Source organism: Meriones unguiculatus, chromosome 14, assembly GCF_030254825.1.
Source record: "Meriones unguiculatus strain TT.TT164.6M chromosome 14, Bangor_MerUng_6.1, whole genome shotgun sequence".
Classification (NCBI taxonomy): domain Eukaryota; kingdom Metazoa; phylum Chordata; class Mammalia; order Rodentia; family Muridae; genus Meriones; species Meriones unguiculatus.
The window spans coordinates 86,856,107-87,086,746 of record NC_083361.1 but is presented as its reverse complement, the minus strand read 5'-3'; the positions used below and the strand labels follow the sequence as shown (position 1 = coordinate 87,086,746).

The window sequence follows — 230,640 nt, the reverse complement described above, 5'->3', positions numbered from 1 at the left end:
TGTTTTCCCGGAGACAGCATTTCTCTGGGTGGGCCTGGATAGCCTGGAACTCACTCCATAGACAAGGATGGCCTCGGCTTTGGAGATGCGCCTGCCCCTGCCTCCCAAGTGCTGGGATCAAAGGCGTGCTCCACCATTGCTTGATTTTGTTACACTGTGTTGTTACAGGATATTTAATCCATTGTGAACCCCAAGATTGTGAACAGTAAAAATCCATTTTTAGTTATGGAGTGGCTCAGCCCTAGCATAACACTTTTAATCCAAGAGCTTTCTAGAAACAAGAGCTAAATGAAGTTAACTCTAGGTCAAGAGGCAGAGCAAGAAACCAGCTGACAGGCTGCACGTGGTGGCACAAGCCTTTAATCTCAGCACTCTGGGAGGCAGAGGCAGGTGGATTGCTGTGAATTCGAGGTCAGCCTTTCTACAAAGGGAGTCCAGGACAGCAAGGATGTTACACAGAAAAACCCTGTCTTCAAAAACCCAAAATAAATTTTTTTTAAATAGAAGAAGAAGAAGAAGAAGAAGAAAAAGAAGAAGAAGAAGAAGAAGAAAAAGAAGAAGAAGAAGAAGAAGAAGAAGAAGAAGAAGAAGAAGAAGAAGAAGAAGAAGAAGAAACCAGCTACCAGCTGACAGGGATTAAATAGAAAGGAGGGACCCTGAGAAAAGAGTGTTTAAAACAGCATGGAGGAGAAGAAAAAGAGACTTTTGGGCTTTTGACATTTTCTTTCTGGGATTTCAGCTGAGTTGGAAGGTCAGCCGGGTGCTTTCTCTGCCTCTCTGAACTAGCAGGTTTTCACCCCAGCATCTGGCTCCTGGGTCTTTATTGGTAAAATCAAATGACTGGGATTTTCATTCATTATAACACTGTGTAGCTTTGGCTGACCTGGAACTCACTACCTCACCAAGGCTGACCTCTGTCTTCCTCAGGCTCCTAAGTGCCACCGCACTCAGTGGCCAGCCTCTTGTATCTGAGTTATCTGGCTGATCTTCTTAGCTGGGTTTTGTTGTTGTTTATTGTTTAAGTGTGCAAATGTTTTACCTGCATGTATGTCTGTGTGCCACATGTTGGCAGTGTCCTTGGAAGCCAAGAAGATGGCATTGGATTCACTGAAACTAGAATCAGAATCACAGATGATTCCCTTGTAGGTGCTGGGAATTGAACCCAGGTCCTCTGAAAGAGCAGCCAGTGCTCTTACCTGATGAGCCATCTCTCCAGCCCATTCACTAATCTAAGGACTCTTGTCCCCATGCAGCACATCAGAGAATCTAGGTTTTACCTGTCTTGAGATATCTATCTTCATTGAATCTGCAAAGTTATCTTTCCTTACGACATCAGTTCACAGCTTCTGGACATTAGGCTACATTCGGCACAGGCACCATCCGTATGCCATCTGGTCTCATCATATCGTAAATCCTGCCCTGTCCCCTAGCATCCCTGCTTTGTGGCACTGTCCCAAAAGCAGAATGTTGGGTAGCTATCAGCGTTGGTTCCTGCCTGCCTGCCTACCCGGGCCACAGATCAGGGCTATCACAGGAAGTCATAGCCTCAGGAGCTGGCTGTCTACCGACAGTTCTGGCTGCACTCTGCAGTTCTGGTTCTTGAGTGCTTGGAGGCAAACCTGTTTTGTTTCCTCCTAACGAGCATTAGTTTTCCTCAAAAGCCACCCTTTACCAGCAAACAGCAACTGGTCAGGTCACTGCTCACCATGCTCTATCCCCCACCCCCCTCCACACACACACACTGCAGGAACCCTCATTCTTCCCACATGCTAGCCAACAATGCTCCCTTCAAGTTCTGTTTTCAAAAATTGCCAGGTGGGGTGGCACATGCCTTTAATCTCAGCATTAAGATGATGGGGGGGGGGAAGAGCAGAGGCAAGAGGATCTCCGAGTTGGAGGCCAGCTGGTCTGCAGACTGATTTCCAGGACAACCAGGGCTACATAAATGCTGTCTTGGAAAAACAACAACAGAAAAAAAACAAACAAACAACTGGTTGAGCCTGGCATAGTGGCACGTGGCCATAATCCCAGCACTTTGGAGCCAGAAGCAGGAAGAAATAGGAGTTTAAAGTCTTATAGGTTAGCTATGTGGGACTAAAAAATAAAATAAAATAAAATAGTAAGTAATAGTGCTGATGAGCTGGCTTAGTGAGTAGACACCGAGGCCGAGCCCGAACACCTGTGCTCTTGATTCCGAGAACACTGGTGGAAGGAGAACCTTCTCCCCACACTTGTCACCACCACATGTATGTACATGTGTGTGCAAATGCCCAAGGGGGTCAGAGGGCCTCAGGTTCCATGGAACAGGAGTTACACAGGTGGCTGTGAGCCACCTGATGTGGGTGGCTAGAAGCCAAACTTTGGTTTTCTGTAGAGCAATATGGACTCTTAATCACCAAGCCCGCTCAAGCTTCCTAAATTAAAAACAAAAACAAAACAAAAAACAAACATTTGAGACAAGGTCTCAATTCTAATACAACACAAGTCAAACATACACTCCTTTTCTTTTCTTTTTTTTGAGACAAGGTTTCTCTGTGTAGCTTTGGCTGTTCTGGACTAACTAGACTTATCTAGCCTGGAACTATGTAGATCAGGCTGGCTTCAAACTGATAGAGATTCTTCTGCCTCTGACTGAGACTAATGGTGTGCACTGACACACCAAACTTCTTTCCTAAAGGAATATACTTCGAAATAACGAAAATGGGGCTGGAGAGATGGCCCAGCACCGGCTGCTTTTCCAGAAGACCAAAGTTCCACTCATAGCATGACTATGGCAACTCACAGCTATCTGTAACACTGGTCTAGGGTATCTGATGCCCTCTTCTGGTCTTCATGGGCACCAGGCATGTGTGTGCACACAACATACATATAAGCAAAACAGTCATGCACATGAAAAAACAAATCAAAACACTGGGCAGTGGTGACAGCCAGAGTTGCTACACAGAGAACCCCTGTCTTGAAAAACAAACAAACAAAAAAAAACCAACAAACAAACAAACAACCCCCTACAAAAATATTCTAATACAACACAATTCAAAGATACACTCCTTTTTTTTTTTTTTTTTTTGAGACAGGGTTTCTCTGTGTAGCCTTGGCTGTTCTGGACTCTCTAGGTAGACCAGGCTGGCCTTGAACTCACAGAGATCCACCTGCCTCTGCCTCCCTGAGTGCTGGGATTAAAGCCATCATACCGGCTAAGACACACTCTTTTTAAAGGGGTGGAGTAATTTTTGTTTGTTTGGTTGGTTAATTGGTTTGTGTTGTTGTTGTTTTGTTTTGTTTTTTTGGTTTTTGAAGACAAGATTTCTCTGTGTACCCCTGGCTATCCTAGAACTCACAGTGCCTCCCAAATAGTGGGATTAAAGGCATGCACCACCGTTCCTGGCTTGAGTAGGGTAATATTGTGAGATAAAGATTCAAGTACCCTGGGCAGATCTCCTGACCCCAATCTCCTCAGTAATGAAATTACAGACCCTCACCAGCACACTCAGCAAGATATTTAACCAAGATACTTAAAGCCCTAGAAATAATGGTAGGAAAATTTTCAGTCTTTGTTTTCTGTAATTCAGCTGTTATGTTTCTATATGAACTTTTCTGTTGTGATAAAAATATCTCTACAAAAGGTAAGTTAGGAAAGGGAGGGTTTGTATTGGCTTACAGGTCTAGGGGGATACAGTCTGTCATGGTGGGGAAGGCATCCAGCAGGAGTGTGAGGCTGGCTGGCAGTCAGGAAGCTGGCTGATCACTTTTTTTTTTTAAGATTTATTATTTTTATTTATTATTTATACAGTATTCTGCCTGCCTGCATGCCTACACACCAGAAGAGGGCACCAAATCTCACTAGAGATGGTTGTGAGCCACCATGTGGTTGCTGGGAATTGATTTCAGGACCTTTGGGAGAGCAGCCAGTGCTCTTAACTTCTGAGCCATCTCTCCAGCCCCTGGCTGATCACATTTTTTCTGCACACAGGAAGCAGATAGAGACCAGGAAGTAGGGTCAAACCACAAAACCTCGAAGACCACTGGCAGCGATGTATTTCCTCCAGCAAGGCACCACTTCCTAAAGGTTCCATAACCTTCTAAAATACCAGTTAGGAAACAACTGCTTAACAAGTGAGCCCACAGGGAGACATTTCACATTCAAACCAGAACTAACAGAAGATTTTGTACGCGCAGCAAATCATTGCGTGCGAGTCTTGATCTGAGCATGAGTGTTTCAGGCAATGAGTTTTCTTGTGCACATGTTACGTGTTCAGAACCAAGTTTGCAGTGAAGCCGTGGGAGGCAACATGGCCAGTCTCTGCCAGAGTACCTCAGATTCATTATTGTTCATTAATTTTGTTTGTTTGTTGACATTCAGAAACTTAACTGTTGTCAAAAGTTTTAGGACCCCTGTTTTCAGTTACAGGACTGCACTCAGGGTCAAAAGTCAGGGTTTAAGAAGCCTGTGGATCTGGAGGAACCAAGGCTCCTTCGAAGATCACAGAACAAGGTTGTGTCAAAACCTGGAGTTGAAGCGCTGTTGGGAGTGGGGTACAGATGAAGGGTTCATTCCTTGTGACCCCTGGAAGGACTCTGACCTCTGAGCGCCCCTCATTCTCTAAGCTTCCCCATGGGGTACACAGGCTATGGAAAGCAAACGATCTGGGTTTAAGAGGGCAACAGTAAACTGGTGAGAGCCCCATGAACATTGCCTCTGTCCCATAACCATCTACCCCTGACTGTCTCCCAGGGCAGAACAGACAGACACGACCTACAGATGCCTCAGCTACTGCTTCTACTTTTAGTGCCAGCCACGTGGGTGCCCAGCCAAGGATCGTTTGGGGCAGGATGAATCCGCTAAGCACCAAGCACTGCAAGACCAAGTGAGGTTAGAGTGGGGCCTCGGAAGAGGAAGGGTCTGATCTTGGCAGGGAAGTAGTTAGGAGGTTATCTAGGTCAGCTGGGTTGGGGCACAGGGAAGCGTCACCTCCCAGGACACCACCAAATCCGTGGTGGCTTAGGGTCCACAGATCTAGCCCCACTGTGAGTCAAGCACCATCTTCATACCCTTTCAGTGCACGTGACCCAAGTGCCTACTTAGCAGATGGGTGTCAGACCTCACAGTGAGAGCAAGGTGTAGAGCAGGCGCAGGAACATATGAGAATTGGAGAGAGGAACGGACACCTCTCCCTGCCTTATTTGTGTGTCAGAGTGCAGCAGCAAGGTCTAAGGGGGATACATTCCTCCAGGTCATTATGTAGTAATGACGTCAGGGCGTCAGCTCCCCACCTCCAGGAGACACTGAAGAGCTCACAAGTCAGACATCCTGGGAAGACGTCCCATAAAGGCTGACCTTGGCCTTGGAGGATTATTCATATTTTCCAGGAAGACAGAGGAGGAAAGGGAAGCTGGGCAAAAGACAGCATATACACAGGTCAGAGGGTGTCAGAGAACAGTGGCCAGCTTGGTGTGGCCAGAGCCACAGAGGAAGGGGGACGGGAAGCCTTCCCAAAGCCGCTCTAGCCTCCGCTTCCCATAAGGTTTCACATCACCAAAAGGCTGGCGATGTGGTGTGGTGTGGGCAGGCTCCAGAGGCATGACTTTACTGTAGGGAAATTCAAAAACCCAGTGTTGACTCAGTCACTTCCCACACTTCATCCCCATCCTTTTTCCTCCATTTTTTAATTCTCTTGTTGAGACAGGACCTTGCTTCGTACGGTCAGTTGACCTGAAACTTGCTGTGTAGACCAGGGTGCCCTGAAGTGGTGTGGTAATCCTCCTGCTTCAGCGTGGAATAATAGGCCTGCTCCTCCATGTCCCACGTGCCTCTTTAATTATTAATTATTTATGTGAAAAAAACTATATATAAAATTCATCATTTTAGGGCCGGTCAGATGGCTCAGCAGGCACATGTCTTCAAACCGGAGCGACTTACATTTGATCCTGGGGACCCACATGGCAGGAGGAGAAAACAGACCCCTGCAAGTTGCTCACCAACTCCCACGAGGGTGTCACAGCTCTGAGGGGAAAGGTTTTCCTGATGGAGGCATTCAGCTCTGAGAGAAAGGTACCTGGCAACTGGACGCCAAAGAATACCACAAGGTCACCCTATGCAATAAACTTCACACGAGAGATTTATTGAAAGGAACACAAGAGGGTAGCTGCCTCCGCTCAGGCAAGAAGGAGCGAAGAACTGCGCAGAAGCCAGGCTTTACATACAGGGTTTCTTGGGGGCAGAGTTTTTCGGGGTGGCCTGTGATTGGTGGGATTTTGTGCTCAGGGGTTGGTGGGGTTGGGTAAGTTCTTTCTCCTGGAAGTGGGCTCTGACCTTTTCCCCTAAACATCACATTAATGACGTGACATAGCTGTGTCTGTACGTAGACACATGCGCCTGCACACACCTGCACAGACAAACATTTTTGTTGGTGTTTGTTTTTTGTTTGATTGTTTTGAGACAGGGTTTCTCTTTATAGCCTTGGCTGTCCTGGACTTGCTTTCTAGAGCAGGTTGGCCTCGAACTCAGAGATCTGCCTGCCTCTGCCTCCCTCAGTGCTGGGATTACAGGCGTGCACCACTGCGCCCAGCTTAAATATAGACTTAGAAGTGTTTCTCCTTGTGCTAAATTTATATGCCTCCAGTCTTCTGAATGAGGGGAAGAAGGCCCTCTTTCAGTCTGTAGTCATGCTGAAGATCCAGGTCAAAGGAGCTCTTGACTTTCTGCTCCATGGAAGTCTTCTGTCTTCCCAGAGCTCACTTTAAAAAGTGCAGCAGGGCGTGTGGTGTGCGCCTCTGATGCCAGCACCCAGGGAGGCGGGGGCAGGCAGCTCTCTGTGAGGCAGCCTGGTCTACAGAGTGAGTCCAGGACAGCCAAGGCTACACAGAGAACCTGTCTCAAAAAAACAACCAACCAACCAAACAAACAAACAAAAAGAAAAAGAAGAAAAAAAAAGGTATTCATGCTTTTAACCACAAATCATTTCTCAAGCTTCTACTATAACACAAAACTTGTGTGTCTACTGCCCTCTCTACTACAAGGGTTTCCATATAAATTACAAACAATGGCAATGCTAACTAACCTGTCTAAACCTTATCTCTTTTGTAAACTTGTAAGCTTCAGAGAGAACCCACTGGGATCTACCTCTCACTGGTCAGATGGACTCCCGATATGCACCCCAATTAACCCCCCTATTGCCTATTCCAGAGGGCAGAATACTTCCCCTTTCCCTGCCTGGTTCTGGGACTCAAGTTTCAAATGTACACCCAAGAAAAAACTTTCTCTCTAACCTCCATGACTATCTTCTGCGCATAATATGTAAAATTTATGTATATGTATGTATATGTACGTGTATATATACACACCATCGTCCTGACAAGCCCAGATGATTCCTTAAAATCTTCATGCAGGCCAGCTCCAAAGCAGTTACCCCCAGGCACTCTGGCCCAGCCTGGCAGAATGCTTCACCTGGACCTGTGCTCTCCTAGCCCCAGACGGTCCCACAGCCTGGACCGCAGTGAAACAGCCAGGACTTGGCCAGCATTCCAGTTTTCTCAGGGTTCGCAAAGATGTCACCCTCAGTCAACAGGAAGCAGCTGAAGAGCACGGCCCCCCTCATTCCCGCCTCCCCACCCCTTGTTTTTAATTAAACAAAAGGGAGGGATGTTAGCAGGCAGATGATTCTGCTGGCCTGCCCTCAGGGACCTAGTAAGTGCTTATGTTATCACCTGCTGCCGCCAGGTGCAGCAGGTGTGTGTGTGTGTGTGTGTGTGTGTGTGTGTGTGTGTGAGAGAGAGAGAGAGAGAGAGAGAGAGAGGACTGCTTGCCACCCCAGCTCTCTTTGTTCTCTCTCCCTCTTTCTGTCCTCAGAGCCCCCTCTCTCTCCCTCTCTGCCCTCACAGCTTGCTTCCTGCCTCCAGCCTTTCTCAGGTCCTCACTCCTCTCCCTCCACAGTAAACACCCTTTATAAAGGCCTGTTGCGTGGTGTAATTTCTCAGAGGCTCACCTTGGCATGGGCCTGCCATGGCGTCCCCAGGCTGCATTATATTTTATAGCAGTACACACACACAGACAAGCATGTTTACACATATCATAATAAACTAATAATTATTCTTTATGTTTGGGTTTTTGGTTTTTATTTTTTTGAGACAGGGTTTCTCTGTGTAGCCTTGGCTATCCTGGACTCACTTTGTAGACCAGGCTGGCCTCAACTAAGGAGATCTGCCTGCCTCTGCCTCCCTGAATGCTGGTGTTATACCCAGTTCGAGAGCCCCCAAAAGATCTCCAGGAATCGACTCCGTTGCAAAACACATGAGGGTCTCTTTATTGAAAATTACAAGCTGCAGCTCGGGCCTACACAGCACCCACCGCCGAATCGGTGGGAGCTGAGCGCCCCGCGCCCAGGTTAGTGGGGTGATTTATAGATTCTGGTCCATCCCAGCATGCCCAAGGCAGGGGCAATTCCTGCCTGGCAAGCATCTATTGGTCAAGGTGCTACATTTTGAATCGATTGGCTGTAGGAAGGTTCCCAGACTATTAATGACCAGGTGTCCCTCCCTAGGGGGAGGGTCCAGTTTCCTAGCAACTGTATCTCTAGTGGGTGGGGAAAGAACGCAGTTTGCAAGGTAGCTCTCCCCTCAGGGAACTTACTGCTATACTGAGCCTACTCTACATAGTGTTAACAATCGCTGCTTATCTTTTGGTCTGTCACTGGCATCACAGGTGCGGTCAGGGACCAGCAAGATGATTCATCAAGAAAAGGCAACTTGCTGCTCCTAAGCCTGATGTCCTAAGTTAGACCTCTAGAACCCACATGATGGAAGGAGGGAACTGATGCCCACCAGTTGTCCTCTGGCCTGCATTAGCTGTGGCATACAGCACGTGCTCACTCACACACATAAACCTACTTACTTCCCGCACACACCCATACCAACACTAAACAAATACATGTTTGTTTTTAAGATTTATTTATTATTTATACAGCATTCCGCCTGCATGTGTGTCTGCAGGCAAGAAGAGGGCACCAGATCCCATTAAAGATGCTTGTGAGCCACCATGTGGTTTCTGGAAGAAAAATTGACCTTTGGAAGAACAGCCAGTGCTCTTAACCTCTGAGCCATCGCTCCAGCCCACAAATACATGTTTTTAAAATCGTTTTTAATGTCCATCAGGTCTGGTGTGGTGTTACACGCCTATAATCCCTGCACTCTAGAGGCAGTTAGTTCTCTGTGAATCCAAGACCAGCCTGGTCTAGATAGTATAGTTCAGGCCAGCAGAGTTCCATAGTGAGAGCACCTCAAATAAAACAAAAGCAGTCAATAACGACCGACAAAAGCCCATCGGAGAGTGGGACTCCTAGGCGAGAGCTGCTGATGACCTACCTAGTTCTCACAACACCACACAGTTACTACAAACAAGAAGACAGTACTGGGGAAACCTGGCCAACGGGATTCCAGGAACAGAGCAAAGTCACCCTCACCTGGCAAGAGCGAACTCAGACCCCACGTTCCCCGCTAGACTGCAACAAGTACACAAAGTTACTCAGAAGTATCTCTGCCAACTTTCACTTGATGAAGGAGAAGCCCAGCGGAAGTGAGCATCTACAAAGTAACAATCCTCTACTTTTTAGTAGACTTCAAGGTCGCAGAAGAACCATGCTCCTTCAGAGCTGCATCAGCAGGGACTGAAGTCAATGGGCTGTGTCAGCCCAGGGTAACTCTACATCCAGTTACACCTCCTCAGATTTAGGTAGAAAGATACATCTGTCTGTCTGTCGGTCTGTCGGTCTGCCTGCCTGCTTGCCTATCTATCTGTCTGTCCGTCTGTCTATGTGAGACACCTGTAGCCCAGTGTCTTAGTTAGGGTTATCGTTGCTGCAATGAAACAGCAGGACCATGAACCTTGGGTAGGAAAGGGTTTATTTGGCTTACACTTCCACATCTCTGTTCATCACTGAAGTCAGGATAGAAACTCTAACAGGCCAGGAGAAGAGCTGATGCAGAGGCCGTAGAGGGGGAGGGATACTGTTTACTGTCTTGCCTGTCATGGCTTGCTCAGCCTGCTTTCCACCAGCTCCACCAATGAGCTGGGCCCTCCCTCACTAATTTAGAAAATGTTCTTCAGGCTTGCCTACAGCTCTGTCTTTTTTGTTTTTTCAAGATTGGGTTTCTCTGTTGTAGCCTTGGCTGTCCTGGAACTCACTATGTAGACCAGGCTGGCCTTGAACTTGCAGAGATCCACCTGCCTCTGCCTCTTGTTATGCCAGGATCGCGAGACCCTCAGAGACCACCAGGAGACTATCACCAGGAGCTTTATTACGAGAGCGATCGAACTCTGGACCCAAGTCTCACTGACGCAGCAGTAGAGAAGTGGGACCCACAGCCCTGGGTGAAAAGGGTTTATAAAGGGAAAAACTGCAAGCAGAGGGTTTCCATGACAGCAAGCAGGGAGTTCATGTCTTGGCGTTACAGGATTGGGTAAAAGCCATAGGTGTGAGGTGACCTTCTACATAATCACAATTGCCATTCTTCTAAACTACATCTGGAACATTGGGGAGAACTTTCCCAACCAATTCTCATTGATTATTGCCAGGGAGATTGTCTCTATTTTCTATCAAGTATTTATTCTCTGATATTTCCTGGAGGCTGTTGCTAGGAGAGTTAACTTTGTTTTCTGCCAAGTGCACATTCTGTGATATTTCCTGGTACCTGAATTCAGCTCCTGGTCAAGATGGCTCCTCATTTCAAAATGGAGTCACCCAGGCTAACTTAAACTCTTGACTCTCAAGTGCTGGGATTAAAGCTGTGTACCACCACCACCCGGCTACAGCTCAGTCTTATTGAGGCAATTTCTTAACTGAGGAACCCTCCTCTCAAATGACTATAACTTGTATCAAGTTGATAGAAAACTAGCCAACACACCCAGTTGGTTTAGAATTTGTTATGTAGTCAAAGATGACCTTGAACTCATGATCCTCTTACTTCTACTTCTTGGGTGCTGAAATCACTGGCATTTACTATAAGGATTTTGCAGGGATTAGAGGGCCAAGCAATGCCATCAAAATCACAGCACACAACAGACCTCATGTAGCAGATTTATTGGGGGAGTATACAGAAGTTGCCTTTGAGCTGGGATGGAAAAGAAAGAGGCAGCCTGAGAAGGCACAGTTATTTTGTTTGGTTTGGTTTGGTTTGTTGTTTTTCCTAGACAGGGTTTCTCTGTGTAGCCTTGGCTGTCCTGAACTTGCTCTGTAGACCAGGCTGGCCTCTTCACAGCCGTCCGCCTGCCTCTGCCTCCTGAGCGCTGGGATTACCGGCGTGTGCCACCATGCCTGGCTGAAAGCAAAGGCTTTGTATGGGACGCAGAGCATGCACACAGGCACTGTGGAGACGGTGGAGGCCATTGCATTTTGCTGATGCGGCTGCTGGCGCTGAGTCATTGAAGGCGTGAAGGGGGAGTACCCGGCTCTGGGTTGTGGTGGTTCTGGGTTTACAAGCATGCACCACCCCCCTCAGCTCAGGACTAGTGTTATTGTAAATAATAAAACCACAGTAAGTGAAAACCATGCTGAGTGCTTGGGGATTTGGCTCAGGGCTAGAGCGGTTGCCATGCAAGCCTAAGGCCCGGGGCCGTCCTCACTGAGCACCCCTGGGGATGTGGCTCTGGTGAAGAGTGTGTGACTTGCCTGTACTGCGTCCTGGTTTATCTCCAGCACCACAAACACTGAACACGGTATAAGGCTGGGATCCATAAGACCTTGTCAAAAAGAGGGGATGGGGTGAGGTGCTCTTTCCTTCCCGTCAGAGAAATAGAAAAATCAAGGTTTCCTGCTACAGGTGTGTTGTGTGGAAAAGCAGCTATTTTGATAATTGGGGCTATATTGATAACCATCCAAAAGCTACAACTATCAAAATTGTGTGTATCTGCCCTCGCTGACAGTCTTCTGGAATCCATTCCGAACACTGAACTCTTCGTAGCCTAGGCAAAATTTACAATCCTCCAGCTTCAATGACTCCAGTAATTAGAATTACAAGCATGGCTCTTTCTTGCCGTCATTCCCCCTCCCCCTGACAGGGTCTTGCTGTGTAGCTCTGGCTGGTCTTGAACTTGCAGAGAATCCTACTGCCTTTGCCTCCCAACTGCTGTTATTTGCGGATGATACTCAGCCCTGGGACAAATGGTTGAGGTGCCTGTTTGATGTGTCAAAACAGGCCTGGCAGCCAGGTTCTGTCAGCATCCCTCAGTCCCGACCTGTTACAGGGTAGAGGTGGATCTGGATATACCTTCTCCTCTACCACCATCCCCCAGTTCCCCTGCTGGTCTCTTGATCTAGCTCCTCCCCCACGCCCCATCACGTGACTCAGGGTCAAGTCCACTGTGGACTCTTCCAGGTGTCCCTGCCTCTGGCTATGCTCTACACCCCCACCCACAACCCCCTACATACAATTATTTTTAGTTTTTTGAGATAAGGTTTCTCTCTGTCTCTGGGTAGCCCTGCTGATCTCAAACTCAGAGATCCACTTGCTTCTGCCTCCCAAACGCTTGGATTAAAGGCATGTGTTATCGCTGCCTGGCTTATGCTCGCTCCCTTTTATCCACAATAAACCTCCTCTGCCATACCTAGGAGCAGTAATGTCTTTCCTTTTTATTTACTTATTTTTTCATTCATCTGCTGCAGAAACCCAAGACCAGTCATGTCTTTAAGTCCTTTCCTTTTCATTCATCAGGCATGTACCACTATGCTCTGCTTCTCTTGTTGACTCTTAATGCCTTCCAGTGGTTCCCTGATTTTTTTAAAAAAGATTTATTATGTATACAATGTTCTGCCTGCATATACACCTGCATGCCAGAAGAGGGCACCAGATCTCATTATAGATGGTTGTGAGCCACCATGTGGTTGCTGGGAATTGAACTCAGGACCTCTGGAAGAGCAGCCAGTGCCATCTGGGCCATCTCTCCAGCCCCTGTGGCATCTTCTAAAACACAACAATTTTCAGTGGCGTTGGAAATCCCCTACCTCCTTTTAGGCCCTATGTCGCACCTAAATTTTCTTCCTGCATCTCTGCAGGTCCTCCTGCGGCCACTCAGCCCCTGTGCTGGTTTGAATGAGTGTCTCCCATAGTCTGGGCATTTTGAATACTTGGTCTCCCGTTGGTGGCTGTCGGGGGAGGCTTAGGAGGTGTGGCCTCCTAGGGGAAGTACGCCACTTGGGGAGGGGCTTTAAGAGTTTTCATTACACCATTTAGTGTTTCCTTTCTCTTTCTCTCTCTGCTTCCTGTTTGCAGTTTGAGCTGTGAATTCTCAGCTCTAGCTGCTACCTTCAGTCCCATGCCTGCCTGCTGTCACACTTTCCCACAAGGACGGTAATGACTTCTTATCTCTCCGGAACTCTCAGCCCCTAACTCCTTCCATAGGTTGCCTTGGTCGTGCTGTTTTATCACAGCAATAGAAAAGTAACGGAGACAGACCCCAACCTACAGCCGCCCACTAAAGCCACTGCACCGTCCGTCTAAGGAAGCCACCCACTCTAGTTCCTGAAGAGCTGTCGTTCTGTCTCCACGCTCTCCCCTGAAGCAGGGTGGGAGACGGTTTTGAATGGGAGGTGCCAGGAGCTGAGGAATCCAGGCGTTTATCCTGTCAGTAAGGGAACACAAATGACAGTGTCAGCTTCCCTGACAGGAAGGGACTGGAGTGAACCCCTTTCAAAGGCCTTGTGGAGACACATATACCCAAGAGTCAACAAGGCTTAGAACAGTAGGGCGGAGCTTGCCTGTTCCTGAGTTCAATTCCCAGCAACCACATGTTCTCTTACAACCATTTATAATGAGATCTGGTGCACTCTTCTGGTGTGCAGCCAGAACACTGCATGTAAAATAAATAATAAAAAGTAAAATAAACAATAGAAAAGGAACTGCTAAAAAGCTCTTAAAAAGAAGAAGAAGAAGTACAGGCAGAATTCTAGCCCGCTAAGCCGGAAGTTAGGAGAAACACAGGCAGGAGAGGGTGCTAAAGAAACAGCATGGAGTCAGGTGGTGGTACACTCCTTTAATCCCAGCGTTTGGGAAGGCAGAGGCAGGCGGATCCATGAGTTCAAGGCCAGCCTGGCCTACAGAGTGAGTTCCAAGACAGCCAAGGCAATACAAAGAAAAAGAGTCTCAAAGAAAGAAAGAAAGGAGGGAAGAAAGAAAAGAAACAGCATGGAGTCTGTATTCTTAGGATGCTGCCCCAGATGCTGGACAGACTTCTGTCTTGCAAATAAAGGACACCAGACTTGCAGTGTGTCCACAGCTCTGAGGATGGGCGGTGTGAAAGGCACATGTGTGGGCTGACACCAGAAAAGCTCAGGAAGCTTCACTCACTCCTGCAATCTGGAAGCCTCTCTTGCTCTCTTGGCCTCTCTTGCTCCGTGGCCGCGGCCCTTAGTCCCACTGCTGGATGTGGGAGGTGTCAGCCTGCTTCCTGTTATCCGCCTGGTCACAAGGCACTCACTTGGAGGCTGGGCTGGAGAGAGGCTAATGTCATTCTTGCTGATAATGAGTCCGGAGATACAGCCCGGACTGGTTCCAGGCGACTGCCCGATTCTGCCCCTCCCTGGTGGTCAGGTATCCTAGCACTCAGGCCCAGATAGGTACAACACCCACCATTCAGGGCAGTGTTAGGTCTCACGTCTGGACAAACAGCTAGAGGAGGTGCCTATCTGTGCAGGCCACCCAGCTCTCTCAGCATTCCTCAGGCCCTACCTGTTCCAGGGTCCTCCGGCTGACATACCCTGTCCCATCCTAAAATTTCTCCAGCCAGGGCCAGGGCTGCCCTTCCTCCTGCACTATCTTCTTCTACAACCAGGTCTTTTTACCCTTTGGCCCTTTTGGTCTCCTGGCTCTCCCCTCCCCCATCTCCTCACATGGCCTGGCTCAGGGCATGTTCACTTTGGACCCTTCCAGATGCCTCTGCCTAGGCTCTTCCTCACGTCGACAATAAATCTTCTCTACCGTACCTAGAAGCAGTCACGTCCTCCTTTTCTTTTACTTTTTTTCACCCAGGCAGTGCGCTGAGGCCTACAACAAGGCAGTGGTTCCCTGTAGGCTCTCAGCTCAATCTTCAACTCAAATCCTCACTGTGAAGATTACCTATTCAGAATCTGTAGAGTTTAGGAGCATCGCCCAGGGGACAAACCTCACTTTTGCAACAGAGGAGCCATAAAGGCCAGTTAATTATCAGCCTCCAGGCAGAGACAGGTTCTGTTAACCCAGGGCCTCCAGCTTTAGGCATGGCTAGATACTAGGACCACCCTTCCCCAATCAGCAGGCTGATCTGGAAGTATATATAAAAAAGGAAGGAGGCCTGAAGGCGATAGAGATCCTCAATCTCTTGATCTTCAGGAGAGAGCAGCTCCTGGGGTGTTGCAGGACTCAGGCACACTGCTGAGGCTGTGGAGAAGGCAGCAGGATGGGAGTTAGAGGACTCCTCTGAGCTGGCCTCTTTGTAGGCCTTCCTCTTTTGGCTAGTTTTCCCCTAGAAGCCAAACTGCCTCCACTCCTTCCTTCTTTTTCTCTTCTCTTCCTCCTTCTCCTCTAGTTTCTCCTCTCCCCTTTTCTCTTTCTCTGGCATTCACCTCTCTTATCTGACCTAAGTTTCTATGGAGATAGATCTCACATCCATGTTCAAATTGGAGCCTTCCTCTGAAGATACCCGCATGCGCGCGCGCGCACACACACACACACACACACACACACACAGCTTTACATTTTCTGGTGCCCAAATCCACTCCCGACTTCCTTTTCCAACAGCAGCACCATCCTGGGCTTGAGTAGGGGATGGATGATGAATGTGGGTTGTTCTGTTTGGGCTGCAGTAGGCTGTGGGAGGTGTCGAAATTAGCTCAGATTCTTAAAGAACTACAAAGACCTCTCAGAGGAACGGGAGGTCAGTGAATAGAGAAGGAAAGGATGGGGGGTCTGAGCTTTCAAACCACGGAGGCTGCCTCCTGTCCAAAGATTTAGACCATCAGTGATTTCGTGGCTGGAAGTGGATGACAGCTGTGAGATGGGGAGAACTAGTAGCTGGTAGAGGTTAGGGACGTAGGCCTGGAGGTGAGAGGCCTGTGTTCTAGTGATGGTCCTGACATTGGCTCTGCTGTGGTTCTCTGGATTCCGTTCCACTCATTTGTGTAACAGGACAAGGATGGTGGAAGTAGGTGTGATTATCTCGAAAAACCTTGCAGCTCAAGACACAAAGTTTGTTTGTTTGGTTTGGGGGGACTGAGTGTTTGGCCTTCCATAGGCTTTCAATCAATCAATCAATCATCAATGTTTTTTGAGACAAGGTTTCTCTGTGTAGCCCTGTCTGTACTGAATTCTCTGTAGACCAGTCTCAGACTCACAGAAATCCTCCTGTCTCTGCCTCCTGAGTACTGGGATGAAAGGTATGCACCCCCACTGCCCAGCTGTTTGTGTCTCTGTTGTTTGCAATGCTGGGGATTGAACCCAGGGCCCCACACTTGCTAGACAAGCCCTTGCTGTAACACCCTCCATGACCGAGCCTCCCATCCCCACAGAGGCCTGGCTGGTGCTGCACACACGCAGTAATTACCAGCTGAGGGGCCTTTGCCAGGTCTCCACTCCTGGGCTGCCTTCCCACTGCCCGCTCCACAGCCCCCGTCTCCTAGGCCACTAAACCTCACAGTCTCCGGAATAAAGAAAGCAAAGGGAGTCTAGAGCGGAGCTGAAGCCTGAGCCCGCCTGAGAGCTGCTGCCTCCTTTCCCAGGTGTACGGCCTGACTCTTTCCATCAGGGACCACATACCCTAAGGTACCTGCAGCATATGTTACAGAATTTACTGAATTGGAAAGGCCTTCTACTGCCTGAAGCCCAGGGAACCCAGAGGAAGCCCAGAGCAGAGCATGGCCCGCCCAAGGTTCAACTGTAAGGTAGTAGTGTCTGTCCTTTAACCAGAACCTAGGCTTCGGCCCTCAAAGTGTAGGCATGAGGTAGCGGTGGGGCTGTGTCCCGGGTGGACCTGAGAGTGTGACCGGGGAAACAGCGGTGAGCTTGCAAGACTGTGGCTCACGGGGAGACGGGGTGCTGTTGGAGGGGTGTTAAAACAGAGTTTTAAAAGAGATCACCGACAGCCCATCGGTGGCGGCATGCACCTTTAATCCCAGCACGGGGGACGCAGGGCAGCCTGGTCTATAGAGCGAGTTCCAGGACAGCCCAGGCTACACAGAGAAACCCCGGCTTGAAAAACCAAAGAAAGAAAGAGGAAGAGAGACAGAAAGACAGAGAGACTGGTAAAGATCGGGGTGGGGGCGGGGTGGGTGGGGCAGGGACTCAGCAGGGACTTGGGACATTTTAGCAATGTGGAGCATCTCGCAGGGGGAGGGGCGGTGGCAAGGGGTCGGTCTTGGGAGGGTCGTCCCTGCTGTGAGACTCGGAGCTTGCCCCAGTTGGTCCACGCAGATAAAATTGGCCTTTATTTGGAGACTGTTTTTTTATCTTCTACGTTTAATCCTCCGGTGAAGTGGCCTGAAGAGGTCTGTGTCTGTTTTCCGCACGGCTAAGCAGGAAGGGGAGAGGGGCCTGGGTTGGGCCAGGCTTTCTGAGCTTTAACCCGTGCTCCCAGTAGGCAGGGCTTGTCTTGCTCTGCGGGAGCTGAAGACACACCTGGTGCTCCGAAAGCACTGTTTTCCCGGGCCTGGGTTTGGAGATTAGAGTAAGTAGATTAACGGAGGCATGGCTGGGTCCTGGAATGAGTGATTTAACTGAGAGAATGAGTGCCTAGGCATTGGGATAAACAGACGTCTGGATGGCTCTGGTGGTGTTAGCCTGCAGTCCTGTCTGCTCTGGAGGCTAAGGCAAGAAAATTAAAAATTCAGCGGGGGTTGCGGTAGCGCGCCTATAATCCCAGCACTCAGGAGGCAGCGGCAGACGGGAAGATCTCTGTGAGTTTGAGACCAGCCTGGTCTACAAAGGGAGTCCAGGGCAGCCCAGCCGCGGCTACACAAAGAAACCCTGTCTTGGAAAAGAAATCGGAAAGAAAGAAAAGAAGGAAAGAGAAAAAATGGGTAGCAGACTGGACTGGGCCGTGAGAGGAGGGAAATGACGGCAAGAGGGAGGGGACCAAGACAGGAAGACAGGAGACCATAGCTGAAGTGCCAGGATTATACGGAGGAGTGGGAGGGAAGCCCATGAGCCAGAGATCAAAAGGGGGGCAGGTGAGCAGGGCTGAGGAGAGCTCGGGTGGTGATGCCCAATGAACACGCCAGCCAGCATGAGCTTTGGTATGCATCACAGATAGCCTGGGTTTCTTTTGGACCTGACAGGAAGTACATTTGCTTTACCAACTCTTGAATGAAACATGGACTTGAGGTGGAGAGGAGGATTTGTGGGAAATAAATCTGGAATATTTGGGTAGCGGGCAGGTACAAACTTCCCCAAATTTAGTGTCTTCAGTCAATTGATAGCAGGATGGCCAAGGGAGCACCAGCTCTGTGGGAGGGAACGCCTAAGACCCCCAGGGCTGTTCAGCTGGCTGTGAACAGCTTTGGGTCTCTGTTGGGGCCCACTAGGGATGCATGTGCTGTTGAAATGCTCAAATGATAGATAGGAAAAGGCTGAAAAAGAAGGGAAGCAAAGGCTGGACAGTGGTGCACGCCTTTAGTGCTGCAGAGGCAGGCAGATCTCCGTGAGTTTGAGGCCCGGCTGGTCTACATAGTGAGCTCCAGGACAGCCAGGGCTACACAGAGAAACCCTGTCTTGAAAAAAGCCTAGGTGTGGCTGCATGTGTTTATACTTCCAACTCTAGGAAGTTAGTGGGAATCTTTTCAGTTCCCCTCCTCTGCCCCACCCCAGGGTTTCTCTGTGTGTCCTGGCTGCCCTGGCACTCTCTGTAGCTCAGGCTGCCTCTGCCTCCTGAGTGCTGGCTCAAGCCAGTGTGCCACCACTGCTTGCCTTGAGCTCAGGATTTCAAGGCTAGTCTGCGCCTACAAACAAACAAACAAAATTCCATAAATCTTCAATTTCTTTGCAGCTTCTTAAGGTTTTGTTTGTTTGTTTTGTTTTGAGACAGGGTCTCACTGTGTTAGACCTGGCTGTCCTGTAACTCAAAAAGATCTGCCTGTCTTTGCCTCCCTGGTACTGGGGATCAAAGGCATGTGCCACCAAACTAAATACCTTTTTTTTTTTTTTTCTTAACTGTACATTGGTGTTCTGCCTGTATGTCTGTGTGAGAGTGTTGGAGCCTCTGGACCTGGACGGAGTTACAGACAGTTGTGAGTTGCCATGTGGGTTCTGGGAATTGAACCCTGGCCCTCTGGCAGAGCAGACAGAGCTTTTAACCACTGAGCCGTCTCTCTAGCCCCAATACCGGCTACTTTTCCAGAGGACCTGCATTAGATCCCAGCACCCACGTGGTGGCTTACAGCCATCTCTAACCCTAGTACCAAGGGATCTGATGCCCTCCTCTGGCCTCTGGGGACGCTGCATGCTTGTGGTATACTGACATATATTCAAGCAAAACACATAAAAATAATTATTAAATCTTCTTTTTTCAGAGTGGGTCAGTGTGACAAGTGCTTTCAGTAGCTAGTTCTTTCTAGATTCCGCTTCACTGGTGGTCATGAAGTTGAAATTACGAGAAAAAAAAAGAGCTTTATATTGTCTTTCATGACCTCTGTCCTTTGCCTACCTCCTTTCTCATCACCTAATTTTATACTTTCGGTTTCCTCTCTAAATTTCAAGACTTTTAACCTATACCTGAAACCTGTATCACCTTTTATAAAATCTTTAAAATTTTTTCACACTGAAACATTTGCTCCCAAGGATTTTGAATACGAGCATGAGTAAACTTTGTTTTTGCAAATAGCCCATCTCTTCTTTTTGAATTGCTTTGTCTGCAATTTGTCTGATGTTAAAAAGGCTCTGACCAAGCCAGTATTCCAGCACTCAGGGAAGCAGAGGCAGGAGGATCTCTGCAAGTTCGAGGCCAGCCTGGTCTACAAAGTGAGTCCAGGACAATCAAGGCTACACAGAGAGACCCTGTCTCGAAAAACAAAAACAACCAAAGGAAAAAGGCTCTGACCAGTGATTGTCTCCCGGGCGTCTGATTCTCCCAGATTCTGGGTAGATTGACCGGAGGAGGTGACACAGGTCCAGGAGCGCAGGCTCCGCCCACAGCAGCTGAGCTCAAGCTTGGAGGCTGCACTTACCATAGTTCTCCCTTCAGGGTCCGCCATGGCTCACCTGAGGACGGTGCAGTTGCTGCTCCTGCTGATGTGGGCGGCCGAATGTGCCCAGTCCAGGGCTACGCGGGCCAGGACTGATCTTCTCAATATCTGCATGGATGCCAAGCACCACAAAGAAAAGCCAGGCCCCGAGGACAGTCTACACGACCAGGTAGGGTGAAGGGTGCTGTGGCTGGTGGAGAGCTGGCGGGTCGGGAGAGAGAAGGCTCAGTCTGTGGTGGAGGTGGGCAGACCCGCCTGCGGAGACCTTCAGGTCTCTCTGACGTCGGTGGTTTTGACGGTAAATGTTGGCTGCCAGATGTCAGTGTAATACCAGCAGCTCACCTTCTTGGTAGCTGGGCTTTGGCGGTGAACAAATAAGGAAGTAGGTTCGGGGAAGAGTAACAGGTAGACCATTGTGATGGTTTTAGGTTCAGGTTGAGAAGGACTCCTCTGGAGGGTGTGGGCCTCAGCTCAAGGGCTTTGAGTCTCTGTGCCACAACAGTTGTTATTATCACAAACCTCCCTAAACATTTAATAAACTCAGTGAGTTGTAACGACTGTAAAGTAAGACAACAATAGGCCGGCTGCTGGGGAGTCTGAGACAGGAGGATAGCTTCACCCCTGGGACTTTGCAGTCAGTGTTGGCAACAGCAAAAGATGAGGGCTGCCAAGTTGGCGCGGTGGCTAAAAGCACTGGTCCCACTCGCAAACTACTGAGGTCTGCTCCCCAGCATCCACGCGGTGGCTGGCCACCATCCATAACTTCTGTTTCGGGGGTGCGATGCCCTCTTCAGGCACAGGCATGCAGGTGGTGCAAAACAATCACACACGTGAAATAAACAAAGCTAGCAAACACGTAAGCAAACAAGCCGGGCCGGGTGCAGACCAGTCGACAGAGGACCTGCTCAGCATTCACAGGCCTCAAGGTTGGATCTCCAGCACCAGGTAAAAATGGGTGTGTTGGCACACAGCTGTAATCTCAGCCCTGGGAGGCGGAGACAGGAGGATCAGAAGCTCAAGGCTGCCTTCCGCTACATCCTGAGTCCATTGCCAGCCTGGAACACGTGAAATCCTGTCAGGAGATGGGGAAAACAGAGGAGAGAAAGAGAGAGTTTTTTTTATTTATGTTTGAGACAGGGTTTTTACCATGTGATTCTGGCTAGCCTGCCTCTGCCTCCTGAGTGCTGGGATTAAAGGTGGACACACCACACCCGAAAGTACTTTTAAAAAGCAAAAGTAGGGCTGGAGAGATGGCTGGCTCGGCGGCTAAGAGCATTGGCTGCTCTTCCAGGGGTCCTGAGTTTAATTCCCAGCACCCACACGGTGGCTCACAACCCTCTATACCCTCTACTGCCCTCTGGTACAGGTGCGCATGCAGATAGAGCACTAATATGGTAAAAATAAATAAAATCTTAAAACAAACAAAAGGAAAGCAATTTGTATCCCATACTTAAATATAGACATGATCATCTTGACGCCATTAGCTGAGAGCCATCACAGCTCTATTTGGTACTTTTTTTTAAATGTGTTTATTTTTATGAGTACTTTTGCCTGTACCTGTCTGTGCACCAAGTACGTGCAGTGCGTGCAGAGCCCAAAAGCACAAGTTGGCTTCTAATAACTGGAGATGAAGGTGGTGTGAGCCTCCGTGTGTGCTAGGAATTGGAGTCAAGTCTTCTGCAAGAGCAACAAGTTTGCTCTCAACCTCTGAGCCATCTCTCCCTGTCCTATTTGCTGGTCTGTTTGTTTATTGTAATAATATTTTAGCCAAATAGTGGAGGCACATGCCTTTAATCCCAGCACTCAGGAGGCAGAGGCAGGTGGATTTCTGAGTTCAAGGCCAGCCTGGTCTACAGAAGAAAAAAAAACCCTAAATAAATAAGCAAACAAATAAATAAAATTTTAAGATTTCTTCTTTGAGAACTTCATACATGCATACAATGTACTTTTATCATATCTGACCCAATCGGACAACTGACCTCCTTGGAGTTATACTTTGTCTTTTTCCTTTCTTTTTTATAAACCACTGGAGCATGGCCAACCTACCAGACACCCCACAAAGATGAGTGACTCTCTCTTCCCTAGGAGCTGCCAGCTGCCAGTAGCTCCTCGGCTAGGGGTGCCACCTCTGTCCTTCCCCTATCCACACTGCTGATGGGTTTTTCTTTTGTTTTGTGGCTGTGAGACGGTCTCACTTGTAGCCTGGCCGGCTGGAACTCAGAAAGCAGACCAGGTTAGCCTCCTGAGTACTGAGTTAAAGCTGTGTGCCTCCGTACCTGGTGCTGGTATTTTGAATCACTGAGCACACAGTTGCTAGTTTCAGATTGAGCAGTGATGACCTTTAAGCAGCCTTAACTTATACTTATTCAAGCTCTATTTTCTTTTCAGTTATTTTTATTTTTGTCATTTGGAAGGCAGAGGCAGGCAGATCTCTGTGAATCTGAGGGCAGCCTGGTCTACAGAGCTACATAATGAGACCCTGTGCCATAAATAAATAAACACGTTTATTTATGTGTAGGTGTGTGTGTCTGTGTGAACGAATGCCCCACACATAGGACTGCCGGTGGAGGCTAAAAGAAGGTGTCAGATCCTTTGGCACTGGAGCTGCAGGCAGTTTTGGGCCAGGACATGGGTGTTGGGCAGTAGACTCTTAACTGCTGAGTCATCTGTCTATCTTCTAGATTTTTTTTTTTTTTTTTAAACAACAACAAATATAGGTATGGTGCCACATGGCTTTTAGCCTACCGCTCCCACGGGTAGAGGCATGCAGATCTCTGAATTTGAGGTCAGCAGGTCTACAAAGCAAGCTTCAGGGCTACAGAGAGAGGCCTTGTCTCAGGAAAAACAAAACAAAACTCTGAATGTGTTTTTTAAAACTGCTGTATAATCTTCCTTCACTAATAAGTGTGTGTTGCGTGTTTATGTGATTGGAGCTGTTCTCCAGGTTTTTGTCATTCTCTCAAGGAAGTTTGTCTGACCATCTGGTGGGGCTGTAAGTCCACACGCCTTTATTTAGTTAGTTTCCAAAACAGTTGGCATGCTGTGTTTATCGCTTTATTCCTTATTTCCTAGAAAGATTCCTGGCTTAGGGTGGGTTAGGACTCACAAAGACTTGACTTAAAAACCTGTCAACTGAGTGGGTGTGAACTGAGCCTGGTGGTGCATCCTGTAATCCCAGCACTCAGGGAGGCAGAGACAGGCTGGTTTCTGTGAGTTCGAAACCAGCCCAGTCTACAAAGAGAGTCCAGGACAGCCGGGGCTACACAGAGAAACCCTCAAAACTGGGTGTGTTGCCAGCCATGTTGTTGTTAAGCCTGTCTCTGTGAATGACTAGGTTAACCTGGCCCATATCGTGACTTCCAGGCCAGCCAGGGTTACAGAGTGAAAACCCGGCTTAAAATAATAATAATAAGTTATTTATTTTAACAAAGCTGGCTGTGGTGGCACATAACTGTAATATCAGCATTTGAGAGGCAGAAGTAAGAGATCCGGGAGTTCCAGGTCATTTTGGCTACAGTAAGAGTCTGAAGGCAGCTTGGACCCTGTGAGGCTTTGTCTCAGGAAGAAAGGACTGGGGAGACAGTACTTGCCTCACAAACCCGAGGCCTGGGTTACAGACGACAGGGCCGAGGTAGAGTGGGCTTGTGACTCCAGCGCTGCTGAGGAGATAGAGTGGGCTTCATTCGTGATCTCCAGGCCAGTGAGAGACCTGTCTCAGAGGAGGTGGACAGACTCCCCGAGGCTGTCTTCTGACCTCCACACTTGCACACACATGCACATGTGTGTAAGAAAAATATGCCAAAAGAAACAACATATGAGCTGGGTGCAGTGGCGCATACCTGTAATCCCAGCTCTCAGGAGAACCTGTCTCAAAAAGACAACAAACAAGCAAAACAAAACAAAAAAGAAAAATTATGTGTAAATTTATGATTTTTTTTTTTTTTTCTTTTTGAGACAGGGTTTCTCTATATAGCTCTGGCTGTCCTAGAATTCACAGTATAGACTATGCTGGCCTTGAACTCAGCGATCCACTTGCCTCTGCCTCCCTGGGATTAAAAGTGTGAATTAGTAAATGTTTTAAATTATTTTTATTTAATGTGTCTGAGTGTTTGCTTGCTTGCATGTATGCACGTATATCGCCTGTGTTCGTTCATGTGTGCCTATGTTCTCCAAGGCTAGGAGAGGGCATACGCTCCGTGGAACAGGAGTTAATTACACAGTTGTGAGCTGCCGTGTGGGTGCTGGAAACCAACCCTGATCCTCTGCAAGGGCAGCCGGAGCTCTAACCCCCGAGCCTTCTCTCCAGGGCCCACGAGATGATGAATTTTGTTAGGGCTGTACCTGCCGAGCTCCGGCGGCCAGCAAGGGCCGGGCGGCCAGGACGTCCCCTGGAGGACTGGCTAGGCAATCCAGGGCTGCCGGCGCAAGGCCACCTGCCTAACGTCCTGTCTGCGCTGGCTGAAGCCTGGCCCTGTCTTCGCCACACAGTGCAGTCCCTGGAGGAAGAGCGCCTGCTGCTCCACCAACACGAGCCAGGAGGCGCACCAGGACGTTTCCTACCTGTACAGATTCAACTGGAGCCACTGCGGACTCATGACGCCGCAGTGCAAGCGACACTTTATCCAGGACACCTGCCTCTACGAGTGCTCCCCTAACTTGGGGCCCTGGATCCAGCAGGTATGAGTGTCCCCCTGGCCTCCGCCTCCAGCTGCAGCCCCGCCCCGGCGGCGTTCCCGAGTCCAGAACCTTCTTCCCCGCCTCAGGTGGACCAGAGCTGGCGCAGAGAGCGAGTCCTCGACGTGCCCCTGTGCAGGGAGGACTGTCAGCAGTGGTGGGAGGACTGCCGCACCTCCTTCACCTGCAAGAGCAACTGGCATAAGGGCTGGGACTGGACCTCGGGTGAGGCGTGGGTGCGCGGGGGGAGGGGGCCTGGGCTTCCAGGCGGGGTGGCCTGAGCTGCGCCGTGCGCGCACGCGCGCGGTGGCTGAGGGCCTCTGTCGTTCATGCAGGCCAGAACCAGTGCCCCGCGGGCGCCTCCTGCCGTCCCTTCAGCTTCTACTTCCCCACCCCTGCCGCTCTGTGTGAGGAGATCTGGAGTCACTCCTACAGGCTCAGCAACTACAGCCGAGGGAGCGGCCGCTGCATCCAGATGTGGTTCGACCCCGCCCAGGGCAACCCCAACGAGGAGGTGGCGAGGTTCTACGCGGAGGCCATGAGCAGAGCCGGGCGTCGGGGGGCCTGGCCCCTGGTGTGCAGCCTGCCCTTGGTGTTCCTCTGGGCCTTCAGCTGAGTCCCTTCCCACACCGGGAGCTCCCTGCCCGCTCTGACAGCCGCTTTAAATAAACCAGACATTCCACATGGGCCTTGTCAATTATTTGGGGCTGCATGAGAATATGATTATCTCAAGCCGGGCGGTGGCGGCGCTTGGTGTTCTTCCAAAAGGCCTGAGTTCAATTCCCAGCAACCACAGGGTGGCTCATAACCATATGGAATGAGATCTGGCGCCCTCTCCTGGCAGTCAGGCACACATGCAGCCAGAATACTGTGTAAATCATAAATAAATCTCACAAAGAGGAAGGTTCAGAACCACCAGGTCTGTCAAACCACCTATGGCCCCTGCAAAGACCTTCGTGTCTTAGAACCAGTTTGTACTTCTGGAAGGGTGTGTTAGCCTTTGGTCTCTGAGACGAAATAACCAAGGAAACAACCTACGGGAAGACGGTGCGTTTTGGCTCGCAGCTTCCGGTAGTCCCATTGTTTCTGGGCCTCTGATGAGGCAGACGTCAAGGTCGGAGGACACGTGGCCGAGGAAGGGGTCCCTGAATTACGGTGGCCAGGAGGTACAGAGTGAATGACGAGGTGCGTGTCTCCGGGGCACGTCCCCTGTGACCTGCTCCCAACCAAGTCCCACGTCCTCCTCTCTACCTCCCAAGAAAGATGCTAGGTGATTTGTTTTGTAGTTTGTTTATTTTGAGACAGTGTCTCACGCTGTAGCTTGGGCTGCCCTGAAATTCCTGTGCAGTCCGGGTTAGCCTTGAACTCATTACAGTCCTCCCTCAGCCTCCCAGGTACTGAGATTACATGTCCAGTTTGCCATCATATTATTCATCTACCAATGGATGAGTTCATTGATTAGATCAGAGCCGTCATGCTCTAATTCTTCTTCAGTGAAACTTCTAACAAGGGCCAAGCTTTCGCCAAGATTCTTTTATTTTTTAATTAGTTTTTATTTATTTGTGAAAAGGGCCTATTATATAGCCCCAGCTGGCTTGTATGTAGGCCAGGCTACTCTCAAGTTCACAGAGATCCATCCGCCTCTGACTCCTACCTGTTGGTATTGAAGCTTGCACTACCACCCCTGGCCCAATTAGTTTTTTAAATGGCTGTGCATAAATTTACACACCCTGTGAGTGCAGGAGGCCAGAAGGAAGGTCCTGTGCCTGGAGCTGGTGTCACAGATGGTTGTGATCTGCCGTGTGGGTGAGGGGCTAGGCACCAAACTCTGACCCCTGCAAGAGCAGGCATTTTAAGCATTGAGTCACTTCTCCAGCCCAAAGTTCCTCCTCCTGTAACTTTTCCTCGGGGTCCCAGTGAGGAGGGCTCACTCTGTGACCCTATGCGAATGACTACATCAGCACGAAAAGCAGAATAATCCACCGGTAACCACCCTAGTCTTGTGACAAGACTGGTAGATTGTGCTGTAGAAACAGAGGAAGTCTAGTCTAGAGTTTGAGGCCAGCCTGGTCCATGTAGCAAGTTCCAGGGGACCCAGGGCTATATAGTGGGATCCTCTCTCAAAAGATAAAGAGCAGGAAAGGCAGTCGAGACCAGGGGGACAGGGTACAATTGGTCCAGGAGGAACGCTGTTCTCTGAGCAGGCTGCAGAAAAAACCAGCTGAGACATTTAGGGGAGTTGCCCACTGACCAAGGACTTTTTAAAAGAATGTTTATTTCAGCTGGCACAAGTATAGCCTGCTAAATTGAAGGTTACAGACCAGAACAGGGAGGGAGGGAGGGGCTATCATATGACTCATCAGAAAAATATGTACGTATGAAGTGCATTACCAAAATAACAAGACGATAACCACAATCTCAACTCCTTCCCTAGGTTGACTCACTCCTTTAAAATCATTTCTTGGGTCAGCAACTCTCTCCATTTCTTCTGCCTAGTGGCTGGAAGTTTTCTGGAAACCCAAGTCTCAGGCCTCAAAGAGTTTGACTCATCCAAGTGTTTAAGGCAGTGATGTCATTTGCATGAGTCTGCTTCCTGTAAACTGTGGGAGGGATCTTTAGACAGACAGGAAGAGAGAAGAGAAACCACCTCTGCATATCAGATGGGGTTAACCTATTAATGTCCAATAACAGAGCAAAAAGAGGCCAGGTAGTACTGCTGGTCTACGCCTTTAATCTTAGCACTTGGGAGTTCAAGGCCAGTGTGTTCTACGGAATGAATTCTGCACAGAGAATTCTGTCTCAAAAAACTAAAAAACAAAACAAAACAGGAAAACATACACACACAAAAATGCCAAACCCAAAAACCAACCAGCCAACCAAAAAACAAAACAAACAAACAAAAAACCCAGAAAACAAAAGAAGAAGAAGAGGAAGAAGACAGAAAGCTTAGCCTTCTCATTTAACCGACTTCTTATTGAATTCTCAGCTGGTTTTGCCTGAGGGCTGGGATTCCATCTGCACCACCAGCTTCTGTTCACAGCATGCACACTTGGCCAACAACAGCCTGTAACCCCAGTTTCACAGGGTCCGGTGCCCCCTGCTGGCTTCTTCCGTCATTGCCTGAACACAGAGCTCAGACACATACGCAAGCAAAACAACTCTATGCACACAACTTTTTAATCTCAATTTTTTTCTATTTAGCTTGACAATAATATTACTAGGGATCATGGGATGCTCTTATCTAGAAAGACCCAGGATCAGCCGGTGTGGTGGTGCACACCTTTAATCCTAGTGCTCAGGGAGGCAGAGGCAGGCAGGTATCTATGAGTTCCAGGCCAGCCTGGTCCACAAAACCTAAAACCTAAAACCTCGAAAAACCTAAAAACAAAACAAAACAAAAGACCTGGGATCACAGCCATATCTTTCATTTTATGTAACAATCTATCTAATGGAAACGAGCAGCCCTGTTTTTGTTGTTTTGAGACAGGGGTTCTCTGTGTAGCCCTAGATGTCCTGGAACTTATGTAGACCAGGCTGGTTTCGAACTTACAGAGATCCAGCTGTGTCTGCCTCCTGAGCGCTGGGATTAAAGGTGTGTGACGTTGTGGTTGGGTTGGTCCAGTTTCCTGATGGGGTGGGAAGGTGTCCAGCTTTCTGGCACTCAGACGGAAGGGTGTATGGGAAATCCACGGCTCCAGGGCGTGAACTGGAGTCTGAGGTGGGAGAGAGACCCGGGGAGGGTTGCCTGGAGCTGAGCTGCGTCGGCTGGAGAAGGAGAGAGCTCAGGCTCCTAGGCTCCTCCGCTCATCAGGCATTGGGGTAGCCCTCCCCAAGGAGCTGCAACGTCTCTGCTGAGGGGGCCTCCTCTCAGAGCCGTGAGGTTCCCGGGCTCCCGGGCCTCAGGATACCCTTGGGACACCTCAGAGCTGGGATACCTCAGAGCTGGGACACCTCAGAGCTGGGACACCTTTCCAGTCCTCGTATCGTGACTTGGATTTGCAGCCTGGGAGTTGTGAGCGATCTGGACACCCTTCCCTCTGAGAACCAGAAGGCTGGACAGCTTCCCACCCGACCAGGAAGGCAGGCCAGCCAGCCAACCAGCCCAACACAAACGTAACCACACGGAGCACTACGCCTGGCCGTTTACAGTTGACTGGTTAGAGCGCTTAATTAGCACACACAAGTCCCTGAGTTCAATCCCTAGAACAACACACAAGCAGAACCAAAACCAACCAAACAAACAAACAAAAAACATTATAACCTCTCTAGAAGCAGGGAACCTTCTCACTGGGTTATGTTAAGGCATGACCTGAGAATTTGACATGAGTCAGTACAAAAGCAAGCAAGAAAAACAAATTAAAAAAAAATAACAGATTTTTTTGAGAAGTGAAACTTCACTTTTAGGTTGAGTAAGGACTTAAATGCTGTAGTCAGGGGAAAACACACACAGGAAACAAAAACCACTTTTATATCTTCGTGTTAAGAATAGACTACACTCTGGGCGGCCAATATCATTTAAAGCTTTATACTTCTTAAAATAGAAGTAATCTGAGCCAGCACTCCTCGAAGGACAGAGGAAGGACACCTGAGAATCCATTCCTCCCCCAAAGCAGCGAGAGCCCTGGCAAGAGTCAGCGCTGGATTTTTCTAGAACTCTCAAAATTAACCAGAGCTTTCAAAAATGGAAGAAACAGAAAGGGCTGCGGGGGAGCCGGGTCTGGTGGAGCAGAGGGCAGCCTGATCTCATACAGAGTCCTGGGCAGACTGGGCCTGCACAGGGGGAGAGACCCTGTCTCCAGACACTACCAGGGGCTGGATAACAGATGGCTTATCTATCTACGGCTCTTGGAGAACAGTGGTTAAGAACACCGGCTGCTCTTCCAGAGGACCTGGTTTGGGTTTTAGCACCCACATGGTGGCTCCTAACTGTTGTTTTTAACAAAATCTAATTGTTCGATTGTACAGACTGGGAAGCCACATGCTAGGGGGAAAGCCTGCTAGCTTTGAGAGGCAGGGAAAGCAGCCATTCCTCCGCAGCTGACATCCCAAAGGGAAAAGCCTTCTCCTTCCCCATGCTGTCTCACAAAGCCCCTCAAACGGAATGTCCCTCCCTTCTTCCTGTGCGTCTCTCTATCCGTTCTCCTGACTTCCTCTTACTCTGTGCTTGTTTCCTAGGTTCACTTCATGTCAACTGGTTTCTTGGTTCCACCTCTTGACCTGTGGTTGACTTTATTTAATCCTGTTTACAATATTCCAGCAGAAAGCTCTTGGATTAAAGGTGTTTGCTAGGGATGAGCCACACCACAACTAGAAGCAGGCTTTTCCAGTAAACAACACAGAGTGATCAAATATCCTGCAACACAACCATCTATAATTCCAGTTCCAAGGGGTCTGATGCCCTTTTCTGACCTCTGAGGGCACCAGGCATGCATTTGGTAGACACACACATACATGCAGGCATGATACTCATATACATAAAATTTTAAAAATCAAAAATATTAAAATTAAAAAAATGATAGCTGTGTGATGGAGAGATGGCAGAGTTCCTAATGTGACCGCTCTGGTTCAACTCTCTTAGACTAAGATGTATGTAACCTACTTTTTATTTTATAGGAACCCACAGTTAAGAGAGTTTGGGTGTTTAGAGAGACTCGTATTCTAAAGAGACTTGAGTTCTTAGAGGTTGTGGGGATTTTTTAAAGTGATACTATGTTCTACAGTATGACATTAATATCTTGGGCCAAAAAGGGGGGAAGGGTTATGCTGTAATTATGGTGTATTTGTGCGTCAAGTTGATAAGGGGTCAACTGTGCTGATTTGTTTTTTGTTAACAGGACCAGAGTCACCTGGGAAGAGGGAACCTGAGTTTAAAAATGGCCTCTACCAGATTGGCCTTAGACACTTTCTGGATCAATGTTTGAAGTGTGCAGCTCTAGCCCACCGTGTGTGGTATTTCCCTGGGCTGGTGGTCCAGGGTTGTGTAAGAGAGCAGGCTCAGCAAGTCAGGAAGGGCAAGCCCGTGAGCAGCGCTCCTCCATTTGTCGTAAAGTGAAATAAACCCTTTCCTCACCAAGCTGCTTTTGGTCACGGTCTTTATAACAGCTATAGAAAGCAACTGAGACAGAAATTGGTACCAGGAATTTGTGCTACATATACACACGCTCAGGCATAGACACATCTACATACAAAATTTCAAATCTTCAACAAGATAGATAGATAGATAGATAGAGAGAGAGAGAGAGAGAGAGAGAGAGAGAAAGGTGGCTGAATCTCAGTAGGAACTTGAGGCTATGTGGCACTTTTACTTGTTTTTTGTTTGTTTGTTTTTGGAAACTCAACTCTACCGTAGCCACTTTCAAAACCAACAGTCTCATTAAGGTAGCTGTGAAAAGCAATGTCCTGGCAGCCACTAGAGGGGGCAGAATGGGGTTGGAGGCTCCCCACAGCCCTGTCACACGGTTCACATGCTTTTCCCAGCCAGGCTGTCCCCTGTAAAAGTCTCATTCATTCTAGGTGCCATGGCCTGTGCATGAAATCCTATCTACGCTATTGGTTGGCCTTGAGAATTAGAGGCCAGCCTGGGCAATATGATAAGATCCTGTCTCAAAATAAATGAATAAATAAAATAATAAGGGGCTATAGAGATGGCTCAATGGCTAAGGGACTGCTCTTCCAGAGGACCTGGGTTCAAATCCACATGGCAGCCCACAACTGTCTGTAACTTCAAGATCTGACAACTCTTGTATAAACATATACAGGCAAAACATCAGTACACATAAAATAAAAGTAAGTTAAAAAAATAATAAAGCTTAAAAAGGGGAGGGGGCTGGAGATATGGCTCAGAGGTTAAGAATGCTCGCTGTTCTTCCAGACTTCCTGAGTTCAATTCCCAGCAACCACATGGTGGCTCACAACCATCTATAGTGAGATCTGCAGGCAGAATGTTGTATAAATAATAAATAAATTAAAAAAAAAAAAGCCAGGTGTGGTGGTGCATGCCTTTAATCCCAGCATTCTGGAGGCAGAGGCAGGCTGATCTCTGTGAGTTCCAGGCCAGCCTGGTCTACAAAGTGAGTCCAGGACAGTACAGGCTACACAGAGAAACCCTGTCTCAGATAGATAGACAGATAGATAGATAGATAGATAGATAGATAGATAGATAGATAGATAGAATTAGGCACCATTCACAGGGCTGGTCTTTATTTGGCCTGACTTGTTGCCCATCATGGTGAAAAAAATTCTAGTGTTTGTATAAACCATGAGCAATAAATTGACCTTCCAGCTGCCAAAGGCAGGACTAAGAATAAGGTAAACAAAAGTCTGGAATTAGGGAATGAGATGTCTCCAGGGCCCTTTGAAAAGCTCTGGTGTAACGCTGGGAGTCTAGAAATCAACAGACACCCACATGCTTGTCTAGGAAGGACCAGGAAGATTCTGAACTTCCGGGACCTCAAGGCCAGAGGGCACCACCAGGAAGAAGGGCAAGGACAGAGCAAATGCCAGAGCACTGAGCAATGGGCCCAACTACCATGCAGAGCCCCGAGGGAGGGGAAGAAGCTCCCTGGCTTGGGCGCGCAAGGAAATGCCAGCCAGTCATTAGCTAGCTTGTACGATAACCAAGCAGAAATTTCAGTGAGTACGCAAGCCGAAGAAAATAGATTCTACAGAACCATCCTGTGAAAATCACCAAATGAACAGCCAGGACTAGCAGGGCAGGACATGCCTGAAATCCCAGCATTCAGCCGCCAAGGCAAGAGAATCTTAAGACTGTAGCTAGCCTTGGCTAATTAGTGAGACGCTAGTTTGAACTAAAACAAAAGAAGAAACAAAAACAACAACAAAAACCGAGACCCAGTAACAATGAACGCTGACTAAGGGAGATATTTGTTTGGTTTACAGAACTGCCAAATTATATTATTTATCATTATTATCCAGTCTGGCCTTGAACTCAAAAAGGGCAGTTTCCAACAGAAAAAAAGGCTATACAAAGAAATAAGATAAAAAGTGGTCAGTAGAAACTGTCCCTGCAAGGTGCACCCCCATAAAATCTTTCTTGTTATTTGTCTTTTTTTGTTTGTTTGAAGACAGGGTTTCTCTGTGTAGCCATGGCTATAGTGGACTGGCTTTGTAGATCAGACTGGCTTGAAACTCACAGAGATCCACCTGCTTCTGCCTATTTTATTTTGCTAGTATGTGTGTTTGTGTATGCCTGGTGCCTGAGCTCAGAATGGCATGTTGGATCCCCGGAACTAGAGTTACAGATGATAGTGGGTCTCCCCAATCTTGTTAGCTGTTACTGGATTATTTATTTTTCTGCTATTGAGGATTAGACCTAGGACCTCATGTATACTGGTCAAGCACTCTGTCACTGAGCTATACATGCCAGAGGTACAAATTCTTTTGTTGTTTTGAGACAGGGTTTTTCTGTGTAGCCTTGACTGTCCTGGACTTATTTTGTAAACCAGGCTGGTCTTGAACTCACAGCGATCCAACTACCTCTGCTTCCCAAGTACTGGGATTAGAGGCATGTACCTGGCAAAGAAGACATTTTTTTTTCTTTTCTTCTTTGTTTTGTTTGTGTTTTTGTTTTTTAGACAAGGGTTTTCTGTGTAGAACCTGACTGTCCTGGAATTCATTCTGTAGACTAGACTGGCCTCAAACTCAGAGATCCATCTACCTCTGCTTCCCAAGTGCTGGAATTAAAGGCTACCACTACCCTAGGTAGAAATTATTTTTTTTTAATTTTATTTATTTATTATGTATACAATATTCTGTCTGCATTTGTGCCTGCACACCAGAAGAGGGCACCAGATCTCACTATAGATGGTCATGAGCCACCATGTGGTTGCTGGGAATTGAACTCAGGACCTTTGGAAGAACAGCCAGTGCTCTTAACCTCTGAGCCATCTCTCCAGCCCCTAGGAACAAATTCTTATGAAGACACAAACTACTAACAGTAAAGGGAAAACCTCCTCGAAATAGGCTTACAACAGATGAAGAGATTAAGCTAATTCTCTTATAATTTCTTATAATTTCCACATTCCAGGCCCAGAATGCCTTGGAGGTCTACCAAATGTCTGAAGAATAATAAGAGCCAACTTTTTGTTTTTTTGAGACAGGGCTTCTCTGTGCAGCTTTGGCTATCTTGGATATCTCTCTCTCTCTGTAGAGAGGGTGGCCTTGATCTAAGAGATCCGCCTGCCTCGGCCTTCTGAGTGCTGGGACTAACGGCAGGCGTGTGCCACCACCCCTGGCTAAGAGCCAAGAGCCAACGTTTTAGTGTTTGTCTTGCATATGTGAGGTCCTGGGTCCAAATCTCAATTCTAGAAACGAACACACACACATACAAACCACTTCAGAAATTCTTCCGAGTGAGTTGGTAAGAGAATGCTTCTGTCTCACATCATGAAGTCAGCATTATACTGACACAAAACTGGACAAAGACACCAGAAAGAAGGGAAACTGAGGACCAATAGCCTCTGTGAATAAGGCTGTCAATTTTCTCAACAGAACACTAGGAAACTGAATTCTGCAATATGTCAAAAGTGTTTCACACGAATACCAAGTGGGATTATTCCTGGGGAAGAGAGTTAAGGTTTAAAACCCCAAATCATTTGATTATATTATTAGTGTAAATGGGCAGAGGAACAGCAGTCATGTGGTTCAGTCTGTAATCATGGCGCTGGCCAGGGATGGGGACAGCTAAGAGGATTAAAAGTTCAATGTCTTAAGGCCAGCCCGGTCTATAAGAGTGAGTTATAGGACAGCCAGGGCTACAGGAAGAAACCCCATCCCAAAAAACCAAAGAACCAAACAAAACCAAAAAACCAAAAGTTCAATGCTGTTGTCTTATACAATATAAGTTTGAGGCCAGGATGGGTTACATAAGGCACAGACACACAGACACAGACACAGACACAGACACAGACACAGACACAGACACAGACACAGACACACACACACACACACACACACACACACACACACACACACGTAGTGTCCTCGGAGGCCAGAAGATCCCCTGGAGTTGAGATGCTCTGCTCTGCTCTGCTCTGCTCAGCCATTTCTCCAGTCCCTCTTGGTTTTTGTTGCTGTCGTTTTGTTCTTTTGTTTGTTTGTTAAATACACCTGTAAACTGACAATGAATATATGTGAAAACGAGTTACATGTTTCTTTAATTTTGTTTATTATGTGGGCACATATGTATGTGGAGGGCAGAAGACGATGGTTGGGAGTCTGTTTTTCCTTCACTTTGCTTGTGGGGATCAAACTGAGGTCATCAGGCTTGAGTGACAAGGGCTTTTACCTGAGAACATCTCTCCACTTTTTGTTTGTTTGAGATGGGGTCTCCTTCTGTATCCTATATAAGATTATAGGCATATGCAACCATGCCTGGCTTAGAATGCTCTACTTTTGATCTTCACTGTGGATATGATCACACACACGCACACACACACTCACTCACTCACTCCTCTTGGCTGCGTCAGCTATCACCTGGAAGGGCTGACCCAGACGGCACTCAGTGTTGTTTATGCTCTACTTTTGATCTTCACTGTGGATATGATCACACACACACACACACACATGCACGCACACGCACACTCACTCACTCCTCTTGGCTGCGTCAGCTATCACCTGGAAGGGCTGACCCAGACGGCACTCAGTCTTGTTTGCGCAATGACAGAACTGCCTCATGACGCGTTTCCGTTCATCCTTGTCGTGGAGCAAGGCATGACTGTCATTAGTGAGTAATATCCCTTAGCTCGGGGAAAGTGAGAGGACAAAAATAACTCAGGCTTCCAGATGAGACACTCTTACAACCTGGAGGAATTTTTAAAAATTAATTTTATTTTAAAAATCAGATTATTTGCGTGTGTGTGTCTGCGTGTGAGTACACAGCAGCATTGCATCCCCAGGAGCTGGAGATACAGGTGTTCGAGTGCCACCTGATGTGAGTTGCTAACAATGAGCTTGGGTCCTCTGAAACAGCAAGACGTGCTCTCTCTCTTTTTTTTTCCTCCGAGACAGGTGTTGATATAACGTTCTTTTAGAATGTATACACCTTTCTTTCCCCCACTATCTGGTTTAATCCGGATATTGCATTGTGATGTTTATTCTAAGCATCACCTGTCTCAAGTTTGTGTAAACATGCCACCATTTGCTCTCTATATTGTCAATAAACAACCAGCCAGCCAAAGGTATTCATTGGAGAGGATAGGATAGGGTGGGACATCTTGGTCCAGAGAGGGGAGAGAGAGGAAGCAGGAAGGAGGTGCAGAGGTCAGCAGGAGAGAACTCTGTTGTAGACGGTTATTGATATTTACTTTGAGTTTAACTTCTGGTAATGCTGCTATTAAACTTCAGCAGCTGTATAACCAAATCACCACACAGAGACTGGGTTTTTAGTTAACCTAGAACACAATGCTGGGCAATATTTACTCCCTCCTAAACCTCCAAGCCCTCAGTTTCCTAACATTTAGATTTCCCACATTATACTTGCTTTTTGTGAAATCTTAGGTCTGGTTCATGCTCCAAGTCTTCCAAGCTCTCTCCTCCCGTTCTGCTCTCCTCGTGCTCTCCTCGAGCTCCTCCTCCTTCTCGCCCCTTCCTGTTCTCTGGCTCCTCCCCTCTTTCCTGCCCTCTGGCTCCTCCCATTGCACAACACTGTATCTAGTTGCTTTATTTGTGTCCTGTTTACACAAGAGTTGAGACAGGATGCTTATAGTGAGTATCACAATGCAATATCCAGATTGAAACCAGAGAGTTGGGGGTGGGGAAATCAGCATTTGAATTAACAAAGGTAAGGCATATACATTTTAAAAGAACATTATACCAACAGAACTTGGAACCATATAGAGAGATGAACTAGACCTAAGATATGACTAAAAGCAAGTGTAATGGGAAAAATCTGAAAGATAGGAAACTATTCCGGCTTGGAGGTTTAGGATGGAGTAACTATTGCCCAGCATTGAGCTCTAGGTTAATTAAATAAATCCCAGTCTCTGTGTGGTGATTTGGGTGTACAGCTGGTTTAGGAATAACCTTTGCTTAACTAAAAGTCAATAATAAATATTAATAGCCCACAACAGACAGGGTTTCTCTGTGTAGCCCTGGCTATCCTTTACTTGCTCTATAGACCAGGCTAGCCTTATACTTAGAGACCCGCTTGCCTCTGCATCCTGAGTGCTGGGATTAAGGCCTGTGCTACAGCATTTGGCTGCCATACATGCTCTTCATCACTACCGAGCCAGTCCTTTGTAGTTTGTTTCTTGGTTTTTGAGGGAGAGCTTCACGCAAAAGTGCAGGCTGGTCTTTGGAACTCAGTCTATAGCCCAGGCTGGCCTTGAACTCACAGAAATCTTCCTGCCTCAGCCTCCCAGATGCTAAGATTACAAGCATGAACCACTACGCCCGGCTCAGCTTCAGTTCTTCTATGTGAAACAAGCATATGCTGTAGGAGGTGCCTGGAGTAATGAAATTCATAGAGAATAAAAACCAGACCATGACTGACAGTGGCTGGAGGAAAGGGGAGTGTCCAGAGCGTTGAGCAGTTTGGAATCACTGTCTGTCACAGTACTGGGGACTGAGGCATAGGGAGATCGCTAGGTAAAATGTTTGTAAAGAAGTATGATGACCCAAATTCCATCTCTAGATAGGAGGGAGAAAATTGGGTATGGCAGTGCATGCTCATAGTCCTAGCACTGGGGAGACAGGGACAGCCCAGCCTAGTGAGTTCCAGGAGAGGCTCTGCCTTAACAACACAGCACCCAAGGAACGACACCGAGGCTGTTCTCTGGCTTCATATACACGAGCGCTTTCACCTCACGTCCTCATAGGCACCCAGCTGCACATGTATATTTACATATACGGAAAAAAGGCAAAAAGCTACGCAAGATTGAACCCGTGGCCTTACTACTCAACTACATCCCTAACCCTGTTTTTAGTTTTCATTTTGAGACAAGAGTTTCGCTAAGGAGCTGGAGAGATGGCTCAGAGGTTAAGAGCACTGCTTGCTCTTCCAGAGGGCCTGAGTTCAATTCCCAGCCACCACATGGTGGCTCACAACCATCTATAATGTGGTCTGGTGCCCTCTTCTGGTGTGCAGATGTACATGCAGGCAGAACATTGTATAAATAATAAATACATAAATTCCTTTAAAAAAGAGTATTGTAGTAAATAAAATGTTGGGCTATATATTCCATACTATTAGCCCTGTAATTATTGCAATATTATTTTTAAACCTCCTATCACAATTAATAAGACAGAGACACCTGTTAGATTTTTTAAAGTAGATTTATTTATTTTATTATGTATACATTTTTCTGTGTGCACCAGATCTCATTATAGATGTTTGTGAGCCACCATGTGGTGGCTGGGAATTGAACTCAGGTCCTCTGGAAGAGCAACCAGTGCTCTTAACCCCTGAGTCATCTCTCCAGCCCCCACCTGTTATAAGATATTATAATTGCCTTATTTACCTTGGGCTGGGCAGATATTTCCACCTATCTTCTCTCAACAGCCTTCCCATCCATTTCTCAGTCCCGATCCAATGCCTTCTGCCTTAACCATTCCTATCTGGGCTGCCTTCCATCCATAATCTTATAAATACTTGCTTATATTGTTTTTATCTTGGTGTTTTCTCCATCCATGTCATCCTTGGAGTCCTTCCTCCCAGCCCACGTGGTTCCTTCTCCAGGCTAACCCATTGTGACATCCTCCTGCCTCCTCTCTTCCTGTCTGTCTGTCTCTCTGTTTCCCATGATTCTCCTGAACCCAAAGCCCGGGGAACCTTAGCCATGCCTACCCCATTCTTCCCTGCCAAGGTTTTAGGACTTTTAGTCAACCAATCAGGTATAATGTCTTAGGCAGGTTTACACAGCAAGGATAGGTGTATCCAGGCAGTAACCAGATCTTGAGGGCCAGTAATTAGCATCAAAATACAAGCATCAGACCAACCCCAACAATTTCCCTTTTCTGTCTAAATAAAAAGGCCATTTTTATACAGTAATAATAATTATGAAACAATTATAAAAACCAGTAGGTAAGACTATATATAATGTCTAGTCTAAATGTATTTGGTAGTCTTGAAGAAAATATCTATTCTATCTATGAGGGTCTAATTTTTGAACCTAAATTATTTTTATTATGGTTTGTATATATTAACTTAAAAACATCTATCTAGACATAAGACATCTTTTTAATTCCTAAGCAACTAAGCTAATTTTAAGGTTATGACTATACATTCAAGGTTATGGCTATACATGTAAGGTTATGACTATACATTCTTCCACCCCATCAGAGACTTGAAAAGAAATAAAATTAATTACTTGAGTAAATAGAAAGTGCATGTTAGCAGCCTCCAAAAAATAAAAATTGATAGAGACAGTTTGCTGCCTGAACAGCCACCCAGAATGCTCTAACATTGCAGCAGCATCTTTGGCCTTCCGGCCTACTACCTTTGACAGACATATATGTGAAACAGGAACTATTTAAGACTTGCTTACCCTGTCTTGGCAGAGTTCGGCAGCCAACTTGGCCTGCACTTAAGCTTGCCCATTTTAGGCAGAATTCTGTCTATCATAAAAGTGAGGGCATTTTCTTTGCCCAGCTGGCTGATTTGACACACTTGAGGACATCTTCATATGGAGGTTCTTCAATGTTCATTATCTTCTTTGAGGTAGGCCGGGTGCTGTCAGGAGATGACATGCCTCATTCTCAAAGACTCCTTAAAATAATAAAAACATTTTTAAATGCCATATTCTGTAGGTCTCTGAGGTTTTTGAAGACTTATTTATCTATTTATCTTTATATTGTCTATCTATCTGTAGAATCATATCTATCTGTTAAATGCAGGGTGTATAGTCCTGTGATAAATTAGACTAGTGTCTAAAATGACCATGAATTGATTACCTAACAATTAACTTGTATTACCTAATATTCTAAACAGTTTGTAATAGCAGTTTTAAAACTATTAGAAGTAAACCTTAAATTTTTATCAATATACCAAAATTTATAGTAATGCATCAAAAATACTTATTTTTGCATCAATATACAAAATCTCATGCCAATGAGTTAAAAGTAACCTCATTCAACAGTAACAAATAAAGCCTTAAGTTGAGAAGCAGATTCAATAGTCTACCTTTTATCTTATCATTCCTATTAGATATCCCTATAAAAGAGTTTCAAAGAGTTTCCCATGTTAGCCTTGAACTCATTCTGCAGCTCAGACTAGCCTTGGGACTTGTGATCCTCCTGCTTCAGCCTTCTGAGTAGCTATGATTGTAAGTGTGCGCCTCCAGGTCTAGTTCTAAAGTCTCCATTCTGTGGGATAAAACAAGTTATGGAGTGTCTGGTTGGTGCTGGTGCATGCCTTTAATCCCAACACTCAGGAGGCAGAAACAGGCAGCTCTCTGTGTGTTTGAGGCCAGACTATTCTACATAATGAGTTCCAGGACATCCAGGGCTATACAGAAAAATTCTGTCTCAGAAAAACAACACTAATACAAAAAAAAAATTGTTATCTGATAGACTAAGATCAGAAAGAAGGAGAGGGGGACCTCCCCTATCAGTGGACTTGAGGAGGGGCATGCGTGAAGAAGGGGGAGGGAAGGTGGGATTAGGAGGAGAGGAGGGAGGGGTTTATGGGGGGATACAAAGTGAATAAAGTGTAATTAATAAAAGTTAAAAAAATTGTTACAATGAGGCTTGAAGGATGGCTTGTGCTGAAGAGCACTTGCTGCTCTCCCAGATTTTGTTGGATTCCTAGCACCCACATGTCAATTCACAGCCCCCACTCCAGTTCCAGAGTATCCTACACCCTTTTCTGGTCTCTGAGGGCACTGCAAGCATGTGGTACTCATACGTATTGGGGTGTTTTGAATAGGAATGACTCATGTGCTTTAACGCTGGGCCCATAGGGAGTGGAGGGGCACTATTAGGAAGTATGGCCTTGTTGGAGGAAGTGTGTCACTGTGGGCGTGGGCTTTGAGGTCTCAGAAGGTCAAGCTGCTTCTTCTTGCTGCCTGAGGATAAAGATGTACAACTTGGGGTTAGAGAGATGGTTCAGTGGTTAAGAGCACTGGTTGCTTTCCCAGAGGTCCCGAGTTCAATTCCCAGCAATCATATGGTGGCTTATATGATGACATCTTCTGGCATGCAGGTATATATGCAGATAGAGCACTCATATATGTATATATATAAACACATATAAACACATACACATGTACACATAGGTGTATGTATATATACACATATACATATATACATATGCATGGATATAGGCATATATAGGTACGTATGTATATCTACATATATGTGTGTATACATATATTTTTACAAAGATGTAGAACGCTCAGCTCCTTCTCCAGCATGCTGCCACGGTTCCCACCATGATGATACTGATTAAATCCATGAACCTGTAAGCCAGCCTCAGTTTTCCATATAAGAGTTGCCATGGTCGTGGTGTTTCCTCACAGCAATAGAAACCCACTAAGACACACATTGAGACAAAATACTCATACAGATAAAAGGAAAGTAAAGAGCAGGCGGGGGTGGCTTGTGCCTTAAGTTTCAGCACTCCGGAGGCAGAAGCAGGATCTCTGAGTTCAAGGCCAGCCTGGTCTACAGAGTGAGTTCCAGGACAGCCAGGGCTACATAGAGAAACACTGTTTTGAGAAACCCGAATTATTATTATTAATAATACATAATTAATGATAAATATTTTCAAATGGTTAAGATATTATTATCAGACTAAAGACAACTTAAGTTTTTCTATCCCAGAAAAACATCTGTTAACTTCTATCCGTATCCACTCTCGATGTAAGCTGACAGAAATCATTTCGGCCTGTGCAGTCTTGTTCTGTTTTAGTTCCTCCAGACAGGGTTCTCTGTGTAGCCCTGGCTGTCCTGGACTCCCTTTCTAGACCAGGCTGGCCTTAAATTCACAGAGATCAGCCTGCCTCTGCCTCCTCATTAGGCAGGATTAAAGCCTCAGGCCACCACACCCACTGCACAAGGCTTTTACATGTATGTTTCTCAAAAGTGTTCTGGGGTGCCAGTTACAGCTTGGTAAGGCCTAGTGACCCTGTGAGCTTTTAAAGGGGTGGATCTCCCACTGGGCCCCATTGGCATGACCTTACAGCCTGGTCTTCTCAGCCAGGGCTTGCCTCCCTCAAGCTAACCTTCTCCCAGGAACTATCTGGAGTACATACACACTTCAGATTCCCGTGGAATGGGCATTTGTCCTGATACTGGTGGATGTTGAGGGTGTGAATCCTGGAGTGAGAAAAGGGGCTGGAGAGATGGTGCTTCAGCAGTTATGAGCACTTCCTCCTTTCCACAGGACTAGAGTTTGGTTCCTAGCAGTCAGTTAGGATGGCTCACAACCACCTGTAACTCCAGCTCCAGAGGATCTTGTGCCCTCTTCTGGCCTTCATGGATACCCACACACACATGGCACATACATGTAAGTAAAAATTTAAAAAAAAAGTTTTTTTCAAAGTGAAAAGATGAAGCCAGGTGGTGGAGGCACACACCTTTGATCCCAGCACTTGGGAGGCAGAGGCAGGCAGATCTTTATGAGTGAGTTTTAGAACAGTCAGGGATACACACAGAAACCCTGTCTCGAAAAACCAAGAGAGAGAGATGAAAACAGCAAAGATTAGACTGACTCATGAGCCCGGAAGAGGGTGGAATCAACCAAGGAAGGAAGAACAGAAGTGCTGAACGAGATATTTCATTCTGTGCTTACTAAAGCTCTTCTCTTCTCTGCTGGGCTGTGGACAAAGACTTCTGGGTCTTCGCAGGGTCTAATCTGTTGCTAGGAAGAGGACAACTTGGACACCCCTGTATGTGCTTCTAGAAGTCAAGGACATTCAGGTAAGATTTTCCAAGTGTGCCTGGGGGACTTGGAGGGTTTGTGCAAAGAAGGGACAAATCTTTTGTTAGAAAGATCATTCTTGCCAGGTGTAGTGGCTCACGCAATGAGGAGGGAGAAGCAGGTCAATCTCTGTGAGTCTGAGGCCAGCCTGGTCTATGAAGAGAAACCCTGTCTTGGAAAAAAAAGAAAAAAGAAAGAAAGAAAGAAAGAAAGAAAGAAAGAAAGAAAGAAAGAAAGAAAGAGAGAGAGAGAGGGAGAGAGAGAAAGAAAGAGAGAAAGAAGAGAGAAAGAGAGAGAAAAAGAGAGAAAGAGAAAGAAAGAGAAAGAAAGAAAGAAAGAAAGAAAGAAAGAAAGAAAGAAAGAAAGAAAAGAAAAGAAAGGAAGGAAGGAAGGAAGGAAGAAAGAAAGAAAGATAGATAGAAAGAAAGAAAGGAAGATCACTCTCACCATCATGGGCACCTGATCTCACATGCATATACCCGCATGGAGATAAAATTACCTAGTCATAATTTAAATAAAATAAATATAAAATCTCTGGACTGGAAATGTAGCTTAGTGGTAGAGATCTGGCTTAGTATACTCAAGTCCTGGAGTCCATGACTAGTTCTACAGAAAGGAAAATAAAATAAGAAAAGAAGACTAAGTGTGGTAGCACATACGTGCATTTGGGAGACAGAAGCAGGTAGATCTCTGTGAGTTCAAGGCCAGCTTGGTCTACATATCAAGTTACAGTCCAGCCAGAGCTACACAGTGAGACCCTGTGTAAAATAAAACAGGAAAGGAGAAAGGAAGGAATAACTGAGACGGATCAGTTAAGATCCGTCTTCTGTGAAGATGACTCAAAGAAGAAATTGGAGGAAAGATTTGACCCTCAAATAAAAAGCCTGGGGATCCGTGTTTGCAGGGAGGCAGGGGTCCTGTCTCCATCTGCAACCCTTCATTGCCTCCCAGGCTGGGCCCAAAGGAACAGATCAGTGGTGAGTGGGGAGAGGTGAAGTGAGGGGCGAACAGAGAAGGGGATCATGGTGTTTGCCATGTACTTCCTATGAGCCAGAGGGTTTGTTCAGTTGCTCTAATAAGGGGAACATTTATGTTAGTGTGTGTGTGTGTGTGTGCATGTATGTATTTTCAAAATACAAACCTTTAAAAACTTCTCACACTTATTGATTGACCGAAGATTGACTGTGTTTGTGTATGTTTGCTTGGTTGTTTGTATGCATGCATGTATGTTTGTATGTATGCATGTGGGGAGTCAGCTCTTGACTGCTACCACATGGGTTTCAGGGATTGAATCAGGTCATTAGATTTGGTGGCAAGTGTCTTTACGTGCTAATGCATCTTGCCATCTATCTCTAAGAGAGACTTTTTTGTTGTCCTTCAGTTCTTTAGGTCATTTACTTTTTGAGGGGTGGTGGCGAAGGCAAGTTTTCACTGTGTAGCCCAGACTGGCCTAAAACCCACTGTCCTTCCCCTGCCCTCCTCCCCCACGTTATAGGCGTGCATCGCCAATTGCAGCTGAATTTATTTTGTGCGTTTTCATTTGAGAGGTTTGGGTAGGGTCTGTGCTTTTGCTGTGGACGTGATGTCAGGGTGGAGCACAAGGCAGAATGGCTTTTAGGGAACAGGGAAGGAAGAGACTGAGGAAGCAAAGTTTCACAAAGCGCCGTTCTTTCTTTTCTTTTCTCTAAGCAAACACCGTCCTGCAGGTATGTCACTCGATCCTCCTGCCAACTGGGAGAACTCGGCAGGGCTGGGTCACCATCTCCCCCAGGGCTAACAGGATTTCTAGGCTGACATGATGACCCAGCTGATACAGAGTGGAGTACAGAGAACCAGCTATGACAGGATGAAGGATATGTGTGCCCTGGCCCTTTTCAAGGAAGCAAGCAGCCAGAGAACGGAACTATTTAAGTACATGTCATAAAGTCTGGAGAGAAGATGAGAGGAAAAAGCTCTTCCAACTTGGGAAGCTCATCTGCTTTTATAAACCTCTCATGCTATGGGATAAGAGAAGCTTCTTGCTGACCTCCAGGCCAGCTTCAGGGAGCCTCAGGACCCAAGTGCTGAAGGAGCAAGGACTGACCTTATCTTTCGCCGTAGGGACAGAGAGGCTAAGGTAGGGAATGAATGAAGCGCCCCTTGGGGTCTAGTCTCCCTAACCATAGCTCTCTCTGCACAGGCAGAAAGGCATGGCCTGGAAACACACACCACTCCTGCTTTTGGTCTGCACGGTTACTGCATGCAGTGCCCGGGACAGAGCAGACCTGCTTAATGTCTGCATGGATGCCAAGCACCACAAGACAAAGCCAGGTCCTGAGGACAAGCTGCACGACCAGGTTCTGATGGGAGGCGATGGCAGGCGGGGTGGTTGTGGTGGCTGTGGCGAGCAGCAGATGTGAGGCATGGGGGAAACGGGGAAGGTGATTTTCTGAGGGCTCTCCCCAGAAGAGGACACGATGGTGGCGGCCATGCAGTTGATCATTATAAGCCTCTAATTAGACGCCATGTGATGATAATCTCTATTATCACGCAAATAAGGGCTTATGAAAGCACAGTGACTCACAGGACTTAGATACCACCAGGGTTTTTTTTGTTTTGTTTTGTTTTGTTTTGTTTTGTTTTGAACACGCATTGGTGTCCTGCTGGCATATGTGTCAGAGGCCCTGAAACTGGAATTACAGGCAGTTTGTGAGCTGCCATGTGATGTGGATGCTGGGACTTGAACCCAGCCGCCGTGCTCTTAACCTCTGAGCCATCTCTCCAGCCCCCAACACTACCAGCTTTTACAGTGGGGTTCAGGCAGCATTAGGAAGAGCTCCTCTAGAAATCTAGAGTACACAGAAGAGAGATGGCTCAGCAGTCAAGAGCACTTCCTGCTATTGTAGAAGGCCCGAGTTCAGTTCCCAGCATGCACACAGCAACTCATATCTACCCATAACTCTAACTCCAGGTCTAGAAGATTTGATACCCTCTTCTGATCTGCACATACACACATCTAGGCACACATACAAAAAACTTAAAAAAAAAAGAGTAAAACAAAGGACAGAACAAGACATTCGCCCGTTATTACATGGGGACACACATACATGCCCCAACATGTGTGGAGGTCAGAGAACAGCTTGCAGGAGGCAGTTCTCTTTATCATGTAGGTCCTGGGGATTGAACGCAGGTCATGAGGCTTGGTGGCCAGTGCCTTTCTTTACCCACTGAGTCATCTCATTGGCCTGTTTCTGTTTGTTTGTTTTTTAAATGAACAAATGAAGCCTGGCAGTGGTGGTGTACGCCTTCAATCCCAGCACTCAGAAGGCAGAGGCAGGTGGATCTCTGAGACCGAGGCCAGCCTGGTCCACAGAGTTCTAGGACAGCCAGGGCTACACAGAGAGACCTTGTCTTGAAAAAGTAATGAAAAGGCTGGCACTTTGTGTAGATCAGGCCATCAGGCCTGGCAATGAACCTATAGAAAGCCACCTGCTTCTGCCTCTCAGGTACAGGGATTGAAGGCGTGCTCCATCATGCCTGGCTTGTTTTGGCATTTTAAAAGATTGTTTGTTTTTGTTTTTTGAGATAGCCCAAGCTGGCTTTGAACTCAGGATGTGATTGAGTATGACCTTGAACTCCTAATTCTCTAGCCTCCACTTTTTTTCAGAGTGCTGGTTTTGCAAGTCTGTGCTACCATGATGGGGCATGTTTTGTTTAGATAGAGTCTCATCCATGGTTTTTCAGGCTGGTCTTAAATTCATGGTCCTCCATCCTCCATCTCCTGAATGCTGGCATTACAGGCATGTAACCAACATGCCCAGCTGAGAAGCGTGAGGCGCTAAATAAATAGGCGATTATCCCAAAGACAAGGCTCCCCTAGCTTCTTTCTTACACTGTGGTAATTATATCTCTCTAGAGATGGGGTTCCCGGGGTTCTAGGATAGAGGGGCCTTTGTGGTAAGGGTTTACAGAACAGCCTGTGTGGGGCAGGGAATCGAGGGCCAAGTGAAGCAAGGCTGGAAGGTAGGGTCGAGGGATTCAGACCTGTCTTTCCTGACTAGTGTAGTCCATGGAAGAGAAATGCCTGCTGCTCAGTCAACACCAGCCAGGAGCTGCACAAGGACAACTCCCGTCTGTACAATTTCAACTGGGATCACTGCGGTAAGATGACACCTGCCTGTAAGCGTCACTTCATCCAGGACACGTGTCTGTATGAGTGCTCCCCCAACCTTGGGCCTTGGATCCAGCAGGTACGGGTGCTTCCTCTCGCACGTCAGAAGGGCTGCCCTGGGGCTCAGTCTCTTTATAGCTATAGCTGCCAACATCCCCTCCACCCAGGTGGACCAGAGCTGGCGGAAAGAGCGTTTCCTGGATGTTCCCCTGTGCAGGGAGGACTGTCAGCAGTGGTGGGAGGACTGCCGCTCCTCCTTCACCTGCAAGAGCAACTGGCAGAAGGGCTGGGACTGGACCTCAGGTGAGGGGACCTAGGGGAGACAGATGGAGACAGGAAGAGGGGGAGATGAAAGATTTCAGGGTCACCAGTCTTGGCCCTCCGCCCGAATGTCTGTGCCTGTTCTTATTCTGCCCGCAGGCATCAATAAGTGCCCGGCCACAGCAGCCTGCCGCACGTTTCAGGACTACTTCCCCACCCCGGCCAGCCTTTGTGAGGGTCTCTGGAGTCACTCCTACAGGCTCAGCAACTACAGCCGAGGGAGCGGCCGCTGCATCCAGATGTGGTTTGACTCTGCCCAGGGCAACCCCAACGAGGAGGTGGCGAGGTTCTATGCTTCCTTGATGACGGATGGGGCTGCGGACCACGCAGTGGTGTTTCTTGCGCTCAGCCTGACCCCAATGCTGTCATTATGGCTCCTTGGCTGAGGCAGTCTTCTCTCTAGACTTCTCCTTGGTTTGCCTGAGGCTGGGTCTCAGTTCACCTCCTCAAAGAATGAGGAGGTCTAAGCCAGCTTCTCCCCGACTCCTCCGCCATCCAGTCCTGCTCCATGGTGGGGCGTAGGGTTCCTACAGCATTGGTTTTGAATAAATTTGTGATCATCTGGACCTAATGAATTAGAGTCATTGTGAGTTTGTGGGCTGGTCGGGACAGACCCTTCTGGGTCAGAGCAAGTAGAGTGTTTAAGTCCCCACTGTCACTACATAAAAGTTTGTAATAAGGTCCCTCCACCTAGAAGGTGGATGAAACAAGTGTCTACACTTTAGTCTGTAAGAACTGAGTTGTTTCTGGGGCCCCAAATGAGAGGAAGATCCAGGATCTTTCTTTCTTTCTTTCTTTCTTTCTTTCTTTCTTTCTTTCTTTCTTTCTTTCTTTCTTTCCTTCTTTCTTTCCTTCTTTCTTTCCTTCCTTCCTTCCTTCCTTCCTTCCTTCCTTCCTTCCTTCCTCTCTCTCTCTCTCTTCTCTCTCTCTCTCTCTCTCTCCCTTCCTTCCTTTCTTTCTTTCGCAAGGGGTGTTTTGCCTGCAAGTATGTTTGTGTGAGAGTGTTGGATCCTGGAGTTACTAGTTACAGCTGCCATGTGGGTGCTGGGAATTGAACCTTGGTCCTCTGGAAGAGCAGTCAGTCAGTGCTCTTAACTGCTGAGCCCCCAGGATTTCTTATTTATATCATTTCCAAACATTATCCCATCATGGGCTGAGAATGTACAAGCATGGTTGGACCAGCGCTTGTCCATCATTCAGGAAGCCCTAGATGGTGGCACAGGCCTGTGATCTCAGAACTTGGGAGGAGGAGGCAGAAGGATAGGAGTTCAGTGTCACTGCTGGCTACATGGAGAGTTTGAGGCCAACATGCGATATAAGAGACACTGTCTCCAACTAAAATACAAACACATACCCGATTCCCACCGTGTGCCCTCTTAGCCCAACGGGAAAGTCAAAACAGGAGTCCAGCAAAGGTTCTGGGGGCAGGGGAGAAAATTCACACCGCCTGACTATGATGTAGATTGGCTGTGCTTCGGCCCCCCGGAAGAGGAAGACGGTCTATTAGGAAGACAATCTGGAGGATTCAGAGGAAACCCAGGCTTGCATTTGGCCCAGTGCTGTCTCCTGCAGATGAGGCTTCCCAGAGGCAGAGGCAGCCTCTGTCCTTCGTCTGAATTGTGTGTGTGTTTATTCTGTGTTCGGCTGCATGGCTGCCTTGGCACAGGTGTGCAAGTCAGAGGACAACGGGCAAGGAGCTGTCAGCTTCTGTCCTGTGGGTGCCTGGGATTCCACCAAGTGCTCAGACTTGGGAAACGCACCTTTCCCTGCTAAGCCATCAGCCCCAAGGACCCATTCTTTGGCATCTCTGTCCTCTCGAGGAACTGTAAACATACTGATTTTGCAGGGTCACGACAACTTTCCTCCTTGCTCTCCTTTCACTCTTTGATGCTGGCTCTCTTACATAGCCTGGAACTGTAGACCAGAAAGCTGGCTTACGACCGGATAGAGATCCTCTTGATTCTGCCTCCTAAGGGCCAGGTTTACAGGCACGGGCAAGTAAAAACCTTGCTTGCTTAGTCACTGAACACCCCAGGGTCTAGGTTTTTGTTGATCTGTGGGTCTCCTGGGCCTTCCCTTCCCACCTCCAGGGCGTCTCTGTCTCCACATCCCTACCACAGTTAACCTCAGCGAGGCACAGGTCTGACAGCAGTACACCAACAGCTCAGGCTAGAGCCCAGATTGTCTCTGCCCACCACACCAGGGTGGCATGAGGCTCACCAACTCTAAGTCACTCTTGCCAAAAGGGCGGGAGAAGTTGGGTACAGACTGGAGGATGAGTTATTTAAACTCTGGAAGGACCAGGACAGGTAGGTGCACGGTGGATCTGTTACTGTGTTTATCTCGTCTGGAAGGCCCCTGTAGACCTCCTCCTCACTCCCAAGCTTTGTTCCAGCTGGGCTAAACCAAAGCCTATTCGAAACAGAGGACAACTCCGGGCTGACCCCCCCCCCCCCCCCCCCCCCCCCCCGCCGCGGCTCGGTCAACAGGTTCAATTTACCAAGCGGAAAGTTCTCTCCCAGGTTAAAGGGATGCTCTGACAATCTCCCAGGAGTTGGTGGCTGGAGGCAAGCGGCTGGAGGCCTGCGCCTTTAAGGAGCCAGGGGGCAGAGGGGCGGGGCAGGAAGAGAAATCCCTGGAGACGCCGCCACCATCCAGGTCTTTTTTTAGGGGGGAATGGGGCGGGCCAGAGCCCCGATGGGGTGCCGCCCCATCTTCTCCCGCCGCGTCCCCCGTTCCGCCCCAGGGGTACGTGGATGGGCCCGCGGGGCTCCCTGCTCGCACCTCACCCACCGGGGCGCAAGTTTGCTGATCCGGAGGGAGTAGCCGGGGCGGGGGCGGCGCGCACAACAGCCGCTCGGTCCGCAGCCGCGCTTTACAGTTTACACAGCTGTCACCGTCGTTACTCCTTAATTAATAACAAAAATAGCCGCCGTCCCGGGGCGCACGCCGCCTGCCTGGCCCCGCGCTCCCCAGGCGGCGCCCCGGGAGCCCGCTCCGGTAACGTTACCCCAGCGGAGCGGGAAGCCCGGGCGCAGGAGGCGCCGGGAGCGGCCCGAGGCCACCGTGCGGGCGGGCGGGCGGCGGGCAGCGGCGCGGGCGGACGAGGCGGGGCGCGGGGCAGCCCCGGCCCGGGGGCGGGGCGCGGGCGGGGCGGAAGGCGCGGGGTGCGCGGTGGCGGCGGAGGGCCATCTTAAGTGGCCGCGGGGAGTCATCCGAGGCGCCCCGGAGGTGGGGCTGTGCCCGGCGGCGGGGGCGCTGGGGCTCGGGGGGACTTTGGTCTAGGGGGTCCCGGGGCCCGAGGGCGCGGGGCCAGGGAACTTGGCGGAGTTGGGGGAGGGGTTCCGCCAGGCTGGAGGGCCTGCGGGGTCCGGTGCGGGAGGGACTTGGGGATCCTGGACCTGGGTCGCGCTGGTGTGTGGCGGGGGGGGGGGGGCGGCATCGGATCTCTTTGGAAGGGTTTTGTGGGACGCGTCAGGGATCGGAGTTTGGGGTTCAGGGCTGCGGGGCTCCGGTCCCACACGACCTGGGAGAACTCGTTCGCTTGGGTGATGGGGGCACTGGCTGGAGGATACCCGTTTATCGCGGAGCCTTTCTTCGCGAACCTCGGTCCCGCAAGGCCGTGGGGGCGCCGAGAGGAAGGGACGTGTGGGTACGGTCCGACCTGAGGGTCGTCTCCTTGCGAGTCGTTGGGAGGCTGAGTTCACAGGGAGATCGGGGTCGCCCAGGTCGTCCCGAGCGGGGCCGGGGGGACGAGGTAACTGGAGCTTGGGAAGTGCGGGTCCTGGAGGGCTGGGGGGGCACCGTCCTTGGCGGGAGGTTGGGGGCAGGGGCGGCCCGGGCTCCGGGCCGAGCGGAGGGGGAGGGGACCGGCCAGCTCCTAGCTCGGCTCCCGCCCCTCCCCCGCCGCCTCCGAACAAACTTTTCTTTCTCTTCAAGTTGAGGCCGGCGCTGCGGGCGGCGGCGGCGGCGGCGGCTGCGCGGAGATCGAGGCGGCCGGCGCGGCGGAGCGTGGAGCCCCGGGACCGGGCTGGCTCGGGCCGGTGGATCCTCAGGCCCAGCCAGCACCCGGGCACGGCCCCAGCCTCGACTCTGAGCTTTCCCGGGCAGATGGCGCGGGGCGGCAGGCATCGGCGGCGCTGAGCCCCGTTCGGGCCATGGCCTCGGTGTGCGGGGCACCGAGCCCCGGGGGCGCGCTGGGCAGCCCGGCCCCCGCCTGGTATCACCGCGATCTGAGCCGCGCCGCCGCGGAGGAGCTGCTGGCTCGGGCGGGCCGCGATGGCAGCTTCCTGGTGCGAGACAGCGAGAGCGTGGCGGGGGCCTTCGCGCTCTGCGTCCTGTGAGTAGGGCGGGCGCACCCGGTGTGCCTCGGTGGTGGTGGTGGTGGTGGTGGTGGTGGGGTGGCTGGAGCTGTGGGGCTGCAGCCCCGCCTTCACCTCGACTGGAGACCTTGTCTCTATCCCTGGGTGGAGGAAGGGTACAGGGGAGCACTTCTTGCTGTGTCTGAGAGCACTTTCTGAGGCCTGAGGCCAGAGTTCTGAAGCTCAGGGTGGTGTGATGGGGAGGAATGCTGGCTGGCTATGGCAGGCCCCCTCAGCCTCTCCCAGTGCCCCAGACGCACAGGGGAAAGGATGCATGTTCCACGTGTGTGCAGTTCTTTTTAAAGCACTGAGTGGTAGGCAGTAGGGGGCAGAGGGACCAGTGTTCGGATGCCCAGTAATTTTTTTTAGAAGTCTGTGGCTATATATATGGTTGTGGGGTGGGGTGGAAAAGTGTGCATTGAGAGGAAGACCTGGGAGGCAACCGGGTGAAGCTGGTGGGATAGAACCTTCTTTTCATGAATCAGTGACTGAGTCTGTCTTGGCCCTGGATTGAGCCCTGGTTATCTGGCCATGCATGAGTCCTGAGTATAAAGCTAGACTTGGCCGTCTTGAGTGGGCCTGGGCCTGTGGCTGGACCTGGCAGCTGTGTATAGTAGTGCCTTACTTTCTGTTTGCAGTCTTCTTTATGACCTGTACTCCACAGTTCAACACTGAGTGGGTCTCTGTGGGAAGCACCAGGGGCTGCTGGGTTTAGACTTAGAGAGAACACGCTTAAAGGATCCATTTCCTCTTTCCCATTGATTGTCCTCTTCTGACGTCTTTGGGAATGCACTGGCCTGGCCTACAGGGAACATTTTTTGATTGTCATTCTTGGGATAGGGCTGTGGGCATTTGGTAGATAGAATCCAGAGATGTTGCTACATCTTTGACAGTACCTAAGACAACAAAGGATTGTGGGGTTTCACAGGCTGGTAGTAGACATTGAGAACTCTGGCCCAGGCAGTTGACCGGCTGAGTGAAGGCCCTGTAAACCTCAGCAACAAGTCTGAGGCCCACTCTGTGCAGAAACTAAAGCCAGATCTTATGCCCATGAAAATCCCAAGCCTTCTGCCTCCTAGCCACCTCTAAACAGATCCCTTAATTAGGGAGGGGACAGGGGCAGGTGCTGGATCAGCTGTCAGTGGGAGGGGGACAGCTGGTGCCTTGTCTGGGTAAGGAACTATTGTCCCAGTGAGGAGAGATCCTGGTTCCATTGTCAGGGAAGGCATTTGGGGGTGTGGGGACCTGGTGTGTGTGTGTGTGTGTGTGTGTGTGTGTGTGTGTGTGTGTGAGTGTTTATGGCAGGCCCAGGTTTCAGCTTTCAGGAGCCTGGCAGAAGGAAGTGGGCAGTTTCTTAGATTTCCCGAATACATGCTTACCTGTATACACATCACATGTACACAAATAATGTTCAGGACACACGCCTGCCCTGACAGACAAACTGGCCTCTCCCCTCGTTTTGGATGCCAGCCAGCCCTACCTTTTATTTGTTCTGTGACCTTGAGCAAACCTTTTTTTTTTTTTTTTTTTTTTTTCCTTTTTGAGCCCTAGTTTCCTCATCTGGAGAACAGAAATATTGATATGTCTGCTTTACAGTGTGAATGTAAAGTAAGCTTTATGGGATGCATGACACAGTCAGGGCTTGGTTGCCGGAATGCTACTGTCATAAATACAGATCCAGACACCACAAAGTAATGTGTCCCCACTAAGGCAGGGAGAGAATGACCTTGTGGTGTTTGGTCCTCTCTGGAGCTAGTACCCGCTTCTGCCCAGCATAGACAGAGACCACAGTGCCTCTCTGAGGTGTGGAGGCCAAGGGAACCTTCCACCCCCTGCTTAGTAGGTGGCTGGCTCAGCTGTCACCTGCTCAGCTGCCACCACCATCTGTCAGCACCCCTCTTGGCTTGGGGTTCCTAGAGGCTGAGTCTCTCATAGGGATCCCCCTTGGCTAATTCTGGTGTCCTGATGCTTGAAGAGAGAAAGCCCTAGGTTGATGCCCCCACAATCCCCAGCAAAACCACCCCGACACACCCAACTCCAATGGAGCCAGACACCAACATAAACACAGACAGAGCCTCACACGTGTGCTAGCACATTGCCCATGCATGCAAATGGGATCTGCCCAGGCCTCTGAGGACTTTTACTCTGGCGGGGGGCCCAGACTGGTACCTCAGCCCAGAGGGGCTGTTTAGACAGCTGTAGAGGCCACAAAAGAGCTGCCTGTTGCTTCCCAGGCCCTGCGGTGGGTGGGTTGGAGTCTGTATGGTCTGGGAGTGGAGAGGGGGCATGGTTAGTCCTGCTCTTGTTGGCAGTACTGAGAGGGTGGAAGTTGACTGGCCCCGCCATTAACCCTGTGCAGCCTGGACAAGTGGTTTCAGAGACCCAAGATGAGGGGTCTGTGGCTGAGCCTGGGGCAGGGATAAGTAGGAAGAAGAAAGTGTTGGTCTTCAGACTCCAGCTGAGGGGTGACGGGTTCTGGTCCCTTCTTTGCCACTAGGTACCAAAAGCACGTGCACACATACCGAATTCTGCCAGATGGAGAGGACTTCCTGGCTGTGCAGGTAGGAACTTAGACCCGTGACCTCTAATTTTGGTTTAGCCTCAGGCTTAGAGAGCTGCTGGCTGACTCTCCCATCCCTGTTGGTCCAGACCTCACAGGGCGTTCCCGTGCGCCGCTTCCAGACCCTGGGTGAGCTTATAGGCCTGTATGCCCAGCCCAACCAGGGTCTCGTGTGTGCCCTGCTGCTGCCGGTAGAGGGGGAGAGAGAGCCAGACCCGCCAGATGACCGGGATGCCTCAGGTATTGCTCATCCTACTGCCGGGAGATAGCTCGGTGGGTAGAGCACCTGCCACATTAAGTGCCAGGACCAGAGTGGAGTTCAGAGCTACATAAAAGCTGGGTAGGTGTGGTGGCCTCGGGCAGCGGATCCCTCAGTGTACAAACAAAGAGGCCATTCAGCATCAGTCTTGAGCCAACACACACACGCACATGCACGCACACACAGGAATCCATGCTGACGTTTTCACATGCCTGCCTAACAGATATATACATACACGCATATATGCATGCATGCAAGCACACATACATGCATACATACATAGATACATACACAAAGGAGAAAAGAAAATCCCTTCCTTGCCAGTCCCTTGACTTTCCCTCCTTCTTCCCCTCCCCTCTTCTCAGGCCTGCCTGAAGTTCTACTCTCTCCTAGCCTTGGTGCCCCACGCTAAACCCTCTTTTTTATGGAAGTCTTTGATGGCCGTGGCATATCCCTGTCACATACTGACTCCAAACTGCTGTCTCTCTGTTCACTGTCTACAGATGTGGAGGATGAGAAGCCCCCACTACCCCCACGCTCTGGCTCTACCAGCATTTCTGCTCCCGTGGGGCCCAGCAGCCCCCTGACACCCCCTGAGACTCCCACAACGCCAGCAGCTGAGAGGTGAGACCCTCCCAAGAGGTCCCTTCTCTCTCAGATGGGGACTTTCCCAATCTGACTGACCGTCTGAGCCCCCCTCCTAGGACCCCATCCCATCACAGCCCCAGAGGCAGCTCTTCTGGCATGTTGCACTCTGCTTGCCAGTATCTGAAGAACTGGGTAGGGTAGGGTGCAGACGGCCAGCAGGGCCCCCCTTGATTCTCCGTCTCTCCCGGAAGCACTCCCAATGGGCTCAGCACTGTGTCACATGAGTATCTGAAGGGCAGCTACGGGCTGGACCTGGAGGCTGTACGAGGTGGAGCTGGCAACTTGCCCCACCTCACCCGGACTCTCGTCACCTCATGCCGGAGGCTTCACAGGTACTCGGGAGGGCTGAGCCCGGTGCCACATTCTGGTCTCAGAACAGTGAGCCGTCCACCGTGTCCTGACTTCCTCCCTTGTCCCCGGTGCTGTAGCTGAAGGTGGAAGGGCCGTGTTCTCTGACTGGAGGTCAGGTAGGGATTCTCACCCCACTGTCTTCCCTAGCGAGGTGGACAAGGTCCTGTCAGGCCTGGAGATCCTGTCAAAGGTGTTTGACCAGCAGAGCTCGCCCATGGTGACCCGGCTTTTGCAGCAGCAGGTGGGATTGTAGGGAGGCCTGTGGGAGTGGGACATATCTTAGAGCTGTGGGGGCGGGGAGGGGGCTTCTGCTTAGGAACCTTGTGTACCACCCTTATTTCTCCCCGGCAGAGCTTACCACAGACTGGAGAGCAAGAGCTGGAGAGCCTCGTGCTGAAGCTGTCTGTGCTGAAGGACTTCCTGTCAGGGATCCAGAAGAAGGTGGACTGTCCTGCCCTTACCTGCCCCTGCAGTCACTTTCCCCAGCTCAGCGGTGCCCCTCCCTCTCACATCCCTCGGCGTCTCTCTACCTCACCTTTTCCCCACTCCCTCTAGGCCCTGAAGGCACTGCAGGACATGAGCTCCACAGCACCTCCGGCCCCACTGCAGCCCTCCACTCGAAAGGCCAAGACCATCCCAGTACAGGCTTTTGAGGTACATGGCAGGTGGGGCCTCAGGCAGAGGGTGGCTGGAGGCATAGTGGGTACCCCTGTGTAAGGTCTGGGCAGCGGCCTTCCCACTCCTGTCTCACAGGTGAAGCTGGATGTGACACTGGGTGACCTGACCAAGATTGGGAAGTCCCAGAAGTTCACGCTGAGTGTGGATGTGGAAGGTGGGAGGCTGGTGCTGCTGAGGAGACAGCGGGACTCCCAGGAGGACTGGACCACCTTCACGCACGACCGAAGTAAGCCAGGGCCAGAGTGGGGAGAGGTGGGCGGAGCAAGGCCTGGTCGGTTAGCCCAGGTTGGGTGACTCCTTCACTCCCCCAGTCCGCCAGCTCATTAAATCCCAGCGTGTGCAGAACAAGCTGGGCGTCGTGTTTGAAAAGGAGAAAGATCGGACCCAGCGCAAGGACTTCATCTTTGTCAGTGCCCGGGTGAGCGGTAGCTTGTGCTGGGCACTGGGGGCTACTGGGGTCGTTACAGGATATGTCCTGTTGGGATGTGAGGTGCGGGGCTGTCCTGGGAGGAGACAGTCTGTAAGCACTTGCTAGTGCTTTCATAGCGTGTGTACAGTGGGAACCCTGCCCTTGCTTCATGATGCCCGCCACAAGGCAGGGTGTCCCTGAAGAGGGGATTGTGGGTGCCTGCTGTCCCTGACTGGCTGCCATGTGCTCTGTTTCCCCCAACCCCCCTCCCCACCGCTAGAAGCGAGAAGCCTTCTGCCAACTCCTCCAGCTCATGAAGAACAAGCACTCCAAGCAGGATGAGCCGGACATGATCTCTGTCTTCATAGGCACCTGGAACATGGGTCAGGCCCGGGCTGGAGTCACGGTGGGAGAGGAAGCTGGCCCCGGGACAGGACCGTGACCCACCCTTCTAATTCCTGCTGCCTCCCCTCTACCTTCAGGAAGTGTACCACCACCAAAAAACGTCACATCTTGGTTCACATCGAAGGGACTGGGGAAGGCCCTGGATGAGGCCACAGTGACGATACCCCACGATATCTATGTCTGCGGGACTCAGGAGAACTCAGTGGGAGACAGAGAGTGGTTGGACCTGCTGCGCGGGGGCCTCAAGGACCTGACAGACCTGGACTACCGCCCGGTGAGGGGCTGTCTCGCCTGCTTCCTTGCTCTCGTAGGCCTTGTGTTTTCTGCTTGACTTCGTGGCTGGCCCTGGGAAGTATGGCTCCCGTGGCTTTCCGTGTAAGCCCCGGTGTTTCCTTTGGAGACTGAACTTAATTTCATGAGGTATTCACGCCACGGGAGAGGACGCTCTTGCTTACTCTAGAAAGGGATAGCAAGCCTCCCTAGCCATGACTGACAAGACAGTGGATGGCAGGCATGGGGAATGCGGGCAGGGGCCTCCGCCTGGGGCAGGGATGACCCCATGCTCTCTCCACAGATTGCCATGCAGTCACTGTGGAACATCAAGGTGGCCGTGCTGGTCAAGCCGGAACACGAGAACCGCATCAGCCACGTCAGTACATCCAGTGTGAAGACTGGCATCGCCAACACCCTGGGTGAGCAGGGCAGGTGGGCTCCTCTGCTCACACCTCCTCTCCAGGGTCCCCCACTTCCATGGCTTCAGTTTTCTCGCAGATAGCCCCAAGGAAGACCGCTAGGAAAAGGTGTGGTGTGTGTGTGCTCGAGTGTGTGAGTGTGCATACGCTCTCAGGGAGGGACGGCCTCTGCGCTGCTTTGAGGGGAGGACGGTTGGGGCCATCTTTAGGTGACCACTCTTCAGGCTTCCTCTTTCTCTCGCCCTGGCAGGGAACAAGGGCGCTGTGGGCGTGTCCTTCATGTTCAATGGCACCTCCTTTGGCTTTGTGAATTGCCACCTCACCTCAGGGAATGAGAAGACCACGCGGTGAGAGGCACCTTTCTCCTGTCTCCTTACGCGTCCTCTACTCTCCCGAGATGCATTCCTTTCCCCGTAGCCCAGGCATGGACTTCCCCAGAGACCCCCATTGTCTCAGGACCCCTCTTCTCTATGCCTGACCATGGCCTGTCCCTACCTGCTTTCTCCATTTGTGGGGACCCTCATCCCTGCCCCATCCCTGCCCCCAAAGACTTCTTACCTTCATGTTGTCCCTCCTTCCTGACTCTCTGCCCTGGCCCTTCCACTGCAGGCGGAACCAGAATTACCTGGACATTCTGCGCCTGCTCTCACTGGGTGATCGGCAGCTCAGTGCCTTCGACATCTCTTTGCGGTTCACTCATCTCTTCTGGTTTGGGGACCTTAATTACCGCTTAGACATGGATATCCAGGTGCCAGTAGGGCCTGATGGGTGGCCGTGAAGGAGGGCACTGGGAGGGAGGCTCGCATGGCTCTTTTCGAGAGGCAAGCCTCTGGTGTTTGTGTCTGCCTCCCAGGAGATCCTGAACTACATTAGTAGGAGAGAGTTTGAGCCCCTGCTCAGGGTGGACCAGCTCAACCTGGAGCGGGAGAAGCATAAGGTCTTCCTTCGATTCAGTAAGCAGGGACCTGGCAGGCTTCCCTGATGGCCCTGGGCTCTGAAGCCACGTCTCCGTGTGTGTGCCGGACCTCATGTGTCCTCTGCTCTCTTTAGGTGAGGAGGAGATATCCTTCCCACCCACCTACCGATATGAGCGGGGTTCCCGGGACACATATGCTTGGCACAAGCAGAAGCCAACTGGGGTGAGTGAAAATGTAGACTGGGGAACCCTTCCTCAGCTTTCAGGAGGTTAGGAGATTGGCCGCCAAGGACCTCGGTCTCTGCAGCTACTACTCAAGCATATATGCTCCTCGAGGCTTTCAGGGGTGGGGTGGGGTATTTTGGGAATCCAAGGACAGGGAAGATGCTGGGTCCAGTGACAGAAGGAGAGTGGGGTTTTGTCAGTTCTGGGTGGGTCCTTGTCAGGATTCCCAGCTGACAGGGCTGACCACATTCCTGCCACAGGTCCGGACCAATGTGCCTTCGTGGTGTGACCGGATTCTGTGGAAATCGTATCCTGAAACCCACATCATCTGCAATTCCTATGGTCAGTGCCTGTGACAGACGGGATGATGGGAGACACTGGGTGGCCACTATTCTGCCTCAGCCCTCCTCTGGGGCGGGGACAGTCCTCTTGAGCCCCCATTCCTATACCCCTAAACAGGGTGCACTGATGACATTGTTAGCAGCGACCATTCGCCTGTGTTTGGGACATTTGAGGTTGGAGTTACTTCCCAGTTCATCTCCAAGAAAGGTGCGTGTCTTGATGCGGAGACTGTGGGAGGGATAGACCGTGTTTGGGTGTGTGTCCGTGTGAACACAGTGGTGTTTCGGAACCTATGGTATGTGAGGCTGTCTGAACCTCAGTCATCTCTGGAGGGATGGCAGACAGTGTGTCTGAATCTGTCACACATGTGCCTGGAGCATGCCCGCAGATGTGACATGGTGTTGGCAGACAAGCCTAGAGGCACTCTGACACGGACCCTTCACGCTTGGCATGTCTTTCTGCCCTAGGTTTGGGTTTGTAGGGCTTGCTGTTGGTTTAGGATTGGGGGATTCCTTACTGCCTTATCTTCAGATCTGCTAGGACCCCTCATTTTTTCTGTCGCATGTGTTGGCCTCCTGACGCTTTTGCCTACAACTCTTCCCTTGCTCCCTCAGGGCTCTCTAAGACCTCAGACCAGGCCTACATTGAGTTTGAGAGCATCGAGGCCATTGTGAAGACAGCCAGCCGCACCAAGTTCTTCATTGAGTTCTATTCTACCTGCTTGGAAGGTCAGAGGGGGCCATTGCTGGCGTGGGCCAAGAGAGAGTGGGATGTCACAGGCTGCCCAGAGGGTCAGCGTCTCAGTTGGGTCCTCCTGTCTTCACCCCAGAGTACAAGAAGAGCTTCGAGAATGATGCTCAGAGCAGTGACAACATCAATTTCCTCAAAGTGCAGTGGTCCTCCCGTCAGCTGCCCACGGTGAGCTGGAGGATGGGCCATACTTGTAGGTGAAGGAGTACAGAAAGCGAGAGGCAAGAGCATACTGCAGGGCTCCTTGGGAGAGAGGGTGAAGCTGGAGGGGGGTTGTGAGTATGCTTTTTGCATACAAGCAAGGATAGAGACAGTTGCCCCTTTGGGAGCTGTGGAGCCAAGTTGTCTGTTTATTCGTTTGTTCAATGGGTGCTTCCTGAACCTTCGGTAAACGTCTGGTATTGCCCACCGAGGGCACGACAATTAATTAGTTATAGTGATGGCAAATGAAAGACCATGCATGGCTGTGTCTTTAAGAGGGAGCACGGACAGGCGGTAGGGCAAAGGGTGAGCGGGCCAGGATCGCTGTGGAAGGGCGTGATGGGCTGTCTAGGGCAGTGCTCCTCACTGGGCCCTTCTGTCCCTCAGCTCAAGCCAATTCTGGCTGACATCGAATACCTGCAGGATCAGCATCTCCTGCTCACAGTCAAGTCCATGGACGGCTATGAATCCTACGGTGAGCGGCAAGAGGTGCCGGGGCGGGGGGTGGGAAACCAGGTGCAGCCTAGAGAGGTCTGACAGTCTGCTTGTCTGTGGCACCCACTCCTCAGGGGAGTGCGTGGTCGCGCTCAAATCCATGATTGGCAGCACGGCCCAGCAGTTCCTGACCTTCCTGTCTCACCGTGGCGAGGAGACGGGCAACATCCGCGGCTCCATGAAGGTGCGGGTGCCCACGGAGCGCCTGGGCACCCGTGAACGGCTCTATGGTGGGGGCCCCGCTGGTGTGAGGCGTGGGGTGTGGTGGTGTGGGCGGCTCTATGGTGGGGGCCCCGCTGGTGTGAGGCGTGGGGTGTGGTGGTGTGGGCCACGTGGGGGAGGAGCAGACCCAGGGTGGCAGCCTGTTGGAACCCTGTGGTACTGGAAGATTCTGCAGCCCTGACTGGGTCAACCCTGAGGGCTCGCCGGGAGGGGACTAGCTATTCCCAGTGCTCATGAATACTCCTGGGATCTGGGGACCCCAAGTCCTCTCTAAGTCCCCTTCTCGGTGTTTACCCAGAATGGATCAGCATTGATAAAGATGAGACAGGCGCCAAGAGCAAGGCTCCGTCAGTGTCCCGAGGCAGCCAGGAACACAGGTGAGCTAGGTGTGCTGCGTTATGGTGGGAAGGGAGATTTGGGAGCCCCAGTTCTGGTCCCCATCATCTTTCCTCTGTTCTGTATGTACTCCTGGCAGATCGGGGAGCCGAAAGCCAGCTTCCACAGAGGCCCCCTGTCCACTGTCCAAGTTGTTTGAAGAGCCTGAAAAGCCACCACCGACTGGCAGGCCCCCAGCCCCGCCCCGAGCAGCCCCTAGGGAGGAGCCCGCGAACCCCAGGTGAGAGGAGAAACTTGCTATCCCCCGACTTTGTCCATGACTCTGCGTGGCTACCTGGGCTGCTTGAGTGCTCTGACACCTCAGGGTGACAGTGGCCAGCCAGGCCTCCCTTAGGCATGGCTGATTCAGAAGGAACCCAATTAATGTTTTCTCTCAATTGTGTCCTTTTGAAAGATGGATGTGGAGATTGGTTCTGGAGCTGGGGCATGGTGCCCAGGCCTGTAATGCCACTGTTTGGGAGGTGGGGCAAAAGGAGGAGGTGTTCACGGTCATCCTCAGCTACAAATGAAGGCAACAACCAAAACAAACACAAACAGACAGTTTGAGGTTTGGAGAAGGCCCAGGCTCAACCTGAGATTTCCCAGGGTCCATCCTAGGGGACTACCTAACAAAAGGCCCTGCTGGAAATGGGTTCATGACCCAAAGTTTGAGAACTGTTTCTTGCTGGATTCTTCTTTTCAGACGTCCATTGCTATGTATTATGTACATAAGTATGTGCAAAGCTTCCAAGAATATGGACCAAAAAAATTGCAAAGTTTGTCGAAATAAGTTTCTCAAACCTAATGGGCCAGGAGACTTCCTCTCACATAGCAACATCCTGGGCCTGGGGCCTTCTGACCTCCACCACTCTCCTCACACTGAGGAAGACTAAGGCTGGAGCATTGAACGTTTGAGGTTAGCCTGGGCTAAATCTCGAGGGCCTGTCTCGGGGAGCCTGAACCCGAGTGGGATCCTGGAGAAGGATCCTCTCCTACTTCTGGAGGCATTTCTGGTCTCTAGTCACCCGTAGTAGACAGACGCTGTCTCTCCATTTCACCCACCTGAGCTCAGGTTTCCGTTATAAAATCATCAAAGCTCTGCGAATGGGCAGATGAGGAAAAGAGGGTAGGGTTTACCCACAGCACTCCGCGCATGTTTAGAGAGCCCCTGCTCCCCATGCCCTCCCCTGCACCCACTGCCCTTCTCTGGGTCCCGACAGTTCTCCCGCTCCCCTCCCAGGTTGAAACCAGACGGGACAGCGGAGCAGGAGGGAGTGGCGCCCCCTCCGCCCAAGAACAGCTTCAACAACCCTGCCTACTATGTGCTTGAGGGCGTCCCGCATCAGCTGCTGCCCCTGGAGCCGCCGTCGCTTGCCAGGGCCCCTGTCCCACCTGCCACCAAGAACAAAGTGGCCATCACAGTGCCTGCCCCGCAGCTCGGGCGCCACCGGACCCCGCGAGCAGGAGAGGGAAGCTCGTCAGACGAGGACTCCGGGGGCACATTGCCCCCGCCAGACTTCCCACCTCCACCACTGCCAGACTCGGCCATCTTCCTGCCCCCTAGCCTGGATCCTTTGTCAGTGCCAGCAGTCAGGGGACGAAGCGGGGCTGAGGCCCGGGGTCCACCCCCTCCCAAGGCCCACCCGAGGCCACCACTACCCCCAGGCGCCTCACCTGCTAGTACTTTTTTGGGGGAGGTTGCAAGTGGGGATGACCGGTCTTGCTCGGTACTGCAGATGGCCAGAACACTCAGTGAGGTGGATTATGCGCCTGGGCCTGGGCGCCCAGCCCTCCTCCCCAACCCCGCGGAAATGCAGCCTCCCCGAGCGCCATCGGATTATGGCAGGCCCCTCAGCTTCCCCCCACCCCGCATCCGAGAGAGCATCCAGGAAGACTTGGCGGAGGAGGTGTGTTAGACCGTAGCTTGCTGGCTCTTTGAACCCGAAACGTGTTCCTTCTTCCTCTCAGTACTCACCGGTGTCCACGGCCCCTTTGCTTGTAGCTGGATAATGGCCCTTTCGGGGACACATGAACCAGCTCCATTCCTTGCCCCCTTTCCCTTAGGCATGGGTAGAATGTGGCTGTTTGCATGTGTTCCTGTGAGTTCCCCCTAACGCGCCCTGTTTCCTCAGGCTCCGTGCCCGCAGGGCGGGCGGGCCGGCGGGCTGGGCGAGGCGGGCATGGGCGCCTGGCTGCGGGCCATTGGCTTGGAGCGCTATGAGGAGGGCCTGCTGCACAACGGCTGGGACGACCTGGAGTTCCTCAGGTGGGGCGGGCTGGGGGTGGGCGGGGCGGGCTGCGGCCTCGAGGTGGGGTCGGGCGCCAGGGCCTCCCAGCCCGGCTCCCAGCCGCTCTTCTCTCTGCAGTGACATCACCGAGGAAGACCTGGAGGAGGCCGGGGTGCAGGATCCTGCTCACAAGCGCCTTCTTCTGGACACCCTGCAGCTCGGCAAGTGATCGGGACACGGCGGCTGAGCTGCAGAGCAGGAAGGACTCGTGCAACCAGGGGGTTCAAAGTTCGGAGGGGTGTGGCAGCGCGCCCCTGGCTATTTATTGGGGTCAGCAGTCCCTACTACCCAGTTATTTGGGACGTTCTAACTAGGACATCGCGCTCTCCCCGCCTAGCTTTTAGGCCCAGGGTAGGGAGTTGGGTAGCCTGTGGCAATCAGGCGCGGTGGTTACTGCGGAGACCTCCCAGCCGCGGGGTTGTCCGTGGGTACATAGCTGGGCACATCTGGTGCCCAGCTTCCACCGACGACGTTTCCACTTCCCTCCCTCGGGCCTGAACCACAGGGGGAGAGTTTCTCCTTGCAACTCCTACTCTGGGGACATCCGTCCGTCCGGAAATGAAGGAAGAGCCCGGGACCGGGCTGGGTTTATTTAAGTTTTCTGTGTGGGTTTTGGGGAGGGAGGGCACACTAATTTTATTGGGGTGGGGCAGGACCTCGGCCGTCAAATGCCAGTTTGCCTGGTTCCGGCTGTTCTCGGGTCCACAGCACCCTTCCCAGGGAAGGCCTGGCAGTGAGAGAGAGGGAGGTGGCCTCCGCCTCGCTGGGGGGGGGACAGGGCTTTTGAACACAGTGTATCCCATCGTGGGCGCTCGGAAAGGTTGCCGGCTTGATGTCTTCAATAAATTAAGTTTTATTTGGATTGAGCAAAATTACCTTAATAAATTACAAGTTTTTCAAAGAAAAAAAAATAAGGGAAGAGGAAAACCGCATTGTTCCGTTCTCCGACAGCCCTTCCCCTCCCGTGTCTACCCTCTGCGCCGGCTGGCTGGGGCGGGAGGTGAGTCGTTCGGGGGTGAATTGGCAGTGGGCCTCTTCAGGTTGCCGATCGGCAGTGGCCTGGCTAGCTGAAAAGTCGCAGGAGCTGTCCGGTCGGCTTCTGGGGACCCCTCTATGGTTGGTCCCCGAATTAGAGACAGGTGTAATTCGATCCCTATTCTTAAGAAAGCCCAGCCAAAAGGGCTTCCGGCGGCCCTGGAGGGGGTCCCGGGAGGGGAGGACGAGGGGACGCCGCACCTGGGGGTCAGACACTGGGCAGTGGGGTCGGCGGGGAGCTTCCGGGCAGCCGGCCGGGACGGGGAGAGCCTGCCGTCCGGTGGGGTCCTCCCGGGCAGGCTGGTCGCCTCTGGACGCCGGCGGCTAGAAGAGGTTCGTCTTCAGGGCGGGCCCGGGCTTCCGGTGGAAGGAGGACAGGACCCCCGAGAAGGGCCCGGGCCCGGGCTCCGCCGGCTGCCAGGCCTTGAGCAGCTCGGCCGCGCCCGCGCCGGGCCCGCCGCCGCCGCCGCCCGCCACCCCCGGCCACAGGGCGCCCTTGAGGGGCTGCGGCGCGGGCGCGGGGCCCAGCGCGCCGGGCAGGGGGCTGGGGCTCAGGCGCGGGCTGGCCAGGCTGGGCGCGGGCGGCGGCAGCGACGCGGTGCTGTCGGGCGTGGGGCTGCACGTGGACTCCTTGGAGTCGTCGTCCTCCGACGAGCAGCGCGCCTCGCCCTTCTTGGCGCCCGCCGCCCCCGCCGCCCCCTTGGCGCTGGCCGCGCGCTCCTGCTTGCGGAACTTGGCCCGGCGGTTCTGGAACCAGACCTGCGGGCACAGGGGCCGGTCAGCACGGAGGGCCGCGGGCGGAGCCGGCCAGCCCGGGGAGGCCGAGCCTCAGACTCCCGGGAGCCGCCGCCCGCCCCGCTCGGCGCCCCCGCTGCCCCCTGTCTCCTGGAGGGGCTCTACAGTTGGTCTCGTCACCGTCCCGCCTGGGGCGTCCCGGGACGAGGTTCCGTCCAGGGTCCCCTGCCAAAACGAGCTGGCCGGCCCCGTGCGCCCGCCCGGCCTCTGTCGCCGGCCCTGCGGCCATCCCACACCAAACCTTCCTGCTCCGGAGTGCAACGGCGCGACGCTGAAGCGCCGACGGCCCGGCCGGCCCCACCGCAGCTCGGCTGCCTTGCCTCCTAGCGTCGGCGTCTTAGCCCCCGACCCGGCCGGGCAAAGGCGGGGCTCCCGGGCTGGGGGCGAACCGACGCCACCCCGCTCGGCCCTGAGCGCCCGCCCTGGCGGCTCGGCCCTGAGCCCCCGGGTCCCCACCCCGCCTCTCGGCCCTGAGCCCCCGGCTCCGCCCCCGGCGGCGCGTGCCCAGCACGTGTACCCCGCACCTGCACGCGAGCCTCGGTGAGGTCGATCTTGAGCGCCAGCTCCTCGCGGGTGTAGATGTCGGGGTAGTGGGTCTCGGCGAAGACGCGCTCCAGCTCCTTGAGCTGCGCGCTCGTGAACGTCGTGCGGATGCGCCGCTGCTTGCGCTTCTCGTGCAGGCCGGACGGCTCCGGGAAGAACTTGTAGGGCACTGCGGGGAGGGCAGGGCCGACGGGGCGCTGAGATCGAGGGCGGGAAAGGGTCGCGGCCCCGGGCCCTGCGCCCGGCCCGGAGGGAAGCTCTCCCTCCCTCGATTTGACCCTCAGTCGCTCCCCGCCTGGCGATAAGGCTGGATCACCAGGACACGGCCTCAGGCGTCCGCAGAAACAAACCAGAAGCTCCAGCTAAGGGTCCGCTGTCCAGTTTTCCACCTTCATCCAACCCTACCGCTCCGCTGGCCTTTCCGGCCTCCACCCTCACCGCGGCGTTCTCCCCGGGGCCTCAGGCCCTGCTCTCTGATCTCACCGTGCCAGAGTCTCCCCACTACCCAGCGTCTGGGCCTCGGACGCGCCACTGAGGCTCTGGGGCCAGTCCACGTCTGTCCTGCCGCTTACTCTGCTGTGCCTCCGCGGGTCGCTTTCTCCTCACCCCCAGCCCGTCTCTCTCCTTCCCAAACTTCACTTCCTAGCCCTGCCTCTCATCCTGGTTCTTCTCCGGGTATTTACGATCCTCTTTCTCCTCTTCATCTTCCTCCATCTGAATCTCTACTCCCCCTTCCCGGCCACTGTTCTCTTTGTGCCTTTTGAGGCAGTTCTTGTTCCTTCTTACCCAAGTTTTTCTATCTTCTTTGTCCCCTTCCTCCCACTCAGTCACCTTCTCTGTGTCCCCCTCTTCCAAGTCCTCTCCCAGCCCCTCCCCTCCATCACCATCCTTCTCACCCCGTGCAGACACCATTTCTGAATCCCTGTATCTAAGTCTGGCTTCAGTCTCCTGGCCTTTCTTGGGGTCCCCATCACTTCTTTGTCCCCTCTTCCCAAATCCTTGTCTACAGCACTCCATTTTTATCATCCTCTCACTTATCTGTTTTCAGTCTCTCTTGGTTCCCATCTCCCATAATTTGTGTCCCCACCATCTGGCTCTTATTTCCGTCTTCCAACACTGAATGCCCTCTTCCCTCAGGCTCCCTATTTGTGTGTCCATCTCTCTGTACCCTTTCCCATCCACAGTCTGGCAGGCCTTTTTCTCAGGAGTCTATCTCCCCATTCCCTGTTCCCATGTTTACAATCCCCATCCTTGACTGGTCCTGGATCACTGGTCTTCCCATCCTGATTTCGGTCTCTGGCCTCATCTTAAATGGTTCTTATTTCCCTAAATTCAAGTACTTATCTCCCCACCAAACCCCAGTCCTCTCTCCAGGAGGGCAGGAGCTAAGAGAGAAGGACGCCGGGTGGGGCAGGCTGGGACTCTCCCGAAGGCTTTAGGGGTGTCTGAAAGGCTAAGGGATGCTGAGGGTTTGAATCAGAGGACCTGAAGGTGGAAGATCTGCTTCCTTGGTTTTGCAGGGCTCTAGCTAGATTCCAGGATGGGAGGGGTGTGGAAGGAGAGTGCTCAATGATAGAGGCTCCTTTTCTGTGGCTATCGGAACCGCTTTTTGGTAATGCAGTAAGGTTTGGGCCCAGGCAGGGAAGGCCTATGACAGGGCAGGGGGAGGCTAGCATTAGGGCTCCAGAAAGGGTCCCATCTGGGCAGCTCAGCGGCAGCAGGGATCTTTACTAGGGTGGCGTCTCCCGGGACACAGGTGGTAAGGATGAGAGTTGACTGCACGGAGCTGGAAGCCCATTCCGAGGGGATAGAGAGGCTTGGTGGTCACCTTTGTAGGGAGGAAAGGGAGGGCCTAGCGAGAGGCCCAGGACTGGACCTGTTTCTTCGATACGAAACGCACAGGATAGGGACTTGGCCTTGAGAAAAAGGAACTGCAGGAGACGAGGCTCATCCCTGCCAAGAGGAAACTCCTAATTCTGGGGGTCTCAAAGTACCCTGGAGGGTCTAGCCAGGCGCATAGGCGGCTCATGGGCACAGTCACATTCATTTACAAGAGTAGAGCAGCGAGTGGGGGTCCGTGGGATTTGGAGGTAGGGGTGGGACGGGGCTACGCTCACCTGCCGAGTAGGGCGCGGGCTGGTGGTCGCGTAGAGCGCCGAGCGCACAGTTGGAGGAGCCGAGCGCCGGGCAAGGTGGCCCCGCGGCGGGGAAGGCCGGCCGCAGAGGACTGTATTGGAAGCCCCCAGGCTGGCTGCAGGCGCCGAAGTCGCCGTAGGCGGACGCCTCCATGGCCGCCACGCACGAATCGTAGGAATTGAGGTAGGAGTAGTCCATCGGCCCGAGGGGGCGGGGGCGGGGGCCGGGCCGGGCCGGGTCGGGTCGGGCCGGGTCGGGTCGGGTCGGGGTCCGGGCCGGGTGGAGTTCGGGATGGAGAGTCGAGCTCCAGGCGCAAGGACCTGCGACCCGCTCTGAGCGCCCGAGAGTCCGCCCGCCCCGTCGCGGCCCGCACTCTGCCCCGGTGCAACGCGAGTGCAGTGCCGCCAGCCCGCGCGCCTTTTAACGCGCAGGACCCCGCGGAGGGGGCGAGGCGGGGCGAGCTCCGAGGGGCGGGGCTGAGCGGCCCAGACCCCGCCCCCAGCCGCCCCGGGGGCTCCCACCTCCAAGGGCCTCCCTCTTAGGGCTCCCGAGGTGCAGGCGGGGCTGCGTGGGACCCCATCTCCAGAGTCCCTTATCCCGTCCCAATCTGGCCTAGACCTTCGATCCCTTCACATCATGCCCAGCAGGAGGGTCCCGACCTCATTCCTGGGCCTCCCACCTGCGGCCCCCTGGAAGCTAGGGAGGCAGGCCCCGCGGTGCTGGTGTGAAGAAGTTAATTCAATTCTCTCAGATAACCGAATTATTCCGATCTGGCCCTTCAGCCCCGCCCCCAGCTAGGTCCTATCCCTGCGAGGGCTGCGTAGGCTGCCCTGGAGGGGGGGGGCGATGGAGACAAGGACGAGAGAGAGACAGAGCCCGGGACGGGGACAGGGAGGGGACCTGGGTATGGAGAGAAGACCGAGAGGAAAGGGGGCAGACCCAGTGACAGAGACAGGGGAAAGAGGGATATAGATGGAGATGAGGATGAAAACCGTAAGAGGAGAAAGGCAGGGGTGGAGATGGAGGTACGCGGAGAGGCCAGCGGGATGGAGAAAGACAGGCGTGGAGGCAGAGGGACACGGATGGACATGGACGTGAACTGCAAGCAGGACCGTGATGGAGCTCCGGAGAAGGCTGAGACAAAACAGACTAATCATAGTGAGGCCACACACAGGATGGTCCTAGAGTGGCAAGGCCAGAAACAGACCGGCGGAGCAGAGGCTGATGAGTGGAGAGAAAGGACCTGCCGAGAGCTGGGATCTGCGAGCCAGAGGGCAGAAGGCGGCCGAGACCTTGTGGTGGGGAGGCTGTTGAGGCGGAGGCTAAGGGGAGGAAGTTGCAGGGTGGAAGTCTGTCCCGGAGACTCTGTTGTCCTGAGGGCCACAGGAGCCTGCAGCTGCTGGGTCCGGCCCACTCCCTCCCTTCCCTGTTTCCTCAGCTCTGTTGTCCTTCCCCATAGCTTGTGACTTCTGGACGTGTGTGTGTGTGTGTGTGTGTGTGTGTGTGTGTGTGTGTGTGTGTGATGCTAAGCCTTAGGTATTTCTCTTCTACCTTTCAGAGGCCCTTTTCTTCTTCTGGAAAACCAGGTAGATTGACCCTCCACCGGTCTTTACCAGCTCTCCAGGCGGTGGGTTAATGGAACACGTTCAGCATCTTTACCTGGAGGGGGAGCAGAAACTCCCTTCTGCCTCTTTGGCACTCCTGAAGAATAAATAAGCTTCTCTCCTCTTTACTCCCCAGCCCCAAGTCTCCAGGTCTCGCTGGATCCGGCTGATGGGAAGCCCGAGACAGACCCAAGGAGAAAGCCATGTCCTTGTCGCCAGAGTCCCCTGGGATCAGAGGAACACTGCTGGAATTGCCTCCCTGTGCTTACCAGCGCGTGGGAACTGCAACCCTCAGGCCACCCCTCTCTCAGGCTACTCTTTCTTTCTTTGCTTTGCCTCCATTCTGTAAGTAGTCTAGGTCAGGAGTTTTGGGGGTGTTCGTTTTTATTTCAAACCATTTCCCCCCAGTTTTTGGTTGGCTGTATTAAAATATGCATAAATACAAATTTTTACCATCGTAACTCTTTTTACTTGTACAGTTCAGCGTTATTAATTCATTCGTCATGTTGAACAATACAGTCATTGTCATGTTTATTTTGATAACTCTCTATCTTGTACAATCCATACTCCATATATGAAACAATAACTCTCTAACCATCTTTCCTATCTTCTGGTAACTACCTTTCTAATATCTATCTATCTATCTATCTATCTATCTATCTATCTATCTATCTATCTTTCTACTTTTTTTGAGATGGGGTCAAATATATCCCAGTGGCCTTGAACTTCCTGTGAGGCTAAGGGTGACCTTGAATGTCTGATTCTCCTCACCCATACTCTGTACCATTATTTCATGCATGCACCGATGCATACGAGATGCTCTGGGGATCGAATCCAGGGCCTTATGTACCCTGGGCAAGCACTTTAGCGCTGAGCTCTTCCCCAGCATCAGCTCTGTAACTGTGAACACTCCAAACAGCTTACAAAGGGGAACCATGCGCTATCGTGATTGGCTTATTTCACTGAGCATAATGTTCTCAAGGTTGTCTGTGTGTAGCATGTGTCAGATTGGTTTTCTTTAATCTGAATAGCTAGTTGTTTTTTGTTTGTTTGTTTGTTTTTTCAGGGTTTCTCTGTGTGGCCCTGGATGTCCTAAAACTCCCTCTGTAAACCAGACTGGCCTTGAACTCAACCTGCTTCTGTCTCCTGAGTGCTAAAGGCATGAGTCACCACACCAGCTACTGACTAGTATTCTGTAGTACGTATTTTCCCTCTTCTTTTCACTTATCCCTTCATGGATACATAGATTCGTGTTTTAGATGCTGTGAATAATGACAATATGAATGTGGGAGCAGATACGTAACTCTTGGGGTACTGTAATTTCATTTTAAAATATGTATTAATTTTATTTTATGTGTGCTTTGCCTACATGTATTTATGTGTATCGCATCTGTGCCTGGTGCCCACAGAGCTCAGAAGAGGGCGTGAGAGTCTCTGGAGTTATAGATGGTTGTGAACTACCAAGTGTGAGCTGGAAATAGACCTCCAGCTCCCCGCAAGAACGATGTGTTCCCTTAACCACGAGCCTCCTCTCCAGCACACTTTTTTTTTTTTTAATTTAAATCAGAGTCTCACTATGTTGTGCTGGCTGGCCTTGAACTCAGGCTGCCTGCCTCTGCCTCCCAAGGGCTGGGATTGAGGGCTCTGCTTTCAATTTTTTGGTTTATTTTATTTATAATATTTATTTTTCATGTGTATGTATGTGTGTGCCTGTGTGAGTTTATATGCACTACATGCTTGTTTGGGTGGGAATGTGCAAATGTGAGCGCCGGCGCCTGTGACGTCCAGAGAAGGGCACTGGTTCCTCCATGAGCGACCGTTTCACGCTGTGAGTCCAGACATCCGAGCTAGAACAGGCTGTCTGCAGGGGTGAGCTGCACCCTTAGCACCGAGCCGCCTCTCGAGCCCCTGGTTTTGTGTCTTTGAAATGGTGGGCTGTTTGAAGCCAGGCGTGCCTGGGACTCACAGACATCGTCCTGCCTCAGTGCTGGATTGGAGCTGTGAGCCACCATGCCCAGCTGCTCTGTGGTATGTAGCCAGAAAGAGAATTGCACTTTGTATCTCCACATGGTAGTTCCACAGTGATTTTCTTTTCTTTTCTTTTCTTTTCTTTTCTTTTCTTTTCTTTTCTTTTCTTTTCTTTTCTTTTCTTTTCTTTTCTTTTCTTTTCTTTTCTTTTCTTTTCTTTCCTTTCCTTTCCTTTCTTTCTTTCTTTTCTTTTCTTTTCTTCTTTTCTTTTCTTTCTTTTCTTTTCTTTTCTCTTTTCTCTTCTCTTCTCTTCTCTTCTCTTCTCTTCTCTTCTCTTCTCTTCTCTTCTCTTCTCTTTTCTTTTCTTTTCTTTTCTTTTCTTTCTTTTCTTTTCTTTCTTTTCTCAAAGACAAGGTTTCTCTGTGTATCCCTGGCTACTCCTGAAACGTTCTCTGCAGACCAGGCTGACCTCAAACTCACAGGGGTCCGGACTGCTGGGATCAAAGGTGTGTGCCACCACTGGCCAGCTTTACTTTTTTTTTTCTCCATATTTATTTATTGTATATTTTATGTGTTTGAGTATTTTCCCCGAATGTTTATTTGTGCAGCATGCGCAGGGTTGGTGCCCGTGGAGACCAGTAGAGGGCGTCAGATCGCCTGGACCTGGAGGCCCAGCAGGTGGTTCGCCACCGTGTGGGTTGTGGGTCTGGGAAGCACACTGGGTCATACGTGTTCAGAGATGCTCTTCCTGGATGAAAGGTCACCACCCCCCCCCCCCCCCCGTGCTTGTTCCAATACCCAGACCCTGCATTATTTGCTCATTGACACGCCTGGGCCCTTGCTGGCGCTCGCAAGCCAACTTTGACGCTGCCGCACTAGGTTGGGGGTCTGTGCCGAGCCCGGGGTGCCTCTCTTTCTTTGGGGGTCTGTGCCGAGCCCGGGGTGCCTCTCTTTCTTTGGCTGCGCAGCTCGCCTTACTGAAAAGTTTACAGCAGAGTTCCAGGTTTTAGTGCGGAACTGTGTCCACCTGTTTGCCGGTGTCTCTCCAGCGCCGTCTGTTTAGGAATGACTGGGACCCGCCCTTGTCTCCAGGGAAGAAGTTCTCATTGGAGACTCCATAATCTGAAGAGGGATCACTTCTTCTGTGTCCTCTCCCCGATACAGGAGAGCGCCTTCCTTCCGGTTTCCTCTGTGCCTGAGGAAAGCTCCCCCTCAGCCATGTCCCCAGTGACACTGCTGACACCCATAGAAGCAGCTGCAGCTTGCAGGGCAAGCAAAGACAGGAGGAGTGTGAGGGGCCCGGCGCTGCTGAAGGTCCCGATTTCAGGGGTCCAGAGGCTACCACCCAGCCTGCCACTCCTGCAGCGTGGTCCTTGAGCCAGTGACAGACCCTCCGCCTTGCTGGGCAGCAGTTTCTTGTCTTGTTTCTTAGAAAATTGGCGGCTTTTATTTTATCTGTTTTATTTTATTTTATTTTTGTGTGTTTGAGTGCTTTGCCAGCGCATGTGTTTGTATACCATCTGTGTGCCTAGGGCCCTTGGAGGACAGAAAAGACATCAGCCTTCCTGGGCCTACAGGTGGCTGTGAGCCACCCTGTGGGTACCAGAAGTCAAACCTGGTCCTCTAGAAAAGCAGCCAGTGCAGGTTCCTGAGGACACCCCCAGAGAGAGGAGGAGTGGGGAGTCTGGAGTGAGGCCATCATTCTGATTGAGACATGCCCCCGTGTGTGCCCTTGTGGGAGACCTGAAAATGCTCTGGCCCCAGTGATGTCACAGCAGTCTGTGAGGGGCCTTCTGTGAACACGATGTCTTCAGTTTAATGAGTGATGGTGAACTCTGGCGCCTAATGTTAACAGCTAGGCACAGCTTTGCCCAACTACTGGTTGGCTGAATGACAGGTGAGTTACTCAGCCTTTCCATGCCTTGGCTTTCTAATCTGTAAGCTGGTTTGTTTTAACGATGAGATGAGTTAAATATGTAGTGTCGGAATAGTGTATTAGTCGGGTTCTCATATATTCTATATTTATTTAGGGGAGTCACTAGAGGGGGTCACAGGCTGTGGTCCAGCTAGTCCAACAATCCTGTCTACCAACGGAAAGTCCAAGAATGCAATAGTCTTTCCGTCCACAAGGTTGGATGTCTCATCTAGTCTTGGATTCCGCTGGAATCCTGAAGAAGTGGGCTCTAACGCCAGCTGAGGAACAAATATCACTGAGAGCGGGGTCACTCAGAAGAGAAAGAAAAGTTCCCTTCTTGCATGTCCTTTACATAGCCTGCCACCAAAAAGTGTGGCTCAGATTAAAGGGGATCTTCCCACCTCAGAAGACCTGGATTCAAGGTGGGTCCTCCCAACAGTTTAATTAAGAGACACCTCTCACAGGTGTCCCCAGCGGCTTGGCTTTTAGTTACTTCCAGATGTAGTCAAGTTGACAACCAATAATCGCCATCACAAATAGTGTCTGCCGTGTAGTAAGCATTAATTAAATTAGCTTCTACCACACCACCATCAGGGGCAGAAGATATCCCTGGGCTGACCCTGCAGATGAAGGGTTGAGGTTAGGGGAGGGGTCCGGTGGGAGCACAAAAGAAGAGCGTGAGGACCCTGTCCAGCTGCAACAGAGACCAGGCTGGCAGAGTGTTCTGTGGACCACACCCTGCACGCTCTCTCTACCACGTCTCCGCTGAGCCTGGGCAGCCGCAGAGCCATGAGGATGCACGAGAAGAGCTGGCGTCCTGGAGGACTCTGCCCATCATCGGTCGCAGAAGGGCAGCCTGGGGGATTTTCCAGGAGCTGCTGTCTTGGCTGTCCCGTTTTTGTTTTGCTTTGCTCTTTTTTTTTTTTTTAACGAGACAGGGCCCTGGAACTAGCTCTGTAGACCAGGCTGACCTCGGACTCACAACAGAAACCCACCTGCCTCTGCCTCCTGAGTGCCGGTATTGAAGGCACGCGCCACTGCCGCCCGGCTGGCTGCCCCGTGTTCAGAGCGGCTTCCGATCTTCACCCTCAGTCCTCTAAGGCAGGATCTCCTGGGCTCTGAGTACGGCCTCCACGGCGATTCTCCTTGCTACTGCAATCTATCTTCTCTCCTTTGAGGGGCAGCAACTCTTCACTGTCCAGTTAGGCATAGAAGCTGAGTGGGGTCAGGTATCTCTGTCTAGCCTGTGGCCACACTGCCGTGAAAGTGCCCGACTGAACTTCGAGGGCGACACCCCAGCTGTGGCGGTTTGGACGAGAACGGCCCCCATAGGCTCATAGATTTGAATGGTGGGTTACCTCACGGTGGCGCTATTTGAAAGGGTTAGGAGGCGTGGCCTTATTGGAGGGAATGTGTCACTGCAGGTAGGCTTTGGGGTTTCAGAAAGCCCACGCCAAGTCCAGGCCAGGTCCTTCCTGCTGCCTGAGGATCTGGTTGTAGAGCTCTCAGCTCCTTCTCCACAAAGATGCTAATGCACTAAATCTCTGATACGGCAAGCAAGCCCCAATTAAATGGTTCCTTTTCTAAGAGTTTCTGTGGTCATGATGTCCCTTCACAGGGATAAAAAGCTGACTAAGGCACCAGTCTAGACTATAACAGACAAGCTCTGTAGCTTCTTAGGAAGGAGTGGTAGGAAACAAACAGACAGACAGACAGACAGAAAGGACTTTATTCTATTGTGCTACTTTATTTTTCTTTATCTTTGAGACAGGGTTTCTCTGTGTGTAACCCTGGCTACCTTGGGACTAGCTCAGTGGACAAGGCTGGCCTGAAACTCACAGAGATCCTCCTGTTTCTGCCTCTCTGAGTGCTGGAATTAAAGGTCTGACCCACCACAAAGGCTCTTTCCTCTCTCTTTTAATTTTTGTCTGCGACCAGACAGGAACATAAAGGCAAAAGAACTGGTTTTCATTGTTGGCTTCAGAAGCTTCAGTCCGTTGGCCTTGCCTCCACTGAGTCTGGGGCAGCGCTGAGGCGGAAAGTGGTGCTGGTGATGGTGGGTATGTGGAGGAGGCAGCTGATTAAGGGGCTGAAAACAGTGGAGACAGGGTTGGGGGCCGGGGGAAACCTTCAGAACCATGCCCCAGTGAGCTGCCTCCTCCATGCAGACCCACCTCCTCAAGCTTCCGGAATCTTCAAGCACGCCGCAGGGCAGGCTGCGATGTTCCCTGGGCTGTAGTGTGAAGAAAGAGACCTGCCTAAGGGCTGCCGTATCAGGCAATCATGGAGCGGTCCTCCGGCACAACCCTTCCTCTCGGGAACTGGGAATAGTCCCCTCTGCCCACATGATTACCCAGGCACCACTGCGCTTATATAATCCTGGCCCAAGTGTGGGTCTTGTCCACAGGTCAGTCAACAACACTCTTCCTCACCATTTAAATTTTTTTTTCTTCACAGTTTATTCATTATATATCCCTATTAAAGTCCCCTCTCTCAACTCCCCCCAGTCTTACCCCCTCTCCCTCATCCCCTTCCCCTAGTCCACTGACAGGGGGAGTTCTCCACTATTGCCATCTGCCCATAGCTTGTTAAGTCTCTTTAGAACTGCCTGGGTCCTCCTCTTCCACTGCCTGACAAGGCTGCATCATCAGGGGTGAGTGATCAGAGAGCAGTCAATTGAGTTCATGATAGAGGCAGCCCCTGCTCCCTCACACAGAGATCCACATGGAGACTGAGCTGCTACATTTGAGGAGGGGGTCCAGGTCCTCTGCATGCATGGTCCTCTGTCGGTGCATCAGTCTCTGCAGGACCCCCTGGGCTCAGATCTTTTAGTTTTGTTGGTCTCCCTGTGGGGCTCCTGTCTCTTCCATGTCCCTCTATTCCCACCCCTCTCTTCCTCCATAAGACTCCCTGCGCTCTGCCCAAAGTTTGGTCCTGAGTCTCAGCATCTGCTTTGATCCCCTGTTGGGTGGATCCTTTCGGAGGACCCTCTATAGTAGACTCCCATCCTGTTTCCTCTCTTCCACTGCTTCTGGTGTCCGTCCTGTTTGCCATTCTGAATGAGATTTAAGCGTCCTCCCTGGGGTCCTCAGTGTTTAGCTTCTAGGTCTGTGGATGGCCGTCCTGTGTTATACAGCTAATATCCACTTATAAGTGAGTGTATACCATGCCTGTCTTTCTGTTTCTGGGCTACCTCAGGATGATCTCTTCTAGTTCCATCCATTCGCCTGCAAATTTCATCATTTCCTCGTTTTAAATAGCTGAGTGGAATTCTGTTATGTAGATGTACCACAATTTCTGTATCCATTCCTCCATTGAGGGACATCTAGACTGTTTCCAGATTCTGACTATTGCAAATAAAGCTGCTATGAGCATAGTTGAACAAATGTCCTCATTGAATGGTGGGCCATTTTTTGGGTGTATGCCCAGGAGTGGTATAGCTGGATCTTGAGGTAGTGCTCTTCCCAATATTCTGAGAAAGCGCCAGATTGATTTCCAAAGTGATTGTACAAGTTCACACTCCCCTTCCTCAGTGTTTATTGTAATGATTTTATAAAATAAAATAAAATATTATTTATTTATTTTGAGACAGGGTCTGTCTCATTATGTAGCTCTGGCAGGAATTCATATATAGTCCAGGCTGGCCTCAAACAGGCAGAGATCAATTGCTTCTGCCTCCCGACTACTGGGATTAAAGGCATATGACACTATACTCAGCTGCATACATTTATTTGTGGGTGCGTGCCTGTGTGTGTGTGTGTGCATGTGTGAGTGTTTCAGTGCAAGTCCTGTGGACCAAATTCAGGTCATCGGGCTTGGTGGCTGCAAGCACCTCTACTCACTAAGCTGTCTCCCTGGCCCTTCCTGAGACATCTTTACTCTTCAAATTAGTTGTCTAGCCATTTATTGGATTTTATTACCTTACACATTCTTATCTATGTTCAATCGAGTTCAAGTTGGATTTCTGTCACTTCCAAACAGACGCATCCAAATAAAGAGCTGTTATGGCGTGTGTGGATGCGGATGGCAGAACCTAAAACCTGGAACTAGCCCTGCTGATGTCGAGGACAGGATGCAGTGAGGTGCCTCCATTAGAGCTAGGAAATGAGCCATCCCCAGCGAGAGGTAAAGCAGCTGCTAGGACAATCCTGCCTGCTGTCATTTGGACATGACCTCAGCCTTCCTCCCTTCTCCGTGGCAACTTTAGAGGATTAAAGTGGAAAATGGGAAAATATTGGAGTGCACTTTGTGGAAAGCTCTGAAGAGTCCTTGAAGAGAAGGACAAGCAAACTGGCATTGGGAGGTGGAGGGAGCAGGCGTTCATGCACTGCGGTGGTTTGAATAAGAGTGGCCCCCACAGACTCGTGTATTTGAATCCTTAGTCACCAGGAAGTGGAACTGTTTGAAAGGATTACAGGGATTGGAAGGTGTGGCCTGGTGGGAGAAAGTATGTCACCAGGGGTGGGCTTTGAGGCTTCAAATGCCAATGCCAGGCCCAGTCTGCCTCTCTCTCTCTCTGCCTAAGACTCAGGATGTAGAACTCTTAGGTACTTCTCCATTGCCATCTCTGCCTTCGTGTCACCGTAGTCACTGCCATAGGACGGTGAACTAACTGAAACTGTAAGCCAGCCCAGGTTAAACACTTACTTTTGTAAGAGTTGCCATGGTCAAAAAAGAGAAAATGTTGATGTGGTCATAGGGTGTCTTTACAGCAACAGAACAGTGACTAGAAACACACTTAAGGCCTGAGGTGTGGAGAGTGGGGAGGGGAAGGAAGGGGGAGGGGCTGGGAACCACAGGGCCGTGTGTAGTTCTGGTGGGGCCTCTCCTGGGCTGAAATCTGGGGGTGCTTCAAGAGGACGAACGAGTCATATGAGTCACCGAGTCACCGAATCACATGTTTTCTAGGTTAGCCAGAGTCAAATTTCCTGCCCCATCTTAGAGTGAAGCATGGGTTACGAACCCAGGGCTGCCTGGTAGGGGAACTGAAGATGTCTGGGGCGATCGGGAGGAATGAGGCCAGCGTGGCTCATTTAATGGACTTACAGATGGTTGTGAGTTGCCTTGTGGGTGCTGGGAATTGAACCCAGGTCCTCTACAAGAGCAACAAGTGATCTTAACCACTGAGCCAGTTCTCCAGCCGATGGTGCATGCTTTTAATCATAGAATAGGCAGGCAGACTTCTGTGAGTTCAAGGCCAGTCAGGTCTGCTTAGCAGGTCACCGAGAGTTATCTAGTGAGATATGAAAATAAAAGAAAATAAAAATAGACTGACTACATAGCTACATTAACTGGACTCACGTTGCAGACCAGGCTGGCTTTGAACTCAAGGAGATCCGCTTGCCTCTGTCTCTCTGAGTGCTGAGAATACAAGTCTGTACCACTGTGACCAGATAGTTTTTTTTTTTTTTTGCTACTCCCTTATTTTATTTTTTTTGTATATTTAAATTGCTTCAATAAAAATATTGCAACCTCATTCTCCCAAGGCTCTTAGAAGAGAGGGAAGAAAGACTGTAAGATTGGGGAGGACTGAAGCAAAACAGTGTTTTCTGGCCTGACATGGCAGGACCACTTCTGAACTCACAGCAGCCATGTTGCTTGCACAAGATCTGCATGAGAACAAGCCGGTCAGCATTCTACCACGGAACAGAGCGGAGGCTCCTAAGTCCCTACCCATAACTGAGGAGCATTTGATGGCTTCTGAGGGAGGGAGAGTCAGTTTTCAATAAGGGTATGGCTCCTGGCAGGCCAACCACACTGCAGTGGGTGCCCCCACATCTGTCCAGCCCGCACTGGAGTCCATGGATTATTAACCAGAAAGAAGAAAAAGATGAAATGGGATCTAGATGGAGCTAAGGGTGAATATGATTGAAATACATTGTATAAAATTCTCAAAGAATTATATCCTCCCCTCCCCCCTTTCCCCTCCTCCCTCCCTCCTTTCCTATTTTTCTTTCCTCTCTGGAAAAAAGATTTATTTATGTATTTTAGGCAGATGGATGTTTCGTCTGCATGTATGCACACCAGAAGAGGGCACCGGATCCTGCAGGACTACAGTTAGAGATGTCACGTGTACTAGGAACTGAAGTCAGGACCTCTGGAAGAGCAGCCAGTGTTCTTACCTGAACCATCATCTCTCCAGACCTCCAACTGTTTCCACTTCCCAAGGCTGGAATAAGAGCTGGGGACATGCTGTCTGTTTTCTCATTGTGACTTTAATCTGCATTTCCCCCAGCCTAAACTTTGGGCATATTTAATGTGCTTGTTGGCCACTTACCTTCTTGGGTAAAAGTGTATTTAGACCCTTTGCCCATTTTAAAAGTCAGGTTGTCCTTTATTGTTAAATTGTAATAGTTCTTTAGGTGGTGGTACACACCTTTAATCCCAGCACTCGGGAGGCAGAGGCAGGAGGATCTCTGTAAGTTCAAGGCCAGCATGGTCTACAGAGTGAGTTCAGGACATCCAGGGCTCTGTTACACACACACACACACACACACACACACACACACACACACACACAAAAAAAAAAAACAAAACCAAAAAACAAAAAACAAACAAAAAAAAACCACAAAATTTTTTCATATTCTTTGAATACCAAATTCCTACTAAATATACTATTTTAGATTCCATTTCTTCCTTCCTTCCTTCCTTCCTTCCTTTCTTTCTTTCTTTCTTTCTTTCTTTCTTTCTTTCTTTCTTTCTTTCTTTCTTTCTTTCCTTCCTTCCTTCTTTCTTCAAGACAGAGTTTCACAATGTAGCCCTGGCTGTCCTGGAACTCACTCTGTAGACCTGGCTGGTCTCAAACTCACAGAGATCCTTCTGCCTCCCCCTCCCTAGTGCTGGGATTATCGGCATTGCACTACCACTGCCCCCCTCATTCTCTTTCTTTCTTTCTTTCTTTCTTTCTTTCTTTCTTTCTTTCTTTCTTTCTTTCTTTCTTTCTTTCTTTTCTGAGACAGGGTTTCCTGTGTAGCCTTGGCTGTTCTGGACTCGCTTTGTAGACCAGGCTGACTTCGAACTCACAGAGATCTGCAAGCCTCTGCCTCCCAGAGTGCTGGGATTACAGGCTTGTGCCATTGCACATGGCTTCCAGTTCACTTCCTTCCTTCCTTCCTTCCTTCCTTCCTTCCTTTCTTTCTTTCTTTCTTTCTTTCTTTCTTTCTTTCTTTCTTTCTTTCTTTCTTTCTTTCTTTCTTTCTTTTATTATTTACTTTATGTAAGAGTGCTTTATCTGCATGCCAGAGGAGGGCATCAGACCTCATTGTAGATGGTTGTGAGCCACCATGTGGTTGCTGGGACTTGGACTCAGGGGCTCTGGAAGAGCAGACAGTGCTCTTAACCTCTGAGCCATCTCTCCAGTTCCCTTTTTTATTTTTATTTTTTCAGTTCACTTTCTTAATAATGCCATATTTTGTTTAATTTTTTGAGATAGGGTCTACATTGTCCAGAGGAGGCAGGCAGGCATTTTACCAACACAGTTACATCACTGTCCTTGAAAGAGTTCCTCACAAATAAAAGTTTTTTAATCTTTTGATTTTTCCAAAAGGTGATTTTTATTTGTGTGTGTGTGTGTAGATTTATGCTTTATGTATTCAGGGACCTGAAGAGGCCAGAAGAGGGCATCAGAGCCACCTGATGCTGGTGCTAGGAATTGAACTCAAGAGCAGCCACTACTCTTAATAGGTGAGTATTTTCTCTGGCCCAAGTTTTTAAATTTTGATGAAGTCCAATTTCTTTCCTTAAAAAAAATCATGTGTGTTTGTATGTGTTGTCTTAGAGTCCATTTTTGTCAGGGCGGGAGCACGGTCCCACGCAGGCAGACATGGTGCAGGAGCGGTAGCTGAGAGTTCTGTATCTGGATCCGCAGGCAGTAGGAAGAGACTAGAACACTAGGTCTGGTCTGAGCATCTGAGACCACAAAGCTGGCCTGCAGTGACACACTTCCTCCAACAAGGCCTCACCTCCTATGAGTGCCACTCCCTATGCAACTGTGGGGCCACTGTTATTCTTTTTGAAACTCCCTTTTCTCCCCTCCATTTCTTTCTTTGTTTATTAAACCACGTTACAGCCTGGTCCCAGCCCCCATCCTCTTCTCCTCCCAGTCCCACTGGTCCATTTTTATTCAAACCACCACAGTTATTTAATATCATTTCACGCATCCCTACACCGCGGGACATCATTTCTGTCAGAAAGGATGATCCAGAAGATCATCCAGAAGATCCTCCATCCCATAAGCCATCCCTTCCACTCTTCCCCTGTGCTGGCACCCGGCAACCACTAACCCGCTGTCCGTCTCTGTCCTAGCCGCCCACTGCGCCTTCTTTTGTGTCTGCCTTCTTTCACTCAGCATGAGGCTTTCAAGATTTAGCTCGTGTTGTAGCAGGTGTCCGTGCTTTGTCGGGTTTTTGTCTGTTTGGTACGGACACGGGTACCTCACTGAACTTTTGCTGTTGTTCATCAGCCAGTTGATAGGATTGTGGGTTGTTTCTAAAATCTGCTGTTAGGAAACATGTTGAAGGTTTTATTTTAACCCATACTCTCACACTCCACCTGTAGTCACGACAGTTCCGAGGCCTAGGCGCTTTCTCTTCTTTCAGATTTTTAAATGTATTTAGTTTTACCTGAGTGCCCTAGCTGCGCGTGCACCTGCAGGCCAGAAGAGGGCACCACATCTCATTACAGACGGCTGTGAGCCACCATGTGGTCGCTGGGAACTGAACTCAGGACCTCTGGAGGAGCAGCCAGTGCTCTTCTCTGCTGAGCCATGTCCCAGCCCCAAGGCCTAGGTTCTCATGGACTTCCATTCTGTAAATTTTACTTTAAACTTAGCGTTTTCTTAGTGAGCGTGGATAGGTTCATCCTGGCACAATGTGCTGCATCTTTGTAGAGGGCAGAGGTTCTGCACAGCTCTGCGTGCCTTTGGCCTATGGGAGCTACTCAAGACACCAGGGCGCACGTGTGCATGTGTGTAGGTGCATGTGTGTAGGTGTGTGTGTAGGTGCATGTGTGTAGGTGCATGTGTGTAGGTGTGTAGGTGTGTGTGTAGGTGCTTGTGAAGACAGAGGGTGACGTCAGCTGTCTTTCTCAGTTGCACTCCACTGTACGTGTTTGAGACAGGGCCTCTTACTGAGACCCTGAGACCTCGTGCTAGACTGGCTGCCCACAGGCCCCAGGAAAGCTCTGCTGGTACTCTTTCACTATGGTTGATTTTTATTATTTATTTTTTCTTTTCCTTGACAGGGTTTCTCTGTGTAGACCACATCGGCCTTGAACTCAAAGAGATCTGCCTGACTCTGCCTTCCAATGCCAGGATTTATTTCTTTATTTAGAGCAATTACACCTATGCTTTCTTCTAAGAGTTTTTATAGCTTTATTCTTACACTTAGGCCTTTCATCTGTTGCGGGCTCATTTTTGCGAACATTGTAAGAAACAGATTGAGTTTGTCTTTTTGCACATGGATATACAGTTGTCTCAATATTGTATTTATTCTTTTGAATTGTAATTCAAAAATTTTAACATTGGACATCATGTGTGGGTAGCAGATGCTGTCATAGTATTTATGTCTAAATACGGGTACAGCCCTTTGCTGGACTAGCAGCGTGGGAAAACTGGGTGACTTAGTGAAGAGTTGATCTGGATATAGGTTTTACCGTTGCTATGGTTACTGGAGTAGAGGAGAGCCAATAGAATCGATATATAATTATAAAGGGGGCTTATTAGATTGGCTTACACAATCAGAGGCTGGGTAGTCCCGCAACAGCCATCTGTGAGCCAGAGAGCTAGGGAGCCAGTAGCTGCTCGGCCCAGGAATTTGGAAGCCTCAGAGAAGGCAGGATCAGTGACGCAGCCCAGTGTGAGGCTGGCGGCCTAGAAAACGGTGAGAGCTGGAGGCTGAGGTCTGTAGAGAATGGCTAGGGCAGGGAAAATGCACTCCTTTTTTAAAATTTAATTTTATTAATTACACTTTATTCACTTTGTATCCCCCCATAAGCCCCTTCCTCCTCCCCTCCCGGTCCCACCCTCCCTCCCCCTTCTTCACGCATGCCCCTCTCCAAGTCCACTGATAGGGAAGGTCTCCCTCTCCCTCCTTCTGATCTTAGTCTATCAGATCACATCAGGAGTGGCTGCATTGTCATCTTCTGTGGCTTGGTAAGGCTGCTCCTCCCTCAGGGGGAGGTGATCAAATTTTCTGGTTCTGTTGCTCTCCTTGTGGGGTTCCTGTCCTCTCCAGATCTTACTATTTCCCACTTCTTACATAAGATTCCATGTTGACTGGTTGCTTGGTGACCGACTGGCTGATTGATTGAGTGGTGCTGGGGATTCAGGCACCTGTGACATCTCCTACACTTTCCCTTCTTCCCTCCTTCCTTCTTTGTTTTATTGTGACGCGCTGTATCCCGTGGCTGGTGTTACATACAGGGGTTGGGTGCTGGGAACGGCGTGGCTCTCCAGAGCCTTCAGTCCTCTGCTATGGAAAGGACACACACGCGCCCCGTTCTGTGGGTTGCTTTGTGAGTCTTTCAGTCATTTTTAAAGATTCATTTGTTTGTAGTTTATGTGTGCATGTTTACCTGCATGTGTGCGCCACGAGCCTGTGAAGGCCGGAACTGGGCATGAGCTCCCCTAGAACCAGAGTGACGGGCTGCTGTGCGCCCCATGTAGGAGCTGGGGGACGAACCCTGGTCTTCTGCCAGACTGCTCTTAGCCACCGGGCCATCTCTCCAGCCTCTATTATTTTTTTTTATTTTGTGCATGATGCTTTGCCTGAATGTATGTCTGTGTACCACACAGATGCCCAAGAAGCCGGAAGAAGGCATCGTATCCCCTGGAACTGGAGTTAAAGATGATTGTGAGCTGCCATATGGGGGCTGGGAATTCAACCCAGGTCCTCCGGAAGAGTAACAAGCGCTTTTAACTGCTGTCCATTTGTTGGGAGACAGTTGCTCATACTAGAAATACCCCACGGTCACTTCTAATTTGAGTTGGTTTTGTTTTCTTTTTAAAGCTTTATTTTTATGTAGATGACTGCTGTACTTGCTTGAACACTTGCACGCCAAAAGAGGGCATCAGATCCCAGTGTGGACGGTGGTGAGGCACCATGTGGTTTTTGGGAACTGAACTCAGGAACTCTGAAAAGCTCTTAACCAATGAGTAATCTCTCTAGCTGCTGTTTGTTTTTCAGACAGGTTTCTCTGTGTAGCCTTGGCTGCCCTGGAACTTGCTCTGTCGAGCAGGCTGGCCTTGAACTCCACCTGCCTCTGCCTTTGCCTCCCACGTGCTGAGGTTAAAGGCGTGTACACCACGGCCCAGCTGCTAGTTTCTCAAATTGCAAATTAGGGTCATCTGTTTGCTTTTTTGGTTTTTTGAAACAGGCTTTGTGAAGTCCAGGCTGTCCTGGAACTCACCAGGCTGGCTTTGACTCACAGAGATCCTCCTGCCTATGCCTCCCACGCTCTGGGATCACAGGCATGCGCCACCACTGCTACCTGGCGGGTTGTTGATTTTTTGAGACAAGTTTTCATTAGGTAGCCCTGGCCGACTTGCCTCTGCCTCAGGCATTCTGGAGTTAAAAGTATGCCACCACATTCAGATCTTCAGTTTTAAACTTAAAAAAAAAAAAAAAAAAAAGGACAAAACCCCATTTCTTTCTTTGTTGCCTGAGCTCTATGGCACATGTATGGGTAGGTGTCCAGGGAGGAATTGTTGGGGTTGGTTCTCCCCTTCCACCGGGTAGATCTCAGGGACTTGCTGAGCTTGGCACCAAGCACATTGTTTAAAGCATGTTGGGCTTGTCAGCCCACTGCCTCCTGGTTAAATTTTTTTACCTAAATAGTAAGTCAGTCAGCCTCCCCCTTGTATGTGAGTTGTTTCTCCCTCGCTGCCTTCAGGATTCATTCAGAAGTTTGACTAACAACCTGTCCTATTCTGTGTCTTTGTTGCTGTGATAAGCATCATGACAAAAAGCAAATATGGAGGGAAGGGTTTGCTTCAAGCCCTGGAACAGCCTGTCACCAGGGGAAGCTGGAGGCAGGAAGTGGACAGCTGGGGGGACGACTGCTGCTCTCTGGCTTCCTCCCCACAGGTAGCAGTGCCCACAGTGGGCTGGGGCCAGGCCCTCTCACATTGGTCTTCAAACAAGAAAATGCCCCACAGTCCAATCAGGTGGAGGCAACACCTCAGCTGGGTCACCTCTCCCTAGGTGACTCCTTTGTGTCAAGTTGACATAAAGTGTAATTAGTTTATGACGAGGTTGTCTTACTTGCTGGGACCAAAGGTGCCTGCTGAACTTTCCAGACATTTATATTCATGCCTTTCATCCAATTTGGGGAGTTTTCCACCATTATTTTGTCTGTCTCTCTTCTTTCCAGACAGGCTTGAATGTAGTGCAGGATGGTCTTGAACTCACTATGTAGTTGAGAGCGCATGTGAACTCCTGGTCCTCAGGCTTCCTCCTCCTGAGAGCTGGGACCACAGGTGCCCATCACTACATTGTCTATGCAGTCGGCTCTGGTCTTGAACCTTGACCTTCCTGTCTCAGCCCTTGAGTACTAGGATTAGAGGCACATGTTGTTACCTTGAAGTCATGTGTGTTGGGTGTGTGTGTCAAATCCAGGATCTTACTCATGCTAGGTAGACACTTTACCTCTGAGTTACCTTCCTACCCTGATATATTTACACTTTGTTCGCAGTTTTTTGTTTTTGTTTTTGTTTTTTTTTAACTTTATCCGTGTCTTCTTTTGGTTCTTTGAGCATCTTGAAGTCAGTTATTTTAAATATTTCATTAACTGGACACAGTGGTGCATGCTTTCAATCCCAGAATTAGGGCTGCAGAGATAGCAGTGGTTAAGTGTTTCCTGCTGTCGGAGAGGACCCAGGTTTGACTCCTACCACCCACAGGCAACACATAACCATCTGGAACCTCAGTTCCAGCGGACTGACACTGTCTTGAGCACTAGGCATGCGTGTGGCGCACAGACATACATGCAAGCAAAACACTCATACACGTGTAGACATAAGGTTATTGTGTAATTCAGACGATTTCTGCACCCTCCCAATGTCTGGTTGCAATCCTTGTTCTGAGACTCTCCTGTCTCAATGTTGTGTTAACACAGCTCCCCAATTGTCCCCTGATGTGCTAATAAAGACCTTAAGGCCACTGATGATGAGCAAGGGAGAGAAGAGGGCTGGACTTCCTGCCAGCCAGGGGAGGAGTTGTTAGGAGGAGAAAGTAGGGGATTGAACCATGGGCAGAGGTCCAGGAGACCTCAGGAGAGAGCAGCTAAATAGGGAGGGCAAAAAGTGCAAGTATCTTTGGGATGGAAGGAAGTCAGACTAGCTTAGAGGGTTAAAAATAGACCTACATATAACAAAAATACAATTAAGAGGATCCCAGAATAGGGAGGGTTGAGTTGGGAGCAGTGCTGTCTCAAGCTTGAGGACATCCTGGACTACAAAGTGAGTTCAAGGTCAGCCAGGGATACCTCATCTCAAAAAACAGAAACAAAGGTGTTAGGGAGAACTGTCACCACACTGTATGAGAGAGCTTCTGCTGGCTTTTCTTCCTTTGAATGGGACATGATCTCTTCCCCTGCCCCTCCCCCTTTTAACTGAACACTGGAAAACTGAATACAGTAATGTGGGAACTCAGATTGGCGAACTGCGCTGCAGGCTGCCTCTGTAACAAGAAGCAGCCTGAGTTTTTCAATCTCTAGTAACAAAAAGTTTTTGGGTGACAGGGTCTGACTGTGAAGCCCAGGGTAGCTTAGAACCTGCTCATGTAGCTGAGGACCCAGCCCAGGGCGCCACACAGGCTAAGTGATCACGCTAGCCACTGAGCTGCATTCCGCTTTGTCAGATCCTGTCCAATGTCATGGCCTCCCTCAGGTGGCCAGCTGCCTCCCCTTTGTACAGAGGTTTGTGACGGCCACCCGCTTGGCGCCTGAGCTTTGAATGCTTCTCTAGTGTCATCACGCGTTACTGGCTGTGGAGGAATGAATGAACGCCCCCAGCTGGTGACGCCTGTGTGGCCTTGTTAGTGCAAGTGCATCACTGGGGCAGGATTTGAGGTTTAAAAGCTTCTTACCATCCCAGGCTCGTCCTCTGCTTCCTGGTTGTGGCTGTGAACCCTCACCTGCAGCGGCCACGCCGGCGCCTGCCTCCGGTCATGGTTCCTGGCATGGATGGGGACAAACTCACCCCTCAGGAGCTGTACGTCCCGAATAAACCTTTGTTAAGCCGCCCTGGCCCTGGATGTTATCCCAGCAACAGAAAAGTAACAGAAAAGCTGGCAGAATAATGACATTTCTTTTGTATATTTAGCTTTTATTTAGTCACTCACCAAATATCTTTACTAATAGGTTTTTACAACTGCCCTTTGGATTTTCTAAATACATAATTGCACATCAGAAGAGAATTTACTTTCCAAAATTTGTTCACACTTGGTGTTCTCCCCTAGCTGATTTTATTGGAACCTTCTAAGCAATGTTTTATTTCAGCCTTTAGGGACAGAGTTAGCACTTACAAGTAAAACACATTAGTTTTTTGGTGGTCTATCATATACAAATAATGCTTCCTTAACCTAGAGTTTTACCAAATCCCACTCAAAACTGGGTGTGGTGGTGCACACCCATAATCCCAGCACTCAGAGAGGCAGAGGCAGGCGTATCTCTGTGAGTTTGAGGCCAGCCTGATCTACAAAGAGTTCAGGACAGCCAAGGCTACACAGAGAAACCTTGTCTCGAAAACAACAAAGAAAAAAAAAATCCCACTCAAAACTGCACACACTGATAATGATTTTATCTTTCACTTTAAACTTTCTAAAAACGAGGACCTTCTCTTCAGTAACGGTAAAGCGAGACCGACACTCTCCGCGCATAAACGATCGGCTAACGTGCCCCCGATGCTGCAGATGGATGCCCTGCTCCCTGCTGCAGCCGGACAGCACCTCGAAGCCGGTGTGTGCCGCTCAACCTGCTTCCCTGGAATTTCTGCATCCAGTCCGAGCTGACACTGGGATGCGGCTTTAATCAGTTTTGTCATATATCTGGGGTCTCACGTGGGTCAGGCTGGCTTCACTGTAGTGTATAGGGATGACGCTCCAGCCTCCACCTCCCAAGCTGGGATCCCAGGAATGAGCCACCGTTGCGCCCACCACCACCGTTTGAAAAGTCAGGCTCTTACAGCTCAGGCCAGCCTTGAACTTGTAGCTGAGGATGACTCTGATCCCCTGATCCTCCTACAGCTATCTCCCAATGGTATATAAGAATGTACCACTTAACTGGATTTTTCCCCAGTCTAAAGCATTTAGCATTCACACACTAGTATTTGGAGGGGGCGGTGATGGCTCCAAGTGTGTGCCTATACATATCACATACATACGTAGATATTTTTCAGTTTATGATGCTGCTGCACTTAGCAACCGGAGCTTCTTTTCCTGGATGCCTCCAGCCTGGGTCAGGTTGGAACTAAACTGAAATATATGTTTCAATTCAAAAGTTCAATTGTAGGGCTGAGGAGTGGTGTAATTGGTAAAGGACTTGCTACACGAGCGTGAAGGCCTACGTTCAGTCCCAAGTACCTACAAAGAGTCCAGTGTGGTGGTGCATGCTTGTGAGCCCAGCACCGCTACTACTACACTGCTACTTCAGCCTCCACCTCCTGAAATCCTGCCTCACAAACGAAGGGACAGCTGATAAAGGCGGCTGGCCAAGGCCTCCAAGAGGCCCCGCCTCCACGTGCACGCCTCGGCACACGTACCGGCCACTACACAAAATGTAAAGATATAATAATGTAACAAAAAAACCCAAAGTGAGTGGCTACTGAGGAACACACCTGAGGCTGACCCCTGACCTCTAATATAGCCCTCCCCACAACACTCACACACACAAGTCTAATAGAGGGCTTCTCTTGTGGTGGTGCGTGCCTTTAATCCCGTACTGGGGAGGCAGAGGCAGATCTGTGTGAGTTCAAGGCCAGCCAGATATACACAAAAAGATCCTATCTCAAAAAATACAAAACCACTAACAAACAAAAGCCACGGCCACCAAAACCCCAAACCCAAGCCAAAGTAACCCCACACAGCCTTTTTTGGCAGGGACTCCAGAGCCCCCCAGCTTAGGCCTGCCTCAAGGGCACCACACCCTCGCCCACAGCACAAACCACATCTTGAGTCCCTTACTGCTACTGCTGTCACTGTCCTTTACCTGTTTTCACATTTGTTGCTGTGAAATTCTAGAAATTAATTATCCCTTTCAGAATTATACAGAATTCCTTATTCCTCATCTTGTATTTTCGTTTTTGGCTTTTTCTTGGCCCCTTTTCCGTTAGTAGGCTCAGCAAATTTTGCCCATTTAACTTACATTTTTAGCTAATCACAAAGATGTCCCTACCTCCATCTCTTTAGTTCTGGAGCGATAGGTCTAGGTCACCACATCTGGCTAGTTAATTTTTTAAAAATCTTTTCTCCTAAACTTGAGCTTTTATTGCTCATTTTCTGCTTATTTCTTAAGATTTTCCTCAAATTGAGGTTTAGATGTCTCTAATTTTTTTATTCTCATGTGTATGTGTACGAGCTCATGTGTGCCAGATGTGCAGGAACCCAAAGGGGCCAGGAGGCACTGGGTCCACTGGAACTGGACTTGGGAGCTAAGGGCAGCGGTGAGCTGAGACCGGTCCTCCACCAGAGCAGAATGCGCTCTGAGCACTCTAACCTGCAGAACCACCACCACATCCCCTGAAGATGCTTACCTTCCCTCCTCACCGATAACCCCGAATCTAAAAACAAACCAACACACCTTAAACTCACCCTCCTCCTGCCGAGGGTCCCCCCCTTGCAGGGATCACAGGCTTGTGCCTTCCCGCTCAGCCTCTTCTGTCTGCACCGCAGGCCCCTCCAGAAGAAGCCTGCTGTCATCCTGCTCTGCTGGCTCGGATCTCAATCCCGGCTACAAGTTCGTAACAAGTAAAGTACACAGAGAACTAAGCACCGTGTCCTGTCCTAGGACCTCCCCTCCCCCTTCTAAACATTCCTGGAGCACCTGTTACACTGGACTAGGGCAGGCTCTGTGAGCCAGCCAGGTCAGCATGTCCTCTCGGAGCTTGCGGCCTAGTGAGAAAGACCAACACCACAACAAGTGGTGCTCGCTGAGCAGAGGCCAGGGCGGGGCTCAGGTACTGGACGAGTCAGCACAACCAATGGGTCTAGCCTCCTGATGGAACTGACCACACAGGTTCCTCAGAGCCAAAGGATCTATTCTCTTCCCTATCCTCCAACCAGGAAGGGGGCCGAGGGGCTTTCAGGCATAAACGTGATCTAGTTTGAGTTAAATGCCGCTATTTCTGGCCACACTTGATGCTCTAATAGGAGTGCGGCATAGGGACAGGCACTGACGGACTGACTTAAGAGTCTCTGGCACAGCCGTTCCAACCTTCCTAACGCTGCAACCCTTCAACACAGCTGCTCACGCTGTGATGACCCCCACAGCTCCTCCAGCTGTGATGACCCCCAGCTTTGTCGCAACTGCATAGCTGTCATTTTGGTAGTTATGAATCATAACACAAATACCTGTGTTGTCTTCTGGTCTTAGGCGACCCCTGTGAAAGGGCTGTTTGACCCCTAAGGGAGCTATGACCCCCAGTTGAGAACTACTGCTCTAAGGGTAGTATGATACCACACAGGGAAAGGAAAGAAACAGAAGCAGGAGCGGACGAGGCAGGAAAGGAACAGCAGATTTTAAGAGGGTCCCACCACTTGCTAAAGATGGCCCTGTGGTTCCGAGTACTTGCTGCTCTCTCAGAGGACCCAGGTTCAAATCACAGCACTTGCATGGTGGCCCAGTACTGTCTATGACTCTAGTTCCAGGGCACCCAACGCCCTCTTCTGGCCTTCAGGAGCACTGCACACATATGGTGCACAAACACACGCTCCTACCAACAATTCCTTAAAACAGAACAGAAAGGCTGCCGTACATGACAGTATCAGGTTGTACTGTAGGCACCAATCTGAACTCACCGCTTTTTCCTAACCCAGACGGGGAGAGAGAACCAGACAGATCTTCCTCTTAGAGCACAAGAAACCATTGGTTCACACACTAAAAGGAAGCAAGTGTTTTGGAGAAATGGAGCTGTGGCGGAGACTGAGTGAGCCCTGAGCAACGGTGTCTGTGCCAGAACACGGAGGTCAGGGCACAAAGGAGGTCACAACCATCAAGCCAGCTGCACCGAGCAACACATTTCCTAGGCCATTACAGCCAGCAGAATAAATTAGCATACACTGTTGAACAATGAATGAGGTAGAAGGTTCTCTTTAGAACAGAACACCAATTAATAAATACAGGTGAAGAAGGAACAACGAAGTCTTCATAAGTAATACAGCAAATACAACAGGAAACCGCCCAAGCTGAGGTGGACTCTTAGTCTAAGAAAAATTCCAAGTGCAACATTTCAACAGCTTCAAGGATCTTCGCAGAACATCCTCGCTCCTTTTAAACATGTTATTACTACTGCCGGGTGTGTGTGCACGCGTGTGTATGGGGACTCTCATATCACTGCATGGGTGTGGAGGTTAGAGGACACTTTTTTAAAAGTTGTTTCTGTTTCCACCTATACATGGTGGGTCCAGGGATTAAACTCAAATCATCTAGTTGTGCAGCAACTGTTTTAACCGGCTGTACCGTATTTTGGGCTTTTTTTTTTTTTTTTTTTTTTGAGACAGGGTCTCAACTATACACCCGTAGGTGTCCTGCGGCTCCCTCTGTAGACCAGGGCAGTCTCCAATTTGGACAGATCTACCTGCTTGGCCCTTTTTCTTTGGAGACGGGGTTTTGGTATGTAGTCTAGGTTGGTCTGGAACTTAGCATGCAGCACAGGGTAGCCTCAAATTTAGGACAATCCTACCTCAGCCTCCCAATTGCTGGGAGTCCGGGCATGAGCCAGTGTGTCTGGTTTGATTTTTTTCCAGGGGAAAATTCTACTTACTTATACACTTTTATTTTTATGGTGTTGGGAATCAACCCCAGGCCCTCATGCATGCTAGCCAAGGTCTGATACTGGCTATGCTCTAGCCTGAAACTTTATAATTTACAGGAGAGAAGTCTATCCAGACAACCCTAGCCTCATGATGCAGTTAGCAGCGCTGGTGCTGGGAGACAGCAGGGCAGAGGGCTTCTGTGGTCACCTTGCTGAAAATGCAGACCCCAGTCTCACCAGTGAAAGCATTAGACAGATCCCAGCTGAGGGATATTCTACAAAAGAACTGGCTCGAACTCTTCGCACTTGTCACGATCACAGAAGAGCAAGAACACAGACACTGCCTCAGGCAGACAGAGGGAAAGAAGATGGACAGCCAAATGCAATGTGGGGTGCACAGGCAGCCTTGGAGCTGAGAAAACGACACCAGAGGAAAGCTGGTGCAGTCCAAACGCCTGCAGAGGAGCAGGAGAACAGTGCAGCAGCGCTACCTTCCCAGTCCTGTCCCGGCCACGGTTTTATGCTGTGCAGTATCAGGAGAGGCTGAGTGCAAGGTAGGAGTTTTACCTTTTTAAAAACATTTTCTGTAAGCCCAAACCATTTAAAAGTAAAGAGCAAAAACAGAATACAATTACTGAGGTAGTGAGCAGCAGGCTGCCTGGGAGGGGCTAGGCGGTCACGGAGCCGTGACCATGCCCTGGTTTGACCACCTTGTCATGACAGCCTATGACCCACGGCACCCTGACAGAGGCTGGCTAACACACAGGAGGACTCTGCTCAAATCCTGTAGGGGACAGGGGCAACTGGTGGTGGCTTCTGCAGATGACAGTGACTTGCCAGGCCTTGCTGTGTCCTTCCCAGCTGGGATGAAACACAGTGTCCTGCTGTCCATAGTGGACAGGCCACACTGAGTCATCAGCTGCCTTCTTCCAGCCTCATCTGGCTGCTCCGTGTCCACCTGTGGAGCCTGACCATAACCTTGCTCCCACACAGCTTTCCATTATGTTTTGACAGCCTGAGGAATAAGCCCCCCTCGGAGCTGAGTAGTCACCTGGGACCACGGTGCCCTCCCAGAGGAAGGCAGGAAGAGGAACCAATCAGCCCTGTGGGCGCCCTACATTGGCTGGCTTAGTCATAAGGCTTGGCTCCAGGGTGGAGGAGCTGGCCATGACAGCTGTGGGAAAGGGAACTGTGGGATAAACTACAGCGCCACCATGCTTGGGGCTCTCGCCTCCCTCCACTGCCATGGGGACATCCTGGGCACGAGCGGCGTGAGCACAGAGGCGGCGGCATTCCACAGCTTGGTCCCTATCTTCTAGCCACGTCTGTTCTCTCTGCTGCACAGTTCGGAGCTTCTGGCAACATGTTAATGTTGTGGTGACTCCATGGAGTGGAGTCCACACTGAACAGGCCTTCCTGCTCCTTGCCCTCGGAGATCATAATACTATGAACCCGTAACCAAGAAGGCAGGAGAGGGCATGAGGCCTTCGGGAGTCACGAGGGGAAGGTAGGTCAGCTGCCACGCCACAGCAAGGGGCTTTATTAGATGTTACGGGCACACACAGGCAGATGGGTGCTAGATGGTGTAGCACACCTTCTCAGGGTGGAGCGGTGCCCGGATGTCCAGTTTGTGGGTCTTGCTGTCCTTATCAATGATCTCCAGACGCAGAGTGGGTGGGCGCTTCTCAGCCTCTGGGGAGGGCAGCTCAGGGCTCTTGAGGAGGTGCTTGTCTGAGTCCTCCACGGTGATGCGCAGGGTGCAGCCCCCCGGGAGCAGGTCCTGCTCATAGGCTGCTGCCAGCTGGTTCACCACGCGGCGCTCTACCTGCGGGTGGTGCAAGGGGACACGGCTGCCACTGCCTGGGCCTACGCCTGGCCCGTGCAGCCAGCCTGAGCCTGGAGCTGCCTCTTCACTCACTGTTAGGGCAAGCCAGAGAGCCTTGGTCCTCGACTTGCACACTGGCAACGAGCTCAGAGGCTAGTTTTAATTCATCATCTCTTTTTAGTTCTGAAGGGACTTCTGTTTGCAGCCAAACTACAGGGAGACTGGCCGAGCCTGAAAGTTAAGCCTGGGGGCACCAGGGAGAAAGGTGTGAAGATGCCATGCTTGTCTCAGGCTTCTGTGCTTACCTCATGCTTGATGGAGCGGGCGCCATAGTGGACGTTGTAGCCGTCGACCAACACATCCGCCACCTCACGGTCCCACAGCAGTGTGATGTTGTGCCTCTGCTTGGCCTGAGGGGGTCAGAGAAAGGCCTGTCTGCGTGCAGCCCAGGACCTTCCAGCTCTAGGCACATTGGTCCAAGGGGTCCTTGAGAGGCTCTGGCCCCAGGACACTGGCCCCACATCACCTTTAACAGCAGGAGTCATTCTTTGAGTGCCAGCTATTTCTTTTCTGCTTTTTTTTTTTTTTGTTTTTTAAGACAGCATTTCTCTGTGTAGCCCTTGGCTGTCCTGGATGTACTTTATAGACCAGGCTGGCCCCGAACTCACAGAGATCCTCTTGCCTCTGCCTCCCTAAGTGCTGGGATTAAAGGCATAAGCCACCCCTTCCCGCCAAGTCCCAGCTAACTTATTCCCACCCATGGGCAGTCAGTTTTCTCTTACTCTCTTGGCCCAGAAGTTCAGTTCCTTGTTGACCAGCTGGATGAGCTCTGAGTGGCAGAAGGGGAGGAAGTAGACGATCTCATTGATCCGTCCCAGAAACTCATCTCTCCGGAAGTGAGCCTGCGGAGCCGGGTTAAGGAGAGAGGCGCTTAGTGATGGCGGGCAGGGAGGGTTCGGGGCCAACGGGGAAGGCAGGGACAGCCATATTTCTAGAATGGTTCCTTTGTCCCCAAGCCCTGAAATGAAAAACTCACTTTCAGAATGGGGCGGATCACATTCTCTTTAAAGTTCTTTGAGATGGTGATCTTGTCATTAATCTGGACATCCCCTGTGGAGACAGATCATCCAATACTTACCCATCACATGCAGGGAGCTCTGGGGTTGAGCTGGCCCCTGAGGCCACAGTCTAAGGTCTCCGAGTGCCTCAGCTAATCTGACACTTCTGAGGCCCTATGGATCACAGATGCCTCAAACCACAAACTCAGGTGAGAGTTGAGACCGACTCAGGAGGAAGACCTGAGCTGACTCAGCAAAGCGGCTCAGAGCTTATCCTAACAAGAAAGGCGGATGAAGCCTCTCTCTGATGCCATCTCTGAGACCCTCATATGTGAGGCCTTGCCCACTTCCATAATTTCTGACCCGATATCTCCTCAGAGTCTCTGTTGAGTGTGTATCTCTCTAGTCCCTAGGGCTGGATAGTGGGTCTAAACCAGTAGACCTGGGATTTTCTAAGGGAGGGGGCACTCACACCTCCCTGCTTTTCTCTGCTCTACGGATCTAACTCCATTTCTGACCTCTAGAATGCCCAGGTGAGATCACCTCCTTGGACAACCCACATAAAACATCATACCAAGGTTTTCAGCAATTCGATTGCGGCTCAACTCCAAAGCTTCCTGCCTTAGCTGCAATGCATGCTGGGCGATCTCATCACTGGCTACATTGGAAGTCATGATGAAGATGGCATCTTTGCAGTCAATGGTCTTCCCTTTGCCATCTGTCAGGCGGCCCTGGTAAGGATGAGGGATGGTAATGTTTAGGAAACTGGCAGCTGGGCAGGCTCCATTGGACAGATCCCCAAATTCCTATGCTATTGCCTCCTACTCTAAGCTCTCTGGACTCATATCCTGACAACAATATCTTCACTGACTGAGGCCTCCAGGTGGGGTGCACCTACTTTTGGAACCTTAGGGCACCTAACATCCCCGGCTTCCAGTGGCCAACTTGATTCCCCACTGAACATTAATTCCTTTGGAGGCTTACTCTTGGCTGGGACTCTCTAAGCCTTGTCATGATCCTGGTCTTGCTCACAGGTTACTGCTAAAGGCTCCATGATGTAAGTTTTGTGAGTCAGTGAGATCAGGAAACGACGATGATAATGATGATGATGAAAGGAAGCTTGCTGTGGGAGTACAGGGAAAGGCATCTTAAGAGAATAATTATGAGGACCAGAAGTGGTCACTGGTGAAAGTACTTCAGGAACCCATGCCAGGCAAATGGTCAGAGAGCTGTTACTCCTGTGGCCAAAGGTATCTGGTAAAGTCAGCTTTCATTTCTCTCTCTCTCTCTCTCTCTCTCTCTCTCTCTCTCTCTCTCTCTCCCCTGAAACAAGTTCTTACTATGTGGCTCTGGCTATCCTAGAACTATGCAGACCAGGCTTGCCTCAAACTCACAGATCCACCTGCTTCTGCCTCCTAAGTGCTAGGATTAAAGGTATATGTCACTATGTTTGACTCTTTTTTTCTTTTATTTTTTTTAAATATAATGTTTCTTTGTGTAGCCCTGGCTGGACTTGAACTCACTGAGATCCACTTGCCTTTGCCTCCCTGAGTGCTGGGATTAAAGGTGTGTGTCACCATGCCCGGCTCTATTTTTTTTTTTAATATCTGGTGTATACCGTGTGCGTGTGGGCACCTGCAGAGGTAAACAGATGGCACCAGATCTTCTGGAGCTGGAGTTATAGGTGGTTGTAACCCATGACATGGCTGCTGGGGTCGGACAGCAACCACTCAACCACTGAGGCGCTGTCTCTCGGATTGTTTGCTTACTTATTTATTCATTCGTTTTATATATTTATTTTCTCAGACAGGGTCTCATGTAGGTCAGCCTAGCCTCATACTTGTGTTGCTGATGAAGATCTAGAACTCTTGAACCTCCTGCCTCCACTTCCTTAGTGCTGGGATCACAGGTGTGTGCCACCATGCCCAGCTTATCTATCTTTAGAGCCATCCTCCATCCCGGCAAAGACGGATGGTGAGGTTCCTCCTTTAAGCACTTTAGGAAGCTTTCTTGGAATGCCTTGCTCTCTCCTGAAGTGACACTGAGGAAGTCAGCTCTCCTGGAGACAGGTATAGGAAAAGGAACAGATGGTAGAAACAGAGGAACAAAAGTACAGTGTTGTGAAAAAAATCAGGGCAAAAGTGCAGCATACGGCAAGCCCCACGGTCTCCGTACACCAACAATGGATAGCAGCAAGCAGGGCCTACTGAGAGGAACCAATGGAGAGGCAGAGTGCACACAGGCAGGGCACTGCACTGGAACCACAGTGCTTACTCCACCCATCTGCCAGGACGGAGCTCCTCTGGGTAGAGGCCAGGCTATTCGGGGTCTGGGGCCAGTCTCACTTGCTAACTGCTTGATCCTTACAACCACAGAGAACTCAAGCTCAGAGACTAGCAGCATGCTCATAGGCTTGCAGCTAGAATACAGGACAACAGAGACAAACTGAGCCCAGAGCGATGCCTTCCCCTCTGCACCAAGCTAGAGAGCACAGTAAGGGCCTCACTCTAAATGGCTTTTCTCCTAGGACAAACTTAGTTTGTATCCTTTGCTCTTTACTAAAGACAGTGTGAGGGAGAGGGAGCTAACCCCTGCCTGGGGTTGTCAGGGCTACAGACCATGGCCCTGGGGACAGATCACTCAACCATGGTGGGTTCCTGCCCCAGACTAAACCTATCACCATTCTTACGTCACACTTTCTTTCCCCTTCCCTGATGGCACCGGGCTAAATCAGGGCTAGTCTTTGCTTCTAGCAAGAATCCCGAGTGCTGGGCATGTTTTCCAGGCTTGTTTTGCTTGGCCTTTGGCATAGGCCTCCAAGAAAGCATGAATTCTAAAGGGGCATGACACCCCACATCTTGGAGGGTCACCATGCTTATCACTGCTTGGGGTGGGAACATGGAAGCAGGCTCAGCCCTTCAGTTGTTGCTCATAGCTCTTTGCTCACCAGCCCTAACACAACAGAATCATTATGGGGACAGCTTGAACTTGGAGCCAAGTCTGGGTGCTCCTGTGCCATGACCCAAGTGTGTGCACACAGCATCATGTGTGTTCCACACTGGCCTTCCTCGCTCACCTCCGAGGACTGGGTCCACGCATGTCCTGGACATAGCAATAACCCGGCAGCAATTTCAATATGAGAGACCAAAACTCTGCTCCTAAGCAGGCCTCAGGATGATTCCAGGTGGCCTGGGGAGCAGGTGCACGGCATAACTGACCCCAAGGGCGACTTTTAGTACTCACATCTCAGTTTTCTTGGCAATTAAGATAGGCCCAAAGACAGAACCGTCCTTGTTAGCTCTCCAGCTGGGGTGCCATTCTCACCCTCGGCGGATAAGCCACCAGTCTGCTGTGCCAGTGCTAAGGGTCAGGGTTCTTATGAGTCTCTGACGGTAAGAGCCCGAAGGACCAGGCTTTCCTGGGACTTGTACTCTGGGCTGTTTCCACTGGAAATACCCCAATGTGCACGGTGCTTTGGTGAAGGTCTTGACTTTCTGCCTGCAGGGCTGGGAGGACAGGCCTTTCAGGGCCTAGGGACTTCCGTCACCCCAAAGTCTGGATCACGAGCCCCTGTAACGGCTGCACGTTAAGTCTCCCAGCAGAGCACCTTCCTCAGGCATTCTGTCTACTCAGCTCGTCAGGACCACCACAGGCTGTGCCTCCCTGCCCTGCACAATGCCTCACAAATAGACTCCACGGACTGCCTGTCACTGCAGTGACTCCCTCTTTGAACTTTTTCTGTGCTGGGCTCAAAGGTTAATCCTTCACTGCCCCAAAACCCTGCTTGCCTTGAGAGGTGACATCACCTTTGAGGCTTCTGTTAGCCACTGTGCTGTAGGAATCACGAATTCTAGCTTTTGGCCAGACTATCCTAAATTCTAACGTACCCATGGGCTGGCCCATGGACACATTCTTAGCAATCACGACTTCCCATCTGTGTCTGCTACTTGACCTGCAGATTTCCTTGCTTCAGCTCATGGCTCAGCCATTTGTTACTCAGCCTAGAAACTGGCTCACGGGGCATATCTCTCTCCTCAAAGGCAAATGTCTAGGGGTTCTCTGCATCCCATGAACTTGCTTTAGGTCAGGCTGCTGCAGCTACAGATGGATTCTTCAGCTGTCTCCTCACTGGGCCTCCTCCTGTTAGGCCCTTCCTTTGCAGACCTGCTCTCAGGGTCTCTGTAAAGGGAATACCCGACTCTGTTGCTTAAAGGTTTTTCAAATGTTCCTTATCCCCTGTAGGATAAATCTGTATCCTTTGCCCGCTTTAAGCAGCGCTCTACCTCTGAGCGGCCTCCCTAGCGGCACCTCATGTGGCTGCCTTCTCCGCAGCGCTCTGCTCCTGCTTTCTGAATGACAACACTAGTGAAGCATGTAGACTCCGGGAGCCATGGTGTGTCAGCCTTTCCTTCCAGCCCTCATAAACACACGGGGCGCACACCTTTAAACACAGCACCCTGGAGGCAGAGGCAGGTGGGTCTCTGAGTTTTGAGACCAGCCTGGTCTATAAAGAAAGTTCCAGGACAGCCAGAACAGTTTAGGCTACATAAGAGAAACCCAAAAATCCACAACAAACAGATGAAATAAAAATTGCAGTTGGTTGACAGTGTTTTCTGGCTTGGTGGGTTTAGGGAATGGCAGGCGTGCACAAGTCAAGGGCCCATCCACAAGGATCACGTGTGCCGAAATCTGACTGAGTAAACTCAGACTGCGGCTTTGGTCGGTGGCAACAAGAGCATCACTAACCAGCAGGCTGGGCTGCGTGCTGTAGCATCAGCCCAGAATTAGCATCAGCTTCCTACAAGGTCTTCAGTCTGGCTTTCCCGAGAGGTCATTAGCATGTTCCAAGTGGGCAGGCTGTCAGCAGTTGCCTTAGCTATATTGGGGCTAAGAAGGCCACCAGAGGAATCTGCAGGAAGGCCAGAGGCCAAACAGGCTGCCAGGTCACCTCCTGAGCTGGGCTGCCTCTTGGCCGCTTCCTTGCAGACTGACATCCTTGGGCCCTAGATGGCCCTGCAAGCTTTGGAATGGCCTCCCTACTTTAACCACCTCTCACTCAGTGTCACTCTGCGGCTGAGATGTGTGGTAGCACACACAGTGCAAAGCCTCCCACTATTACCCTGCTCCCTGTCTATGTGCTTCCTAGGTAGCTCAGTGGGTAGGTGTCACAGTTGAGCACCTGAATCCCACCAACAGGCCTAGAGGGGGAGGCTTAGAATACAGGTGTAACTAAATGTGGGTGCTCTGTTAGCCTGGTCTTTTCTTCCTCTGCAGGTCAGATCACTGGGGAGGTGCCAGCACACCCGGTGAAAAGGCTAAGAACACTGGGCCTGGTGGGAAGGCTGTTGCAGCTGCTGGGGACATTTGGAACCTGTGACTTAATGCCTAATTGTTATTTTGGAGAGTATCTCCCTGTGCCTCATGTGGCATAGAAGCAAGGCAAATCCTCATTTCCCCAAAACTACAGGGAACAAAGACAAAAGTGGGCCAGATCCCACCCGGCACTTGGTGTGAGCTAGTAAAAGTGGCCTCTTGAAGAGGCCATCTCCACTCAGCCCTTGCTCCTCACATTCTCCTGGCAGGGAAGGGACCCCAGAGCAAGCTGAGGCTATATCGTCTGCTTGAGGGTAAGTAGCACTCGGGTGCAAGGAGACAAGGTATAGAGAGCTAGCTCTGGGATCACATGAATCTACACTCCACTCCTGGGATTTACACAGAAGCTCTTTAGCTCTTCAGTTATCATTTATACCATCTCTGAATTTTGGTGTTTTCCTTTATAAAAAAATGAGCTAACCTCGACCTGGCTATGGCTATCACAGTGACCACCAATGTTTGCTAAATCATTTATTTATTTTTTAATTTTATTTTATGTGCTTTAGTGTTTTGCCTGTATGGATATGTTTGTGAGGGTGTCAGATGTTGGAGTTACAGACAGCTGTGAGCTGCGCAGTGGGTGCTGGGAAGTGAACCTGGGTTTTCTGGAAGAGCAGCCAGTGCCCTTAACTGCAGATCCATCTCTCCAGCTCCGTGTGTTAAATCTTTACTGGAGGTGGGTAGACATCAGACAGAGAAAGCAAGTTCTCATTTATAGCCCACCTTGACTAGTAGAGGGACTGCCCAATTTGTAAGGAGATGGACACAATGAACCCCTGTAATACCACTTCATCAGTAATAATGTGGTCTGCATTTAAAAAGAGTTAGTGCAGGCTTGGAGAGATGTTTCAGTTAAGAGCACTGGCTGCTTGTCCAGAGGATCTAGGTTTGATTCCCAGCAGCCATATGGCACTTATTATCTGTAACTCCAGCCCTAAAGGATCCGATGCCCTTTCTGGCCTCTGTGGGCTACACACACACACACATACACACATACACACACACAACTTGCTAAGGTCAAAAGGCAGTTAGGAGCAGGACTAGAACTAAAATTCCTGTTTTTCTCACCTCTACCCTCGAGAAGGCAGCCTGGGAAGGCATGAAATCTAGCTGGTTTCCCTTCAGGTGCCTCTACTGGGCCCTGCCCAGACAGGAAATGGAGTCACATTTTCCAAGTAACTGAGCATACATGGAGGAGCCGGCAACAAGACCAATCACAGACAGGCTGTGGCCCTAGGTTCCTACAGCTCACAGCCCCATTACGGCTTGGCCCAGCCTGCTTTTACCTCATCAAACAGCTGCAGCATGATGGTGAGCACATCTGGATGGGCCTTGTCTACTTCATCGAAGAGGACTACTGCATTTGGGCACTGTTTCAGCTTCTTGGTTAGCTGGCCACCCTCTTCATGGCCGATGTAGCCTGGTGGAGACCCGATAAACTTGGCTACCTGGTGTAAAGAAAGGTCTTTTTGTGTTTTTTCCTACAGTACAGGGCCAGTGTGGGAAGATGGCCGCATACAGTAGTAAGAGGTCCAGTCCCACCAAGGACAGTCAGTCAGCGACAGGTCAGAAGTTCTGCCATGACGGGAGATCACTTTCTTCAGAGCAATGTAGAACACACCAGAACCCTACTACGCATGTTAAGCCCCTCCCCCATACCACCACCGAAGGACAAATCCCAGGGCTGTTGCAATTACTGGAAGCCAAAGGCTCAAGTGACAAGTCATATCAAACACCATGTAGCTATGACAACAGGCCCCTGGAAGCACACTTCCCTGAGGATTACCTCACCTCATGTCGCTCCTGGAACTCAGACATGTCCAGCCGGATGAAGCCCTGCATGGAAACAAGCACGAGGTTTGTCCGTGTGAGATAGGAGGCAAGGGAAGGGCCCAGGCCAGAGCCCTCGACTGTCCTAGGCCTCCAGATGTGTCACAGCCTCACCCCACATTTTCCCTAGTCTCTGCCTTCTCTACCCAGTCACTTCCCCACAGGACACTTTCATTTTCTACCTCAATAAGGCCAAATCACATCTCTGACCTTCTAAATATGATTCAGGATGTCCCTTCCCTCGGGCAGCTTCTACAGTTCTCATCAACACATTACCTACAGTTCCCAGCTCCCCCCTCGCTTCCCCAGAGGGTGTTCCACGTGTGCCCAGCACTAAAGTCCTTGTTCTCAAGAAGCGGCGGTTTGGCAGTCTGAGTGGGGCAGGCATGTCAGGGTCAGCACCACAGCGTAGAGGTGATGGGCAGACGGTGGGGCTGCACAGTGCTCCTCAACTTTGCAAGGCTGTGGGAAGCATATGTCTTCTTGTTTTTTCCTCTAGAGCACAGCTATTATTTTACATTTTTCTTAAAATGTGATGAGCCTGCAAGTCTCCTCTTTACACCATGGTCATGCAGGTGATTTCCCAGAAGTCTCTTAGGGAGAAGGCCACAGTTAATGCCAGGGAAAGAGGAGCTAGCGTGTGGATTCAACACAGGCAGAGAACCCCTTCCTTGTCATGGATACCTGCAGTTCTGAGGGCATGTGTCTACCTGGCTATCAAGAAATTCTGCTCCTCTCTGTTTACTGAGCTCTTGTAGAATGCACTGTACTGCTGCTCCCAAGAGCTGTGGGCATCATGGCACCAGGACACTCAGAAAGAGGCATTACAGTTGTGTTCTAGCCAGGCCACTGTTCAGGCAGCCACTCAGCAAAGTGGTCCTAGTTGTCCATCCTGTCACTGCACACAGGTACAGGCTAGAGGGAGGAGCTTAGGGTAGGAGCCAGGCGGCTGGCCCCAGTTCTTCCACTGACTGTGGCTTCAGCCCTCAAGCCAGGTTTTCCCTGTACAACACCAGGCTCTTCTGCTTGCCTCTGTGGGGGTCTGAGGAGAGACCTAGGCAAATACGTAGGAAGGGCTTAGAAAGGCTATTATTAAGGCTATGTGGCGGGCAGGGACTGCTCTCAGGTAATGGGGCACAAGCAGCACTTCCACGAGAGTCTCTCAGCAGCTCATTCAGAGAAGCTTCTGGAAAGGTACAAGACAACTGTGGCAAAGTTCAGAGTGCTGACCAGAGGGAACAAAAATCTTGAAGAGTCACAGACACATGCCTGATGCTAATAGTTGACATTGGCTATGCTTACTACATGCCTGGCAATGTTCTGAGGAAGCTGCTAAATGGCTTGGAGTACATACAAGCCTGTGGTAAGCAGGAAATGAAGAAACAAGCCATAGACTTGTCCAAGGTCATGCAGGCTTCGCTGATTTTTGGTCATGACAAGTACTGCCCTTCAACAGCTCAGTGGTCTTCATGTGAAGGGCTCGGAGGTTTGTGCTCCAAAGGGACTGTCATAGGCTCCAGAGAGGATAGAGCAGTGCTTTCTATGGCAAGTGACCTCACCCCAGTTAGTCTAGAGTCTTGGTAAGTGGTTTGGACAAGTTTTTAGGCTTGATGTTCTTGGCTGGAGTCTTTTTGGTTTCATGTGACTTTAACTTAGGGTTATGTACAGTGAGGAAACAAAACTATGGTCACATCCAACATGTACCGACTGTGCATTATGGGTAACATGCAGTATAATGAGTAGTTGAAGTTAATATTTTACATACTACTTAGAAAACTGACAAAACAGAGTCCCAGCCAGCTCCACACTGGAGACTCACAGACTTGTTCTTAACCTGTCACCACAGTTCAAGTTTCACTAACACCTGAAAGTCTTTTGGGCTCTAGTAACCTGACCTTATGATGATGATGTCACAGAACAAAAACTTCTGATGAGTTAACAGGGCTGTCTAATTGGGGAGAAATAGTACAGAAGCTGAGGGGGAGGGAAACCAATAAGCTCACGAATGGATCTGCTGAGAGCCAGACCAGAGGCGGCCCCAGACTCCCAGGCTGGAGCTTAGTTCACTTCCTGAGCCATCTTGGGAGGCACAGGAAGAGTACTCTCACTGGTGATGGGCTTATGTGACAGCCAGCTCAAACCCAACACTGGCTCATCAGTTTACAGTGTAGCGTTCTCTTGGATTTTGAAGGCATGCTTCAGACATGACTGTCCCATGACCAGACAATGTCCATGTAAAGGTATTCTGTAATGAGTTGGCCCAAGGTTTTATAGAACCACATATGATTTAGTAAGGAAGTGTTTTGAGGGGCCTGTTATGCATCTTATCTTACTCTGTGAAACAGAAGAATTGACATGTTTCTATCCTCACTGAGAGCAGCTAACAATGATGGTGCTGAGAAGAGTGGAAGGCTGGACTCTGGGCTCAACCTCCCTAGCAATGGCCGTGGGTAACCCTTCTGCCACTCCAGAGCTCCAGCCCCCTCAACTAGAAAGCAGACGAAGTCCGCAGTGTGCTAAGCTCCTCACAGGCTCACGTGAGCGTGCACAGCAGGCGGGCATTGCTAGGACAGGCGAAGGTGACACAGCAGCGCGTGACAGGGTGCCGAAGCCTGACTGAGCTAATGCTGTCTAGCCCCAGCCTCAGACATGGGACTAGAGGCAAGAAAGCCAGTTTTTGTGGGAAAGGAGCTACTCAGGGCTAGAAGACAACTGGAACCAGAGTCAAGGTCTGGGGTTTCAGGGCTCGGTGCCGCCCCGTGTTGTCACGCAGCAGTGCGGTGCAGGGACGGGGCTGCTGGCCTTCCGTGGGAGGTGTGCACCCGTGGGACACCCTCTGGGGGGCAGGGGTGGGAACCCTGTCTCCCATTGAGAGACAGCACCTGCACCACCAGTCCTTTACGAGGGCCTGTCTTCTCGGAGCAGTGAGTTAGCAGACACTGCCCTCCTACAGCCAGTGTGGATGAAGACACATTAAGAGAGCACGGATAAGGAGATTATAATTTGTAATTAAATATTAACCTTTCTGACAGTATTAAAATTAAACCACTCAGAATTCTTCATCCCTAATCAGGTGGTTCCTGCCCGTAACTGCATCTTTCCTAATAGTCTTGCTAGTTTATGGCCCTTTCCAGAGTGCTAATTGTTTCAATCGCTGCCAACCTGATGAATTGTCTAAAGCCCCTGTTTCGGTTGGTGCACATTAGCATGCCACACACTTCTTGCCTGCCTGCCTGCCTAGCGGGTCTGCAGTGGGTCTGGAAGAGGTTGAGCACAGCTACTGGCAGAGACAGGTAGGTTAAGAGTCCTCTGCAAGTTGCTCTACAAAAGGGGCTCACACAGCTGGTCTTCCTTGTCTCTAGGGATCGAAGGATCCCGAGGGAGGTGGCAAGGGCGAAAACCAGGAGTTCAGGACCCCGATATGCTGGGACTACTTGGCTGGAAGGAGCCTAAACAGTCCTTCTTTGCCTCTGGGTGGTGGGGAAGGGGGAAGATGTCCATGAAACCAGGAAAGCACACTGGAGTCTTGGAAAACCTTCAGGGGCAAATGAGGAAGGTATTTAGCTTTCACTGAGTGTTTCATAGTGAGTCATCAAGGACTGTTTTCTCAGAAGCATCTCCTGTCATCTAAGGCCTTTAAAGCCAGATGTGGGTAACTAGAGCTGGGGAGAATCTGTGGCTCTAGGCTACGGGAAGAAGCAGAGTGGCAGTCCCAGTTGGAGGCACACGCTTGAAGAAGCAGCAGACACCATGGAGTTCTGACTTGTTTTCTTCAGTAGCCTCCAAGGTTCCCTGTGGCACAGCTCTGCCTGCCTAGGACACCTAGCTAGCCTGAGCTCACGATATTAGCTGTAAGTACACCCAGCAAAGATGCTTGGTAAGGACAGGGTGCTCGGCAATGTGTGAATGAATTGCATCTAGTTCCCCCAAGAGCCCTGACTCAGGTAGGCTAAAGATGATCATTTCTATTTCATAGCTGAAGAAACCAAGGCATGAAAAGGTTAATTCCTAAAGCAATTCCTGGCTAGAGCTGAGACCTGCTTTTGGGGCCAGGGCCCAGATTTTTGATTGGCTGCTGCTTAGATTTCAGGACAAGAACGAATGGCAAGGTTTCCTTGGCTTGCAGATTAGACCTCGGTCCCAATTCCTTACCTTTTTGGCATCTTTGTGCATATACTTGGCTGTCTGCTTGGCCAGTTCCGTTTTCCCTAGGAGTAAGGGAAATGGGTTGGGTCAGGACCAGATGACAATTTTTGGAGTGAAAGAACACTAGGGATGGGCATGGTGGTGGACATCTTTGATCCCAGCACCCAGAAGGCAGAGGCAGGAGGCTCTACAGAGTGAGTTCCAAGGCAGCCAGGACTATGTAAAAAGAGCCTGTCTCAAAAAATTAAAAGAACACTAGGAATACATGGACACTGACAAATACTTCATTTATGGATAGGCAGCTAACATTTAGAAACTCCCCTAACGTGACCCAAGGAATAAATGGTGAAGCTGAGACCACAATGAGAGTCTACATTTCCTCCCAATTTTCTTGTGATGAAACCAAGGACTTTTTCTGTCGCAGCACCCTAAGAGTGGAGATGGGCAGGAGGGTTCATAATCTAACTCATCCTTTGAAGCTTAGCACAAACCTCATCTCTTCTAGGAGTGCCCTGACTCCCTGCCTCAGGCTTTGAATCTCTCTTAAATAGTGTGGCCCAGCAATTCTGCTAGACTTTGGAACCTCAGGCCAAGAAAAGGCCAGAGTACCTTCCACTGGCTGCACAGATCTTGTGACAAAGAGCACAACTCCAAAGTGGTAGTTTGGAAGGGCCATCTGGAATGATGGTAAAGCCACTATGTGGTACACAGAACTTCATGGTCAGGGTTATCAACCTTTTTGGGATATGAGGAAAGTCAGGCCCATGAAGGTGCCGGGAGGGGAAGAGGCAGTGGCTATACCACGATACCCATCAAGACCATGAGGGAGGTAGGAGTGGAGAGGCAGAGATTCAGGCCAACTGACTAGAAAAGCATCCACGATCCCACTCCAATCAGTTCTGCTGTGCACCGTGCACAGGGGCTTTCCTGAGCCCCTCAGAGGTAGGCTACCCTGAGCACAGCTGGTGTGCCAGGCAGTGAAGGTGGTTCAGTTGTCCCCAGGGGTGGGCCTATGGGGATGCAGAACCTGGGCCAGGGATAACAGGTTCCAATGGCCTGTGGAGCAGGCACATTCACCCGCGCACCATGACAGGATGGCACATGATTAAGAAGCCCAGGTCTTGCTCTTGGTGGCGCTGTGGCCTGCGGCAGCTGTTTCTGGAGCTGTCGGGCTCAGGCCAGAGGCCTCTCTAGCTCCCCTGCCCCAGCTGCTCATCTGCCCACGATTACCTATTCCAGATGATCCCAAGAAGAGGAAGACTAGAGGGTGCTCCTCATCGTACCAGCCATTCTCCTTCCTTCGGATCGCTACGGCCAAGCACACAACACGGGATGGGGAGGGAGACAGATAAATCAATGACACAAAAGGCAGGATAATTATCACTAAGTATACAATATGTTTTACTGCTCTGCGCCCACTCAAAGTCCTCACTACCATTAGTGCTGCCTAATCTGATTAGCTGGCAAGGCCCCTAGAGACACCTAATCAGGTTAGCATGGATTTGGAAAGCTGCCCAGAGCAGATTTCGGATAAAGTTTTCCAGGATGAGCACTCAGCGTTGCCAGGGAAACCGAGAGGCGGGTGGATGGTGAATGGAGGTGAAGGGGGTGGGGGCTTGGTAAAGGAGAATCTGAGGGGAACATTAACTCTCGCTGGTCACTCCTCTACTCACCTGGGAAAATAGTAGAGAATTTTATGCTGATACCCAAGGATCTAGGGAGGTGTAAGATTTGGGTTCTTTCTCATTTGGGGAAACCAAGGTCTTTTCCGACATGTGGTTTACGAAGTGGAAACAGGCAAAAGCATTTTCTGTAAGCCATTCATGGGTAGCGTAGAGCTTGGGGTCCATCTCTGCTAACTATGGCTCCTGGAGGGCTAGGGGCGAGGAATAAGTAGGACAAATGTGTACGAGGTTTCTTGAGGCTCTTGTTCAAGAGGAAGTAGTGGTCAAGGGCTATGCAAGAAGGTGAGGAAAGGGAGTCTCGGCTACAGCGTGGGAGAATGAGGCTACAAGTGGAGAAGAAGGGAATGGAATGAGGCAGGACCATAAGAAGAGTCATTAATTGAATGTCCTGTACACTAGGTCCAGCACGGTGTTTATTCAAGACGCACAGAAGCACTGAAGGAAAGGACTTTTAACTCCATTATCTGAAGCAGGAAACAGAGGCAACAGATAAAGAGACTTGTTTAAGTCAGATAGCTGGTAGATGTTAAGAGCTGCTTCTTTTCCAAAACTTTACAAACAACAACAACCCAACAAACAAACAAACAAACAAACAAACAAAAACTCCACACACAATATAGCCACTTTAAGAAGTGAGACGGATCTGGCTTGCACTAATGGAAACAGTGGTTAGGAGCAGAACAGGACAGGGCACTGTGCAATGTCAGGGTCTGTCTGCAGATAGAAAGTGAGTCTGGTCTGGTCCTCAGAATGTCACAGAAAAATAAGAGGACAAGGCCTGAAAACGTCCTCAGTGGGGAAGAAGTCAACAGTCTTAGGGGCTATCTGCCAATCTGGAGGAGTCAAGCTCCCAAATGTTATGCAAAGCAGCTGCAGGGCTTTTGACAGATCACAGGGCTGACAGTCTGGAGCAGTGGCGGAGGGGAGAGGGACGAACACGAGAGGCAGGTAGGAGCAGCCTGGGTCTGGGCCACCTGTCTGAGGCATTAGCCCTATTCCTGTCTTCTTCCTCACCTAGAAACAGATGGAAAGAGGACAAGCTCATGAACACAGGCTCGCCACCTGTGCTGCCAGAAGCTGCTCTCTGAGAAGAGCTTGTGGAAACGGTCTCATTTCTCTTCTGGGCTGAAGCCTGGATCTTCTCTAACTAACTGGCTGGGCTTCTCTGAACGGCCTGACTAGAAGAGGTACTCAGAGACCTCGTGCACCTGAAAGGCAGGGATAGCGGAGGAAACGCCAACCATGTCTAAGCAGGAGTCCCTGGTGCCGACAGAAACAAGGAGCTAGGGCTAAGGGTATTTGGGAACAAGTTCAGGCAGTAAATCAGCAGGAGTTGAGACCTTGTGGGTGCTATGTGTGAACAAGTGTGTGTGTGTGTGCGTGCGTGTGTGTGCGTGTGTGTATGTGTGTGTGTGTGTGGGCGGGCTGATGGAGTCAGCAGGAAAGAGCCACACTCTTCCAGAGGTTGGCAGAGTGAAGAATCTGCATAGCCTGAAGCAGGTTTAGGCTTGTGTGCCTGGAGAGGCAGAAGAACCCGGCATCACTCAGACAGGTGGAATGGCCCCCTTAGGCAGGCTATCATGTTTATGAGGTTCTGCTCTTGGCTCTTCTTTGGGGTAGCATCCTAGCCCATTGAGAGCTGCACATTGCTGGGCTGTGCAGCACAAAAAAACACCATGGAGAATGCAGAATTGAATTACGCCTGGGGCCATCTTTCCCCTTCCTTTCTAATAATGCACCTGGGAGAGAGCTCTTTATAAGGCCAGGCAGACTCCACTGCACAGCTGTCCTTGGTCAATTCTGCCAGACCCAGGGCATGAGTCTGGGGTGGGCCTGCTCTGGGGTCCCTGCGAAATAGGCGAAATGCCAACCATTAAACAATTATAACTCTGGATATTTCTAATAATATCTGAAGAGAAAAACGGCCAAGCAGATGGAGTCCGACAGAATGAAAAATGAAGGCAGCTAGGAAAACTGGGGCAGGCGAGCCCTAGGGTGTGTGTGGCTGGTCCAGCGGCTGAGGACTCGGGCTGGGGAGCCTGGAGGGTCCTGTCGGGCTAGGCTTTAGGTTAGGCAGATGGACAGCTGAGAGGGCTGATACGCATGTGGCCATAGTGCTGGTGCTCTCGACGTGGCTCGGCACATGCGCAACTCACTTCTAGCTTTGTGGTTATGAAGAGCCTCTGTATCAGCAATGTCACGCTGCCTCATTATGCTTATATGAGGCAAGGCAGACAGGGAACTGGATCCCTGCTTCATAAATGAGAACATGTAACAGACGTTAGGGAATCTGCTCAGGTCCACAGGAACACAGCCAGAAGAGCAGGGCTTTCCCCCACTGTGGCTGACCCCTGAGCCTGCCCTCTGTCAGGACTATACACAGCAAAGGGAGGCCGCTCTCGCAGTCCAAACTCAGGTTTGGAACTTTGTCTTTGCCGTCTTCCAGTCTGGCAGCCTCAGCCATGCAGCACTCCGCGCCCTAGCCCCGTCCTCACTGCTGCTCGTGGCTCTCCACAGTGCTGGGGCCTCCTGCACGAGCGGCTCAGCACTCACGCCACAGACTCCAGCTCTGCAGGTTCCAGTCAGGCTCCTCGACGCCCACCCACACGCTGCGCTAGGGCACATCTCGCCCTGTCCTGTCCCTCCCCAGATGCTTTCTGCTGGCCACGGCCAGTCCTGCATCTGTACCAAGTGTTCAAGATTCAAGCCACCATAATGCTCGAGCCGATCAGCTCTCTGGCAGGACTCATTTCAGAGCAGTGTGGTGAGGTGATGAGTTAACAGGAGTTGCTTGAGTCTTGCCTCCTGCCACTTCCTAGTTGGCTGACTACGGAAAACACCTATTCCTTTTTAGTCTTGTTTTCTTCACTTCTAAAATGGACACACAGGTCCAGGTGCTCTCAGCTCCTCATGAAGATAAAGTGAGTTCATGGTTAGGAAAGCATGAAGACAGGCTGCCAAGAGTGGGACAATGATTAGGGTGATGGTGATGGGTAGCAATGACGCGATGATGGCAGCCAATGCTAGCATTTTAATATTCCATCTATCTATCTATCTAGACCAGGCTGGCCTCGAACTTATAGAGATCCACTTAGCTGTGCCTCCCTGAGTGCTGGGATTAAAGAAGTGCACCACTGCACCTGGCTTTTTAAATTTATTTTTTATGGTTTTTGAGACAGGGTTTCTTGAGGAGGCCAGACTGGTGGAACTCAGAGATCTTCTTGCCTCTGCCTCCTGAGTGCTGGACATATAGCTGTGAGCCACCATCACTTGGCCCAGTGTCAGGTGACTAAATATCTTTCTCAACAATGTAATAACCTCAAGAATATATATTATCCCTGCTTCATACAGGAAGAAGCTAGGAACCAGACATGGAGAACCAACGTAAGGGGTTTCTCCTACCTGTGCCCTTATATCCAGGGGAGAGAGTGCCCCAACCTGACTCTGTTCTAGGGGGACAGGTGCTGGGCACTCTAATTTCTTAGGGATCCTTGAGACTAGCCTCTTACTGGTTTAATGTTTGTTAACCAAATCAATTCTTGGTATTTCTGGGATTGCGAAAAGGAAGGCCGATTTCCCAACTCCCGTTTTACAGAAGAGAGCGTGGCTGGGAGAGACTCAGTGCTGTGGCTGTCTCTGTCACTCCAGGGAGAGGCTGCGAGTCTCTTCTCAGCCCTCAGGGAGCCTTAGGCAGTCTTTCTGCACACAAGCTCTTGCCATGTTCTTGGATGCCCCTCTGAGGTGAATGCTGTCATGACGACTGAGGGCTCTGGATGGGCTGGGTGTGTGGAGTGCGGACAGCATTTGTAACTGGATGCTTGAAGCACGAGGTACAACAGGGCATTCTGGGAAGGCTCTGGTATGTGAAAATGCAAAGCAAGAAAAGAGCTGCCTCTTCTCTGCCCAAAACTTTGCTTCCATCCAGCTGAAGGTTCTGGGGCGGCCGACTCACACTTGTTGGTAAGTTCTTTTAACATCTATTTTTACTTACGTGTGTATGCATGTATGCAGGTAGCTGGAGGACAGAAGAGGGTGGCAGACCCGGAAGCTGGAGTTAGAGGCAGTTGTGAGCCACCCAACGTGGGTGCAGGGAACACAACTCAGGTCCTCCATAAGAGTTGCCAACAGTCTTAACCGCTGAGTCATCTCTCCAGGCCCTCCTGATAAGTTTAATGGTCTCCTGTGGGAGCATTTTCAAAGTAACCTAGAAGCCTGGAAACACAACTGTTCCATGCTGTGGCATCTCCTGGGGAACCAGCTCTTTAAAGCGATGCTGTGGCTGAGTGTCCACTAGCAGCATCACCATGGGCTCTGCAGCTGGGCCGTGGTGGCGCAGGCCTTTAATCCTTGCGCTCAGGAGGCAGAGGCTGGTGGATCTCTGGAGTTTGAGACCAGCCTGGTCTACGGAGCTAGTTCCAGGGCAGCCAGGGCTACAAGGAGAAACCCTGCCTCAAAAAGGGGGGTGGGGGTGGGTGGAGAGATGGCTCGGAGGTTAAGAGCACCAGCTGGTCTTCCAGGGGACCCATGTTCAATTCCCAGCATCCACTGGGCAGTTCACAACTATCTGAAACTCTAGTTCCAGGAGGCATGACACTGTCACAATGACATATATTTAGGCAAAACAACAATGCATGTAAAATAAATAAATTATCATTTTTCAGAGTAAATTTATTATTTATTTATTCATCTATCTATCTATCTATCTCTATGTATACGAGCACTCTATATGCATGTGTGTCTGCACACCAGAAGAGGGCATCAGATCACATTATAGATGGTTGTGAGCCACCACGTAGTGGCTGGGAATTGAACTTAGGACCACTCTGGAAGAACAGACTTAAGTGCTCTTAACCACTTAGCCATCTCTCCAGCCCTAAGTAATTTTTAAAAAACTCCATTATCTTTGTACAGCTTTGATCAACCTCTGTACAGCTGTGGCCCAACCCTAGGAAACAGCTGACACAAGGTAGGTCCTGTCTGAAAGAAAAACCGTTAATGGGATGACAGGTGCTCACAGGAAAGGGCCCTGAGTCCAGGGAGAACTGGAAGGCATGTGGGGAAGGGCATGTGGGGAAGGGCATGTGGGCAGGCCCGACTGCAGAAGTGCAGTGGAAGGGCGGAGTTGTGAGAGGGAGTGCAGGAGAGTCAGAGTCTACTCTGTGACGCCCATGTCTTTACACAGTCACAGTTCTCAAGCTGCCAGGTATGTGCAGGCTAACCTGCTGCTCATGCAGAAGGTCAAAGGCCAAGGAGTATGGCTGTAACTAATGACCTCACTCTCTTTCCAATATGCTTGTGAGCTACCAGAGGACAAGCGCAGCAGCTCCTCTTCTCCTCAGCGCACTCGACAGGGCGGACAAGGGACCATCCCACGTGAATCTACCGCTGCGGACACTCGGCACCCACTCTGAGTGGAGCGGCCAATGCAAACACGCGCAGGTTATCTCTGAACCGGGGCCTGAAGTCCACTGCTCCTGAGCTGGTGTATGGGACTGGGCTGGACCCTCGGGTTACAGGAAGTCCTGAAGAACAGCTGTAGGCTGAGAGGGCAGCAGTGATGGAGGCGGCAGCAGCAGGCCCTATTTGCCACGTTAGAACAACAAAGACCGCTCAACAGCGTCAACAAGGGAGTGGCACTCAGATTTGTGTTTTATTTTCTTTCTTTTGAAAAAAAAATTATTATTTTATGTGCATTGGTGTTTTGCCTGCATGTATGTCTGTGTGAGGGTGTCAGATCCTCTAGAACTGGAGTTACACACAGTTGTGAGCTGCCATGTTGGTGCTGGGAATTGAACCCGGGTCTTCTGGAAGAGCAGCCAGCGCTCTTAACCACTGGCTATCTCTCCAGCCCTAGGTTTGTACTTTCTAAAGATCACTCTGGCTCAGCAGGAACACACGGGGAAGGAAAGGAGGCTACTACAAGGCCAGATCAGAGTATCGGGATGTGATGGTTCATATTGTCAGCTTGACAGGTCTTAGACTCACCTAGGTGACAAGCCTCGGGGCACACCTGTGAGGGGTTATCTAGCTTAGGTTAACCATGGGGGGAAGACCTACCTCATCTGTGGGTGGCACCATGCCACGGACACGAGCGTCAAACTCAGTAGAAAGGAAGAGCTAACACCGGCATTAACTGCTCTCTGTTACTGCCTGCCTCAAGCCCCTGTCACCATGACGCCTGCTATTATGGACTGTACTCCTGAACTAAGAACTTAAATAAAACTTTCTTTCTTTACATTTAGGTATTTACATTTACAGTTAGGATTTTATCACAGCAATGAGGTGAGTAAATAATGTACAGAAAAGGAAACGAGGCTAGGTTTGAGAACCGTGGAAGACAGAACGTGATCCCTGAACTGTATGGGGTGAAAGGAAGGTGGAGCCAAGGAAATGTCTATGTTTCTATCTAGGAGTCCAGTGAACGGAGGCCTTGTTCCGATATGCTCAGCAGACAGCCTTCCTAATGTGAGCGGTACTTGTTCTGAGCTTCCAGGAAGTCTGCCTGCCAAGACTGACAGCTTCCATCACTTGACCAATACCAGCTCTAGGTTCTGGAAGAAGAAACTCACTTTCCATGCCCATGTGGTTTGTAGGCTGGCCTGCTGGATCATGTGACCCTAACAGACAAGAGCAGCCATGGGGTCAGGTTTGTGGGGCTGGTGCTCTAGTTCCTCCATTTGTAAGACAGTAACTGTGCGCCAGCCTTGCTAGAAGCCCCGCAGCTGGGGATCACACTGATAAATTCACTGTATTACTTTGCACAAATCAATATCCCAGCACTTACCAGGGGTTGATGTGACCGAAATTGGTTTCAGCCAATTCGTGAGGGTAATAAATGGCCATTTATCAAATCAATTCATTCTGCAGCACTCCTCTTGCTGCCCAGCCTCACGGTACCCATGGGGTGCCAGTCTCTGTCCCCCTCTAGACAGTCCCTAACACACATGCAACATAGCTTGGAGAATCCAGAGAGGCCTGACATAGCCTCTAGATATGCCCCTCCCTCCTATGCCTGCTGGAGTTCTAGGGCCCAAGGTCCTGGGTGCTGATTGCCTACCACAAGTTCAGACTCAGAAAGTGCCTTATGCTGTGACTAGCCCACTGGGCTTCTCATTCCTTCTTTTGGGGATCCAGAGCTTCTGGGAGCCGGTCACAGGAATGAACACGGTGCAGGACATTCTCAGTGTGATCACAGCTGCAGCGCTCCTTAGTGAGGCTGATGCACAGCCAATGAAAGCAAAACAGAGGCACAGCCTGTACAACATGAACCCCAAGGGTACTGTCGGGTCACCAGAATCATTGCAGGGCCAATCTACATACAATGGGACAAGGAGGGGACCTTTCTGGCAGCCAGTTTACTGCCGACCTAATGCAGGGTTCACAAGACAGAAGAGGGGCTTTAGGGAAGGGAGTTCCCAGGGTGCATACTCTGACAGATCACCACGTCTGAGCCAACTGCAAGGGAGGACATTGAGACAGGCACCTCAGGGCCGTGGAAGAGACAAGCTGGGACTGGGTGCCCAGTTATAGGTGACCCCCCACCCCCAGCTCTGGGCTTTTCCTCAAGAGTCCAGGACTCAAGCCAAGACAACGTCTTGGAGATAGGGAATAGGCTGTGTGTGTGGTACACACAGGGAAACATGGGCTTTTGAGTCATGGGGTGTTGGTCTTGGTACCTTACTATAAGGGTAGAGAAAGTGATGCCAAAGAATTGAGGTACACAGAGGAAAATGTAAAACTATTTATGGGGAGCTTTTTGGCTTTGGGGCTTGAGGGGCTACTGAGAGGTGAAGGTCAGAGGTTAGGCGTAAGCCTGCTGGAAACGGGTATGTAAGAAGCTGAATCCTTGTGAGGGCAGCTGTAGAGCAGTCCATGTGGATTTGAGATTCCACCAAGAAGTGGGTTCTATCAGGCCTTCAGCTGGGGTTCACACCTCATAGGGAGCAGCTACAGAGAGATGTGTATAACTAGAACCCAAGAGCATCCAGGTGCAGACGGGCCTAAGTGGTGGCTCTTCCCAGCATCTGTAAGACTCTGCGAGTTGCCTTCTGACTTATATGGATGGCAGCTTTGGTTCCTAGGCTCCACTCATCTGCTAAAGGAGTCTGGCCCCTGGTGAGTGGCTCATGAGCAGTCATGATACATGAGGATGATGGAGCTAAGACTGGCCTAGCTCATTGTGTCTTGGGGTAACTGCATTATTTTCTAGTTACTCCCTAATGTATCTGCAGAATGTCCCAAAGAGGGCAGCCTGGATTCAAGCCTGATGGATTCCTTCTTAGTAAGCAGAGCCTAGTGAGTCCTGAACATACACTGGGCAGCATGAAATGATACACGATGCTCAGAAACTAGAGGGACCAGCCAGTGGGACTGGCAGACAGTTTAGGATAGAGGGTTTTAAACTAGCTGAGTGGCAGATAGCCTAACGGGCCTGTTAAAAACATAAAAACTAGGGTCTGATTCCACAGGTGTAAATGAGGCCCGAGACTGTGGCTGCTGGTCCTCAGAACATCCCAAGAGAAACACTTGTCTTGAGGGGAGATGCTCCCCCTCCCAGTTTTACTCTGGCACAAGCAACTGCTTCCCTGCCTCACCTGCCTCAAGTCACCCTAAAACAGGCACAGGTCCGAGTTGTAGAGCGAAGCTGAGGCTCCTGCCTCCAGCAACCCGTACTGTACACATCCCTTTAGAGAGAGCTGTGCTTGGTGGTGGTGGTGGGGGGCTCTGGGTGGGAATGAGGCCTTCACCAGCGGGGAAGAGGCATTTCTTGGGATATTTTCCATAAGATGCGGCCATGCAGTCACTGGCAGACCATTCTCAAAGTTTAGGAGCGAGTCCTGAGCTGGCTGGCATATGGAAACTGAAGTCCGCTCTAGCTCAGCTATCACCCGAGTCTCAGGGGTCCCGCTTAGAAGTGGGAGATGGGGGCCGTGGACCAGATGAAGGCAAGAGTTGAATTCTAAGCACAGGGAAGTAGCCTTGACTAAATTTTTAGGTGCTGATCATTCCTTTGTTCAATGGTATTTGATGTGCCCTCTCACAGGACTGCTCTAGGACTGACGGACCTTTAAAATACGCCAAGGGCTGCAGACAATGCCTGCCCGGCAGACGGTACCAGCAAACAATAACTATGACCACAGACGGCACTCTCTGGCTTCGGGGCAGCAAGGTGGGCACCTCGCTCTGCCCATTTCCCGCCGACAGGACTTACCAGCACCAACGGTGGCGATGGCACTCTCCTGACCAATGATGTGTTCCTTCAATCGCTGCTCTAGTGGGAAGCGGCGGCGCTCCTCTGCTTCACGCTTTCTCTGCTTCTCCATGTACTGAGGGGAAAAGAGCAAACGGTTCAGGGAGGTTGGCCTCAGCAGGACCTTGGTTTAATCTGTCCCTCTGTGGAGGGGAAAGCTGCCGAGGCTGCGGACCCAGGGGCCCTGCTCTGGCTCATGACCACTGCAGGTTGGTTCAAGTCATCCCTTGCCCCTCTGTTTAGGACAAGCACAAGTGGCAGGGCCTGACTACAAACAGTTCTCAGGCAGAACCAACCTCCTCATGGTTTGACAGCGCTAAGTGCTTACTGTGTCTCTCACTAAAAACACTACTGGAAAAGCTTGCCGAACGTCTGAAAGCCTGCCTGGACTCCAGGCTGTTTCTGGCATGGACTCTGCCCCAGCCACAGTGTATGGTGAGTGTGTGTAAAAATATAGACACAAAAAAGAGAATTAACAGCTAGAGAGGGTGGTGTCGACAGAAAGGAGGAAGATACAGGAAATATGGAATGCTTGGGTGGGGGCTTTCTGGGGCACAGGGGATTGGAAGAGGCTGGAGAACTGGTGACTGGGCATCGGGAGCTGAGGGTGTGGGCCTGAAGGGGAAGTATTTACTAAGTCGAAAACAGGCAGATCCTAAACTGAGAAGCAAGTGCCAGGTCTTCAGGTGGCTTTTCTCCCCAGGCATGGGCATCATGGGCATCTTTCTTGGGAAAGAACTGTCAAGGTAAGGCCCTGTCACAAAAGTTGTGGCTGCAGATTGTTCTTGCGGGCAGAGTGGATGAAAAATACCTGCTGCTTGGGTAGTGTTTTCCTGTTATAGTAGTGACCTTGACAGAAGTTAAAAAAAATAAATAGCAAACAATCCAATTTTGGCTGTTGCTATCAGTCTGTAACTGAAAGCTCCCATCAGTCCTCGGTTTCATATGGAGCAATAATTCGGCACCGATCCCAGTGGAGTGACGCTTGCCGGCTGGAATCCAGAGTGTCACCGTGCAGCTCCCTCAGGCGCCACATACATCACCTGGCTCTGCCGACTGCATCCATATATCTACCTCTTCCTCCTCCTGCCCACCAGCCCATGTAGTGCTCAGGCCCACTGGGCTGGGAGGTGCTGCTGACAAGATACACTCTCTCCCCTCTCTCTGAAATGGTGCCAACTTGTTGGACAGATCCTAAAGGAGCCTGAAGGCGAAGCTGGCTTGCCAGGGTACGCTGGGCACATTTACACACTGCCAGGAGACTGCTGTGTACCAGGCACTGTACCCAGCACTTGCCCAGTGCCTCAGTGTACAGAGTCCCCTCCACCTGAAGGTGGGCTCTTCCGGCTCACCTGAACCAGCTGAGTGGCAGGGTGAACAAGCTTCTCTAGAGTCAGATATGAACTCCAGTGACCTCCTCCGTTTAAGAGCTGGTGACCCGCAGGAGTACGAACCTCCCTGAATCTTTGTTCCCTCACCGTAACATGGAGACAGTGCTCACATCCACCCTGCAGGATGCTTGAGGAAGCCATGAGTTAAGCCCTTGGCAGAACCTGGCATACAGCAAGGGTGGGTAGGCATTACATGGTAGTCAGAGTGACCTAGAGGTCTTTGAAGTACCTACCCTTATAAAGCATTTGAGCACATTTTTCTCTACTCCTTTTCTTTTCCTTCCAGGAGTGGGGACTGAGCCTAGGATTCTTGCTCATGCTAGGCAGGCACTTTAACTCTGAGTTATATACAAGCCTTGGTATTAGATAAATAATACTTCCCACCAGGCAGTGGTGGTACATGACTGTAATCCCAGCACCTGGGAGGCAGAGATAGGTGGATTTCTGTGAGTTCAAGGCTAGCCTGGTCTGCAGTGGGAGTTGGCGGACAGCCAGGGCTACACAGAGAAACCCTGTCTCAAAACAAACAACTACTACTTCCCTTTACTCCATTTGGTAATCAACTGGCTAATCTGATTTTGGGGGAGAAGAGGGGAGATAAAGTACAGGATTCCTTTTGTTTAATTCGATCACAGGTAGAGGTCCACATACTGAAAGAGGTGTTCCGGCTTAAGGGGAGGCCAGGAACCAAGTCCACTTGGCTGTCCACTCCCTCAGAAGCACCTCCTGAGGTGCCCTCTCTTGGAACCTCAGTCTACATGTGCTGTCTCCACAGTGTCCATTTTCTGGAGACAGCTTGGCTACTTGTGGCAGCCATCTCTGGCCCCCAGTTTTTCTTACATGGCATGGAATTCTGTCTCTGTCTTTTTCATCTATGGGGCCTTACGGAACGGAACATACCTTTCTTCTTGTGCCAGGCAAAGCCTAATGAAACTTTTTATTCCACTTTGTTGATTGAGGTATGACCATCGACATACACAAATCTGCATTTATATACACATATCTTACACACAATTAAAAAGCAGGCGCTACACTGGGGTAAGTGAGGCCAAATGCATTGCTTTCTGTTGTTTTACCAAGGTATAGAAGAGTCTGTACTAAAAGGTGTACCAAAGCACCTTTTTAAAAATATTCTTTTATTGTCCTTTAGCGATACATATGTTTGTTTGTCTATGTTAGTATGCAGGTATTCACGAAGGCTAGAAGCAGGTGCTAGATCCCCTGGAGCAGGAGTCACAGGGGCTTGCCAGCCACCCAGTGTGGGTGCTGGGACCTGCCTGAGCTCCTAAGAGCTCTTAACCACTGAGCTCTCCCTCTAGCCCCCAAAGCACCTTTTAAATTGTATTGTTTTAAACTACGAGGGACTGGGTCTTGTTGATACTAGGCATGAGTTACTTCTTAAAGGCATCTGTCCTGAGCCCAGCCTTGTGGAAAGTTAGTCAGTAGGAAAAAAAGAAAAGGAAAGAAAAAAGAAAGAAAGAGAGAGAAAGCAAGCCAGCCAGCCCGCAGAAGGAAAACATTTGATGCATCTGTTCAGTCTGGGGGAGGAAATTGGAGGACCTCAGGTGGCTCCATGGATGCTGGCTATTGCAGCTGGCTCCTGGAGGGCACACATGGGGAGAGGCTACAGGACTGAGTTCCTGGCTCAGCTTTAGTGGGGTTTGAAGTCATGGCACGTTGGGCCAACAGGAGCAGAAGTTGCTGGACGGAGAGTTCCTGAGAAGGGGCTGCCAGGAGAGCAGGTGTGGGGAATGACCAGCCTCTTAATAAAAGCCAGGTACCATTAACTTCAGACACTCTCACCTGGAGCTGGGAGCGGCCAGCTTCCCATGCTGCATCTTGGCTGGATAATCACAGCCCCTGGTTTCCATCAGTCTTGATTTAATATGGCACTCCTCCTGGCTGTGAGTGCATTTACAGGAAAGGGCTGGGAGGCCTAGCTAAGCTCGCTCCACTCAGAGGTGAGTGGCAGGGCTGAGTGGCGCTGCAAGGGAGGGCTTTGGGTAGAAGGCATATGACAAGCATCTTGATTAGTGGGCATGCCTTAGGGACAGGACGGACAATGAAGCTGGTAAGGAGAGGGCAGCTGTGGCGCTGGTGGTCCCCAGGCGAGAGTGGGGTTGTCAAGGGTGTGAGCAAGGAACAGGAAGGTCAGCCAGGCTCTCACAGTCTCTTGGAGAGGTGAGGCCGAGGCACTGGCTACTCCTGCGCCCTCGGATGTACTCCCAACGCAGTCTGAACTCAGCTCCGATCGGGACTTCTGCGAGTCCCTGACATGTGGTGATAGGAAGAACTACATACAAGGTCAGCAAAGGGGACTAGAGGGTACAAGGTGACTGGGGTAGGATGACAGCAGAGGAATCCAAGGTATCCAACACGAAGAAACTGCCTTGTTGAGGTACATCAAAAAATAAAAAAGGCTGAGGGATGCCAATCAAGTGGAACAGGGGACTACGGGTGAGAAAGGTGGGGAGGGAATTGAAAGCCTCCTGACTAGCTCATAAGTTACACTCCACGTGAAGAGGACTGGCCACAGGGTGGTTGTCAGTTCCACTGGACTTGGTATCAGCAGGTCAGCTTCCAGAGTCCATGCTTTACTTTTCCAGTCCCTCCTCTATTTATGCTAGAGATATGATTTAACAATCTGACCTCCCCATGTCAACCCCGCCCTGGTTGAGGTTGGGCCTTCTTTTGCAGGCTGCAGAGCCATCCTGCCAGGGGTGGTGCTCTGTCTCTCCTACTACCCACAGACCTGGCCTGAATTTACGGATGTGATTTTGACCTTGCCACGTCTCTGTAAATGGCTAGGTCGGTCCAGAGACAGGCCACGACAAACTGAAGAAGGGCAAGCAAGTGGCTACGGTGAGTAAATGAGTTAGATGCTCTCAGATTTGGGGTGTGCGATGCTGACAATCCCATGACTCCCTGGTCTTCCATCACTCGGATAAAGTGTTAACTGCTGAGTTTCTCCACTGCTGTCCCCCTTTGTAATTAGTGTTTCAGGGAGAGGCCTGGACATTGTGACGTGAACACCCTGTCACTCTGCAAACTTTCAGTGTGTACTTTTGGCACTCAGTGATGGGTCTTGTCTGATCTGGGGTCAGTGAGTCCATCCTCACAGTTCTATGAAGGCTGATCACATCACTGTCCTGACTACAGAGAGAAGTAGCTCCAAGCCAGGTCTGCAGCTGAGGGGAAGAGTGTTCCCCCTAGAAGGCTGCCTCTGAGCCTTCACCTCCGACCCGGGGATGAGAGAAGCCCCATCCTCACTGTGTTTAAGGTCTAATTATGGAGAGGAAATTGAAAGCACAAATTTGCTCTATTTGTTTCTAGTATTGGGCTACACAGGGAAAATATTGAAAATAAACACCAGAGGGTGTTCTGGCCAGAAATACCATGAGTTGAATCAGAAGGAAACAGTAGAAAAACCCAAAATGAAGGACATTCTACAAGATTAACAGTCTGTACTTGTGACAATGGAAGATCATGAAAGACAAGGAGAGACTGAGAAACCAGTCCCTTTTGGAGGAACATGATGACTGAATCCAACTTTGAACTCCTGACTTTCTTTCCTCGGAAAGAGAATACTGGGAGCTGGAGACCCTGACTAGCACGGGAAGGTTATTTAACATCAGTGATTTTTGATATTTTGATTTTGGAACTGTGCTGACAGCATGTCAGAAACTGTGGGCTGAGTGTGTTGCTCAGTGGTACTGCACATGCTCAGAGCTCCTGAGGCTGAGTTTAATCCCTAACTATAGGAAAAGAGCAAACTCCAAAATACAAACAAAGCTGTTGGCAGTGGTGCACTCGGGAGGCAGAGGCAGACAGACCTCTGAGTTCTGAGTTCAAGGCCAGCCTGGTCTACAAAGAAAGTTCCAGGACAGCTAAGGCTACAGAGAGAAACCCTGTCTCGAAAAACCAAAACCAAAATCAAAGGACAAAATAAACACCTCAAGTCCTTGTTTTAAAACAGACAAACAAGCAAGCAAGCAAGCAAGCAAGCAACAAAATCCCCATACACAGGACAGTAAGAATCACCATGAATATAATCTAAAAATATTAAGAAAAATTTACTTCATGTATAATCACACAATTCTATCTATCCATACACAGACACACACAACCATGTGATAAAATGTTAAACTGTTAACAGTTGGACATCTGATTGATAAAAAGTTTATTGGAACTTGGTACATGATCTCTGAAACTGGACCAAAATAAGGGGGAAAAAGCTGGGGAATGAGCAGGCCTTTGAGATTATTTCTTTATCAAGGGTGTTTGTGAAAACATGGAAGCCATGTCCCTACCATACCATCCTTCCTTCCTCACACAAATCCATTTTAACAAGTTCGTGAAGGGGTGGGAGGAGAGCATGCACAGAAGCTTCTTCCTGTGGAGCTCTCAGCACCCCCGTGGCCCACAGGAGGCTACAGAGACTCCACACAGGCACTGTGCTGAGATGTGCAGCAGAGAACACGGGACACTGAGCACCACGTGGGAGGAAGAGAAGCCCCTCCTTGGTGCCTCACCCAGCCCTCCTGCGCTACACTCAGGTCTGGTGGGAGCACCCAGGCTCTCAGCCTGGAATGTGGGCCCAGGGGAGCACCACATCCCCAGCTACCCTGAAGCAAATGAGAAAATATAGAGACAGGAACTGTGCTTGTGATGCTGTCGTGGGATATGCAAATAAAAGATATAGGATGGGTCTATCTGCCTAATATTCCTGCCAATTCATTCTCTGGGTGTGATTAAAATGAGCAATAAATTCCTCGTGAGTCTCAGTGGAGTGAGGATCGGGAGAGGAGCTTCGGCTGGCATGCACGCATCCCCCTCAGCTGAATATTCATCATGGGATAGCTCCCCATATTTTTGTTTTATCTGCCATCATGTGCACAGAGATATATTTCTACCTTTCTTTCATCTCTTAGTTTGGACATGAAAACGGGATAAGCGTTAAACTCTGCATATACTGAAATCATTCAGAATGAGATCTAGGCTAACCCCCTCTATGAAGATTGCCCTTCCCACTCTGCCAGGAGGTGGGCATTCCTACTGAGGCCCCTGCCAGTTCTTTTGCTATTGGAGCTCAGAATACTTGTCTCTCTCACAACAGGACAGCAAGCTAGGGACAGTGGCTGGGCCTCTTCCACAAGAGGACAGCAAGCTAGGGACAATGGCTGGGCCTCTCCTTCTTTGGATCTTTCCAAGGGGGTAAAAAGAAGCTTAGGTCTGGGGAATGAAGAAAACCTGAGAACTCACTGTGAGAAACTCATTTGGTCCAGTTAAGGTGACAGAGATTCTGAAAGTCAGTGATATTTTTAAGAGGAGGAATAAATAAAAAATTAGGCTTATGGCTAATTTTAAATATGTGAAACTCACTAATAGTGAGGGGAGCAGATTTCTGAATCACCTTCTGAGCCAAGAAGGTAACACAAATGCCCATCTGGTGAGGACATAATACAGCAGGGACATGGCAGGAGAGTCTACCCCTCAGCCTTTCACGTCCCATTTGCCAATAGATGGAGAAAATTCAATGCTGCAAGTCCTGGGTCATATTTCTGGAATTCTGGTTGTCCGTAGGTTTAGGCGAAAGGCCACCTATGTGCAGAGACTGTCTGTTTAAAATGGAACAGGCAAGTTGATGCCTGTGTCTCACTTCTATCTTTCCTGCCTATTTGGTTTTCCCATCTGTGAGGTAGGGGGTATTGAGAGCTACTGCACAGGTTTGTTACAGGACAGAGAAAGCACATGCTAAGCACACAGCACAGTGCCTAGATGCACTCAATAACTGGTAGGCACACTAAGAACAGCACTTACACACAGGCCATAGGCTACAATACTTTCACTTGAGAGTGGGCTAAATTGACCTCTCTTCCAGGAAGCCTTTTGGATAGTCTTATGACTGATTCATTTGCCTGACAGGTGATGAGCTCCTAGAGTCACTTACTCATCTGTTTTTGGCTATCTAGCCCACAGTCCAGCACAGAACTTTCATTCATAAGTAGGCGAAATAACATTAAATTCTCTTCATCTTACTTATTTCCAAACCTTCCACAATCAGACATATGATGCTTATATTCGCACATTTCCTATGAGTATCATTTGACTGGAGAATAGCAGGTCAAGGCGGAACAGGCTGAGCTGGATACTGGTGCGGTGCAGGGCAGGAGGACCGACGGGGAGCAGGATAAGATCGGAGTGGTAGTAACTTACTGTGCTGGGTAGTTTTGTGTCAGCGTGACAGGGCGGGGCCATCTGAAAGGAGGGAATCTTAGAATGATTCCATAAGATGGGGCTGGAAGTAAGCCTGTACAGTGTTTTCTTAGTTAGTGGTTGACGGGGGAGGACCCAGCTCACTGCGGGGTGGTGCTATACTTGGGCTGGTGGTCCTGGGTTGCCTAAGCAAGCTTTCTTAGTTAGTGGTTGACGGGGGAGGACCCAGCTCACTGCGGGGTGGTGCTATACTTGGGCTGGTGGTCCTGGGTTGCCTAAGCAAGCTTTCTTAGTTAGTGGTTGACGGGGGAGGACCCAGCTCACTGCGGGTGGTGCTATACTTGGGCTGGTGGTCCTGGGTTGCCTAAGCAAGCAGGCTGAGCCAGCCAGTAAAAGCAGCACCCCTCATGGCCTCTGCATCATCTCCTGCCTCCGGCTGCCTGCTCTGCATGAGTTCAGGCCCTCACTGCTTTTGATGGAACTGTGAGTGAAATAAACCCTTTCCTCCCGACCCTGATTTTGGTCATTATGGTGTCTGTTTCACCACAGCAGCAGACACACACCAAGACAGCCAGGGAAGGTCTGAGGCCAGGGCACCTTAGTGCCTTCCGCAGCTGAGCCTGCTATAGAGGTGGTGGGGCCTGTACTCTGAGGGGCAGCTGCTGCTTAGGAACTGGCGGAGGGAGCCAGGGCTCAGGTCTCATGCAGTGCCTCTCCCAGAAAAGTCTGCCTTAACCAGCCAGATTTAGAGACAATGAACCCAAAGACAATACAGACAGCAGAACAATGAGGTGGAGATGCCCGGAGCACTTGGACCTTCGGGATGGGTGGAGTCTCAGCTGACTGAAGGTACAGAGCTGACAACTGAGAAGCAGACTCTGGCTCTGGGGCTGCGGGAGCCCTGGCTGGCCCTCAGGGGTGTCCGCCTCCCCACAGAGCCCTTCTGCCGTGGGAGAGCCCTGCTGCCGAGTGCCTCAGTCCTCTCACCGAGACCCACTCCTCCACTTTGGAGTGAGTAGACTTTCCACTCTAGACGGATGTTCCTGTGGCTTTCCCTCAAGGCAGAGCAGTTCTTGCACCTTACTGCAGATTCTTAGGGCTCAATGTCTCTGGGCATGTGCTGTTTGTGGCTGTCCTGCTCTAGCAGGGTCTGTCCTGCACAGGTGAGTCCAAGCACCATGTTGTTCACTCTGGGCCTTGGCCTTGGTACCAGGCTAATATTGTGGCCCACCTCCCTGAGGCCACATGAGTATTAAGTGGCCTCAGCGGCTCTACCTGTGCTTGTTCGCTTTGAAAGAAATCTTTGCACGGCTAGCACCTGCCCTATGTCATGCCCCTGGGCGCCACAGGTGTTCTTGGCCAAGCGCTGGCGCCCTTCCGTCTAAAAGAAGAGATGACGGGGTACATCATCCGAACCGGCAGGGATTTCACCAAAGCATGTGGAAGCTGACCTGAAAGGCAGTGCAGCTGTTCCTAGGGGTGGAGAATCTGAACACAGAGAGGGAAACAACAGCCCCTTGAATTTAGTAGCGAATCTGGATGGGCTGTGAGAAGCTAGCTACCATTTCCTGGCCCATCCCTTCTCTTGAGGAAGTTATCCTAGAATAATGACTGAGCTGAGGCGGGTCACCAAGTGGCCCCTGCTCTCCTCTTCTTAAATATGCAAGGACTACTTTTTGCCCCCTGTGATAAGGTGGGATCCTGTGGTTAGTTCTGGTCAGCGACTTGTACGAGGTGAAGGGCTCTACTTCCAGGCTGAGTAGTCAACTGTGAGTAGTCAACCAGCGTAGAGGTCAGAAGGCAATTTTGTAGAGTTGGTTCCCTCCTTCCACATTACACGGGTTTTAGAGATCCAACTCAGGTTGCCAGGCTTGTGAGGTAGGTGCCACTTGGCCAGCTCTCAACTGAGAATTTGAGACACTTCAGAGTATACTTTCCCTGTGGAGAGCAACCATCAACTGGCAGTGGGGTAGAGGCAAGGAGAGGTGTTCTAAAGATGGGATCTGAGCACCCTCGATAAGCAGAGCCTACCCCATGCCCAGCAACACCGAACATCAGCACAAGGTAAAGAAGTCTTTGTTGTTCAAACCACTGAAATTTGTCATGGTTGTACCAGCACAGACCACGTGTCCTGGTACATATGCACTCGTCTGTTCAGCTGAATCTTAGGGACCACTCAGCGCAATGGGTTTTTTAGAGATAGGATGAGCCCCAGGTCCTCTCTGTCTCAGACAGGCAGAGCACCTGTCACTAGGTGGGACCTGCTGCACCGAGTTATCTCTGTAGACAAGACCTGAGTGTTGGCAAGAGCAAAGATGAGGGATCAGAAACCGGGTGTTCCAGGCCTAGGTCCTGCCGTGCAGTCAAGTGTATTAGTTTCAGTTTTGATGCTAACTCGCTGTGGGACCAAAGGCCAAGTCACATCATAACCATGGCCCCAGGGGTAAAACAAGGCAGCGGGTTCATGCTGCAGAACCTGCTATTCCCCCTGCTGCAGCGCCCTCTCAGCAGCTGCAGGACGGAAGAGCAGGCTGCATGGGCACCAACACTCTGGGCCACCTTCCCTTCACCAGAACAGTTCCATTTCCCTCTGATTCATCTGTTTTGCTTTCGTAAGATTTCCCATCACAGGACCTGATGACTGTCCAGGTTCCTGCCAGGTCTGAGATTTGTGACTATAATTCTTGGAATCTACCCAATTGTTCCCAAATTAGTTCTGTGGCTGGGGAAAGCAGGAGCCTTAGTCTTATTTTTTAGGGAGTTCAAAAATTAGGTTGAAAAAATAGCATTAGGTTGGATATTTTTCCTCCTTAGCTTGTGTGCCAGAAAAGGATGTTGTAGGATGCTGCATGGCATGCCAGGCCTGAGAAACTCTTTTGCTCAAAACTTCATTTGGCCAGTACCTTCTGCTGAAAAGACATTGAGAGGCCATCACCTTAAAAATAAATGTGACTGCTAATTCTCAAAATCTACAAATGGCCTGGGCCTATCCCTCTCCCCAGTCATGACTGGAAACCTCCCTGTTCTTGGTAAGACCGGGGCTGGATGTGAATTGAAATAGACAACAGTCATCAAGGGCTGGCTTGCTGATGCACGCCTGCAGTTGGCGCACTTGGGATTGTCCTAAGGCACTGCAGTTGATCTGCAGGCCACAGGCTTCCATGTGCTAGAAGAACAAGATAAGGACCAGAAAGCCAGGGATTCTGAGCTCATTCCTGCATGGAACCTACTCTCTATCCTGTGGTCAACTGCATTTGCTTTAGTCTTGATAACTTACTCTGGGATTGCCAGCCTTGGCTATATAGTAAGACCAGTTACCAGAAAATAAAAGATCACCTAAGAAGTGCTTTCGGGGTGGAACATGAAGTAATTTAAGAAGGGTAAGGTTATGGGGATAGACAGAGATGGCTCTGCAGTTAAGAGCACTGGCTTTTCTTCCAGAGGACCTGGATTCATTCCTAGTGCCCACATGGCTGCTAACAACTATCTGAACTCTGGTTACAGGGATCTAATGCCCTCCTGCAGTTTCTCCGGGGCACTTCACGCAGATGGTACATACACACAGGCAAAATAGCCATAACCAACCAACCAACCAACCAACCAACCAACCAACCAACCAACAACCCAAACCGACAAAAAGTGGAAGGTTAAGTGCATGGGGTACCCACAGCCTCCTCTCTCTATTCACCTTGGTCTCAGAAGTTTTCAGAAGCTTCATAACCTCCCCTTCCCGGGCATAATCCAGGGGTGTGTGTCCCATCTCATTCCTCTGAAGGGGGTTGGCTCCTGGCAGAAAAAAGAAGGATAAATGGTCAAGGGCTATATGAATGATTACTTGGTCTTCATATTCACCTACAGGTGACTTGGGCACCTCAATTTCAGTATGACTTTCCATGAAAATTTATGCGATTGCAGAATGGCAGGAAAAACTATTTACTCTGGAAGAAGAGAGTAAGTGGTCCTTCCTGATCGAGGTCATGATATGAGAGCCCTCAACTATTACAACACACACACACACACACACACACACACACACACACCAGAGGTAAGCATGATAACAAAGTTTGGCAAATAAATTCATAAATTTATATACCCAACACAAATGCCGACACATGCATTCACCCATACATGTATGTTCACTCATGAAAATGTTCCTATTTTCAATATAACTGCACATAAAGTTATATAAAGGGTTCCTTTCTAAATCAGAATAGCCCAAATAGGGACTGAAAGGTCCTATTATGCTTCTTTTCTTCTTAATACTATCTTTTCTTTTTCTCTTTTGAGACAATCTCCCTATGCAGCCATGACACTTGCTCTGTGGAGCAGGCTTGTCACAAACTCTAAGCAAGCCTCCCATCTCAGGCTCCTGTGTGTGTGTGTGTTACAGGTGTGATTTCCCACACTCAGCTCTTCTCTCTCTCCTGCCAGCCAGAGTCAGCCAAGTTGTCTGGAAGGGTTGGGGATCCCAGGACCTTGGCTCTGCCCTAATAGCTGACGAAGACAGTATGTTCTGATGACTAGAGAGTAAAGAACTCGAGGATGAGAAAAAGGCTGTCGGAGAGCACGTGACTACCTTCTGGTGCTGGCACAGGAACAGCCAGTATATGGCATGCAGTTGGCAAGGCTTGGAATTACAAGGAAAGACTCCTCTCACCCTTAGTGCTGGGCAACTCTCTTCCCAACCCTAACCCAACCAAACGCTAGCTATCTTTCAAGCCCTGACGCAGCGGAGCCTGAGGACAGAACTGGCTCCCCTCACAGGCACCCCTCAACACCATCAGAAAGGAAGCCTAAAAGCTGGCTTAGCCTCGCACGCACCTCAGCCACAGCGTGCGGCGGCAAGTACTCGGCAGGTCCTGCACTCCTTCTTTACTCGAGATGTATATAAGGTAAGGGGAATTTAGGCTAGTCACTACCATAAGAACATAACAGGGACCCACTCAGCACAGAGCTGAGGGTGGCTCAGAGTGGCTGTCTGATCACTGTAGACAGCAGGAAAAGCCAGTTTTTAAAATCTGCCTCTGAGAACATTGATCTCATGCTATGAAACTTCCCACTGAAGTTCTTCTTTAGACTCTAGAACTTAGCACTGAGAGTAAACATTCAGTGGCCCTTGCATGTGGCTGTTTGAGTGAGAGGAGGAGATGCAGAGGAAACTTTTAAATAAGAAAAAACATGGGGAAAAAGGCATGGTGGGCATATATTTTTAATGCCACCACTTGGGAGGCTGAGACAGGAGATCCAGGGCAGCCAAGGCTACACAGTGAGGCCGTGTCTCAACAAAATAAAACAACAACCTCTCCCACAAAAAAGAAAAATAAGATTGTACATGATCTTGTTTTTGATGAGAACTATTAATATATATTATTTTATTAATATAGAATTCATATTCCATAAAATTCCTGGCACCTCTTCTTTTAATGAGTGCTGGGAGTAGGACCTCACACACACTAGGGAAGTAAAAGCTCTACCACCCAGCTACATTCCCAGGACCCTAAAATCCTGGTGCCTGGTCCATGAAGAGGCCAGGAGAGGGTGTCTGATCCCCTGGAACTGGAGTTGTGAGCCATTATGTGGATACTAGGAATCAAACCCAGGAACCTGGAAGAGCAGCCAGCACTCTTTAACTAGTGAGCCATCTCTTCAGCTTCAAATCCATTTTTTAAAATGCATACCATTTGGTGTTTAATCTCAGGTTGTATAATTTACCCACTTCCCATGAAAAAACCCCATACCAATTGTCAAAACAAAATAAAAAACCAAAAAAACAAACAAAACAAAAACAAACTAAAACCCCCAACTAACCAAATAACAACCACCACCACCACCCCATAATGGTTGACTTTCCCTCTTCATGGGTGTTTCCTATAACTGAACTGTGCAATGTGTGGTCATTACTGTACGGCTTCTTTCACAGCACGTCTTCAAGGTTCTTTCGCGTGGTGAAGCACGGCTGAATAATTTTTGTTCTGGGAAGATACCACACCTTCTCATCCACTAGCTGGACAGATGAGCTACTCCCCCCTTTCGGTTGTTAGGAGCATTCATAAACAGTACAAGCCTCTGTTGTATTTGTTGTTGCCTTTTGTTTTTGAGATAGTGTCTTGCTATACAGCTCAGGCTGATCTTGAACTCAAGATCTTCCCAATAAAGCTTCCTGGGTGCTTAACTGGACACCAAGTACCCACACCCACTTGCTCTCTCTCAAACTGGCCTTGGACACCCAGGCTCAACCGTTCCTCTTGCTTCAGACCCCCGAGTACTGGGATTAGCTGCGCCCAGCGCCGTGCCCAACTCTGGCTGTGCACGCCCTGTCTTCTCATTAGACGCCCTGCGGTGACAGCAACAACAGTCTAGAGATCGCTGTACTTGTGCTTGGCTCCACACTTCGGTTTTTTGTTTGTTTTTCATCTAATGCTTGCAACCCTGAAAAATTAAAATCTCCAAGACACGGACATGGAAACTGGACTCAAGTGCAACCATGAGCAGCAGGCTATCGTTTTGAGACATGTGTCTAGCCCAGCCCGGCTTTCTTGACTCCCGTTCTCCACGCCCTCAACAGAGTGGCAGCGCTGTTCTCTCTCCACGCTCTTCCACTGTCCACGGTGCGGAGTATGGCCTCCTCCGTTAGGGGAGAGCAAGGAGCATCTTCCTAGCACAGCACTTCCTTGCTGGGCACCAGTAAGGTTAGCCTCTCCCTGCAGGATGGGGACTGGAGGGGCCAATGGGCAGTTTCTTCTTTATATACCCTCCCCCAAGATTTATTTTAATTGCTCACATGCGTGTGTGTGTGTATGTCTGCAAATGAGTTCAAGGGTGAGCAGGTGTTTACAGGTCAGAGGCACAGGAGCTGGAGTTAAACGTAGTTGTGAGCTGCCCAAGTGTCAGCTGAAACTGAAAGCATGAGCTTTGGACCCATGAGCTCTCTCCAGCTCTCCCCGAGGCTTATTTTGTTTTGTGTTAGAGCCAGCGAACCTTAAGCTCATTATACAGCCCACCCTGTTCTTGAACGTGATTGAGCTCCTGCCTTGTTATCCTGAGTGCTGGGAATCGGTTGTTGCTGTTGTTGTTTTTTTCCCTGTGTAGCCTGGGCTGTCCTGGACTCCCTTTGTAGACTAGGCTGGCTTTGAACTCACAGAGATCTGCCTGCCTCTGTCTCCTAAGTGCTGGGTGTTTGTTTTTAATCCCTCCTTCTGTTCTGTGGTAATGGTAATTTGGTCGTTGCCTCCTTTAAGTTTTTAAAGACATCTTTAAAAACAACAAAAAACAAAAAAACAAAAAAACCCTCCCTCAATCCTGTGACAAGTCTGTCTCTTCTGCAGGCGCTTTTGCCTGTTTTTAGAAACAGGTCTCCTTTGAGTTTGAGTCTAGCACAAATTAAGCTCTCCAAGCACTCTTCGGACATGATAGTGACAAAGGCAGAGGTAGACCACTTTGCTGAAGGATAGACAGATAGACAAGAACCACAGAGCTCAAGAAGGACCAAAGCGTGGTTCATTTTCTTGGCGTGGCCCTGTTTTTTGGGTGCTGGGCACTGAATGGATTCTGTAAGGTCTGAGGGGCCAGTGCCAGAGAGTATGCTCATTCCCACAGTACAGCCTCAGCGGGAGACTCAAGGGGGCAATGGGGAGGCTTCTCCTTTCTCTGGCTGCCAGGAGGGGAGTTCTGCCACTAGATATGTGCTCTGCAGAGTGGGGATCAGGAGGTCTCCAGAGGGAGAGGAACAAGAGAGGAGGAGGAATGGGTAGGGTGGAGTGGGGGGAGAAGGTGAGAAGGCGGCAGTGGAAGAAGAGAGGGTGAGCCTAGCTGCTTCAAACAAGTGCTGTCAGTGATCTATATTTGCTTACAGAATGAAAAATGTGTGCCATAAACATTGGCCACTGAGTAATTTCTAGCAGGAGTCATGTCACTTCTCATAAAGCATGGGGTGGGGACAGGTAGGACATCTCTGCACCTGGGCCAGGCAGCACAGGGGCTTCCTTTACAGTGGTGCTGTGCTTTGGCTCCAGTCCAGAAGACTCTTGGGTCAGGCTACTCGCCAGGGGAACCCAGCAGGGTTCTCCAGGGTTCTGGAGCCTCGGGGCAGTACGTCTGCCCTGCTTTAGGAAGGCTGAGGCGGGGGCACCTGGATAATGTCCATCCAATATTACTCCCCCAGCCTCACACCCTCCCTGTGACTTGACTAATTGCTCTAATAATTGATAGAACCTGACTTCTACCACTGATCGATTTCACCTTCACGACCAACGGCCACAAACCATTACACTCCAATAAATAACCACGCTGGGTCTCACCCGGCTGCCCTCTCCGGGGGCATCAGTATGGCCCGTGCCCTGGCCTGACCTCCCCTTGCCTCCCACCCAGGGCCCCTCCAGGCCAAGCAGCTGGTCTAGAGGGTCAGGCCTCTGGGAGCAAGTGAGCGGGCTGGAAGGAGGTGGGAGCGCTAATCGCAGGCCATCCGTCACCTCCCACTGGCTGTCTGGGGCTGGGGCAAACACCTGGAGCACCCTAGGCAGTGTGGTGCAGGACCCCTCCTTCCTCTCCTGCTCCAGATTAGTTGTCCCAGCTTATAATATTTGATAAATAGCAGCCCAGCTTCCTGGCAGTGCGGCTGCGGCTGCGCCTGCCCGCTACAGCTGTGGAAGGTCACTCATTGGGGAAATATGTTTCTGTCAGTGGTATTGAAAAAAGTTTAGTGGAGTGACAGGCCTCAATTTTTCAAATTTTATTAACTCCATCCTCTTAACCATTTGTCTTGAATTCCTTCAGATTCTGGGGGATCTGTCAATAGGGATCGGGCCCAGAAAATAGGGGAGTGGATGGGTGGGCATGGCGCTGGTGCTGGTTGGTGCCACTGTGGCTGGCTGGGTGAAGACAGTGGAAGGGGCGAGAGAGGCCTGGCTTAATGGTGACTAGGAAGCCTACTGCTCTTCTCTGATGCAGCATCTGCCAAATCACCCACACTCCAAATAGTTTTGAAATGACCCTCACATAAGCTCTTCCAATTGCCAAAAAAGTCACTTCTCTCTACTGCCTCTGGAATAGGTGGTTCCCTGGCTCCACGGACTCTCTTATAAGACTGAGTCTGTCAGTCAGCAGGGTGCAGTAGCACACACCTGTAATCCCAGCACTCTGGGAGGCAGAGGCAGGTAGACAGAAGTGAGTGAGGCCAGTTTAGTGAAGGTTATACAGAGAAACCCTGTCTCGAAAACAACAACAGCAGCAGCAACAACAAACCACAAAAAGACTGAGTCTGTGTGCTTCTGAGGAAGGCCTCCTTACTGCCCTCCCACAGGCTGTTTTGGGCTGCGGAAGTCCTCAGCAAAGGCTGGGCACCATCCTCCATGTTCCCACAACCTTCTGCCTGTCTTCTCAAGGATCCATCCTCCTATTAAAGGCTATCACCACACACTGCCTCCACATTGCTATTCGCCAGCACAGGGCCCAGCAGAGATGCTCATTCATATTTGACAGAAAAAAACAAAACAAAACAAAACAAAACAAAAAACAGAAAAACGAAAAACAACAAACAAAAAACAAAAAACCCTGTCTTCTCAGGCACTATTTTCTGAGGCCAAGAGAACACGGCTGTTCTGTCTGCTGGCAGAGCCTTTCTGACCGCAAGTGTGTGATTGTGTGCCTTGTTCCTGTAAGCGAGAGACCCCACACTCTTCACTGCTCTCAGAAGCCTCTCCATCCTGTAGGTGGGGAGAGGAGAAGCGCTCTCCTTCCTAGCTGGAGCAGGTGGGCGAAGCGTACCACCTGCTGGCTGGGCACGTTGTAACTGTTCTGTTTGTGGCTGCTTTCTGCCTCCCTCTGTGGGTTTTATGAGGACGGAATGAGACAAAGTTTGGCTATGGTTGAAAAAAGGTGACAGTGATCTTTGTAAAAGCTTTCTCATCCACTCTTACTTTTCACAGTTACCTCTGCTCCTCTGCTCCCTCTGTCCTGACTTTCACAATTTGGTAGTCTCTTTACTATTTCCAGTGAGAGGTTTTGGTATTTGAGATGTCCCTCCATGATTAGAGGTACCCAATGGGCAGGCTAGACTTTCTGGTAGCAAGCTCCCTGTTAAGGAAGCATTCGAAAGGTGGTGAAACAAGCCGTGTGCCTTCCTTGTCACCACTCTCATGACATAGTATCTGCACAGTTCCTCCGGCCCAGAGCCCTGCTCCTTGTCTTCGAGATTGGCAAGGTCCTACATTCTTCAAGGCCAGTAGCCAGGAATCTCCCTTCTGGGTACTTGTTCTCCTCATTCCTTTTTCTGGTCATGGCCTGCCACATTTCAGTTGTCACAACCAGTCTCCTTAGCTCCTGAGGCCAGATGGAGGCAGAAGTCTGAGGTTTGAGAGTGACAAAGGACTTGCAGCAGGGGCAAGAAAGTCCTGTTTCCTGAGGTCTTAGCTGGAGTGTCTTCCGTTCGTCACATATCAGACACATACTCTTACAGACATGCATTTATAAGTATATACTCTTAGCCGAGAATTATAAGGCTAGTATAAGTTATAAGGCTGCATTTCATTCTGCATTTTCTGCTGGCAACATCCATGGGTTTAATCCTAATTAAATTGGTGAAGAAAGAGGAGAGGCATTGTTTTTTCACTTTACAGACAGCCTAGGTTTAGTAGAAGAGTAAGAGCAGGGACATAGGCTAACATTTGCTGGGTATACAATACGGTCTTACACACTGTCCTGAATAATTCATCACACAAAGAGAGAACAGGCTCAGAGTTGAAATAATTTGCCCATGGTTATATAGCAGGCAAACAGTGAAGCTAAGATTTAAAACAGGGATTAATTTCTCTTTCATAAATATTTGAAATTTTATAAGCTTTTTTTTTTTTTTTAAGTTGCTAGCTCTGCTCCCCAATCCCAGCTCCAAATGCCACCAAAGGCCTGATGACTCAAAAAGGCAGAAAGACATTTTTTTCCATCCCTTCCATTGTGCTTACGCTCCAGGAGTCTCTTAATGTGAGTTTGGGGACAGATATTTCTTGTATAAAGGGTACAAAACAGCATTTCCTTTCTTCCCATTTAGGGTTCCTGGTATGGGGCAAGGGAAACGGTGAGCCACACTAACTTAACTTCCTGGACATCACCCAGAACCTCCCCACCCCCCACGGACAGCCAGAGGGACTGCACTGCTTTCTGGAGTTCCGGGGACTGAGCAAGAACTTCCTTGTGGCCTCACTCAGGCACCCCATCAAGCTCCACAGCACAAACAGGCCAAACAGCACAGGACTGGCACACAGTGGAAGCAGCAGCCTTACCATCTAACAGAGCCCAGACCGGAGGGAGACAGACAAGAGAGAGACTGACAAAGTTGGATGGAGGGATGAGGAGATGAACTGGCTCCTCCTCTCACGCACCATTGGTCTGGGGAGAAGGGAAACCACAGCCCCAGCTGAGAGGAGCAGAAGACAAAATGCAGCACTTGGGCTCAGCAAGTAAAGGAACCTGCCACCAAGCCTGGTTACTTAAATTCCAGGTGGGGGACTCATATGGATGGAGAGAACCAATTCCCGAAAGCTTTTCTCTGACCTCTACATGCATGCTGTGGCATGTGCATGTAGGTATACACACTTGCATACATACACACTATGAATAAATAAACATAGTAAAATAACCTTTGAGTCATTTACTTTTTTGAGTGATTAATCACCTAATCATAAACTTTCCACAGGCCGCCTCATCTCCAGAAGCAAGCCTATCAGTAAAGCGCTTTGTGAACCTCAAGAAAGGGGTGGGTGCCTGCTGGGAATCTGGCAGGTCTGTGGTAACCATATGAGATGCCTCGTTTCCTGTCAGGATTACCTGTGAGCTCAGTCAGGTAGTGAGGGCAAAGGGTGACTTCATCAGACACTGGATGGGATGTCTCAGGAAAATTCTATGGTCACAGTGAAGTGTGGGCTGGATGCCAGTAACATATGGAATGTCAGTCAGTGAGTGACAGACAACCAGACCCCAGGGGGGTGAGGCAAAGACAGACCGGAAGAGTTCCCAGCGACAGTAAGTAGGTTTAGTCGTGTTCAGCATGTTTATTTCTGATGTGGACATCATGGGGCTGGGCTCCTCGTTAAATCTGCAGATGTAATCAGGGTGGGAAGGGCACCGAATGCATCCGACAGAAGGCTGACACTAAGAGGCGAAGTATAAATGAGGAGTCGTAACTTCTGGAAGAGACACAAAGTAGAGAGATTGTTCTGGGAAATACAACTGGTGTGGAAAGGGTTTAGAAGCTATGTGAGAAAAATGGTTCAAGGGAGTTAGTTAGTGATTTGGACTGGAGAAAAAAAATAGTTCAAGAGACCATTCCTGCCACCATGCAGAACGGGGAGGTTAATAACAAGACCATGGATGCATTCCGAGGCTGACCTGCTAAGCATCAGAAAGCCTGAAGGTAGATGATGGCGCAGCCAGGTTCCCCAGCACAAACGCTCATGCACTAAACGGAGAGCTACCTGGGAAGCTGACTACTGATGTTATTTACAGGTTCTTTTAGATTTATTTTTATTTTATGTGAATGGGTATTTTGTTTGCATGCATGTCTGTGCACATGTGTTCCTGGTGCCTGTGAAAGTCAGGAGAGGATGTCAGATCCCCTGGAAATGGAGTTACATATGGTTGTGAGCTGCGATGTGGGTACTGGCACTCAAACCCTGTTCCTCCAGGAGCAGAAAGCAATCTTAACTACTGAGCCAAACTTTCCAACCAGCCCCTAGTTTTCCTTTGTTTTTTCAAGGTAAGGTTTCTCTATGTAGCCCTGGCTGTCCTGGCACTCACCCTGTTAGACCAGGCTGGCCTTGAACTCACAGAGATCTATCTGCCTCTGCCTCCCAAGTGCTGGGATTAAAGAGTGTGAGTCACCACTGCCTGGCTCCTGTTTTTCAATATTAACTAATTTATACACATACCTACCGACAGACAGACATTCACTTACTCATTCAAAGATATTTTTGAGAGTCCTTTATATGTGTGTCACTGTGCTAAGGATACAAAAGTGAGTAAGAAGATGCTGTCTCTGCTCCTAGGGAGCTCCTGATCCTGCAGGGAGGAGGGGGATGCCTTTCTCCAACAGAAGCATGTACTGATTGCAGGACCCAGTGAGGAAGTCTAGCTCCAGTTCAGATTATGGTGAAGAGTTCTGGTGGAACTCGCACACATCTGGCTGTCCGTTCCCCAGTAGCTTACTCAGGACCAAACACTCGCTGAAACTCTCCACACTGTCTATCGGAACAGGAGCACAGTGAGCCAGAACTTGTGAATTTTTGTGCTAGCTATTTTGCTCTTAGAGATTGAGTTGTGGTCTTTGGCTGGGACTGAATGTACCTGCAGCTTGTCTTACAAGTGGCTGTGGTGTCAGGGTGAAGTGATTTAGCCAGCAGGGCTACCCAACTCTCCATCTCTAACCCACCCTATGGGGACTGCTTCAGCACAGACATAAACATGCTCCTGCCGTTGCCTTATTGCACTCGTCACATGGGGAGGCTAGAAGGCTTGATTCAGGGATATGATTGGATTTTAAATCCCAGTCTCACAGGATTTTAATTACTGGTCTGGGGCAGCAGGGATAGGCGCAGGCTGCCTTTGGATGGAGGAGGTCGATACGCCAGTCCACAACATATTGAGCCACAATGCCTGCAGACTCTATTGCTCTATTTAATCATCTTTTGCAAAATTTACAGTGGAACAGGAGGGATCAATACGGAATTTATCACATTCTCTTGTAAATATGAGCCAGGAAAGAGTTGCAGGCAGTTTGTTACTGAGTAGGAGGGAACAGGTCTGTGTACAGCTGGGCATTAGGAGATGAGACAAAATCCATATTTCTTGGCATACGCTACAGACACTCAGCCAAGTTCCTTTTAAACCTGAAGGCAAGTTCAATGGGAAGAACACTGATCCATCCAACCAACCAATCAGCCAACTAACATTCCAGAACCCACTACCCTGTAGAACCTCTGGGGCTGCTGACTGGAATTCTGCTCATGAGAACATAGTCAAATATAATATGATGATCCTGCCACAAGGTTCGCTTAGGAGGGTGAACCTTGTGCAAGTTCCCGAACAGTCTGGTGACGAGCAGAGTCTCTCCCTTGTAGAGTTAGTCAGGTATCAAGAGAGATGAAGGCCTTGGCATGCAGCGAAGTTTCCATGACTGACAGCCACCGTTAGGTCTCTTCTAGTTACCATTACGAAGCAGTCCTTCCTACAGTGAGTGTCGCCTAGGAATATGTGTGGATTTGGGGTGAGCGCAGAGCTGGCTACTTTACTTTCATAGTAGACAGAAGGGACACGGGGTGGTCTTCCTCCATTAGTAACCTGGCCAGGGAGACTGGTGGCAGAATCTGTGGAGCCAAGAGAAGGGGTGCAAGGGAGAGATGTACAGGGATATGGTTTTCAAAGCTTTAACTGTAATCTTTAAAAGCTCTACTTTTTTTTTCTTTCATTTTCTTTCTTCTTTTTTTCTTTCCTTTTTGGCAGTTTGAGACAGGGTTTCTCTGTATAGCCCTGCCTGTCCTGGAACTCACTCTATAGACCAGGCTGGCCTTGAACTCACAGAGATCTGTCTGTCTCCAGAGTGTTAGGATTAAAGTCAAAGGCATCTGCCGCTACCACCCCACTAAAAGCTGTGTATTTTAAGCTTCCAGAGGGTGAGAAGTGAGTCTCCTCACGTAAGCACACCAGGCAAAGCCTGAGAGACAATATAAGGCGCTGCCTCTTGAAGGCTAAGCAGACATGAATAGTAGGAGAAGCAGGAAAGGGCTTCCCACAGGGAAGAGTGACTGAGGAGGCCTGGAGGAGGAAAGACTGCTAAGGCATGAGTGGTCCAGTGGCCCTTGAAGACAAAGCCTGTCTATTTCCCAGGCGTCTCCCTGTGGGCCCAACAAGCACCAGCCTCAAAGCAAACCACCATCCTTGCAGCTCCTCTTAGAGACAGGGTGGCACAAGACTCAGGGTGGGTTGCAGAGTGCAAGGGTGCTGGGTGAGGGGTCTGGGCTGACCTGGGAGGCACTGGGAATTGCTGAGAGTTTTAGAGCAGGGCAGAGGCTGGGCGGAAGGAGATTCTGGAGGAAGAGAGGACAACAATTAGGCTGCTGCAGCGTTCTTATTAGAAAGCCTGAACGAGGCTCAGTGGGGACGGAGAGATGGACCTGAGAGGAATTCCTCAGACAGACAGGGCTTGTTAAACACAAAGGAGGAGGCATCAGACTTGTAACAGCTTCGTGCTGAAGCTGGTGGATGGGGCCGGTGGTACTCACCAAGCACGACTGTGGAGACAGAACCAGGAAGGGGGCTTTAGACACACCACAAGTGAGTTGTTTACAGAGCTACTGGCAACATGAAAACGCCTGGTTTGTTCTGAGAAAAACGTGTAGGGCCAGTGTGGTCAGGAAAGGAATGAGTGCCCAAACACACCGCAGGTATGAAGCCAGCCAAGTCAAGTCAGTCCTGACTCCAGCTCACTGCAAACCTGTGTAGTTTTGCACACGCGGATAATGCTTTGAGTAGCATGTGATGGCACGGGGGGCCAGAAACTCAGCTCATTTTTTAAATTTTGGGCAAGTTTTCTGAAGTTGTGGGTTTCACACTAGCCCTATTCCTCCTTCTTCCTAGAACCCAGCACACCACCCGCAAAGGTGTCAGCATGCTCTGTCTGATAAAGCAGAGCTCAGAGCAGACTATATAAGAGCCTGATTCTCCTCCCCTCCCCCCTCTTGCTAACAACAGCTGAGACTGAGGAAGCCAAGCTCAGGTCTAGGCTAAATTCAGCAGTTGTAATTATACCGCTGACGTCTGGGGCAGGGCCACAGTCTGCGGGAGGCAGCAGCTTTTGTTCGAGCACTAAAACCACGTCATCTTCAAACACGCTAACTGCACGTCTGCTTCCCTCTAACAACATTGAAGGAGGCCGAGGAAAGGGCACACAATGCCCACACATCTGGCTAATTCAGTTAGTAGGCTGATCAATCTTGATGGGTTGTCTATAAAATACCGCTCCACCCCAAAGGGCAGAGCTGACCAGATGTTTAAGCGTCTGCTGACCAATCCCAGCTGAATGTCCACAGCAACGAAGAGAGCTTATCAAGAGAAGGCTTCCACTTACAAGTCTGTCCCCAAAGCTCAATCCAGACGTCTGCTTTGAAAAGTACCAGCAGTTAAAGCAGTGGCTAAAGCTGCCTTTGGTGGCTCACATTTCAGCACTACAAAGACTGAGGCAGGAGGACTGTTTTAAGTATGAACCAGTCTAGGCTAGACATCAAGACACCTCAAACAAAACAAAACAAAACAAAAACCAAACCAAAACAAAAATACAACCAAGCAAAACTACAAACAAAAAAGCAATGAGTGAGCCTCTAGATTAAGGCACATTCACAGACTTCTGCGCTTCAGGAAGACAGGAGGCCTTATTCATAGCTGACTTTGCAAACAAGTGAAGGAACCTCCCAATGGGATCTTCTTAGCTGTACTTAGCAGTATGAAGAGAGTCGCAAGTGTGGAAGAGGTGTCTTTAATATGGCATCAAATGCTATATGATATGGGTCTGGGCAAGGGAACAATTTATCTGGTGCTTCTCAGGCCCCCATCAAGGCTGAAGGAATTACTCATCTACCTCATAAACTGCTGCACATTTTCCCAACGCAGAGGCTGCTGCCAACAACTCTTCCAGTTTATGCTCCCTTCTCCACACCCAGGAGTTATCAGGTTGACTATCTGGAAAAACTAAACAGAGTATGATAGGAGAGGAGAAGCGAGGAGAGGGTGGAGAACAGGTGTGGACAGCAACAGGACCACTTTGTTGGAACTTTGCCTAGGCTGGATTATTTTTCTCAAAAGTGCTTTTTATCTAATGAGTTCTGAGGACTTTACAAAGTCTGTCCTAGAGCTGAGACTGCAGGATGAACCAGATTTATAGCACTGAGTAAAGGAGAGTTAAAAATGACACCTTCTTCTAGCTTTACCAGGCAGCTCCACATACATGGCTTATGATCACAGAGACAAATACAAATAAATCTTTAAATTGAAAGAGAGCTGGGTCTTTTGGTGTGTACCTATGACCCCAGCACTTAGAAGGCTGAGGCGGGCAGAGTGCTTGGCAGCTTGAAGCTGTTCTGGCCTACACAGGAAGTACCATGTCGACTGGGAGAGAATGGCAAGATCCCGCCCCCAAAGCTAAAACAAAACAAAAATAACGAAGAGAAAATAAAGACCAAAAGTCCTACGGAAAATGGCCACGATCTGAACAGATAACTCACAAAAGAAGATCAAAATGGTTCTTAAGTATATGAAATCATGTTCAAATCCATTTGTGAATAAGAGAACCAAAGTGAAACTCTAAGTAGACAGACATGCATATGCCCTCCTCCTAGGACTGCTGCTTATGGGATTCTACTACAGGCACAGTCAGGAACAACAAGACAGACAGGTCAGGTACAGTTGCAATGCTTATGATTACAAAATATTCAAAACCTTCATGTCCATGCATAGGCCAGGAATGGAATACTGTACAGCCATAAAAACAGGGAAGGCAGATCTGTATGTTTCCCGGCAAACATGGCTAAGTAAAAACTGAAAACAGAACACATACAGCATGTTAGCTCTTATGTAGGAAGTGGGGAAAATAAGAAAACATGTCTCTTGGGGCTAGGGAAATGGCACCACCAGTAAAGCAGCTGCCTTGCAAGCATGGGACTTGAGTTTGATCCCTAGGACCCAGGTAAAAACGCTGGGTATGGGAGCATGTGCTTGTTGTCCTAGTGGGAACAGAGGAGACAGGAGTCTCTGGGACCTGCTGACCAGCCAGGCTAGCCTAACTGGGGAGCTGTAGAACATTAAGAGATCCTCTTTCAAAGGAGATGGATGGTGTTCCTGTGGAACAAACACCCAAGAGGTCCTCTGGCTTCCTTATGCATGCACCAACTCCACACAGGCACCTGTACATACCACACACGCACGCGCACACACGCGCACACACGCGCACACACTCACACACACACACGCGCACACACACACACACACGCACACACACGCACGCACACACACGCGCGCACACACACGCGCGCACACACACACACGCACACACACGCGCACACACACACACGCACACACACGCGCACACGCACACACACGCACGCACACGCACACACGCACGCGCACGCACACACGCACGCGCACACACACACGCACGCACACGCACACACACGCACGCACACGCACACACACGCACGCACACACACGCACACACGCACACACACGCACGCGCACGCACGCACGCACACACACACACACACACACACGTACTAGGATTACAGCTTGTCCCACTATGCCTAGATCCTTGTGGTGCTGGGAATTGGATCCAGGGTCTTACGTATGCTGGGTGCGCACTCTACCAACTAAGCTACATTCCCAGCCTCCCTCTTACGCAGTTTTAAACTTTAGATACAAGCTAATGCTCTATGTATTTAAATGGCAAACGTACGCCAATAGGTTAGGTAGGGAGGAAAAGCCTACAACCGAACGCAGACCGAGAAATCAACCCATTACATTTCAAAAGAATAACAAACACATCAAAGGGGAGCACATAAACTCAAAGTGCTTATGAGCTCAGTACTTGATGATGCCAGTCTTGGAGCAGGGCGAGAACTACAAGTGACCCTGACTTGAGCTCTTTTAGCAGCTTGGCTTTCTAAAGCAGGATGGGCAGAGGAACCTGAAACTTTCTGTGTTGTACTGTATGGCTGAGCTGACAGAATGTACCAGTGCTGCTTATAGCCAGTGTTCTCAGAGCAGGAGAGGCATGCAACGAAGAACAGATCTCTGGAGAAATCAACTGGAACAGGAGTCAACGCTGTTCTTAGGGTTCCACACTCTGCGTGTGCACAGGCAAATAGTTATATTCTGGTAGACATATACGCTCTTGTGTTTACAATGTAAATATTGGGGCCGAGGAGACAGCTGTCTATAAAGTACCCACAAGGCAAGCAAGAGACTTCCGTTTGAATTCCCATCACCCATGTAAAAGTGGACCCCGGGACATTTGGAACCCTGGTGCTGGAGATCCTATAAGCTTGTCGGCCAGTCAGTCTCTGCAATCAGTGAGCTCCCACCTCAGTAAGAGATCCTGTTTCAGAACAGTCAGGTGGCAAATGATTGTGGAAAACACCTGATGCCAACCTCTGGCCTCCACACATCTTCCCCAACACCGCAACAGAAACTTGAAAATGTTGGCTGTCAACAAAAAGTATAACAAATGTACCTAGGCCTTTTTGCTCCTTGCTGTCTGTGAGGTAGTGGCCATCTCCTATGCGGTGTCACGGCTGCCCTCTGCCCTCTGGCACTCGTTGTTGGATGTGTCACTGGGGATGAGCCTCAATGTTTCAAAAAGCCCAAGCCATTCCCAGTGAGCTTACTGTGCTGTGCTTGTAGATCAAGATGTGAGCTCTTGGCCATGGCTCCCATGCAATGCCTGTATTCCTGCTGTCATGTTCCCTACCATGACGGTCATGGATTCTAACTTGCTGCAACCACGAGTCTCACATTAAACACTGTCTCTCATGAAGTGCCTCGGTCCGGTACTTTGCTGCAGCAATAGAAAGGAACTGGGACACTGGCTCAGGAGGTCAGGGAGCTGAAGTGCTGCTGCGGAGCAACGATCTTGCTGCGCTCACCTCCATGTCCACCGCAAGCTACAAAGCCATAGCAGAAGGAGCAGTACAGCTGGCCGTCAGTCAGCGGCCCCACGGGCTCAACAATGAAGAGACGGCTCGCAGACATCTTTCTAGAGTGAAGCCACGAAGACTGCAAGACCCCGGAGGAGGAAAGAAATTTAGCACCGATTTGCATCTCCAAGATGACTGCTCACTAAGAAGTCCTACCGCTCGGGTGTCAAGGCAGAAACAAGACTGGCACAAGATGAGCCCCAATGGTTTTGTTATTCCAGAAATAAGAAAACACTGTAAGAATAAAAGTAAAGCCAGGCACGTTTTTAGTCCCAGTATGTGGGAGGCAGAGGCAGATTTCTAAGTTTGAGGCCAGCCTGGCCTACAAAGCGAGTCCAGGACAGCAAGGGCTATACAGAGAAACCTTGCCTCAAAAAACAAAAGAATTAAAAAGAAACATGGAGGAAAAAACAAGTAACAGGACAGGAGTCTGCCACAGAGGGCCTCTGAAAGACTCTACCTTGCAGTGTACCAAAGCAGATACTAAGACTCATAACCAAACCATCGGCAGAGTGCAGGGAATCATATGAAAGAAGGGGGAGTTAGTAAGACCTGGAGAGTACAGGGGCTCCACAAGGACCAAATATACCAGGGCACAGGGGTCTTTCATGAGACTGTTTCTCCATGTATGGATATAACCTAGAACCCCTGCTTGGATATAGCCCATGGCAGCTCAGTGTCCAAATGGGTTCTCTAGTAAGGGGAACAGGGGCTATTCCTGACATGAACTCAATAGCGAGCTCTTGCCCGCCCCCCCCCCCCCCCAGGGAGGAGCAGCCTGGCTGGCTAGGCCACAGAAGAGGACATTGCAGCCAGTCCTGAGGAGACTTGATAAGCTAGGGTCAGATGGAGGGGGAGGAGGTCCTCCCCTGATAGTGGACTTGGACAGGGGCAGGGAGAAGATGAGGGAGGGAGGGTGAGATTGAGAGGGAATGAGGGAGGGGGCTATGGCTGGGATACAAAGTAAATAACCTGTGATTAAGATAAAAAAGAAAAAGAAACTTGGTGGTACACACCTTTACTTCCAGCACTCAGAAGGCAAAGGCAGGAGGATCTCTTAATTCAAGGACAGCCTGATCCATTTAATGAGTTGTAGGACAGCCAGGGCTCTGTAGAGAGAGCTTGTCTCAAAAAACAAACAGAACACCGCCATAATCCAAAAACCAAACCCAAACAAACAACAAAAAGAAAAGCAAGCAAGAGCTAAAGGACTTCTATCCTAGTAAAATCAGAGACAATTTTAGCACTGATGTAATTAAGGACAGTAATGAATTACAGGCTTTAAACAGTGTATATCTGTGAGTACACTGACAGTCTATGTGGGCCCAGGAAGGGGTTTTGCATACATACAAGGCCAGATACAAACTGGTCACTGTGGGCTAAGTGCTGGGGTAAGGAAATATGGGAAGAAAATTCATCTCACAAGTGTTGCATGAAGACTGGTTTTGGAAAGACGCTCAGGGAAAGTCAGGTTCAAGGGGAAAGTCTGATGAACCAGGGTGTTTGCTCGAGATTAAAAGTGTCTCCAATGATTAATCCAATTAATTGCAAGGAGGGCAAAAGAAACAAAAGAAATAAAACAAAACAAAAGAAATACAACAGAGAGACTCGACAATATTTTGGTTAGAGTTGGGTTGGGAGGAAGACTTTTTCCTGAAAATTCTTTTGAAGTTTGTGCTATGTGCAAATATTAACTGTTCAAAAACAAGAACATGAAAACAAAGCACGCATAAAATTCCTGAGAATATTCTAGGCAGAGTATGTCCAAAGACACCTGCAAGTCCTGGAAGCCTGTGAGTATGTCCTGGAGAGAAGAACGGGGGCGGAGGCTGAGGACACAGTTAGGGCTGCTCCTCAGCTGCCACTCCCACACTGTGGGCCAGCCAGTTGGCCCGACATGACTACAGGGTCTTTATGAGGGAGGGGGAAGGGAAAAGCATGTCTGGGTGACAAAACACTGGAGACACTCGACTGGTCATTGCTGGAAGAGGGGTGGGGCGACAGCACATGGAAAGAAGGCCTCTAGAAGCTGGAAAAGGTGCGAGAGCAGCTTCTTAAAGATAGTCTCCAAAGTGAAGGCATGCTTGAGGACACCAGGACTTCACTCTAATGAGACCCATTTCAGATTTATCCCACAGCACATTCGTGGTGTGTGTGTGTGTGTTTACCCCTCCAGAGCTAACTGCTAACAGCAGCCACAGGGAGGATCTTAAGAAAGTCACAAGGCCTGCTTCTGAGGAGGACCAGAAATGTGGCAGGGACACTGTTTGCCTAAAGCACTGCATGAATCTTTATTTTGTACCTTTTTAAAAGTAAAAATCATCATGGTTAACACACACACACACACACACACACACACACCAATCACTTCAAAATTATTTTGACTACAAATTTATCCTGTTTGTTTATCCCAAAGGCCTTCTGCATTCAAGACCCCTTCACAGCCCAGTGGGTGGCCATTTCCCTATAATCTCTACACAGCATGCAGGTTCAGGGCCCGTTCTGTTTCCATTTCACAGAGAAGCTTTGTTCTTTCCCTTTGCCTGCTTGAATTCTATAGGGCCTGAGCCTGTAGTGCCACCTAATCCTCAACGCCTGCTATAAGGCCATTTTGATCCTACACTTCCTTGTTGCCAATTACCATGGAGAGAGACAAGAGCAGGGCCTATATCTCATCTTTTATTCCCTGTATTGCCTGTGCCCAAGCACCCAGGAATACACTGCCTTCTGGGAATGCAGTTCAGTGGGAAGGAGATAGTTCAGTCCTGAATAAGGGAGGCAAGAAAATTAGACAGGACACTTTAAGAATACACAGAGAAGCCCAGAGAAGAGATGGTGGTGATCAGTTGCAGAAAAATATTAGTTGATAAATAAATATGAAAACTTCGATTTGCATGTTCTCGGATTAATCATAAGGCAACTGCTCATTCAAAGTCACAAAACATCATGATGGGAGCTTTGGGTGTCATAGACTAACTTATTTTAGGGTGGGTGCCCTAACCCAGTGTGAAAGGGAAGGACTCACAGTTAGGGTCAGTGTCAGAATGATGTAAGGGCCAGACCCAATGCCCAGTCAGCACTTCCTACCACACAGGGATCCATTACTTCAAAGGGGTCCCTTGAAGGGCTTCTTAGCAGCAAGCTCCCTTCGGTTCTAATGAAAAGAATTCATTTTCAACACACAGTTCAGAAAGGAGTATGTAGTTCAAACCCACAGAGAATATCCATGCTGTGTGGCTCTTTTGAGGACTCACTCGTCAGGCTTCTTTCCAGAGAAAAGAACACAGGAATGCCAGAAGCAAACTCCTTTTGGGGGGAGGGAATCCTGGTTCTGGCTCATCTCCAGTCTAACTTTTTGCTGGTATTCTGCAGGCCCTGACCTTCAATTTGAGACCCCTTCCTAAAGCAGAGTCCCCTTCCAATCTAAGACACATGTCTTAGCAGGGCGTGAATAAGCTGGCAAAGGGCAGCTGGCCTTGGGAGCTGTGAGTCCTCCTCAGCTATCTCCAGGTACAGCACAGGTGGACGACATGGGACACAGAATGGCTGCCTGGCCAATGCTGACCTCTCCTTCACCCAGGGCAGCCTGGGCTTCCAGCTGCTACAGTTGGCAGTGATGAGCTCATGCCGGATGCCAGCCAGGCTCATCTGAAGGCTGCTTGGAGCCCATTAGAGCCTTGATGAAATGCGGTCGCTGGATGGCAGGTGGCTCTGGAAAGCACAGAGACCAGGCTCTCGTCTCTCCTCAGGCACTTACTGATTCCAAAGGCACAGGGGTACAGAAGTACCTCATCCTGGGATGAGCAAGGGAAGCTTCATTCGGAGCTGGTTAAGTGCTGAAGGCAGAGCTCAGGGTCATGGTGAGCCTACGTCCCGTCACACCTGATCTAATGCGTGGACTGTAATGACAATTCCATAGAACAGGGTTCTCAACCTGTGGGTCTCAACCCTCTTGGGGGTCGCATATCAGATACCCTGCACATCATTGTATTAGGATTCATAACAGTAGCAAAATTATACTTATGAAGTAGCAACAACATAATTTTATGGTTGGCGGTCACCAAAGCATGAGGAATTACATCACAGGGTTGTAGCACTCGAGAGGTTGAGAACCACCACCACAGACCACCCCTACTTCCCAGGGTCCCTGGGTCCATGACTGCTGGTCCCTAAGGGTGATCAATGGCCACCTCCCTCCACAGGGCTGTCTTAAGCTAGATGATGAGCTAGTATCTACTTTTCAAAACTCAGCTTCCCTGGACTAGATCAGGTCTCCATTATGCTCTCATAGTACCTTCTACTCTTCTGTAAAAATACTTCTATTAGTACCTAATAACTTAGGAATTATTTGTCTAATGTTTCTGACAGACTTTTATCTTTGCAAGGGATGGGGTATGCAATAAATATTTGCTAAGATAAGACAAAATCAATCAAAACATCATTAAAGTAAGAGAATGTTTACAGATTTTAACAGCACTCTTTAAGAATTAGAAAATATTTATGTGTGTGTTACATGTGTACAGGTGACTGCGGAGGTCCAGAGGAGGATGCTGGGTGTCCTGGAGCTGGAGTCGTAAGGAGCTGTGGGCAGCCCAGACTGGGTACAGGAAAGAGCTCAAGCCGTCTGCAAGAGCAGCACGCACTCTTAGGCGGCGAGCCATCTCTTCAGTCTCCTGGTAGCACTTTCTTGAAAAGGACACTGACTTACATCACTGTCGGCTCATCTCACTTGCCACGCTAGCTGCGGAGCGGACTGCAGTTCTCTCGGCTTTCTGTCTTGCTTCCAAGCAACCAGTCACCCATCCAAGCCAGTATATTTCAGTTTAGAATGGCCAGGAATATTTTCTTTTCTTTTTCAACAGCTTTACTGAAATATAATTTACATGCTATAAAGTTTGCACATTAAAGTATGCAATTTAATGCTGTTTAGTATGCAGACAGCACCGTACAGCCACCACCATAGTCTGCTGTAGAACACTCCATGCAGACCTAGTGCCCATCACCAACCTCTCCTCAGTGCTCCCTTAGACAGCTGGCAGCACAAAGGCTTTGCACCTGTGCCGAGCAAAAGGCACTTTTTGGTCATCAACATGGTCTCCTCATTTTATAGGTGAAAAAGTGATGCCAGAAAGGTGCTGTGATTACAAAGAAGAGCTGGTGGCAGCGCTGGGGTGGATCACAGTCCCCAGCGCCTACAGCCTTTGATCCCTGTGCCATGCAGTATGACTATGTGTCCCGAACTGTCTACTTGAGGGCAGAGGCTAATCTTATCTTCTGCTCATCTGTCTTCCCCCTCTGCCCAGAGGACCAGTACAGCTGTGATACTTAATGTAGGGTCCCTGAACTAGTGTCAGCCAGTGGACCTCACTACCTTCCTTTATGAGAAACGTTCATAGTGACTTTCAGAGTCATTTTATGTCTATGGAAATGAATAACCAATTTGGGCATGTAGTTGACATTCCTTCTGAAAATATCCCTTTTCTAAAAATTCATTTTGGTTGTACTTAAGAAAGTATGGTTTCTCAGCCAAAATTTGGCTAGAATCTAGTGTAGAAGATAACTGGTTGGTGGTAAACTGCAGATTCAAACAGAGCCCAATCTTTCACACACAGTGAACGAGGTACTGGCTTAGTGCAGGGGCCGCCTACTGTCTCCTGCTTCCCAAGGCTCTTACACAGCTTCTTTTCTTGGGCTTACGTTGGTGAGGTCCTTGGGGCTCTTCAGCTGCACCACCCTCCATGGGCAATATGAAGACTCAGCCACCCCCAAGAGACGACCACCTCTAACCTTCCTCTTCAAACCCACCTGGTCCAACTGGCTGCCCTGCCAGCCATTCTGACAGGAAAGCCAGGAGGCTCCCTTGTCAGTAAGAATCTGAGTCACCTTCCACACGCTCACTATGGATTGTTTCTCTCTAGGAGCAGTAAGGCAGTGGCATGGGAGCATCTTTTACTAGGGGGCCTTGGGAGGGTCACTGAGAAGGACACTTGAATTAAGACTGAATGACAGGGTGGCTATCCTTTGAAGAGATGGGAAGGGCCACAGTCTGTCTGAGAGACAGTGACAGGAAGGGAGAACAGTCCTGTGAGGCTACAGGGGTTTAGGTAACAACACAGGCTTATTTAAGGCTTGGTGGTTGTTTCAATACTGAGGTCAAAGTTTTAAGGAAAAAAAAACTTTTTTTTTTTTTTTTTTGAGACAGGGTTTTTCTGTATAACAGCCCTGGCTGTCCTGGAACTTTCTCTTAAACCAGGCTGGTCTCAAACTCAGTTACCTGTCTCTGCCTCCTGAGCACTAAGATTAAAGGCGTGTACTGCCTGGCTGGGCATGGTGTATTTTAGGAAGATCTCTTTGACTGTTGGTTGATCGAAGGTTTGAAAGAAACAGGAGTAACTGAGAGAATAATCATCTAGGGGCAGTCAAGGAGAGATGAGGGTCCTTCTACTCCACAGGACTTACTACAGTACTGTCCATGGAGTGGAAGAGACAAGAATTGAGGGTGATTTAGGTTTTAGAATCTGAAAATCAAGGCAATGATACACTTAAGTCATGTTAACATTGAGGTTAACAGTTGAGGTTCGGGAAGAAAGAGAAGCTGCTACTCACTCCCTTGAGAATTGTAGTCATTAAGACATGAAAGGAATAAGGTGAGTTCTAGAGGTAGCTTTGGGGCTGTTTTTTGGTTTTGTTTGTTTTGTTTTTTCTAAATGCATGAGCTGAAGGTACATTTTCAAACTCATGAGAATGAACATCTACAGAAGGAGAAAAGGAATGCAGGAGAGGGAGGCATGTATAGGGGAGCAGAGACCTTGGGAAAGTGGAAGGAGAGTGGAAGCAGAGCTCTGGAAGAGCTGCTTTCAGTGCTGAAAAGGAAAGCATCACCTGGGAAGGCACAGTGCAGGCAGGTGGAGGCCTGGCAGCAGGGAGGAGGTTCCCTTCTGACTACAAATGTGAAACAGGAGCTGAGAGCAGCTTAGGGGGGGCTTAGAGACTGAGGAGTGAAAAGGCTGAGAAGCTAGCGGTCTTGGCCTAGAGTAAGAAAGTGATTTTGTTCATAAAGTGCAGTGGGCATGGCTTGGCACCACAGTGTGAGATTTCTGGCCACACATACGGAGTGAGTTCAGGCACAGCAGGACTCCCAGAAAGAATCACAGGAGGACGCAGAGCAGCGTCAAGGTAGGGACCTGCATAACTGCACCACAGAGCTCCCTGCAGTCCCTCCGTGTCCTCTCCCAGTCCCTCTCACGCCCTAGAGATTAGTCACCACTCGGACGATCACCACTGACTAGTTCTGTCTGTTGTGAACTCTAAGCACAGGCCTACAGTTAAAGCATGTGACCCATGGGTATTGACAGAGCACAAGTTCATTCATTCCCACTGCTATAAGAATTCCACAATATATTCAGCTATTGCAGAAGCAGATAAACATTTCGGAAACTTGTAAGAGGGTAGGAGTTCAAGGTCACCCTTTGCTACACACAGCAAGTTCAGACTAGCCTGGAACATATTAAGACTTTGTTTCAAAACCAACCAACCAACCAACCAACCAACCAACCAACCAACCAACCAACCAATCAACCAACCACAAAAAACCTTCACAAAGCCTGTCATGTTTCTCCTCTAAATTGTCATGGTTTGCTACGGAGGAACAGTTCAGCTTCCTCAGTGCAAACCCTCCTGAACCAGCTCTTGCTTTCCATTCCTGCCCTCCGATGCCTGAGTCCTTGCTCTTCTAAACTAACCATATTCTGCAGAAGAGAGCATTCTGCTTCACCTTCCTTGCTTTGGACACGTGCCCTTCTGGTTACCGCCCCTGCCAACCTGGGGAGGGCCTGACATCCATCCTTTCAGAGTCAGGATAAATACCGTTTTCTGCACTGGGCTTTCCTTGCCTTATCAGAGACTCCAAAAGTTCTGTTTTCTGACAAGGTCTCATCTCAGACTGGCTTTGAACTCAGTATGTAGTCACGCTGGCCTCAAACTTATGGTTCCATTGCCTTAGGCCTCCAAGGGCTGTGGTTACTGGTGTGTCTCACCACACTTTTTTTGAGGCAGGGTCTCCTATGGGCCAGGCTGACCTCAAACTCTGGCTCCTCCTGCCTCCACCTCCTAAGTGCTGGGGTGACAGGTGTTTCACAACATGTAGCTTAAGATCTTTTCTCTGTGATCCCTCAGCACCCTCTCTAGGTCTCCACTACCACATCAGAGTCACTGTTAACGTCTTGGTTTCTCATTCCTTATGAGTTCCTTAAGAGCAACACCCAGGCCTGCATCACATTTATCGGCCTGGTGCCCGGTTGGAGCCTATGACAGGAGAGGTGCTCAGCAAATGTGATGGGCCATCTTCACCGTCACCTTGATCAGGCCAAGAAGTGTCAATCGCTAAGGCATCCAGAGTTAGAGCTGTTAGCAAGTTTCCAGAGAGGATTAGCAAGGGGTGGGGGTGGGGTGGGGGAGAAGCACAGTCTCTCTCCCCCTCTCCTGCCTATACAGCCCCACCACACCTTCCCCACCATGGTGATCTAACACCTCTGAAACTATGAGCAAAACAAATCCTCTCCCTTTAATATTTATGCTGGATATTTTGTCAGAGCAATAAAAAGTTTGACTACTACAACAAATGCTTGATAAATGATGGGAGAGACTTGCTGCACAGACCTATGGGCAGGAAGAGGTTCCTGAGATCAGCTTCTGTAGCTGCTCTATTTTATAGAGTGAGAAAGGGTTTGCACAAAGGAGAATTTGCGGGTGGCAGAGCCAGAACTTCTGATCCTTCTCTGCACTACTGGGTGTGAAGTTTCAACAGAGGGCAGACAGCCCCAGGCAAAGAAAGCTGACAGCACAACATCTGCCAGTGCAGACAGATGGACAGACAGTGAAGTGGAACAAGAAACGGAACACTGAGTTTTGGTCCTGATGATGGACTAACAACAGGCTGTTTGCCTCAGGCAGGCTGCAGTGGATGCTTGCAGGTTAACACTGACACTTCGGCCAGGCACTCAGAGAGAGGTCAAAGAGGAACCTTGAAAGTAGGAAGCAAAGGCTGAGGGAGGCCCTAAGGAAGGTGGATTAGGTTTCAGAAGGGCCAAGCATTTCTGAGGTAAGGAGCAACAGTGATGAAACAGGAAACAGCAGTGGGAAGAGGAGATGAAGAGATGGCTCATATGGGAGGCAAGCAGGACACTAAGAGTGGGTGGTCAGGAAGTGATGTGGGGCTTTTGGAAATCTGTTATTGCATCCAAAAACGTACTCAGTAGTGTGGTAGTGTGTAGCTAAGGAGGTGGATGAAAGGACGGCCAGCCTCTCAGGGTGCACTCTACCTTAATTTAGTAAGTCATGCTGTACCCTAGGCCTAGGGGCAGGGAAGATGCAGCAGGAAGGCGGCCGGAGAACCGGGGATGGCTGGTAGAAAGAAGCCTGCCAGCCCAAGAAGGCCTCAGTGGGACATAAATGGCAGAAAGAATTGCAGGGGTAGAGGGGCAGTGCTGGAAACACTGGGTGGGTGCTAGAGGCTGCAGCAAGCGCAGCTAAGTGTCAGGCTGACAAAAAAATGATTTTATCACCTCTCCCAAGAGTGGCATTTACCTTGTACCATTTTAGATGCCTCAGAGAAAAGCGAGTTCCTTGTATCAACAGATGCCTCAGGGCTTTAGGGCTTATTTCTCTGAAGGAACTGAGTCAAAAAAAAAAAAAAAAAAAAAACCCACCATGATTAAAGGTATGTTTTAGGCATTCAGAGCTGCCCAAGGGAGCACATTCCTGAGAGGAAACTGTTAATGCAGCTTAACAGCCCTGGATGTGCTGAGATAAGGCAGCGCAGCCACCTCCCCTTCTCTTTCCAGTCATCGCTCCCACACATTTTCCTCATCTTTTCTTATACTTGGGAAGTTAAGCATGGAAGCAGTGCCGTCCTGCTTTACGTCACCAGCAGCCAGAGGCCGCAGCACCAAGGGGGAATATGTACGGAGGAATACTCCCTATGGCAACCACAGGACTGACACCAGTCACTTCCCGTCCCTACCAGAGCTCTGTCTTCCTGTGCTCCTCCTGGAAAGGGGGACCATCCACTCCTCTAGGACTTTCTGTAATGTATTCCACCTTCCTGCTAGTCAATGACAAGAAACCATTTCCTCTTTTACGTACACAGAGCCCCTTGTTCATCCTCCTGTGGAGCACCCACCCCACTGCCATGGCCTGTTTGCTCATCTGTCAGCATCAGAGTCTCAGGGCCAGGACAGTGTGCCTGATCCTTAAGATGTCCCCAAGGCTCAGAGATAACAAACAGTTTAACATAATGACTTAACTGAGACATGCTTTAAGGCCAAGGTTGTCTCCAAAGCATGTGCCTTTCCACAGTATGGGGACTCTTGAAATAGAAAGAATGACCTTGGAAGCTCTGGGCCAACACTGTGTGAGTTCACGGGAGGAAGTACCTGAATAGGTGGACAAGCAAGAAAGGCTTCCCAAGTGTCTGTGCATGCCGGTGAGGAGAGAAGAAACACAGTGGTGCTCTAGGCAGCGCGGGGATGCTGAAGGTGGAGGCAGAGCTAAGAGAAATGGGGTCTCAGCTGCCAGCACTAGTGTGTGAACTCTGTGTCTAAGTCACAATCATAACTGTTACTGATGAGGAAAAATGTTTGTCTTTCAGTTTGGATCTGAGACTTAACGTAGGCACATAAAATCATCTACATATACACGCCGTGAAACTGAGGGAACGAAACAACTAGTAGGACAGCAGGAGGGAGAGAGAGAAGGGTAGTAGGGATACTGATCCAAGCACACAAAAACCCTACTACCATATACAATGACTATAACTCAATTGAAAATGAATAAACCCCAAACAAACCAGTAACAGAGCATGTGATGTGTCTGCCAGAGAGTTTTATACCTGTTACTATCCACATACTCCTGTGAAGGTGTCCTCTGACACAGAAAACAACTGAGGCTGAGAGTTAGGGTAACCTGTCCAAGGCAACCTGGTTAGTTTATGGAAACTGGGATTCCAACACAGGTTAGCTGATTCTGAAGCTTATGCTGTCTTTTCTATTACTCCATGCTGCCTCCTACAGGCTGGAGGGTGTTCACATCATCAGCCTGATGCTGTTGCCTGAGCCTCTTTACAGCACAAATAAAGAGCTCCCTCTAACCCTAACCCACAGATCCAGGAACCTAAACCTCTGTGAACCTTGTGAGCAGACGGCCTTTGTGCCTAGGCCTGCCTTGGATCTTGCAGAAAGTACCTCCCTCCGTGCTGCTACGGCAAAGCTGGTGGCCAGAACACTGATAAAGCTGATGGGCAGGAAGGCAGACCCTCTGAAAAAGGTCAACAGAGGTCAAAGACTTTGGAAATGTTACCGACAACAGCCCCTAGGACAAGAGAGCAGGATCCTCCTCTCGGATGGCTGGTCACACACACTGGTAGGCGAAGGGAGGTCAACAAGGGGAGAGGGGTCAGAAGTTGGCAGGCCTGCAGGCCCTGAGTGACAGCAACTTGTTCAGGTCTAGAAGGGAGAAACAAGTGGGGTGATGGTTTTGGCCCTCGAGGCTGGGAAACTAGGACAGGGGTATAAATGGATGACTACTAAAAAGGCAGGTGGGAGAAATGCAAAGGTTGGGGCTCAGGCCATCCGTTCCATGTCACCGGGCAGGAAAGCATGTCCCTGGGCTAGCCTTGGCCTGGGGGGGTGAGGGTGGAGGGAGCCTCATAAAAGGCCCTCAATTCTTCATTTTAAAGGTGTTCGATCTGGAAGATTTGCGTGGAAGGCTCCTTGTAGAGTGAACTCTGTCTGTTTGGTGGTTGGGGGAAGCAGGGACATGAACCAGGAGACAATGACTGGGCATATTGATTTTAAGGCATGGAAGACAGAAGCCCCACAGTGCATGCTCCGATGCTTAGCTCTAAATGTCTCGCCAGAGAGACAAAGGGAAGCAGCCTGCTTGGGGATGTCTTTGCAGCTTCTGCTCCTGGGAGCACTGAGTCCTTATTCTAAAAGTTAGCAGTCACCCAGGCAGTCACCACACCCAGAACAGTTTTGCTGTTCCAGACCAAGGCATGTTTTAGGGCTGGTCTCATGAAGGCTGAGGGTACAGGCAAGGCCTGGTTATGAAACCAGTGGGTCTATGGCTGACAGGTGGCAGCAAGACTGGGTTCCTGGGAAGCGTCCCCAATGCAAGGACATGACATGGGCTGGAAGAGGATTAGGAAACTGGGCTTGGAAGGCAAAGGCTGTGGGACAGAACAAACTTCCTCACTAACCATTTTGGAAAAGTGGTTAGGTGGCAAACATACAGCTGGTAGAAGTTACACAATGACTGCAGCCATTAAAAAGGTTCCCCAGTCACAAAGGGCCTAAGAGACTGGCAAGGGCCAGGGTCCAGGGCGACAATTGTAACATGGGTTAGTAGGGCTTGGCATGACTCCCTTGCTCCCCTGGTCCTGTTCTGGAGGTCACAGGAGAAAAAGAGGACTTTTGGGAGGAGCCATCAGTCAAGAAAACTCTCACAGTGAAGCTGAAGAAACAAACAGCTCACAATTAAGAGAACTTCCTGTTCTTCCAGGGGATCTAGGCTCAGTTCCTAGTATCCATGTTGCTTCTGTAACTCCAGGAAGAGCCAACACCTCTAACCTCTAAGGACATTGCACTCAGGTTCCCATTTCTACTTCTCCACATGATTTTTAAAAATGATTTAAAAAACCTCCCAGCTTATTGCAGACAGGGTGGAGACCTTCCTCCATCCCCCCAAGAACATACACCAACCACCAGATGGCGAATCACACATCGACACTTATTCTTGGGAAACATGAGCACTCTTCAGCTCACAGAGAGTAACAGGGTGCTAGAAGTAGAGAGCGCTCTCTCTCCTGCCAGCCGCAACCACAGCTCTCACCCACCTCCATCCAGCAGCTCCTTGACAATGTGGTAGTCGTCGGCCAGGACGGCATAGTGCAGCGCTGTGCAGCCCTTGAAGCTAGCGCGGTTGTTCAGTCTGTTGTTGAAGTCATCCTCCCGAGTGACTAGGACTGAGGGACAAAAACAAAACAAAAACTCCCCCATTAGTAACAAATCAGTCTGTTCATGCTCATGTTTCTTTTTTCCTCTCTACTTTCCTTACCGTCTTCTCTCTTTAGCGTGCGTGTGCGTGTGTGTGTGTGTGTGTGTGTGTGTGTGTGTGTGTGTGTGTGTTTCGACAGGGTCTCACTATGAAGAGTGGGCTGGCCCAGAACTAGCAGAGATCTGCCTGCCTCTACTTCTTAGTGCTAGGACTAAAGTGTGTTTCATCATGTTGCTTTCTTTGGCCTTTTTTTTTTTTCCCCCTTCTTCCCTGAAACAGGGTCTCATGCTATAAACCAGGCTGCCCTTGAAGTCAGAGATCCAACTGCCTCTGCCTCCTGAGTCTTTAACTGGCATTAAAGTCTATGCCACTACCCCCATCTCTCTTTGGACTTTTAAGACAGTGTCACTGTGTAGCTAAGGCTGGTCTTGCAGTGATACTCCTGTATCTACCTTCCATGTGCTGAGATTCTACCTGTGAGCCACTACGTCCAATTTCATCTGCTTTCTTTTATTTATTGTTTTAATGTTTTTGAGATACAGTTTCTCTATATACCTTAGGCTGCTCTCACACTCACAGTGGTCCTCTTGCCTTAGCTGCTCGAGTACCTCGCTCTTCAACATTTTATACCTCGCTCTTCAACATTTTAATTTATCTATGTACTTCTAAATATTAAGTAGCACCTACACTGTGTGCCCGGCCACCTGGGCTAGGCAAGAGGAGATCTCAAACATTCTGGTTTGTTTCATGAACATTGACTGACATCCAGGAGTCATTTTGGGGACATGAAGTGAATCAGTCTGGTCCCTGACCTAATGTGACAGGAGAGGCAGATCATAGGCAGATGTTTAGGGTGATACTGCAGATCAAGTTTATGTTGGGGTGACAATGGGATGACAGAGAAGGCCAGGGGGCAGTTGAGCTCAGCTTGAGCAGGAAGTCAAGGTTCCTAGAATATTAGACAACTCAAAGTATGAGGAATCCAGGTAAAATGAAGGTGGGGGTGGGGTAGTAGGCCCAGGCAGTGGGGCTGGGGAAGAGGCCGTTCTGTGCTGAAGAGCCAGCACCTCTACTCTTTACAACTCAGTTAAGTGACTGAAAGCTTAAAATTCGATTTACACAATCAGGCAAAAATTGAAACTACAGGACAGTACAAAGAAGAAAAAGGAACTAATATCTCAGCAACTTGAAAACGCAGATTTAACATTTTAGTTTAGCGTTTCAGAACTGCAGATAGGCTTGCATGTCCATTCCTTACAAACTGGAATTTACTGTATTTGTAATCTGCTTTTTTGTCTTGTTGGTGGCACTGCGCATTGGATCTACTGTTGAACATATCTTTGTGTGTGGCAGGCAAGAGTTCTACCACTAAGCATCATCCCAGTTCTTGCAATCTGATTTTTTCCCCCCAAGACAGGGTTTCTCTGTATAGCCCTGGTTGTCCTGGAACTCGCTCTGTGGGTCAGGCTGGCCTTGAACTTACAGCACCTGCATCTGCCTCCCAAGTGCTAGGACTAAAGGAGTGAGCCACCACCACCACCTGGTGCCATCTGATTTTTTTAGTCTTAATAAAAATCTATGAACATTTTATGAAAGGTAAGGATAGACATTTCATGTGAACAAAATCTGCAAAAGGTCAGGCTTACTCTAGTCCTACTATTAATGTGACCTCTCTCTTTCCCCTCTCGTTTTATTAGAAAGAAAACAAACAAACATATAAAAACCCTGAAATTGTTTGAAATTGTTACCACTTTTCAAGACACCCGGGTTGGTGGACAAACACATATCTGCTTACCAGACTCATCCCGGCTTGGGGTTGCCCAGACATTCCGGCTAATAAACTTAGAAGGTTCCCCATTTCGGGAGTGCCCTGGGAGGCAAGGGTGCACAGAGCAGTTTCTAGCCTGCTTTGGTGATGAGGTTTGTTTCCCGCATGTGGAGCTACCTCAGAAACCAGTTTTCTCTAATGCTCATTCTGAGCTCAGTTTGTTGGGGGCAGAATTGAGGATCTAAGTCCTACCACTTCTCTTCTGTCCCCTGGCATAATCCTGCAAAGGGCAGGCTCCTGCCTCTTGAGGGATAAAAGGGCAAGGCATGTGGGAGAGGATGCACTTAGTCCTATGAGACTTGATGTGCCAAGGTGGGTTGGTACCCAAGGGGTGGGGGGCTCCCCTACTTATGAGAGAAGGTGAGGAGAATGAGGGGAGGGAGGTGTGAGAATAGGGCTGGGAGGAGGGAGGAGGCTTTGATCAGGCTGTAAAGTGATTAAATAAATAAATTGATGAAAAGAAAAAAAACAAGTCATCAGGAAAAAAAGGCAAGACAGGTGTGAAAAAAATCATCTCAGAGAGAAAAAAAAGGTGTGAGCGGGCTATTCCTAAGTCATTCTTTCTAAGTGTTTTCAGAATGAAATGAAGGCATGCCCCCTCCTGTGATACTAAAGACACTATCTAAATAAAGTTCTAAAAGTCAGAAGGCTGTCCAGTAGTCACGATCCAGTCCCACTCCGTAGAGGAGACTGTGGAAGCTCAGCTCACTTGGCTGGCTCCGCGGCTGTGAGAGAAGCTTGGGAGGCTGAGGTAGGAGGACTGCTGGAGCTCGGCAGGGAGCTCTCTCCCTGAGGAGAGTCAGTACAGGGTAAGTTCTTGCTCTGCCCTCACCGTGCTGATGAAAGACTCCAGGACAGAGGGAGCAGCAGAGCAGGACGCTGTGGTACCAGCTTGGCTCCTTGCACGCTCCCCTTCTCTTGCTCTAGCTGTAGGGTGAAGATGGAACCTGGCCTTATCACGTGACAGCCTGAGGTGTGTAGCGAAGCACCCGAACAAGCTGGGTGGAAGCACTTCAGACCTATGGCCAAAATGAAGATGGTGGAGCTCAGAGCTGGCCAGACCACAGTGGTGACCCCAGAATTAACATGTGACCTTCTCTGGGGCATTAAAACAGGAAAAAAGAGTTTCTGAGCAGCTCTAGTTTCTGTGTACCTCTGGACACACTTGAGTGGGTGGTTAACTGTATTAGCTTGGCCTCTGGGCACATCTGAGGGATAATCTAGGTTAGCCTAGGCTCTGGGTGTGTTTAACAGCACCTATACTTTCCCTGTACAAGTCCTTTCAGGACTAAGAGTGGCCAACCCTTAGTCACAATCACAGTACTCACACTTAGTTATCCCCTCACACTGGGGAGCTTGTTTTTAGCCCACTGTAGATTAGGAGAAGGAAATAAGGCTGGAAAGGACACTTCAGAGTCAAGCAGATTGATCACAATCAAACATTGGCCAGGCAGGGAGGGAAAAGAACAGGACAATGAAGCTGAAAAAGGATTCCAAGCACAGCACCTCAAAAGGCCCTACGGGCATCTCTGAACTGCCACACAGGACATTAACTGCTGGATATAATGATAAACCGGAAGAAAAGTGATAGTTGGCTCAAGAAAGCAAGAAGGGTATAATCCATTTTACAAAGAAAACCCATCACTCATTCAACAAACAAGTGTAATGAGCACCAGCGCAGGGTGGCAGCTCTGGAGATGTACTAATGAATGAACAGGGCAATTTGGACTTTAAGATTAACTGTCTGAACTGAGAATTACACGGATAATGTGTTTTCACAAGTGTGATGGCGAGGCTATGCATACAGGGTGCTCACCACAAAAAGCAGGTGATTTCAGAGGGGCTACTACAGGTAAGTATCAGCAGAGGACCAGCATCACAGTCCAGCGATAAGCACTGTTCACGAGGTGCCCTCCCTGTTCACCGAAGTTTCCCTCCTCACTAATGCCTTCCTAATGCTCCTTCTCTCCTGGAGCTTTTCAAAGTGCTACTGCGCAGTCACTTGGCTGGCTAGCTCCTTTCCAGGCCTCTCACAGTCACTTTGACCAGTGGTCCTTTCTGAGTTTGAGGTAGGTATTGCTCCTGAGAGCCCATGTAGCATCTCCCCCGTCTCCCAAAGACATTCCAGAGTAATCCTCTGCTTCTGTGGCTGCGCTTCCAGACTAGCCTGAGGACACTGTCACTGCCCTCTTCACCAGATAACTCTGGGCTAGAGCCCAGAGCACAGCGCAGCCTGGTCATAAACACTGACAAATGCTTGTCGAATCAGCAAGCAGACATAAACTGAGTGCCTCTTGAATGAAAAACAAAATCTAAAATCCAAAACTCTTTATCCTAAACCTTTTTCAGTGTTAACACCTGATTTAGGGTGGGCTTGGTGACATATGGGAACAGAGGTAGGAGGATTTCAAATCTGAAGCTATCCCAAGCTACACAGGAAGACCTTGTCTCAAAAAAGTTCCTAATTTTGGAGCATTTGGAATTCATATTTTGGATTAGAGGTGTTCAACGAATAAACCCATACACAAGTATTCCAGCTACTCCAATCAAACCCAGGGACCTGAGATCCTTCCGGTGCCATGCACTTTGGATAGACATATTCAACACCTCACGTAAATAAAGTCCAGACATTTCTGTTTGTGGAAAACCACACCATCTACCAACAAATATCAGTGAAGGCAGCAGAGAGTGGCTGGTAATTGAGCAAGCTCTGGAGCCAGGCTACTTGTGTTTGAACCCTGAATTTACTGTGCAGACTCCCACAGTTTGCTTGACCTCTCTGTGCCAAACTCCTGTCTGTAAATGGAAAAAAAGAACAGGAACCTCTTGGTAGGCTGTGCTAAGATTCACCACTGTGAGAACAGGGGTTGGTAATAGCTTCTGGGGCACATCTCTCAGCGCCAGCCATTATCCTCTTTACCTCAGAAAGGCACAGGGACAGGACACTGCAGGTGTGAGTTAACCACCACCTGCTCTGTGCAGGGTCACTCAGCAGGGTCTGGGTAGAATCCTGTAACGCTGGCGCTCTCCAGAGTCTGCAAAGGTGTTCATTTTAGAACTACCCTGTGAGCTGTAAAGTTTATGCTCCCATTTCATAGGGGAACCCCAATATTCAGAAGCGTGACATTTGGTGCCCATAATGTGCTTGGCACGAAGCTTTCTCTACGTTGGCCAGTGTTAGCAGCCTGTGATCTCCAAAGGCTTAAATCTGAATGCTAGGTCCCTAGCAAATTTTTGGGCAGAAAAATTCTGGAAATAAGAAGGAAGTATGGCCTTTTTGGAGAAGGTGTGTCATTGGGGGTAGGCTTTGAGGTTTGAAAGCCCACACTTGGCCCAGTCTCATTATCTGCCTCCAACTTGTAGCTAAAATGTAAGTGTTCAGCAACTGCTCCAGCACCATGCCTGCCTGTCTGCTGCATTGCTTCTTGCCAAGGAATCACCCTCCTGAAACTGTAAACAAGCTCCAGTTAAATGATATTTTTTTTGGTCTTGGTTATGATGTTTCTTCATAGTAATGGAAAAGCAACTAAGACACAGCCTCATTGCTAACTACTGAAAGGGCCCAATTCCAATTCTGAGATCCCACACTCTAGAAGATGGATGGAGGTAGAAAGGGGGGGGGGGGAGAAAAAGGACAACATGGCCTTTTCTCTTGGGCAGGGATTATTCTGCCCAAGATTAAGCAAACTCATCCGAGGGACACATCCAAGCCTGTCTCGCCAGCTGGCCACCACAGTGGTCTTCCAAAGCCCAGAATTTAGGGCTGGCCTTCGGCCAGTGAACCACCTCCTTTTCAACAAAGACATCTTCCCACCCGTCTCTCACATAGGAGGTGGCAGGCTCCTCTTCCAGAAGCTGTTCCTGTCTCTGCAGGAGGTCCCACACCTCTCTGGCCACAGAAGAGTGACAGCCACAATTTGCTCATTTCTGCCCCTATCTCTGCTTGTGAATGTTAGAAAGTCTACAAATAAGGGGTCCACAGCCAGGGCCAGGGAGTCAACGGGAGTCAGGAAAAATCCCGAATAGCCTTGATGTAGCTCTGGCCATGTACCAATACTACTCAAACAAACAAACAAACAGTCCTCATGTCTCCCATGCTGAGAAACAAATTTAAGGTCTTCACCTTAAACATCACAGTCTGCCATATACTAAAGTCTATGTAAAATGGGTATGATAACAATTTGAGTAATACTGAAGTTAGTGCTTATGGTACTGAAATAACAACACTTATTACAATTAGTTATAGACCCCATATTTTATTATAATACAAAATAATTGTATCTTCTTTAAAGATACAATTCTTTAAATAAAATCTGACATAGATTGAGGGTGTCACTATATACCCCAGGAGATATATAGCACTCAGGAGCAGAGGCAGGTTTATATCTGAGTTCAAGGCCATTCTGGTCTACAGAGTGAGTTCCAGGCCAGTCAGGACTACAACATGAGACCCTGATTCCAATAAACAAATAAATCATTTAAAAAAGTACACAAATATTTATAACAAAGTATTTATAAAAGCCAAAGGTAGAAAAAAACCTAACATCCATAAATTGAACAAATAATCATTTTACAGCAGAATATTATTCAGACATAAAAAGGAATGAAATAATGTTATTTGCAAGTATGAAATGTATGCATATGTATGAAAATAATGCTAAGTGGAAGACGAACCATCTTCTACATATGGCTCTGTGAGTAGAGACCATCCATTTCAGGCAACCTATAGAGACAAGGTAGATTATTAGTTCCAGGGACTTGAGGGCAAATGAAGAATAGCTGATAATGTATGTGAGGCTTGCTATGATGTAAGGAAAGTGTTCTAAAAATGGATTAGGATGGGTTCTATAACTTGTAAATATAGCATAAATCAATAAGTTATATATTTTGCAAGGTGAACTTTACCATATGTAAATTAAATTCAATAAAGCTGTTATATTTAAAAGTATATGCCCCTTCACCCCCAAAAGTGATTGTCACGTTTAGTGGCACATGCCAGTAAACTCAGCACTTTGAAGAGACTTGAGAGATCAAGGCCAGCATAGGCTACATAATGAGTTCAGGGCCAGTCTGAGTTCTTATTCAAAAACAAAGAAAAATGTCTCTAAGAAGCCAGGCAAATTATCTGGCATTCAGGGAAGAGTCAACAAATCTTGAGTTCATATTATACTCTTCCTTCTGATGCCGCCCTGTGTGGCTTGAACCAATCCTAACACTATTATTGGAAAATGGCAGATGCTCATTTCATATTCAGTGAAGGGTTATAAGTACCACTCCAGTACTGTGGCAAGAAAATAATGGCTTCTACTTACTGAACTTCTTTTTTAAGTTTTTCCAGATAGGGTTTCTCTGTGTAGTCGTCGTGGCTGTCCTCATGGAGATCCACCTGACTCTGCCTCCCAGAGAGCTGGGATTAAAGGTGTGTGCACCAAGCCCGGCTTCCTAAACTCTTACTACTCTTACTTACGCTCTTACTGTGTGAGCTCAGGCCAGGCCTTTAAGTGACTATTTTCCTCACAAGAATGTCCTAGTCTGAGTCTCAGCTTATACAGACGGTTTACTGTGGCACTTAGTCAATGTCTGTCTGTCCAGCTCAGGCACTTGTCTTCTTTTCTGTATGATTATGACTTCCTTTGGGCCTCTTATTATTCTTACAGTGGACTTGCTTTATGACTCACACCTCCCGAGGTCTCGATCCCCCTTCCTCTCTGCCTTCCAGTAACGTCTAGCTCACACTAAGTTGACACTTTGTCCTACACAGGCGTCTGAAGTCTTAGAACTGTTTCATGCATACATTCTTGGAATGTGGTGAGTGCTCAAAAACACTTCTTTAGTGAGATGTTGAGCTTCTTTTCCCAAGAAGAAACTAGGTTCTTGAAGTATGGATATTATTATCACATTTATCCTTTACAGAATGTAGGAGTCCCTGGTGGCCACGGCTGGCTTCAGGTCCAGCCTCTACTTAAAAATGGTATCACAGACACCATACTCTCTGTTCATGGACTCGGAGCTTTCTCCCTAGGAACAAGGTCCTTCTTGACCCATGACCACCACAAGGGAGCTAGCATATACAGGCTCAGCAAAGGTGTGGCAGATTAAAGGGAAGAGTGGCAAGCAGCCTTCTGACAGGGAGCTTGGCTCATGCCTTCTAACCCCATGAAGAGGAAGGGGCGGGAGGGAGGCCGGCAGGGAACTTGGAGACTGCTCACTGACTTAGTGTGGCGGCCTCTCTGGCCCAGGGTTCCCTTACCAGAGCGCCAGGGGAGGCTTTTCAGACCAAGTCACACCTCCCCATCACCAACTGTAAGAAGGGGCAAACTCCTTAGAGTCTGTCACCAGTATGTATCGAACCCCAAATACTGCTTTCATTCCTTTCACTTCTCACCTTTCCTTATTCTTGGAGAAGCTCAGTGGTCTCGGGACCCTTTGCTTTGCTCCATAATTACTGTAGGTTCACCCTCGCCCATCCTAACCAAAGTACATTGTTTCAGCTCCCGGAATCTTCAGGGACAAGCTCGCAGCCAGAGCAACAAGCCTGTTTCTTAGCAGCTACGCAACCTGGCTGGTCCAACTTGGTCCCTCAGTGATCCCTGTCTCTGCACCTGCTTGTCTCTCCTCTGCCTTTTCTTCAAGATGTTAAAAACTCGCAATAAAAAACAAATACAAAACGCTGTAATTAATAGTCAATTCCAAGCCAACCAAGCATCTCTACTAATAAACCTCAACACTTGCAAAAAGAACAATAAATTCTGCCCCTCTCTGGTTCTGAGGTGGTCTCTTTTATATACTCTGTGTTGTGTGTATGCATGTGGGTAAGTGTGTCTACATATATATTTATTTTCTTTTATTTCCCATCCAGGGAGGGGCAGAATAATGAACTGCGTGCGTCAGGGAAGATGAATCTGAGATACTAGGGAGCAGTGCAGTAAAAAGATTAAAGTGTTATTATTGTTGGTTTTTTTTCCCCCATGGTCCATTGTGACAGCTCGACCGTCATCTGTAAAAAATGTCTCAGCGAGAGATAATCATCGGAAACTCAATAAAGCGTCAGGGGGAGCCTCAGCCCCCATCAATCACTGGGTGCCTGGAAAATTTCAGTCCTCTGTCTCCCTTCCTGCTATCCATATAAATGTCTCTAATATATTTTGTGTGGTGTGTGGGACCCAACCCTGATTTGGAACTTTTGATGAAAAAAATATTTATACACAAAATATGTAAATCAGTTAAAAATCACAAGACTAGCTCTTTGCCACCACATCATACTTTTTTCTTATTTTTATAAATGCATTGAATTTATTCTTTTTAATAAAACATGTCAACTACTCTCTCTCTCTCCCTCCTAAGAGAGAAAGACATATATCTATGTAGGTTTGGAGGGCTAAAAGTATGGAAACAATTAACCTAACTGGGTAATACATTCATCTTGAAGTTGGTCAAAATGTCTGATGGAGTAACAGACCTCCGTCCACCCTGCCGATTCTATGGCAGTGCTGAGTAATGGCATAGCCAACTACTGGCTCTGAGGGGCAATGAGACTCTTGAGTGGACCTGCACAACGGTGAAGAAGAGTCAGGGCATTAACAAAAACAACCTGCGGAAGAGCTTTTAGCCTGCTGGCTTCCCAAACCTCTGCAGAAGCCAGAGGTCTTGGCATACTCAGTGAGAGGCACCTTCAGCCTGGTATGGTCTCTGAGCTCTATACAGGGGAACGAAACACCTTTTGTTGGCATTGAACATCACAAAAAAAAAAAAAAAAAAAAAAAAAAAAAAAAGATGGTGTGTGTATCTTAGAGCTAGAATTACAGTTACGATCCACCAGATGCAAGTGGAAACCAAACTCTAGTTCTCTGAAGGAGCAGGAAGTGAGCTCAACTGCTGAGCCATCTCTGCCGTCTCTGGACATCGCTGCTTTTGCCTTCGTTTCCTTTGGTAAGTACATAATGTCGAACATGTTGCTCCTGACAGGGCATGGCCTCCTTAGGCATCCTTAGAGAAGTGCCTTCCCTTCTCTGCCCTTGAAGCACTCTCTCCTCTAGGACCTTGGCGATGCCTGTGTTTGGTCTGTCCTCGTCTACTAGTGCTGTGTTGCTGTGGCTTGTTGTTCACTGAAAGACCTTCTGCTGCCTGGACGGTGTACCCTAACATGCTCATTCACAGCACTCTATTTCCCACCTCCAAGCATTTTGGACATGGCACATCCCTGCTTTACTCACACTGACCTGTCCTTCGGCAGCTGCTTCAAATCTTCCTAAACTTTGAGAATCAAGAACAATTTTATTTCCTTGCTTCAAACCAACATTTTTTGATCTGAGCTCTGATGTGATCTGTACTTCTGACTGGACCCTTGTCTAATGTGGTCTTGGTTACATCCTCAATCTTCATTATTATTAGCTGCCATTCTTAGACGCTTTGCTTGCATGATTATCTTGTATTTTCTCAAGTACTTTCATAACTATGTCAACTGACTTTCCCCCACCCCCAGGGTTGGGAGCAAAGGGTCTCACAATGTAGCCTCCGCTAGCCTTAAACTTTCAATCTTCCTGCCTCGGCTTGCTGAGCGCTGGGATTAGAGGTGTGCGACACCATACCAGCGATCGTGACTCTTGTAACAAATCTGCGGCGTGAAAAATATTCTCTATGAGAGAACCAGCATAGAAACAGGACAAAATGTCTGAGGTCATATCATCAAGTAGTGGACAACCCATTTCTTAGACTCAAATTAATATTTGGCTCTCTGAGGACACTGGGTCAAAAACCCTGTAGTTTCCTATGGACATAATGAGAGTAATGATCATGCTGAGAAATGAACAGAGGTTTTCATTAATAGAATTCCTCCTACACTCCCGGCTTAGAAGAGGGATAAATATATTACTTCTAGCTCTCCTAATCACTTTCATTTTACAAACTGGAAGAGCACTTTTGAGAAATCTAGTGAACTCTTCCAGATGTCCCAGCTACTGAATGGTCTATAAACCCACCACAGCCTAATTAGGCACATCTATGAGTAAAGCTAAGAGTGGCAATCTAAGGTCTCCTCTCCAGGGGCACCAAGGCCAACATGTGTTCTTAAGGCAATCTGAGCATAAGACTGCAATTAGCAGCTGTAATTTGGACTGTGCTATTCGGGGGGGGGGGGGCAGTGGCATACATGCAGGGTTGGGTCTTTGGGGGTTAGACCCAACCTCTCTCCTGGGCGCCTCTGTACTCCCGTCAGTCTGGATTCTCTGGAGTCATGCATTCTCTGCTGTGCCCGAGAAGGCTTGGGCTCACGGTGCTTAACTTACACACTGGGTAGTTAGCCTCTATGAAACAGATGTTGGTGAGACCGCACCTAGCACGGCCAGGGGATGGGAAGAACTATTATAGTAGAGAGAGCAGTTCCATTACCGCCAACGGGGACTCCTAGCCACCTCCTGAACTCCAGGGCACTTGTCCACTGGTTTGTGATTCGCCAGCTTGCACAGTCTTGTCCCCAATCTGAAGGCAAGAGATGGGGAGGTCAGCTGGAGCAGGCCAGGACCTATTACCCCTATGGGAAGGGGTGGTGGGAGGGCTTGGCTCTGGCAGGTCCAGTCTGACAAGCCTTTATCCCAGAAGAGCCCTGTGCCAACCCAGTTCTTCAGGACTCATCTTTATTCAGCTGCCACTTGGAGCTAAGAAGAGAACCTGACTTATAGCCTGTTCTGGCCACGTTTCTATGTGTTTTATTGTTTTAATTGTACATATGAGAGGCACTCAGAGTGCTCGCTTGCATTCTGACAGCACCAGACACTGGATGTTTATAACCATTACTTATAAGCAGCCTGCGGCATCCGCGGCTGGGCGACTTGTTTACTGTTACCACTAATTTAATGCATCCTCCACCTGAGGATCGGAGCCCACCACCCACAGCCCAGCCACAAGTGGAAGTCTCCTGCATGAGCTGGTGGGCTGAGGCTCTGAAGGGAATGAGGTCACGACAGGGAATGAGCTGGCAGAGGTGGCTCTAATACCAGCTGTCTGTCATATCTGTGCCATCTGTGTCTCCTCCTTAGAATATATTTGCTGCTCCCCCCCCCCCTTAACCCTGAAGCCCAGCTCAAATCCCACTTCCTCTGAGCTTATTACTTGCTCTATGTGGAGCTGAGCATTCAGAGCCATAGAAATCATACAATTTCAGAGACCTTTAGCCCATATAACCCAGTGACCCATGGCAAGAATCTTCTTTAAGAAAGCCTTGACGGGCAGACATCCAAGCCTGTTAGTGCCCCCTGGTATGTCGCTCACTATCTCCTAATCAGGTGTCCTGACTTATACTGAGCCCAAACCTACCTACAGAGAAGAACTTCATGAAATGCCACTGACTTTTTCCATACGTGTGGTTATTGCCAATCCTTCTAACCATCCTATAACATGGGTAGTTACTTTTGTATTTCGGAGAAGTCTGAAAGTCAAGGACTTTATGTCAAGATTACAAAGTCTAAGTCAGCGACAGGGCTTAGAAGATGAACCATGGCTGCCTGGCAGTGTCTCGTGAACTTTTTTCAGGACATCATTATAACTGTGTCACCACTCTGGGAGCTGCAGAGAACGGAAACACCAGCCAGGCCAAGGACATTTCCCTACCAAGTGCTCCTGGGGCAGCTGCACTAGCAAGCCCATCTTCACCCCAAACACCAAGCTTGCTAGAGGGCACAGAGCTGCAATGTGCCTGGCGAAGTAAGCAGGCTTTCCCAAGGAGCCATGCTGGCATGTAAGGCACGGAAAGGCTTTCCTAAGCACGGCTGACCTATGACAGGGCCTCAGCAAGGACAGCAAAGACAATTCTTCCTTCCTCAGGCTGTGTGTGTTCTGAGCAAGCAGTATAGATACAAAGCATCTCCCATCTTTTGGCTTCCCGGCTGGAGGATTATTCTTAGCCAACCTGGCAATCTCCAACTCGCCCTTAAGATCCAATTCAAAGTCACTCACCTAATGACATGTCCAAGACAGCCTGCTCTTAGACAAAGATTACCAGTACCTCATTCTGTGAGGCGTACATTCTTCATAAAACTCGCTACCTTTGCCTTCTCCACTCTATAGCGGGGCTCCTTGCTGAGGTCCATCTTACTTGACTAGAAGAACTGCTAAGGAGCCAGACCATGTATATTCATTTATATATTCCCAGCATCTGGCAGAGTGCCCAAGATGCAGTAAAAGCAAGCAGAATTATAAATGAAAGGAACTAATAAGCAATTATAACTGTAGAGAACTTTGTGATTCACACGTCACATTATTTATATCTGGATCAACACAGCGATACTGACAGGCAGATAAAGGGTATACTACTAGGGTTAGGGAAATCTGGCCAAGGTCACAAGTTATAATCTACCATATTCCCTTAGTATCAAGGATAGTTTGAGACTCAGAGAAATAACAATTATAAAATGTAGCAACTCAGTCCTCTGAAGCAAAGAACTGTCCAGCTTGAGCCTATGGCTTTTTTGTGATACGAAGACTCACTGTTTTAAGTTCTTCCTCACACATCCCCAGCAACATCCCCATCCCCAAGTCAGTCAAAAGAAAAACAGACTTCCACTATCTATTTCACCAGTGAGGACGACCAGAGCTGGGCACAGCCTGGCTCACAGCAGCCAGGCAATGAATCGTAATAGAGGGGGAAAAGACAAGGTGTCTTTAGATGTTTAAGAAGCTGCTAAGGGGTTCTGAGGGCATCTGACCTTTTGATCCTGGAACCTGATGATGTGGTCTAAACTACGTTAGGCCAGCCTCATAATTAACCTGGCAGCCAAAGAAGAGCCCTGAGATGACATCTATGAACTGCCATTACCCTAGTCCCAGCCAGAAAGCAGAGAACAAAGTACATACCTTGAAAATAAACTTGCTAGTCTCATGCCTACTAGCAAGCACTGTGACAGCTCAGTATCTCCAGCTCTAGAATGAGTTTTAAAATCAAGGTTCTTTGATGATTACTGAGCACCTATAGTCACTAATGCAAAGGAGTAGGAAAGTTCATTAGGACGAGGAAGGAAAATGAATGCTGGATACATTTTTTATTTTAACAAGAAATGGTAGAAAAAAAAATCTAAATTTTGTGGACAAAACAGAGAAGTGGAGGATGGAAAAGAAGGCACTTGTTGATGACAGCTGTTGATGACAGCTGTTGATGATATATGTTGAAGCTGCCTTGCCATGTGCTGGAGGACTCTGAATCAATGGCCTTATGATCATCTCATCTTAAAAGTATGTGATAGTAGGGAGTGTGTCTGCCTGCAAGGGTGGTAGTACCCAGACATGTGATCAGTAAGTAGTTCTGAATAAACCTCTGAACCTACAGAAAGCCTACCTTAACTGCAGGCCATACACAATGGGAAGAAACGGTTAATACATTATTTTTCTTTCATGGCAGGCACAGAGTTAAAAAGAACTCAGAGAGACTGGCCAAATGAAGAAATGAATAAAGTTTCTTCATGCACCATCTGTGGTTGCTTCAGTATTGGAAACAAGTGGAGTAGTCACCCCTAAGACCAAATGACCCATAAGGTTGAAATTGTACACAATTTGGCTATTCCCAGAGAAACTGTGTTGACCACTATTGTATCGATCTAGAATGAATCTCAGCATCAACCTACAGGAAAACATAAGAACACAAAGCCACCTGGCAGATAGCAAAAGCTGAACTAGAGTCTGAGAAATCTGCTAAAATTATCAGTGCAGAAGAGAAGGTATTCAAAGAATCAACACTCCCGGCCCCACCATCTAAGCTTCTTTGCTTTCCTGGAAGAGCACCCAAAGAGTAGACAGAACCAAGGAAAAAGCTGGGCCTGAGTGAGAAGAGGATGGCCCATCAGCCAAGTCCATTCTAGGCAGCAAATACAGGACAGGTTTGGTGCTCTTGAACTTCTCTTCTGTTTGAAGTATAAAGTGAACACTCTTCCAGCTCAGGGGAATTCACAGCGGCATAGGTCGTGGCATATACATGGAACTGTCAGCAGGAAAGTAGAGAAAAGACATACGGGCAGGCGAGAGTTCAAATAATCCAGAAGAGGCCAAGCTGTAGGGAGTGCTCAGAAGAGCAGTTGAGGGCACGGTAACTTCACACTTCATGTGGGCACAGTGCCCGGAGGCTCTTAGACACTCTAGTCATGCCACTGCGCTGAGAAACTTTTTCCCTGGGCTACGAAGAGCCTCACCAGTCACTCTTCACTCATTCAGAGGGCTGAGCGCAGTGAGTTTCTCCTCTACTGAATTTCCTCTAGGATTCAAGTGCTGACTTCAAGGCAGTCAGCAGGGCCACTGTCCTGCTAGTACCAACTCTAAAGCAGCCTTGTCCTTGTATCCAAGCCTCAGAGAAATAGCATCTGCCTGGGTAATGGCAGACCCTGGGCGGGAGGCAGGCACAGTCTGCACAGGCAAAAGCTCAGATATAAAACACACATTTGTCTGCACTGTACCTTGTGTTGTTCTCAGTTTTGTCCCCGAAGAACTACTCAACAGAGACACATGGACTGATTGGACCAGGTGCTGTCCAACAGACAGGTGCCACACACCTCTTTTCAGTCCCAGCAATCACCACATGACAACCCACGAGGTATTAAAAACGAGCCCATTTTTACAGCTCAGAATACCAAGGCACAAAGAAGGTCTGTTCCTTGCCCTAGGGCACATAGCAAAGGGCCAGTTCCAGAGATAGGAGCACACACTGAAAAGCAATATTCACAGTTGTACCTTAGAGACCTCTATGACTAAGGGAACCATGGCGTTCTGTTCTAGTACTGGGACAGGTAAGTATCCTCAACCATTTCACTGGAATCTGGTCCACTGCTTGCTTCTCCGAGGCTCCCCAGGCTCAGAGTACAGCAGGTGAAATATGCCCCAACTCAGCTAGGCCATCAACTTAGGCTCGGAACTCCTTCCCCAACACTTCCGAATCTATCCCAAGGCCTTTGGGATACGCACAAGTAGCCGCTCACACTGAGCACTGCTTGTGGAGAAGCACAGAGCAGGAGGGCAGCCCAACCTACCTTCCAAAGAGTGGACTCCCTTTTCATTGGCAGTCTTGTAGACACTGCTGAAATCATCCCCAAGGTTTGGGTCAGCTCCAGCGGCAAGAAGGACCTGCACCACACTGGAAACAATTAAAAAAACAGGTCATGAGGGATGGTTTCCACTGCAATAGGACAAACAATTCATTCAACAAGTACTTATCAAATGCCTACTCCATTCCAGTGGCTACGACATTCTATGGGCTAGACTCCATGTGGCGTGGATGGAGCCTACAGACTGTGGGAAGGAAACAACTGCACAATCACAGCAAAGAAAATTAGTTTGAATAGACACGAATGCTGAGAGAGAGTGTGGTTGGGGTGAGGACAGGGGTGACAGGGAGAAGGAAGGGGTGAAGACTGAGAGGGGCAATACATTATGCATTTCCATCAAACAGTCTAAGAACAGATTTCATTCCTAGAAATACTCCGAGGAATAGAGCCTCTGAAGGAGGTGAAGACCTCACAGCCAAGTGTGAAAGGTTAGGAGGAGTACATGCGCGCTGGTGTACTAGGAGGGCCCAGGGGGAGCCTGAGTAACGCCTTCCGGCAAGACAGAGCAGGACAGCAAACAGGAGGCCAGGGAGCTCAGCACTCTATCTCAAGTCTGAATGACAGGAAGGACACTAGGACATAGGGAAACGCAACCTGACTGCATGTGCTTTCTTCCACACACACCCACACATCTATGGACTCTGACAACACTGAAATGAAAGTGTCCCTGCAGATCCACCTCCTTAATCCAATCCCTGCAGATCCACCTCCTTAATCCAATCCCTGCAGATCCACCTCCTTAACCCAATCCCTGCAGATCCACCTCCTTAACCCAATCCCTGCAGATCCACCTCCTTAACCCAAGAGCGAGCACTGCACAGTTTGGCATATTGAGGTCCAAACCTCTGCAACTAGAGAACCCTTGCAGAAGCGGGAGGGTTAGGTGCTGGCAGAGCCCTGAAGCACAGGGGCAGGCAGGGGGCCCACTGTCACACGCGCACCCAGCTCCACGATCAGTGCATGTTAGCCTCCCTTCTGTCTTCCAGTATGTACCGTCCTGCTGATCCTCATCCCCCAAAGAAGGGTTTCAGAAAGAAGAAAGATGTCATAGAACACAGGATATTTGAGTGTTTTTTCAGTAAGCACATATATAATTTACAGTAACTGGGTCATATATATATAAACCAAATGCACACACCCCCTTTTATGCAGGTCAGAAACATAATTTGTCACAGTTGTAGAGTATTCCATTATGAGATTATTCCATCTTTGTTTTATTTTATTTTATTTGACACAGGGTCTCTGTCATCTCTCTGTCCCGAAACTACAGAGACCAGGCTGGCCTCAAACTCACAGAAGATTTGCCTCTGTAGTGCTGGGATTAAAAGCAAGCACCACAACTGGGCACAGTGGTGCACACCTGTAATGCCGGTACTCAGGAAGGCAGAGGCGGAATGCCGGAAGGTCGAGGCCAGTCTGCTCTACCAAGTGAGTCCAGAACAGCCAGAATCCCTATCTCGGAAAAAAAGAAAAGGAAAAAAAGAAAAAAAGAAAAAGAAAAAAGCATGCACCACAGCCAGCTATTCTGTCTTTTTTAACCAATCTTTTATTGTAAAACAGAATGTCTCTAATATTCCTATGACTATCAGATAAATTACTAGGAGATAAAGTTCTAGGAGAAAGCATAAGGAGTTCTTTGTTTTCCCCACTGAGACAAGTGCTTGCAACACAGCCTTGGCTAGCCTCAAGCTCGTGACAATCATCCTGCCAGCTCAGGTTCTGAGTGCTTGTATGGGAGCACAAGGCACCAGGCATGGCTAGGACAGCATTTCAAAGGACTTCGCTAAGTATCAGTCTGGACTCACTGCTTCATTTTCATGGGCAAGTGTGAGGCACACAGGAGCGGTGCCCACCTTCCTCAGAAGTGTGTTCTTCCTCTCTTTTTAGAGCAGAGCACGGAGCCACGTTGCTGCTCTAACTTTTATTTCTCTGACTCCTAGTCAAGCTGAATTTCTAAAAACGAGGCAGAATAGTCTGTTGTTCCCTGTTTCATGAATTCCTTATCAATGTCCTTTGTCAGACTTTCTCTTAGTGAAAGGTAATTTTTACTTTTTCCAGCTGACCTTCAAAACAGTTAACACTTCGAAAGGCATAAGTGTCAGGTGTATCAAACAAATCCCTGGGATTACCAGAACTATTAAAAAGCCAGACCTCGGTTCCAGTTTCCTCTCTTAGTTTTCCAGCATTTGCAACCAGCAGTGCTGATGGCTTTTCCATGTATCACCTGGTTTGAACCCTGTTATCTTCAACAGGTACCACACCTGGCTCAGTAATTTCTGGAACAATTTGGGCACAAAGAGGCCAGTAACAACAATAATGGCTTATGACTTGTTATAATTACATAAGTGTCTTTCTTTAGAGGAAGACTGAAGAGATAAGGCAAAGTTAGGAACTGAGAGTTTTTACTATGGGATGAAGGTCCACTCTGGTGAGAGAGTACACTATCAGATAAGTTTTGTTTATAATATTTGTATGTCTATATAAAATTTGTAACAACCCATCAAATAAAATACAACTCTGTGAGTACACATTTAATCCCAGCACGTGGAGTATCCAAAGTCCAAGGTCATCCTCAGCTATACAGTGAGTTCAAGGCAAGCCTGGTATACAAACAAACAAATGCCAGGACTGATGGCTCATGCCAGGAAACTCAACATTGGGTCGGCTGAGACAGGAGGAGTGCAAGAAATTTGATGCCAGCCTATAAGTGTGAGATACTGCTTAAAAAAAAAAAAAAAAAGAAAGAAAGAAAGAAAAGAAAAGAAAAGAAAAGAAAAAAGGTAATCTGTTATTTTTGAGTCAGTCTCTTGAGGCGCTACACAGCCAAGACTGGTCTAGAACTTCTAAGCCTACTGCCCCCACTTCCAGAGAAGTAGAGGGAAAACTCTCTCGCAGGCTGATAACTAATAGTTGTAAAGGTTCCAAAATTTAAACTCTCCCACTTCAAACTTCAAGTTCCTTTATTATGTGTCACAGCACGCACACGAGCCTTTACCTGCTGAGCTGCCTTGCTAGCCCTGGCGGTGGGGGAAGTCACCACTTTATAACCTTACGTCACCACTGCTGCGTTCGATGAGTGCAAGGCCTTGAGGACAGCACTCAACAACAAACGCACTCCTGTGTACCTGATCCTGTGGCTGGGCTTCAGGGAAGTCTGGAGAAGTACGAGCTAAAACACTCAAACTGAGGAGTGGGCAGTGTGGCACTACACGGGGACCTAGAGCCCAAACGCAGCCCTGTCACTTAGAGAAGGTGACTTGGGCAAGGCACTCGGCTTAGAGCCTCCTCTCCTTCACCAGAGTAACAGGAGATAGCAATGCTCGAAGCAGACTATGAGCAAAGTAAATTCCATAGTGCCTGCATCTATCTGGAGAGACATAGCCTATTCTCTTGGCTGACACAATCACAGCAATAACTTGAATCTGGGCCTGAACTAGCCAGCGTGAATACAGGCCTACACAAAGTAGGTAGCTCTTCTACAGTCTGTACAAGTTGACATGTTTTCAAGTCCAAATGAGAGGGTTTGTCAATCTAAATTCAAAGGGACATGATTTGGTTAATCCTCAGCTGCTGTGTCCAATCACTATCCAATCACACCCTCCTCTCATGGCAGGTTGTCCCTCTAGGCAGCCAGTGTCACTAACTGTGCTACCTCGGCCTCTCCAGGTTCATGAGTATTGATTCCATCTGTCCAATTTGCAGGCTGCAGGACGTGTCCAAGCAACCGTGTATGCTGCCCTTGGCCTGGCGGGCAGACAGTAGCCTGGCAGGATGGGAGAGGAGAGTGGCTGGGACCGGCCCTGGGCCTGCTAACCCAATCAGAGAAATGGGCAATTCACTTCAAAACTGGGAGACTAACGAGAGCAAGCAATCCAAGACAGTGACTCATTGGCAACCCTGAGAAGGTTCCCTTCATTTCTGATAAAACTCAAAAGGCGGTAGGCAGCCCCACTGATGGAAGACAGGCCTAAAGCAAATGAGGCTGCTCCGTATCACCCATGGCTCCAAACACGCTGCCAGATGGCTATGAAGTTCTCTCTCTAGCAATGGTCATATCTTACAAAGTACCTAGCACAGAGCACCAGATCTTTGGTCAGTGCCTTCTCATGGAAGCCAGCAGAGCCTTGGCTAGAAAACTATTTACCTCTAGCTCAGATGACCAAAGATGCTCATTGTGGGCTACAGCAACTTAGACAGGCTGGAGGGGTGAGCCAGGCTAGAGAAGGCAAGTACAAGGCCGCTGAAGGCAAGCTTAGCTGTAAGCCAGGTACAAAGATTGCCAAGAAGTTCACAGCAGTGAAGGGATGCTAGGAATGAAGTGATTTCTGCTTCTTTTCTGCTATGGAAAAACTCCCTGGTCCAAAGCCTGAGTGGGAGGAGAGGTGAGCACAGGAAAAGGTGGGTGAGCTAGCATGAAGCGTAAGGACAAAAGCTGACAGCACAGTGGTAGGTAGGGTCTCCTAAGGATTAACTGGGACCTCTGCTGTGGTGCCGGCATGCTGGCTGCCGGGTTGCAGGAGGCTCAGCCACCACTGCATTAAATATACGCAGCTAGTATCAAACAGGGTGTGGCCTACACCCTACCTTCATCATTTGACCAAAGGAGGCAGGGGACATCATTCAATTCAACAGGGTTTTCTCTAGCCTTCAGTCTTTATTCAAAGGAACTACTCAACCCTTATTAGCAATTCTCTTAGGCAGCTCAGGATATGGCCTCTGGTGGTCTATAGAAAGATCTGCCTATCTCAAAGCTAGATCATCTCCAGATGACTTACTTCTCTTACCAAGGCAAAGAAGCAGAGTATGTCTATAGAATGAGAGGTGTACTATGGAGCCTTCACTTCCTCACACTGATTCTCAGCTATCAGTCTGTAGCAAACACTTGGCTTCAATTTAGATGTGAACAGACAAGCTATGACAGAGTAAGAGAAAACAAAGCAAAACAAACAGAGGAAGGATATGAAGTCACTTTCCAGAAGAGGACACCAGAGAACAGATCAGAAAGCATATAAGAGTTCTCGAGTTCATCTGTTATTAGAGCAATGCAAACTAAAGCAATAACAAAATACTTATTTAAACGCAACATATGGACAAAAGTTAGAAAGCTGAAAAATACCAAGTGCCGGTGAAGACATGGGGATCTGGGATTCTTCATGAAGTGTCATAGACTGCTGCAGCCATGCTTTATTGAAACTTCTCCTGTAACACTTCATCATTTAAAGTGTTCTTCCTGTGACCCAACACATCTGCTCCTGAGAACATATTTCCTTGAGAAAATCTCATACAGGATCATAAAGGACAATACAAAAGACTGTTCATCGGAGCATTTTGCAGTGGTAGGAGGTTGCCCAGAAGCAAGTATCACTGGGGGATGGAGTTGAATGTGGTTGAAACATGCTAGGACTTGATCGAAGTCAAACTAATACATGGACAAGTAACTTTCTTGTTTGTTTTGTTGAGACAAGTTTTTCTCTGTGTAGCCTTGGCTGCCCTGGACTTGCTTTGTAGAGCCAGCTGGCCTCAAGCTCACAGAGATCTGCCTGCCTCCGCCTCCCGGAGTGACGGGATTACAGGCGTGCACCACCACACTGGCAGGCTTTTTAAGTGGGAGTTGAGTATCTACTTCTATCTACACACTGAGCTGGGCTATTTGTTGCAAAGGTTATTCCTTCTAGAAAATCTCCTCAACTTAAAATTTCTAAGTCCTAACTTGATCTTCCGAATTGAAGAACACCTGCATCTTACTTTCCTCAGCACCAGGCCCTTTCCAGGTTGCAGACAATTCCTAGACAAAACTGAGGACATGCTTGGGAGAGTGGCCCCCAAGTGGCAGTTCCTGGGATTCAGGGAATTCCCTTTGGAGCCACAGCTAATTAATTTGTTGATCGGGCAGTAATTAGATTAGAAGTGGGAGTGCTTGCCAGTGAGCTGCTGCTTTCAGGCCCCAGCGAGGGAGAGCACTTGCATTGATCAGGCTTGCTTTCTGGTTTCAGTAGCTGCAGTGGTGAAGGTCTTCACATTGCTTAAGGTAGAGAAGGGAAGACTGGTGTGAGTTGGGGCTGGGATGGACCAGCTGTATTCAAGATGGATGCTGAGCAGCTGGGGTTGAAGCAAGAAAGGCAGAGACTCCAGGTCATCCTGCATGACGTTAAGCTTCACAAGACGCTCCATATCTTCTTCCTCTTCCCCATCCCATATGTTGATCTCTAGTCTTCACTTACACACACATGCACACACATACATGAATTCTTTTTTGCAGTGCTGGGAGTTGAATCCAAAGCTTTATACATGAAATAGAAACACTACAACCGTGAGCTAAACCTCCCACCCCACTAATTTTTGCCAGCACTGATTTAACCGTAGCTAACTGATTTAGCCCACTGAGACAATGTTCTTTCATCTAACCTATCAGTATGTCTTTGCACATCATTTAATCTGCCAATTTGGTTGGCCTCAATGAAATCAGTGACATATAGCTACCGAACAGAACACAGCCCCATGGCCCATCACTTGACTGGCTCTGTAGTCTTCTATCCGTTCATATAGAAACAACTAAAAAGGTTATTCACCCTTTATTAACGTAAATATGTTGCTTCCTACAACATATTTTATTCATGTAGATAGACGGCACAAGAGACAGCTAGACACCCCACTGGAACTCAACACATCAGCCCTGTCTAACTCCCCACTGGAACTCAGCACATCAGCCCTGTCTAACTCCCCACTGGAACTCAGCACATCAGCCCTTTCTAACTTAGACCCTGCCCCTGCAGCCCTGCTCAGATAAGCAGCTTACAGCACAGACACACTGGATGATGTCTCCTAGAGAGGAGGTATGGGTGTGGACCCTATCACAGTCTCGAAAATGACAAGCCTTTCCTCCGCAGCTCAACCAGATGGCACTGGGTGCCTCCCTGCCCCAACTGACACTCTACAGAAGAAAGAGCACTGAACACACCACCCCAGGTAGGGTACAGAATTGAAGGGGGTGTGGAGACTGATACCGTCATGTTAGGCAAATGAGCTGGCGCAGCTTTCCATTGAGCAGTGTCTTGGGTTGCCTGAGGTCGAGGCATGCATCTGCCAAACTAGAAACGGGAGCATGCTGCAATTGGAATATCATTACTACAAAACAGGATTATCATGAGCAACGATTCTAAATGGGATTAGAAATGATTCTTTGTTACTCAGAGATAATCGGCCACAGCAGCAGCAGCGGAGAAACATCAAGCCCTGAACACTTTTCTGGAGCATGGTACTAGCATTCCAGGCACTTGGCCAACACCCTTGCCCACCCTCCTTGCTGGGAAATACTGGGCACTGTCCTGCATTGGGCAGAGGGCCACCTGGGACAAAGCCAGCTACACAGCAAGAATCCTACTCAGGGGTCCCTTGTTACAGGCCAGCTTCTCAGGGGGAAAGCAGTGAAAAGAGAATCCCAGAGTCCTACTGATTCTTAGTCATCTAAGAGTTACTGAGACAGGTGCCAATGCCACTGCGTCTAAGGCAGGCCCACCTGAAGGCCCTTCTGGGGAAGCCAGGAATAATAATGGAGGCCCTTAACCTCACCACTGCCTACTCTATGCCAGGGACTGCTCTACACAGCTTATGCATAGTTAGACTTTCAAACCTCACAGCGTTGAGGTAGACCTGCTTATTATCCTATTTACAGACGACGAGATAAGCACGTAAAAGTTAAATAACTTGCCAAGTAAGAAGCAGAGTTTGAATTTGAACACAGGTAACTGACTCTAGAGCCCACAACTGTTTACATACTAGCTAGGGATGTCCAACCTTATAACACTGAGAGATGATGTTGTCTTCTCCAAATGTCTTGGGCTGCATTTGTGGATATCCCAAGATGAAGACTGGACATACCTATGCTAGACAAGCAGTCACTCGGGAGAAAGGTGGCCAATGCTTATAACCAGGGTATTTGTGCTGGATAGTTTTACGTCAACTTGACACAAATAGTTTTTAGTCAACCTGACTAACATCATCTGAGAGAAGGGAGCCTCAATTAAGAAAACACCTCCATAAGATCTGGCTGTAGGGCACTTTTTACCTAGTGATTGATGTGGGAGGGCCCAGCCCATTGTGGGTGGTGCCATCCCTGGGATGGTGGTCCTACAGGCTCTATAAGAAAGGCTGAGCAAGGTACAGAGGAAGCAAGCCAGTAGTCAGTGCCCCTCCATGGCCTCTGCACCAGCTCCTGCTTCCAGGTTCCTGCCCTGTTGAGTCCCTGTCCTCACTTCCTTCAGTGATGAACCAGATGTAGAAGTGTAAGCCAAATAAACCCTTTTCCCCCTAAGTTGCTTTGGTCGTGGTATTTCATCTCAGCAATAAAAACTATAACGCCAAGAGTCTTCCCTTAGCATTCCCTGGTCCTAGATCCTGTCAGCCCCTCCTTCTAGCCTGTTTTACCTCTGATCCAGGCAGCAGCAAAGGAGGCTGCCAGAAGTCCAGCAAGGACAACACTGGCCTGCTGGTGCCAAGACCACCTGTGGAGCCTCTGGGTGCCCGAGGGAGAGGCCTATAGAATCTTTCCTGTAGGACAGCAACCTGGCTGAGACTGCTGGTTTTTACAGAAAGGCCTTAATGGTCTCCTTGTCTGGGTGAGGTGGAGGGAAAATAAGCAAATGCTAAAGCTAAAAATAAATGACTGCTCTGAAAGAAAATTAGATGGTCGTCAGCCAAGGATGGCAGCATCTGAAAATTAACAAAGCCCAGGTACCACATCCAGGAAGGCCTTGGCAAATGCGTGTTAGCCACTCATTAGCTCGGTTCCTCAGGGACGCCAGCCAAGCAGGGCAGGCAGTGCCGGGAACCAGTCCTTCCGATGCTGATGAAGTGCACTTGGGGATGGGGGTGGGCAAAGGCAAGAGGAGGAGGGAGGCTCTCCTGGGGAATTTTAAACAGTTCTGCTGGTGTCCTCGCTCTGCCTCGGCTTCTCACCTTCTCTGAGGCAGCATCTGTAGGGCAGGCCCAAAAGGACTCAAACCTGAATGTCTACAACACGGGCCTCTTCAGGATCACAGTAACAGCCTCACTGTTTAGGGGTCTCACTAACCTGCAGCCTAAGGGTTGGAGCCCAAGGGTGGTGGAGGAAAAGCCACACCCCTGCCTAAGCCCAGACTTTCTCCTCACAGGAATGAGGCGTCATATACCTTGTGAGCTTACTTAAACCCCATTCATTCTCTGCCAAAGGTGATTCTCATGATTCATCAGTAGCCATCCGTCATGAAATCACTGATCTCCACTCTCTACTAACCATAGAACACAGTACTCTATCGCTGGACAGCGCCGACAGAAAGAATTCAAAACACTGCAGGAAACCATCTGCATTAACCCTGACACCACAAGCAGGCACCCTAAGCACACCATCGGCCACAGCCGATAAGGACTATTAGAGAAGGCGGCAGCCTGTATTCACTTATCTGTTTATTCATCTATAGCAATTTACCTGCTGTTTTTTGAGACAGGCCCTCACTATACATAGCCCCAGCTGGCCTTGAACTTATGGTGTGATCCTCCTCTGTCTCCCGAGTGCTAGGATTACAGGGGTGCCTACGCCTTATTTATTTTGCCTTTTTAAAGTCAGATTTCACTCTAGGCCAGGCTGGCCCAGAATGGATTCCAACTTGTGGGACTCGCTCTGCCTCAGCCTTTCAAACACTGGGATTGTAGATGTGATCCACCATATTCAGCTCTGGGATGACACAGTCAGGTTTACTGAAGTATTCATGCTTTGAAGTATCATCTATTCTAATATGCACACTTTTAAAGATTTATAACTTTTTTTTTAAGTCAGGGTCTCAATGTAGATGTAACCAGATTGGCCTTGACCTCACTTCGTAGTCAAGGACAACTTTTTAAGATGTATGACTTAATGCAATTTGATAATTATGTAGATAACCACATGTAATCACCACAATCATTAAGACAATATTTCCACCATCACAAAAGGTCCTTCTACACCCTCTGTTCTCCTGAACCCAAGGACTCATCTGATTTCTGTCCCTAGAACACCAGCTACCTTTTCCAGAATATGACACACATGGAACTTTACAGTAGGTGGCTTTTGGTGTAGGCTCTGCTTCAGCATAAGGCTCCTGGAGAAAGCTTTCTGTTTGTTGTTGCATGTACTGAGCAGCTCCTGTCCCCCTGTGTGCAGGTGGGCACAGCTGTGGATGTGCGGAGACTAGAGGAGGACCTGGTGTCAGGCGTCATCCTCTGCACACTCTGCTTTATTCCCTTGTGACAGGGTCTCTCGCAGTACCTGAAGGTGGCATTTCAGTTGGGTTTGCCAGATAGTGAGCTCCAGGCATTTGCCAGTCTCCAACCCTTCAAGACTGATTTATGCTGATGTGGATATGCACTCATAACTGAGCTTTTTTTCTTTTCTTTTTTTTTTTTAATGTGGGCACTTGGGATTAGAACTCAGGTCCTCACGCTTGCACAAGCAGGTGTTCTCACCAACTGAGCCACTACCCTAAACCCCTTGTTCTCTTTTTAAAAAGGCTGAAATTTACTGCCAGGGGCATGGTGGTGCAAACCTTTAAAGGAAGCAGAGAAAACAGCTCTGTGAGTCTGAAGCTAGCTGGGGTGACTAGTTAGACCTCAACTGAAAGAACAGATTTACTTTGAATTATGTTATGTGGAGGGCAGGAACGTGCAGATGCCTGTGGAATCCAGAAAAGGCGCTCAATCACCTGGAGCCAGTGTTACAGGTGTTTGTGAGCTGCCTGGGAACGGAATGAACTCAAGTCCTTTGTAAGAGCAGTATGTGCTCTTGAATACTAAGCCGTCTCTCCAGCCTCCCTTGCCTTCGACCCTAAACTAGGGGTATTATTCGACTGTATGGATGTACCACAATCTGTCCGTTTGCTACCTGATGGACACGAGTGATTTCCAGGTTTTAGTTGTTCTAAGAATAGAACAGCTACAGATGTTGGCATAGAAGTCGTATTTCTCTAGGCCAAGTACCTTATTTCTCTAAGGAGTTGGTATCTCTGTACCATGCGGCAGACATGCGCTTTCCTTTTGTAATAAACTGCATGGCCATTCTTTTCACAGCTTTGCAACATTTCCACCTACCCCTTATTTAAGTGAAACATGTCAAGTCTTTTGGCCACTTAAAAAAAAATGTAATTACTTGTCTCCCCACCCACCCACTCATGACAGGGATTCTCTGCGTAGCCCTGGCTGTCCTCAAACTCAGAGATCCGCCTGCCTCTGCCTCCCGAGTGCTGGGATTACAGGCGTGCACCACACCAGCAGTTGCTTGTCTTTTAACTGATTTGTAAAAGTTCTTTCTATACTCTAATATCAGACATGTTTTCACAGCTTGTTTGGGGAACTGAAACTAAAATGATCTAAATCATGCCTTTTTTAAACGATACCACTTCTCTCTGCACATAGACGCTGATGAAGGGGATAAGAAAGACAAACTTGCCAACACCCTTGGCCTATTGGGCCTTAAGATCAAGCTGTGTTTGGTGTCTGAAGACTATTTTTTATTTCCACTGCGTGCTACCAACCACCCCAGGACTTGAAAGCTACATCTGGAGAAATGACTGTCCTAAAAACAGCTTTTACCCCCCCCCGCCCCCGCCTCCCACACTTCCCAAAGCCCTGTTCTGGTTCGCCAGGCTTCTGGAATGGTCAACAGTCGTCACACTCCATTGGTGGCTATTGTCCCCTGGGAAAGGTAGGAGGCTCCCAATCCATCCTCCAGTGAAAGAGCAAACAGTAGAGCCTGTGGCTTCTTGGACATCAAAGTTGAGCAAACAGGCCTGGCAGACCCCGCCTCTCCGCCTACATATCCTGCAACTGCCATCTGAAGGAGCTTCTCCAAGCGGGTCATGACTTTCAGCTTGTCACCGCACACATCAAAGTTTCCACCACACACGAACTGGGTGCCCGGGTTCGAATCAAGGCGCTGGACAACGGATACTCAGACATTGTGCTAGCTTTAATCCTGTGTTTCCCCAAGTAATTAAGCCTTCTTGCTTATGAACTTGTGACTAAGTAAAGCATCACTGAGAGGTTGTAACATCAAAGTGCTGTCCACCGTCTGTCCGTGTTTGGTAAAATTGGATTTCTTTTCCATCTTAAAGAAAAACTAATTGAATTTCATTGAAAGCTCCTTATATTTGCACTAGCTGGTAAAGGCTATTCTAGGTCCAAGTGATCACCCCAGGACCATGTGGTTTAGCCTTTAGTTTGGATGGGTCAGAGTGCAACGCAGAATGGGTCACCCTGAACCCAGGCTAACCAGCGCGTCTTGTGGCAGGAGGCTCATTAAGGGCTGAGAAGCAGTTACTGTCGCTGTTAAAACTCTGCTCCAACTGTTACTAGGGCTTGAGCAAAAAATGATCCTGACAAGTGTTAGAAGTCTTTGACTACTGAGGACAATGGCCATTATATTACTTAAGTCCTTGCTATCAGCATCAACCTGTGTGCGTGGAGCCTGGCAGGGCAGGCCAGCAAGGTCTAGGGACCTGCCATTCTTGTTTCCCCGGGCTGAGATCCAGGCAGCTGGGCATACTCTCCTGCCAGTTTAGGTGGGTCTTCTTACTTACACAGCCAGACTTTACTGGCAATCCATGTTTCCACTCCCTCAAGTGATACTTGCTTATTCTCTCAAATCTTTTAAATCATGTGACCCAGCACATCAGCGTCTGACACGCGATGGTTACCAAGTTTGCTAGATGTATAAAATGATATTAAAAGAACTTGAGAACAAAGTCTCTCCAGAAAATTGAAAACTCCACATTACTATCTGGCTTCCTTAGTTATCTAATTCCCAGTTAGCACAGCACATTCCCACTTGGGTAAAATCAGAACTCCTTTAACTATGACTTAAGGGTTACTCTCTGGATAGCGGGAGCTCGGGAGCTGCCACCTTCTCGGTATTATGTTTATGCAAACAACCTGCTTTTGAAAAAGAAAGCCTCTGGTTCAATATCCTGATACAGTTATCTTTCTTTTTAAAAATATTATTTTGGTCTTGAGCCAGTTTTAAGCCTCTGATATATGTGTGTGTATGTATTTAATTAAGTCCCTTTACATCCTTTTTATGAATAAAATAAATGAGTAAACCTTAAATTAAGCTTCTGTGCATACTTATAAAATCTACAGTGATGGCACTGCGTTTCCTATTTAAGACTAAACAAAAGAAATACATTCAGAAATCCCAACTGGTGAGGAGTTAAGCTCCTTAAAGATCTGAGGCGATTATGTTCTAGGTCCCTATGGACTTAACACGTTAAGCTGATGCCTAAGGGGGAGCCACACTCCCGGCCCACGGGCTGCAGACATCTAAAACAAGAGAAGCCCTTTGCCGTCAGCCTTGAAAGTTGGGGCAGGGCCTTTCTACCCTCCCTTCACACCTGGCTCCCAACCAATTCCGTATAGGCAGAGATCTGTCTACCATTGACGGTATTTGAAGTACTTAGCAGAAAGCAGCGATCCCAAACATTCGTAATAAACACAACCAGACAAGTGTTCTTAATAAAAAGTTATCCCATTTAGATAATAAAAGGAAGAAGAGGGCACAGAATGGATGCTTCAAAACCTAGTAGCCGGCTGGCTCAGGGGTAAAGTGCTCGCTGGGCAAGCATGAGGCCCAACTGTGGATTTCAGCGTCATGTGAGAGATGGCACTGTGTAACTCCAGTGCTGGAGGAAGCAGCGCAGGTGGATCCAGGGGCTGGCTAGCCAGTCAGTCAAATCAGCAAGGTCAGTGAGAGACTGCACCTCAAAAACTACAATGAGGAGTGATAAAGACAGCCAGTGTTGATGTCCAGGTCCACTTGTACATGCATCGATGAGTGAGCCTGCACACATGTGCACACACTTGTATAAAACCTTCTCACCCACATTTTAAAACAAACAGTAGGGCCTGGCAGTACTTGCGCACGCCGTTAGCCCCAGCGCTCAGGAGGCTCTCTGTGAGCACAAGGCCAGCCTGGCCCACACAGCAAACTCCAGCACTGCCGGGCTGCTACACAGAGGATGCTGTCCCAACAAAACAACAGCAACATAACAAAACACAAACACAAAGCAAACAAACAAACAAACAAACAAAAAAGCAAATGCTAGTAATGAGGATGGGCATGTGGCACAAACCTAAATCCCAGCTCTAAAGAGGGGATCTAAGGCAGGGGGATCAGAAGCTCAAAGATAGCCTGCTATCTCAACTCCTACCTCCACCCCAAAGAAGACCCTGGGTTCAATTTCTAGCATCAGTTAAAAAACAAAAGAACAGAAAGGAAGAGTTTGGAGCTATGCCCAATGTACAACAAACAATATATACTTATATGAAAAATGTTTAAAAAGATAAAACACAACCCAAGAATTAGGGGAGGATTAAAATTGATGCCTCCAACTAGTAGCTGCTACTGAAGAGTCCAGCACTTCTCTGAGAACATCCCTTAAAAGCTGGCATGTCTTAGTGGTACAGGCTGGCCTTGCACGCCTGAAGCCCTGGGTTCAATCCCCAGCACTGGATGAAAAAGTCTAAAAACATTTTTTTTGTTGTTGTATAATTTCTTTCATATAATTATAGTTAGAAAGACTGTACACTTCTTTCCACCAGCCTTCTAGATACCCTATGGCAGAAACCAGAACAGCCTGGGCTGGAGCACTGACAGACAGAACACAGTGCACCCTGTGCATGCTGGGTTAACCTGCCTTTAGGTAAATCACCTTTTCTCTCTGAGCTTCAGTTTTCTCAACCACAACATGAGTATTAACTACCTACTTTGTGGAGTGGCTATAAAAGTTACAAGTATGAGCTACTTCTGGCGTGATGTGCGTGCCTGTGCGTGTGTGCGTGCCTGGGTGGGAACAGCTAAAGGCAAACGTTAGGTCTGTTGATTTATTTGTTTAATTATTAGTTTTGAGACAGGGTCTCATTATGTAGTTCTGGCTGTCTGGAACTAGCTTTGTAGACCAGGCTGGCCTCAAACTCAAGAGATCCACCACCCTCTGCCTCCTGAATACTGGAATTTAAGACCTGTGCCACCACGCCCAGCTTAATCCAGTTTATATTTTGAGGCAGGGTCCTCATGGAATGTGAACTCACTGACTCAGAGCGGCTGGCCAAAGAGTTGCTGGTCATTTGTCTGTCCCTGTACTCCTCCCCATGCTAGGGTTGCAGATGAACTTGGCTCATGCATGGTGCTAGGAAACCAAACTCAGGTCCTCATACCCTTCAGTGACGGTGTATCTCTGCAGTTCCTACTTTTGATCTTTACATGATAGCTACAACCCGAAAGAAGAAAAAAGCAGGTAAGAAAACATCGCAGTCACCAACAGGAGGGAGGGATGGAAGTCTCCAGACCCTTCAAATAAAAAGCCACTAAAAGCCTTCAATGGGGTCAGTCACTGCAGGCTTCTAAGATCATAACAACTCACACAGACATACGTAACCATTTATACTCTGCTCTTACACACGTGGCTGCAATGGTAACACCAATGCCTTGCCGAAGGTCACAAAGCTAGTGAATGGTATGCTGGGGTCTGAAACCACATTTGGCTCTCTGCATCCACTATGCAGGCCCAGCACCTTGAACTGCCTCAGCCTCCTGGCCTCTAAGGATACAGGGCAGCAGCAAGGATGGGCGAGCAGCCAGGAACACAGTCCTCAGAGCCCTGGCTCAGGTGGCTCTGGGTGCAAGGAGACTCTTACCTCTCATTTCGGCTAATGGCTGCCACCATCAGTGCTGTCCAGCCAAGTTTGTGCCTTGCGTTGACATCTGCACCTTCTGACAACAGCCTGACAAGAGACAGAGGATATTTTCAGTGTGTGGTTTGTGACGGACAGGAGCGGATATAATCCCAGAACAACACCTGGGGCATATAGTAAGTGCAAGGCCAGGCTGAACAACACAGTGAGAACCTGAACAGAGAAGTATGAAGGCTGGACGGGTCTGCAAACAGTCCTTTCAGTACCCATCCCCACTCTGCCCACTCCCCTCTGGGGCTTCCCTTGCCCCTCTAATTCCCAGTTCCGGGTGGAACTGCGCCATATCTTATTTGGCACGTTGTGGAACATGAACAGCCAGAGACAGCTAACCTCACCAGCACCACAGCAAACCCAACCACAACTTTTCCTCTTGTAGTGCTGAGTGGGGGTGGGAAGGGTACTGAGTCTCCCCTCTTTTCCCCAGTACAGAGCAGACCCCAAAGTTAGGCCTTCACAAACCAGATCTTGGCCAGATCTCTTTATTTCATTTTGTTGCTTCACAAGTGAATGCCCAGCAGGCACTCATTTCAAAGTCCTGAGCCAGCTGGGGGTGGGGTGAGGTGGTGACTGCCTGCTGAGAATGGCTGAAAGGGCCTCTGAGGCCAGAGAAAGCCACCCTTGCTCTCCCCTGTGATTTTCACCAATGGACAAAATGCGGCAAGTGAATTAATCTCTTTTAAAAAGAGCAATGCTCATGACAGAGCACGGTGTCTCCGAAAAGGTTAGGATTCCATCATCCCTGAGATGATGAGTAGAATGCTTAATGCAGGCTGCCAGTCAGGGCAGAGCAGCCTGTGTGATGCTGGGGAGAGGGGGTAGGCAAGGCAGGTTTTCCTGGGCTCACTCTAGACTTATGGCCAGCTCTCCCTAATGAACTAACTAACTCTCCTGCTTTGGCAGGGCAGTGGTGGGTGATACTAAATGGGGATGGTTCATGGTGGTAGACAGGAGACCACAGCAGACATCTAGAGTTGAATAGCAGCTCTTGCACAACTCCCAGGATATACAGAACAGAAAGGATCTTAGTTCAAATACAGCCACTGCTACTTCCTGAGTTAGGGCCCATGGGCTCCTCTGTTTCCTCCACAAGAATGGACCTGGGTATAGTGGTATATGCCTATAATCCTAGCACCCAGAAGGCTGAGGCAGGAGGACTGCCATGAGTCAAGGTCGGCCAGGGCTATATAACAGGACCTTGTCTCTCTCTCAAAAAAAAAAAAAAAAAAAAAAAGCCTCCCACCTGAGGTGTCATCAGAAACAATAACATGGCTAAAACACTTGGTATATAATAAAGCACTGTGAAAACAGCAGTGCCTATGCTGTTAGCATCATTGCCTGTTGTTACGTTAGTGATGGGAGGAGAGGGTAGGGGGAAATGGCTTAGTGAGTAAGGGTCCCTTGTCACCACACCTGATGTCATAAGTAAATCAGGATGCCATAGGAAAATACAGCAAGTACTCGAAACATATCTGTGGACAAAAATAAATTGCCACCAGGCAGTGGTGGCACACACCTTTAATCCCAGCACTTGGGGAGGCAGAGGCAGGTGGATCTCTGAGTTCAAGGCCAGCCTGGTCTACAGACCTTGGAGTTACACAGAGAAACAAACCCTGTCTCAAAAACAAGCAAGCAAACAAACAAAAAGAAAATTAACTCCCTAAAATCCCCTAACAAGGGAGAGCAATCAGTAGCAGACTCTAAGAGCAAAGCAAAAAAAAAAAAAAAAAGTCTCCTCTAATCACCAGGGATGTAAGAGGGACCAGCGGGCCAAAGACCCAGAGGTGACATCATCTTCTGCTGGGGAGGGCAAGGGGAAGCAGGCAGATTTTCATGTTCTGCTCTGGACACTTTCTTACAGCATTGTTCACCTTTTCTTAATCACTTTTAGGACTCATCCTTTATGGTTTCCCTAAGACAGTCTGCTGCCTTCCCAGTCCCCTGTGCTAATCTGTACAAAACAGTTACCAGCTGGCTGTGCAGTCTAACTTCCTCGGTCACCAGTATCCTCCAGAAATGCCCTGTCTTCACCTGCTGCTCCCTGTCTTGCCCTGGCAGCTGGCACATGGAGTTCTCTGTGTAACTGTCTACAGCACCTGCAAACACCAACTGGCCACAAATACTTGTCTTGTGGTGGAAGACTTGTGGCATAACAGTCTTTTTTTTTTAAGTACTTAGGCTCCTGGGCAAGGCATCTCAGACTCAGGAATGGGTGGGGACATGGCCTGGAGGGCTGATGGTCATGGGCTCTAGTCAGAGATGTCAGGTACTTGATAAGTGGCTCAGGATATATCTACCTCTGTGGACCTTACTTTTCTGCAGTCCCTATTACTTCTAAAATTTTATCATTTAAGATGCACGTGTACGCATCTGGAACTGAAGAGATGACTCAGCTGTAAAGAGCATGTGTTGTTCTTGCAGAAAACCTGGGTTTGGTTCCCAGAATCCATGTAGTGGCTCCCAACCAACTCTAAATCCACTTCCAGGGGATTCAATGTCCTCTTCTGACCTCCATGAACACATACAGGCACAAGCGCCCACACGTGCACACACACACACAGAGTGCAGATATACACACAAACAGGCAACACAATCATACACATAAAGAAAAATAAATCTAAATTATATATTATATATATATATATATATATAAATCATATATATAAAATAAAAATGAAAACTGAGAAGTGAATCCCTGGCAGACTGACACACTGAGACTTCCAAAAAGGCAGTTCCTGAGGCTCAGCGCTTGCAGAGGGGAAGTCCTGCAGGCAGACGCAGGAAAAGTCGTCCTCACGAGCTCTTCTCAGGGAGAGGAGATACCATTTCACTTTCCTTCCTCTTTCCATACGACCAATCAATACAAAGCGGCCAGTGAACTTCAATCATGCATTGTTCCAACTGATTTCCAGACCCTTTGCAGGAACTGGCCCTCAGCTGCAGCCAGGGAGGGGCTGAAGAGTGGGGAGCACAGTCCCACCTGCATCAGAGGCCTGGAAGCACTGAGCCATGCAGACCCAATCATGATCACTATCTGGGCAACAGGACCCTGGTTGGAGCCGCCCAGAAGGCCCTGTTTACAGTAATAACAGCACCAGGCCCTCTGTCTGAGCAGAGGCAAGGCGCCTGGGGCTAAGAATCCCCAGGCGGCCTCCATCTGTGCCTTATCTCCCAGGCAGCCAGGGAGGGAAGGTGGGGGAAGGGCAGCAAAGGCTGTTCCTGGACCCCAGCCTGTTACTTCAGATCTCCAGGCAAGGACCTCCTGACTGCACAGGCTCCGGGCCTCTTTGGCCTTGGCTATTTGAATTGAGCACCAGCTCAGGCCCCTTCTCTAGGAAGCCCGCCAGGTGCCCTTGTTTTCAGTGATGAGAACACGGACTGGCATGTGCACAGCACCCACAACTTGGACGTAGTGAAATCTTCCCACTTCAGCCCTGGGTCTTTCCCACTACAGTTAGCTGCAGTATTCTGGAACCTAATGCATGCCCTTCAGAATCAACACAGATGAGCAGGTTCACTAAGCCACTTTGGGAAAAGACTGACCCAGATAGAAGCCTGTCTCTGCCTTTGCCCAGCTGCATGCCCATGGCCGGTCCAGGTAACCTTTCAGAACCTCACCAGCCTGCCAGAGCCACCTAACAAGAGTGCCAATGTGGCCAAGGGGGACCAGGTATGTGAATGTGCATGTTTCGTGGCAGCTTCTACGCTAACTGTTCTACATGTTCACAGGCAATGGTGAAGCGGTTGATCTGCAGCTTCACTGACACTCACTGCTCTAAGGAACTAAAGCCAAGGCTGGGTGGCCATTCTTTGTCCTGTTCTTTACACACGCCTGTTACATGTCAATGGACTCGGGCTGCTATTGTTAAATTGTTAAATTTAGAAACCAGTTACAAGAACAGCACCAAAATCCCTCCACAGATGCTTCACATGTATCCACCTTACACTTTGATTCATTTGGTTCCTGTTTCTAACACATTTTACTTGGCCATGTGAGAATTAATTTCAGACATTCTATCCCTTTATCTCCAAATACTTCAGCATGTATTTGCCAGTACAAGGACAGACTTCTACAGAACCACCAGCCTTAATGGTCAAAGCCTAGTGTGGAAGAGATTCAACCAAGGGTAGACCAGAAATACTCAGAAATAGGAAAAAAATTTCAGAAACGAAACAAACCCTGCATCTATACTGAACCTATACAGACATCTGTTGTCATTATTTCTTGAACAATATAGAGTTGACAACCATTTGCACAGCATCTACAATGAATCAGTATAAGTACTGTGGAGATGATTTAAGTACACAAGAATATGTATGTAGGCTTTATGGAAATACTCTGACATAACACATTAAGGGCTTGAGCATCTGTAGAGGAGGGGACCCACTGAGGATCCTGGAACCAACTGATGCCACAGGATGAACATTTACCTCATTTCTGCCTATGTTCAATTGTGTCCAGTTATCCTAATACTTTCCACAGCATGCTAGCCCTGTGGCCCAGATGTAAGACAGAATCAATATAAAGATCAAACACTGTGTCTTCATTTCATCTAGAATAGTTCTTCAACCTTTCTGTGATCTTCATAATATTGGCATTTTTTGTTCTGTAAGGCCAGTTTCCGTCTCCCTTTCAGCTCTGAAGTAACACTTCCTACACTCATTCATCACTGCACAAACTCTTCCTAGGACTGACGATTCCAGACTCTGAGAGGTGCTGACCCAGGCCTTCAAGGCAGCCAGTCTACAGACACGTACTTGGCAAACAGCTAAAATACAAGCACGGACCCTGGAGGCGAGTGCCATGTGAGTGATGGTCAGGGCAACAACAGGAAGGCTCTGGATGCAGAGCTCTCCTGCAGGAAGGGAAGGATAGGCAGAACATGGACTCCTCTAATCATCTCCTGGGATCACATCTGCATCCCCAGGGAGGCTGAAACATGAAAATACAACAAGTACAGGAGAGGAGTGACCCAGGACACCAACATGTGGGCACCTCAGCTCAGCCTGTCAGCAGCTCCCTTAGTGACTGCTTGGTCTAGGCAGCCGAGGTGTGGGAAAGGGCTATGGGCGCCACCTGCTGGCAGCAAAGTAGGACTCTGGGCTCCAATAGAGGGCAGCTGGGCAGCTGGCTGCTTGCCAGGAAGCTTGTCACAATTAGCAGTGAGAAACAGTAGTGGATCCAACTCCTCAAACTAGACTGGCAATTGAACAACTACTGTCAAGCTCTATGTAGGTCCATACAGAATTTTCAGTGAGGAACAGGCTGGGCAAAGCCAACCGTAATCCCCGCCCCAACTCGCAGGGGACAGCAAAGGGTCAGCCTTCACTCACTCAACAGAACAGAAACAGAAACAGAACAGAGCAGAAACAGCTGCTCAGAGCCATCCATCCCCTGTGCTGGGGATTGAGAGCATACTATGGGGGGACACATACCTTGCCCACAGAGAAAACACCCCAATAGTGCATTAATTATTATGGGTCGTCTGAGATGTCTTACAGGACAGCAACAGAAACAATATGCTGGCTCTTCATATCTGGCAAATTTTGAATGGAATTTTGGTTTTTTCAATACTGGAGATTGAACTCAGGGATTTCTGCACGCCAGGTAAGCAGCTACCATTGAGCTATGGTTTACTGAAATTTTTTTTTCTCTTGGGGGGGAGGTCAAAGTGTGTTTGTCTGAGTTTATGAGCATGCAAGTGCCCACATGGCCAGAAGAGGGGCATCGTATCCTCCAGAGCTGATGTTGCAGGCAGTTGAGAGCCGCCTGATGTGGGTGCTGGGAACTAAACCCAGATCCCTTTTTAACTTTCAAAATTTTTTGAAATTTAAAGCTGCCTATAAACTCACGGTGCAGTCCAGGCAGACCTCGAACTTGTGTCCTGTCTCAAATAACAGATGCAAACAATGGAGCCCAATGGCTCATAGTTGTTTTTTTTTTTTTTTTGTTTTGTTTTGTTTTTTTTTTTAATGTGCAGTGGTGTTTTTGCCTGCATGCACGTCCATGTGAGGGTGTCAAATCACTTGGAGTTGGATGGATTACAGACAATTGTGAGCTGCCATGTGGCCGCTGGGAGTTGAACTGGGGTCCTCTGGAAGAACAGCCAGTGCTCTTAACCATTTAAGCCATCTCTCCAAATCCACGGCTCATGGTTCTTGTCCTGAGTCTCAGTGCCTTCGTCATTTGGTCCTAAGAATTGGACTTAAAGCCCCAACTCCCCTAGTGACTTCAGATTCGTGGCAGCCAGTGGCAGCCTGGAGCTGTAGCCCCTACTCACTCCATCCTTCCTACGGCAGGCACACACCCATTCCTTTTACACTCAGGATGAGACAGCACACTCCAGGTGTCTGACAGGACTATAGGTGACAGAAAATGATAAAGGAAAAGCCTCCAGTGAGCAGGTGACCCACAGGTTGGAGATACTGGGATTAGCTCAGTGTCTTAAAGGCTCTTCTTGTCTCAGCATCAGAAAGCCCACAGACCACTGTCCCCACAGCAGTCCCCCACCACCACCAATTTCACACATGTATAAGCAGTGTCTTCAATGGCTGTGCCTTTGACCCAAACTAAGCCAATAGGTGCAATCAAATGTTTATAGGGTGCAAGCAGTCCTGATCCTCACCCTGATCAAAGCTTAACAGATTGTAGGAATCCAGTGAGACAAGGGCAAGAAAGCAAATAGTGGAGACTCTGGCCAAATTAACAGACACACGACATCTCTAACAAGGGCATCCCTGCCTTGCCTCTCACTACAATAATGCCACACTGGAATTCAGAGAGGACACCAAAAGTTCATGGCCTTTTCATTAGGAAATCGCCAGGATATGGTAACTTGAAAGCACAATTTAGGTAGCCAGACCTGGACGGAGTGACATGGACTTCTAATATTTATTTCCTAGTAGCACTATCATTTAAAGATCTGAACAAGGAAAGAGCCCAGTGGACAGAGCTGGGACCACATGAAGAAAAAGCAGGTAGTGGCAACCTGCTGTGTCAAGTGTTACGGGAATTCTATTTCATCGTGGAAATAGTTACTGTGGGAACTATTATTCAGATTATCTGAAGAACAGAGGTTAACGCAGTTGGAAAAAAATTTTAAAAGGGCAAGTCGGCCTTGTTCATAATGACATAACTGTTGATCATTTTCACACTGTGAAAACATGTTTGTCAATGGACAGATGGAGTAATCAAATGTGTTTCACTGCATGTGGAATTTATTCGGCTTTCAAAGGCGTGAAGTATTGACAATGTGCTACCACACATGTGAATCTTGGAAAGTTGAGCTAAGCTGAAGAAGTCAGATACAAAATCCAGAAACTGTGGGATCTCATTCATGTAGTGTCCAGAATGGGCAAATCCACAGAGACAGGAAACAGACTTGAGGTTGCCAGAGGCTGGGGGAAGGAAGGATGGAAATGATTCCAAATGAGGGGGTTAGGAAATGTTCAAAGATACACCATATTAATTGCACTATCTCATAAATGTATTAAAGCCACTGAATTTTGTGTGTTAAAGGAGTGAATTTTCTGATACAGTTACATTAAAAAAAGAGAGAAGGAGAAAGACTAGGTGGATGAGTAGATGCTTAATCAAAATCTACTTGTGCTTCAGAAGCAGAGAGCATCTGAGACTTCGGGGTAGAGTAAAAGTCCCTAAAATCCTGGCTGACCCAGGCAGGGACTGTGACTGACTGAGCACTCAGCAGCCCGAGGAGATCCTGCCCTGCTGTATTCCAAGTCCTGATTTCATGGGAATTCCAGGGCCTCCCAATTGTACTTTACCACCCACCCCTGCTCACTGTCCATCTGCAAAGGCTGGTCAAACACACAGCCTTCTCAGGAGGCCAGGGTGCTAACCTCAAACAAAAGGCCATTGAGATGGAAGTTTCAGCCCAGCCTCAGAAAGAATTCTTATGCAGGCTGGCAGCGTTTCCCATCCACATGAATGGAGACTCCTGCAGACCAGTTAGCTGGGCCAGCTGTTTCGTAGGGCTGTGCTCTCCTACTGAGTAGTCATCTTTGGAGAATCAACAGAATTCTAAGCAATTAATCAATCAACAGGCCAGACTCTATACTCTGTGACTTGCTAAGGTGGAGGCAGGAGAAGCAGGTACCATCTAGATATTCAGAGAGGGTTCACAGGCAGGTGAAGAAATACATATGAAGCAAACTGAAGAAAAAAGGCAAGGGTGAATCTCGCAGCCTTTAAGATCCAGTGTAATTTGGTAAGAGAGACGAGTACCCGTATGAGCTGCTGGGAAATAAAGCTGCGGATGTATGTGGGCTTCCGTGTAAATCCCAGGTGTACACTGGCTGTGAGGCCACCAGGAGGAAGCAAGTCTGCCTGAGCACTGAGTCTTCTCATCTGGAAAATGTACATTACTGTCTATTCTGTACCACGGCGGTGAGAGACACACAGTATTTACTGTCTGCCTGCCACAGAGCTCACAGCCAGTCAACAGCTGCTGCTGCTGTTAGCCTGGGTGAGCTTTGTGGAGGAAGAACGCGAGGCGGGCACTAAGGTACAACTAGAATCTAGACAGGTAAGGAAACCAGAGAACGCTACAAAGCCATAGGAACCTGCAGATTCCCAATAAGCCTGACAGAAATGGTTTGGCCCGCTTCCTATGAGGAAATGTAACCCAGGCCAGCCTCTCCTTGGCTTCTAGCTCTCTGTTAGGTAAGAAGGGTTACTACCCACCTGAGCAGCTTTGAGAGACTCACTTAAGCAGCCTGAACTTCTGTGAAGAAGGCTGTGTTATTGGCAAGGTTGTGACATGTTAACGTTACACAGCTGGTTAGTAGCTATGACAAAAACAGACCCAGGCCTCTAGCATTCTTTCTATAACATTTTGTTGCCTTTCAAAGTCCCAGCATTCAGGACACCTGTTAAGGTTATTTTAAAAACCTGGACTCTTCAGGAAGCAAAAACTATCAAATTACAGACAGTGATGATGTCAGGCCTTGACCTCTGCTGGTCTGAGATAAAGACTTTGTTTTAATCCACTGCAAGCCACAAAGACATTTACATATTTACTGATTAAGAGAGCTGGATGTTTTGGTTGCTCTGATGCCATCATTAATATCTTCCCATCCAGCCAAAATGATACAGCAATCGATAAACAGCCAGCCTCTCTGTGGCCCAGACACAGCCAAATGTGTTTACCAGGCAGGACTTTTGTTAATTAGATAAAATCCCCAGATCAATTTGTACAATGTTCACCTATGCTGCAGCTAAACACATTCAGGACACCTTGATCCTGACACATAGACAGCAAGTGCCTCGAGCTGGGGCATCAGGGGACAAGAGCCAAACCAAACCATCAGCGCAAAGCTAGAATAACTGTGTTTACCCCTCAACAAGGCCCAATCTGTTTTTCTTTGCTGAACTGTATCATTTTTTCCAAAGCCATCCGTTAGACCAGTTTAATCTTTATTTTTTAAAACCATAAAGCCAGAAACCAAAAACAGTACGCCAAAAGAATTTCCAGGTAATAGATAAATCTATCATGCTTATTAATTAGAGACAAGATCTCACTATATATATGTGTGTATGTATATATATATTATATATACATTATGTATACACACACAGCTTTGGCTGGCCTGGAGCTCTATGTAAATCAGGCTGGCCTTGAACTCAGAGATCCACCTACCTCTTCCTCCCAAGTGTAGGTGTGGTGGTGCACACCTTTAATCTCAGCACTGGGTTGGATCTGTGTAAGTCTGAGGCCAACCTGCTCTACAGAGCCATTTCCAGAACACAGACACCCCCACCTCCTGTCTGTAACTCCAGCTCCAAGGGATCCAACATACGTACCCATAATTAAAATTCGTAACAATAAACCTTAAAAAAAAAAAAAAGAAGCCAGGACTCACAACTTTAATCCCAGCAGAGGCAGGTGGCTCCTCCATGACTTCAAGGCCAGCTTAACTATACAGTGCATTCCAGGACAGCCAGAGCTACAGCTGCACAGTGAGACCCATCTCAGAAAAAAGCAAAGCATGAAAGACTTCAATCTTTTTTCCAACTCAATTCCTCCAAGGCGAATTTTACTCAGTGTATGGCAACAGCACCTACACAGGAGCTCCAGCCACAAGGTGAAAACTCACCTTTCCTTTCTGAATGAAACACACCCAGCCCTGTTCATTCATTCAGCATGGACTGTGGACTATTACTATGTCTCAGACTCTGACTCAGGCATGAGCACTAGTCTACGCTTACGAGAGGCCAGTCCAGCCAACTTCCCTCACCTGGGCTTCTAACGTCTTCGCCCGAACCACACACACCATTTGCTGGGCCTCTCCCAGGTGCTTTTCCTTTTTGGTGCAAACACCCTGCCAATGACCTATTACAACTTAAGAGCTGCGTTTCAGCCTGCCTTCCCATACTACTACCGCTGTTGACCAACGTGTTTTCCACTAAGCAGCAAAAACCTTTAACAATTATAATCTCCAAATTTATCTGTTAGTATCTTTGCCTTTTATATACACGGTGGCTTTAAAAAGCCTACAGACCCAGTGTGACTGTCCTTCCTTAAAGCTATCCAAGATCACTTCATGTCACCCATCCTTGTTCCCCAGAGTCCAGCCATATCCTCTGCTTCTCCCTCTCAACCCAGGGTCATTCTGGAAGCCCAGGCTGGCCTCAAAATCACAACTTGTCTTTAGAGCTCTGGGACCACAAGTGGGAAACAGGCACATTCAGCTCCTTATCTTCTCCATCAAAGGAAGGGGCCCTGACCACTCGGTGTCTCCTGCGCCAAGCAAAAATCCCAGAAAAAGGCAAGTACTCAGTAAATGTTTGTCAAATGAACACGTGAACTGTGCACAGAATGGACACCCAGCCATTAGTGGTTCAAAGCTTGTGCCACCAGGCTTCACCTGAGCTGTTTGGGCAGATGAAGGATGAAGTAGGGCGACATTCACAGAGGCCCAGCACTCAGTCCAGTGAAGGAAAAAGAACAGGCAGGGTGCTATCTATCAGCAGTGTGATCTGAGGGAAATATGATCGCCAGCGGAGAACAGGAGGTCTCCCAATCCTATCCTGACAGGCCCCACATGGCTCTGCCTGAGCCCTGACAGATGTGCTGCAGTCAGTCTGGTGCCCTTGGTCCTGGGAGAGTGGCTCAGTGTAGAAGCCAGGCTGGGCTGAGATAGAGTCACCTGCTCACCGGATGCCAAGCAGGGCAGGGGCCAGCCTCTCAGCTGTGGAAGCTGGGTGAGTTGGAACGCCTCAAGGATAAAGGAGGAAATGGCTGCTGCTCAGGGAAGTGCTGAGAAAGGGGAAGAGCGCAGCCTTCCTGTGTGACGGTGGGAGAAGGCAAGAGGCCTCTGGACTGCCTGCTTCTGCTGGCTTCAGTCAGTCAGGCTGTACTGGGGAACAGGTGAGAAAGAGGGGCAGCAAGCCCCCGTCCTTGCCCTCCAGGAGCCATACAATCCAATGACTCACGGGGAAGGGTCGCTCATAAACTTTCTTTGTTGTTTTGGTGTTCTGTTTGTTTTTATTTTGTTTTGAGATAGTCTTGCTGACCTCTAACTTTCAAGGTAGCATACATAGGCTGACACTGAACTGGAAAACTTCCTGCCTCACCCTGAGTGCTAGGATTAGAGGCTTGAGCTAGTAAGACCAGCCCAAACTCCTTAATAGAAAGAACAATGTGGAGCCATCAAAATAGCTCAGGAGGTAAAAGTGCCTGCCTCCAAAAGGATGGACATCAGAAGAAGAAGAAAACAGGAAACAACCTAGGAACCTGCTACAGAGGGCCTCTGAAAGGCTCTGTCCTGCAGACTATCAAAGCAGACGCTGAGACTTATGGCCAACTGTTGGGCAGAGTGCATGGAATCTTATTTAAGAAGTGGGAAATAGTAAGATCTGGAGAGGACAGGAACCCCACAAGGAGAGCAACAGAACCAGAAAATTTGTACACAGGGGTCTTCCCAGAGCCTCATACTCCAACCAAGTACCAGGCATGGAGATAACCTAGAACTCCTGCACAGATGTAGTCCATGGCAGTGTAGTGTCCAAGTGGGTTACAAAGTAATGGGAAGAGGGACTGCCTCTGACATAATCTGATTGGCCTGCTCTTTGATCACCTCCCCCTGAGGGGGGAGCAGCCTTACCAGGCCACAGAAGATCACAATGCAGCCACTCCTGATGTGATCTGATAGACTAAGATCAGAAGGAAGGAGAGGAGAACCTCCCCTATCAGTGGACTTGGAGAAGGGCATGCGTGAAGAAGGGAGAGGGAGGGTGGGATTGGGAGAGAAGGAGGGAGGGGCTTATGGGGGGATACAAAGTGAATAAAGTGTAATTAATAAAAAAAAAAAAAAAAAAGTGCCTGCCTCTGAATCTGAGGGACCTGAGTTCAACCCCCAGGACCCACATGGTGAAGGAAAGACCTGATTCTTATTGGTAATCTTCCAACCTGCACATATATGCTATGGTACTGGTACACTCAAACACATGGACACAAAATTAAGATGTAGAAAGAATAATTTACGGCAAACGGTAGATCCTGGCTTGTCTTTTTGGCCAAGCAACAACCCCACAATACAATTAGCCAGACCCTTATAAAACAATAAATAGTCCCCATTATAGGACCACAGTCCAGAGCTGCTGACTCAATGCTCTCAGCCTGTGAGGAGTCCCAAGCTGTCCCTGACTGGATTGACAAATGAGGTAACTGGTTTTCCTGAGCATACTGACTGGATTCTTGCCATTTAACCCAACCTGACCTCCAATTCTCTTTCAGAAGATCCCCAGACTTTGCCACAACACAGGAAAGAATGCAGTAGGAAAGGACAGAAGAGACTAGGAGGAGTCAAAAAAAGGATCACAGGAAGGCAGGCAGCACTTCCACTGAGGCTGGAAAACTGGCCCAGGGGAAGCGGCAGGCAGTGAGTAAACGGAGTGCAGTGTGCAGCTGGGGGTGGGGAGGCAGGGAGTCCGCAGCCTGCTCCAGGGATTGCACATTCTGGGGTGAAGCTCCTCTCCTTAAGCAGAAGAGCCTAAGCATCAGTCCTTCCTCATCTGAGTCTTCTGAGGTTCTGGGCTGAAGTCAGGAGCTAAGAGAGGTCAAGGCACAGGAATGACAGAGCCCCAGGATGGCAAGGGCAGAGTAATACTATTCACCAGGTCTGAGCTCTGTTCCAAATACTGAGGTCACTAACCATGCCAATCATACACATGGCAAAATGACTGTCAACTGAGGGGTTGAGGGGTGGGAGACTGGACTTCTGTCTTGCTATAGCAGGCCTGTGGACAGAAGCAAAGGCCAGCACTCAGACAGGGTCAAGCAAAGAGCAGTGTAAGGCCTTGGTGCAGCCAAGGGCCCACACAGAAGGAAAAAAAAAAGTAACAAAACTCAGGACCATTTCCTTCCAGTGGGGATGTAGGCTCTCTATTCCTGCTCCAGGCCAGTCTGTCAGCAGGAAGAATTCCAACTGGGGGATCATATGCCTGTTCCCTTGAGGATAAAGGCCAGGTCATCTCTCTTCACCCCTTCCACCATCTGCAGTGCAGTGCCAGATGAGGCCATTTCTTTGTTTTTTCTGTTGCTGCTGTTTTGTTTTTGAGACAAGGTTTCACTGTGTAGCCTTGGCTCGCCTGAAACTTTCTTTGTAGATCTGGCTAGGCTGGAACTCAGAGATCTGCCTGCCTCTATTGGAATTAAGAGCTTACCACCACGCCCAGCCACTCCTTCCTTCTTAAGAAGTGCTCTGGGCGAGAAGGGAGGGCATCCCGAGGAAGGCCCTCCTCAGCCTGGGTCGTCCTGAAACAGCCTCTCCAATGACTTGCCCTAGCTATCCCCATTCATTCCAGCCTCCACCTTCTGAAACAGCCCTACCTGGCTCAGTGCCCTGCTCAGAAGCCCCCTACACCTATCCACTGCTCACAGGAAGAGCACTCAAAATTCCTACTCCTGGCCCCGGTAGGCCAGGCACAGTCCCACCACATTTTGAGTCACCTTCACTCTTTCTTCACCATATCCTGCATAGGTTCTAGGTCTGACAGTCAATTCAGTGTTCGCCTCCCACCTTGCCCAGCCATGTCCCAGCTCTGGCATGAGATGGGAGCTGAGCAGAGTCTGTGCCTCACTCAAATGGCTTCCTTTGCAGGGCGTGGTGGTTTCAATAGGAATGCCCTCCCCCAGAGTAATGTTTGAACACTTTGCCGTAGGGAGCGGGACTACGAAGAGGTGTGGCCTTGGTGAAGATGTGGCCTTGTTGGAGGAAGTATCTCTGTATGGTGGCCATTGAGGTCTCAGAGGCTCAAGTCATTCTTGGCCTGATGCCTGAGGATCAAGATGCAGAACTCTCAGCTCCTTCTCCAGCACCATCTCTCCTGCCATCACTATAACGGGCTAAATCTCTGCACGTAAGCCAGCCCCCAAAACAATGAATGCTTTCCTTTGTAAGAGCGGTCACCGTGTCTCCTCACAGCAATGAAACCCTGAGACTCAAGGTAAGGGAGATGCTAATAGAAGGGGATAAGCAGAGGCAGAAAAACAGGATAAGGACTGGAGACACACTTGAAAAGTTCCCACAGATATCACCCATGGTGTGAGATCGTCTAAATTACATGCTAGGAATTCAATCACTTTCTGTACCCCATTAACAGGTGTTTAGTTGTCATTACAAAAATATGTATTTTGGGGCTAGAGGGATGGCTCAGCAGTTAAGCATACTGGTTGCTCTTCCAGAGGACCTGGGCTCAATTCCCAGCACCCACATGGTAGCTCCCAACTGTCGATTATCCCAGTTCCAGGAGACCTGGCATCCTCAGACAGACATACATGCAGGCAACCCACCAATGAACATTAAAAAAATATATGTGTATTTAGGGACTAGAAAAATGATTCGGTGGTTAAAAGCACATACTGTTCTTCAGGTCTTTCACAACTGCCTGCAACTCTAGCGCCAGGATATCTGACACCCTTCTCTGGCCTCTGTGGGTACCTTCACACTCAAGAGCATACCCCTCGTCCCCTTCACAAAGTTAAAAAAAAAATCTTTAAAAAATTTTATGCATACACACAAACACACACATAGGCGTGGTGGTATCTGCCTGTAGTCACAGCACTTCAGAGGCCAAGGCAAGAAAATCACGAGTTTTAGACCTATATATCTAGACTAAATAGCAAGAACCACCTTAAAAACAAAAACCAACTCCCCGAACAACCCCCCCCAAAGTGAGACTTAACTGGTGGGGCGCCTTCCCAGCATGCACAAAATCCTAGGTTCAATCCTGAGCACCCCATAAAATCGATCATGGTGATACACACTTGGAATCACAGCATTCAGAAGGGAGAGGCAGAAGGGTGAGAAGTTAAAGGTCATCCACGGATACGTAGGGCAAATGAGACCAACCTGGGTTATATGAAACCTGATCTCAAAAATTAAAACAAAACAAACAAAACTCTCCTAAAATTCAGGGCTAAAATTATCAACCCTTGGAGGGGGCTTGATAAAATAAGCTCAGCAAATCTGCTGCCCACTGTGGGCTTGTGGGGCGGGAAGCCACACACTGGCAGCCCTTGGCAGCTACCAACAGGAGATTCCAGGGTCAGGAGGAGTCAGTTCCAGCTCCTCACTTCCCTGTAATGAGGCTCTGGAAAGCAAGGCACGCGTGTGGGCATGAAGAGGCTGCACACAGCTCAAGTTATGAATGGTTCTTATAACAATAAGATGACATCTGGGCTTGGTTTTTAACATGCAGCATCACGTTTATTAAACTATTGCTCCATCATATTTATTTGGCTACAAAACAGCTCCCAGCTCATACTTCCAAAAGTGGTTTATTAAAAACTAAGCCTCGAACATTAATACTCAAATGTACCCTTGAGAATCAAGAATAATGCTGCAGATAAAATGAAAGAGAATCAAAGCAGTAAGTCTTGGTCGAGCCTCGGCTGCCTCCTCACACTTTCCTGTATGTTCAAGCACCTGCAGCGGGGAAGGGCACCCAGGGTCCATGGTATCCAGGGAAAACTACCCCAAACACTGACTTCCCATCTAAAACGTTACACAAAACCAGGCACAGTGCCCATACCTGTAATCCTAAGACTCAGGAGGCTGAGGCAAGAGGATTAAAAGTTCGAAGCCAACCTGGGTTACATAACAGCATCTATTCTCAAAAACTCAAGGGCTAAGGGGCTGGAGAGATGGCCCTAAGGCTAAGAGTACTGGCTGCTCTTCCCAAGGACCTGGGTTTGATTTCCAGCCCCACATGTCACCTCACTGTCAGCAACTCCAGTTCTAGAACATCTAGTGCCCTCTTCTTGCCTCCAAGAGCACTGCATACACGTGATGCCAAAGGTACACATGGGCTAAAGGACCCTGTACATAAAATGAAATTTAAATTGGTTGGTGGTGGCACGTGCCTTTAATCGTGGCAATCAAAGTAAGAGGCAGTAGGATCTCTGTGAGTTCGAGACCAGCCTAGACCAGTTCTGGAGCAGTCAGAAACACATAGAAATTATCTCAAAAAACCAAAACCAAATAAAGTATTTTTTTAAACCCTAATCAATCCTAATAAATCAAAAGCATAAAACAAAACCAAGGGCAAGAGAGGCAATCGGTAGAGCGACTGCCAAGTGGAATGTGTGAGATGCTCAGATCTGGTTTGGCAAAACAAACAAAAGTGTGAGGTTAGACAAGGGAGGGCGCTTAGATCTATCTGAAGGGCAAAAAGGCCAAGGGGAGGCCCAAGAGGGGTGAATACTCTGTGAACATCAGCCCCTAACTGATGCTCTGGCCAGCCCCAGTCTCAGCTTCCACCCCAGAAGCATACGCTACCCTGTCCATAAGCTCAACGCTTCCCGGCTCAAGATGAGTTTTCCCCTGCTCGAGTAGTCAGCCCATGGGCAAAAATAAGCTCACTCCACTCAGAAGCCCAAGAGCATGACGTGAGCCGCTGAAGAACTATAGCCTGCCTCTGGTAGGGCCCATCAGCCCTGCAGGCAGGCTTTCTCAGTCACACGGGCTCTTCTGGCACAAAGAGCTCCTAAACCCCACGCTTCTCCAGAGACGCCAGCTGCACCAGGTCCAGCTAGCAAACCTCAATACATGGTCACTTCCACAGAGGAACAAGAACAAACTGGAAGATTCAGAGGCTCCAGACACCAAGTTGTTGCAACCAAACACTCAGGGATGTCTGTGAGTCCACCTCCACACCTAAAACATATAAAGTCTAGGCTGGGCCAGGGGAGCCTATGTCTGCAGCTACAGAAAACAAGTCCAAGGCAGACAGAGATCTTCTTGGAGGCAGAGTGGCCACACTTCTGCTCAGACCTTCTGTAAAAGACAGCAAGGCTCAGACACTCACCTTCGGACTTCCTGCGCATTGTTGGCTCGGGCAGCTTCCATCAGAGCTGCATCTGAAAAGAGAGGGGTACTGGTCAGACCCCAGTCTAGGACCTACCCCTCTCAGAGCTGAGAGTCGCTTGCAAGTTCCTCTGAAAGTGAAAGGCCGACAGGAGAGGACTAAACAAACCCCTTCCCGGTGCAATCCACCCCACCTCCACTCTGGGGATGCAGGTAGATGCCACACCCTACTCTCCCCAAGCACTAAGCTCTTGTTTGTGGGTCCCTCTAGGAATGGAAAGAACCTCAATCAGAAGCCATGGACACTTGGATCCAACCCACTGATATTACTCTGTGTGGCTGCTTGTAGCCCAACTCAACCAACTGCCCATGGTATTCAGCAGACAAAATCCTTGTCAGCCTCACAAGGATGCTGCGGAAATAAAATAGCTAAAATTCTCCAAAATCCTTAGTGCAAGCTCAGAGAAGGGAGACCCAAACAGGTCAGTCAGTTGGATCCCTGAGGACTCAGGCCTAGCTGAAGCCTGGCCTGGTTGTTGGCACCACCTTGTGGCCACTTGGAAAAACTCACAAATCAACAGCAGAGGCACAGATGGCTCTCTGTGCCCAGGCAGACTCCGAGTTACACTGTTGGCCACTAGGCTGACATCCACTCAGGCCTCAGCATTCAGTGGCCATGAGACCCACCAGGCAAAGGTGAGAAGTCACTAGAGTCAGCAGCAAGCTGAGCCCAGCTCTAGTGCCCTGCACTACCGCCTTCTTGCTGTGTGACCTGACCAACTCTAAGCTCCTGAACTTCCGAGTATGCGAAGAGGGCTGAAACACCAGCTTCATCACATGCACACAAAGTTCTGTTCAGACCAGGGTGCCTCCAATCCATCCACTAGCCTATGACTAGCAGCCAGGCCTGTTCTACTTATCTTACGGATTCGCTGGGGTTTTTTGTTGTTTAGTTGCTGGTTTGGTGCTGTGTGTGTGTGTGTGTGTGTGTGTGTGTGTGGGTTTTGATTTTTGAAATAAGATCTCACTTTGTAGCCCTGACAGTCCTCCTGGAACTCAGAGAGATCCACCTACCTGTCTCAGCCTCCTGGGATTAAAGGTGTATGCCATCACACCTAGCTCTTATGGACTGTTCTCATTCATACATCTAATTGGGCCCAGGCAATCCCCACTGGGAGAGAAAAATAATTTCTTATAGATAACATCTTTTCTCTTTACTCCCCTTCATTCTCCAAGGTCACAGAGGAGGAAGGATTGAGCTAAGATTTAACTTGAATTCTGGGCTCACAAACTTTCCATGGTTTTCTACTATCAGAATTCCTCCTTCTCCTGAAGGGACCCATTTCTCAGAACACTGCACTGTGGGACTCTGCCTTTCGAGGCAACTCAAAGGGACCAGCCACAGTTTCATTGTTACCTATTTTATTAGGCAGACATCAGTGAAATTCACATGCCATAAAGTCCAGTCTAGGGCTCTCAGTAACCTCTCAGGCCAGACTTCACACATTTCTCCTGTTCTTCCAACCACACTGGCTTCTGGACAGTGTCTGCATGTGACCCTTCCATGGCTCTTTGCTGCTTCAAGAATTCCAAATGCCCCTGCCTGGCATCAGGGCCCATTTCATCATCTCTCAGCTTATTCCAAAGACCTTGTCTCCATCCTCACCGGCAAACTGCCAGCCCCTCCACACCAGGCTGGCTCAAGCCCAGGTATGGACTACAATCCAACCTGAGGCACATTTGTAGATACCTCCCTTCCACGATACACACACTGGAGGACAGATGTTTAGTATTAAGGAAATACTAATAAGATAAAGGTTAAGATGCAGGCCAGGACCCTATTTCCTGTGTTATCCTTCAGAATTCAAGTTCAAGTTCCCCATCTTCCAAGAACTGCCAGTCCTGCAGGGAGGCTATCCGGACCCCACTAGCTCTCTGATCCTCTGTAGTATGCACCAGCCCTGCCTGGCCAACTGCCTGCATCGTCCCCTTAACTGGCTAGATTTGAAGTTGGGACTTCTTGAACACCAGCTTCAAGCTAATCCCACCTTCAAGTCCACACAAGCTGGAAATCACACAATCACTACATGCTTAAGCTAAAGGGCCCTACTTCACTACCCTCGTTAGCAGAGAGGAAAGTGAGGGCCGGCAAAGAACAAGAGCCCAGATTCACAAAGTGGGACAGTACAAAACAAAATCCTCAGTGTCCTCATTCCTCATCCTTTCTTTTGAGGTGGCCACATCCTATTAAAGGCGTGAAAGTCAAGGCACTCTCCAGCCTTGTTCAACAATCTCAGCGTTTCGGGTGCACGGAACCCACCTGCACCATGCTTTAACAGTTCCTCACCGGCAACTGAGAACCTGAGAGGCCGGGCTCAGGCACAACACCCTTCCATCTCCTGCTCAGCCCTAAGCAATTTAGGTAAGCTGCCAATCTAGGTTAGCTACCTCCACCTCCTTCCCTATCCCCGCTACTGCTCTCCAGAGAGCTACTTTCCATCCCCGCTAGGCTCCACCCCTCCCACTGCCCAGCTCACAACCATGACACTAAGCATAGCAAAACGCTAAGCAACGGCGCAGACTTTGACAAACTCCAAGAGAGGTCAAAACATCAGTCTTGACAGTACTGAGAAATTGCCTAACTAAGCCTAGAGAGGAGCATGGGGTCGAGCTAGCACCAGAACCAACTGTCCTCCTTCCTTGGGCCTATGTACGCAGGCAAACACGTAGAGACTGCCCCTAAAGCTGCTGGGCTTCCTGGCGACCTCGTGCAAAACTAAGGGACCAGAAAATACTGGTACATAAAAGGACCAGGCTGTAATTAGGCAGCCCAAAGTCCCCAATTATACAGATGCCCAAACTGATGCCCAAACAGGGGGCTCGACACACGATGCGAAATTATGTAACTTCAAGCGGCGAGCTTTCCAGTGCCACATGCTGCCCCTGGCAGCAGACGGTAACTGGGTCTCTCCAAGTAAGGGTGTGCGGGTATAAATTTATAAACACCTCCAACCCTCCAAAGGAGTCCCACACCTCTCCCTTGAATATAGACTGGCCCCATAATCACCCTTGTTGGACGGACTCTTGTTGTAGCAATGAACCACCAGCGCCGTGGCCAAGGCCCACATTCCCAGTCCCGCCTTGTTGGGAACCCCATCCCAGCTGTCCTGTCCGGGGAGTGTTTCTTCGGGGCTAGAACCGCGTCCCCACGAGGCGGCGGTCAGGCACGGGCTCTCGGTGCATTCTCCACGGCGCCCCCCGGTGGCTGCCCCGCGTCGGGGAAACACGACTGAAGATGCTCCCGGGCGCACCCAGGCGGCAGCTCTCAGCCGCTGCGGCTCCCCGCGGTCTCCGGTGGTTACGCTCCGGCCACAAGCACTTCCCCGGCTTTGGAGAGATGGAGACCTGAGCAACCCTAGAAAGAGCCGCGGTGCTGGCGTGGTTCTCCTCAACACCGTGGACAACATCACGACACCTGCTTTCTATAACCTGCCGGTGCGGGCCCCTGTGCGAGCCACGATCAACATGGCTGCCGCGGCGTGTTCGAAGACGCCGCTTAGGGGGTGGGACTGCGCACTACCTCACGGGAGTGGTAGTCCACGGCCCCAGATCTTTCCCAAGCTGGAGACTGAACAGACTACATTTCCCTGAGGGCGGCGGGATGACGTCACAATGTCCGCGGCCTTAGCGTAGTTGGGAGAATGTTGGGAAATGGAGTTGGGGCAGAGGGGCGTGGAAAAAGGGGAAACTCTGGCGGGGCGGGGCCGTGAGGATTCATTCCAGAGCCTGGTGGACGTATTGACCTAGAACTTTAATTCCGGCCTTTGGAAGGTGGGAACCTGGGAGGAAAAGAGTTCAAGGTCTAGGTCAGCCTGGGCTGTGTAAAGTATCAACTATCAAAATAAAAATATCAAATATCAAAATACCGGCATCCTAAAACCACTTTCCTAGTTGAAACACACAACAAAATTTCCCGCCAGTGTTTAAATCAAGTTATATCTTCGATGGAGACCTGTTAAGCAACTTGTACTCTTCCTCCACCTTTATTTCGGGGTGGTAGTGCCTTTCAAAAAGATGTCTTGTTCTGGGCAGGGTGGTGCATGCGTTTAATCACAACACTCCAAAGTAGAGGCAAGAGGATCTCTGTGAGTTTGAGGTCAGTCTGGTCTACATAGTGAGTTCCAAGGCTATGTTGACAGCCAAGATTATGTAGAGAGACCCTGTCTCAAAATACTGTGTGTATGTGTATATATATGTGTATATATATATATAATTTTTTAAGAAAGGGAGACACTTGGCAGCAAGTGTCTTTACTAGTTTCACCATCTTTTTTAGTTGCTACATAATAACGAATCTGCGAACTGTGCTACCATTTATTCATTGCTTCAGTGGTTTGTAGACAATTAGCTATTCACATGCCCACGTCTGGCTCCTTGTGTCTCACATAATTATAGAACTAGGTTTGGAATGTTCTGAGGTGTTGTTTTACCCTGGTTCCTGATCCTGAGGCTACAGAGAAAGCAGGGTAGGATGCTCCCTGCTCTTGCATGGACCCCGTGGGCTGGATCAAGCGAACAGTCTGTCCGGGCCACCAGGGTTTCTGACTTTAGCCACTTTGCTGTTTGTCCACTTGCGTCTAGCTGGCTCCTTTGCATCTTTACAGCAGGCTTGGGGGCCTCTGTCAACCCGACGGCTAACAACGAGTCTTAGGCTTGGGCTATTGCACCCAAGGGTTATGCCTACATTTACCTGTCCGTGGGCCACACTAGCTAACGTCCATTTTCCTAAGACAGGCTAGTGCAGGACCCTTGCCCTACTCTTTGCTTTTTCATAGGATGTAGACTGATCTGTATTATGCAGGGCTTTCTTTCCAGTTTGCCTCTACTCATATGCAATCTTAGACGATATTTAGGAAGGGTTTCCCACACCCAGAGCATACTTGCATGACTTCATGTTTTATTTCTGGTCACTGATCCCCTTGGAGTTTGCCCTGCAGTAAACCGTGTCAAACAAGGCCCCTCAGTGATGGCTGGAAGCGCTGTGACACGTAAAGTCCTCTTATGGTTTGGATGTGTACTTGATACCTTTGGCCTCCTTTTCTACTGTTAGGAATGGACACTTCAGAGTTTGTATGTGTGTGTGAGAGAGAGAGCCAGAGACAGACAGGCACAGAGAGAGATACATGTCTATATGTGTGCTGCATGTATGTTGGAGCCCAAGGAGGCCAAAACAGGCTGTGGGACCCCTGCTAGAGTGACAGGTGGCCAGAAGCTGCCGTGTAAGTGCCCGGAACCAAAATCCTGCCTGGTCCTCTGCAAGAACAGCAAGTGTTCTACACTGAGTCATCTCTCCAGGTCCATTTGTTTGTTTTTTGAGACAGGGTTTCTCTGTGTAATAGCCGTGGCTGTTTTGGAATGCACTATAGACTATATAGGTTATGAGCCACCATGTGGTTGCTGGGAATTAAACTCAGGACCTTTGGAAGAGCAGCCAGTGTTCTTAACCTCTGAGCCATCTCTCCAGACCCCTGGGTGCTGAGATTAAAGGCATGGACCACCAAACCCAGCCCCTACGGCTTCTTCAAGTGTTAAACAGGAACTTCCCACACTGCTCCAATCAGCAGTTTTCCACAGCTTACGTATGAGTTCCAGGACAGCCACAGCTACATAGTGAGAACTGTTCTCAAAAATAATCTGGCATAGTATAATCTGACTTGGGAGGTAGTGGTAGGAATGTTAGGAGTTCAAGGTCATCCTCAGCTATATAGACAGCACAGAGCTAGTCTGGGCTATGCAAAAACACTGTTTTTTTTAAAAAAAATCAAGCCCCACTGTCTGTTCCACTCCACTGTATCTTAATGTATTTAAACCGATTTCTCTATTAACAGACATCTGGCTAATTCGTAATCATCACAGAAAATGAAGGAAGTGGGGGAGGAGCTGGCTGTTTCCTAATTTTAAGTGGCATTTGTGTCAGTAAAGGTTTTACTAGGTGGGAAAGATGAAAAGATTTGCATGAAAGTTTCACAAGGTGGGAGAACTTTGTGGAATTTTGGCCCTTGGACATCTCACTGGCCTCAAAATTTACACTTTAAATGTGAAATTCATTTTATTTTAAAAAGACTTTGAATTTATTTTTGATAATGTGTATATCTAAGTGGGTATGTGAAATGAGGTCTAGAGGGCTGGAAGAGGGTGTCAGAGCCTCTGGCAATACAGGCCACCGTGTGCTGGGAATAGAACCCAAAAGCTGCAAAAGCAGCAGGTGGTCTTAACCACTAGGCCATCACTCTCGTCTATGGTACAGTGTGGTGGGTAGGCGCCACAGAAGACCGCTCGGACATGTAAGCTCTCAGAAAGCCAGCCAGCAACTGCACTGGTGTTCAGGACCCCAGCGTAGCACCGAGTCTCTCTCAGGGTGAGTCTCTCTCAGGGTGAGCATTTGAGTGCAGAGACCATATCCTGTTCAGTTAACAAGAACAGATAGGCAGAAACAGAACTACAGAAGGCGAAAAGGCAAGGCAGCACGTTTAGGTACGTGTCTACGAGAACTCCGGGCGTTGATGGGTTAAGTCGCTGCTTCTGTTCTGGCAGGCAGTGCTGAGTTTGGGGAGCTCAGGTTTTGGGGCCCGTTGCAACAGTTGTATGTTCTTGTGTGTAAAAATACTTTATGTGTATAAAATAACCGTGTAAGAAGCCTGTGAAGAAAAAGACACTCCCTGGTGAGGGTGTAAAGGAAGAAGTTCAGTGGTAGGCTGAGTCACCATAGCAAAATAGTGGAATTTAGATTGTAATTACTCTAACACATCCATAAAATAAGTAATGTAAAACTTTTTCTTTTCTTTTCTTTTCTTTTTTTTTTCCAAGACAGGGTCTCACTATGTAGTCCTGGCCACCCTGGAACTCACTATGTAGACCAAGCTGGCCTCCAACTCTCAGAGATCCTCCTGCCTCCCAGTGCTGGGACTAAAGGCGTGTGTCACTGTGTCCAGCTTGTTTTTAAATATTTCTAATAATAAAACACCTAAAATAGCCTGATGTCTGTTAACAGAGAAAGTGGTTTAAATACATTAAAATACAGTAGAGTGGGACAGACGGTGGGCCTTGATTTTTTTTAAATAGAATTTTTGCATAGCCCAGACTGGCTTTGCGCTGTCTATATAGATGAAGATGACCTTGAGCTCCCAACGTTCCTGCCTCTACCTCCCAAAAGTTAGGTTATACTATGCCAGATAAGAAGAGTTACCCTTGTGATGGGCACATTGCAGCTGGGGCATCTCAATGACAAGCAGAAAAGAAAGACTTTACTTGCTCTAGTGAACAGGAAGCAATTATTATGAATATATATATATATAATATAAATACATATGTAAATATATTCATATATCTTCCCCTCCCTCCCTTCTTTCCTCCCTCTCTCTCTCTTTCCCTATCTATCTATCTATCTATCTATCTATCTATCTATCTATCTATCTATCTATCTACTTATCCATCCTCTCTAGCCAAACAAGCTTTATTGCTTTTCTGTGACTATTCACTGTTCATGTTTTACATCAGAGGGAAATGCTTTCAGTAGCATCCAAACTGGCAATCATTTTTTCTTTGTGTAGAAACACTGACATCTTGTGGACTTCTGTGTTTATGCAGCGAATATCTCTAAAATCAGAATTTTGTCCACTCTGATGCATGCCTCTCAATAAACACACACTGAGAATCCATTTTAAGACTTTGCCTACCTTTAGAATTTACAAAGTTTTTGCAGGGTATGGTGGCACCCACCTTTAATTCCAGCACTCCAGAGACAGAGGCAGGGGGATCTCTGTGAGTTTGACACTAGCCTGGTTTACATAGTGAGTTCCAGGAGAGAAAGGGCTATGTAGAGAGAGCTTGTATCAAAACAGACAAACAAACAAAACACAAAAAGTTTTGACAATATTCAGCCTCATTTACTGTGCTCCAGAGAGCATGTAAATACTGAAGCTATGGTCATGAACCCAGCGTGAAGTGGTTTGCCGTACCGCTGCTGTCAACGCAGTCACCATGGAGACAACTCAGATTTCTCTTGGAGACCACAGAGGCTGAGTGGTCAGGGAAAGGCTTCCCAGAAGAAAATATCCATTATCAGTTCTGTTCCTCTAGAGAAACCCCCGTATTTCTTGAGCCCCAGGTGTGAAGTCGAGAGGCCAAAGGGTAAAAAGAGAAGCTCAGCTCAGCAGGTCAGGCAACTTTCCAGGCTCTCTCAGCAAGCTTCTTGGCAAAAGACTTTGGGCATTGACTCCAAGCCCAAATTTGAACCCAGTGCTTCCTCTTAGCCTGACCATGAACATCTGCTCTCTGGGTCTGTGCCTACTGCTCAACACATCAAAACCAAGCAAGAAGGCTCAGCAAGTAAAAACCTAAGTTCAACCTTGGAAGCCTTGGTAGAAGGAAAGAACTGACTCCTGACAGTTGACCTCTGACCTCCACATGTGTGTGCTGTGACATGTCTCTCTTTGTCTCTCCATTTTTACATTTCTCTCTTTCTGTAACATACAATAATAATAATAGTAATAATAATAATAATTTAAAAAAAAAGAAACGAGAGGATTTGTCTGTACTGATGGTTTTGGAGGGTTTAGTCTTTGATCACTTAGACCATGTACTTAGGCAGAAACATCACAGTAGCAGGAATGTGTGTCCAAGGAAAGCTGTTTGCCTGAGGGAAGAAAAAAGTAGAGAAAGGAGAGTAAAGGAACAGATCAGAGCATGTCTGTAATCCCTACCTCCTCCAATTAGGGCTCTAGTTGCTAGCTTCCACCAACTCCCAGTAACACCATCGTGTTATGATTCTCCATCAAGGGGCTAATCCCTTCGTTAGGTCGGTCTTTACAATCTCATCACCTCTGAAAATACCAACACCAATGACAATCCCCTAAGAGGAGATTTACTAACCTAGGCACTTAGTCCAATCTAGTTGACAAATACCATGGACTTCAACATCTGGGAAAAGAAGAGGGAAGAAGTCAGATTGCAGGGGAAAACAGTGAATGGTGAGGCAGCCCTGGTCGAGCCGCAGCTGTGAGAGTGGTCCCGGTAAGACCGAAATGATGCAGTCTTTGGGTGTCCTGCTCACTCTCCCTTCTCCCGCACCTAGCTCAGTCACTAGGAAGGGCTGCTCAGGTATCCACTGAAAGGGCTGGCATTCATTTTATCACTGACTACATTCTCTGACTGTGGGGCACAATCAAAAAGGACCTGAGGGGTGCATCACCATGACTACCAGACCCCTGCACACTGGTCTTTGATTGATCAATTGTCCAGGGCACTCTGTGCTGGCTACTATGTTGGTTGCTGGGAGGCGGGAGCAGATCCAAGGATAATGGAGCAGAAGGAGATCTTGCCTTCCACATCAGTCTGGAGGGGAGTCACATGCTTAGAAGGGTGGTAGTAGGGTGGTGGGTTCAGAGGACAGTGAAGGGGTGCAGATAGGGTCACTGCTCTAGTGTGGGCAGCCTTTGCTAGATGCTTCTTTGCAGTTGAGCTTTTGGAAGGAAACATTTCACGTTCTGTCCCTCAGTTCTTGTTTTCTCACCCTGCACTCCACATCATTTCCATTCTGCTCAAATGTCTCCTTGTGTAAGTGGCTCCCTGTCAGGCTCTACCCACTGTGACACTCTGGTTACTTCTGGGGCTCTGAATGCCTGTTGTTCTGTTGAAATTTGTTATCACCCTGAGTCAGTGTGTGTGGATTATTACCATTTTTAAATACTAGACATGCAGAGCCTGTTGTGAGGTATCTGCTAGAGAAGACCACTTGGACACGGGTTCAAGCCAATAGAGAGTCTCTATTATCCAGTTGGTGACTCCACCCTGTTTTCAGGACCATAGTTCAGTCCCAAGCTTTTCTTGGGGTGAATTTTTAAGCACAAAAACCACAGCCTGGTTTGACACACCTGTTAGCAAAAAGTTAGTCAGAAGCAGAAATATAGGAGCCAAAAAGCAAGGTTAGTTCACCTGGGGCTTTTGCAGAGCTATGGACTTTGATGGGTTAGGTCTTTGGTTTTGTTTTGGCAGATGCTTCTACTTATGTGCTGGGTTCCAAGGCAGAATGGTCCTTCCATCAGTTGTGCTAAGATCTGGGGGGGCTGTGGCAAGCACACAATCGAAGAAGGTAGACACAGGGGACTTTAAATCAGGGAAGGGAACTGTCCAGATGAGAGAGATCTTTAAGCTCTGGAGAGCAAGCAGTACTTTAGAAATGACGTTAGTGTTTTTGACACAGGGTCTTGCTCTGTAGCCTTGGCTAGACCACTATGTGGTCCAGAACTGCTGGAAGTCCTTCTTGATTCATACATGAGCTTTTTTGGGTAGGAGGTTCTCAGGAGAAAACAAACATGTATGACTACGTTAGTTCTTTTTTAAGGATTTTATTTCATGCATATGAGTGTTTTGCCTGCATATCTCTTTGTACATGTAAATGCAGTACTTGTGGAGACCAGAAGAGGGCATTGGATCCCTTGGAACAAGTTACAAAGACTGTAAGCCACCAAATTAGTGTTGCTCTGAATTGCCGAGGCATCTCTCTCTCTTCCCAGTGCCCTAGGGTTTATTTGTTGTCTAATTTATTGTTTTCATTTTGCTTTGAGATAGTGCCTCTCTATGTAACCCTGGCTGACCCAGAACTCACTGCATAGAGCAGGGCTGGCTTCAAACTCATGTATATCCACCTGCTGAGCCCAAGCTGGGCAGCTGCTTCACTAATGTTCCACTTAAGGAGACCTGAAAGAGGCAGGAACCACTGAACCGTCACTTTTGCTGGTACTGTTTTCTTTAGCGTTGGACACTGATCTGGGGACTTACACACACAGCCAGTGCCCTACCAGAGGGCTCTGTCTCCAGCCCTCTGTCACTATTAAGAGCAGAAAATAGCTTGAAATGAGGACATGCGCTCACTTCCTGGTAGCCATGAATGATGCAGCCAGTTGTATAGAAATCCGAAAAGATTAAAAAATCGCAGACAAAGTGGCCCTGGGAGGAATAAGTGGCGAGGTCTGTGGAGGCAGGCCTCAGGGGTTTGTGTAACTGCCGTCACGGCCACTCCAGTGAACGCTTGTCAACCAGGTGTTCAGAATGACCTCTCTGAGAAAACGTCTGCGTATGTCAGCCATGATTTTCACAGTAGGCCTAGGAGTGGAGTAGCCACTCTGATGGGGAATGGAAGCTGCTTGATATGTCAACAGAAGTGAGCAATGCTGAGCCCTGGATGTGGTGTCATTCCTTTGGGTCAGCTGCCCGTGTCTGGAGGTGTAATGGCTAAGCTTGGTTGTCAGCTTGACTACATCTGAAATCAACTAAAACCAGGCAGCTGGACATGCCCACGAAGAATTTTATTGATTGAATTGCTTTGTATATGTGTGTGTATGTCAAGACAGGGTTTCTCTGTGTTGCCCTGGCTGTCATGGAACTCACTCTGTAAACCAGGCTGGCCTTGAACTCACAGAGATCCGCCTGCCTCTGCCTCCCAAATACTGGGATTAAAACAATGCATCACCACCACCCCGCTATAAACCCCTTGATCAGCTCTGTCTCTTTCTCGCACCCTAACACAGGTGGCAAGGTTATTATACTTGCTTGGTGGAAAGATAAGTGAGCCTCTGCTGCTAACGCTGACACCTCTCCAGATGCTGCTCCTTTCTGAGAGTCTTCCCACACCACTGCCCACTAGAGCAGCTTGGACTCACAAGTCTGATCAACTGACACTGCATCCCAAATAAAGTTGCCTTTGACCAAAAATTTGTCCTTATGGCAAAGGAAGTGCATAGCAATGGCCGTAAGGCCCAAGGTCCGGCCATATTTTATGCAGCTGAAGGCAGCAGGCAGGACTGCTGGTGAAAGGGCTCAGCTAAGCTGCCCGGTTGGGGACAGTATTCTGTGGCTAAGACATTGCCCTCCAAGATGAAGCGTGTTCATTATCTGCTAGCTAGCATATAAAGTTGGAGTAAGAGACCCCCCTCGGGCTGGGCATGTAGCTCGGTGAAAGAATGTTTACTGGCCACAGTGCTGTTTGTTCTGCAGCAGGACAGAAAGGGAGAGAGGGGAGGAGGGTAGGGAAATTGGCTCCTCTCCTCATCACTTCCAATAACCAACCAATATTTATTCCTTCCCTCAGTGTGTTCCCTGGGTGAAAAACTTTCTGCTGGGAGCACCATAAAGTCATCCTGAGTCTACAGCAGAGATCTGGTCACTGTGCCTATGACCTCACAGGCACCTGCTATACTGATGCAGGTGATTGACCCTGATGATCACAAGGAGCAGAGGCAGCTGAAGATGCCGAGGAGAATGCTTGCAATGCAGAATCCAGTGGCGTGTCTCGGCACTTCTACACTCAGAAATACTTGAAGGAGTCATGGTAGCAACCATTGCTTGACAAGGCCAAGGAGACAAGGAGCTTCATATCTGAGAAATGAAGGTGGAGGCACCCTACCAGGCTGGAAACTAAATGAGATGATGTGTTAGAATAGGGTACAGGGGAGGACGCAGCAGAGGAGAAAAAGTGATATCAGTTACTACTTAGGTTACTGCCAGGAGGGTTACTACTGTTTGCTCTTCTTTTATTTTATATTATGAGGTTTTGTGTTTTGTTTGTTTGTTTGTTTTTGCTAGTTTGTTTATCTGTGTATCACAAGTGTGCCTTGTGTCTGAGGAGGCCAGAGGTTTTGGAACCCTTGGAAATGGAGTTATGAACAGTTGTGAGCCACCACGTGGGTCCTGGAAATCAAACCCAGATCCTCTAGATGAGAAATCAGTGCTTTTAACCCACTGAGCCATTTCTCCACCCCCCCCCCCCCACAGCTTGCTTTTTTTTTTTTTTTTTTTTTTTTCAATGCAGTTTATTCAGAAACCTTGAACAATCCTCGGACCCTGGGGAAAGCCAGCCCACAGCTTAAATAGCCTCTGGGTAGCCAACACAGCTTGCTTTTATATTAACAGGCTAGATTTACTAGAATAGATATGAGATAAAAAGAAGAGCCTAGCCTGGCATTATGGTACTGCCTTTTATCCCTGTGTGTGTGTGTGTGTGTGTGTGTATATGTGTGTGTGTGTGTGTGTGTGTGTGTGTGTGTTTCCTGCTAAATCCTAACAGGTCTACCAAGCTGTGGGCCTCTTTGCTCACAGTGGACAATGCACAGTAAAACAACCCTCCTTTTGTTTTCAAAGGTGAATTTCCACATGCCTCGGGCCTTAGACTCCTCCAGCTTTTGAAGGAAGCTTACATGTCATTTTTTTTTTTTTTTGAGTTGTTAGTTTATCTTTCACCTCCCAGAATGTATGTGGTCTTCCAAAGTAGCTGGAAAACATGATACTTCCTGCTCAGCAGGTCCAGTGAGCATAATGCCATTAACGAAACGAGCCAGCATTGTATTCTGCAGGCTACCGAGACAGTTGAGGCTACTTCTTAGCTATGTGACGCTGGAAGTTGAAGGTTGATGCAGCCCTGAGGTAAGTTAGTGAAGGAATTGAGCTGTCATGCCACATGAAAGCAGTTTGCTTTTGGGTTGAAAAGGAGACATTTTCCAGCTGCCAGGGGCTGTATTGATTAGCTCCGATGAAGACCCGAAACGAGGCTGCAGCTCTAACCGGATTCCCTCCCAATTATGTTGATAGTGATCTGTGTTGTTCTTCAAGATTCATGGAGATTTTTCATCCGCCAAAAGGACAAATTAAATAAGAGTGTGGCAAAATAATTACCATGCATCTTTCAAACTCTGGCAGTGGTACCGTTCTTTGCATTACCATTGTGGTACCGAGTGAGGTTGTTTTTGTCTTCCCAAATACCGAATCAGGCCCTGGCAGCTCCAAGTCTGTGGGAACACTGCTCTGGACCACCACGTTTCTCAGAGACCCCCTTGCAGAATTCATGTTGCCAGTAACTTTCTACCTGATAAGGCTCCTCAGGCCAGTGAATCAGCAGACCATGAAAGGCACTTGCTGGACGGGGCAGCTGACACTCTCAAGAGTGAAGACAATCGCCCTTTCTTGATGCAGACAGACCGTTTTTGAAGTTCAGGGGACTCGGGGACGGGGGAGGGATAACCTTTGCAGTGAGAAGTCAGAACTACAGTGATTACAGCCTGACAAGAGCAAGGCAAGAGGGCTAACGGTCTGTGCTGACCTACCAGGCCAGTAACCAGGCAACCAAGCTTTTCACCAACCCCAGAATCGGCTGGTTGATGAGGGAGATGATAAATACCAACTATTGCCCTGGAGACCGTGACTACCAGATTCTGGGCTGACCAAGTAGCTCAGTTAATAGTGTTTGCCCACAACTGTGTAAAGCCTGGCATGTTTACAATTCCAGCACCTGGAAGGTAGAGGCAGGAGAATTAGAAGTTCAAGGTCATCCATCCTCAGTTCAATGGTGAGTCTGAGGTTAGCCTGGTCCGCAGGAAGCCCTGTTTCAAAAAAAAAAGCAACTGGGCACATGTTTGGAGAACTGAAATTTAAATTTCTCTTCTTAGAGGAAAATAGTGAAAGCCTCGTTTTTTTTGTAGTTGTTTTGTTGTGTTTTGGGTTTCTTTTGTTTCGTTTCTTGCTTAAGATCCAATATGAAAGGGTTAGACAGACCCTTAGTCACAGGTAATCCCAGTAAGAATGCAGTGCACCCGGTTTACCTGCTTCTCCAGCCTGGGCCCTTTATTTTATAGGTGGATTGGTTCCCAAGATGGCTCCTTTCCTTCTGTCCTGTGTGTGGCCTCAGGCTGCCCTCAGGCTGCCAGGCCTATCGCAGCAGCAGCAGCAGCAGCAGCAGCAGCAGCAGCAGCAGCAGCAGCAGCAGCAGCAGCAGCAGCAGTGCCGGCCACTCTAGCAGCTCCAGCATCAGGGCTGAGCTGACCGGCTTCCCCAGGGGCTCTCCAGAGTGGTCAGATTGTGAGCCCCGAGGGAAAGATTTTGAGCAGTGGGAGGACACTCATGGGAAGACAGGGACAGGTGATAGATGGCCTCCTTCTGCTTCCCCTCTCAGACTGTTTTTAGACTGTTCAGAGGTTCCATCTGGACTCTCAAGAGGGGTCCAGTGAGGAACCCCGCTGGGTGTCCTGAAGATGCTGTGAGCCTGGGAAAACACGCTAAGCACCGCCTCCGCTCCTTGCCTGGTCCTTTCCCTCACGCGTCTACAATGCATCAGCAGAATTGCTTTCCCCGGGCTTTGCGTTCTAGGGAACTTGCTTAGGGAGGAGGGGGAGCAGGGAGTGAGGTTCTTGAAACTGGCGGCGCGTAGGGGCAGCTTGGGCAGAACGGATGGCCGTGGAGGAGAGAATACCCAGGTGTCTGGAATAGTCACCTGGCTAGAGATGGAACCCTCACAGTCATGCTGGCGTGTTGGAGAGAGCGGACCTGTAGCCGGGTTACTACCCTCCTCTCTCCTCCTCTCTCTCTCTCTCTTTCTGAGACAGGGTTTCAATGTGTAGCCTTGGCTGTCCTGCCCTGGAGCTTGCGAAGAGAGCTAAATGTGCAGGGCTAAAGTGTCTAGCAGGATTCATCCTGAAGGTGCCAAGGCACAGGGGCACAGGCGAGGGAGCAGCTGCCAGTCTTTAAGGAAGGGGCGTGTGAGCGGTGATCCAGATCATACACATACTAGAGAACCATACTCAGCCCTGCTGAGTATGCAAGAACTCTGTTAAAGGAGGGGCGGGGGGGGGGGGGAACGACACGGACTTCCAGGAAGTTCTTCTCTCAACTCCAGCTCTGAAGTCACGGATGAAAACTGCTTTATTGCACGGCATAGCCCAAAGCACAGCTCTGAAAACATCCTGACTCAGCCCAGATCCTGCCAAGCTCGCTGGAATGGACCAGTTCCTGAGTTCATGTTTAAATCCTCACTCACCTGACTCTTCATGGAGGCTTTCTGTAACATGACCATCAGAGACCAGAGCAAGATAGTCCTGGTCCAGGAGGAAGGGATCTTCTTACTTCTTACATGGTCCTTCTTACTGTGGTTTTTCCATCTTTTGGTTCTCTGACAGAGCTGTTTTTTTTTTTTTTTTTTTTTTTTTTTAGATTTATTTTTATGTATATGAGTGCTCTACCTGTATGTACACCTGCATGCCAGAAGAGGGCATCAGATCCCAATATGGATGGTTGTGAGCCACCATGTGATTGCTGGGGCTTGAACTCAGGACCTCTGGAAGAGCTGACAGTGCTTTTAACTGCTGAGCCACTTAACCAGTCTTGTTTTGTTTTTCTTGTACTTGGCTCCTGTCTACTTCTTTCTATAAAAAAAATATCTTTTCCCCCCTTAATTGTGTATGTTGGGGCTGCAGAGATGGCTCAGCAGTTAAGAACACTTCTTGTAGAGAACTCAGATTCAATTCTCAGCATCCACACAACAAAACTGTAACTCCAATTTCAGGGGATCTGATCCTCTTGTGATTTTCTTGGGCACCAGGCATGAGGTGAACAGACATACGTTCTGGCAAAACACTCATACACATAAAATAAAATAAAGATTAAAAAGAGATTTAACATTGTGTGTGTGTGTGAAAGAGAGAGAAAGACCTGGTGCTTGAAGAGAGTCTTGGATTCTCTGGAGCTGGAGCTAAGTAAGGGCGGTTGCGAGCTGTCAGACGTGGATGCTGGGAACTGAATTTGAGTGACCTGCAAGCATAGCAGGTGCTGTTAGCCGCTGAGCCATCTCTTCATGCTCATGTCTACTTATTTTTAAGACATCATTGAACTTAGATAAACTTTTGTGTCTTTTTTCTTTTGATTCCCTCACTTACTTTACATAATTCCTGCTCTTGCTCTTCTTATGAAGAGTCTATTTTTACTGACATCTCACTCATAACCATTGTTCTCTCTTTTACCTTAGCTGACACTGCTCTTTTTGAGCTCCCCCTGCCTGACATGGCTGCTGCAGGTGATTTCACGACCCACTCTTAGGGGGTGGGCTTGGGGGGAGTCACTTAATGACATGACAACAAAAACATGAATTTACTGCTCCGTAATTGTAGTTTTTCATGTTTATGAGGGTTTTGCCTGTGTGCCACATACATGCCTGAAGTCCATGGAGGCAAAGGAAATCAGATCCCCTGGAACTGGAGTTACGGATAGTTACGGGCCACTGTGGAGGTCCTGGGAACGGAACCCAGCTCTTCTGCAAGAGCAGCAGGTGCTCTTAACCCCAGAGCCTTCTCCCCAGGCCCCTGGTTTTCTGCCTTTTCTTCCTATCACTTAAGCTTAGCTCCCTCCTTCATTCTAACACAGGTTACTTTCCTGCTCAGTTTGACCCATCTAACACATCTTCCCATTTTTCTCTTCATCTGCAAAACTACCCCAGCTTTCTACCCAATACCCAGCCACGTACAAGTGCTCTCACTTTTATAAATATTTCCATCATTCATTTATTCATTCGTTTGAGACAGGGTTTCAGTATGTATCCCCGCTACTGTTGGCCTTGAATTTGTCACTATGTAGCTTAAATTGGCCTCCAACTGGTAGCCATCCTCTTGTTCTGGCTCTGTAAATTTGCTGGCATTACAGTTCTGAACCATTATACCCAGCTGATACATATCTGTCAAAGATTTTTCTTTCTTCTCTAAAATATTTTTTGTAGCAGGGGTGGTGGTGGTGGTGGTGGTGGGGAACAGGGTTTCTCTGTGTAGCCTAGGTTGTCCTGGACTGGATTTGTAGACCAGCTTGGCCTTGAGCTCACAGAGATCCACCTGCCTCTGCCTCTCTGAGTGCTGGGATTACAGGTGTACGCCACCACGTCTGGCTTCTCCAAGATAATTGTAATTCTGGTGTGTGTAACAAGGCCTGTGTATCTGAGAATGGCCTTGAACTCCTGGTCCTCTTGCCTCCAGTTCCCAGTACTGGCATCAACACGCCCACCGCCAGTTTCTGTGGCACTGGGCATCAAAGCCAGGTCTTTTTGCATTCTAGGAAAGGACTCTACTAACTGAGCCACATCCCACGCCCCTCCAAGCCTCCCGAAGTTTAGATTCTGGTATTTAATTGACATGGTTTGTGCTGATTAACGGAAGTTTACGTTCATTATGTTACAGCTGTTCAGTTCATAGCCACTTTTTGGAATCACTTGTGAAGTCTTCCCAAACGTCTAAGATCCTTGTGTTAGTGGCCTTGGCCAGTCCTAGCTTCCTGTGGTCATGCTTCTGTCTCTGGAGTGCATGTGGTCACTCTCTGGCTGTTCGATGCTTTGTTTTTGGGCTGACCTTTTTGATCTTGATCTTGTCAGTTTGCTCCTGGAATCTCTGAACGTGTTCTCAGTCGCGTGAATGACAGGCTGTTTAAGGCTCTGGAAGAAGGATTTCCCATTTCAGGAGAAGCAGCCAGTTTCTCCCTCAGCTCTTCCTGAAGAAACGTTTCAGACCAAAATCTGGGGCTGAGGTGTGCATGCTACCAGCGTCGTTCATCACCAGGCGGAGGGTGGGAAGCTCCCAGTATCTCCTTTTTCTCCTCCTTCCTCCTCCCTTGTTGGAGGGAGTCAGGGGGCACCGTAGCCTGTACATGCTACGCCATGGCCCGAGCTAATTTACCAACATTCTTGCTACTTTTTTTCATTATGAGATATGACTGGTCTCCCCTCCACGCCTCCAGGGTCTCACTACGTAGCTCTGGCTGGTCTGGGACTTGCTATATAGTTCAGGCTAGTCTTTCAGCCCCAGCTCACAGAAATCTACTTGTCTCAGCCTCTTGAGTGCTGGGATTAAAGGTATGCACCACTAGGCCTAGTTTCTTTTTCTTTTTTTTTTTTTTTGACTAATAATGTTTATATTTCCCTATCAATACAAATATAAAAATGCTAATCACACATTTAAAACTTTTAATTAATTAATGAGCCAATTAATTAATGTTTCTGGAGACAGGGTATCACTATGTAGCCCAGGCTGGCTTCAAGTTCAAAATCTTCCTGCTTCAGCCTCTTGGGTGCTGAGACTATAGCTTCTACACCTGGCTCCAAGCTGCATGTTTAAGTCCTAGATATTCTATGATTTACAGGTCTCTGTTTTATCTTTTCCTCCTTTCCTTTCCATGTGTTTGGTGTATGCGTGTGTGCACACGGTGCATTCGTGTGGAGGCCGAGAGGAAGATGTCTGTCTCATCCTCTATTGCTGTCTGAGTTAATCCCTGAGATATGATCTCTCTCTTCTGTTCTCTCCTTTCCTCTCTCCTCTCCCCTCCTTTATCTTCTTCCTCTCTTTTGTCTTATCTTTATCTTCATCCTCTCCTCCCCCTTCCACTTACTCACTCTTCACTCTCTCTGGTTTTTTTCCAGACAGGGTTTCTCTGTAGTCTTGGCTGTTCTAGACTTGCTTTGTAGACCCAGCTGGCCTTGAACTCACAGTGATCCACCTGCCTCTGCCTCCCTGAGTGCTGGGATCAAAGGTGTATGCCACCATGCCTGGCTAACTTCTCTCTCTTTTTGAGATAGAGTTTCACTATGTAGTCCTGGCTGGCCTGGACCTAGCTGTGCAGACCAGGGTGGCTTCAAACTCCCAGAGTTCTGCCTGCCTCTGGCTATCTGGAGATCTCCTGGTTTACAGGCACACGATCCTTTTTTTCTTCTTCTTTGTTTGCTTTGTTTTTCAAGACTGGGTTTCTCTGTAGCTCTGGCTGTTCTAAAATGCTCTCTGTGGACCAGGCTGTCCTTGAACTCAAAGATCTTTTCATTCTTGATGCACCTGAACCAAAAGATACTTGTGGTGTAGATTCTCCTCTCTGTATCACAGAGAGGAAACTATCCGGAGAGAAGCGTTCAGAGCAGAGGATGAAACCAGCCTCACTTTAAAACCACCGACCCTCCAGCGTGGGTGGCCACCAGCAGGAACTCATAAATACTTTGAGTAAAATGGCTCTTTGCATAGAGAGTGCCGATTCTCTTTTACTTTTGTTTTGAGGCAGGAGTCCGGCGGTGTAGCCTTCTCTGGCCTTAAGCTCCCAGCGGTCCCGTTGTCTCAGCCTCCCAAGTGTGGTGCGAGCCATCATGGCCGGCCAAGAGGGCTGTTGGGAGCAGCAGCGTCTGTCACATCACGCGTGCGCCTGCGGAAGTTCTCAGGCTCAGTGAGAACTGCTCAACACCTTTGCCTCAGGTCAGGGCTCACTCTAGCGGTGGAAACAGAGGCAGAGACTGGAACAGTGCTCATCATGTGAGGGACACGGAGGCTGTAGGAAGATGCTCTAAGCATCGGGCAAGCTGGGAAATGCTGTTGTTGAGGTAAAAGTGATCATGGTAGTTCACCTCCATTTTTGGTCTCTTCGAGGCTGACTCTGGTTCTGAACTAGTACAGGGTGTTCTTAGAATGCTATTTTTAACAGTGGAAAAGCAGAACCAGCATGAATGCCTAATGCTGGAAAAACAGCTAGTTTGAGGGAATAATAATGTGGTCTTTTTAAATATAGACTTGACTTGCTAGAGCAGTTTCAGATTTGCAGAAGAATGGGGAAGAGCACAGAGAGTTCCCATGTGCCCTGGACCTGGTCTTTATTATCAGCCTCTTACCTCTGTGTGACATCTGTGGCCTTCGGTGGACAACATTGCAGTTTCTTATTTAAGTCTGTCTTTTGCTCAAGTTTCCTGAGTTTTCACCTGATGCCCTGTGTTCTGTGGGATCCCAGCCAGGGTGCTGCATTATCTCTCATCGTTTACGCCTCCTCAGGTTGCTTTTGACTCTGCGGGTAGTTACATGGTAGTCTTAGACAATAAATAGGTTCTAACAACATGTAAGTATTTGCAGATAAACATGGTAAGAAATGTAAATATATATTATGTTGGGTTAATAAGGATATGGTTAAATTTACTGTATTTTATTAATATAAAATAATGGATTTCAGGAGGCATTTTCTTTTTCTTTTCTTTTCTTTTTTCTTTTGGCTTTTCAAGACAGGGTTTCTCTGTATAGCCCTGGCTGTCCTGGAACTGTTCTACAGACCATATTAGCCTCAAACTCATAGACATCTGCCTACTTCTGCCTCCCAAGCGCTGGGACTAAAAGCGTGAGCTGTCGCCACCACCTGGGGTTTTGTTTTTTGTTGTTTTTGTTTGTTTGTTTGTTTGTTTTCCCTTAACATGATGCTGTGAGAATTAAAACTCAGGTCCTCAGGATCTCAGAGTATCTACTGAGCCATCTCCTTGACCCCCACATTTTTAAAATTTACCCATCTGTTGATGAATTCCTAGACTAGTGCTATATCTTGGCTGCTGTGAATTGTGTATCTTCTATTCTTTTATTATCTTATATAAGCTCTCAATATTTAGTGCAGGTGTTGAGGGTCTCACCGTCCTCAGGCCACAGCTTGTTCAGTCAGTGCTGCGATTATAAAGAAAACAACTATGTCTACTTTGCATTATTTTTCATCAGAGTCTAATGTTCACACAAGTATAATGTCAATCTCTTTGCCTTTCCCTATCATATCCTTATATTGGTTTTGACTCTTAGATAAACAGTACCCCCACAACAACTCCCAAACAGTGGGTGCAACAGACCTTGGAAGCCTGTTTTACACACACACACACACACACACACACACACACACACACACACACTAGTGGCTTCAAAACCCTTTGGATTCCAGAAAGCCAGCTCTGTTCTCTATCCACCATTTCCTCTCTGGGACAACAGAGCATCCCAGAATATCCTGTATCTAACCTGGGCACAGGAGGGTGAAAACTTGCTTGCCCTTGTCTATGTTCATGGTCTTGTCCTGCACAGCAGTGAAGCATGGGGGGGTCATGCTGGAAAGGGGGGCAGGCTTCCTGCTTAAAGAAACTAGTGTGTGCTGTGTCCCCCCCCCAAACCACATGTTACTTCATACTCTAGAGCGACAGTGCAGTCCTCTGTGCCCTCTGCATCCAGATCCAAGTTCAAGATTTCTAACTACAACCTGCATCCAGTGTCCATATTATTTCTTGTGATCTGATCATTGATAGACTATCCAGCAGCTGCAAAACAAAGCATTTCCTCTGGCTGTCACTCAGGGTGCTTCATGGCTATTATCAGCTTCATTAGGCAGGCGTCCTCTCTATGTGACAGAATCTCAAGGAGTTTGGCAAAGTGAAACAATCTTTTTGTTTTGTTTTGTTTTAATTTATTTATTGTTTTATTAATTACAGTTTATTCACTTTGTATCTGAATCCCTCCCTAAATCCCTCCCAATTCTACCCACTCTCCCTCATCTCCTCCCATGCCTCTCCCCAGGTCCACTGAGAGGGGAGGTCCTCCTCTTCCATGTGATCCTAGTCTATCAAGTCTCATTAAGACTGGCTTCATTGTCTTCCTCTGTGGCCTGGTAAGGCTGCTTCCCACTCAGGGGAAGGTGATCAAAGAGCCAGCTACTGAGTTCATGTCAGAGACAGTCCCTGTTCCCATTACTAGGAAACACACTTGGATGCTGAGCTGCCATGGGCTACATCTGTGCAGGGGTTCTAGGTTATCTCCATGAATGGTCCTTGGCTGGAGTATCAGTCTCAGAAAGGGCCCCTGTCTCTAGATTTTTTTTTTCTCTCCTCTGGAGCTACTGTCCTCTCGAGGTCTTTCTATCTCCCCCTTCTTTCATAAGATTCCCTGCACTCTGCCCAAAGTTTGGCTATGAGTCTCAGCCTCTGCTTTGATACCCTGCTGGGTAGAGGCCCTCTGTGATAGGCTCCTTCCCTGTTTTCTTCCTCTTCTGATGTCCATCCCATTTGCCTTTCTGAATGGACTGACCATCTTACCCACGGTCCTCCTTCTTGCTTAGCTTCAAAGTGAGATAATCTTAAGGCCAAGAGATAATGGTCTTGGTCTCTGGGTTGTGACATCTGCAGCATTAATGGGAGGAATTCATGGGACAGTGGCATTTGCCATGCAGGCTGAACGATAAAAGCTCTCCTCAGATTGCACTACTTATTTGGCTCAGTGATACACTTTTGTATCTTTGTAGTAAATCACCATCCCTTCTCATCCCTGCCCCTCATTCTTTGTTTTTCCTTGCTTGCTTCTTGAGATAGGATCTCTTGTAATTTAGGACTTGAACTTCTTAGGTAGCAGAGGATGATCTTCTTTCTTTTTTTGGAGCTTGGGACAGGGTATCACTCTAGCAAAGGATGACCTGGAGTTTACCCCATGCCCAGGGTGATCTGGAACTCATGACGTCTTCCTCCCTCAGTCTGAATGCCAGGATTAACAGGTATATGTTACCAACATCTAGCTTATCTAATTTCTTTACTCAGAAGAGTGAATTCCAGTTGACCACAGTGGTGTATACCTATAATCCTAGTGCCTGGGAGACTGAAGCAAGGTGGTTGTCGGGAATTCAAGGCTTGTCTACGCTATGTAGCTGTTGAGGGGTCCACTTAACCCCAATATAACTCAAACACCAGGTCAATGCTGATGACAAAAAATTATTGTAATCAAGCTGCTACTGATCTATCAGGGCCGCAGAACAGACATGGGAGCTGAACTGTAACCATGAAGGGACGTTGAACAGCATATTTAAAGGATGAAACCATAAAGCAGGGGGGAGTGGGGTGGGCTGTAACATTGCCCCATCATATTTTGACATAAGGGGGTAGATCAAGGGAATTTCTATCAATCAGGATAGGAGTAGTTCGCTGGGCCTGGAAACATGAACTTAATTTGACCCTGCCAGCAAGATGGAGTTCTCCTTGACATGGCTAGACTCAGACAACTGTTTCCATACAACAGAAGCTGTTCAGCTATTGGGAAATCCCATGCTCCCCTAGGGCCTGGGACCTTGAACTTAGTTTCTCCC

The 230,640-nt window shown here is 48.9% G+C and overlaps 5 protein-coding genes and 1 long non-coding RNA gene across 10 annotated transcripts; 4 read left to right on the top strand and 2 right to left on the bottom strand.

Annotated features, from left to right (window-relative positions):
• Positions 1 to 16,654: 16,654 nt before the first annotated feature.
• LOC110557555 (folate receptor alpha) lies at positions 16,655 to 25,553 on the top strand. 3 transcript variants are annotated; one of them, XM_060367698.1, is made up of 5 exons: positions 16,655 to 16,782; positions 20,195 to 20,364; positions 24,660 to 24,872; positions 24,959 to 25,094; positions 25,205 to 25,553. In XM_060367698.1, exons 2-5 carry the CDS (start codon positions 20,203 to 20,205, stop codon positions 25,483 to 25,485), a joined length of 792 nt encoding a protein of 263 aa, XP_060223681.1. In that variant the 5' UTR covers positions 16,655 to 16,782; positions 20,195 to 20,202; the 3' UTR covers positions 25,486 to 25,553. The 3 variants fall into 3 exon arrangements, with proteins under 3 accessions (XP_060223681.1, XP_060223680.1, XP_021507703.1); XM_060367697.1 differs by lacking the exon at positions 16,655 to 16,782 and adding an exon at positions 17,564 to 17,683; XM_021652028.2 differs by lacking the exon at positions 16,655 to 16,782 and adding an exon at positions 17,565 to 17,683 and having other exon boundaries at positions 24,684 to 24,872.
• A 17,037-nt stretch (positions 25,554 to 42,590) lies between these two features.
• LOC110544670 (folate receptor beta-like) lies at positions 42,591 to 47,784 on the top strand. Of its 2 annotated transcripts, none has more exons than XM_060367695.1 (5): positions 42,591 to 42,746; positions 44,927 to 45,083; positions 46,788 to 46,976; positions 47,065 to 47,200; positions 47,318 to 47,784. In XM_060367695.1, exons 2-5 carry the CDS (start codon positions 44,937 to 44,939, stop codon positions 47,602 to 47,604), a joined length of 759 nt encoding a protein of 252 aa, XP_060223678.1. In that variant the 5' UTR covers positions 42,591 to 42,746; positions 44,927 to 44,936; the 3' UTR covers positions 47,605 to 47,784. The 2 variants fall into 2 exon arrangements, with proteins under 2 accessions (XP_060223678.1, XP_060223679.1); XM_060367696.1 differs by having other exon boundaries at positions 42,599 to 42,746; positions 44,931 to 45,083.
• Positions 47,785 to 50,341: 2,557 nt separating this feature from the next.
• Inppl1 (inositol polyphosphate phosphatase like 1) lies at positions 50,342 to 64,267 on the top strand. 2 transcript variants are annotated; one of them, XM_021640973.2, is made up of 29 exons: positions 50,342 to 50,449; positions 51,158 to 51,557; positions 54,077 to 54,140; positions 54,229 to 54,379; positions 54,902 to 55,022; positions 55,238 to 55,378; positions 55,545 to 55,638; positions 55,749 to 55,838; positions 55,953 to 56,051; positions 56,151 to 56,301; positions 56,387 to 56,493; positions 56,765 to 56,867; positions 56,967 to 57,163; positions 57,464 to 57,581; positions 57,832 to 57,928; positions 58,191 to 58,329; positions 58,435 to 58,534; positions 58,632 to 58,720; positions 58,983 to 59,064; positions 59,182 to 59,271; positions 59,679 to 59,792; positions 59,894 to 59,982; positions 60,403 to 60,490; positions 60,585 to 60,740; positions 61,031 to 61,109; positions 61,208 to 61,348; positions 62,348 to 63,014; positions 63,240 to 63,373; positions 63,474 to 64,267. In XM_021640973.2, the coding sequence occupies exons 2-29, from the start codon at positions 51,376 to 51,378 to the stop codon at positions 63,562 to 63,564; spliced, it is 3,774 nt and encodes a 1,257-aa protein (XP_021496648.1). In that variant the 5' UTR covers positions 50,342 to 50,449; positions 51,158 to 51,375; the 3' UTR covers positions 63,565 to 64,267. The 2 variants fall into 2 exon arrangements, with proteins under 2 accessions (XP_021496648.1, XP_060223677.1); XM_060367694.1 differs by lacking the exon at positions 50,342 to 50,449 and adding an exon at positions 50,842 to 50,975.
• Positions 64,268 to 64,305: 38 nt separating this feature from the next.
• Positions 64,306 to 68,299, bottom strand: Phox2a (paired like homeobox 2A). The gene is made up of 3 exons (XM_021640974.2): positions 67,886 to 68,299; positions 65,750 to 65,937; positions 64,306 to 65,189 (listed from the first exon to the last, which is right to left on the bottom strand). Exons 1-3 carry the CDS (start codon positions 68,100 to 68,102, stop codon positions 64,755 to 64,757), a joined length of 840 nt encoding a protein of 279 aa, XP_021496649.1. The 5' UTR covers positions 68,103 to 68,299; the 3' UTR covers positions 64,306 to 64,754.
• A 19,394-nt stretch (positions 68,300 to 87,693) lies between these two features.
• Clpb (ClpB family mitochondrial disaggregase) lies at positions 87,694 to 210,437 on the bottom strand. The gene is made up of 16 exons (XM_021640970.2): positions 209,964 to 210,437; positions 206,898 to 206,949; positions 189,512 to 189,598; positions 173,741 to 173,844; positions 157,749 to 157,877; positions 128,821 to 128,918; positions 117,487 to 117,601; positions 107,821 to 107,898; positions 106,597 to 106,652; positions 102,406 to 102,450; positions 101,901 to 102,062; positions 95,816 to 95,972; positions 95,220 to 95,293; positions 94,966 to 95,085; positions 94,489 to 94,593; positions 87,694 to 94,183 (listed from the first exon to the last, which is right to left on the bottom strand). Exons 1-16 carry the CDS (start codon positions 210,361 to 210,363, stop codon positions 93,935 to 93,937), a joined length of 2,031 nt encoding a protein of 676 aa, XP_021496645.1. The 5' UTR covers positions 210,364 to 210,437; the 3' UTR covers positions 87,694 to 93,934.
• Positions 111,874 to 114,484, top strand: LOC132647275 (uncharacterized). The gene is made up of 3 exons (XR_009585648.1): positions 111,874 to 112,235; positions 113,187 to 113,241; positions 113,576 to 114,484. It is a non-coding gene; the product is annotated as an uncharacterized LOC132647275 (long non-coding RNA).
• Positions 210,438 to 230,640: the final 20,203 nt, after the last annotated feature.

What these genes read in the sequence shown, in the direction of transcription:
- LOC110557555 (XM_060367698.1), top strand. Translation starts at nt 20,203, where the DNA reads ATGGCTCACCTGAGGACGGTGCAGTTGCTGCTCCTGCTGATGTGGGCG. An exon ending in TGGGGCCCTGGATCCAGCAG is followed by an intron (nt 24,873 to 24,958) that starts GTATGAGTGTCC and finishes TCCCCGCCTCAG; the next exon opens with GTGGACCAGAGCTGGCGCAG. An exon ending in GGGCTGGGACTGGACCTCGG is followed by an intron (nt 25,095 to 25,204) that starts GTGAGGCGTGGG and finishes TCGTTCATGCAG; the next exon opens with GCCAGAACCAGTGCCCCGCG.
- LOC110544670 (XM_060367695.1), top strand. Translation starts at nt 44,937, where the DNA reads ATGGCCTGGAAACACACACCACTCCTGCTTTTGGTCTGCACGGTTACT. An exon ending in AGGACAAGCTGCACGACCAG is followed by an intron (nt 45,084 to 46,787) that starts GTTCTGATGGGA and finishes TTTCCTGACTAG; the next exon opens with TGTAGTCCATGGAAGAGAAA. An exon ending in TTGGGCCTTGGATCCAGCAG is followed by an intron (nt 46,977 to 47,064) that starts GTACGGGTGCTT and finishes CCCTCCACCCAG; the next exon opens with GTGGACCAGAGCTGGCGGAA.
- Inppl1 (XM_021640973.2), top strand. Translation starts at nt 51,376, where the DNA reads ATGGCCTCGGTGTGCGGGGCACCGAGCCCCGGGGGCGCGCTGGGCAGC. An exon ending in CACCTTCACGCACGACCGAA is followed by an intron (nt 56,302 to 56,386) that starts GTAAGCCAGGGC and finishes TCACTCCCCCAG; the next exon opens with TCCGCCAGCTCATTAAATCC. An exon ending in CACCCGTGAACGGCTCTATG is followed by an intron (nt 60,741 to 61,030) that starts GTGGGGGCCCCG and finishes GTGTTTACCCAG; the next exon opens with AATGGATCAGCATTGATAAA.
- Phox2a (XM_021640974.2), bottom strand. Translation starts at nt 68,102, where the DNA reads ATGGACTACTCCTACCTCAATTCCTACGATTCGTGCGTGGCGGCCATG. An exon ending in GCCCGCGCCCTACTCGGCAG is followed by an intron (nt 65,938 to 67,885) that starts GTGAGCGTAGCC and finishes CCCTCCCCGCAG; the next exon opens with TGCCCTACAAGTTCTTCCCG. An exon ending in TCACCGAGGCTCGCGTGCAG is followed by an intron (nt 65,190 to 65,749) that starts GTGCGGGGTACA and finishes CTGTGCCCGCAG; the next exon opens with GTCTGGTTCCAGAACCGCCG.
- Clpb (XM_021640970.2), bottom strand. Translation starts at nt 210,363, where the DNA reads ATGTTGTCCACGGTGTTGAGGAGAACCACGCCAGCACCGCGGCTCTTT. An exon ending in GCCATTAGCCGAAATGAGAG is followed by an intron (nt 173,845 to 189,511) that starts GTAAGAGTCTCC and finishes AATTGTTTCCAG; the next exon opens with TGTGGTGCAGGTCCTTCTTG. An exon ending in TCGAATTGCTGAAAACCTTG is followed by an intron (nt 95,294 to 95,815) that starts GTATGATGTTTT and finishes CTGTCTCCACAG; the next exon opens with GGGATGTCCAGATTAATGAC.